This window comes from Schistocerca nitens, chromosome 5, assembly GCF_023898315.1.
Source record: "Schistocerca nitens isolate TAMUIC-IGC-003100 chromosome 5, iqSchNite1.1, whole genome shotgun sequence".
Lineage (NCBI taxonomy): Eukaryota > Metazoa > Arthropoda > Insecta > Orthoptera > Acrididae > Schistocerca > Schistocerca nitens.
The window spans coordinates 463,092,980-463,381,337 of NC_064618.1; the positions used below are offsets into that span (position 1 = coordinate 463,092,980).

The 288,358-nt window shown below is 40.7% G+C and overlaps 2 protein-coding genes across 5 annotated transcripts; both read right to left on the bottom strand.

Annotated features, from left to right (window-relative positions):
* Positions 1-315: 315 nt before the first annotated feature.
* On the bottom strand, positions 316-156,169 carry LOC126260928 (ubiquitin carboxyl-terminal hydrolase 47-like). Of its 4 annotated transcripts, none has more exons than XM_049958425.1 (23): positions 156,076-156,169; positions 146,372-146,423; positions 145,392-145,601; positions 144,197-144,473; positions 143,236-143,414; positions 128,447-128,621; positions 127,672-127,793; positions 109,854-110,047; positions 104,557-104,752; positions 86,037-86,249; positions 85,789-85,956; positions 60,968-61,147; positions 60,246-60,450; positions 55,625-55,869; positions 54,639-54,777; positions 43,068-43,413; positions 30,566-30,695; positions 17,087-17,198; positions 16,758-17,002; positions 16,437-16,552; positions 2,004-2,262; positions 970-1,145; positions 316-804 (listed from the first exon to the last, which is right to left on the bottom strand). In XM_049958425.1, the coding sequence occupies exons 3-23, from the start codon at positions 145,596-145,598 to the stop codon at positions 621-623; spliced, it is 4,068 nt and encodes a 1,355-aa protein (XP_049814382.1). In that variant the 5' UTR covers positions 145,599-145,601; positions 146,372-146,423; positions 156,076-156,169; the 3' UTR covers positions 316-620. The 4 variants fall into 4 exon arrangements, with proteins under 4 accessions (XP_049814382.1, XP_049814384.1, XP_049814386.1 ...); XM_049958427.1 differs by having other exon boundaries at positions 156,033-156,128; XM_049958429.1 differs by lacking the exon at positions 156,076-156,169 and adding an exon at positions 152,368-152,491.
* Positions 156,170-198,288: 42,119 nt separating this feature from the next.
* On the bottom strand, positions 198,289-285,990 carry LOC126260531 (uncharacterized). The gene is made up of 8 exons (XM_049957864.1): positions 285,798-285,990; positions 283,697-284,485; positions 237,773-237,909; positions 235,686-235,907; positions 226,066-226,245; positions 223,759-223,887; positions 208,747-208,915; positions 198,289-198,468 (listed from the first exon to the last, which is right to left on the bottom strand). The coding sequence occupies exons 1-8, from the start codon at positions 285,988-285,990 to the stop codon at positions 198,434-198,436; spliced, it is 1,854 nt and encodes a 617-aa protein (XP_049813821.1). The 3' UTR covers positions 198,289-198,433.
* Positions 285,991-288,358: the final 2,368 nt, after the last annotated feature.

The following is a 288,358-nucleotide window of genomic DNA, read 5'->3' on the forward strand; positions in this document are numbered from 1 at the left end:
AGTTTACTGAATAAACTGCTTGCCTTGGTCCATACTACCAAAAGTAAGTTTCTTACTAACTAAATGAATCCTAATAAATAATACATGAGTGTAATGATAAACAATCTCTTAGTGTTACCAGAATTGTGTGCAGGCATATGACTATCCGAGATTAAATAAAATAAATATCAAAATGAAAGATAGACTGTTTCTGAGAAGCTGTATTAACGAATCAGATATTAGCTCCACAAAATTTGGTCAGGGAATTATTAACAAATGCAACATGATATGTTTTAAGGTACACTGGGCAAATATTAAACAAATAAGGAAAATCACTTATGTATATAAATATATATGTATATATGTACACAAATTAACTATAAAAACTACATAGAAAATACCTACAAACACAAACCAAATGCAATTGGCCGATCAGTCTGGAACAGAGGTACACGATCCTTGCACAATGGCGACGGTCAGAACAATATCACGCAAGTCTCAAATGCAGCACACATCAACATGTTTTGTCATTAGCCAACCTAACTGCCAGTCAGAAGTTCATTTAAATATCACTGCTTCATGAACATACAACATTACACAATATTCAGTAAACTTCACCAGTCACTTAAAATGTTCACACCTCAGTCAAGTTCATCAACTTCATCCCGTTTCTTAGGCGACGAGTCAACATAAATTTTTAAAGCTCTTTCTTTTCGAGGGGAATAAGAGGATACTGAACCCAGTTTATTCACACGGGATCCTTCCCTATTAGCTATTTCTTTCCGTTCTTCATTAGTCAGCTCCTTTACAGGCTCGGTTTTATCCCTGCCAAATAAAACACAGGACACTGCGGTTATCAACATACATTATATCATTTTATATATCTAGCTTAGTACAGGTCAGTAAGCGAGATCTGCTACACGATTTTCATGAAATCATAGTGCACATAAAAAAAAACTGGTAAAATGTAATTAAGGCAAAATTAAATACCTGTAAAATAGTATTTCACCATCCTCAAGCATATTAAGGTGCCACGAATCCTGTGGTGAGTGAGCATTCCATTCGAGGTCTTTCTGGATGGCTAGGACAGAAATTTCCGCAGGGAAATGTGTCTGCACTTTTGCATATTCTATATTCTCTTCTGGAATACCACTTAGCTCTGCCAACTAAAAAAAGCAACACAGTGAATTCATGATAACAACTAAAATAAGTAAAATAACTTAAATTGCAAATAAGACTATAACAATGCGGTGATTTTCAAGTAAAGACAAAATGTATTAATGGTCTTACTGCATTTGTTGAAATCTTAAAACTTATAACAGCTATCAAACAAGTTCTGATGTAGATAATATTTGATTTTGGGTGGTTTTCAGTCAATTTTTAATTTTCATATTTACCTAGAATGTAGCAGATCTATATAAACACTTATTGTTATTGTTATTATTATTATTATTATTATTAGTAGTAGTAGTAGTAGTAGTAGTAGTAGTAGTAGTAGTAGTAGTAATGGTTGTAGCAGTTTTATTCATCTGCAGATCACTTTTTCAAGGATATTTGGTATGTTATGGTATTGTAATTTAGTTGTTCTTAACAGAGAACTAGTTTGATAGGGATAGGACATTTGTAAATAAATGAAAGGTCATACACAAATGACCTTAGCATCACGATGGGACAGCTGAAAAGAAATAGGAGTGAACAACAGCTTAAAAATATGACTTGGCATTAAGTGCTATCTGGTGCAATTTGTAAGATAATGAGAACTAACACACCATTCACACATAAGACAAAACATGTTTAAACGTATCCGAGTGGCAAGCATAACTATGATTTTACTTTAACATTTTTTCTACTTTCTACGATTTTATTTCAAATTCTTCAGCACAATGACCTACATTTTATTTCTTCTCAGACAATCCACATAAACAGTTATAGTGTACATCTTACATTAAAATTTTAATGCAATCAAGCAGATTGGCATTAATAATCGAACACTACAACATGCAAACAGCTGACAATGTACATACCTTTTTCTTGATCTCTGTATCAGTGATATTGTTGTTGTCGAGGACAATTTCCTCAAATGGCATTAATTCATAAGTAGAAGGGCACCAACGACGCACAAATAGGATCAGCTGGTTGACTGAGGTAACAACTTCTGGTCCAGGCAACTCTTGTAGGAACATTTCCCAATTAGCAAAGAGTTTTAGGTCATCATCTTCAAACTGCTGATGATTCAGATAAACTTTCTTAGGGGTTTTCCAAGTTTTTTTCCTCAATCTACACCTGTTAATGGATTTCAGAAAAAATTAATAAACAGTACAGTACTGACTCTACATAGTGAGCTTACTCTGTTAATTGACCATGAGTAGCCAATGGGTCTTTATACCACACACTTTACCTAGACCTGCATTAATGCTCTTCAGAAATCCGGTGCTTCTCTGATGGTCAGTAGTTACCTGACACCATGACCTCTCATGGTGAAAGATTGTAAACGATTGTTAGCAAATGCCTCTCTGATCTTATTTCCAACAATCACAGAATCTTTGAGCAACTGACTGTGCACGAAACTTAAAATTTCAACTTGTGGCTTGCTTCTCTCCATACTTGCAAGATCCACAAGGATTCTCATGCTATGCTACTGGATTAGCAGCACTGGGAGAACTAGACCAGTGGCTCTGGGAGAAAGGATATACTTTTTGCACTCTCATCAATGTTCACCACAGCACGAACTCTCCTAAAACGTACAAAAATATCACCTCAATGAAACATCAAGGCTGTGGTTAAAGTTAACATACCACTGTACCCTTTAAACGAAGGCTCTAGTACATCAGCAAAGCAAGAGAACCTTCCGTGAGATGGGTAAAAATAGCACAACTGGTGGAGAACTGCCTCCCAAAAGGCAGGGATTCAGAATTGAGTAGTGACCCACCACAATTTTAACTTATCACAAATATTCATTGTAGAGTAACTCCACTGAAAAGAAGAAAAATTTAAGCTCATGCTCTGAGCATACTAAAAGTCATAAAAGAGTGACGGACCACATACAGCTGCTAAACGATCAATTACCACAGGACAAAAAACAAAACATTTCAAGATACCCAGGACTACTTTGAAATCAACCTGTCATCTAGTACATTAATGACATTGGCCATTAAAGCCTTGGAACGCAAAATTTCCAATATTAGTTTTACACATACAAACAAACAAGACCCGGCAAAAATTCTGTTGGCAAACCTTGTTTGTATCTGGGTCCACAGGCTCAATCTACGACACACAGTCATAAATTTGGCGTTTATTTACATGTGCAATAATATCATGCATCATGTTGCATCAGATGTGATGTACAAATCAATTTGTCAGTCCACATGTGGAGCCACACATCAATATTAGCATACTCAGTATTGAAAACAATCAGAAAAAAAGGAACATTAAGATGTGTGAAAGATCTACATACAGTATAACTTGAGTGTGAAATTAACATCTATTTGCTACGCAGCCACACTACATCACGTGTGAACTACAAATAATATATTGCTTACCTCAACATACAGATTGAAGTCTTAATTAGCTGGTTTAACTTATGTGGAAGATATAATCAAAGATAATATATACATCGAGGGTGAGCACAAATGGGATTTCCTCGATGGTAGGAAAATGAAGAGAAGGAAAAATAGTGAGTGAATATGGGCTGGTAGAATTTTGCACAGAGCACAATTTGCTAACACTTGTTTTAAGAATCATGAAAGAAGGTTGTACACATGGAAGAGACCTGGAGTCATTGGAAGGTTTCAGGTTTATTGTATAATGGTAAGACAGAATTTTCCGAACCAGATTTTAAATTGTGGGCAGATGTGGACTCTGACCACAATTTACCGGTTAAGAACTGTAGATTAAAACTGAAGAAACTGCAAGAAGGTAGGAATTTAACAGATGGGATCTGGGTAAACTGAAAGTACCAGAGGTTGTAGGGAGTTTCAGAGAGAGCATTGGGGAACGACTGACAAGGACAGGGGAAAGGAATACAGTAGAGAAGAATGGATAGCTTTGACAGGTGAAATAGTGAAGGCAGCAGACGATCAAGTAGGTAAAAAGACGAGGGCTAGTGAAATCCTTGGGTAACAGAAGAGATACTGAATTTAATTGATGAAAGGAGAAAATATAAAAATTCAATAAATTAAGCAGGCAAAAACGAATACAATCATCTCAAAAATGAGATCGACAGGAAGTGCAAAATGGCTAAGCACGAATGGCCAGAGGAAAAATGTAAAGAGGTAAAGGCACATACCACTTGGGGAGAGATAGATGCCGCCTGCAGGAAAATTAAAGAGACCTATGGAGAAAAGAAAACCAGTTGTATGAATATCAAGAGATCAGATGAAAACCCGGTTCTAAGCAAAGAAGGGAAAGTAGAAAGGTGGAAGGAGTATATATAGAGGACCTATGCAAGGGAGATGTACTTGATGACAATATTTTGGAAACGGACAAGCATGTAGATGAAGACGAGATATGATGCTGCATGAAGAATCTGACATAGCAATGAAAGACTCAAATTGAAACAAGGCCCCAGGAGTGGACAACAACTACTGATAGCCTTCGGAGAGCCAGCCACAACGGAGCTCTTCCATCTGGTGAGCAAGATGTATAGCAGGTAAAATACTCTCACACTTCACTTCAAGAACTAAGAATTCCAATTCCAAAGAAAGCAGGTGCTGGCAGGTATGAAAATTACTGAACTATCAGTTTCATAATACATGGCTGCAAAATACTACCATGAATTCTTTACAGAAGAATGTAAAAACTGGTAGAAGCCGACCGTGAGGAAGATCAGCTTCGTTGGATTCAGGAGAAATGTAGGAACATGTGAGGCAATATTGACCCTAAGAATTATCTTAGAAGGTAGATTAAGGAAAGGCAAACCTATGTTTCTAGCATTTGCAGACTTAGAGAAGGCTTTTGATAATGTTGACTGAAATACTCTTTCAAATCCTAAAAGTGGTATGGGTAAAATACAGGGAGCGAAAGGCTATTTACATATGTACACAAACCAGACGGAAGTTGTAAGAGTCGAAGGACATGAAAGGGAAGCAGTGGTTGCGAAGGGAGTGAAACAGGGTTGCAGTTTATCCCCGATGGTATTCAATCTGTTTATTGAGCAAACAGTAAAGGAAATTGAAGTAAATACTGGAGTTGGAATTAAAATCCAGGGAGGAGAAATAAAAACTTCGAGGTTTGCCAATGACACTGTCATTCTGTCAGAAACCGTAGATACTTACAAGTGCAGTTGAACGGAATGGACAGTGTATTGAAATGAGGATATAAGATGAACATCAACAAAACCAAAATGAGGAAAATTGAATGTAATTAAATTAAATAACATGATGCTAAGAGAATTAGGTTAGGAAATAAAGCAATTAAAAGTAGTAGAAGAGTTTTGCTATTTGGGCAGCAAAATAACTGATGATGGCGGAAGTAGACGGGATATAAAATGTAGACTGGCAATGGCAAGAAAAGCTGTTCTGAAGAAGAGAAATTTGTTAACACTGAGAACAGATTCAAGTGTGAGGTAGTATTTTCTGAAAGTACTTGCGTGGAGTGTAGCCATGTACGGACTTGGACAATAAAATAATTTCGAGAGAAAGAGAGTAGAAGCTTTTGAAATGTGATGATAGAGAAAATTGGTGAAGATTAAATGAGTAAATCATGTAGCTAATCAGGAGGTACTGAACAGAATTGTGAGAAAAGAAACTTGGGGCACATCTTGACTAGAAGAAGGGATCAGTAGGTATGACACATTGTAATATCAAGGGATCACCAATTCAGTACTGGAGGGAAACATGGGGGTGGGGGTAAAAATAGTAGAGGGAGACCATGAGATGAATACAGTGAGCAGACTCAGAAGGCTGTACGTTACAGTAGTTACTCGTAGATGAAGAGGTATGCACAGGATAGAGTATAATGGAAAGCTGTGTCAAACCTGTCTTCAGACTGAAGACCACAACAACAATGTCCTTGCTATTGCACAAATGCCCACAAAATGATAATAAATTATTTTCACTAGTATTCAGATGTTCTCTTGGTCTCATGCTGAAGCTCCTACTAGTCTGTCCTATATAGCTGTATTGCAGGTACACTAGCAGACATATTTGGGAATAATAGTTCAAATAAATTCTTTGATAAATACAGACACTACTGACAAAGTAATATTCTACAAAATATACACTGGCAATACATTAGCTCAATGAAAAATAAAATATCGTATGGCATTATCGGCTGGAAGACCCTATGTGGGTTTGTTCAGCTGCCTAGTGCAACTCTTTATTTGATACCACTTTGGCAACTTGCATGTCAATGATGATGAGGACAAAATATCACCCAGTCTCCAAGCAAATAAAATCTCTGACCTGGACAGGAATCAAACCTGGGCCCCATGCATGAAAGTCAGTGGTGCTAACCACCCAGCTATGGAGGCGGACACTAGCTCTATAATGGTACCTTAATCTACATCCCCAAATTAGTTTCATAGTGAAACTAGAAAAGGAACATACAATTACCTCCTTAGATTTGAAAATTAATAACAATAAGAGCCCCCATAAGTTTGTTGTTTACTGAAAACCAACACGACCAACACAGTCATCCACAGTTATTCAAGTCACTCTCATTCACATGAGAGCTTTTTTTTTTTTTCAGCACATGGTTAGCAGGGTAATTAATGTTCCACTAGATAGCAATGAAATTAACAAGAAACCGAATATAATGGATGAAGCAGTTGTCAAGAACTGATATGGAAATAAAATAGTTGCAGCAATATACAATCAGAAAGTTAACAACAAGAATAAGATGTCCAATGATCACATCACATTAGCTAAGCAGCAACCAAACAAAAAAGCTAAATATGTTGTACAGCTATATTATGGTCCTACGTCAGATATGTTTGCACTAGGATTTAAGGATTTTGAAATACTGGCGAACTTAACAAAATATTTCATCATGATGTGTAGAAAGTGTAACTGCATAAACAATCTGGCATTTACAACATTAAATGTGGTGACTGTGACAAATTCTATATAGGACAGACAGGTAGGAGCTATAGGACATACAGGTAGGAGCTTCATCATACGTTTAAGAGAACACTTTAAGACTAATAAAAATAAAATTTAGTGGACATTTGCGTGATAGCAGGCACAATAAATGCAGGCCAATTAATGTTTTTTTAAGAAACTGAAATTTATACTGTTTTCAATAATGAACAAACAGATTTCAAAAATAGAAACTTTTTACAGAATTTCAAGCATGTATTATGTTGTACTGAAAAGCAGATAACACTAGTGAACTATGTATTTTACTGTAACAGATGTTTAGAGTACTTACCCACTTTTATTCTTCCTCTTCCTAACTTGATTTTATGAGTATGAGTCATCAAACTATGTTGCAGCTGTATTTTATTCAGATGATTTATTTACATAGCAAGTAGGATGGAACAGAGTCAGTAACATGTGTGGATATCCAGTATCAATACATATTATCTTTGAGAATACCTCTCACATAAGTTAAAACAGCTAATTATGACTTCAGTAAGTATGCTGATGTAACAAACACATTATTTGAAGTTTGAAAATGATATAATGTGGTTCTGTAGTGAATTATGTGTTTACTTTGCCCTCAAGTTGTACCATAAGTGGAACTTCCACGTATTTTATTGTCTATTCCTCTCCTCCCAATCATATCCAATACAGAGCACACTAATATTTATCTGTGGCCCACACATGGATTGACAAATCAATGTGCACATCATATCCTGTGCAATGTGGTGCATGAAGCTATTTCAAATGTAAGTAAATCCCAAATTTACAACTTTTGTCTTTTATTAGTTTTTAAGTTATTTAGACTGTTATACAAGTTTTGTAATTCACTCTTCTGTAATTGATACGCTTTTATACATGCTGGTTGTAGAGGCCATAGTCGAAACCGGCCAAAAGCACAACAAATAAAACATCATTTTAAAACTTACAATGAACAATATCTTCTTTTTTTTAAAGGTGCGGTTATTGCCCAGAATGGTAGAACATTCACAAAGGTGATTTGCTGAACTAACTTATGACCAGACAGAAATGGCTTTTTAGAAAATCACAGAATTAATCAAATGCAAAACTATTTTGTACAAATGGTGCTGTGTCATATGTAATTTTTTGGAAGAGTTATGTAAATTTTAATTTAACCACTGCCCACAGATTCCAAACTGTCCTGCGAAACTCCCCTACTGTTAAGTGAAAATTAAAACAGTATCTTCACACGTATGTGATAAAAGAAAGGTGCTAAGAGGTACTAACATTTAAAGTTACTACAACCAGTATGGTAATGTGAAAGGGTCATAATGGTCACAACTGTCTCTTAGATGTTAGTTTGGAGTGACATGTAAAACAATGTTACATCCTAAGGCAAACTGACTCATTACATTGTCAGTATTTTATTTCCTCCCAGGCTGAAGAGGGGAGATGCTTTGATTGAAACAAAAAGGGAAGAATGACATTCAGTTTTACTCTTAATCAACACAGAACTCAAGAATATTGTGATGGACTGCTATACACAGATGTTGGGGCCACTAATTTAGTGGTAGCCAGCCACAGACGGATGTCACTAAAACATGAAACCACTAAAATATGTGATTTGGTTTGTTAGGAGAAGAACCTCAGGTATATGCAGAGGCAGGGAAACTGCCATGTAAGTGTTAGTGTAAGGGTAGGATATCATTGAAATAAAGATAGGTACATTCCTGAAACTGAAATGGTAATTGATTAAGTAAAATGAAATGACTGTATGGCATTAATGGCCAGGAAACCCTGTCCGGGGTTGCTTGGTCGCCTGGTGCAAGCTTTTATGTTTGACATCATATCAGTGACTTGTGTGTCTCTATGATGAAAATGAGATGAAATGATTAAAACAACAGCAACATCCATTCCTTGAGTGAAAAAAATCTGATCCAGCTGGGAATTTTGCCCAGGACCCTGTAATACTGAAGCAATGCTGCTAACCACCAGACCACAAGCTGTGGACAACTGGTGAAGTGAAAAATATGAAGACCATCATGAAATATAATTGAACAATGAAAACCAGCAATTTATGACAAAATAATTTAGTTGGATAGATAAAAAATCTACTCACCCAGTGGTGGCAGAATACACACATTACAACTCTCTTTTGTGTGTGTGTGTTTTGCTGCCACTTGATGAATAGATTTTTTGTCTATCCAATTAAATTATGAAATATAATTTGTATATCAAGAGAGTGAACTGCTAGAATTTGGACTTTGTGCAGTGAAGGAGAGCATAGAATTGATTTTCATTTTTTTGATGCACAGTCTTCTGATAAACACAAGAAAAAGTTTGTTAAAAAAATACAAAATTATAATGTCCTTAGGTCCCTCTACATAAGTGGTAGAGTGTTGACCATGGAAGGCAGATCTCTAGATCAAACCCCATCTAGTCCAAATACTGAATCTGTCACTTATCTGGAAATTCTGATGCTAACAGATGATTTGCTTTAAGAGACGAAGTACACTATCTGATCTAAAGTATCTAAAAACCTGAATGCAATGCAGAATTGACCACCAGGTGTGATGGGAAGTAGAATGACCAGTATAAAAGGAGGTCGTGAGTACTGCAGTGTCAGTAAAGAAAGCAGTAACAGCAGAATAGGTCGATCGGGAGAACTCCGTGACTTTGAACATCGCCTAGTCACTGGGTGTCACAGTAACAAATTCATTGGGGACAATTCAACTGTTCTAATGCTTCCCAACTTGACTGTTGGTGATGTGATTGTGAAGTGGAAATGTGAAGGAATAACCATAGCTAAACCAAGACCAGGCAGAGGGGCATGGTGTGCTGTAAAAAAAAAAAAAAATGGTATGAAATCAGTGGAAGGAGTCACTAATGAATAATGAAGTGCTACCAGTAGTCCAGCTTGCACAATGACTATGCATAGGGAGTTGAAAAGAACAGGCTACAATGGTCAACCAGCACATCATGAACCACACATTTCTGTAGTCAATGCTGAGCAATGCTTGAGAAATTAGTGATTTGGAGTGATGAATCATGTTATACCGCATTGCAATCCAACAAGTTAGGGTTTAGCAAATGCCTGGACGGTCTCGTACGAGAACAATAAACAGACATATTGCTACTTGTTCTATAACAGGTGCTGACTTCTGCTGTCAATTTCTAAAATTACTTTGAAAGAAGCAATAGTGAACATAAGAGATGCTGTCAAGAACGACTGAGTGATTGGGTGCTCATGTTTTCATGTGTGTACCCAAAGTTTTTCTGTTCGCTGTAATTCTGCTGGAAATGTGTCACCTTTATTGGATGAGCAGGAAATTTTGGAATTTCTAGAAGAATAATTCAGTGATTTTTAATCAGAGGGAGGAACATTTGAGAGGGAACGGTTTGAAGAAGATTCATACAGCAATCAGCTACCATTTTTGATCAGTAATATTATTGCTAAAAATACTGCTTCTGTAACTACAATTTAGCTATGTTTTGTCTTCACATTGTATTTTTTACAAGTGATTTTCATGACTTGACAGCTTCGAACACGGGTTTACAAGATTTATCCACGAAAGACAAAACAAATCTGCTGGCAAAGCAAGCATGAGAGTTATAAGCTAGTATTGCCCTGATTGCAGCACCTCTCTCTGCATGCCAGAATGCTTCAGAATTTTCTATACAAACAGCAATAACTCCTTAAGTTGCTCCATAGCTCGCCTCACATTCCTTTTTTTTTGGAAGGATAACTGTACTTTTCATTTCATTATTGTAAAATCTGTACTCTATCACAACACTAAAACATGAGGAAAGCCTTGGAGCTTTTTTTTTAGTGTGTATTAGCCTTTAAGATACAGTACACAAAAATGTGTCAGTAACATTTCAAATAATGGAACAAATGACTAGTTTTCTACGACGGAAATTTGTCTGAGTGACTGGACCTCCAAGTATTGTTGAAATCTAAAGGCCATATACAGTGGAACCTCACACTGTAAATATAATTCATTCCAGAATCTTATTCGTAGTGCAAAACACTCATTAAGCATAACAATTTATCCCGTATAAATTAGTATAAAACACGGCAATGTGTTCCATGCAGAAAAGTACTAAAAGTTTTATCCTATTCATGCCATTTGCTCAAAGAAAATTACAAATACACTATTATGTACTTTATTATTCACAATACATTATTAATTCTTTTTTACTAGGAAGCTATCTATAGTCATTTGCAGTGGCGGCTCGTACGTATACATTCTGGGTGTTTGCAAATTTTTAAATACACATAAATATCACAGTGTGAAATTAATAGCATCTGCTGTATAACAGTTAAGCTTACCATACTTATACAACTTCAGTTGCTGTCAATAATAATAATAATAATAATAATAATAATAATAACACAGCCACACATCGATCAAGAGGCATCCAACACATGGCTAAGAAAAGGCAATATATACAGTGAGACGGAAGGATTCATGATTGCAATACAGGATCAAACAATAAACACCAGATATTACAGCAAGCATATTATTAAAGATCCCAATACCACAACAGATAAATGCAGACTTTGCAAACAACAAATAGAAACAGTAGATCACATCACAAGCGGATGTACAATACTAGCAAATACAGAATACCCAAGAAGACATGACAATGTAGCAAAAATAATACATCAACAGCTTGCCTTACAACATAAACTTATAAAACAACATGTTCCCACATACAAGTATGCACCACAAAATGTACTGGAGAATGATGAATACAAATTATACTGGAACAGAACCATTATAACAGATAAAACAACACCACATAACAAACCTGACATCATACTCACCAATAAAAAGAAGAAATTAACACAACTAATCGAAATATCCATACCCAATACAACAAATATACAAAAGAAAACAGGAGAAAAAATTGAAAAATACATCCAACTGGCTGAGGAAGTCAAGGACATGTGGCATCCGGATAAAGTTGACATTATACCAATTATACTATCAACTACAGGAGTCATACCACACAATATCCACCAGTACATCAATGCAATACAGCTACATCCAAACTTATATATACAACTACAGAAATCTGTAATTATTGATATATGTTCAATTACCCGAAAGTTCCTAAATGCAATGTAACATATACCGTACAGTTAAAAGGAAGTGACGCTTGATCAAGGTCCGCGTCACTTTCCATTTTTAACCAGACTTAACGTCTGAGAAAGTAAAGAAATAATAATAATATGCATAACTTGCTTGAAAAGAGGAAGAATTGTTTGTGTGTAATTTTGTTGCTTTGTACATAATTAAGTACAGTTTATGGCAAGAATGATATAGTGTTAAAGCTTTTGCTACTCTCCATTTTGCATTTTTGTGCAAGTGGGAGTTTTCAGGCTTTTTTTTATTTTTTCGGACAAATTACAAGATCCCTAATTCATGTATTAGGTAATGAATTAATTAAAGGGTGAAAATCAGACATTCTTACATTGCACCCACACAACAACTTACACATGTTATACACTTCTTTGTTAGATGTTAACTTGTAGTCACGATTATTTCATTTTGTCACTTTTTTGGATAACAGAACTGGTCTGGGAGGGCCTACTTTCTTTGCAGCTAACGTTTCCTGGTCATTTTCTTTTCTGTTAATGCTTAAAACATGTACAACAGAGTTCATGTTGACACTACACAGGGAAGCTGATTCCTGCACAGTAAACAACAAACTCCAAACACAAACTGCCATTTGCGGAAATTATTGCATTCAATTAGTACTATCTACCAACAAGGTCACTTGATTAAGATACAAATGAGGTGCTGAGAGCCATAAGGATCAAAAGCACAGTCTTCGACACCTTTACCCCATACTTAAGTAAATATCAGAGAAACCAGTGAGAGAGCCTTTTGTGAACGTTCAGATACACGTACAACGTGGACCTGCAGTACAGATAAGCCTGACCCACAATTAGGTCAACAGCTGTCAGAAGCGTGAATAAAAGCTACAGTCTCACAAATGACGATTTGGTGCTTCATGGTTCTCAGTGACTCAAATGGATTACTGTATGATAGAATCCTAAACTTAATGTAATCTATCAGTATAATTATATTCTGATGGCTGATTTAATTTTCTATATAGTGAGTAAATTGGTATACCTGTGGAGTGTGCTACTGCCTAGCAGGATTTCTGCCAAGCAAACATGGGTAAAAGACTGCTGCAGTGTGCTACCACCTGCTGGCATTAACATAAACTTGTAGTTGAGTGGTAAGGGCTAGCAGTGCACCCTGCAAACTGTGCACATTGTTTATCAAGTCTGTATGTATTTGGCTCATAAGGCAATAACGTCACGCCAGTTGTGCATGCACAGAAGCTCCTTAAAATGTGCACAAGAGAAGGTGTGCTCAGCACCCTGATGCCAAGCTTTATGAAGTCTAGACGAGCAATGTTGCACAGCGCAACAGTTTCAGTGTCACGTATTTCAGATTACCGTGTCTACATTACATTTAACAGCATTCAAATAAAAATAACCAATACATCCATAAGGTGTCAAATGTTAAGTTGTTCATGTGCTCTTACAGAATAGCCGCCACTGGTCGTTTGTTTCTGTTAACACTTAAACACTTGGCGAAAATTTGACACAGCATTATCGACAAATAAATTTATAGCACGCATAGCTTCTGTTTTATTGGGCTGAAGATTTTCAATGTACAGTGCAACCTATTCCCATGCTTTCTGCATTTCTCTTATTGTACCACAAGATAGCTGCTTTTGCTGTTACTGCCTCCTACTCTTCTGAAGAACTCCTCTGAACAACTTCCTGCACACACTGCAACTCCATAAGCACTTCTGTGGTCATTTCTTGAACATGAACTTCCATAATCTCATTGGTACCGCTGTTATCCACTTCTAGTCCCATGCTCTCGGTCAAAGACACGATCTTGTTGACTGCAGGTTCCACAGGTACCGACTCAAATGCCTCAGAGTCACATTCAACAACACACTCCAGCCAAAGCTTCTTCCAAGCAGAAGTGAGAGTTCTCTTGGTAACCCCTTACCATGCCTTTTCGATCATATTGACGCAGGCAACGATGTTGAAGTGATATTTCCTAAGCTCTCTCAGAGTGAGATTGGTAGTTTAAGTCAACTCAAAACAATGCTCAAAGAGTGCTTTAGTGTAGAGCTTCTTAAAGTTGGTTCAGAGGATGGAGTAGTAATTGAGTGGTGTTGGGAGGCAGAAACTGGATCTTAAGGAATTGAAATTCTTCAAGGAGGTGATCTTGTAGGCCTGGAGAATGAGCAGGAGCGTTGTCCATAACAAGCAAGACATGGAGTGGCAGATTCATCTCGAGCAAATATTTTGTCACCAAAGGACCAAACATTTTATTGACCCAATCACAGAAAAGATCATGTGTCACCCAGGTCTTGTTGCTGGACCTCCAAAAGATCATGTGTCACCCAGGTCTTGTTGCTGGACCTCCAAATCACATTAAACATACTCTTCTGGACGTCACACTTCTTGAAGGCTCATGGAGTTTCCAAATGGTAAGGAAGTAGTGGTTTAATTTTCAAATCAAGGCTTGCATTGGCACTAAATAGCAATGTGAGACAGTCTTTCATTGGCTTGCAATTGGGCAATGTATTCCCTCCTGCTATTATAAAGGTACGTTTCAGCATCTTTTTCCAAATATACCCATCTTGTCACAATTAAAAACGTGTTGTGGCAGATAACCCTCAGAATCTACAAGCATCTTGAAGTTGCTGGTGAAGTTCTCTGCTGCCTTTGTGTCGGAGTCGGCTGCTTCACCATGCCTCCCAACGCTGTGTATGCTGGTTCTTCTCTTAAACTTCTTGAACCACTCACGGCTTCCCTTAAACACTTCTTAGGTCACTAATGATCCTGGCATTTTCTTAACGAGGTCAGTAAAAATCATTCTCACCTTCTCACAACAGATGTTCTCGTTAATAATGTCTCACTGCAATTGCTTTTCATTTATCCATATAAGGAGCAACATTTCGACATAATCCAGAATACGAAACCGTTGTTTAGGTATTCTTGTCCCTCTCTTTGAAGCATGTATCTCCTTGATCTTGTCCTTGTTGATAGTACAAATAGTTGATGTAGAGCAATTAAGCATGCAAGCTGAACCAGCAACAGTCACAGCACATTTGCATTTTCAATGTTTTCTGTTTCATTTATAAGGCCTCTTATGGTCATCATCTTGCGGCTTTATCTTCAGCGACATTTCTACAAAGGCTATTAAAATTTGCACACGAAGAAACACTGTGTCAACACAAGTCGGAAAAGTGTGTGATCACAAGCTGTACTAAGACAGTAGCAGAAAGAGCACTAAACCAGACTGCAGTACGTACTAAAGACATTGTTCATATGCTGTTGCCAATAATGGAAGGTATTCATAATGCTGAACATTTCCCTGGCTGCCTGTGAACAGCTGGTGATGTCGCACTCAATCACCTTCACTTATTATGCGAAACATCGCTCGCTAAGCGAGTCATTTTTTATGATTTGTCTTGCTCATTATGTGAGGTTCCATTGTATTTTACTTTTTCTGATGTCCTGAGACCATGAATGAATGATTAGTCTAACAAGTACAGTAGAACAGTAGGTATGAACAAAGTCAGTGGTGAAAAAGAAAACAGAAATTAAATTTGAAACACTTTTTTCTCAAATCATCCCCCCCCCCCAATGAATACTTCTAATTCCTGCCTCCAAAGTGAAGAAACAATTGGTGCACACTCTTATAAATTATTGGCAAGTTGCAAATAAATGCTGTGGCCTCAAATGTTCTTATGACCAGGTCTGTCACGGTGTGTGTTAGCAACAGTTTAGCACAAAACCTCACACAATAAAGGGCAGTGGTGCTAAATCATGTGATTTGAAAGGACACTCAGGGACCACCATGCCCAACACGTTTGTCTGCTTTAAAGGTTTTTAACAATATTTCCATGTGCCCCAAAAACACTGTGGTGCTAACTGATAGGATGTAGTGGGGCAGTAACTTCTACTTCTACTTCTACTTCTTCTTCTTCTTCCTCTTCCTTCTCTCTCTCCCCCCCCCCCCCCCCTCCTCTAATTAGAATCTGACATAATGTGTGTGAACTAACGACAAATATTTTCAAATTTGTATCTAGAGTTTTACATTATGGAAGTTGTTGATATGGTACCTCTTAACCTTGCAAAAGTAAAATTTTGGGATCTTAGTATTTTAAGAAGTACATACACACAATTCTCTAAAATTTAATGCATAAATTACAATTGGAGCAAAGGAAAAAAAGGATGGTTAAAGACACAGCATTCCATCAGCAAGGCCTTCATCTGCTTATGATAATTTACTCACTAGGGAACTCTGTATGTGTTATAAGTAGTATGCAGTTCCCACGTATATGTTCAACCAAAAATCTTCTCACCTATCAAAAGGAATATCCAAGTCGTGCTTCTTCTTTACCTCTTCTAATATTTCCTTTTTTGCCTCTCCTACTGTCATTCCTTTACCAATAATCCACTCACAGAGAAATTTGCTAGTCTGAAAAGAAATTAAATAATGATTTTGTGTGTCAGGCAAAATATGATGTAGCTGAAGACTGAGGTATTTCACATCATTATCTCATATCATCTCTCTCTCTCTCTCTCTCTCTCTCTCTCTCACACACACACACACACACACACACCAAAGGCAAGTTCCCAAACTATTAGTGAGCTGAAAACAAAAGATTTGAAATATGACTTACCTCTACAGTATTATTTGGACACAATAAATGGACCTTTCCCCTGAATTCTCCTTCAAGTTTAATGATAAGTTTTTCATCATCACGGAAAGACTTAAGATTTTCTGAAAGACGAGAACACTCCTGCTCTTGTTGGCTGGTACGTACTCTGTTTATCTTGAAATATTCTTGAGGCACACCAACATAAGGCTCTAAATTTTTTTTCAGTGTACTCAGGAACATTCTTTTGTCCACCAGGAACTTCAGTGCTGTACATAAAAATTTTCCATCTGTGTAACTTATACAAACTCAAAAAAATTTAAAACAGCAAATGATTAAACGATAAAACTTACTTCTTTTGCTGTCTGAATCAGCACTTTGTATGTTTTTGAAGTAGTAGTTAGACGATCTACCCGTAAAACCAGGTGTATCACTGTCATCAGCATCCCAGTTGCCAGAGTGTTCCTGCAAGAAAATGAAGTACCTCAGTCATTATTTCAGGGATATGGAGAGAGAGAGAGAGAGAGAGAGAGAGAGAGAGAGAGAGAGAGAGAGGGGGGGGGTGCAGGGAGGGAGAGAGGGGGGGTGCAGGGAGGGAGAGAGGGGGGTGCAGGGAGGGAGAGAGGGGGGTGCAGGGAGGGAGAGAGGGCGGTGCAGGGAGGAGAGAGGGCGGTGCAGGGAGGAGAGAGGGCGGTGCAGGGAGGAGAGAGGGCGGTGCAGGGAGGAGAGAGGGCGGTGCAGGGAGGAGAGAGGGGGGTGCAGGGAGGAGAGAGGGGGGTGCAGGGAGGAGAGAGGGGGGTGCAGGGAGAAGAGAGGGGGGTGCAGGGAGAAGAGAGGGGGGTGCAGGGAGAAGAGAGGGGGGTGCAGGGAGAAGAGAGGGGGGTGCAGGGAGAAGAGAGGGGGTGCAGGGAGAAGAGAGGGGGGTGGAGGGAGAAGAGAGGGGGGTGGAGGGAGAAGAGAGGGGGGTGCAGGGAGAAGAGAGGGGGGTGCAGGGAGAAGAGAGGGGGGTGCAGGGAGAAGAGAGGGGGGTGCAGGGAGAAGAGAGGGGGGTGCAGGGAGAAGAGAGGGGGGTGCAGGGAGAAGAGAGGGGGGTGCAGGGAGAAGAGAGGGGGGTGCAGGGAGAAGAGAGGGGGGTGCAGGGAGAAGAGAGGGGGGTGCAGGGAGAAGAGAGGGGGGTGCAGGGAGAAGAGAGGGGGGTGCAGGGAGAAGAGAGGGGGGTGCAGGGAGAAGAGAGGGGGGTGCAGGGAGAAGAGAGGGGGGTGCAGGGAGAAGAGAGGGGGGTGCAGGGAGAAGAGAGGGGGGTGCAGGGAGAAGAGAGGGGGGTGCAGGGAGAAGAGAGGGGGGTGCAGGGAGAAGAGAGGGGGGTGCAGGGAGAAGAGAGGGGGGTGCAGGGAGAAGAGAGGGGGGTGCAGGGAGAAGAGAGGGGGGTGCAGGGAGAAGAGAGGGGGGTGCAGGGAGAAGAGAGGGGGGTGCAGGGAGAAGAGAGGGGGGTGCAGGGAGAAGAGAGGGGGGTGCAGGGAGAAGAGAGGGGGGTGCAGGGAGAAGAGAGGGGGGTGCAGGGAGAAGAGAGGGGGGTGCAGGGAGAAGAGAGGGGGGTGCAGGGAGAAGAGAGGGGGGTGCAGGGAGAAGAGAGGGGGGTGCAGGGAGAAGAGAGGGGGGTGCAGGGAGAAGAGAGGGGGGTGCAGGGAGAAGAGAGGGGGGTGCAGGGAGAAGAGAGGGGGGTGCAGGGAGAAGAGAGGGGGGTGCAGGGAGAAGAGAGGGGGGTGCAGGGAGAAGAGAGGGGGGTGCAGGGAGAAGAGAGGGGGGTGCAGGGAGAAGAGAGGGGGGTGCAGGGAGAAGAGAGGGGGGTGCAGGGAGAAGAGAGGGGGGTGCAGGGAGAAGAGAGGGGGGTGCAGGGAGAAGAGAGGGGGGTGCAGGGAGAAGAGAGGGGGGTGCAGGGAGAAGAGAGGGGGGTGCAGGGAGAAGAGAGGGGGGTGCAGGGAGAAGAGAGGGGGGTGCAGGGAGAAGAGAGGGGGGTGCAGGGAGAAGAGAGGGGGGTGCAGGGAGAAGAGAGGGGGGTGCAGGGAGAAGAGAGGGGGGTGCAGGGAGAAGAGAGGGGGGTGCAGGGAGAAGAGAGGGGGGTGCAGGGAGAAGAGAGGGGGGTGCAGGGAGAAGAGAGGGGGGTGCAGGGAGAAGAGAGGGGGGTGCAGGGAGAAGAGAGGGGGGTGCAGGGAGAAGAGAGGGGGGTGCAGGGAGAAGAGAGGGGGGTGCAGGGAGAAGAGAGGGGGGTGCAGGGAGAAGAGAGGGGGGTGCAGGGAGAAGAGAGGGGGGTGCAGGGTGAAGAGAGGGGGGTGCAGGGTGAAGAGAGGGGGGTGCAGGGAGAAGAGAGGGGGGTGCAGGGAGAAGAGAGGGGGGTGCAGGGAGAAGAGAGGGGGGTGCAGGGAGAAGAGAGGGGGGTGCAGGGAGAAGAGAGGGGGGTGCAGGGAGAAGAGAGGGGGGTGCAGGGAGAAGAGAGGGGGGTGCAGGGAGAAGAGAGGGGGGTGCAGGGAGAAGAGAGGGGGGTGCAGGGAGAAGAGAGGGGGGTGCAGGGAGAAGAGAGGGGGGTGCAGGGAGAAGAGAGGGGGGTGCAGGGAGAAGAGAGGGGGGTGCAGGGAGAAGAGAGGGGGGTGCAGGGAGAAGAGAGGGGGGTGCAGGGAGAAGAGAGGGGGGTGCAGGGAGAAGAGAGGGGGGTGCAGGGAGAAGAGAGGGGGGTGCAGGGAGAAGAGAGGGGGGTGCAGGGAGAAGAGAGGGGGGTGCAGGGAGAAGAGAGGGGGGTGTGCAGGGAGAAGAGAGGGGGGTGCAGGGAGAAGAGAGGGGGGTGCAGGGAGAAGAGAGGGGGGTGCAGGGTGAAGAGAGGGGGGTGCAGGGAGAAGAGAGGGGGGTGCAGGGAGAAGAGAGGGGGGTGCAGGGAGAAGAGAGGGGGGTGCAGGGAGAAGAGAGGGGGGTGCAGGGAGAAGAGAGGGGGGTGCAGGGAGAAGAGAGGGGGGTGCAGGGAGAAGAGAGGGGGGTGCAGGGAGAAGAGAGGGGGGTGCAGGGAGAAGAGAGGGGGGTGCAGGGAGAAGAGAGGGGGGTGCAGGGAGAAGAGAGGGGGGTGCAGGGAGAAGAGAGGGGGGTGCAGGGAGAAGAGAGGGGGGTGCAGGGAGAAGAGAGGGGGAGGGGAGTGAAGTGAAGGGGAGGGGAGGTGGAGTGCAGGGGAGGGGAGGTGGAGTGCAGGGGAGGGGAGAGGAAGAGGGAGGGAAAGGGGGAGAGGGAGAGGAAGGGGAGGGAAAGTGGGAGGTGAGGGGAGAGGAATGCGGAGGGGGGAGAGGAATGCGGAGGGGGAGAGGCAGTTCCAACTACACAACACAGAGAAAATTGTTTTAAAGAAATTGATTAGTCCGCATTTAATCCTATCACTTTTAATAGAAATTCCACACTGAAAACACTGAACAACACTACACAGAAGAAGCAGGAATTGGCTTTTATCTCAATCTTATCCCAGAACTTACACAAAATGATTTCTGTGAATCAATGGGTAAATTGATCAACAAAAGATAAATGTTAGTTATGATACCAAATTTATAATGAAACTAATACTTTTAGATAATATAATGTCACTGGATAGATAAAAAATCTATTCACCAAGCAACATACAAAAGGTATTACAGCTTGCAAGCTTTCAGAGTCAATGATTCCTCCTCCGGGCAAAATGGTTGAAGTGGGGGAAAAAAGGCGTGAAGGACAAGCGCAAAAGTGGTTCAGTTCGGAAAAGTCACTCAGAACCCGGGTCAGGGGAGACTCACCAGACAGGATGAGATGGAAAGAATGATTGTTGGAGACTGCACCTGATGAGATTTGAAAACTCAAGAGCTTAAATGTGGAAGATATAGTAATGTGCAAGACAGAAATTACTATCAAAACATAGGGCATGAGTTAATGACAGCAAAACACTAATTGCATCATATGTGAGAGATGGGGAAAAGGGGGTGGTGAAAAATACAGTTCAGAAAATGAAAGATATAAAAAACTAGAACGGAGTGAAGAATGGAGTAGTTACTGTGAGGAAGTGCTGAGATTGAAGAAATTAATGTATATTAAGATCTAGTGGGTGGTGAAAACCAAGGACATGTAGCACCAGTTCCCACCTGCAGAGTTCTGAGAAACTCATGTCTGGGGGAAGAATTCAGATGGTATGTATGGTGAAACATGCACCAAGGTCACCACTGTCATGCTATGGAGCATGCTCTGTAACAGGATATTGTGTATTGCCAGTATATACACTGTGCCTATGCCCATCCAATGTAATTGATATCTTGGTGGTAATCATGCCAATCTGAAAGACCAAACAGTGTTTACATAACAGCTGGTATACGACATGTGGGAGACACTTTTGAATAATGGAATCACAAATGCTGAAAGGTTTCCATTCACAATACACAAATTTCTAATAACTTTTTCATTACTTTGGATTTGCACCTGGAAGAATGAAATGTTCACAATGGTACAACTGTCACCAACCTGACAAATGGGTTGAAGAAAGCAGTGGTTTACCAGGAAAGGCCCTTGCCTCCCCATGACCTTCCAAATCCAGTCACCCAGCCTGATAGATGGGAGACCCACAGTTTAAGGTGGACCCAAAACCACATCTTCATGTTGTTTAATTTAACAAAGCACTTCCAGAAGGGACAGAAGCAATAAAATGACAATGCAAAGATCCCAGGACTCTCACAGCTTGAACACCAAACACTTGGATTTGTAGTCCGACATTTAAGAACTAAATCTTATCTTGTACATGCAATTTACTAATTAAAAGGCAAAGTGCAATTGGGAACATGGTGCAAACAAAGTAGGAATTAAGAAAATAGTTACAATTTAACAATGAAAGCAAAGGGAGTAAAATTAGTTGTAAGAAACAAACAAGCTTAAGGCGATAGGATGACATACTACCCAGATTCAAACATAAAGAATGTATACATGTATTACATAGTGAATTTTCTTCTGAAATCTGTAGATGTGACGTACACACACACAATTTCAGAAAAATTTGATTATTTATTCAAGAGAGAGAGATTTACAGATTGAGCAAATCACTAACATGTTGGCCCATCTCTGGCCCTTATGCAAGCACCTATTTGGCTTGGCACTGATTGACAGAGTTGTTGGATATCTTTCTGAGGGATATCATGCCAAATTCTGTCCAATCAGTGTGTAGATCATCAAAATCCTATGCTGGTTGGAGGAACCTGCCCATAATGCTCCAAACATTCTCAATTAGGGAGATATCTGGTGATGTTGCTGCCCAAGGTTGGGTTTGGCAAGAACGACAGTCAGTAGTATCGATCGCCATGTGTGGGTAGGCATTATCTCGCTCCAATGTAAGCCCAGGATGGCTTGTAATGAAAGACAACAAAACAAGGCATAGGATATCATCAATGTATTGCTGTGCTGTAAGGGTGCCGCAGATGACAACCAGTCCTGCAATGAAAAGAAGTAGCTTTCCAGACCATCAGTCCCGGCTGTCGGGTCATATGGCGAGTGACAGTCAGGTTGGTATCCCACTGCTGTCCAGAGCATCTTCAGACACATCTTAGGCCTGGAATCTCATTGACTCGAGTTATATTTTCTTCTGTTCGCAGTCCCACTTCAACGGAGCCACAATGATCAGTGAAGACATGTCTGGAGACATTCTGGACAGTAGTGTGATACCAACCTCATTGCTGCCCAACACACAGCCTGTAACCACGAATGATGGTCTGCAGTGCCATTTCATTCTACAGCAGAATTCCTTTGGTTGTTATCAATGGCAATATTACATCACAGCTGCACGTTAACAATATTCTACACCCTGTTTTGTTGCCTTTCATATTAGGCTATGATGAGCTTACATTTCAGCAAGATAATACCCAACCCCACACAGCAAGAGTTCTACTGCTTGCCAAATCCTACCTCTACAATTTCACTGTCCACATACTAGAGTCTTTAAATAGTAAAATGTCACCAACATGAATTTTTTGTGACTTGTCCAAAGCATTTGATTGTGTGAACCATGATATTATGTTACAGAAATTGCACTTCTGTGGTATAAATGGAATAGCATATGAGTGGTTTAAGTCATATCTACAGAACAGGAAGCAATAAGTTTCCTTATATGGGTCAAGTGATTTAAATAAGTTTGCCACTTCATCTAACTGGGGCGAAATTAAATTAGGTGTTCCACAGGGTTCAATCATGGGTCCCCTTCTGTTCTTGATATACACTCCTGGAAATTGAAATAAGAACACCGTGAATTCATTGTCCCAGGAAGGGGAAACTTTATTGACACATTCCTGGGGTAAGATACATCACATGATCTCACTGACAGAACCACAGGCACATAGACACAGGCAACAGAGCATGCACAATGTCGGCACTAGTACAGTGTATATCCACCTTTCGCAGCAATGCAGGCTGCTATTCTCCCATGGAGACGATCGTAGAGATGCTGGATGTAGTCTTGTGGAACGGCTTGCCATGCCATTTCCACCTGGCGCCTCAGTTGGACCAGCGTTCGTGCTGGACGTGCAGACCGCGTGAGACGACGCTTCATCCAGTCCCAAACATGCTCAATGGGGGACAGATCCGGAGATCTTGCTGGCCAGGGTAGTTGACTTACACCTTCTAGAGCACGTTGGGTGGCACGGGATACATGCGGACGTGCATTGTCCTGTTGGAACAGCAAGTTCCCTTGCCGGTCTAGGAATGGTAGAACGATGGGTTCGATGACGGTTTGGATGTACCGTGCACTATTCAGTGTCCCCTCGACGATCACCAGTGGTGTACGGCCAGTGTAGGAGATCGCTCCCCACACCATGATGCCGGGTGTTGGCCCTGTGTGCCTCTGTCGTATGCAGTCCTGATTGTGGCGCTCACCTGCACGGCGCCAAACACGCATACGACCATCATTGGCACCAAGGCAGAAGCGACTCTCATCGCTGAAGACGACACGTCTCCATTCGTCCCTCCATTCACGCCTGTCGCGACACCACTGGAGGCGGGCTGCACGATGTCGGGGCGTGAGCGGAAGACGGCCTAACGGTGTGCGGGACCGTAGCCCAGCTTCATGGAGACGGTTGCGAATGGTCCTCGCCGATACACCAGGAGCAACAGTATCCCTAATTTGCTGGGAAGTGGCGGTGCGGTCCCCTACGTCACTGCGTAGGATCCTACGGTCTTGGCGTGCATCCGTGCGTCGCTGCGGTCCGGTCCCAGGTCGACGGGCACGTGCACCTTCCGCCGACCACTGGCGACAACATCGATGTACTGTGGAGACCTCACGCCCCACGTGTTGAGCAATTCGGAGGTACGTCCACCCGGCCTCCCGCATGCCCACTATACGCCCTCGCTCAAAGTCCGTCAACTGCACATACGGTTCATGTCCACGCTGTCGCGGCATGCTACCAGTGTTAAAGACTGCGATGGAGCTCCGTATGCCACGGAAAACTGGCTGACACTGACGGCGGCGGTGCACAAATGCTGCGCAGCTAGCGCCATTCGACGGCCAACACCGCGGTTCCTGGTGTGTCCGCTGTGCCGTGCGTGTGATCATTGCTTGTACAGCCCTCTCGCAGTGTCCGGAGCAAGTATGGTGGGTCTGACACACCGGTGTCAATGTGTTCTTTTTTCCATTTCCAGGAGTGTATGTGAACGACCTCCCTATCTGAAACAGGAAGCTGAACTGACACTGTTTTCTGATGATACAAGCATCATTATGAATCCAGTAAAAGAAAGACCAATTGAAAATGATACAAATAAGGCCTTTGGAAAAGTCATTAGTTGGTTTTCTGCAAATGGGCTTGCTCTAAGCTTTGAAAAAACACAGTACATCCAATTTTCTGCTGGAAAAAGTACAGTTCCTTCAGTAAATATAACACATCAACAGATGTCAGTAGAAAGGGTAGAGCATATTAAGTTTTTGGGTGTACATGTAGATGAGAATCTTAATTGGAAAATTCACATTTTGGATCTCCTAAAGAGACTAGGTTCAGCAACTTTTGTGATCAGAATAATTGCCAATTTTGAGGATATAGAAATTAGTAAGCTAACATACTTTGCATACTTTCACTCTTTGATGTCATATGGAATAATATTTTGGGGTAAAATCAACATTTAGACAAAAAGTATTCACTGCTCAAAAGAAACTGGTTAGAATAATGTTTGGGGATCATAGCTGCACATCTTGTAGGCATCTTTTTAAAATATTGGTAATTCTTAAAACAGCCTCACAATACCTCTACTCACTAATGAAATTTGTTCTCAACAACACTGACCAGTTTAAAAACAAGGGACACTCACGATTATAATACCAGAAAAAAGAAAGGCTTACACTATTCTTTGCTCATCCTATCTTTGGCACAGAAAGGGGTAAAATATGCTGCTATAAAAATTTTCGACAAATTACCAGATGAAATAAGGTGTCTGACAGACAGCAGTAATAGCTTCAAAAATAAATTGAAATCATATCTCCTTGATAACTCCTCCTGTACCACAGATGAATTCTTGAATAGGACAAATAAATCTATAAATATAGTATATGCATTTTGTGCCAATTAAGGGTAAGAGGGAAACATTCCATGTGGGAAAAATATATCTAAAAACAAAGATTCTGTAACTTACCAAACGAAAGCATTGGTACGTTGATAGAAACAATAACAAACACAAACACACACACACAAATTTCAAGCTTTTGCAACCCACGGTTCCTTCATCAGGAAGGACATATGTAAAGGCAAAGAGCTTGGGTAGAGATGTCAGTCGAGGCGGAAGTACAGAGGCAAAGATGTTATTGAATGACAGGTGAGGTATGAGCGGCGGCAATTTGAAATTAGCGGAGGTTGAGGCCTGGTGGGTAACGGGAAGAGAGGATATATTGAAGGGCAAGTTCCCATCTCCGGAGTTCTGATAGGCTGGTGTCAGTGGGAAGTATCCAGATAACCCAGACGATGTAACACTGTGCCAAGATGTGCTGGCCGTGCACCAAGGCATGTTTAGCCACAGGGTGATCCTCATTACCAACGAACACTGTCTGCCTGTGTCCGTTCGGACAGTTTGTTGCTGGTCATTCCCGCATAAAAAGCTTCACAGTGTAGGCAGGTCAGTTGGTAAATCACGTGGGTGCTGTCACACCTGGCTCTGCCTTCGTAACCTCTTGGTTCATCCCTATGAAATCCCCAAACCACCTTCCCTATCCTCTGGCTCCTACCCTTGTAACCGCTCCCGGTGTAAAACCTGTCCCATGCACCCTCCCACCACCACCTACTCCAGTCCTGTAACCAAACAGGTGTACATGATGAAAGGCAGAGCCACGTGTGACATGGCATAATGCCATACGAGCTAGAAGATGGAAAACGTGCACTTGAAATGCAGCGAACAGTTGAAACTAGCCAACAGTGTGAAATTAAACACTTTGTTTCAAATAAATTGACTGCCTCAGCGCAAAATATTAATAACAGCCAAATCTCTTTAGCAAACCGACAAAAATAACTTCATTGTTCAGCAAGGCAATGAAATTGCTTGACTGTCAGAAAGGTGGAAATAAAACCTGAAACTAATGACATATTTTAGCCTTCCGTAATTATGCGAGCGTATTTTAATTCATTTGGTAGCTCCCGGCCACAAAAATCCGTTTTGTTTTCGTTTAATGTGAGAGCAATAAACGAAGAGGAAACAGCAAAATCACTAAACGTAAACACAGGTCACGTGGAGACTACCCACCTCCCCACTACAACTCAGACTGTGCATCAGCCATGGATCTACGATATTTCTGAACCGGAGCAATTTAGGTAGTGGCGCCCAGCCACACATCTGTAGCCGGAAGCGGGAGAAGTTACTACTCATAGGCGACTCAACTGCGCATGCGCAACTGTTCAAATGAATCAAATGTAAACAGCTCTCATATCACGCTCATCGGATGCAATTTGTTGTTAGGAAGCACTAAATATTCTTCCTAAAGCCTTTGACACACTTTGGTTGACAGACGCTTGTATGAGCACTGTGTTTTGTTGTTGTATATGGCGCATTTCCTTTGCGAATTAAGTTTTATTTTCATTTCCCCCCCTCTCGTTCATGGTTTTTTGCTGCAGCATTATTCTGCAGAAACGGGATACAGTAATATCCTTCCTTAGAGTATTGGTTCTTACCAGTCTAAATCACAAAAATTTAACTGGTAACTAAAACAAGGAAAAGTTCCCACAATTCTAAAAAATTCCCGGGTTTTTCCCGGTTTTCTCCCAGACGAAAAAATTCGCGGGTTTTTCCCAGATGTCCCAGGTCATATACACCCTGATTGTTCTGTGTGTACTTGTTAAATGAAGCAAATATTTATGGAAAAAATGAAGAGGAGTGAACCCCCTTTTTAATGAATCACTGGGGACCCAAATATTTTTTCCTTAAATAGGGGTTTTCCTTAAATGGGGGTTTCGCCTAGGTACACAGAAAGAGTTACCCAGAATCATGTAAGAGCTATTTAATCACAAACTTACTAATAAACTGTTAAATATTTAAATACAGAATACAGCTATCACACTTTTTGCAACACACATTCTTTAATTTTTTTTTAAAATCAAGAACAATTGTTTGTTTTCTCCGTCCCGCATACTGTAATGACATAAGTTGTCACCTGCTGGTTGATGTTTGTTACAACTGACCAATCTAAATTAAACGATGAAAGGTAGTTCCTGATAGTCTCCAGCCCTCGTACAGCAGCTGCGAAACTTGGTATCGTGGCCTCCTCATCCTCCTCCTCCTCCTTCATGAACATTGCCACCACCACTTCCTACCTCACAGTGCCCCTTCACTAGACTTTCACATTCCTCTCGGATGTAGAAGTCATCACAAGTAACAAAGTCCTGGAATATCACATTTTCAGGAACATCTATGATTCTACTCCATTCTTCTTGAGGGGCCATGCCATTTTCATCAGCAACTGATGTACCACAAACAGCTTTCGCAAAACAATTTAACAAAAGCTGTTACATTACACAATTCCATGCAGCAAGTAACGTGTAAGGCCTGTAAAATGTTAAGCCTCATCACTTCCTTCGCCTCGTGGAATGTAATTGATTTCTGGACGTTTGCTACCCTGTATTTTGCTTTAGCAGAGTGTATTATGCCCAAGTCCCAAGGCTGTAGGTGACTTGTGCAGGGCATCGGTCCATCTTAAGTAATATTTTCCTAGCTGCTGCACCCATTTGGGCATCGAATACCTGGGAATACCTTGTAAAGATTTCCAGTGTCAGACAGGCATTGCTGTTGTACTTGCAAGTACAAGGAAGTGTCTTAATGTTTTTGAAACACTGGTAGTTTTAAATTTCCCTATTATCAGTGGCAGCAACTTCTCACTCACATCACTATTTACACACAATAGCACAGTCATTCTTTCCTTATTTTTCTTACCTCTGTATCATTTTTCTCCCTCAACAGGATGTTTTTACAGGAAATAAATAGTAAAAACTCTATTTTCATCAGTGTCAAAAATACCTCTGGGTTCATAACCCTGTATCAATCCCTGCAATGTAGAGTTCTACCAGTGATTTTCATTTTCTATGTCCAGAGTCTCAATCTCTCCATTTACACTCTGAAATGAGGGAGTGCGTCGTTTCTTAAAACAATCTAACCATCCATTTGATGCACTGAAATTTTCAATGCCAATCTTCTGGCAATTTCCCGAACATTCTCTTTCACAATTCTTCCGCTTATAGGAATGCCGCCACTTCTCATTTCTTGAAACCATTTTAAAAGAATAGTTTCCACATCACTGAATGTTGACATGCAAATGTTCTTCCTTTTGAAACCAGAGGAGTTGCTATCTTTGGCAATTAACAATGCTTCCCTGTTTTCGAGAATGCCACACAATGAAGACAAAGCCCAATTGTTTCTTTTCGCCATGTCCTTAAGTTTTATATTACGACTGAGCTTTTGCCCAATCATTAGCCTCCCACATTTGCACACCAGAACTCCACAAAAGTATAAAATTTATAAATTCAACTACAAAAAAGAGACACTTCACATCTCACATTTTATGTGACTTCTGTCATATCACTTGACATGAATCACATGGTAGGCAGGATCGAAATCACTTTCTGATTTGTTCAACACTTTCTGGTATCGCTACACTGGAATTTGATCTAAATACACCCCGAATGAAAGAAGCGATTACTATATACTATAACTGTTGCACAACATGAAGCACAACCAGTGTAAAACTGGAAGAAATCAGAAACTTACTCAGACGTGTTAGGGATTGCATAGAAACTGGATTTTAATTTATAGAATGTTTCACGTATATTTCTTAAAAGTGGACTTATTCTTAAAGCTTGATTTGTTAAAAGCAGGGAATAATAACATTGTTTTTATAGGAGTTTTGAGGGGACTGAAGGAAATCTTCATTAAAAGCAGGAGTTCCTTCAAAGGAGGTTTGTTGATTACATAATCACAATAGAATCCTGAATTATTATTTCCTTCAGTGGCCCTTTCTTAGTCACTCTGAGGTGTTTGTGGACTGAGGTTCTAACAAGTGTGTACACACCTGTTCTAAACAAATACCTTCAGGAAAAATTTTGTAACAATTTCATATACAATGTTAACATTCTCTGTTTCAGAAATGCTCTTCTTGTTATTGCCAGCCTGTGTTTCATACCCTCTCTACTTCTTAAACACCAGCAATTTTGCTGCCTACATTGCAAAACTCGTCTATCACTTAGTGTCATTTTCTAATCTAATCTTCTCAGCATCGCCTGATTTAATTACACTTTGTTCCATTAACCTTGTTTCAATTTTGTTGCTTTTTACCTTATAACCTGTTTTCGAGACACTATCCATTCAGTTTTGTTGCTCTTCCAAATCCTTTGCCATCTATCAGAACCATGATGTCACTGGCAAACCTCAAACTTTCTCTCTCTTCCCACTGTACTTAAAATCCCTTTCTAAATTTCTCCTTGAGTGTTTTTATTGCTTGCCCATATACTGACTGAATAGAACTGAGGCTAGAATAGAAGCCTGTCTCACTTCTTTCTCAAATACTGCTTTCCTTCAATGACATTCAACTCAAACAACTGCAGTTCCTCTATAACTTGTTGGTAATCTTTCTCTCCCTTTTTGTTAAACCTCCTTACATCAGCATTTCAAAGATAATATCCCTGTCAACAGTGTCAAAAACTTTCTCAAAATGTGTAAATATCATAATTGTCTGTCTGCATTTCTTGATGTACCTTCTAAGACATGTCAGGATTACGTATTATGTCGTACCTATATCATAAATAATGCAGCAAACATGTACATTAAGCTCAGCAGACACCTAGGTACTATCCAACAGGAATACTTTATATACCACTTCCAATTTTTATCTATTCCTTTTATAACTTTCCTTCTCCACAACAAACATGTTACTATGCTACACAGGTGCTCCGAACAGCCTCGTACACACAACAGTTACAGTTTAAGACATCTGACATGCAAAACACCTGTAACACCATTAACTACAATGGCCCGCAATAGGCCATGAGCTACACAAGAATACAAAAATAATGTACACTGGGAGTAATGTGTGCGCCAGACAAAGGAAAGTAGTGTAAAGTAGAAGAAAAAACAACATAAAAATTAAAGTACACAAAATATATCAAAAACATTCAATAAAATACATATGGTGCATTATTCTGAATGGGAAATATAGTTTATAGTAAAATTACGGTAAGGTATTTTATTTCTGAGGATTGCCTGTGCCAATTTTTCTTCGTTTCCTCATGCATTCAAATTACAGAACAGGAAATTTATTTGTTAGAAATAATATAATAGTTTCAAACCTTCGTATAAGAGTTGTAATTACTCGTGTTTCCCTCTTCTGGAGATGATACATTCTGCTGGTCAGACCCATTACTCGGTGTAGAAATATTATGTGCCAGGCATTCATCAGGAACATCACCAACTAACGTTCTGTGAAAGTAAAGAATACTTCCTTTTACTAACAAACAAACAATAGAATAAAGGAAATGACATACATACAACCATGCCAAATGATGCATCACTTATCTACCACACTGAAGGTCTGAACTGCATTGATTACACATAGTAACATATGTTACAGTTAACAGTTCTTCAACCATAAGAAGTCTGGAAGCTATCTGGGTGTATGTAATTTCTGGAATATGAAAATACCTAACTCTGTATGCTGTCCACCAACTAGATCTTTTACACAATACTCAATGCTTATTGTAACAGTTACATTCGCGATATATTTTTATTCATTGTAAATAACAGACTAAATACCCCCATCTTGCTCTACTCTACACAATGAAGATTCTACCCACAGACACTGGCACAGATTTCAAGATAAAGAACACAACCTGTTGTAATATCATAAAACAATTAGAGATTTATATTCTAAACACGATGTGGGGTGTATTCACACAATAAATTCTCAATAAAATTAACGCAAATTATGTCTTTGAGCAATTTATCAGATTCTCATTATAGAGATGCCAATGCTCAGTACTTCAACCACAAGCTAACGGAAAGAGATTTCAACACCTAGATTAACTACCAGTCCACCATTTGAGAAAAGGTGACACTTCTCAAAACACTATGAGAAAAAAGATACCAGCACATCTTTCACAGTTGAGTACAGAGAAGAAATTTTAGTTTTACAGACTACATGTAAGTGCCGCAGAACTTTCAGATGTCAAACTCCAGAACTTTTCACTAACACATATGGAGTCGGGCCGCATAGTTTAGTGGTAAACTGCATGCCTGAAAACTGAAATGTCCTGGGATTGAATTCTGGTTGGACATTTCAGTCTGCCTTTAACCTAGTCTTCATCTCTCACTAATATTAAGATACACCAGCAGTGATTTATGATTTGAATTCCACTTTAAACTGTAGGCCCAATTTCCTGGTAGGATTACTGAGGCAGATTAGGGGCATGCAAGTCACCGAAGTGTTATCATAGGACTCAAATATAAACGTCTCAGTCATCAGATTGGTCTGCTGTGGCATGCCACGACTTCCCCTCCTGTACCAAATTCTTCATCTCAAATGAGCAGTTTCAACCCAATGTACTGATTATTTGCTGGATGTATTCAAAACTCTTGTCTTCCACAGATTTTACTCTGTAAGGCTCCCTTGTATAAATTAATTTCATTCCAGCATTCACTGGTAAAAAAACGAAGTTGTATGTTATAGCAGATATGTAGCTACTGTATTTATCCAATTGTGAGGTGAAATTTTTCTCCAAATTCATCATTTGAAAAATAATGGATTGTTTTGTATTCAGATTAAGCTATTGCTGCTGAGGTCAACATTTTTAGTAGCGTATATAGGGGTAGTCTCACATCTATAGTGATCGTCTTACATTTAGAGATGAAACTTTGGCTAATGAGATCACATGCAGATTTATTTTGAAGAATTCGGAAGGATGGGGGTCAGCGAACGCCACTCATGTTCCAACAGGCTCAAGATTTCCTAATAAGGTGAAGAGCTTGATAAAGTATCAAAGCTGCCCAATCAATCATGTGGCACTGACTCGCACAGTTCTAGTGCAAAGAGATACATGAGAAACTGAACTAGCCTCTACAACAGTTTGGTACTCTCATTTAAATTTGACAATTTTATCATAATGAGGAGGAAATAGCATTATATTATATCATATCATCTTACTAACTTTAGTTTTATTCAAACAGGTTTGCAACGAAAGTTCCCTTACATCTATAACTTACGGATGCCACATACAAACTTTAATGCCGGTTTTTACTTAAAGATAACATTCAAATATTGAAATGGTGTCCTTCAAAAACCATTAGTTGATTCAGAACCCAGACTGGTATTTTATCTGGTTATGAGAGGCTGTAATGATTTACTAAGTGGGATGTTCATGTATTAAAATACAGGGTAAAAATGTGATCAGCTTTGGAACATGATTGTGATATTCAGTTGAAACAAGAAACAAAATTAATTCAGAATGGAATTTCTAACAAATGAAATTAAGCACATTAAACTTACCGAAACTGGTATTATGAGAATAAATCACAGCGGCAAGATCTGTCATGAAGATGGTACCAACAGACATCACTATATTGCAGGATGAGCGAAAGTTCAAGAATGGGACAGAATCATAACAGGGATTTGTTATTTATGTATTAGTTGGCGGTGTTACAGATGAGCTGCACACTAGCAGATATTGCCATCTTGTTTTTCACAGTTGCTCTAGCTACACTGCAGAAGGACCAGCAGGGGAACAGCGACATCTGCTTGGCTGAGAGCTGAGATGGCAGGGAGAAGAGCAGTGAGGGAGAACAAGTTTTATGTTGCCAACCATGGGACTTTATACCATGTACTTTGGTTTTTTATGAATATCTACCATGTTTAAACTGCAGTTTGCCTGAATCTATTTGTAGTCGGAATTGAACTGACTTTAAAATAGGACAAATACTCAACAATAGTCTTCAATTCTGCAGTAGACGGTAAAAGTCAACACAGGGGCCAGCGGCGTTCATGTGTGTTCCTTCTTGCAATACAGTTGACACTCGCTGTGATGATGGGAATGAAATGGGGGTGTGCTGGCTGGTTCCACATACCCAGTGAGAGAGCAGTGGGCAGGCGATACGTTTGGAAGCAACAGGTATTGTGACATTCTCACATCAATATAGAAGTGAAATCTGATATGTATTTGGGGGGAAATATGAAAGCTGTGTTCTCAGGTCAAAGGGTAATGACAACCCCAGAAATAGCAACATACTCACAAGAAATAGCCAAATAATTGTGACAATGAAGATACAAATTTCGCATTGTGACAGTGACAATTAAAAATAGTGATACTACAGACAAGAGGGTTAATAAGCAAACAGTCCAAAAATAATGTAAAACTTTTCTTTTAGTTTTATTAATATAATAGAGGGAAACATTCCAAGTGGGAAAAATATATCCAGTGAAGAAGAACTCCAGAATTTCCTCTCCAACCTCAACTCCTTTGGTTCCATCAGATTCACCTGGTCCTACTCCAAATCCCACGCCACTTTCCATCTATCCAATGGCCAGCTTCACACGTCCCTCCACATCAAACCCACCGACAAGCAACAGTACCTGCATTATGACAGCTGCCACCCATTCCACATCAAACGGTCCCTTCCCTACAGCCTAGGTCTTCGTGGCAAACGAATCTGCTCCAGTCCGGAATCCCTGAACCATTACACCAACAACCTGACAACAGCTTTCGCATCCCGTAACTACCCTCCCGACCTGGTACAGAAGCAAATAACCAGAGCCACTTCCTCATCCCCTCAAACGCAGAACCTCCCACAGAAGAACCACAAAAGTGCCCCACTTGTGACAGGATACTTTCCGGGACTAGACCAAGACTCTGAATGTGGCTCTACACCAGGGATACGACTTCCTCAAATCCTGCCCTGAAATGAGATCTATCCTTCATGAAATCCTCCCCACTCTACCAAGAGTGTCTTTCCGCCGTCCACCTAACCTTCGTAACCTGTTAGTTCATCCCTATGAAATCCCCAAACCACCTTCCCTACCCTCTGGCTCCTATCCTTGTAACACCCCCCCCCCCCCCGGTGTAAAACCTGTCCCACGCACCCTCCCACCACCTACTCCAGTCCTGTAACCCGGAAGGTGTACACGATCAAAGGCAGAGCCACGTGTGAAAGCACCCACGTGATTTACCAACTGACCTGCCTACACTGTGATGCATTCTATGTGGGAATGACCAGCAACAAACTGTCCATTCGCATGAATGGACAAAGGCAGACAGTGTTTGTTGGTAATGAGGATCACCCTGTGGCTAAACATGCCTTGGTGCACAGCCAGCACATCTTGGCACAGTGTTACACCGTCCGGGTTATCTGGATACTTCCCACCAACACCAACCTATCCGAACTCCGGAGATGGGAACTTGCTCTTCAATATATCCTCTCTTCCCGTTACCCACCAGGCCTCAATCTCCGCTAATTTCAAGTTGCCGCCACTCATACCTCACCTGTAATTCAACATCTTTGCCTCTGCACTTCCGCCTCCACTGACATCTCTGCCCAAACTCTTTGTCTTTAAATATGTCTGCGAGTGTCTGTATATGTGTGGATGGATATGTGTGTGTGTGTGTGTGTGTGTGCGCGCGCGCGCGAGTGTATACCTGTCCTTTTTTCCCCCTAAGGCAAGTCTTTCCGCTCCCGGGATTGGAATGACTCCTTACCCTCTCCCTTAAAACCCACATCCTTTCGTCTTTCCCTCTCCTTCCCTCTTTCCTGATGAGGCAACAGTTTGTTGCGAAAGCTTGAATTTTGTGTGTATGTTTGTGTGTCTATCGACCTGCCAGCGTTTTCTTTTAGTTTGTTTTACTTCTCCTAGTCACACCCCACTTTTATGCTTTTCAAGGTACTAAAAAAAGAGGTGTAAAATGTGGGGAAAATGTAAAATGTGGGAAATAACGTTTTAAACTGTAAAAGTATAGGAGACCTCTGTGCACTTTATGTACGATATATGTACATAATACACATCAAAAGACTTGTCAGGGACTTTTTTATTATCTAATGAAGGTTTATTATCCAATAAAAACTGCTGATGTAACTGGAACTGATTACTGTCTGAGAAGCAGGAATGTTTTGGCTCAATTCCATATGTCATAATCAATGTTTTTGAAGGTCTGCAACTGTTAGTCATTACTTAAATAATGAAATATTGCACTAGTTACGTATTTTTTCATGCTTAGCACAACGCGTTTCGAGAATTTTTTCTCATTGTCAAGTGAAAATATGTAAATAAATATTTTGTATGGTGTTTGAATGTGTATTATTCAGTGTCTCTTGCAATGTAGTCTTATTTATGAGATTATCATGTACTGCACTTTATCAGTAATGTAGAAAAACACCCAACGCCCCCTCTCTCTCCCCCCCCCCCTCCAAACAAACACACACACACACACACACACACACACACACACAGAGAGAGAGAGAGAGAGAGAGAGAGAGAGAGAGAGAGAGAGAGAGTTTGTTTGTGTAACATCACAAAAATACATACGTAAATACTGTACTTGACACCACGAATAAATTCTCGAAAAACGTTTTCTCAGCACGAATAAAATACAGTGCTGTGTTTAAACTAAAAACATTTGAACAACGCAAAGTGAATGATGGTGTCAACTAGTGCTCCAAGTGGCCATACACCGAAACACACTAAATATGGTTCGACAAAGCTGTCACAATGATCACAACAATCAAGAAACTGTGTTTGCGCAGTAGAGGCAGTTTGGAGAAGGTTGTGATTGGTCAGGATATCTTCGTTTGAACAAACCTTGTTACTCCCATCAGCCACCACACCAAGTATAGCTTGGCAGCAGCGGAAAATGCGGCCAACGTCATGCCAGTGTCATTTTTTTCTCCACAAACATTTTTTTGTAATGCGTAAATTGTAGGAAAATTATAAATGTGTTGGCACAGAATCAGGCGCAAATTAACATTGTGAGCATAGAAAATCTGACGGGACCGATAAAAAATGTAGTAAACAGCGGGAAAATGTTAACTGCGGGAACATAAAAGCGAGGTTATACTGTAGTATTATCAAAATGTAAAAAATCAATAAAAGGCAAAAGTTTGTAATTGGTATAATGTTAACTTTTTGGCACAAAAACAGTCTGTAATTTCATTAGTCAGAATATTTCTTTTCGTGAACAAGTCTCTTAGAAACTGAGGAGAGGGGACGGGTTTGTTATATTCAGGGTCATCTTATACCTGGGTAAATACAATAATAAAGTAACTCTTGTCAAAGGAATAAAGTGATAGACAAATCTAAGCTGTTCAGTGCCGAGCATAGCACTACAACATAGCTGTAAACAGGCATTAACAACTTAGTCTGAAAAAAAAAAAAAATGCCTATGCTCTTTCACAAAAGGGGAGGAAACTCTCTACATGCTTTCCGGGGGTTGGGGAGGGGCGGAGAGAGGGGGAGAGAGAGGGGGAGGGAGAGAGAGAGAGAGAGAGAGAGAGAGAGAGAGAGAGAGAGAGGCGCACTCTGCCACAAACAGATAAAGGGGCTAGTCTGGAGATCCAGATTTGGCAGAATACTTGTCAGTGTATTCTTCAAAGATGTCAAGAAAGTGTCAAACAAGCATGTGTAGTATTTGGAAGCACCAAATTTACTTAAATCAAAACAGACACCTCCCCCCCCCCTCCTATTCTCTCTCAAAAAATTACAAACTTTTTTCATCAAAAAAGTATAGGGCAAAAAAGTTAACATTGCACTTATTCTAATGTTGTCATTTATTTCTTGTCTGTATGTTGGTAATATAAAGCCTACAACAGCACTGCATATGCAGCAATAAATACATTTGTAATGGATTCACTTGAGATTTTGTCCCACCCAATAAGGAACCACTTGCCGAGCATGGATATCGAGGGTTTCTTTAACTTCTTCCTGCAGACTCCTTGAAGAAGCCGCTTACTGTAAAGCTGTCGCAGATGGGCCTTAAAATATCTGTTGTTGTGGTCTTCAGTCCAGACCGGTTTTATGCAGCTCTCCATGCTACTCTATCTTGTGCAAGTACCTACTGCAACCTACATCCTTCTGCATCTGCTTAGTGTATTCATCTCTTGGTCTCTCTCTACGATTTTTACCCTACATGCTGCCTTCCAATATTAAATTGGTGATCCCTTGATGCCTCAAAACATGTCCTACCAACTGATCCCTTCTTCTAGTCAAGTTGTGCCACAAATTTCTCTTCTCCCCAATTCTATTCAATACCTCCTCATTAGTTATGTGGTCTACCCATCTAATCTTCAGCATTCTTCTGTAGTACCACATTTTGAAAGCTTCTATTCTCTTCTTGAGTAAACTATTTATCATCCATGTTTCCCTTACATAAATGGCTACACTCCACACAAATACTTTCAGAAACAACTTCCTGACATTTAAATCTATACTCCATATTAACAAATTTCTTTTCTTCAGAAACACTTTCCTTGCCATTGCCAGTCTACATTTTATATCCTCTCTAGTTTGACCATCATCAGTTATTTTGCTCCCCAAATAGCAAAACTCATCTACTACTGTAAGTGTCTCATTTCCTAATCTAATTCACTTAGCATTGCCCAATTTAATTCAACTACATTCCATTATCCTCGTTTTGCTTTTGTTGACGTTCATCTTATATCCTCCTTTCAAGACACTGTCCATTCCATTCAACTGCTCTTCCAGGTCCTTTGCTGTCTCTAACAGAATTACAATGCCATCGGCAAACCTCAAAGTTTTTATTTCTTCTCCATAGGTTTTAATTCCTACTCCCAATTTTTCTTTTGTTTCCTTTCCTGCTTGCTCAATATACAGCTTGAATAACATCGGGGATAGGCTACAACCCTGTCTCACTTCCTTCCCAACCACTGCTTCCCTTTCATGCCCCTCGACTCTTGTAACTACCATCTGGTTTCTGCACAAACTGTAAACAGCCTTTCGCTCCCTGTATTTCACCCCTGCCACCTTCAGAATTTGAAAGAGAGTATTCCAGTCAACATTGTCAAAAGCTTTCTCAAAGTCTACAAATGCTAGAACTGTAGGTTTGCCTTTCCTTAATCTATTTTCTAAAATAAGTCATAGGGTCAGTATTGCCTCATGTGTTCAACCATTTCTACGGAATCCAAACTGATCTTCCCCGAGGTCGGCTTCTACCAGTTTTTCCATTCGTCTGTAAAGAATTCATGTTAGTATTTAGCAGCCGTGGCTTATTAAACTGATAGTTTGGTGATTTTCACATCTGTCAAACACCTGCTTTCTTTGGGATTGGAATTCTTCATGAAGTCCGAAGATATTTCACCTGTCTCATACATCTTGCATACTTTTTCCACCTTTCTGCTTTCCCTTCTTTGCTTAGAACTGGGTTTCCATCTGAGCTCTTGATATTCATACAAATGGTTCTCATTTCTCCAAAGGTTTCTTTAATTTTCCTGTAGGCAGTATCTATCTTAACCAAGTGATATATGCCTCTACATCCTTACATTTGTTGTCTAGCCATCCCTGCTTAGCCATTTTGCACTTCCTGTCGATCTCGTTTTTGAGACGTTTGTATTCCTTTTTGCCTGCTTCATTTACTGCATTTTTATATTTTCTCCTTTCATCAATTAAATTCAATATTTCTCCTGTTACCCAAAGATTTCTACTAGCCCTCGTCTTTTTACCTATTTGATACTCTGCTGCCTTCACTGTTTCATCTCTCAAAGCCCTCTCCTCTATCTACTGTATCTCTTTCCCTCATTCTTGTCAATTGTTCTCTAATGCTCTCCCTAAAAGAATCTACAACCTCTGGTTCTTTCAGTTTATCCAGGTCCCATCTCCTTAAATTTCCACCTTGTTGCAGTTTCTTCAGTTTTAATCTACAGTTCATAACCAATAGATTGTGGTCAGAATCCACATCTGCCCCTGGAAATGTCTTACAATTTAAAACCTGTTTCCTAAATCTCTGTCTTGCCATTATATAATCCAACTGAAACCTTCCTGTATCTCCAGGCCTCTTCCATCTATCACAACAACATACATTACTTGAGGTTGTGATGTCACTACCAGGATCTGTTATACTAGCACATAAAGTTCTTAGCATTTATGTTATGCATGTTGGTATCTGGTTGCTATGGGTTTATTTATCAATTGTCATTTTTTACTTATAGTTCACTGTTGCTCTTTGAGTTTATGTATTGTCATTTGGAAATAGTGAATGGAGCTGTAGACACTAAAAAATGGAGTGCGAAGTGGAGGAACCTAAACACTTCTCACATATTATTCTGCTTGAGTTTCATTGAGGAGTGACAGCCATGTAGGCAGACAACATATGCCCCAGGACCATTTTGACATCAGTGACATTCCGAGTTCAGGAAGATCTTCGGGGCTTAATGAAGATCGTTTGACACATTAATCCATAATGTTCCAAATCAGTGTACTCAAGAACTGCCAAATGTGGTAAGACTGATCATTCCCCCATCATGTAACATTTGCTTGCAATGTGAATGGTTCAAATAATTGGGTGTATGGTTACCGCATGCTCTAAGGCAAAATCACAAAAATCAGTGGCTGGCCGTATGTGCATCTCTGCTTGCTCATCACCAATTGGCTTGTGAACAACACCACCATTCCTAGCCTGTATCATTACTGGTGACAAGATATGATTCCTTATACTAACTTTTGGAAAAGAAAGGAACAGCTGAGCCCAAACAAAGCAGCAAATCCCTGAACAAAGACCTGCATGCATCCATAAAATATTATGTTACGCATCTGGAGAGGCAGCAATGGGGTGCTATACTACAAACTGCTTCCCCAAGGTGTAACCATCACTGCTGACATTTATTCTTATAGACAAAGGAATCCAAACGATGAGCAAGAAAACTGCTTGAAGTGATGCTAGTCCATGATAACACCTATCTGCATTCTGCCGAACTGACAAAAAGCACTATAGAGTAGTTGGGTTGTGAGGTCATTTCACACCAACCTTATTCACCTGACCTTGCACCCCAGATTTTCATCTTTTCAACACACTATCGAACAACCTTCAAGGAACTTCCTTTCTGGATAAAAATGTACCTTGAACACGGCTCGACAAGTTCTTCGTCTCAAAACCTCGTGATTTCTACAGTCACGGAATTAAAGTTACCCCAAAGATTGTAGACTGTTGCATTTATTAAACTTATGGAAAACAGCTATGATCTTGTGCACCAACCCAACATCATTAGGTCTGTATTGCTCTTTGCTATCAGATCTCTAACTTTCAGGGGACACCTCACCCAGAAAGACTCCCACAACAACATTTTTCTTTCATGAAGCAAAGAGACTCATACTCTGTTCCACACAACCTTCAGTCAGTCTAGCATCATGTAATTCATCAGCCATCCCTTTTCTTGGTACCCAAAGTTAAGTCCTGCAAGCAGTTTTTCTTTCGGTATCTTTTTCCTGTGAAGAATCGCACAAGAGAGAACACCTATCCATCTGCTAATGCACCCATCATTACTGTTACACTGGCTTTTTCACTGCCAAACTTTTTATTGGGGCACTTTCACATTGACAGTAACCTTTGACAACATATCAAAATAAATAGGTGTCTCATTGGCAGTGCCCAATTGGCTTAGCAAACAAGCAAACAATTGTTCCGTATCCTTAGATAAGTTTTTCATCATACACCATAGGAAGTCACACACACACACACACACACACACACACACGGAGAGAGAGAGAGAGAGAGAGAGAGAGAGAGAGAGAGAGATAGTAGTTTTATGACATAACGTAGGCCTCGCCCTCTTCATTCTCAAGCATCCGCCAGTACTTACTTCGAATTTCACGAGGTCTGGGCTTGGAAAATTCTTCTATATCTCCAGTGCCTTACTCAGATAACTGAAGTAAACAAGATGCCTTCCCTGTGTTTCTCTTGCATGTACTGAATTACCTGCTGCTCCATGTTGTGAAATGTTCCCTGCTTTGGTCCCCTGAAGTTGACATGTTAAAGTCACATTCTTTAATTATTCTTCAGCAGATGATACCTATGAACACTCACTTTCAACAAAAAATTATCTTCGTGCTGCACAGCTGTTTGCAGCCCCTGCTCCATGAATCACCATTTTAAAATCAGCATAGTATTGTCTGCGTGAACCAGTTGTTACAGACTGTGGACTCTTAGATCCAGGTTTCTCAACAGAATCACGATTGGAACTATCGAGTGCAACAATTTTTAGTTCTCACAGTACTGACAACCTAAGCCAGTCAAGTAACAATACCTTGTCCTCTTGGCTCCCTATAGATGATCAGCAGAAATCACACAGTTTCAGATTAACAATGTAGCTAACCTTGAAAAGCCTGAGTGCTCCAGAACAGTGGGAGCTTTAGTGCCATTGTTGAAGCTCATATTTCATTTGTTGTGCTGCATTTAAAGTGTTCTGTGTGAACACATTTTTGTTAGTATTACTTTGCCTCCTGGGTTGGAGTCTAAATCAGGGTCACAGAAAGTCATAGCAGTGTGTTTCTAATGCTCATATGTTGACAACGAATCAGTTGAGAGTATCCAGTCGGATGTAAGAATGGGGCAATACTCCATCTCTTGCTTCCGAATATATCATGTACCTGCTGCTCTCTTACTGGCTGCATAGAACCAGCAGTTGACACATCCACATTACATTCCCATCATACCTCACGTTGAGCATTGACAACATAGCTGCACGATACACCACTGGCTCCTATCTAGACCTTTACCATCACCTGCAGAAATGTGTACTATTGCTGAGTATTTGTCTAATTTTTATGTCTATCCAGTTCTGGCTACAAAAGGATTCATGCTAACTTCTGTTTAAACACTGCAGATGTTCATAAAGAGCTAAGGTGCAAGATACACATTGTAGATTCCCAGTGTTGGCAACACAATGAAATTTTCTGCCTACCCACCCCTTCCCATACTCATCCTACTTCTCAGCTAAGGTGTCATTATTTGCACTACACCCATTCCAATTTTTTCAAGATGAATCTGCATGTGACTACAACTGCCAAAGCTTCATCTGTAAATATCAGACAACCTCTACATAAATCCATTACATAATGTTAAAATCATCATTAACACAGAAGCAATTATCATTTAATTTGTAAATGTAAGATGACTCTGTATTTCTCAAATGAATTTTGAGAAAAAACCTATCAATAATTGCGTAAATAAGATATGTGATGATTGTATGAAAAGTGTAGTGCTGCATTTGTTTTGTGGTAGACAAGCACAGAATGAAAAGATGGCCGAAGATAAACCCTGTGTCAGTAAGTAGAAGACTCTTTTGAACAGCAATGAGGTGGTCACTGAACTTAACACCCTCATTCAACAGAATGATATGGTGCAAATCCTTACCATATTACACATTCATTATCAACTGACTGACTGACTGACTGGTGACAAACATCTATATACTAGCCAAATAAAGGTGATTAAAATTTCTTCTGCGGAAAACATTCAATTTGGCAATCTCCAGTGTGATCACCACTGCATTAATGAGAGGTACGAAAATTAGTTATGTGTATAGGATTTGGCAGAAGAGTTACAGAACTTAAACCAGAGCAGTGAAGAAAGACGTACCACTACAGCTGTGATGAGACTGTCCCTTAATGATAATTTAACTTTATACAAACAGCCCAACACAATACAGAAAATTTAAAACAAAATATGATGTTCCACATTACAGTTGCAACTAATGATGATATGAAGTATGTAACTACTACTTCTGCATTCTCTACATCAACTAGTAATAATTTAAAATGACACTTATATTGAAAACACATATTATAGATTCAATTATGAATCAAACCTGTCACTGTCGGTAAGACTGCTATCCTCACTGGCACTCTGATCACTGTGTCCTGTGGAGCCAATTCCTTCATCCTCTGGGTCCAATGGTGGCTGTGGGGAATTGTCCCGTGCAGCGGGCAACGGTACAATAGGAGGCTGTGCCTGCACCAACGGTGGTCGGATAGCTGCTTCTGCCGTTCCTGCTAGCAGAGCTGCGGACTGTATTCCTCCAGGTGGTAAACTTGGCACCGCTGTTAATCCTGATACACAGTCATCACTTCCTTTATTTTCTTCATGTGTACTGTTGCTGTCATTGTGATTCATGTCTAAATTCAATGGTGGTATTGCCAATTTCCTTAAAACCTCTGAAAAAAATGTTATAAAAATATGACTTAACTACGTATTGTACAGATTATGTAGAAGACGTGCAGGAAAGTTTAGAAATAAAATATCACTAATAGTAACTTCAAAGGTAAAAAAGAGGCCACATGATGTGTTGAGAAAGTAAAAAGAAAGACACAGACAAAATTGGGATCAGTCTGAAGAGAATTTGAAACAAAGACATCTTCTAAACTAAGGTCAATAACTTAAAGGATTCCAGGATAACCAATTTGTATTTGCCAAGACTGCCTGAACAGGAGAGAGGAAGAAGAATGTCAAATAAGAACTAAGAGATTCTGGGAAGAACGGGAGAGAGAATCTGTAAAATAATTGCTCTCTCTTGATCACAGCAGAACAAATCAATGCAATGCACTATTAACATATTCTCTCTCACTGTTCAGAAGAATGGGAGTTGAGATTAAGCAAATAAAAATATTCAGACAGATATCACTCCACCTAATTCTGTATACTTATAATGATGCAAGAACTAAGTCAAGTCGTCCAAACAATATCGCTGAGTTCAAATACTGTCTGAAGGGGATTGCTTGGGATATGTTGTGTTAATATTTCAAGATTCCAGGCTTTTACCAAATCAGTTGTTTAATTGGGTAGCATACAAGTATTTTCTAGGTGGCTATTAATAATGGAATATAATAAATGACTGCAGTAAGTATACAAAAAGTATAACTAAGATGACATACAACCACTAGCAATGCATGTTAATATTTAAGTGATGAAAATGTCTGCAGAGACATAAAACAGCTTTCACGCACAGTTTCAAAGGGTAATTTAAGTACCAAATTATTAACCATTATGTCCAACAGCCAGTCAGATTATCAATATAAATGGTTTTTAAATATTACTGGTGATTAGTGGATGTGGCAAGCACACATCAACCTGAGTGTTCACAAACAATGCTGAAGCCTTATTATTTACAGATGATTCATGCCAACACAAGCAGCTTCAAAAGCCAAATTAAAATTTCCTCTAAGCTATTTTTATTTTCAATGAGACTGTATTCCTGAACATTTAATCCTTTACAGCAGTAACTATCAAGTCAATTACTTGAATTTTAAGTAAAGAAGGGTAGATCTTAATGTGCTGATGCCGTTGGAAGGAAGTAAGGAAGGAAGGAAAGACTGTGTGAAGGCATAAAGTAGTGTAGTGTGTGGTGATCATTGTGGTGTGTAGTAGCATCTTCAGGTGAATAGTTAGATCAACAGAGCATAAATGAAAAAGTATACCGTAAAAGAGAACAGCAACATGTAAAGATGAAAATAAGTGGAAGACTAATGCTACACAACCATTACTCCTCTTAAAAAAGAAATCAACAAAGCTTACAGAATGGTAGAACATGCAGACACATTTATATGAATGTTCTTGTTTGTAAACTTGTACAGTCATAGTCATTTTGGTGAACAGTCTTGAATTTTGTGTGTATGTTTGTGTTTGTTTGTGTGTCTATCGACGTGCCAGCGCTGTCGTTTGGTAAGTCACATCATCTTTGTTTATATATATATATATATCGATCTATTTTTGACAAAGGCCTTGTTGGTCGAAAGCTTATCTTCCGACAGTCTTTTTGTTGTGTGTATCTGCGACTCAGCATCTTGGCTAAGAGCCTCCAAACCTCCCCTTCATCCCCTCAGAGTCAACAAATCCTGCCTCACTGACTTACTACATTTACATACCCTCAGAAACTCCATCCCACTATCATACAGAATCCAGAACCTAAACAGACCCAAAGCACAGTCATGAGCATATTCTCCAAGAGCCTCCATCCCAATGAGGCATCAGTCCCTCCCCAAATTTAATCATGCTGGACTTGTTAAAGACATTCTCTCCTTTTGCCGAGTCCAAAGAGTGGAAACACTTTTTTGCCACTAACCCTACCAATCAGACTCCATCCAAAATCAATAATGAACCCTGACTGACTCAGTTCACTCCTCCATCCAATCATGATCCACACTAACTTTTCATACTACAACCCCTATATGCAAAAAGCATTTTATGGCATCACAGTGTTCTAGTTTACTCATTTGAATTAATAACATACAACACAACTATCTTAAAACACTGTATAAACAAATTTTTTTTTGCAGGTCAGTTCGACGATCAGTTAACACTATCACACAGCAGGTGTCAGCATTACATGTACTAAATTTAATTGAGATCAACTCTGCCTTTGTGCCATGCTCACATCTTCTTAACTTCCCCTCATCAAAAAGCAAGTAGCTAGTTTGCATGCAGAAGTTATGAATTTGTTGCATCCATAATTAACAACTGCTAGTGAATGTTAAACACACATTGCTTATAAATGCATTTATGCCTCTTACTAGAAGCTAATGACAAACAAAATGCTTAGGAATATATAACAAACATTAAGGTTAAATATGTAAAAACAAAGATGATGTGACTTACCAAATGAAAGTGCTGGCAGGTCGACAGACACACAAACAAACACAAACATACACACAGAATTCAAGCTTTCGCAACAAACTGTTGTCTCATCAGGAGAGAGGGAAGGAGAGGGAAAGACGAAAGGATGTGGGTTTTAAGGGAGAGGGTAAGGAGTCATTCCAATCCCGGGAGCGGAAAGACTTACCTTAGGGGGAAAAAAGGACGGGTATACACTCGCACACACACACACATATCCATCGACACATATACACACACAAGCAGACATCTCACAAGCAGTCTGTCCTTTTTTCCCCGTAAGGTAAGTCTTTCCGCTCCCGGGATTGGAATGACTCCTTACCCTCTCCCTTAAAACCCACATCCTTTCGTCTTTCCCTCTCCTTCCCTCTTTCCTGATGAGGCAACAGTTTGTTGCGAAAGCTTGAATTTTGTGTGTATGTTTGTGTTTGTTTGTGTGTCTGTCGACCTGCCAGCACTTTCATTTGGTAAGTCACATCATCTAGCACACACGCACGCACGCACACGCGACTGCAGTTTCTAGTAGCACACAGTGTGGCTTCAGCTGCCAGTGACTGCAATCGTTCGTGTGTGTGTGTGTGTGTGTGTGTGTGTGTTTTCATTTTTGCCAAAGGCCTTGTTGGCTGAAAGTGGTGAGTAGCAACTTTCATTATTACAACCCGATTAAATTTTGAATTAGGATGGTTGAATGTAGCTTTCAAACTGTCATCTTCCCTAATGTCATTGGAGATGATACTGTAGTTGAAAGAAGGAAATCAGCTGTCAATGGATCACAGGGACTATCCATCATCTGTCTTCCATGATAAAAGGTAATCATCAAACATCTAACTTAGGATGGGATGACAGATCTGAACCCCACACTTGCCAAACACGCATCTAGTACCTCAACCACTGCATTCCACAGATAAATTATTCACTATTTTAGACCGCACAGAAGAACCCTCAAGTTTATAGTATGTCTGATTCTTTCCCCAGAGGTATTTCACGTACACTGTTGGTATATGACCACCTTACATCTAGAATGACTAATTATACCTTTCAAAACATACTAATCTGAATAACATGTGTCACATAATAGCTAATAAAAATTTTATTCACATAGCAGCAGCTGTTCACCAAAATGACTATGACTGTACACGTTTACAAACAAGAACATTCATATCAATGTGTCTGCATGTTCTACCATTCTGTAAGCTTTGTTGATTTCTTTTTTAAGAGGAGTAATGGTTGTGTAGCATTAGTCTTCCACTTATTTTCATCTTTACATGTTGCTGTTCTCTTTTACGTTATGCCTTCACACAGCCTGAATAGAAGTACTATTTACATATTCTTCCCCTTATACAGTGGAACCTCGCATAGTGAGCACAATCCATTCCAGAATTTTACTCTTAGTGCGAAACACTTGTTAAATTGTTTCACTTATTCCATATAAATTAATGTAAATGCATTCTATGAAGTAAAAGAAGTGAAAGTTTTATCTTATTCATGCCATTTTTTCAAAGAAAATTATACATACAGTATTATGTACTTCATTATCCACAATACGTAACTAATTCTTTTTTACTAGGAAGCTATCTATAATCATTTGTTTCTGGCAACACTTCAAAACTTGCGAAAGTGCAACACAGCGTCATCGTCAAATTTATAGCATATGTAGCCACTGTTTTATTGGGATGATGATTTTTCAATGTACGATGCAACCGATTCCCATGCTTCCAGCATTTCTCTTACTGTGTCAGAAGATTACTGCTTTGCTGTTACAGCCGCCTCCTCCTACTACTATTCTGAAGTCCTCTCCATAACTTCCTGCTGCAAAGCACACTGCAACTCCATAAGCTCTTTGGTGGTCATTTCTTGGGTGTGATCTTCCATAACCTCATTGATTCATTGTTATCCAATTCTAGTCCGATATTCTTCGCTAAAGACACAATCTTGTTGACAACAGACTCCACAGCTACTGACTCAAATGCTTCAGAGTCCCATTTTACAACACACTCCAGCCAAACCACCTTCCAAGCAGGTCAGAGTTCTCTTGGTAACCCCTTCGCATGCCCTTTTGATCATCTTGATGCAGGCAGCAATGTTCAAGTGATATTTCCAAAACTCCCTGAGGATGAGATTAGCAGCTTCAGTCAACTCAAAGCAATGCTTGAAGAATGCTTTAGTCTAGAGCTTCTTGAAGTTAGAAATAATCTGTTGGTCCACAGGCTGGAGTAAGGGAGTGGTGCTGGGAGTCAGAAATTGGATCTTGATTAACTGGAATTCTTCAAGGAGGTGGTCTTGTAGGCCTGGAGGAGGGGCAGGAGCATTGTCCATAACAAGCAAGATGTGGAGTGGCAGATTCAACTCAAGCAAATATTTTTTCACCTAAGGACCGAACACTTCATTGATCCAATCACAAAAGATCTTATGTCACCCAGGTCTTGTTGTTGAACCTCCACATCGCATTTAACCAGCTCTTCTGGACTTTACACTTCTTGAAGAACCATGGAGTTTCTGAAAGGTAAACAAGCAGCAGTTTTATTTTCAAATCGCTGCTTGCATTGGCACAGAATAGCAGTGAGAGACGGCCTTTCATTGGCTTGCAACACGGCAATGCATTCTCCTTTGCTGTTATAAAGGTATGCTTCAGCATCTTTTTCCTGAATAGACCCATCTCGTCACAATTAAAAGCCTGTTGCGGCAGACAACCCTCAGAATTTATGAGCATCTTTAAGTTGCTGATGAACTACTCTGCCACCCTTGTGTCGGAGCTCACTCCTTCTCCGTGCCTCACAATGCTGTGTATGCTGGTTCTTCTCTTAAACTTCTTAAACCACCCATGGCTTCCTTTAAACACTTCTTTGGCCACTGATGATGCTGGCATTTTCTTAATGAGTTCAGAGAAAATCATTCTCGCCTTCTCACAAATTATGTTCTTGTTTAGTAGCTTTTCATTTATCCATATAAGGAGCAACCTTTTGACATTATCCAGAATACAAAACCCTTGTTTATTCTTGTCACTCCATTTGTAGCATCTCTCTCCTTAATCTTGTCCTTGTTCTTGGGGATAGTGCAATTAGTTGATGTAGACTGAATATACGTGTGTGCTAAATCAGCAATGCTCACATCACATTCGCATTTTTCAATGATTTTGCGTTTCATTTCTAAAATCATTTTACTTCTCTTATGGTCATCTCCTCATGGCTTTACCTGCGGGGACATTTCTACAAAGGTTATTAAAATCTGCACACAAAAAAAACACTCTGTGAACACAAGTTTAGAAAAATGTGTGATCCCAAGCTGCACTAAGATGGCAGTTGAAAGAACGTTAAACCCAGACTGCAGTACGTCCTAAAGACACTGTTCATATACCGCTGCTGACAATGAAAGGTGTTCATACTACTGAACGTTTCCCCCACCGCACATGAACAGCTGATTACATCACACGAAATCATCGTCACTCATTATGCAGGACACTGCTTGTTAAGCACGTCATTTTTTCCTCGTTATGCGAATTGCATGTTATGGGAGTGCTTATTAATTAAGGTTCCACTGTATATTCTTTTCTTAATTTCAAAAAGTATTACACAATCTCTGAAGGAACAAACACCCAGGTATTGATGGAACACCAGCAAAACTCTTGTGAGTTCCAAGCCAAAGGGCAAGGCAAAAACTACACAAGCCCACAACTGAAATTTTTGAACTGGGAAAGCTCCACCTGAATATGAAAAGAAATATAATTACTCCACTTATTTATAAGGCAACAGCAGACATAAATGAAAATTATCTCTCAATAATTCATGCATCACATGCATCAAAAACACTCAAAGGAATACATTATCAGTGAATGGAAGGATAGTTGAAAGTAGATTAGGGGAGTGCCAGTCTGACTGTAGGAAGCGCAAAAGCTCTTGAGGAGCAATTTTAGCACTGCAGTTAGTAACAGAAAGCAGATCTGCAAAAAACTAAAAAACATTACAGTGGATTCATAGATTTGTGGAAGAGAATACTTTTTCTTCCATTCTTAGGCAATGTGGTAGCAAATACACACACGGAAGGGTAATCCATTCTCTTTAAGCTACGCAGACTGGGATAATCTGCACTGATGGAATGGTGAGGTTAAATAATAAATGTTGTTAAGGCAGCATTGCTCACTGTCACCACTGATATTTAATTCATACAGGGAAAAGGCAGTGAGGGAAGCAAGTGACCATCTTGATTTCGGAGTTGATTGTCACGAACAAAAAGCCAGCGCAATTTGGTTTGCTGACAAAATGTCAGTGGTCGCTGAAAGCGAAGAGGAATTCAGTTTGGAGCACGGTAAAACAGAACATACACCAACTGAAGACTATAACAACCACATAAAAAATTAAGATAATTGTATGAACAGTAGGTGAAAACAATGATAAAATATTCCTGTTGAATATATCTTCCAGACCACAGTTCGAGCACCATTACACTGTTGTGAGTCAGCCAACCTTTTTCTGGTGGTGGACATGACATTGACAAGGATCAGAAAAGCAGAGAATGTAGCTGGAGGGCACAAAGCATATGCTGTATACAAAATTGTCAGTAAAATTCTGTTTGGTGCTGGCAAGAACCATCTAGAACAAGGCCATGACTATTTTATTGTACAGTGTAACAATAATATAAAAAGGATATCCTTTTCATATTATTGTTATTCCATCTTGGACTTTCAATTCTAATGTAAAGTGTGTTATGTGACACTGTGTAATCAGAAAACATTGTGTTTACTCATATTTGTTTGTTCAGTATACTTTATGCCAACATAAATAGTTTTTAAAAAAAAGTTGCATGTCAGCTGACATACAAGTTACTTTCACTTTTCCCTTTGCACAAAGCCACACTTTTATGAACAGTATGAAATTAACAGTTGACATAACATGTTAATTGTGAAATAGGCTAGAGAACAACTGAAAGCAGTGGTGAAGCTGGTTATGTGTTCCAGGAGTTAAACAATGACTGAACAAATGTATTTACCATCAACAGCAAGGCTGTAAGGAAGGAAGCATACTTAACATGTCTTGCTGCTTTTCTCTTATTTATCTTGATCACATCTATATTTATAAAACAAATCTCTAATTTCATTAATAAGGCATGCAATCTCCTCTTCACATTCTTACGCATGAGTAATGATATATTTTTCCCACGTGGAATGTTTCCCTCTATTATATGAGTAATGAGTTACCTACACAAGCATTATTGGTTACTCCACACCAACTCCTATTATTTAATTCCCACAAGTAAAAACATTTCGGGAAGAAGAAGAAGCATGATCTAATCATCTAACAAGTTCTTACATTGACTACAACCGTTGCTGTATGCATTGCTTATTTACTTATAATGCCTTTGATCTGACAGTATATTTTCCTTGAGTACATCCACTTCCACAATCTGCCTTGTCAGGTGAAGAATGAGAAATTAAACTACTTGAATTAACAAAGAATGAGGTGGGAACCTAAATCATCCCATTCAAAGATTAAGTATTCACCATTATCTCCAGGAAAATCTATAATTTTTTTACTGAGTATTTTTTATTACTAAATGTTTCACAGTTGTTGTGGCCCAGTGTCATGAAAGTTTGCTGGACATTGCTACCATTAACTTCGTTTAGCAGCCTGAATCTGTAACCATAGATAATCTGCTGCAGCACAGGCAAATTTTAAATCTTTGCTATTTATGTTTTTGGCTCATTCAGTTTAAAATGTTGGCAGCCACAGACACTTTATTTTTAGGCTTTCTTCCTCCCCGTTAAAGAGTGGAATAAAGTCAAGAAATATGCTTGCCTCTCTAAATATATAATTGTCATCTTCGGTCAAAATATGCATGTTATCATATGGATGATATGACGACTGCCAACACCACAGCTAACAATTCTTTGAATATTTCTGTCTGTAGTTTTTTCTTGTGGCCCAAAATTGAGACAGAGAGACTGCTCACATTGATTGTGAAGATAGCAATGGTTAGGTCCATGGGCACTTTCAGCGATACCTCTGTGAACAATGATGCTGTATCAGATCTGACTATTGGTAATCTGGGTTTTAGCTGCTTCATTTCATCTGTGAACTGTATGATGCAACAAATACAACTGCATCCTGTGTGACCAATTCATAAGTTAACATGCAAACACTTGCAACAATGTCTTCCTCACTACACCACTAGACTGTTGTATACAGCTATTGCTGCATCCACTGTGTCACATTAGTGCTGCCATCATTCTTATGTGCATCCACGAATGTTTGTTCTTAAGAGAGCCACTCGAGGAAGAGACAGACAATTTCACTCCAATTCCACCAAGAATTTGCTGAGTTTTATTTACATATGTACAATTAGGTAAGTACAATAGATTAACTGTTGTTATTGCTCTGGTTATCGTCATGAAGGGTCACTGCATGATGTGCATAACACCTGGACACAAGAGTTGTTCTATGCCAAAAAAAAAGAGAGAGAGAGAGAGAGAGAGAGAGAGAGAAAACCAGACTTTTGAGAAATGATTAGTTTCCGGTAGAGGTTTGGAATACTGTGCATTTAGCCAGTGCCACAAATTAACAACTTTCGCCGGCCTGAGTGGCCGAGCGGTTCTAGACGCTACAGTCTGGAACCGCGCAACGGCTACGGTAGCAGGTTCGAATCCTACCTTGGGCATGGATGTGCGTGATGTCCTTAGGTTAGTTAGGTTTAAGTAGTTCTAAGTTCTAGGGGACTGATGACCTCAGAAGTTGAGTCCCATAGTGCTCAGAGCCATTTGAACCATTTAACAACTTTCAGATAATAAGTATAATACAGCAACTAAAATAAAAGGATTTTAATCCCCGATGTGTAGTTATTGGCACAAAATGAGTTTTGAAATCTTCAGTTAATTTCATCCCAGCAGTCAACTTCACTCCATTTGATGGTATAAATGAACTTTTTGGTTACGTGTTAAAGTAATTTCATTTGATATGACTGCTATTTCAATTAGTATGAGTGTAGGGTTGATATCATCATCAATCTATAGAACTACAGTGAAATAACGAAATTATATTCTCAGGAACCTTGCTGTACCAGTTAGTATACAATAAGGACAAAGACAGATAGTAAACTAGCCTCCACAGACGATCTACTTACAAGGAATGGAAAATGCTTGGGCTATATAGTAAAGATAAAAGCAAAGTAAAGGAATCAATATACACAAAATGCTCAAAACCACTGCCACAGCCAGAAAATGTCTTGTATGGACATATAACATAAAAGAGAAAACTGACACCAAAAATCAGGTTGCCAGAGGCCAGCTACAGACAAACAAGACCCACCTGCAATAATGGGCCTGCTCTTGTGAATGAGTATACACCAGTATTAGTAATCATCTCGTTTATACACATTAACTAGTTTAACAAAAATGAAGAAATCTTTGAAACAAAACTTCTTTTGCACCATTAACCAAAAATTAAACAAAAAGGCTAATAAGTTGTAGCAACTCATAATCTTCTACCTCAATTACAACATGACTCTCGCCTGAAGCTAGCAGTTATGGTAGTTCAGTACCATCTAGAGTACCATTATTGGCTACCCTGCTGGCAGTAGTGTGTTAAGCAAAATAACTAACTACATGAGTACAAAAGCAAAATAACCATTAAAAAAGGGAAAGATCATTATTTCTATGTCATAAACACTATATTAACAACTGGTCTAACGGGAGCCTAAGTAGATGAAACTGAACTGTTGCAGTGACAGGAGAATCAACTATGGTTTTTAATTTTGTAAAACGAAGAAACCTTTTATTGCGTACATGACTGTTTTTGGAAAACTTAAAAGTTCCATCATCTGATGTAAAAATAAAATCACTTAACCATCAGACGTCATTCTCAGCCCCAATGCTTTAATGGAACATACGTTCTGTGTCAAATGAGTAAAAAGGGGGGGAACATAAAGTCCATAGAAGAATGTTCCCCTGTGCTGACCGACTGGGATTACAAACAGGAAAACCATGCAATTTTAGACATGTGGCCTAACAAAGGCAATGGCATACCACATCTAACAGGACCAAGTGTAGTAAAGCACTGTCGGGGTACAAACAATTCCTTCGGTTTACAAAAACTTTACCCAAATTTTTCCTCTCTGCTGCAGAACAACATGAGGAAAACAAAAAATCTGCAAGGACATTTTAACAAAAGCATTTGCCTACACAATTTTAACAACAATAAAGAAATGGACACACATTTTGAGAAAGATTATTCTTCCCCAGTACTGAACATGTTTTCAGATCAAAATCAACTACTGCAAAAAATCCTACCAGAAGTTCTACTAATATCCTCCTTTATTAAAACCCCCTTAACACATTCATTCTATTGTGCTTTGTCCTGTAACACCATAACAGCAAGTCACTACTTTCTTTCAAGATAAGTAATTAATCATATGCTGCCACTTTTTTCAGATAGGTTAACATAAATGTAGTAACCAAAGCACAACTATTATTTGTGTTTCCAGGTAAACACAAAAGCTACTGGTGCTATATTTTGTTGAATTTCACACCAAGAAATCTTGCTGTGGTGCAAATCAATATAAAATTAAACTTAAAAAATCAGTTACTTGCAGAGGAATACCTTGGAAACATACAAGCAGAGAACACTTCCAAGATTTAAGTGGAAATCAGAAAATAAAAACATACCACTGACTATTTTTTACATAAATAAAATAAAATGCATATGGTGATGTATATAACCACAATCTTGTGTTTAGTTGACTGTGTTTCCCTCACTGAACTGCCTACATACATTTTACATCCACTTACCTTTATCTATTTCTGGTACCACAACATTCAGTGTTATCACATATTCAAATGTGTCCAAAATTTCCTTAATTATTTCAAACAATCTTGAAGAAAAGTGAGGTTTTTCTGCATCATCCCCAGGCGATACAGCAACAAAAATCTGTACAAAGAAATGACACTTTATACATAGAGTCTCTAGATATGGATTTACACTTCCTTAAAAAAAAAAAAAAAAAAAAAAAAAAAAAAATTATATATAAATATATAAAAATATAAAAAAAAAATATTTTTTCCCGCGTGGAATGTTTATTCCACATGGGAAAAATATATCTAAAAACAAAGATGATGTGACTTACCAAACGAAAGCGCTGGCACGTCGATAGACACACAAACAAACACAAACAAACACAAACATACACACAAAATTCAAGCTTTCGCAACAAACTGTTGCCTCATCAGGAAAGAGGGAAGGAGAGGGAAAGACGAAAGGATGTGGGTTTTAAGGGAGAGGGTAAGGAGTCATTCCAATCCCGGGAGCGGAAAGACTTACCTTAGGGGGAAAAAAGGACGGGTATAGGGAAACATTCCACGTGGGAAAAATATATCTAAAAACAAAGATGATGTGACTTTAAATATGTCTGCTTGTGTCATTATGTGTGGATGGATACGTGTGTGTGTGCGCGCGCGCGCGCGCGCGAATGTGTATACCTGTCCTTTTTTCCCCCTAAGGTAAGTCTTTCCGCTCCCGGGATTGGAATGACTCCTTACCCTCTCCCTTAAAACCCACATCCTTTCGTCTTTCCCTCTCCTTCCCCTCTTTCCTGATGAGGCAACAGTTTGTTGCGAAAGCTTGAATTTTGTGTGTTTGTTTGTGTGTCTATCGACCTGCCAGCGCTTCGTTTGGTAAGTCACATCATCTTTGGTTTTTTTTTTATATATATATATATATATATATATATATATATATATATATATATATATATATATGTGTGTGTGTGATGTTTTACCTTATTGGTATTATGAAGGCCTTCGGATTGTAACGTAGCATCATCACTGCACAAGTACTGTGGGTGGCTATTACTCTTCTCTTGCAAGATGTACATCTTTTGGGCATTTAGATTTAAGACCTTAGCAGCTGTGGCTTTGAATTCTCCTACAGTGTGGTAAAGATTGCCTCGCACTGTGAAGGGGCCTTCAACATCTTCAGTACTGTGGGCGTTCATATTTATGAGAAATACTTTGAATGTTACACCTGTAAATAATTCACATTTTGTATTAGATTTGTTATCAATGTAAAATCTAAACTACTTACTAGGCTGCAACTTTTTTCAATTTCTTGAAGTACAGAAACCAGTGGTGCTTCACTTACAGTTTCATGTTCTCAGGAAATAGGCTTGTTACCTCATAAATGGCAATCTGTGTTCACTAGATTATTATTTTGTCTTCACTAGCTTGTGAGCTACTAATTAATTACTTCTCACTTTGTGATTTACTTAATCCTTCCCACAAAACAAACAAATTATGAACAGTGAGCACAAACTTTATAATCCAATAGGGGAAAAATATTATACTCAAAAGTGATTTGTAGTAAAAGAATATTACTAGAACCTTTGGCTAGTCTCTACTTATTTTCAGGAGACAGTACTGAAAGTACTGTCAACAGACACATGCAAACACCTGTTCTAGCTTCCAGAATAGTTAGTTTCTTCCTTAGTGATGGAAGAGGGAAAAGTTGGGAGACATCAAAAAGAAAGGGCAGCTCCTCCAAATTTTGAAACAAAAAATGTTTCTCATTAAAATATGTTCTCAAGAAGAAATTTCAAGTGATTGTGCCACATTTTATTATCAGTTATTTAAAAAGAAACATCTTGAACTAAAATTATCTCGTCAGACAAAGAAACCAGTGCTGTACGCTAGAATAGAAGTGACAAGGATCATCTATGTGTGGGCTCCATTCAAAAGAAATTTCGTTTGGTTGATCTGAATGTTGACTTCAAAGGCACAAAAAGTAAGTTTCAGAATGACGTTTAAGTCAATCTTATGGAATGGTGGTGTTAAAAGCATGTGTTTTTGATCTTTCTTTCCTGAAGCCAGACAAAACTTACTTAGTTTCAGTGGTATCATCTTGCATGATTAGTCTTTAGATATTGGTAATCATTACCAATATCTAAAAGATATTGCAAAAGAATTTGCAGCATAAAATTGCATTAAAAAAGTACCAAAAATCAGGTCAGAAAATATGTACTTTTCATTTACAATAAAGATTGCGCAATTTTGAAGCATGTGTGCAAACTAAAAGGACGATTCATTCGAAGGGGAAAAACACACAAAAATGACTGTTTGATTCATTCCTAATTCTGAGTCAGTTTTGCAGGACTGTCACATTTCTTGAAAGGAGGATATAAGATGAACATCAACAAAAGCAAAACGAGGATAATGGAATGTAGTCAAATTAAGTCGGGTGATGCTGAGGGAATTAGATTAGGAAATGAGACACTTAAAGTAGTAAAGGAGTTTTGCTATTTAGGGAATAAAATAACCGATGATGGTCGAAGAAGAGAGGATATAAAATGTAGACTGGCAATGGCAAGGAAAGCGTTTCTCAAGAAGAGAAATTTGTTAACATCGAGTATAGATTTAGGTGTCAGGAAGTCGTTTCTGAAAGTATTTGTATGGAGTGTAGCCATGTATGGAAGTGAGACATGGACGATAACTAGTTTGGACAAGAAGAGAATAGAAGCTTTCGAAATGTGGTGCTACAGAAGAATGCTGAAGATAAGGTGGGTAGATCACGTAACTAATGAGGAGGTATTGAATAGGATTGGGGAGAAGAGAAGTTTGTGGCACAACTTGACTAGAAGAAGGGATCGGTTGGTAGGACATGTTTTGAGGCATCAAGGGATCACAAATTTAGCATTGGAGGGCAGCGTGGAGGGTAAAAATCGTAGAGGGAGACCAAGAGATCAATACACTAAGCAGATTCAGAAGGATGTAGGTTGCAGTAGGTACTGGGAGATGAAGAAGCTTGCACAGGATAGAGTAGCATGGAGAGCTGCATCAAACCAGTCTCAGGACTGAAGACCACAACAACAACAACACATTTTGTTATGTCTGTGGTGCACCAAAAATATAAATTTGGAAATCTGCATCAATATTCCATTTTTTACAATAATCACACAAGTGAGAAAATTAATGCCGACATGCTGGAAACCTTGTATCTATTTGTGTATGCTCCATCCCAACTTCGAAGAAACTTTATGGATAAAATATAACTTTTACTTCTCTACAGGTATTTAATTATATTACAATAGATTTTAGTCAGCAATTCAGTGCTTACCCCACAAGCAAATATAAGTGGCAACAAAAGAATGCTGCATCACACAGTAATATAATTCACGGTTGTACACCAGACAGTTTCAAGCACAGAAACTATGTGGAAAATTAACATTTCATAACTGCATTACAATAATTTCTATTTGTCGGCAGTTGAAATTTAGCATGAAGATTTTAGCTGACGTTAACTACAGGTGGCAAAAAAATGAGCGCAGATTTCAATACAAGTCTTACCATTCACTTGTGAGGTATCTATGTGTCAGAAGAGAGATGTGAACCAGAGCTCTGCAAGCTACAGAATATGGAGTCTGTTCCACAAAAAGAGAGATATTCCGTAACAGATAACGTGCAAAAAGTCAAAACTGTGTGCCTGATTGGAAATCAAACCTGGTTCCTTGCTTTTGTGGGCTGTAAACTACAAACACCACCATCCAAGCAATCATCACAGACTCAATGTTTCGAATTGTTTCAAGCTTCTCAGTTCTGCTTTCAAACACTGGAGAGAAGCACTATTAGACTTGCATCCCCACACATGAGGGTATGGCAAGAAGCACTATTAGACTTGCATGAGGGTATGGCAAGTAGTTTGTGAATGAACCCACAATAGGTTGAAGCTTTGGTCAGGCTGCTATGGATGCTTGGATGATGTGACTCCAAGTACACTGCCTACGAAAGGCAGGGATCCTAGTTCAAATTCTGATCAGACACACAGATGTACTTGTGAGAATCAACCTATCATATTACAAAATTTATTCCAGATTGAAAATTCATTTGACGTCAGCTGTACTAGGTACAGATGAACGATCTATTAGTGACACATGAAAATTTGTGCCTCTCCGGGACTTGAACCCATATTTCCCACTTACTGCAAGTGGTCACCTTAACCACTTCGGCTTTCTGTGTATGTTCCCTGGACCGATCCAAACCTCCCACATTATGTGATCTCTGCAACAGGGAGAGACCAATGGTATTATTGTCGTTTTTAGTTCATCTATGAAAGCAATACTTACTTTAGCCTAGACAGACTAGAAACGACGATAACAACATTCGTCTCTCACCAGCTGCGACATAGTCACGTATATGAACATTGATCCAATACTGTCAAATGTTTTTTTATATCAGTCTTTGATCACAATATCAATTCTTCTGATGATGACCGGTTTCAGTCCGTAATGACCATCTCCAGATCTTTTTTACACCATGTCCTAAAGTGATAAGGCCATAATGGCATCGTCAAAACATATAAATATAGTCAGCACAGCATCGTCATATAGATCTAAAATAAGGTGTAGAATAGGCCACATTGTCCACACAGTTATTACTGCAACTATTACAATTATGAGTTGCAATAATGACTGAGTGGACTATGTGGCCTATTCTACATCTTATTTTAAGAGCTATGTGACGATGCTGTGCTGACTATATTTATATGTTTTGACGATGCCATTACGGCCTTATCACTTTAGGACATGGTGTAAAAAAGATCTGAGGATGGTCATTATGGACTGAAACTGGTCATCGTCAAAAGAACTGATATTGTGATCAAAGACTGGAATAAAAAACATTTGACATTGGTGTCTCCCTGTTACATGAATTACATAATGTGGGAGCATTAAGAGATGTGGACAGTGCAGCATACGGAGGTTTGGACTGCAGTGTGGGAAACATGCACGGATAGCAGAAGTGGTTAAGGTGAAGAAGTTTCAAAATATTTACAACAGCTGTGGATCATCAGCAATTCTGTTTCTTCAAAAATGCAAAATAAAGAAATTTAGCATATACTCTGAATATACCAACAGAATTAACTCTCAATTTAGTTTATGTTTTCTTGAAATTTTTGTAGAGGTAGTCTCAAATGTGTCCTATGTATGGTCTGACGATCTAATATTCCATAAGTAAACACCTGACAGTGAATCCATGTTACTGGCAACTTAAACAATACTTCACGAAATTGAACTTACTACGAGCCATTCAGTCATTTACTGAAACCATATAATACATGCTTAATCGACCAATACAAATACCTGTAGAAACATATCCTTTATGTTATCCGAATGCTTTAGCTAAATAAAAATTTCAGGAGAAAAACAGACTAGACTGAGGGCAAAGTATCACTTTTTTTCCTGTGTGTCAGATGGAACCAGAGCATATCAATCTTTCATATTCAACTGTATCACACCATATTAAATTACAACTCATCTGCAAAGTGTTCACTAAATTCATATCATGAAGAAGACAGGGTGGTGGAAGCGGGGGGGGGGGGGGGGGGGGGATGCTGGCAATAATGACCCTCACCTCCAGGTTGATATATTTCAAATTCTTCATCCTCTTTCCTGTGCTGTAACAGGAGATCATACCGGCGACCACCCCGTAGATCCAGCACTTCACATAATGCTTTATCTTCCTGACCTTCAAAGCTACACTCTATGGTTTCTTGTGTTCTGTCGTAGTTCACCAGGCGGCATCTTTCAAGTGGTATAAGCCCTTGAAGTGACAGAGCCTGTAAAGAATACCTCCATATAATCATGGAGTCAATAATTTTACGACAATTTATTTCACAGAATCTGAGGGGAAAAAAATTACTCTTACATGCACTGGAGAACAGTTAAGGAGCAGATAGGCACATATGCTAGGTGGTGTTGACCAACATTCAGCTATCGAACAGGATTATTTTTCATACAAGAGGGAGAGAAGAAGTCAGAGATAAGTTGCCTATCAAGCAGATACATACTGTGAAGGTATAGAATCACTATGTAAACAAATATGGAAAAGGAAAATCACTACATGAACAAAACTATGCTTTTGGAAACATCTACCACCTTAGTAATAATCCAAGAAACTATTACTCCAGACAAGATTAAAATGTCTATAGCTACATTATACAGGCAAAACAAGATAAGTGTGAAATTATTCAATTATATTTAGAGAGAGAGAGAGAGAGAGAGAGAGAGAGAGAGAGAAAGAGAGAATGCAATACATTACAGTTAACACAAACATTAAAATTCCCAATGTGATACCTTATGGGCAAGTTCCGTAGCTTGTCTCACAGTAGTTTTACTTGTGCAGTACACTTTATCCTCAAGCAACTTATGGTTTATTGGATGATATGCATAAAATTTTAATTTGTAGTCTTCCAATTCTCGCTCTCGCCTTTTTCGGTCAAATTCTTCTCGTTCCTGTATCTTCTCCAGCAGTTTCTATGGGAGACAAAAATAATAAAACAATATATATAAATATATTCAGGACAAGAATCAAATAAATTTTCACAGAAAGTACTTTGGAAGGCATCATCACTAAATAAGATTATTATGTAGGAGCCATTGTAATTGCCCCTTTCCTTTTTTTTTTTTTGTGGTTTTAGGGCGCACAACTTTCAACGGTCATTAGCGCCCAGACTACGTTAGGAATGCACCGCGAGTCACAAGTTTAAAACAGCAACGAAACGGAAAACACGATAAAAGACAGACTGACAGGCATAGGATTAAAAAAGAAAACAGCATAATCAAATGTCCTTTGAGAGGGTTGTCAAATTGATAAAATGAAGAATGCGAGCAGCTGCTCGTGGGTCATCCGCTAAAATGGCTTCTACAGTACAGGGCAGGCCAAGATCAAGACGCAGGGTGTTAAAATCCGGACAGGACGTTAAAATGTGGCGGACCGTCAGCAATTGCCCCACATGGGCAGAACGGCACCGGCGCAACCGTCAGCAGATGGCGATGGCTGAACCGGCAGTGTCCAATTCGTAACCGGGCCAAAACTACCTCCTCCCGCCGAGAAGGGCGTGAGGAGGACGTCCAAGCCACGGGAAGAGGTTTTAAGGCCCGAAGCTTGTTGTCTGTAAGTGCAGCCCAATCGGCATGCCACAACGATAAAATGCGCCGACAAATTACCCTGCTACAATCTGACGAAGGGACACAACAAGCTGTCCGAGGCTGGAGGACCGCAGCCTTGGCCGCGGCATCTGCAGCTTCGTTCCCGGGGATACCGACATGGCCAGGAACCCACATAAAGCTAACCGGAGAACCGACGTCCACCAGCTGCTGAAGAGAGCGTTGGATCCGGTGCACGAAAGGGTGAACCGGGTACGGATCACTGAGGCTCTGGATAGTGCTCAGGGAATCGGAGCAGATGATATATCCAGAATGTCGGTGGCGGCAGATGTAAAGAACAGTCTGGTAGAGGGCAAGGAGCTCAGCTGTGAAGACCGAACAATGGCCATGGAGCCGGTATTTGAAACTTTGTGCCCCAACAATAAAAGAACACCCGACCCCGTCATTGGTCTTAGAGCTATCTGTATAAATGAAGGTCATATTAATGAACTTCGAACGAAGTTCGACAAAACGGGAGTGGTAGACCGAACCGGGGGTAACCTCCTTCGGGAGCGAGCAGAGGTCAAGGTGGACGCGAACCTGAGCCTGGAGCCAAGGTGGCGTGTGGCTCCCGCCCACTCGAAAGGTTGCAGGGAGTGAAAAATTAAGGCGTTGAAGGAGGCGACGAAAGCGAACTCCAGGGGGTAGCAGGGCAGAGACATACAACCCGTATTGACTGTCGAGAGAGTCATCAAAAAAGGAACGATAAGACGGGTGGTCGGGCATTGCCAGTAGCCGACAGGCATACCAACAAAGCAGTATATCGCGCCGGTAGGTGAGTGGCAACTCACCAGCGTCAGCATGAAGACTCTCGACGGGACTAGTATAAAACGCTCCGATCGCAAGTCGTAAACCCCGATGTTGTATGGAGTTGAGGCGGCGTAAGATGGATGGCCGTGCAGAGGAGTATACGAAGCTCCCATAATCCAGCTTGGAGCGGACGATCGACCGATATAGGCGAAGTAGGACGGTTCGATCCGCTCCCCACGACATACCACTGAGAACACGGAGGACATTTAGAGAACGGGTACAACGGGCAGCCAAATATGACACATGTGGAGACCAACTAAGTTTCCTGTCAAATGTAAGACCTAAAAATTTTGTTGTCTCCACGAATGGGAGAGCAACGGGACCGAGTCTTAAGTACGGTGGGAGAAACTCTTTGTAGCGCCAGAAGTTAATACAGACCGTCTTCTCGGCAGAAAAACGGAAGCCATTGGCGACACTCCAGGAGTAAAGACGGTCAAGAGAACGCTGAAGACAGCGCTCCAGGAGACACGTACGCTGCGCGCTGCAATAGATGGTAAAATCGTCCACGAAAAGGGAGCCTGATACATCAGCTGGGAGGCAATCCATTATTGGATTGATCGCTATGGCGAAGAGAGCGACGCTCAAAACTGAGCCCTGTGGCACCCCATTCTCCTGGCGAAAGGTGTCTGACAGGACAGAACCCACACATACCCTGAACTGTCGATCCATTAAAAAGGAACGAATAAAAGGAGGGAGGCGACCGCGAAGGCCCCATGTATGCATGGTGCGGAGAATGCCCGCCCTCCAACAGGTGTCGTAAGCCTTCTCCAAATCAAAGAACACAGCCGCGGTCGGGCGCTTCCGCAAGAAGTTATTCATAATGAAGGTCGACAAGGTAACCAGATGGTCAACAGCAGAGCGGCACCTACGAAACCCACATTGTACATTGGTAAGTAGGCGTCGAGACTCGAGCAGCCAAACCAATCGAGAGTTAACCATTCGCTCCATCACTTTACAGACACAGCTGGTAAGCGAGATGGGTCGATAACTGGAAGGCAAGTGCTTGTCCTTCCCCGGCTTAGGAATCGGGACAACAATAGACTCGTGCCAGCATGCGGGAACATGTCCCTCAATCCAGATGCGATTGTAAGTACGAAGAAGAAAATCTTTACCCGCAGGAGAAAGGTTCTTCAGCATCTGAATATGAATAGAATCAGGCCCTGGAGCAGAGGACCGTGATCGGTCAAGTGCGTTTTCGAGTTCCCGCATGGTGAATGGGGCATTATAACTTTCACGATTCGAGGAGCGGAAGTTAGGTTGCCTAGCCTCCTCTGCCTGTTTGCGGGGGAGGAAGGCAGGGTGGTAATGAGCGGAGCTCGAAACCTCTGCGAAAAAGCGGCCGAAGGCATTGGAGACAGCCTCAGGGGCCACAAGGACGTCATTCGCGACCGTCAAGCCAGAAACTGGTGAGTGGACCTTAGTGCCAGATAGCCGGCACAGGCTACCCCAGACAACAGAAGAAGGAGTAAAACTGTTGAAGGTGCTTGTGAAAGCAGCCCAGCTGGCTTTCTTTAATAATACGACGACACTGTGCACGTAATCGCTTATAATTGATACAATTCGCCACTTTAGGCTGGCGTTTAAAGGTGCGTAAAGCACGTCGACAAGCACGTAAAGCGTCTCTACATGCCGCGGTCCACCAGGGGACCGGTACGCGACGTGGAGAAGAAGTAGGGTGAGGGATGGAATATTCAGCAGCAGTGAGAATGACTTCCGTGAGGTGTGCGACCTATCGCAGCTTGTGAATGTTTGATCCTGAAAGGTCGCCCTGGAAGAGAAGAGCCCCCACTCTGTTTTGGAGATGTTCCAACTAGATGAGCACGGAGAGGGGGTATGCTGCAGGAGATGGATAACACACGGGAAGTGGTCGCTCGAATATGTATCAGAAAGTGCATACCACTCGAACCGGCGTGCAAGTTGGGGAGTACATATAGAGAGGTCTAAATGGGAATAGGTGTGAGATGTGTCCGAAAGAAAAGTAGGGGCGCCAGTATTGAGGCAGACAAGATTGAGCTGGTTGAAAAGGTCTGCTAACAGGGAGCCCCTCGGGCAGGATGCTGGAGAGCCCCAAAGGGGATGGTGGGCATTGAAGTCTCCAGTTAACAAAAATGGTGCAGGTAGCTGAGCAATAAGTTGCATCATGTCTGCCCTGGTAACGGCAGACGACGATGGAGTGTAAACGGTACAAATGGAAAATGTAAAAGTGGGGAGAGTAATGCGGATGGCAACTGCCTCGAGCGGACGGTGCAAGCGGAGCAGCAACTTCAAGTCCTCTCGGTTGGAGCGAATGCTGCGAATATTCCAGTGAATAAGTGCCATCGTAAGAAAAGAAAAAGGAAGATGAAAGAAGGGGTCACCTCGAAGGCCGCTGAGGGCCTGGCTTCGAGCGAGCACTGCCGCTGCTATCAGTAGGCGGACAGTCATCGTCCATTGGGTCTATAGGTTCATCGGCCATCTTGGAAAGATGGCCGGGAGGGGGAGCTTCCTCCGCCGGTGAACGGCCAGATGTTCGGCTACCAGCGGTGCGGCCAGGCAAAACGGATGACGGCCTGGGGCGGCAACCGCTGGGTGGCGCAGGAGAAGAAATGCGCCGTGGCGGAGGAGAACTGTGCTTCCTATTTGCCTTCTTGGAAGGTCGTTTGGTGGAAGTACCAGTCGAAGGCTGGGAGGTCGAGGTACGTAGGAAGTCTGCACGGGACGGTTCCTTCTTGAAGGCCCGTGCATCTGACTTCTGGGTCTTCGTCTTAGCAGAAGCTGATGAAGGGGCTGGTGCCTGTGGGGTGATGGGAGGAAGAGGAGACGTCGACCGCGCGATCTTAGCACTGGCCGAACGGACGACCGTGGTGCTGAAGGTCAGATCCCATGTCTGGGTTGCCACCTCCCTGGTAGTCCGAGGAGAGGCGAGGACAGTACTGTATTTCCCCGCTGGGAGCAGTGTGGGCTTCCTACAAGCCAATAGCTTGCGAGCAGCCGAGGTAGACACTTTCTCTTTGACCCGAATTTCTTGGATACAGCGTTCTTCCTTATAGACAGGACAGTCGCGGGAGGATGCGGCATGGTCACCCTGACAGTTCACACAACGAGGAGATGGAGGTGGACAGTCACCCTCATGGGCATCCCTGCCACAAGTGACACATTTAGCCGCATTGGAACAAGACTGTCGAGTGTGATTGAAACGCTGACACTGGTAGCAGCGCGTAGGTGTCGGGACATAGGGGCGAACAGAAATAACCTCGTAGCCCGCCTTGATGCGCGATGGCAGCTTAACACTATCAAAGGTCAAGAAAAGTGTCCGGGTCGGTACAAGGTCATTGTTGACCTTTTTCATGACCCTATGGACAGCCGTCACGCCCTGCTCAGCGAGGAAAGACTGAATCTCCTCGTCAGTCAAGCCGTCGAGGGATCTAGTATAGACCACACCACGAGACGAATTCAAAGTTCGGTGAGCCTCCACCCGGACAGGGAACGTGTACAGGAGTGTGGCCCGAAGCAGTTTTTGTGCCTGAAAGGCGCTCTCAGTTTCGAGTAATAAGGTACCGTTACGCAACCTGGTACAAGATTTAACAGATCCGGCTATGGCATCTACGCCCTTCTGGATAACGAAAGGGTTGACAGAGGAAAAATCCTTTCCGTCCTCAGATCGAGAAACGACGAGGAACTGTGGGGCAGGCGGTAGTACTTTTGTCACTGGTAGCTGGTCACGTTTCCGTTTTTGGGCAGAAGTCGAGAGAGATGGAGTGGAATCCATTGCGGAGGAATCCCCCATGATTGCCAGCGTCTCCGATGGCGCGCTCCTTCCTTGTGGGGACCCTCTCAGAGGGCACTCCCGCCTTAGGTGAATGTTTACACCTCAGGTCACACCTCCCGAGAAACAGACGGAGGGACCAATCGGCATGGTCAGAAGGTATCAGCTCAGGCAATCACCCCTCCCCGGGCCTGGCCTTTACCAGGGGGTACGCGCGTGCCTTACATGTCTACCCAGGGCGGGGAATTACGCGTTACCTCGTCACCGGCTACGCGTGGGTCGGCCTTCAGGCGCGCACAGGGAGGAAGGAAGAAGAGGAAAAAGGAGAGAGAGAGAGAGAGAGAGAGAGAGAGAGAGAGAGAGAGAGAGAGAGAGAGAGAGAGAGAGAGAGAGAGAGGACAGACTGTCTCAAACGCCGAGGCGGAGACCAGAGAAGGCAAGGAGAAGAAGGCAATGAGAAGGCAAGGAGAAGAAGGCAATGAGAAGGCAAGGAGAAGAAGGCAATGAGAAGGCAAGGAGAAGAAGGCAATGAGAAGGCAAGGAGAAGAAGGCAATGAGAGGGCAAGGAGATTTTGCAGGGGAAAGTGTAAGGAAGACAGTGAGGTGGAGAAGAGCAAAGAAAGGAACCAACCAAAGGAAGGAAGAAACGAGAAGTGAAAAAGCAAAATGACCGCAAATAGAGGTCGTGGAACCGTCCGTCTCCGGACGCAGGCGCTAACTACCCCCTTGAGGGGGAGGGACTCCTTTTAGTCGCCTCTTACGACAGGCAGGAATACCTCGGGCCTATTCTAATCCCCGGACCCGCAGGAGGGGCCCCTTTCCTTCCTGAAATCCTACCGACTTATTCTCATACTCTTTTTGCCACAATGAATAGTGTTTATGAAAACAGAAACACTCTTCCCACGACACCTTACTGCACTCTTTATCACATTCACACCAGTGTGTACTAATAGTGGCTCACTAGGCCCTCCCATCTGGTGGGAGGTACCATCAAAGGCTCACACTCTACTCTACAGTTATAGTGTATACCGGTAATATATTAATGTATGATGGATTACCTCTCAGCCAGGCACAACAAACAGCTGCAAATGCAACTTTGTGTGACCCTTCAATGAGAGAGCTTTCTGGACCAATGAGATACAACATATTTTGTGATTAATTTATTGTAAAATAATTTTATGCATTTTTAAAAGAATGGACTTATCCCAAGGTCAATATATTAAAATGGTACCCTAGGGCATTTGAGTACAACCACCACCACCACAAGGTGATAAACAGGAAAAGCAGAGCTGTCAGATGAAGGAAAGAATGAATATGCACATCATCCCACAGTGAGAAACACGATTCACAGTGCCAGCCTGAACATGTTAAGTCTTAGTCGAGCCTTTGACCTCGGTCTCCAAAAGGTGGCTAGTTTATCTCCAAGTGGTCTGGACTTGACTCTTTGCAGTGTTGTCCATCTGTCCCTCATTATGGAGTGGCATCTGCCATTCCACCAGAGAACATGTCGCCTCTGAATCCTGCCTTGCAGTCTTTTGTGATGAATGTATCAGCAACGTGGTGGATCACATTTTTGCTGTGATCTACACAGTTCTGGAAGCTGTCTGTGCTGAAAATTCAACAACGAGATACACACCATTCAATTCACTCTGCTCAGCAGCTATTTTGGTAGTTACTCTTTGTATGGAACACAAGTAAATTTGGAGTTATCACTCAAATGGACATTAGTAGCTATTTCCCACTAAGCATTATCCGTGAGGGCAAGCATGCAAGCGGAAAGGTATACCATAGAGAAAGACCATGTCATCAAGTTGCCAAGCAGACAGATGTTGACTGCACTTTTGTTTTAAATGATTGATTTATCAACTTTAGTAACCATTAGGATAACGTCATGGTCACTAATCTATGCATGTAATATACTTGATGCTGTCAATTAGGTAGGATGAAATGGTGATGTACACCGTCAACGCATTTATTTCTGTTGATGTCATGCAAGGACTGCCCAATGACGCAGATGATGTCTTCTCTTGTGCTGTAGTGCATGTCACTAAAAGGTTCCTTCATTTTGGTGAACAAGTCGTAATCACATGAACTCACATCAGGTGATTACAGTGGATATTATAGTACCTCCCACCCAGACATATACAGGAGCTCCCTCAACGTGTTCGCTGTGTGGCATCGTGCAGTGTCATGAAGGATGATGGGATGCTGTGCCAGAAGGTGCCATAATTCTTCTCAGGGCAGAATGTAGGTGATATTGCAAGAAATTGTAGTAGTAGGCTGCAGTGACAGTCTGCCATGCAGTCAACGTGATGCAGAATTAACCGATGGATATTATAAGCCACAAAACCATCACTTTGGTACCAGATGTCCTCGTGGTGCACATTCTGTGGGCAAGGAGGACCAGGATGTTTCCCTTCTTTGGATGGCCACTTTGATCATGATTTGTGCAACCAACCACCAATATCGCCAATGGTGACAATCCTCACCCTCCCTGCGATAGCAATTGAGTAATTCCTCTGCAAGTGCATAACAATGCCACTGTTGCAACTCAGTCATTGCAAATGGTATCCAACACGCTGTAATTTTGTGGAACCCAACAATACCATGCAAAATGTGGTACACACCTACTTCTGCAGTTAACTCGTGCACAGTCCACTGACGATTCACATCCAGCAGGGAGGTAACGGACTCAATTGTCATGTTATGCATGGAGGGTCATCCCAAATGGGGCTGATATTGAACAATGTCCCTGCCATCCCAAAACACTTTCACCAATCTCGGTACTGTACGATATGGCAATGCTGCATCACCACACGCCTCACGCAGTCCCTGAAAACTGTTGTACGCTCCAACCGTGTGCCACTTCAATCTTGGTCCATGGACATAGTTCGACATAGTTCATGTTTCCTAAACAAACTGCTAGTGCACTTGAGCTGGCCTCCCGTACTTTCAGACAGTACATGCTGGAACTGCCTCACACACACCCAGCGCTGCTCGCTGCAGTACTTTAACTGACCACATATTCACTACAACAGCGCGCATGCCTCATGACGCACAGCCTTCATAGTAAGACAGTGTTGTCAATAGTTTTTATCCACTACTTTCATTATATCTTTTGGATACAGTGGGGTACATCGTTTCTACTATTCGCTGAATCTGTCAGGAAAATATGAAGTTTGGAAGCCATTGTGGACAATGTAAAACTTATTTCCTTGCATTAGCACTGATATCTATTGCAGGCCTTGACTCTACATTCGTGCAGCAACGTTGGTTTTAAGAACAAATTTCTTCAGGGCTATGGTAAAGCAGGTCATAATCTCAGTATGCTGAACAGCCTGCACAATTAGAGATTGCACTGATTGCATCATTAAGTTGCTGAATTCTCTATTCTTCCACATGGATATGGCATTCTTTGCTCCACATGGGGCAATCACTGTTGTAGTTAATGCACTTTGATGGATGTGCATGTAGCGATTCTGTTTCATATTTGTCGGTCATTATCAATCACTGCGAATTAATCTCTACATATAAACCTCTTGCATTTGACATGCCTCGTTGGGGGTGGTATAATGGGTCAAACATTAAGCCAATCTTTAAGTGTTTAGTAATACAGTAATGACAGGTGTTAAGATGAATTTCGATTTTATCATTTATTTCCTTCATAATATTTTGTATGTCTGTGACAGTCCCACCTGGCTATACCTTCTACAAAACTTTGAAATCTATGTCACTAATATGATGGCAGTTGACAAAGCTCTTACAGCAGAAGCTCACAAAAGATAGGACAATCACAAAGTTACTTTGCTGTTAGTAATTTTGCTGCCTACTGCGCTGCAGCAGTCTGGCAGAAATGTGTCATCTCACAGTTTTTTGCACAGCTGTCTAGTTATTCTCTGAATATAAACAGGGGAAATGTTCTCAAAGGCACATTGTTTCCTCTTAACAACAACAACAAATTAGTTTTGTTAATGGTGTTTTCTCGTGTTTGATTTTATTTTGAGACTGATCCGGAGGACTTTCATTTCTAATTTCTTGGCAGGTTGTGAGCTACGACTGCCTTGTGAAAGTACAAACTATTGGTAAAATTGGGAAGCTGATTTTTAGTTTCCATGAGCAGTTAGGAAAATACATGTCAATTCAGGCAGAGCCCCTACACACCACAGCAATCCTAACTGTGTTGTGAAAGGCCACCCATGCTGCCTGTCACTGACTGTTTCATCCCCCTCAATACCTAATCTGTGTTTCTCACAGTGTGTTATACCATCTGCACAATCGAAGCATTTACCTATAATACGCATCCTTCATTGTTGCATCAAACACTGGACAATGATGCCATCTCAGAAGTTACAGTTCCAGAGGTTTGGCAGTACCAACAGCTCTAGCTATGAATTCCTGATTTTCCAAATCAATATCCCCCGTCTAGACTCATTGAGATGCTCACCATTTGGCACAGCACCGGGGGCCCTCACAGGTTATTGAATCCTACACACATGATGGGAATTACTATTTAAAATTTAGTGACATGCCACTGGCGGGAAATTATCAGCACATTTCAGAATCAGTGATTTTAATGGTTCAATACCTAAGAAGGAAAGTTGCTACTCACCATATAGCAGAGATGCTGTGTCGCAATAGGCACAACAAAAATGTTCACACAATTATAGCTCTCGGCCAATAAGGCCTTTGTCAGCAGTAGACAAGAGCGCCCACACACCCACACCCGCAAACACAACTTGCACACATATCTGCAGTCTCAGAGAGCTGAAACTACACTGCAAGTAGCAGCACCAGTGCATGATGGGAGTTGCGACTGGGTGGCGGTAAGGAGGGGGGGTGGGGGTAAGGAGGGGGCTGGGGCGGGGAGGGATAGCATGGTGGGAGTGGCAGACAATGAAGTGTTGCATTTTAGACGGAGGGCAGGAGAGAAGGTGCAGAGGGGGAAGGGGATAAGTAGAGGAAAGGAGAGAAATAAAAAGAAATTAAAAGACTGGGTGTGGCGGTGAAATGATGGCTGTGTAGTGCTGGAATGAGAACAGGGAGGGGGCCAGATGGGTGAGGACAGTGACTAACAAAGGTTGAGGCCAGGAGGGTTACGGGAACGTAGGATGTATTGCAGGGAAAGTTCCCAACTGCGCAATTCAGAACAGCTGGTGTTTGTGGGAAGGATCCATATGGCACAGGCTGTGAAGTAGTCATTAGGATGAGGGATATCATGTTTGGCAGCATGTTCACCAACAGGGTGGTCCACTCGTTTTTTGGCCACAGTTTGTCGGTGGCCATTCATGCAGACAAGCAGCTTGTTTGTGGTCATGCCTACATAGAATGCAGCACAGTGGTTGCAGCTTAGCTTGTAAATCACATGATTGGTTTCACAGGTAGCCCTGCCTTTGATGGGATAGGTGATGTTAGTGACCAGACTGGAGTAGGTGGGGATAGGAGGATGTATGGGACAAGTCTAGCATCTAGGTCTATTAAAGGGTATGAGCCATGAGGTGAGGAATTGGGAGCAGGGGTTGTGTAAGGATGGACGAGTATATTGTGTAGGTTCGGTGGGCGGCGGAATACCACGGTTGGAGGGGTGGGAAGGATAGTGGGCAGGACATTCCTCATTTCAGGGCACGACGAGAGGTAATCTAAACCCTTTCCGCTACTTATCCCCTCCCCCCTCCGCACCTTCTCTCCTGCCCTCCACCTAAAATGCAATCTGGGTCATTTTTAGTCCAATTAAACAGTTCTTGGCACACAAAGTCGGTATGGTCTCTGGTCACTTGATAACACTTTTGGAATGATGTGAATTTAGGCTTTCCCGGTGTATGCTGCTGATGAAATCTTCTCGGGCTGACATCCAGGTAGCCGCGTCGAAAACCCGCAACATTTCGATGAGTGTCATTCTCATCATCTTCTGGCGAAGACGCAGCTACCCGGATGGAAGCCCAAGAAGATTTCATCAACTTTTGGAAAGAATTTTGCAGACACTCAACACATGTTCAGATCTTCAGTTAAAATTGACTGAAAACTGCATAGAAACTTAAATTAACTTCATCAGCCATCTCCCTTAATTGTAAGTCTACAATCAGAGCGCACTAAGTCACGAACTTTCACAACATTTTCACTCATTTTTGAGGTGGAAGGACAGCCGGACCGTGGTTCATCTTCAAATGATTCACGGCTATTAAAAATATTATCTCCAAAAGCTGTTTGTAATAGTTCGTAAATCTCAGAAGCAGATTTCCCGGTTTAGAACAAAATTTCACACAAACTCGTTGCTCCGTTTTTACGTTCCTTTTCACGCAGACAGAATCCAGCAACAAGCCCAAACAGACCCGCACTCAACCACCTGCCACAACAAACTGAATAAAGGAAACGCAGTTTCCTGTCAGAGGGCATTCACGGACAAGATAATGACTCGCCCCCCACCCTCCATGTACCTGCTTGACAAACCAGTAAGCAGTAGCAGATCCATTCTTAAAACTTTCCAATCATATCTCATATTTATCACTCCATCTTCCCTGAAATAACTACAGTCAGCTTCCATTATCTTATCTAAATAAGACAAGGCATTTGACCATAACATGCTTTAACAATTCACACTTATCTAGTTTGAAGAGAGACACTTTGTGTCAATTAACACTATAAGGACCATCTACATTTATCATCTATCTGTTGGTCTTTGCATCCACAGACGTCAGTCCAAACTTGTATAATTTGTAACACTGGATGGAGTTTATGACATACGACTTTCCATTCCAACATAAATCCAATCATGATCTGACCAGAAAGTGTAAATAAGCTAAGATGAAGGTAAATACAGCTGATTCCCCAAGTCTACTGCTGATTGGTTTCATTATATTACATGATTTCATTACACCAGTTCAAGCTGACCTTTTGGTATCTCATCCATGAAGATGACCATATCATTTAAATTAAAGTAGTGATTGAGTTCCATTGTAATGTTATCTCCCATAGTTCCTTTGTATTCTGGAGACTGATGACTTCTTGTAATGTCACTGTCTCAATCAGCTGCATTCACCTGGACAGCATATTCAAGATTTTTGTGACTCTGTTGATATCTTCAGTCAGTCCCAGCAGTTCAATTTTAGTCTCAGTTGGTTGTTGCCCAAGAAGTGTCACCCTCCCCTCCACCCCTCCCTTCTAGAAATTGCAAATAGAAGAAAAATTTATAAACAGATCATTTTGAGATAAAAACTACATAAAATTAAAAATTTTGCTTCCGCAGTTTGCCGATAGGTGGCGACAACAGTAAGTAGCGGTCGAAAGAAACAGATCGCAGACATCAGGCAGTTAACTTGGACCTCGGTCAACATAACCTCCTTCAAACATAGTCCATTTGTATCTGCATCATAAAGTTGTTCTTGATTGAAAATGTCAGTTTATGAGCCTAATTCTTGTCATTTGCGGAAAGTGTTAATGTTTTGTTTAAATATGATGAAAACAGCGGCTGTCTCATCAAATGCTCTCAAGTACATATGGTAAGGACGCTATTAGTGAAAGGACATGTCTTGAGTGGTTTTAACGCTTCAAGAATGGTGATTTTAACATCGTAGACTGGCATACTGGTGGGCGAGAGAATGTTTTCGAAGATACAGAATTGGAGATATTGCTGAGTGAAGACTCACATCAGACTCAAGAAGAAATGGCACGATTGGTGAGAGTGACACAGCAAGCCATTTCAAAATGTCTCTAGGCTATGGGCATGATTCAGAAATAAGGAACTTTGGTCCCATGTGAGCTGAAACCAAGAGACATTGAACGGCATTTGTGTGTTTGTGAACAGTTGCTTCAGAGGCAAAAACTGAAGGGATTTCTGCATCACATTGTGACTGGGGACGAAAAATGGGTTCATTATGATAACCCTAAACACAAAAAATCATGGGGATATCCCGGCCATGCTTCCATATCGATGGCCAAATTGAATAATCATGGCTCCAAGATCATGCTCTGCATTTGGTGGGACCAGCTCAACATCGTGTACTATGAGATGTTAAAACAAAGTGAAACAATCACAGGAACTCATTATCAAATGCAATTAATGTGTTTGAGTAGAGCATTAAAAGAAATGGCCACAATACAGTGAGAGGCACGATAAAGTGATTTGCAGCACGACAACGTTCAACCCCACATTGCAAAAGAGGTCAAAACATACTTGGAAACGTTAAAATGGGAAGTCCTACCCCACCCGCTGTATTCTCCAGACATTGCTCCCTCTGACTACCACCTGTTTAGATCAATGGCGCATGGCCTGGCTGACCAACAAGTCTGATCTCATGAAGAAGTCACAAATCGATCAGGAATCATAAGCAGCAAGTTAACAATGCGCACAAACTCCACAACTTCCCTAAAGTCTTTCGCTTGCTCATTTTTTCTCTTAAAAAGCTGCAAAAACATGTCTCAAAATCGTTTTTATAAGAGTTAACAATTTGATCAATGTCTGTCAGGTGTCCCAGAGTAATTTTTCTATTTCTGACAAATTCCTGTGGCATTTTAAATCTGAAGTTTTCATTATTACATTGATCAAGACTTTTGGAGTTTTGCACAGTCACAAACGTTTAGGTACTTTGAGGTGCAGATGAGCAACTGCTGGAACACTTTTATGCGACAGTTAAATTACAAGCACACTTAAACAGTAAGTACTTCTATTTTCTTATACACTTCGATGACCTGTAGATCAGACTTCTGCAATTCTGTTTAAAATTTCTACTCGATGAAAAACATCAATGACATTAAAATAGTACTAGAATCTGATGCTTTCGCCAATACCATACCATGAATTCCCTAAGCAATAAAATAGTGTTATAAAAACTGCATGAGCTGTTTATAATTTTCCCTTATAGCCCTCAGAAATTTTATTCATACTACCCATCCGCAAAATAAAATTATATATAAATATAAAACATCAATCACAATTCAACAAAATTCTAATTGTAATACAGGATATCTGTAAATAAAGTTCCAGTTTCAAATGCTGTAGAAAGAGAACCACTGCTCAAAATGACATCAAATTTGAACAGCATGTTATTGACGTAGGGTGAGGTGGCAGGGGAGGGTGGGGGGTCTATTGACCAATAGATGACACTGCAAGCATCAGAATATGCATGCCAAGAGACACTTGGCACGCAGCTGTTCCTCAATTGGCATGTGAGACATCCAACATAACTGTTCCATGAAGGATCATGTAATGCTGATAAAGCTCTTTTACAAGAATGGCGACCGTGCACCAGTAGCCCTGCAGAAGTTCCGGAAACTCAAGGGTATGAAGAAAAGCATTGGATCAACATCTGCTAAGTGGCGGGAGAAAATGATTACAAAATCTGAAAGACATTTTCATTTGAAGTGCAATGTGGCAGAGAGAGGAAAGCAGTTTATCTGACATCCGTTAAAGATGTGGCCACAACATTGCAGGAGGGATTGAGCAATGGTGTACAACATGCAGTGCGTCAGGAACAGCTCGAAAGTTGAACATGCCTATGAGCACAGTGCATAAAATCCTATGCAACATCCTACACTGCTATCCGTACAGAATCACCCACATTCAGGAGTTACTTCCTGCTGTCCTGCCAGCAAGACAAGCATTCACTCTGGAATTTCCTACTCACATGGAAGGAGAACATGAATGGCTATGCAACATTCTGTGGACAGACAAAACCCATTTCCATCTCCAAGAATGCCAATACACACAACAGCAGAATATGTGCAATGGAAAATCAGCATGCACACTAATTGATACCATTTCATTCTGCAAAGGTGACTATATGGTGTGGGTTGACAGCATTGTTTATTGTAGGGCCATATTTTTTTGAAGAGATCCTGTGGGGCCCTGTTACCTGTACCATCACTGGTAAACACTAGGAGAGTCTTTTGCAACCAAGGTCATTTCAACCCTTCAACAGCATGGGTGTGTAGATAGGATCATTTTTATGCAATATGGTGCTCTTCCGTACACTGCACAGCCAGTGAAGTGACTACTAGAGGCATTTTGGAAATGCTAGAATTATCAGCCCCCATTTCCCTACAGTCTGGCCATCCACATTACCTTATCTTAATCCATCGGACTTCTGACTGTGAGATTATCTGGAAGACGTGTTCAAAGGCACTCCGGTTTGTTGTGGAACATGCCGTTTCTCGATTTCAACGTGCATGGAAAATAGTGGAGAGCATATTGAACATCTTTCACGCCGATCTTTTGACAACTGTTAACTGATGTCACTTTGCTTTTATGTGGTTTTTAGCCTCAGGGCAATTAAAAACCAATTTTTATCATCTGATGTGGTATGACCTTGGTGTGGTGGGTGGGCTCACCTAACTGACAGTGCCCCGACCGTTGCCTGTCAAACTTTTTGCATTTGGATACACTGAACAGTACGGATGGTGTAATCTGCAACTCAGATCACAGTCCTCATATTGCTGTAATTTTTAGCCAACCTAATTTACATTAAGAAGCTTACAACACTATCTACTGAGAAATTTTTCCATTACATTTTTGTTTCTTCCACGATGTTTCACCCTGCATCAATAATAGGCCGTCCAAATTTAACATCATTCTGAGCAATGGTTCTCTTTCAATGGCAATTTGAAACTGACCCTTTAATTATGGATAACCTGTATAAAGTACAATCAAAACATCTCCGTTTGAAGGTTATACAGCCCAGAATCGGTATACCAATCATGCAAAATCGCTGTGAGCAGTGAGGCAATCATCCTACTGACACACCACTTTCAAGATACCTGTGTGGTAAAACACCATGTCCTGCTGCGCGATGAAGCTCATAACTGTCTGCTGCATATCCTGATTCGATCATCAACATGTCAATGCCTTTTTTAAGGAACTGAAGGCATGGTAATTGCATGGGGAAAGATCAGGACTATAGAGTGGGTGCTCAAATGTCTCGCACTTGAATTAGCCTAACTTCTGTATTACGACATTTGCAATATGAGGATATGGCTTACCATGAAACATCATTCCCCCTAGTCACAGTTTTCCACAACGGTGGTTTTGACAGACATGCTGCCCCATACACATTCTTCATTCTCCAACGGATGTCTACCAGCGACGGCCAAGAAAAGAAAAGACAATTGGTCCTGTTTGGACACATCTGGTAATAACATTTTCATAGTTCACATTTCCACAGTTACCACATACACATCAGAAAGAAATGAATGTCAAACTAATGCCTTTTCTACAAGTTGGTGCTTATATACTCACAGCAGAGTCTTGCTATGATGCTTATATGCTGCAGCAATACCCTCAAACAGAAACTTTTTGATTGTTCCATATATACATTTAAATAAAAGCCATGTACCATGTAGGAATTATATGAATAGGATGGAAATCAGTAAATGTGTTACTCATATACATACAGGCATTACTATTCCAGAAAAATTTGATGATTTATTCGAAACAAAGAGCTTCACAAATTGGGCAAGTCAATAACGTGTTAGTCCATTTCTGCCCCTTGTACAAGCAGTTATTCAATTCGGCATTGATTGATAGAGTAGTTGCTTGCCTTCTCGAGGGATATTGTGCCAAATTCTGTCCAACTGATGTGCTAGATTGTCAAAATCCCAAGCTGGTTGGAGGGTCCTGCCCATATTGTTCCAAACATTCTCAATTGGGGCAGATCTGGCGACCTTGCTGGGCAAAGTATGGTTTGGCAAGCAAGAAGACAAGCAGAAGGAACTCTTGCTCTGAGCAGGTGGGCATTATCTTGCTGAAATGTAAACCCAGGACAATTTGCCACGAAGGGCAACACAACTGAACATAGAATATACCCAATGTACTACTGTACTGAAGGATGCAACAGATGACAACCAAAGAGGTCCAGCTGACAACCAAAGAGGTCCTGCTATGGAAAAAAAACACCCTAGACCATCAGTTCTGATGGTAGGGCCAGATGGTGGGCGACTGTCAGCCTGGTATCCACCGATGTCCACAGCATCTCCAGACACACCTTCAATGGTCGTCTGAGCTCAGTCCAAAGCAGGACTCACCACTCAAGAGAACTCCACTCCAATCAATGAGATTATAGGCTTAATATGCCAGACAGCACTGCACAGAGTCTTGTTGGCATACAGAGGTCATTGGTAGCCAGCAGAAGGCGTGCCATGAGCTCAATCCCCTTTCTGTAAGCTACCTACTAATGACTTTTTTTAGTCACTGAAGCACCAATTGCACATAGCATCAACGATAAGGCTGAATCCAGGACTGAGTGCCGCCCTGACAACTGCTCCGTTCTTACCTTCTGTCATCTCTTTAGGTCGACTGCTTCCTTCATGATGCTGCATTTGGCCATGACTCACTCATTCCTGTCAACACTGTTGAATAATGGTAGCACTCCTATTCAAATGTTGAGTGATTTACCAATTATTCCAACCATTTTCTTTGAGCCCAATTACATATCCTCTCTCAAATGCTGACATCTGTGTACACTGCTCACGCACCTGTCTGCTAGGCTTATTACTGTCCAACTGAGAATACACAATGAAATTCACAAAGACTTTATGCTTTGGTATCATCAAGTCCCATGTTTACTATCCTTGCCAGCTACATGGTGAAACTGCACTATAGTTACACACTCATCCATTAGCTGCCAACATTTACAATTTTGCATTTTCTGCCAATACTTGCAAAAATATCAATTTGTGATCCACTTGCATAACTCTTTTGTCAGAGGGCAGGTGGGCAACCAGTGGAGCACAATTCATGTCAATGCATTCTGAGAAAGAAATCTGTGGGAGAGAGAGCATTGTACTCTACCTAGGAAGCATTTTCAGATATTTCCGCCAATGCTCGGGTTGCCCCAGGTCTGCAGTTCATGTAGCAGACCAATGATACAAACTGAAAAAAGAGAAATATGTTTCCAGTCTAAGCTTGAAGTTATGCAACAGCAGTTTTTAAGACAGTTATTGTAAAACAATGTTGACATGTGAATAAATGTAAACATCTGAAGACTGGGTGAATGTAAAATGAATGTAGCCTCAAAAATGCTTGTTCTGAGGCATAATTTGTTGGCATGGCATGTCGAGAAAGGAGCACCATTCATATTGGTGTTTTAGCCCATAAACATGAACGTCACAGATGCTATAGATCTGACTTTACGCACCAAGCAATGCTGTCGCATCCCGTGTCATGTGATGAGGTGGCTTGTGGCCTTATTGAAGTACGTGAATCAGGCCCCCAGGTCAGCAAATGTTGCCCACACCCGTCTTAGAGTGTGTAAGCTACTGTGTTGTACAATAGGCTGAGAGAGAAGGTAAATATTATTCAGCTTCTTTCTGAACTTCAATCTGCAGCTCTTTGGAAAGGGCACAGTAATTCACTGAGTCTCATACAAAGTTATTATATGTTCTAATCTTAAATTATTCCAAGAAATTTCCTTGCTGGCAAAGATTTTTTGATTGTAACCTGAATGCCGAGGTAAAGATTGTGAGTGCTACACTGCACAAACAATGCTCTATTCTCTTCTTAGTTTATCCAAGACTTCGATTAAGAGATTTCTCCCAAAACATTAAACACCCTGTCATAACACTGGTCACTAAATTTTCAGAGTGCTAACTTGTGCAGAACTAAAATGTCTTTGGCAAGATCAAATAATGTTTCTGTCGAAGTTCTAGTCATAGAATAAAATCCAATTAAATAGTAATTCATGGCCAAATCACAAGCAAACTGAGACTTGTTCAGTTTGGGACATGTCACAGGTTTCATACAATAAAATTGAAAAACATTAAGAAGTTTTATCTCATCCATAATTCCTGACAAGCCTGCAGCTGCCATCGTCTTAAGAATTTTCTTTATCTGAATTATCAAAGTGAAGCCATTTGTAACTTTCTCTTTGTAAGCAAGATTTTAATTCTGCCACTTTTCTGCTCAAGCCTTTAATAACATCATAATGTTGAAATTTTCATCATTGTTGGATACTCATATAGGAAGACCCACCCTCACCAATGCCTTTTAATACGCTGAATATTTTCAATGACCCATTTCAATTACCCACCATTTGTTTCAACTGAAAGGCTTTTTACACCATTCTTCATACACGACTTCTAATTAAACTACGTGCCTATGGAATATTGTCTCAGCTGTGTGACTGGATTCACGATTTCCTGCCAGACAGGTCACAGTTCATAACAACTGATGGAAAGTCACAGAGTCATTTACAATCAAGTAATGGCCCCATATAATCAAAACTAATTGCAAAATGATTTAGACAAGATACCTGTATGGTGCAAAAAGTGGCAATTGACCCTAACTCATGAAAAGTGTGAAGTTATCCATAAACAAATCCCTAAATTGCAGTTACGTGATTAATCACAAAATCTAAACGCTGTAAACTCAACAATTACGAATAACTTAAATTGGAATGATCATGTAGATAATGTCGTGGAAAAAACAAACCAAAGACTGTGATGTATTGGAAGAACATGTAGAAAATGTAACAGGTTTACTAAAGGGGCTGCTTACACTACACTTCCTCACCTTCTTCTGGAGTATTGCTGTGTGGTGTGGGGTCCACATCAGACAGGATTGACAGAGAACTCCGAAGAAGTTCAAAGGAGGGCAGCTTGTTTCGTATTATCACGGAATAGGGGGGAAGAGTGCCACGGGTATGATGGACGAACTGGGGTGGCAGATATTTGAACAAGGGTGTTTTTCACAAGACCTTCTCATGAAATTTCAAATACCATCTTCTTCCTCAGAGTGTGAAAATATTTTGTTGGTGACCACCTACATAGGGAGGAATGTACATCATAATAGCATAAGAGAAATCAGAACTCGCACAGTAAGATTTAAGTGATCACTTTTCCCCAGACACTGTTCGAGAGTGTAACGATAGAGAAATTGTTGAAGGTGGTTCAATGAACCCTCTGCCACACACTCAATTATGAATAGCTCATTAATCATGTAGATGAAATGACAAAATTGGTTGAATGACATTACTAGTTTCAAAGATTTTTTCTTACACACACACACACACACACACACACACACAGGGTGTACATGAAGTTCGAGAACACTTTCAATTATTTATTTTGTGAGAACCAAACATTGTACAGATATCATACATATATCATTTTGAAGAGAAACCCTGAAAGTTTTTTCATGCGTACTGCTGCAGCGTAGTTTGGTAATTTGCAGACAGTCGGTGCTGGTCACAAACATGGTGATTTCAGGTGCAGAGTGAACTTTCAGTGTGTTGGAGATCATGAAATTGCCTCCCCAATCACCACATCTCACTCTGTGTGACTTTTTTCTGTGGGGACACATTAAAGATCTGGTGTATGTAATGCCTCTACCACGTGATGTAGCAGAGCTCTGGGAGAGAATACGGGAGGCGAATGCCACAGTCAATGATGCCATGCAGGGACGGGTATGGCAAGAATTTGATTACCGTATTGACGTCGGTCAGGTCACTCATGGTTCGCATAGTGAATGTTTGTAAAAAAAAAAAAACTTTCAGAGTTTCTCTTCAAAATGCAATATGTATGACATCTGTACAATGTTAAGTTCTTGTGTAATAAATAAGTGAAAGTGTTCCTGGACTTTATGTACACCCTGTGTGTGTGTGTGTGTGTGTGTGTGTGTGTGTGTGTGTGTGTGTTTTACTGGTGAAAGCTGTGATCAAAAGCTTTATTTAAGTGTCTTAATTGTGCCTGCCTGGAACTTGACGGGTCTTCTTTACAGGAAGTAGCAATCTGTCTTTTCCTACATTGTTGATATTCTTACCTGGAGTTTCCATTTTTTGAGAATAACATTTACACTACTCACAATTATTCGAAATTTAGGAAATCTGACATCTCAAGTGATTTTGTAGAACACTTAAAACTTACAGCGTGAGCTACCTCAACACATTCATCATCAAAGATGCCGTAGCACACTGTTCTCAAAGATGGTGTAGGAGTCTCTTCAGTATTCTTCTGCCTAACTCCTCCATCTACAATCGACATGATTTTCCTTTTGTTTCTCACCACAAATCTATCCACATCCATTGTAAGTATTTCTACAATGAGACTTTCTACAATGAAAGGGAAACCTGAGGTACAGCACTGTTCCGTCCATTCTAGCAGCTCCAATTTTCTTATAATACTACTGACTCCTTTAAATAAAATTTCGCTCCGTAGTACCACAATAGATTATCAAAGAAAAGACAAAAAGAGATGTTTACTAGCATTCTAATGGTACAAGCACAGTGGAAAATCCGACTAGTTGGGGTAAAGACAAACAGTATCTGATGAAAAATGAATTCACTAATTATTTTTACATTGCAAAATTGGTGTGTGATGTGTCAGATAAAATGCTTAATAGTCTGAAAAACATCTTTTACTGCTCGCCTATAGTAAGTGCTCAGAAAAAACATCCATTTCTGCAAAATTAAAAGTAAAAAAACAATGTATAATGCTTCTCTGCACCACTTCTCCTTGTTCCTTTTTTTATATTAGTTACCTCTACAATTTATTTTCATAAATGCATGTGTTCGTACACTGGGACAACAGTGGTGGAGCTGCTGTCCAAATCAGAACAGCTGCTGTATCTCTCACGATGATTAGCAACAATCTCATCGCTTCAGTACACTGCAACCCCACTTGACACTGTAGTGTTTCCAAATTTGTGGCAGCAGCTACACCAGGTATGTAAGGTTAGTAGCACCCTAAAGTAAGGAAGAACTCTCACTAAAACATAAATACATCACTGTAGCTGCAGTTGGCACATCTGTGACATTAAGATACTCTGTGTTTCATATATTGCCTCTCTGTTTAATATATTACCCACTCAAATTATTTTATGGGTACAATTACCCACAATACCCATACCAACTGCTGTCCCTGCCTTCACTATGTAAAAGAACTGTTCTATTTCAAAGCTGCAATTTCTTTCTTTGTAATGATAAATATATTTTAACACACTGGTTAGGTCATCTAAATGGTTTTTGTTTTTGCTGATGCCTTATCAGACCTCCTGGTTCAGTTAACTAGGTGTTGCTGATGGCACCAACACTATTTCTAAGAACAGGGAACCAAAGGAGCTAATGAATCGTAAGCAAACATAATACACCTAAAATTAAACTGATGTCTTTGAGGTGGAATTCAGTTTTATTTCAACATTCGTTTCTAGTTTGGCATTTTGAGGTTCCTTTTCCTCTTCACATCCCCGGCTCCAGATGGTGGAGCCAATATCTTCACTCTGTAACACGCCCTTTTCTGTCATACCCAAAGATGGCACCTGATACCTACAAAGAGTGTACAGTACTGGAGTACAGACAAATTAACTGACACCTTAAACAGAAAGCTAAATTCACCAAATTCACACACATCACAGCACTTCTGGGTGAATCTAATGCATTTTGTACCACATGTGAGGCACAGGAATTATTAAAAGGTACTCCTGTCTAGCATTTTTTATTGCCCATGAACAGCCCAACTGAGAATAAACTATCCCCTTCGTCATAATAAATTATTAATGAAACAGAGTTAAGTTACTAACTTTAACTGAATTGTTCCAAAAGAAAACATGTTCTCTACTATGTATTCCCCCCCCCCCCCTCCCCCTCAAGAAGGAGAATGTAACCTGGAGGAATTCCACCTGGATGTAGGTTTTATTGTTGGTACAGGTGTGTAAGTGTTAAGTATTACCATAAGAAGATGTGCCAAGTCAAATATGGCAAATTTAGAGGTATATATTTTAGACCAAATTTAAGTCCCTGTCCCCTTCCTCTCGCATCCTGTTTAAACACCTTTAAATATCTGTAATGCGACTATTACATTGCCCTTCATCTACTGTGAAAACTGACCACTTACACCAAGCTTGAAATATAACCCAGATTTGTTTATTGCAAGATGCCTCTCACAGCAATTAGGTCACAAGAGCAGATAACTAAAACAGTGTACACCCTCAATATCACTGAAGTTCCCTTCTTTCTGAGTTGGTTAAGCCATATGTTTGCAATAAACAGGACATCTGGATTAAAATACCAACTGTCAGCAAATTTTTGACTGTCACTATAGACAAATAATATCACAGTAACTGTATTACTAAACTGATCTCATAGATTTCAATGTTCTTCATGAGCATACACAGGAGTATCTTAACTGCACTGGAAATGTATATGTAAAGTTTAATTTCAAGTGGAATTCTCCTCAGTTGTTCTAGAAAAGAATTACAAATCCTAATTCTTAGTGATACTTTCCAAAACTGCCTACCTATTCTGGCAACAAAATCAGTTTATATATTTGGTGGATCACATCAGTATATTACTGTTAACACTGATTCTATGCTCACAAGTCTGAAGTTTAAAAATCAGCTGCTTATCTTTTATATTTGCAAACGGTCTCTACTTGATTTTCCTATTCTGAATGAACTAAACCCCTCACTTTTCTTGCTGGCCTCTCACATGTGCAATAATGTTATTTATTATTCCAGCTCAGGATTGTCGTGATCTAGCAGCCACAGCAGTAGACTTCAGCCCTGGAGGTCCCACATTCAATCTCATATAGGGACAGGGATTTTTTCCTCACTGTAGTCCCTCCATGATGGCCCCAGGTGCTCTCCACCTGCTATCAAATGAGTACTGGAGACCTCTTGTGGGGTAAAAGGAGGTCGGCACAATTGGTTTGCAACCATCCCGATCCTAGTGCTGCTGCAAAGAAGGTCTGTTCTGTGGGAAGGTGGCTGGTGAGGGAGGTGGGAGGGGGTGGGTGGCACACAAGGAGAGACATTCATAGTATGATTTTGTGGGGATACACTTCCCAGCCAACTTAAAAATGGTATGCCAAAGAAGGCAATAATGTACAACACTATGTCAAAGAAGGGAATACTGTACAACACTATGCCAAAGAAGGCTATTGCCTTGTTCAGCATTATGCCGAAGAATGTTGTACAACAGTATGGCACAGATGGCCATAATGTACAACAGTATGTCATAGAAGGGAATAATGTATAGTATGTCATAGAATGAAATAATGTAGAATGGCATGACACAAAAGAACAAGATTTTTTTCCCCTGTCTTTCTTTGTTGCACAGTACAGCAGAGTTCCAAAAACATCAAAGGGACAATAACTCCTAAAGGAACAAAATCTGCACTCTAAAACTGAGTGCACTGTTTTAGCTTTCTAGCTACTTTTTAACAGAATATACAGTATTTTCTGCATGATAAACTGAAACGTCTATCACTTAAACTCGTCATTCTCATATCAATACAAAAAACAAGTCCAACAATTTCATGATGTCGTCCCTCCAATGAAATTTAGTTTTTATAGCACGATACCACCACCTGCCATGGAAGTTTTTGTGGATGCCCATAATGTTATATGTAACTGAACAGAATAAAATCACAAATATATCTATGTACTATGAAATAACTTTCAATTTTGATTTACTACGAAGTTTCATCACACTAATACCTGTATGTGGGGTGGAAATTGTTCAACTGTCATTGCCTCAGAATTCCTTTGTTTGTCAATCTGACGGTACATGAGCATATATGCATTTGTGCTTGAACTGTATGCACCTGAATAGTATCCCCTTGATGGTCCACCACCATATGTTTTAGTGATGTCATCCTGAGTTATCTGGAATCAGAATAAAACCGCCATAAGAATAAGAAGAGCACCCTATTTCTAAAACACTAAATTAGACAGACTTCACATACCCTAGTCACAATCTGATCATTGAAACAGAACCATTCATTTTTCTTAAAGTCTTTGATGTAAGCATAGTAATGGCCTCCCGATGCACTTCCTGAGTGTATCATAATAGAAAACAATTCATACACATAAGGTCCTTTCTCATGAGCGTGTCTCCGATTTTTCTCATTTTCATGGTGATTTGCACAGCTGCCCATATCTATTCCTTCATCATCTTCCTGAAAAAGAAAAGAAAAATTATGTTACTACTGATTTACTATAAACATCAGTTTACTTTTATTACGTGCTACCAGAATGAACAGTCTGGGTAACATTACCACACAAAAACACTTAAACCTTAGTACAATCAGGAACTAGCTTGGGAAAGTGACAACACACAGCCACACTCCAGTTCAAAAATTTTTGCGGAATACCACTTACTGCAAGCATATTAAGCGATTGCAAAAAACCTCTTTGCTGAGAGGTGCAACAGTTTGCTGTAAATGCCCAAATTTTCAAAAGAAAAGGAGCGCTGATTGAGCAGAAAGCAGAACATATCTGCACAATTTTAAAATTGTAGAAATCGATACAGTGTAAATTAACAAAACAGACATCTTATGTTAAGCGGAATGAGATTATAATATCTAGTGCTGAGCAGTAAAGTGTTCACAAAAAATATTCCACTGACATTATCATTAATCAGCTATAGCATGTCACATTTGTGAGTAAGCAGAAATATAAATTTTTGTTACCAATGCAGAAGATGAACAGCGTGTTTCCAAAAGAATTATACTTTATTTGTTTCATTTATCTCATCCAAGATGTTTCAATGCATAACGCTAAGACTTACATCACTCATTTACTGCTAGGTTATAAACTGAAGATGTAATGCCTAGGAAATGTCACTGCACCCCTTGAGAATGGAGCTGCAGCTCTGAAACACATTGTGTAACTGTGTAAGGTGGGATTATCCTACTCGTTCTTATACAACTCTGATTTTTTTTTATGACCTCTTTTCATTACTAATCGGGGATGGGGGGAGGGGGGGAGGGAAGATAAACCTAAATAAGAGTAATACACAAAGGAGGATTGATGATGTCAGCTGTTTTTATTTGCCACTGAACAAAGGAACAGGGTGTACATGAAATTACCAAATTCTTATTCATGCAGAATTTCACTAAATTTTGTTAATTCACAATATAATTTACAGTCACCTGATGAAAATGATATAAACAGTTCATAAGGAACATTTTATTTACAGAAATATTTATAATTTATACAGCTGTAAACTATGAGCTCACTGAAATTCCACTCCACTAAAAACTGGCCGTTTCTATATTGACAGAGCTTATTTGAAAAGTCCCCATTCTCCCCTTTCAAAGGGAGCATTTTACTTTTTCCTTCCTTAATCTTAATATTTCAAAAGTTATTTATATTCAACATTTTTATTTTCCAGAATGTTCCAATCATGACATGTAGTTATTTCTTAAATCCAATTTATAACTTTGTAGCCCTAATTCTTCTGTTTCCAAAAATGGATACCTTTATGGAAATAACCCATTAGTTTATTAATTTAACCAATTAGAAAATTTCACTATCTCAAAAATTCTTGGCAAACTTTGGGAATCCCTTGTACATTACAACTTATCACCAAATAGTACCTGTGATTTTGTCATTTTCTAATTATAAAGCCTTTAGTTAAGCAACTTTGCTTCATTGCCTATTGTACCTTTCAGTTTTTCTATATTTTATATTAATATCCAAAATGTAACAGCTGTGTATTTTTACTGTTTTGTAATATCTGTAATATTCACATCTATAAATAGGTGTCACATACAAAGCTGCAGTCAGTCAGCGTTGAACTTGCAAACTTCTACGTCAATTGAAATGTCTTTTGTTCGGTATTATTAATCATGTAACTTTTTGTAGATGGCTGGTAATTAAAAAGTGAAGGTCTGCTTCACTCACTCAGACTTCTATGTTAATTTTGTAGGATGTGTAGTTTACTGATCTATGTTGTGAAATGTAGACCATCCATACTGTATAGTTAAAAAAACAAATATGAGTGAACTGAGAAAAGAAAAATATATTGTGTAGTGGTAGGTCTTATCTGCAAAACATAGCCATTACTGGTAGGAAAGTGGATTAATGGATGGATTTTAATGAGACTAAAGAGCCTTCAAATAAGTTGGTAAGGGCACAGTTGGACTTCAACAGTACCACAAAATATTATGAATGATGATGGCATGGTTATCAACAAAAATTTTCCTACAAAACACAGAAACTGACTTTCACATTAGCAAAAGAAACAGTGTGAAAACCATACATTCAAAACTCTTCTGACCATCTAGTCTATGAAGATTTTAATTCTACCAGAGAATTTAACAGTTAATCTGACTGACCAGCACCATAAGTGCATTTTTCATAAACTGCAGTGCAGGACACTAATTCATTTTATGATAATTAATTGAAACCCTCGGCTGCCGACAGGTGTTGTTGATATACCTCGATGGGGACAGCTGAAAATGTGTGCCACGACCAGGACTCGAACCCGGGATCTCCTGCTTACATGGCAGACACACTATCCATCTGAGCCACCGAGGACACAGATGAATAGCGCGACTGCAGGGACTTATCCCTTGCATGCTTCCCATGAGACCCACATTCCCAACTGTCCACAATCTACATACATAATGTTCTTAATAGATATATGTTCTTTTGGGAACAGTTACTACCTTCATATATAGTTGAAAGGCTACCCGGCCATTGACCTTCGTCTGAGCAAATGTGTATAGGTTGCCTGAACTCTTACGGGAATCGTCACCTTAGTGGGCGCAAGTAATGAGTGGATGGGCAGCTGCTGTTGAGAGGGTGCAAAATTTGGTGATGGCAGATCATTGTTTGACCGTGCCGGAGATTGCCCACGAGGTTGGACTGAGTAAAGATTCTGCACATACAATTTTGCGTGATGATTTGAACATGCACCAAGTGGCTGCAAAATTTGTGACAGAGTGTCGCCAGAACAAAAAGATCTCTGTTTTGACATTGCACAGGATCTTCTGGACACCACCAACACTGATCCTGGGTTTCAGAACACCATGATAACTGGAGACGAGTCATGGGTGTACAGGTACAATCCAGAAACAAAACGACAGTCGTCGCAATGGAGGCAACCCAAGGCTCCAAGGCCGAATGAAGTGCGGCAGGTGCAAAGCAAAAACAAGGTGTTGCTGACTGTCTTCTTTGATGTCCATGGAATTGTGCATCCAGAAGGACAAACAGTGACAAAGGAGTGTACTATCAAGATGTCCTCCAGTGACTCTGTGACGCAGTTCGGCGCAGAATACCAGACGTATGGACGGCAAAAAAGTGGCAACCGCATCACAACAACGGCCCCTCACAGTCATTCCACTTAATCCAAGATTTCTTGGCCAAACATGGAATTACAGCTGTTCGCCAACCTCCCTACTCTCCAGACATGGCTCTTTGTGACTTCTGGTTGTTTCCAAAATTGAAGACACCACTTAAAGGATCCAGTTTAGAGAGTAGAGAAGAGATAATGAGGAACACGACGACGGAGCTGAAAACCTTTCGAAAAGCAGACTTCCAGAGGAGTTTCCAGCAGTGGAAGGATCAGTGGGCTAAGTGTGTGCAAGCACAAGGGGCCTACTTTGAAGGGGATTAGGGTCCCAACCCCATCAGGTATTCGAAATATTTTTTCTGGCCAAAGGTCAGATACTTTTTAGACAGGCCTGGTACATTATGACAACCAATAGTCTCTCTCTACGTGTAACACTTTTAGCACAGTGCCCACATGCCATATGTATGCACTCACTGTGTCATTCCCAATGGCACCCGTCTCCCATACTGGTGATCATCTACCGGCTGTCTGAAGGCTGGATTGCTAAATCCGACATGCAGCAAAGGGCTGCCATGAGACAATTAGCTACAATTTCTTGTGTTGCAGGAAGAAGTTTCTGTAGCCTCACAGTTTTCAGACTCTACTGCGGAGTTTGACTATTTTACTCATTCGTTTGATGGTTACATGAATCAATGCATCAGAAGTTAAATGAATCGGTTTTCTGGTAACATTCTGGCAAAAAACAAAGACAATTTGGCAGGGGAAAAAAAAAAGTTTTACAGAATGAAAGGTCTTTAGTAAAGTTAAACGAAAGTTACTGATTTTTGAACATTATTTTGCATATATGCAGCTTTACAGCGCCACAAAAGTCAGTGACTGTTAGCGAAACACACACACACACACACACACACACACACACACACACACACACACATTCTCTCTCTCTCTCTCTCTCTCTCTCTCTCTCTCTCTCTCTCTCTCTTTCTGCTCAAGATTTGTCATGACTGCTTTTGTGTCACATTGTTCATTGGTCTTTGTATCCTACAGTGCCTCCCACAATTACCATACAAAAGCTAATTATATCTGAACTATATAAAATGTTATCAGTTAAATGTCCCTATCTTTAAACATTCCTGTACTCTTTCTTGTGAATGTGGACAGAAACATAATTGTACCACTCAAAAGAACGAGCATGCAAGACTTTCTTTCTCATGATTTTAACAATCTCATGATTTTAACAAGTTTCTTGTTATAATTACACTATCTATTTGAATAGTGTATTCTAAAATAAACCCTTACATCTATAAATTATAGAGTATCCAGCCTAGGACTTTCTGTGAAGGGGCCAGTGATGAATGTGTTAATATTATCTATACACGACATTCTATCATAGGCTCTTCAAAAGTACGACAGGACACACTCAAACAGAACTGCTTGAATTCTGAATATTTCAATTCTGATAAGCATTAATTCCCCCCATGAATTATGGAAACTGCAGTTGGTAGGGGAGGCTTGCGTGCCTCAGTGATACAGATAGCTGTACCGTAAGGGTATCTGTTGAGAGGCCAGACAGACCTATGGTTCCTGACGAGGGACAGCAACCTTTTCAGTAGTTGTAGGGGCAACAGTCTGGATGATCGACCGATCTGGCCTTGTAACATCAACCAAAACAGCCTTGCTGTGCTGATACTACAAACGGCTGGAAACAAGGGGGAAACTACAGCCATAATTTTTCCCGAGGTAACACAGCTCTACTGTATAGTTAATTGACGATGACATCCTCTTGGGTAAAACATTCTGGAGGTAAAATAGTCCCCAATTCGATCTCCAGATGGAGACTCCTCAGGAGGATGTTGTTATCAGGAGAAACAAAACTGGCATTCTATGGATCGAAACACGGAATGTCACATCCCTTACTCAGGCATGTAGGTTAGAAAAGTGAAAAGGATAGGTTAAATGTAGATGTAGTTGGAATTGATGAAGTTTGGTGGCAGGAAGAACAGGCGTCCCAGTCAGGAGAATGTAAACTGTAAAAACGTTAACTCCGTTCACAGGCCCTGGCGGATCCAGCGGTACTGACCAGCTACCATTTCATCCTCAGTCCTCAGGCGTCACCAGATGCGGGTATGGAGGGGCATGTGGTCAGGCACACCACTCTCCCGGTCCTATATCAGTGTCTCAGACTGGACCCACTACTCCTAAATCAAGTAGCTCCTCAGTTTGCCTCACAAGGGCTGAGTGCACCCCACTAGCCAACAGCACTCGGCAAATTGGATGGTTACCCATCTGCTAGCCCAGCCCGACAACGCTTAACTTTGGTTATCTGACAGGAACCGGTGTTGCCACTGTGGCAAGGCTGCTGGCATCCCGGTCAGGAAAATACACGGTTATAAACACAAAATCAACTAGGGGAATGCAGGAGTAGGTTTAATAATGAATAAAAAAAATAATAGGAACATGGATAAGCTACTCTAGACAGCATAGTGAATGCATTACTGTAGCCAAGATAGACAAAAAGCCCAGACCCACCACAGTAGTACAAGTTTACATGCCAACTAGCTCCACAGATGAAGGGATTGAAGAAATGTATGATGAGACAAAAGAAATTATTCAGGTACAGTGAAACCTCTATATAACGTTTTTCAAGGGACCACAAATTCTGAACACTGTATAGAGGAAAACACTATAAAGAGGAAGGCTTCCAAATAATAATTATAGGGCATTACTGAAGATCAGGATACTACTAATCAGATTTGACAAATGGTGCCATAGATGACATTTTAAATTTTCACAACATATGATATTCATTGCAAATGATCAATGTATCAACTGATTAGTTTTTTTAATTAAAACATGGGGCTCGGTAGGTGGATGGGTGAAAGTAAATGGATCAGTTTGTACAGTGAAAAGTTATAACAGATTCTTAAGATTGACATCATTCTCCAAAGCTGACAGGTGGTATCCCATTCTTCAGTTGACCCAATTATAGAATATGAGCCAAATTTTCTTTATGATATACTGAACATATTACATAAAAACAGAGTAAATGGCACAGATTAAAAAAGAATTAGTTACAAAAAAATTACTTCAATAATTAAATTATCAAATGGAACTTAAATCTGCACAAAACTCTAGGAACCTAAGCAATCTGAAAATAACATACCTATGATTTCTTAAAATATTCAAGCAGGCTTGCTTGTTTTCTGTTTCTCCTAGACTCTATGGCATTCATTTCTTGCTCCAAATGAGCAAGTTGAACTACTGTTCTGTCCTCAAGTCTATGGGCCATCATGTATCTCATGAATGTTTCAAAGGCTTCAGCTGCCTTAGTGTATGAGGGCACAGGGTCATCTTCCTTGTCACTGTCACTTTCACTACCTCTATTACTCTCCAAGCTTCTCTCTGCAGTCAGCTCCTCAATACTTTGTACTCCCGTTGTTGCCACGTTGTCATCCACAGCCACAAAGTCCTCAAAAGTGTCAGAATCACTGCCTATTAATGGGTGAAACTCTTGCAAATCACTTGCAAATCACTTGCAACTTCTTCCACAGGAGCTACCATCTCATTCTCACAGAATCCCGCTTTTGTGAAACAGTTTTTAATAGTTTCAGCACTTACTTCCCTCCACGAGTACATAATTAAATTTATTGCCTGTAAAATGTTCAGTTTCAGTTGTGAGCATTGCTGGCTTCCCGGCTTTCTTTGATCCATCAAATTCAAGGCCTTTTTTACAAGAGCTGTCCTATATTTAACCTTAAGGGCGTGTATTATGCCCAAGTCCAAAGGTTGCAGACGGCTGGTGCAGTTTGGTGGCAGGAAATTACTTTAACATTTCTCAGAAAGGGTACGTCTGGTGGATGTGCTGCACATCTATCCACAAACAACAGCACTTTTCTTGCGGCACTCCCCATTTTTGTGTCAAATTCTCTTAGAAAACGTAAAAATATTTCACTCGTCATCCACGCCTTGGCATTGTTTGTATATTTGCACCGAAATGTGGAAATGTTTTTAAAGCACCTCGGATTTTTTGGCTTCCCGATAACCAAAGATTTCAGTTTTTCACTGCCATCAGCGTTTGTACACAACAAAACGTTAAGACGTTCCTCGCTCTTCTTACCGCCATGGCAATTTTCCCCACGAAAAGTAAATGTCTTATCCGGCATTAAATTGAAAAACATGCCGGTTTCGTCAGCGTTATAAATTTCACGCAGTTTGTAGCCCTGTATCAGATTAGGGAAAGTCTGCATCCACTGAGCTACAGTTGGTTCGTCCACACATTTACTTTCTCCACATTCCGATTTGTACACAACACCATGACGATGTCAAAATTTATCAGTCCATCCATTGGATGCCTTAAAATTGTCCATTCCTAACTGCAGTGATATTTGAATCGCCTTCTCCTTCAAAATAGTTCCGTTTATAGGAATGTTTGCAGCATGTGTTTGCTGAAACCAAGTTAATAAAACTTTCTCCACTTCGTCGTAAGTCGATTGTTTCAAACGCATACGTTTCGAATTTCCACAATTCTCAAGCCCTTCCATTATCGACGATCTGTTTTTTATAATTGTGTTGAGTGTTGAAGGGGCTAGTCCCAATTGCTTCGCTAGCTCCATGCGACTCACGCCAGGAGATGCCTCCACTTTTTTAATAATAGAAACCTTCTCTTCCATAGAAATATTCTTCCGCTTTTCACTGATGTCCACTGATGAAAGCTTTAAAAAAACGTTATATCGAAGACACACACTTACTAGGCACACGAACTGTTTGCTGCTCAGCTCACACAACACACTACTAACAAGGGAACCTCCCCATCGCAACCCCCCTCAGATTTAGTTATAAGTTGGCACAGTGGATAGGGCTTGAAAAACTGAACACAGATCAATCGAGAAAACAGGAAGAAGTTGTGTGGAACTATGAAAAAAATTAGTAAAATATGCAAACTGAGTACTCCATGGGCTAGATATGCAACATCAAGGAGACTGTGAACTCAGCAGCGCCGTGGTCCCGTGGTTAGCGCGAGTAGCTGCGGAACGAGAGGTCCTTGGTTCAAGTCTTCCCTGGACTGAAAATTTTACTTTCTTTATTTTCGCAAAGTTATGATCTGTCGGTTCGTTCATTGACGTCTCTGTTCTCTGTAATAAGTTTAGTGTCTGTGTTTTGCGACCACACCGCAAAACCGTGCGATTAGTAGACGAAAAGACGTGCCTCTCCAATGGGAACCGAAAACATTTGATCACAAGGTCATAGGTCAACCGATTCCTCCACAGGAAAACACGTCTGATATATTCTATACAACACTGGTGACGGCATGTGTGTCACATGACAGGAATATGTTGTCGACCCACCTAACTTGTACACCTGGCGAATGGGTAAAAAGATTCTTCTACCTTGCCCGATTTAGGTTTTCTTGTGGATGTGATAATCACTCCCAAAAAAGTGATGAAAACATAAGAGTTTTTCACATAAACTGAAAATAAAAAATTAAAATTCTCACTCGATGAAAGACTCAAACCTAGGACCCCTCATTCCGTAGCTGCTCTCGCTAACCAGGAGACCATGGCGCTCCTTGACTCCCATTGTCTTTGATGTTGCCTATCTTCGCATGGACTACTCCGTATGTATATTTTACTAATTTTTTTCATAGTTCCACACAACTTCTTCCTGTTTTCTCGATTGATCTGTGTTCAGTTTTTCAAGGCCTATCCACTGTGCCAACTTATAACTAAATCTGAGGAGGGTGCAATGGGGAGGTTCCCTTGTAAGTACTAATACAAAGCATCAACTGAAATGGCGCCAAAAAGATCGCAAGCAGAATGTGCGTCACATGTGACGTGACCGAGTTTTGCCGCTGACATATGAAATACGCTGAGCGCAGGCTTTCCGAGCCGGTGCAAACTGTGAAACCACAGAACGGAAAACGATGCGTCTACATCCAGTCACTTAAACGTTATAAAGAGGTAAATAATTGACCAGGGTTCCAAAAATATGAACGTTACATGGAGGAAACTGTAATATAGAGGAAACACAGTAAAGAGGAAAATTTAACATTGTTTATATTGGCTTTTGATCAGGACCGAAAAAAACGGACGTAACATAGAGGAAAACATTATATGGAGGAACGTTATAAAGAGGTTTCACTGTAGTTACAGGAGAAGAAAAGTTAATAGTCACAGGGAACTGGAAATCAGTAGTAGGAAAAAGAAGAGAAGGAAACGAAGTTGGTGAATACAGACAGGAGCAAAGGAATGAAAGAGAAAATTGCCTGATTAAATTATACTCTGCGTAAAATTCTATCATAGCTAACACTTTGCTTAAAAAGCATGAAAGAAAGCAGTATACATGGAAGAGACCCGGAGACACTGGAAGATATCGGATTGATTGTGTAACGCTAAGAGAGATTTCGGAACCATGTTTTAAATTGTATGACATTTCTATGGGCAGATGTGGACTCTGACCACAATTTATTAGTTATTAACTGTAGACTAAAACTGAAGAAGCTGCAAAAAGGTAGGAATTTAAGAAGATGGGACATTGATCAACCGAAAGAACCAGAGGCTGTAGAGTGTTTCAGAGGGTCAGAGGGAGCAATAGGGAACAATTGACAAGAACAGGGAAATGGAATACCGTAGAAGATCAATGGATAGCTTTGAGAGATGAAATTGTGAAGGCAGCAGAGGATCAAGTAGATAAAAATATGAGGGCTAGTAGAAATCTATGGCTAACACATGAGATATTGAATTTAATTGATGAAAGGACAAAATATAAAAATGTGCTAAATGAAGCAGGAGGAAGGAAATATAAATGTTTAAAAAATGAGACTGACAGGAATGGCTAGACAACAGATGTTAGGATGTAAAAGAATGTATCACTAGGGGTAAGGCAAACGCCACCTACAGGAAAATTAAAGAGACCTTTGGAAGAAAGAGAACCACTTGTAAGAATATCAAGAGCTTAGATGGAAACCAGTCCTAAACAAAGAAGGGAAAGCAGAAAGGTGGAAGGAGTATGTGGAGGGTCTATACGCGGGAGATGTACTTGAGGGCAATATTATGGAAACTGAAGAGGACGCAGATGAAAATGAGATGGGAGATACGGTACTGCATGAAGAATTTGACAGAGCACTGAAGGACTAAGCCGAAACAAGCACCCGGGAGTAGAAAACAATAGCCTTGGGAGACCCAGCCATGACAAAACTCTTCCATCTCATGAGCAAGATGTGTGAGATAGGTGAAACACCCTCAGACTTTAAGAAGATTATAATAATTCCAATTTCAAAGAAAGCAGGTGCTGACATGTGTGAAAATTACCAAACTATTAGTTTGATAAGTCACAGTTGCAAAATACTAAAACGAATCCTTTACATAACAATGGAAAAACTGGTAGAAACTGACCTTAGGGAAGATTATTTTAGATTCAGGAGAAATGTAGGAACGCACGAGGAAATACTGAACCTTTGACATCTTGTAGAAGATAAGTAAAAGAAGACAAACCTACTTTTACAGCATTTGTAGACTTAGAGAAAGCTTTTGGTAATGTCGACTGAAATACTCTTTCAAATTCTAAAAGCGGCAGGGGTAAAATACAGGCAGCAAAAAGATATTTACAAATGTACAGAAACCAGATGGCATTTACAAGAGTTGAGGGACATGAAAGAGAAGCAGTGGTTGGTGAAGGAGTGAGACAGGGTTGTAGCGTATCACCGATGTTATTCAATCTGTATATTGAGCAAGCAGTAAAAGAAACAAAAGAAAAATTTTGAGAAGGAATTAAAGTTCAGGGAGAAGAAATAGAAACTTTGGGGTTCGCCGATAACTCTGTAATTGTGTCAGATACCACAAAGGACTTGGAAGAGCAGCTGAACGGAATGGACAGTGTCTTGAGAGGAGGATAAAAGATGAACAGCAACAAAAGCAAAAAATGAGAATAATGGAATGTAGTCAAGTAAAATCAGGTGATGCTGAAGGAATTAGATTAGGAAATGAGACACTTAGAGCAGTAAATGAGTTACGGTATTTGGGGAGCAAAATGACTGATGATGGTCGAAGTAAAGAGGATATAAAATGTAGACTGGCAATGGCAAGGAAAGTGTTCCTGAAGGAGAGAAATTTGTTAACGTCAAGTACAGCTCTACCCATCTGATTAAGATCAGATGGGTAGATCATGTAACTAATGAGGTGGTACTGAATGGAATTGGGGACAAGAGAAATTTGTGGCACAATCTGACTAGAAGAAGGGATCGGTCGGTAGGATGCATTCTGAGGTATCAGGAGATCACCAGTTTAGTACTGGAGGGAAGTGGGGGAGGGTAAAAATCTTAGAGGGATACCAAGAGACGAATACAATCAGCAGAGTCAGAAGGATGTACAATGCAGTAGTCACTTGGAGACAATGAGGCTTGCACAGAATAGAGTAGCATGGAGAGCTGCATCAAACCTGTCTTTGGACTGAAGACAATGACGACAACAAGAACAAGAACACCAACAACCACCACCACCACTAATATAGATCATAGAATTACACTTAAAATGAGAAGGTAGTAGGGACCGAACAAGTCTCAATTAAATAAGCAATGTAAAAGTACAATAAGTGCAAGACTATGTTCCTGACACTCAAAATGTTTTCAACAAAGTAAATGTATCTGAACTGGAGAACACAGTTAACAGTGCTGTGTGACTGAAGTACAAACACCCAATGATGAAAAAACATTGTAACTGTGTCACTAATGCCTGTCAGAGTAGAACACATACATCTCTGAACAAATAACAGACTTTCTAATGAAAGACTACAAATAAAACTTTGATTAAAGCAACACAGCAAGCTTACAAGTATCATACATCTTGAAGTCACTAAATAACAAAAAATTGTATAATTTACAATGACGTAATGGTTTCATTTATGATGATGGTCCCAACAAAGGATTGCAATGCTGCATCTCAGACCTCAAAATAGGTTAAATTACATAGTTCATTGTGTAGAGAATGTTCAAAATATGTCGTGAAAGGTATATTTTGTGTCCAGTGAAATTACTGGTTGCATGAAAATTGTGCAAAATTAAATTTACAGCAACTGATAAAAGACGATTCTCCCTACTGTTTGCTTATTGAAATGGTTGTACTCTAATTACAGTGAACTCAAAAGAAGAAATTATTAAACTACTTCAAAGTAACACTGAAACTCTGACAACAAATTTGACACTAAAAGAAGTAAATGTCAAACTAGTTAGTGAAAGAAAATCCTGCGTATGTGGAAAACAACCGATTACTGAGCAAAGTGGCAAAAATTCGCTCACACGTAATACAATGAATAATATTACAGAGAACTCCTTCAATGGAACAGTAAATGATAAACATAAATGGGCTACCTACAATCAAAAGGACAATGTTCAGGTGCAATACTAGAGTTGACAAAAAGAATTTACTTTTAAAACATGATTCTACATATAATAATAATAATAATAATAATAATAATAAAGTGTTACTGTATCAAGTTACAAGATCAATGTTGGAGCTAAAATTCAGTCCCATCAGCTAAACAAACATTTTAAAAACATGTTGAGCGCAAAAATTAATCCAGTCAAAAATGTGAACAAAACTGCAAATACCACCAATTAAAAACATGTTTTAATCTAAGCGGGAACAAATTCTTGAGTGAAACAAGGAATCTGATTAGCCATCAAAAACTGGATACACTATATCAAGGTTGATGATCAGTGCTATTATTCACATAAGATCGGTAAGTGATACTTACATCAGCAGAATAAATAGCGGCATTGGGGAACAGAGCAACAGGCCTGGGACTGTATTCGTTGGCCAAACAAGTTTTTACGTCATTAATGTCTGGGGAAAGATGGACTATACATTAATAGCTTTAAGAACTTAAGTAAAATTTTCATAGAGTTGTGTAAAATCCTACAAAGCAAGGGAAACTTATACATTCTGGTGGGGGCGACAAAGCAAAGGTACAAACTGAAAATAAAAAGTATGGTTATGAAAGAGAGGATGCACGTGAAATAACAACAACAACTTAAAATTCTGCTTTCAGAATGTGTAAATATCAAAATAATCTACCCAAATGAACACTGGTTAACACAAAATTAAACACATTTTAAAAAGAATTAATTGTTTTAAGCTAGCTAACAGTTTTTGTAAGAGAGACAAATCTCCTGGAGCTTCCTGCATTCTTGCTGACTCATCAGTAGGTTATACAGAAAGAGAAAATGTTAGTTGTTTACATGAAGAGAATGTGTTTGATAGTTCCTCTAAACAGTTAGACTGTCTGAATACAGTGGTTCTAGCAATTTACAGAATTCCTGGATGCGCTGTAACTTAGCTAAACTCCATTGTCTTTTAGAAAAACATCAGTAAGAAAAAAAATGTGACTGTAGCAGACTTCAACATACATGTGTTAGCTGAAACCATTGAATCAACAAAATTTCACAACCTAATCTGAAATCTGGCTTTAAATTATAACTTTCCTTTGGATATTAGAGGACACAGAAGACCAGTGACTTGTACTGATAACATTATTACAAACTACCAATTTGAAAATTCAAGTAAGTACCAGTACCACTTAGAATGAGGTATTTCAGATCATAAAACTCTGTCCTGAGCTCCAAAAGGCGGATAAATTAAAGTCTCCAGAAGTATAATAAACAGGAATTTCAGCAAAAGAAATATGGGTTTATTCTGCAATAAACTAAGTATTTTAACTTAGCCTGTAGACCACTGCAGTTCAAGCACCATAAACTAGACAAATCCTTAAATTGTGTTAAGACATATTTAATGAATCTTTTCCTCTTAGATCTTTCCAAAAGAAAATAAGCAGTAAAATTAAATCAATTACACCAGGAATAAAAATTTCTAGTGGCAGAAAGAGTGAACTACACAACAAATTACAGTGAAACAGAAATCCCGATTTTCTTACGTATGTCAAACTCTATGAAGCTGTATCCAGGAAATTTGTAGTGGCAGCTAAAAAAGAATGGCAAATAATACATTTATCCTATAACAGAGAAATAAAACTAAAATAATGTGTTCAGTTGTTGAATCAGAATTAGGAGTGAAGTCAAAAGTCAAGAGATCTTCAAAATTAAATTTCAAAATTATATTATAATAAACCCTGTTAAGATGTCAAGTTCTTTCCATGAATTCTCTTTAAATGTAGTAAGGTCGGATGTAGATTTGGTAGCCTATCAAGACATGACAAATTTCATAAGCTTGGAAAATAATCAGAACACATTGTTTGAAAGTTTAAAAAAAAAAAATCACCCAAAGGCATGTGGAAAATGAATTTGTTTTTAAAAAACAAAAATCCCATCTGGGTGGGATGACACACCATCTTCCATAATCAAGAGTGTGTCTAATAACATTTCATAACCACTGTCAGTATTTGTGACCCGATTTTTTGAGCAGGGATGTTTTCCAAACATATTGAAACAAAAGCAGTATTCAAAAAGGGATCAACAGAAGATATGGAAAACTACCACCTAATCTCCCTTCTTCCTGTATTTTCTAGAGTGTTTGAAAACACTTCAGCAAAACAAATTCAAAAAATTCTTAGTGTAAATGACCTAATTTTTAAAACTCAGTTTGGACTCCAATGGGGGGAAAAAGCATTGTAAGTGACAACAAGTTTATTCACACAGGAATATCTGATGATCTGACAAAAGTATTTGATTCACTGAGCCACTCCTTAATTTTCCACAAATCATTGACATATGGAATCAGAGACATTGCTTTACAATGGGTCAGCTCTTAAGTGACAGACAGGACACACAGAGTAAGTTTAACTTTTAATTCAAGAACTTACTCCTCAAACTGCACAACAATTTCCCAATGAGTCCCACTATATTTGATATTGGGGTCATATTTGTTCCTATCTGCATAAAACGACCTCTGCTTGCTACTGACATCATCAGCAAATAAAACTGAATGAACATCATTTCTAATTGAAAATTAGGTACCTGAAACAATTCCAGAAGTGTCAAAACTACTCTACAAAAACTTGAAGCTTGGTCTCATCAAACTGGACTGAAACTAGATGTAGCTAAAACAAAAATAATGCAATTTGAATGTATATCATTAGAACGGAGTGACATATGGTAAACTGCAGGATCAAGTTATCACAGAAGCTAAACATGTACATACTGCTACTTTGAGTCAGTTATTAGTTATGCCAAACTCTTCTGGGGGAATCCAATAAATGTCATGAGACTACTGGTATTGCAAAATAAAATCATTAGGAATGTGTGTGTTGTCAAAACAACGGGTATCCTGTTTACCATTGTTAAAAAATTCAAAAATACTAGCTATTCCCTCCCTTTACATTTATGAGGTGGTGTTACTTCTATATATACATAAAGACAATTTCCCGACTGACTGACTGACTCACTCACTCACTCACTCACTCACTCACTCACTCACTCACCTCACTCACCTCACTCTCGCCCAGCTAAAACCACTAAGGATGGAAACTTGAAATTTGAAGAGGGTGTGGATCTTGTACTGTAAACATTGTTTAAGAAGTGATTGACATTACACTCCTAAGGGGGCAATATAGGGGATGAAAGGCTTTTTGAAAATATGTCGCTATTAAGGCAATTTTGAAGCTAGACCTATGAAAATTTGTATTTTATTTTTCTGTCAGAAATTTAAAAAATTGTGTGCTCCAGCATTTTTTGCAAATTCAAGCACTAGAGGATGGAAATTCTAAAAAAATATTTCATTATATTACAAAAATTTCATTATATTAAAAAATTTTTAAAGGTAAATCTATGAAATCAGTATTTCACTTCTCGGTTCGATATAAGGAAATATTTGTGGGGATGCAGTTTCCATGCAAATACTACCACAACAATGCAAAATGCATGATTAACAAAAACCTTGAACTCCAGCTACTATAATTGCTTTTTGGTCAGAAGTGTATTCAGCAAAGATCATGCTTCTATGACCTTATTTAGCGTAAAAGTTTAGAAGGTGTTGCAATTTTTGAACATAAAAATTTGATTAAAGAAAAAACAAAAAGTATCTGGCCACACAATACAGTCTACATGAGTGAAGCAGTGGGTGCTAACCTAGTTCTTTTATAAAAATTGGCAAAGTGCAAGTAGGAATTGTGCATTGAGAGTTCCATACAGACTTAAAAATTGTGTGTGTGTGTGTGTGTGTGTGTGTGTTTTGGTCATGAGAATTCCAAGAGCGTATCAAAATCTCTACAGCAGTTCTTCAGAAAACCCCAGAAATACAAAAATAAGTGAGCAGGGGAGTTCTATTTATATACGCAGAGAGAGAGAAGATTTAATGGAACATTTTTATTTACTTATTAAAACATGACTACAACTCACATTTTATGTTTGCACACAGTAATGTTTGCCTATTACGCTTCTGATAGATGACGAATGCAATGTATGTTCAAATGACAAAACAATATATATTTTGTGATATGATTACAATTCAGAAAGTTAAAAGATTTTTTTACTTCATTTGTACCATAAAACATTGCTTCCTGTTGAATTTCACAATTCTAGATCAATGGGAAATACCCAATAGGTTTTGATAAGGGATTTTGCAAGTATCAAAATATGTGACATAAATGGCTGCAACTTTTGACGGCATTGACTTAGAAGCTTAAAAATTTTACAGCACCAAGGGACCATACACCTAAATATGCGACACAAATCTGAACTTGGTATGTCTACCCATTACTCAGAGTTCTTAACAGTGAGGCAGGCAGGCAGGCAGGCAGACGGACAACAAAGTAATCCTACACAGGTTTCGTTTTTACAGACTGAGGCACAGAACCCTAAAACTCAGCACACAGTAAACTCATTCCATTTCGACCACAACTACAGAAAGAATTTTAAACTCCTGACACTATGTCCAAACACCAGAGTGTATGGGTTTTGAAATTTACAATAAAATAAAGAGCTGTAATACATTTAAAATGGAACTTGGTTCACTGACAAGATTACTCTTCTCTTCTGGTGGAAAAGTGTTATTGTATTAAATTCATTGAGAATACTTTCATAGTTTGAACAAAAGTTATTATATATTTTATCTTAGTAAATTGGAAACTGAATATGTATTTGTGTAGCAGTATTGCAGCTTTGCATGTAAAATAAACTTTTGTATTTTTCTTTAAATAATGTTTCTTATTGAAAATCTTGACATGTCTCCTACACATTGAAGCAAATTATCTGGATACGAGATGAATAAATCACATTTCACAATTGTGACAAAGAAAACAATCAATTATTGATAAAATTATTTAATTGGATAGATAAAAACTCTACTCATCAAGCAGTGGCAGAATGCACAAACAAAATACTGTTGTTATTGGCAAGCTTTCGGAGCTAGTGGCTCCTTCTTCAGGCAGAAGGGTTGAACGGGAAGGAAGAAGAGTGAAGGAAAAGGGCTGCAGAGGTCTAGGAAAAGGGGAAGATTCTGGGAAAGTCACAAAGAACCGCAGATCAGGGGAGACTTACTGGGACTCCCCTGACCTGCGGTTCTGGGTGACTTTCCCAAAATCTACCCCTTTTCCTTGACCTCTCCAGTCCTTTTCCTTCGCCCTTCTTCCTTCTGCCTGAAGGAGCCACTGGCTCCAAAAGCATGCCAATCACAACAGTCTTTTATGTGTGTTCTGCTGCTGCTTTGTGAGTACATTTCACAATTATGCACATTTGAACCAGACATAAAAACTTTGTCCAGAATATACAAACAAATCCGTTAAATGTATCACTACACTTCTCGTAAATTTAAATTACATTACTTGAAAGAAACAATGAAAATCACGTCTCCTCAACACACATTTACAAGATTTACAAACCAGGGAATCTAATGGTGTGGATATGCTAATAATTGTGGCAAGAAGAAACTGGTGGCCATCCTTTATTGGTGTATAAATTAATAGCTTTCGTGATTTACTGTAAGATTTTCTTCTGTGAAATTCTTCCAAGATCAAATAATTAACATAATATTAGAAACGGCTTTAACTTCAAATCCAAGCCATCTGCTTCAAGTCTATGACTTCAACTAATTCTTTGCAACTTGTTTATCTCTCCACATGAAATTCTGAGTAAAGTTTCTTTCAATTTCAGTTCAATCTAATGTTATCATGAAACCAAGAAAAATATTTTCTTCAATAAGAGTCTAAATTAGATAGATAAACAAATTTTACTAAGATCTTACCTGGAATTCATTGTCATGGGAAATTAGACCTGCTTCTGTCCCTTGGCAACTTTCATCATCCAGAGCAGAGCCACTGTCTGTTGTACTGCTATCATCACATTTTACTACCAAGTCATCTGTTATTCCTTCATTTTCTTCTTTAATTTCATCCGATATTATAAAGCTGTTGAGGTTTAATACTTCAGGGAAAGTAACTCTATAAAAAAAATGTTTCATGATATTTTCCACATACAATAAGCGACACATACTTCTAGCAGTTACGGATAAATAAGGAAAGCATAGTTCAAGAAATTACTCTTGCAATGTTCATACTGCCACACACATAAATTAAGAGTACAGCTCCATCCTTTAACCTCAACATCATTTTCATTAGGAACCACTGTGAAATCCACACACATTTCAGAGTATTGCTGCAACAGCACCTATAAAGTCAGAACAACAAAGCACAATAGTGCACCAATATAACAGCATCTTTCGGAACAATCGTGACATGCAGCAAAAAGAAGACAACCCCTACAAAAAAAGTTTTACCAGTTAAATTACTTACAAATGACATATGAAGGACAAGTGGAAAAAATTCGTCTGGACAACATGTTTGTTGAGACTGACACAGGACTGGCTCTTGTTAATGAACATCAGACAACATATGCTGGAAACTGCCACCATTGACTTCAAAGCAGCACCATGCTTGATTTGTCATACTGAGAGACACGCATGGCAGCTCTGCCTGAGGGATAGCAGCAATAGCATATTCAAGTTCTGCTGTGGCTCTTCCAGCATGTGAGGATTGAGTACAACCGCCCCTTCAGTTTGCCCCCAAAGGTAAAAATCACAGGGAGAGAGATCAGACAATCAAGATGGCCATGAGACTGCACTCTCTGTCCTGTCCTCATCAAACACCTCACACACTTGTGAAAAGTGTTTCAAGGCAGTGCATGCTGTTGCTCTGTCTTACTAAATTGTTTAGTTTTTGAAGTATAACTTGGTATATACACTTTTCCTTGGCATTATATCTAAGACTGCTACATAATTTCATCTTCTGTGGGCCAATCTACATATGGATTACACACTTCCTGGACATGCCAGTTAGCTTTAACAGGTTGATGAAAGAATCTTGTTACAATGCAGACTCTAGACACTACGCACCAAATACCAATCTTGAGATTTAGCAATGGCTCTTCAAAGTACTGGTGGAGATTTTCTGATTCCTAATGGTTCACATTCTGTGAGTTGACATACCCTGGTAGACTGAACCAGGATTTATCTGAAAAAAATAAAAACTGAGGGTCCAACTGTCCCAAGTCCTTTTCACTTTGAAACCTTGGCCATACCTCAACACACGAATGTTTGCCTTGACACTAACTCGTGCACAACAATAAAATTGTAAGGAGACAAATTTAGATCCTTGTTTTGATAACTTTTTGAAACAACAATGTCTTAATGCCCACTTGCACAGATGAATGCCATTGAGATTTCATCAGACTTTTTTCCAGGTTTTCAGACTTTCCTTTACTCAAGCAAATGTTTTCTAGGGTTCAACCTCTTTTTGAATATTCACAGTTTTCATTCACTACAGAGCCCATTTCACTTCATTTTGCCACTAAGTTTTACATTATAGACTTTGATGGAGGTGTTTCCAAAACACTTCCATCCCTAAACTCTTGCAAAATCAGTTCTGCACATTTTTCACGAATTGTGCTTCATGAACATGCACTGTTTTATCCCTTAGCACCCTTTTGTGTTGCATTCAACTGGTCACTAAATATATCTGCTTCTCCCATTGAAACTTAACGATACAACGAAGTAAACAGGACAGAGCATATGAGAAATGTGGAGAAAAACAGAAGAGACAGTCAGGGCAAACATACTTGACAGCAATTTACTATATCTCAAATCACTGGCTCCGGCATTTTCTATGATGGGCACACTTTCCAGGCCAGTTTTTTTTTTTTTTTTTTTTGCCTGGCCTGTAGTAAAAAGTCAGGTGGCAGAATATTAATAAAAAGAGTGAGAAAAATGCTGTTTTATTACAACTCTGAGCTTAAATTTGTAAAATGAGTCCACAGTAGTGGAACTGGTAAAGGGCTTATTAAATACACTCCTGGAAATTGAAATAAGAACACCGTGAATTCATTGTCCCAGGAAGGGGAAACTTTATTGACACATTCCTGGGGTCAGATACATCACATGATCACACTGACAGAACCACAGGCACATATACACAGGCAACAGAGCATGCACAATGTCGGCACTAGTACAGTGTATATCCACCTTTCGCAGCAATGCAGGCTGCTATTCTCCCATGGAGACGATCGTAGAGATGCTGGATGTAGTCCTGTGGAACGGCTTGCCATGCCATTTCCACCTGGCGCCTCAGTTGGACCAGCGTTCGTGCTGGACGTGCAGACCGCGTGAGACGACGCTTCATCCAGTCCCAAACATGCTCCATGGGGGACAGATCCGGAGATCTTGCTGGCCAGGGTAGTTGACTTACACCTTCTAGAGCACGTTGGGTGGCACGGGATACATGCGGACGTGCATTGTCCTGTTGGAACAGCAAGTTCCCTTGCCGGTCTAGGAATGGTAGAACGATGGGTTCGATGACGGTTTGGATGTACCGTGCACTATTCAGTGTCCCCTCGACGATCACCAGTGGTGTACGGCCAGTGTAGGAGATCGCTCCCCACACCATGATGCCGGGTGTTGGCCCTGTGTGCCTCGGTCGTATGCAGTCCTGATTGTGGCGCTCACCTGCACGGTGCCAAACACGCATACGACCATCATTGGCACCAAGGCAGAAGCGACTCTCATCGCTGAAGACGACACGTCTCCATTCGTCCCTCCATTCACGCCTGTCGCGACACCACTGGAGGCGGGCTGCACGATGTTGGGGCGTGAGCGGAAGACGGCCTAACGGTGTGCGGGACCGTAGCCCAGCTTCATGGAGACGGTTGCGAATGGTCCTCGCCGATACCCCAGGAGCAACAGTGTCCCTAATTTGCTGGGAAGTGGCGGTGCGGTCCCCTACGGCACTGCGTAGGATCCTACCGTCTTGGCGTGCATCCGTGTGTCGCTGAGGTCCGGTCCCAGGTCGACGGGCACGTGCACCTTCCGCCGACCACTGGCGACAACATCGATGTACTGTGGAGACCTCACACCCCACGTGTTGAGCAATTCGGCGGTACATCCACCCGGCCTCCCGCATGCCCACTATACGCCCTCGCTCAAAGTCCGTCAACTGCACATACGGTTCACGTCCACGCTGTCGCGGCATGCTACCAGTGTTAAAGACTGCGATGGAGCTCCGTATGCCATGGCAAACTGGCTGACACTGACGGCGGCGGTGCACAAATGCTGCGCAGCTAGCGCCATTCGACGGCCAACACCGCGGTTCCTGGTGTGTCTGCTGTGCCGTGTGTGCGATCATTGCTTGTACAGCCCTCTCGCAGTGTCCGGAGCAAGTATGGTGGGTCTGACACACCGGTGTCAATGTGTTCTTTTTTCCATTTCCAGGAGTGTATTAATCACTATCATGCCACAGAAATGCTACATGTGATAAACACTGACACCTCATTGTGAATCATCATACATAGCATTGTAAACGTGGAAAATATGGTACAATGTGGCACACATGAGTTTCTCTGGTATTAGCAGCTCCATAAGAGAGACCATTACACGCTGGATAGGGTTGGGTTGTTTGGGGGAACGGACCAAACAGCGAGGTCATCGGTATCATCGGATTAGGGAAGGGCGGGGAAGGAAGTCGGCCATGCCCTTTCAAAGGAACCATCCCGGCATTTGCCTGGAGCGATTTAGGGAAATCACGGAAAACCTAAATCAGGATGGCCGGACGCAGGATTGAACCGTCACCGTCGTCCTTCCAAATGCGAGTCCAGTGTGCTAATCACTGTGCCACCTCGCTCGGTACACGCTGGATAATTGGCATCATTTACGAAATATAAATATTAGAAAATAGTCTTAAACAGCAGGACAGAATTACTTTGCATAACTGATATAACTTACTGGGCCAGAACACAGGAGAAAAACAGAAGAGACAGTCAGGGTACAGACATTAAGTGTCTGCTTGTTTATGGCATCGTATCTGCTCTAACACATAAGTATTTCTGAATTCCACTAACGCATATTTTACTATACATTTATCTTACATTTTTAGTGTAAGACTAAATGCTTTCAAACAAGATTTTTCAAGCAAATACAGGTGTTCAGGGATGAGCTGCGTTTCACACAAGTGAAACTGAGAAGAGATGAGCTAGAATGCATTAAGAAACGTTTTATAGGCTTTATTTGAAGAAAATTCTAAATGCAGCAAAAACTCAGATATATGCTGTAGTTCATTACAGACATGCTGCTATATAACAAATATCATTAGGAGCCCCTTTTCAATTACTGCGGGACTCAATTTTCAATGAAGACTTTCAGTTAAACTTTAGATATGTTCAAATGGGAATTATTCCTTTCTTCCTGAAGCACAGGGAATACCTCAAGTTAATCTCTGATGTTTGATGAGGCTTGTCCTGGGGCTTTGAGCCATGCAGTCCCTCAAATTCATCTACTTTTCTTCAAATCATGATGTAATGACCTTGAACAACTACTTTTTTCTTTTTCTCTGTCTTATCCCTTATCTACACAGGGTCTGCATGATGATCTGGATTTCACAATGTTGGTGCCAGAGAATGGCCGGATGCCCTTCCTGTTATCAGCTCTTTCCCCCTCCTGGGACAGAATTTGTGAACACAAATTGTCTACATATATTATCTAAAGTGAAAGTGCGGGAGCATTTTAGAAGTGCTTGCAAATCATGGAGCTATGGTGGGTAGCAGACCAGAATTCACCTAGTTAAATCTCGGAAATCACCTAAAAATCACATCCCGGGTGGTTGGCACAGTAGTCATCGCCCTCCACCCACTGTTCACAATCTTGCAATGTGGACAGCAAATGTACAATGCTCTCCACAAGATTCATTACAGAAGCAAATATATCCATTTATAGTAGTTTCACTCGCAAATATGACTGTAAACCTGAGATTTTATCCAGCATGTAGATAACAAATAGAACATGACAGAGTAAGTTAGGTCTCACAAAACATAGCTTTGACTGCACAATTTATAAACAAGCCATACAGCATTAACATGTCATCACACCTTCACAGAAAAAAAGATGAAATAGACAAATTAAAAAACAAAATACAAAATTCTTGTATTCACAAATACGAATGAATGGGGATACAAACATTTTAAAACACAATTACAAAGTTCTGTGTATGCCATCTTACTTACTTGTCATTCAGTTTTATTCTGTGCAAGGTAGTGTAGTCAAAATCAAAGCGTTTTAAATGCAGTGTAAGTAAGTATGGAAATTTTGAAAACTTTAATCCTTTATGAGCATCACATTTTTTATCGCATTTTTCACAGAAGTACTGGTTGTTGCCATCCAGGGTTTCATGTTGGACGAAAGCTCGCAGTGCTTCTTCCTAGAATGAAAGTTGTTATAAGGTGTAAAATTTAAAAGAAGTAACATTGGTTCATTGAAAAAACACAACATAAAATTTCCTCCCACTCTATTACAAACACACAAAGGAGAAGGCCAAGAGGTGGAGGGAAGAGGGAGAGGGAGAGAGGCCAAGAGGTGTAAAAAAGGTTGGGGAGAGGGGAGGGAAAGGAGGCTGGAGGGGGGAAAAGAGAGAGAGAGAGAGAGAGAGAGAGAGAGAGAGCGGGGCGGGGGGGGGGGGGTAGCACATACTTTTAATTTTAGGGTCAAGTTGACAAGTTGAGGACGTAGTATAGGTCATGAATTCCCATCACATATGAGTAAATCATTACCTTCAGATCTGTCTTGAATAAAGTCATTTTTGCCCAATACGTAGGCTTAATGCAGCCATGTACTGCCACCATTTCCAATCTACATTACCCACACACAATTCAGTACATCAACAACTTGGGAAAACACACAATTCACACAAACTGTTGGTGCCACTAAACTGCTGCACAAAATCTATTACATGCAAAGAAGTGGCACTGCAATTGGCCTGTGTCCTCTATACATTAATGGCAACTTGATCTCTGTGTCTAATGGATGCTTATACACAATCATCCCAGTACAATATGTAGTAATTTCATTGTAAATAAAAATATCCAGGCCACCTGCCACAGTACTACCAGCTCAATAAATTTAAAAGTAGGCTACAAGGACATCTCAGTCACAATTTTCTGAGAAAAAAACACTGGTTTAAATGGACACAGCCATAAATACACTACCACAAAGTACTTATCTTGTGAGCAAATACCTTCAACAGCAAACAGCAATTCATTAACTGGTGAGCCCAGTTCAATCTTTCTCCCTAAATCCCTAGCAACACATTCTTCTCTACCCACCCTAATAAGTAGATAGCCTGGAAATATGAAATAAGTATCTGAAATTAATTTTTACTACTTCCTGAAGTATTGTTCTGTTGTAAATTAAAGATCTCACATTCCACTCTCACAGTGATAGCCATGTTTTATTGGTAGGAGCAAATCTGTTGGCAGGAATGGTCTTAAATGTTATTAAACAAGTTGCTGAACATCTTGCGCACCTGTGTGTCCTCCCACCCACTTTTGTTCACTTGAAGTTTCTTGTTATTAACTTGGCTAATTGTTCAATGTTACTTTCTTCACTTTATGTTATAGGGTGAGGGTCATCTGTGATTGCAGTCCCACTTATCAAGGTATAGGAGGTGGACAAAAATATGGAAACACCATGAACACATTACCATGCCTATTAAGGTATAGGAAAACCATTGGGATTCAGAGCAGCTTCCAATCATCTCAAAACGGATAAATGCAGCTACAGTATGGTTTTCGAGGGAATCTTACACACTTGTTCCTGTGAAACAGTGTCAAGTTCAGGTAACTATGATGGCAGTGGGTAGCAATCGCACACCCTTCTCTTCAAAGTAAACTACAAAAGCTCTATAATACTGAGATCTGGTGACTGTGGTGGCAGGGGAGATGTGACAATTCGTCCTCATGCTCACAAAACCAGCCCTTGACAACGCCAGCTATGTGGACAGGAGCTCTTTGACAAATCTCACCACTGAGTAACAAACATTTTACTGTGGAATGGACCTAATCAGCCAAAATTATCACAATCCTTGGCAGTAACGCATCTTGCAGAGTGGCCATGATGTCACGGAATACCAACATATGGCTGTCCACATCATCATTGAACGCCGTCATGTATCGCTCTTGGGATGTAAATTAGACCTTAAATTGGAAACAGTTTGAACCAAGACTTATCCAACCTGCTGACGTTCCTATGTTGCTCATTTTCTAGGATTCATGGCTTTGGCACCACGTTTTCATGTTATGGGCATTTGAAACCACTGATGAGTGGTTTTAGAATTCCAGCTTACCACAGAATTCCATGCTTCTGGAGCTCCCTTCACACTGTTCTGGTGCTGACAGAGTCCACGAATGTGACATTTGGTTCTGAAATGACTTTTCAGCTGTCATCATCTCATTTTTCATCATAATACTCTTCACTGACTATATCTGTCACTATCACTCAACACACACTTTTGTCCACATTGAAACTAAGCACTTTCCCTGAAAATGGCATAAATTTTTGATACTGTGCCTCTTGAAACACTGATTACTTCAAGCTACCTTGGTTATGGAAGCACTCATCATACAAGCACCAACAATTTGCCCACGTTCAAAATTACTTAGTTCCGACAATGCACTCATGACTACACTGAACACTGTTCTGACCATGGCAGACACTTGCAACATACTGAAGACATTTCAACAGATGCCTTCTATTATCAAAAACAACAGCGGAACCTGTACGATTGGCTAGGATCTGCATTTATGTTCATGAATTAATTTCTCATGGTATTCCCATATTTCTGTCCAACCCCTATATTTAGGCTCTTATTTTATCCAAGTTGAAACATATTCTTCATCTAAAACTGAGCTTTCTGGTTTGACTTTGTAGCACGTCATGTTCTGGACTTTGGATGTAGTTCACTATATTTGACACCCAACTTAAAAGTTGTTATTCTGCGATTTTCCCTTTGAGCTACACAAACCAGCACACTTTCAATAGTGCTTGAGTTTTTCATGGCTGAGAAACCACAATAGGCAGTTTAACCTTAACACAAGTGGTGGAAAAAATGCCTGTACAGGTTCATCAATATTTTTCCTTCAACCTAATGCTGCTACTGTACACACAGCAAAATGCAAACAATGTTATATTTAAAGAGCCACAGTTTATAAAAAATTTAATGTTAATGGACATTGCATTTGTTCAGAAACTGTCATTACATTTCAGTCAGGAGACACACAAGCTTCACCAAAGTTACGGCACAGAAATGTGCAATTACTGCACTATTGAAACAACACTTCACGGAACCAAAGAAACTTGTGTCCAACTGGATTAACATCACCACATCTACAGTTGCCAAGCAATGGACTTTCTCGAAAAACCACTAACGAAGTCACTATAGCATGCTTCTGGCTTTTATACAGAGCAATATAGACAGCACAGCACCCTAGTTTACAATTTTTTGTCTGAGCACCCTGCAGCCATTGCAAATGCACAGCAGCCAGTAAAGAAAGGAGGAGACCAACTGGAACACCTAGAGGGTAAAATTGGATCAGTCACAAACAGGCAGTGTAGACCTAATGCTGACTTCTCTACTGAATTCATCTACAGAGCTAATAGGAACAAGATATCCAAGAAATTCTATGAAAAATAATTCAAAGAGTGTGAACATCAAAATTCGTTGCAAGTAATTTCGATGCCCATCACATTACCTGGGGCTCCTCTCAGACCAACAAACTGGGAGATAGAATTATGTGATTAATAGATGAAGGAACTTTTTGCTACTGAATTGTAGAACATATATCAGTCAATCAAGCCAACTGCATTCAAAAATAAACATAATCATAGCTATCAGCCTGGCTTAAAAGCTGCTGTGGGTAGTGTTAAACAATTCAATAGGGGCTGACCATTTGCCTATGCTACAGAAATCTTAGAATAACATACAACCTATCCTAAATATTAACTGATTCTAAGAATGATACATTGTAGGTTTCCCAGCTGTTGTGTAGCCAAAAATAGATCTTGGCACACAATGATCCGCAACACTCAATGAGACTGCCATAATCATCGAAATTGCCATGGAGAAAGTAGCGGCATAACAGAAAGTGACACATAGGAAATCAACAATCCTGTGTGTGGTGGGATAAGAAATCTCAGGAAGAAATTACAAAGCAAAAAGAAGCCCACAGGAGTTATAATGCACACACTACATGGAAAATTGATCATCACTATAAACATCTGATTACAAAATCAAAATAAATATTGAGAAAGGAAGGAAAACAAAAGCTTGGAGAATTTCTGCTCAAAATTAAGAAAGCATGCAGTGATGAAATGTAGTGAAAAATCAGAGTTCCACAATAAACAAGTGAACCAAAAACCTACTCTGACGAACTTATATAAACTAATTACCCAACTGGTACCCCAGAAGCTTGTGCAGAGTCAAGGAATATTTTAGGAAATTGGTTTAAGAAATTTATTTCAAAGGCCCAGTGGAATCTTTACAGGTTTTCTCCCAGAGTAATTCACGCCGTGCCTACGTGACAAGTCGCTTGCCTTTCAAAACCGAGGCGGTTCTGTCCAGTTAAAGCTGCTGACAGGAGACGCCCTGAAACCTCTGCTGAAACTGCTAGCGAATTCACGCCATTGATTTTAGCCAATAGCGTGTGCAGGATACTGATCATGTGTGGACGCCGGAGCGTCCTGCGGAGCAGAATGCTCTTGCTTCTCTCTCTTGTAATCCAGACCTCGAACAGAACAGACATCTTCGGAACAGACATCTTCGGAACAGACATCTTCGGAACAGACATCTTCGGAACAGACATCTTCGGAACAGACATCTTCGGAACAGACATCTTCGGAACAGACATCTTCGGAACAGACATCTTCGGAACAGACATCTTCGGAACAGACATCTTCGGAACAGACATCTTCGGAACAGACATCTTCGGAACAGACATCTTCGGAACAGACATCTTCGGAACAGACATCTTCGGAACAGACATCTTCGGAACAGACATCTTCGGAACAGACATCTTCGGAACAGACATCTTCGGAACAGACATCTTCGGAACAGACATCTTCGGAACAGACATCTTCGGAACAGACATCTTCGGAACAGACATCTTCGGAACAGACATCTTCGGAACAGACATCTTCGGAACAGACATCTTCGCGACCGGCCACCACTGTAAGTTAACATGAACCACTTCCCCTTCCTTTGCTCATTTTAATTAATTATTCGACCTCCTAGACTGGCCTAAACCTGCTAACTTCCGACCCTAGGCGCGCCCTTTGTACTCCGTATATTAAAATATATCCTGTTCATTGTACTTAATTTCCTGTTTTGTCATTTAACGGCAGCCCTGGATGCCCACTATCAAATCCTGACCGCTTGACCTCCTGCACACTGTCGCCACGAGGCATATTTAACAGCCTTCTTCCCCCTTCCCTGCCAAGCTATACATTAACATCTGTTGCAGAAGTCCCTCGTAAACTTCCCCTAACTTTACATTTGGTGTCAAAAGTGGCACGTTAGCTTCCGTATAACTTTACAGGAAAATTACACTCACGAGTTAATGCAACCTGTGCTTGTTATCGGTAGAGGAGTCTTTCTTGAAAGGAAACAGTGTCGAGATCAGACAACATAAATTACAGTATGTTACAATATCTGTCTTTATCAGGGAAAAAAAGACAGTTTTAACATTCTTTAAGTATGGAGCCACTGGATAAAACTACTAAAGGCTATGAGGACAGTGTTTATCCAAGAAACTCAACAAATTAAATCAGTCGAACTTCCCTCTCACCCTAGAGTAGTCAGTTGTTTTGGGCATGATATGCACACAGGTGGAACTTCACTTCACCAAACATCTACTATCCAATGACTTTTCAGCAGTAATAACTAATGAAAGGCAAAAATACACAGATATCATGAATGCTTGTGATAATTTATCTATGACCATTGTTAAATTAATTACACAGGAATTCCCAAACAACTTATCCTATCTCAATGACAGTGATCCAAGAATAATACACAAACTACAGACTGAGGAATTCCAACACTGGATTGCCTCAGGAGCCCGTATTGTACACATGTTGATCAATAAGGGTGACAAGTGCCTGATAACAGTTATCTTCAACAAATTGGAAATGATTTCTGTACATATAGTGAGAAACACAATTTAAATTTGTGCACAGCAGTGTTAGGTCAGACCAAGAAAAACGTGAAGGCACGAGTGGACTAAAACAGCCAAGGAATTTCACTGTCCATGACAAATACATCTATACAGGGCGAACCATTCAAAACTTGCACTGCAAATATTGTGGAAATGGGAAGTGCTAGTGAATTGCGGTTTTCACAGACTGGATTGGTGATAGGGGCTCACATTGTTAGCCGATGAACAGATTGTAATAATACTTAGAAAGTGTACTTTTTGTGCCCACATGCACTTTTTTAAACGGAACAATGCCTACGACCATTAATGAACTAAAAGTAGGGTAAATTAGAATGTCAGTGGCGTTGGTTGCAAGCATCTAGTGCGGGTCATTTATGAGATACCATATTGTGCTAAGTTTCCATGACACTTGTTTGTGCCATTCAATCAGCATAGTTGCTATGTACGGTGTTGTTATGTTTGCTTACAGTGCACTGCAACTTGCTAGTCAGCCAGTGTGTGACAGTCCAAACAGTGGTGGGATTTACAAATGCAGGAAAATCTGACATGCTTGTGGTGTATGGAGAGTGTAGGAAGAATGCAGTTCATTCTTTTACAGTGTATGCAGCAAGACATACCAATACACGTCAACCATCTCAGTAGTTATTTATCAACGTCTTCAACCAGTTATGCGAAAGTGGTAGTGTAACACCTAGACAACTTAACAGAAGGAAACAAGTGATGACAGAAGAGGAGGAAATTATCTTTCTTGCTGTTGTTGCAGTTGATCCGCACATTAGTTCCCACACAATTGCACGAGAAAGGGGAATGTGTCAGGCAAGTGCCCTACGCGTTCTCCATCGACATGGGTTCTGTCCATGTCACATCTCTCTCCATCAAGTGCTGCATGAAAACAACTATGAGAATCATGTTTACTTCTATACATGGGCATTAAGACAGGGTGCTCCACATGTATCAAGTATCTTTTGTAGTGATGAAGTCACATTTACCAATCATGCCTCAGTAAACCACCGAAACATGCACTACTACTGGTCTGTTGACAATCCCCATTGGTTTCGTCAGGTGGAACATCAGCGTCCATCAAGTGTAAACGTGTGGTGTAGGATTAGTGAACCAGCCATAGGACCATTTTCATTAACGGAACACTGAACATGCACAAGTATCACAGTCTCCTAACAGACCATCTTCAATAGACACCAGAATACCTTCTCCTGCAGACTAGGAGGAACCTGTGATATCAATGTGATGGCTTCCCAGCCCCCAGTGCACAAAGTACTACACTATGTATTCATGAATTGTTTCCTAATTGTTGAATTGGGCACAGAGGACCTGTACCTTGGCTGGCTCATTCCCCGAATTTGACTTTTTCTGAGGGAAAAGCTGAAAGATGCTGCTGCAAGGGCATACCAACTACAGCCGACGATATGCAACGACGTACTATTGCAGTCTGCTCAGACATCTCCACTGAAATGTGGGAGGAGGAGGAGGGGGGAGGAGGGGGGAGGAGGGGGGAGGAGGGTGAGGAGGGGGGGAGGGGGAGGAGGGGGAGGGGGGAGGAGGGGGAGGAGGGGGGAGGAGGGGGGAGGAGGGGGGAGGAGGGGGAGGAGGGGGGAGGAGGAGGGGGAGGAGGGGGGAGGAGGAGGGGGAGGAGGGGGGAGGGGGGGAGGGGGGGAAGCACATCTATTGGAAGTCGCCACCGTGTTCCTATAATCACACCCCTGGCCTTGTGACATGGCGCATTATATTGTTTAAAAACACCACTGCCATTGGAAAACAGATTTTTCTGCAAATGGTGTATGATAGTCCTCGCAGTCATGGTACCTTGCACAAGCTCAACTGGACCCATTGATACATAAGTGAATGTTCCCCAGAGCATAATGGAATTACCAACAGCTTGTCCCCAGCCCACAGTACAGGTGTCAAGGAGCTGTTCCCCTGGAAGACTAAGGATTCACACCCTCTCATCACCACAATGAAAAAGGTATCTGGATTCATCAAACCATGCAATGCTCCGCCACTGGGCTAACGTCCAGTGCCGATGGTCACTTGCCCATTTCGGTCATAGTTGCCAACATTGTGGTGTTAACAATGGCACATGCATGGGACGACAGCTGCGGAGGCCCGTTGTTAGGAGCGTTGTTCTCTGCCCAGCATTAAATACTGATGTTAGTTTCGTCACATGTCCTGTTTTACTTGTATGCCCAGCCTACGACGTCCAACATCTGTCATGAGGGGTGGCCATCCAACCCCTGGCATCTGGATATGGTTTCACTTTGGCTTCGCCACGTATTTAAGACTCACAATAGCACTCCTCAAACATCCGACAAGTTGTGTAGTTTCCAAAATGCTTGTGCCAAGCCTCTGGGCCATCACAATCTGCCCTCAAGTCTGATTCAGATAGATCACAAGCCTTCACCATTCTACAGATGGACAGCATGCTAACTAATACTACACGCACCATGCGAGTGTCCGATTAGCAGTCATTTCTCGCCAGATGATGCTGCTACTGCCTGGATGGGTTTATACCAACAGGTCGGCAGTCATAATGTTCTGGCTGATCAGTATAGTTTTCATTACCCATAATAACAACCTCTCATTGTCCACAAATGCATTTTCACCACAATATTTTTTAATCATGGAAGCAACTCCAAGTGCTTCTAGCTGCACTTGAACTTTATGACACAGTTAACAATGGTTCACGCATGAAAGATTGGAACAGTTTGTAAGTGCGACATTCTGTATGCAGATCATCATAATACCGTAAAGAAATTCCTCAACAGCTTTCCACAGCACCTTCTTTTTCAGCAGTCAGTTTTTTAATGTCTTACACTAAATAAAAGACTTGACACTGTGCTCTTTAGGAGAAAAAAAAATCCTTTCATTAAAAAAAATAGCTGCCACATCCTCAAGCCATCCTCACACAGGACATAGAAGCTGATGTGGACATGGAGCTGTATGAATTTTGTGATGTTAATTCTTCTTATTTCACACTGAGGAAGCACTGCCCCATAATATGAACCAAGTTCTGCATCATTTTGGCAACATACAATAAGACATTTAACAAAGAAGAGGCACAAATGCTCTCTACATAACAAGCAGAATTTGGGAGAGGCCACAACTGGATTTCGTTTTCAGATGGTGGGCTATCACTTGCATCTATGAATATACCTTTTCGAAGCATCAGCATGTGGCAAATTTCTTGAAAATGTGTCATTACCGGTAAATTTGTTGTAAGACAATGAGCGAAGTCATAGTACTGGTTTTATAATTTTCGTACTTGGCTGTTTCCATATAGTAACTCTGGTTTTGTGAAAGTACATTTCAAGGAAACAGAATATTAAAGAATTATTTTAAAAATAACTTTTCATTCTCGAGCTACTTGTTGAACTCTATATCAATTAATGACTTATCAGCAGTTAAAGCCTTGAGGATATTGTAGTATGAAAGATACTGTCCTTTGATACCCAAGTTCAATGTAGTGCAGTGGATAAAGGAGCAGGTGTATGAAGTAACTATGAAGCTGGTTTTGTGTCTCACTACTTCCAAAAAGAATTTTTATTCACCTTCGCATTTTCTTGAAGATTCTGAGACCTCTTTACTACCTTATTGTATGAAAGAGGCTACTGTAAATTTGTTTTGCACTATCTGTAATGAACTTTTATAAGCTGATCTCTTTACTGACTGGACATGGAACATTTCTTTTTGTCTTTTGGAACATTCTTGGATACTGGAGTTTCTATCTAATGTAGGAACTTCCATTTACGTAAGCAAACTGTGTGATTTGTGAGGTGATACAGACAAGAATTGCTACTGGAGAGCACAGCAGTCACAAATCACATTAAGGAACAGGTCCCATGTGACATAAGTGCAGTGTCTTATGTGGTTAGTTTTAGTGTATGTGTAGACATAAGCTGCCTCGTCCTGTGTGAGGACAGCTTTAGCATGAACTAGAGATATTAATATTTATTTTACTTTTATGTCGAATGTATCTGATGCCATTCACTGCTTGACACTTATTCCACTGTATGTGGTGAAATGCCAAATTTTTATTGCCCACCACTACAAAATCCAAGAAAAGAACTCCTTTCCCTATCATAAGGCTGCACTCGCTAGATTTTGGAATCAATCCAGGCATTTTAAACTCACTTTTTCCCCATTCTTTTAAACCATGACTGAGGTCATAGAGCCAACTGAGAAATTAGCTGTGCCACCTGTTGGATGAAGAAAAAGGCATTCTTCCACTTTTATAAAGACTTGGAATTGAAAGGAAAAGCATTACCAAAGCCACAGAAAGAAGAAGCATATTTGCTGTATCAACAACTTGACAACTTTAATTAAGGTCTTCAAGTATCTTGCATCAACAGCATATCCTCATTATTGTTGGCCTGATGACATTACAAATTTGATGCTTCTTTTGCTTCCTAATAATGTGGACTGCCCTGCAAAAGTCTTCACAGAGCGCACATGACATGCATAAAGTTGCAAGTTTTGACCAATTACAGATACATTGATCCCTTGGTATTCTACAGAACATTTTGATGATAGATGAATAGCTTCTTGTTTTCTTCTTTGGTGGAGAAGATGCTTCTTACAACTTCCTATTTTGAGGAAGGAAAGAGAGAGGAGGGGATGTGTCCATAAAGTTGCATTTGCTGTTGGCTAAATTAGCAACACAGTCTACTCCTGGAGTGGAAAAATGCCCCTGCCTAACTCAAATAATCATACAGAATTAGCTGAAGCTGAGCATGAGGAAACAGGCATCTTAGGCATTGGCACAATGAATAACGTTCACATGAGGTTTAAGACAAACAACAGGTTTATTGAATTAACTAAAGTACTACAATGAGCATTGAAGTAATCTCCTTAATTAGTAGTTCTTAGTTCCACCCCTGATCCATGGAAGTCAAGAACACTACTGTTCAACAGAGTGCGACACCTAGAACAAAAATTGGGTGCAGCAGAAAGAGGAAAAACTGAATCAAAAAGTGATTAAAACAGTAACAGAGGGATGAAACAGCAATCTGTTCAAGGAAGTTGGATCAGGGAAGACCCAGATGTAGCTTACAGCAGAGACTTCCAACCCCCAACCACCTTGCACTTTTTCCCTAGGTAGATTAAAACCTTATAACTGAGAATAAAAACTACTTCCACGGAGAAAACTGAGAACCAGGTCCATCATTTGTGAATTGTCCACAAATATTATAGGCAATAAGTCCATACTCAGCTTGGAGTGCCAAAAGGAGGGTGCATTCCACCAAGATACGAACTACTGTCTGTAAGGCCCCATAACCAGAATAGTGGAGACCAAAGGGTGGCAAGAACAGCATCAATCAATAGGCTGGATACTACTCGTTAAGTCACTATATCTTGAAATGTAGTGAAGGGAAGCCCGTTTAAAAAAATGGAGGACTCTGCTAACGGTTATGGCCTCTGAAGTAAACACATTACATGTTCTGAACAGCGAACAGCATTCCATACTGGCAGGAGGTGTAAAAGCATATCATGTCTGAGCCACAGTTTTAGAGCTGTCGACGTAAAGGATGGCAGCACTCTGGAAGTCTTTAAGAGTGGACATAACAGATGCCAAAAGTTCATGGGGGCGACAGACTTTAGGACCTTAGAAGAGAGAGGTCCTAATCTGTGGCCTGGGCACCGTTTAATGGGGAGTGCACGAAAAACACAAGGAACACAGTCTAGGGAGGAGAGATGGAAACATTGGCAAAGGGAGCGAGGTACATTCCAACTGGTAATCCCACCCACTGGCAGCTATCAGGACAATGACACCCCTCATATGCAAAGAGAATGGGATACATGGGATGATCAGATAATGTCGAATGGCGATTGCTTAGGAGACCATGAGCTGATAATGTTGAATCTGAAGGAATCTTCCCACTTCGGCAAGTAGGCTTTCTACAGGACTACTCCAAAAAGCAGGCTAGACGTGTACCACAATGGTCAACTGGGTCTAACAGTTTCAAAGCTGAAGGAGCCACTGAGCCATAAACCCAGCAACCATAGTCCAGTCAAGTCGAACCTAATACCTGGTACACATGGACAAGAGTAACACGATATGCACCCCATATGTGTGGGCTGCCAAGTCAGATTTTTATCCAAAAGGAGGCCTAAGAAATGGGGTCCTGGGTACCCAAGTAGAGTTCCGGGTCACGATGGCCCATGGCGCAATGGAGGAAATGCATTACCAGCATCTTTCTATGAGAGAATTGGAAACCATGAGAACAGCCCATGCAGGGGCCCGCGAGATGGCACCTTTGAGCTGGTGCTGAGTAAACGCTACCAAGCAGGAGCTGTTGTGATGTGAGCGTGACTGATCATTATATCCACAGGATTTAGGTGTTCATATTTCCTCAGATAGGCCATCAATAGAGTTTTGTTCCTGGATTTATCGTTCTTTCTTGAAAACTGAGCAAAGCGGTGCATGTGGAGGGGTGATGTTCCACAGAGTTGAAAAACAAAGGTGGATGTTCACAAGGACTACCTACACTGAGTGATTGTCCACAACTGTCCTCTCTGAGATTGGACAAAGTGGTATCAATTCCTTTAAAATATGTAATTATGCTATGCATATTAATATTCTTATTAGACTAAGTTTCTATTAGTATAAAAGAGAAGAGCTTCATACAGTTAAGGATAGAAGAAGACCTAAAAATGAATTACAAAAAGGCAAAAATAATGTATAATCAACACCTTGAAAAGAAAAAAGCAGAAGTTAACAATGAAGTCATAGAATCAATTGACAAGTTTTTGTACTTAGTGTAGACAGCAGAATAAAGAAATTTAAGAAGAAAGATTCCCTCTAATTTATTAAACTATGTTACCAACATGTCTGAAACAGAAAGTTTGCAATCATCATATATCACCAATTTTCACTTAAGGTTGTGGCATACACTATGGGCAATTCTAGAAGTCGGTCAAGGGGTGGGCTAATTGGTGGGGGAGGGGGGGGGGGGTTAGGGATATGGAATATGGCTTAACAAAAGGAGAGTTGGGGTCCTCTACTGACAAATTAGTAAAATTTGGTGTTGCTTAAAGTAGTTTTTAGTAACTGTTTTGGAGTTCAGGGTAAAAAATTGTATTAATAAATAATAAGACACCTATTTTAAGTTAAATGATATTTATTGGTTTAGGTAGTAAGCTATTTGCTGCTCTTATTCATTTGTTAATATGTGTTTGGAATATATTGCAACCTATATTGCTACATAATTATAAAAAAGTGATTGAATCTGTTGGAGTAATATATTTGCTGATTTATTTAGTCATTTTATCCAGTGTAATATGATAGTCCATGGAGGGGGGGGGGGGAGGAGGAGAGGCTATAGACCCCATAGCCCCCCCCCCCTTTGCCACTGCACCTGGTATGCACTACTTCCACAAAAATCATTATTCAGGAACTGGTGGTTTCTCTGCAAACAATGAAGAGCTGCATGTAGAGAAAGAGAAACAAAACAATGCATCATGAGGAATGAACTGGTGAAGAAGACTTTAGTATGACAGTGAGGAGGCCAATGTGCAGTGACCAATTTTCATCCAAAGGGCTGTGTAAGTTCATTAGTCTGTCCAGAAAGGGAGGCCGGACTGCTACCTTCTGAACGGTCGGCAATGACAGAATCAAAGCGCAACCCCTGCAATTTTTCTCAAACAATTTTACAGAAACTGTTCAGTTAAAAAGAAAAAATATCATTTTGCCTTACTTGTAGCTTTATATGTCAGGGTCATTATGATGCACCCACCATCTTGTCAACAATTATAGTTATTGTGATATTTACGTGGAAGTAACAAACTACCTGAAATTCTAAAAAGTTTGCAATGAAAAATATGGGTTACTATGATTTTTTGTTTGATGCATATTACATAAGATGTTGCTGCATAAGAAATTTAGTTAACATATTGAATTTTTCATTACACTTGTGGGGAGGTCTCTGTCTGTCACCAATCTCAAGAAAATTGATCTGACGTAGCACACTCATTTGCTATCTGTGCCAGAAATAAAACTAGAGAGAAATATCCACAACATTCCTTTCATAAACAGTTTGAGATACTGAAATGAGATTTTGGCGGGCAATAGCACACAAAGAGAAGAGTATTTTGCCATACGGTTATTACGCAAAACTTCATTATCTAGCATTTCATTCCATTATTTGCAGACTTTTTTGATGAAAGAATGTAATTTTTAAGGGCCATCGACAGTTGGTGAAACAAGAAATGTTATGGGTTTTGGAACAACATAAGTGAAGACATTTATTTTGTACCAAGGATGTACTTTTTCATAAGATACTGACCTTCCTTTTCCTCAGTTCCTCACTTAATAAACCACTGTTTCCGAATTCTCTTGCAATTGCATCTGCATAACATGTTGTGAGGTGAGCCTGTGTGTAAACTCCACTGTGTTTTGGCAAAAGAAGCAAATTTTAACATGGCAACAAGAGTAATGCGTAGGTTGTATTCAAAAGTCCCAACTAGTGACAGGTCTCTGAAAGTTAGAAATGGTTAACAAGCCAGGTGTCAATAAATTGCATTTTTGGCAGAATTCTTTTTAGACACTATCTAAAGCAAAGGTGACAGATCAGATAGTTACCATGCAAGTGTGGGCACAGAGGGGACCCAGTTACTATTTACAAAAAATGTGAGTTTTGGCTTCAGTTTAGAATGGCACTTTCCCTCCAGCCCTCTGCATTTCCCCAACAGCGCCTGCCCGCAGTCCCACCACTACCACTCTCCCCACATGGGGCCCGCCATCTGTACATCTATCAGCCACAGTATTCTGCACAGACTCTACATGGCACAGACAAGTTTACTGTTGGGTTCCAAAAGACCAACATGGTAACCTAATGGAAGATGGTTATAGAAAACACAGAAGAGCACCATGGATTTATTGCTGAAGGTCGTAACTCTGAGGAAAGCATAAAGAACGCCTTAATCTGCTAGTGGATGTCAAATGCCTGACACTGCTGCTAAAATGGTGATGTATTACATAGTATGGTAAGAACAAAGTCAAATTTAACTAACTTTAAAACAGTAGATGAAAAGTTATGCATCTAAAAAGTGGAAAATTAAAATTTTGTCACTTGAAGCCTACAGTTGCATGCATACTCTGCAAGCCACCATATGTTGCACAGCGGAGAGTAGCCTGTACCACCACTAGTCATTTCCTTTCTTGTTCCACTCACAAATAGAGCGAGGGAAGAACAATTGTCTGTAATACTCATATGTGCCCTAATTTCTTGTATCTTGTCTTCATGGTCCTCATGGGAATTTATGATGCCAGCAGCAGAATGGTTCTACAGTTAGGTTAAAATGCTAATTCTCTGAATTTTCAGTGTTCCTCAAAAAGAATGTCACCTTCCCTCAGGGGTTCCCATTTGAGTTCCCAAAACGTCCGTAATACTTGCATGTTGTTGATATCTACCAGTAAACAAATCTATCAGCCCGCATCTGAACTTCAATTTCTTCCTTTAATCTGACGTGGTGCAGATCCAACTTAAGCAGTACCCCAGACTAGGTTACACTACCGTCCTATATGCAGTCTCCTTTACAGACGAACCACACTTTCCCACAACTCTCCCAATAACCCGAAGTCGATCATTTGCCATCCCTACCACAATCCTCATACAATCACTACATTTTGTATCACTCTGCAACAGTATGCTCAGATATTTAAACAACGGGACTGTGTCAAGTAGCATACTAATAATGCTAATTCAAAAATTAGAGGTTTGTTTTTCCTACTCATATGCACTAACTTACATTTTTCTACATTTAGATCTAGTTGCCATTCATCACACCAACTACAAATTTTGTTTATGTCATCTTGTATGCTCCTACAGTCACTCAACGGTGACACCTTCACATACTCCACAGCATCATCATCATCATCATCATCATACAGCCGCAGACTGCTGCCTCACCAACTAAATCCACAGTGTGACAAAAACTGACTCAACACTTTACACATCAGACTATGTAAAATTTTGTCAGTAGTATTAGGCTAGTAGAAAAATTGAGAAGAAAACTACTTAACTATCAACTTTTCTTTACTTCACTCTGCCTTGTAATAAAAGCACTATGGGGGCCAATAAGAATGACCATTTTAAACATCGGAAAGCTAAATTTTCTGAAAACAATGTCCATGTTAGTAAATGACAATGGTCTAATATGTGCCATGTTTTCTATAATACAAATTTATTATTACAAAATACCGTATTTATCCAAGTATAAGACACTTTTTTTAAAGAGGTTCCTTGAGAAAAATTTTGTTTTAACACATTCCGACTAACCAAAGTTAGAAACTTTTATTGATGAGGTATCTGCCTATGAGGTCACCATTACACCTATTCTAAACTTATGCCATTTATTGATTGCTACATTTTGATAATATAAGGAGAAATAAAGTAAAAAAAATTGTTTATATTAATTTTTATCTTCATTGTCTCTTTTGTTTGGCCTGTCGTCTGTGATATTACTATTTTGAATCATAATCATCATCCCAACAGGACAGCTGTCAAACTCTTATCTTTATTGTCACAAGTATTTGCCTGTTTCTTCAGAATATATTGCGAATTTTTTTTTTGTGCACATAGCGGATTTTGCTTCTATACTGCCAAGAGAATGTTACAATGTCTTTTGTTATGAAAACAATCATCTGCCCACTGCTCTCTCACTGGCTGTGTATAACCAGCAGCTGACACACCCCCTACTGTTTGTGTCACACCTCATAGTGAGCACTGACAACACTGCTGCAAGAAACCCATAAGTACGCCACTGGCCCCAGCCTAGACTTTTAGTACCTCCTGCAGAAATGTATACTACTGCTGAGTATTTGTCCAATTCGAAGTCAGTTCGATTCCAAGTGCAAATGTATTCAGGTAAACTGCAGTTTAAATATGGTAAATGTTCATAAAAAGCAAAAGTACACAGTATAGATTCCCATGGTTGCAGCAAGACAAAATTTGTTGCCCACTCACCGCTCCCCTCCCGACACTCCTAGTTCCCACTAAGCTCGTGGCACTGGTCCCCACTCAAGCCTTCAGTAGTGCTGTGCTTGAGCAACAGAGAAACACAGACAGCAATATCTTCTACTGCACAGGTCATATGAACCAACACCAACAAATTAATAAATAGAAAACTGCTATCATGATACAGCCAATTCTCAAACTTTCGTTCACCCCGTGACCTAGAGCCGCCTGCTGGTAATATCTCCACAGTGGGTCTTTCCACTATAATTTATTCTTGTGATAACAAATCCAGTGAGTTTAATGTGATTTGTTTCATATGTAACACATTTAATTCTGGATTAATTTTTCTTTCTCATTTCATCAGAATGTCACCATCTTCTTCTAAAACTGATTAAAGGCTGGTAATGTCACAACTCCACAACAAGAATAACATTTCCTCTTTAAATGCTTTGCATCCTGTAAAATAATTGTGCTAATCCTCGCACTCAGAATTTCAACAGAAAAAAAATGAGACTGCACAAAAGGTCTTACAAGTGAAACATTACACATAACAGCAAAGACAAAAACAATCTGCTGGAGCTTATAATCGTCAGCAAAGCCAATAGTATCTCTTTTAGATATTAGAAGTGAGAATTCTGTCAAAAGCAAACTAAAAGGATAATATACTAAACCAGTCTTGCAGAAAAAAATTGAAAACTGAGTTAAGAGAAGGTGTAAAAAATGTCTAGCTGTGGAGTATGAAGTGCACACACACTGAAATTTATTTTGAATTACTTTAACGGCAAAAAAAAAAAAAAAAAAAAAAAGACGTTTACACAACAAATGTCCCCTACAAAATGAAATGGGGAGGTGAAAAAATTATTTCTTACCACACTAGAATATGCCACAGCTGTTCCAAATGGCCTAACTGGTAATGGGATATCAAGAAATGTATCTTCTCGAGACTTTTCTGTTCCACACTCCAGGCACTTTACATAGTCTATCATTTTACCTGTAAATAAGTGAAAGATACAACTTTTGAAACAATTCACAGGTGAAATATATTTCCCAAACCACTATTTTGGAACAAAGTGGCAATTAAAATTCAAGAAGAACTATTCATCTTTGACAATCTTGGTCCATTATGCAATATCAGTATGTTAGTGTATCTCAGACCCAATGACAGAAATAACACAAGTAACTGAATCCGAAGTATAATTGAAAATGCTACTGTTAACTGAGTGTCAAAAGGTAAGGTTCCCAACTAAACAAAAATAATTTAATCTTTGATAAAATAACAAAATTCTGCAAATGTGCATGTATATGCTCACATTTCAAGTAAAGATTTTTGTGGAATGTATTCCATGCCTACATTTACTATCACACAACTCATTCAGCCTGTCATGGATTTGGGAATGCCTACCACACAAACATAAAGTTGAAATCTGAAGGTGAACTTCCTAGGTCTTAAAGGAAACTATTCACTCATTAATGATGACAGCTACAAAGACATGGAATTTACACATGAGCTGCTACTTTTATCAGGCAGCTGCTCTAATTATTAATATTGGGAATGAATAATCTCAAGATATTACAGATCTCAGAGATAATTATGCAGGGAATCTTGTACTTCGATTCCATATGCATAAATTACAAATCTCTTACCTTCATACAACCTGGATATGAGATCTGCTTGGTCAGTATTTTTGAATTTTTGTTCCAAGGCATCAAACATCACTCTGCAAAGCTCCTGTATATCATGCTGTTGCCACGAATCACTCGAATCCCAGCCAAAACTCCGAGTGAGTTCTGTTGTTTCTACAGCAGATTTCTTTGATGTCTGGAAATAATTTAGTTACATGTTTACATAAAGCAATCTTTATGTAATTATAATTGTTGTTAAGTCTGATATAGCTAAGCACAGTACATAATTTGCCCTGAATAAATGTAATGAAATGGTTGATGCAAGAGAAAAATAATGCAGTGAGGGAACAATAAATTCTTATGTTACCACTAAGAAATGCACATGATGGGAATGCAACCAATTATACCACAGTTTCTGCAAACATTGCTCCACAGCTTTCAAGAATTTGAAAAATGTCATGATATTTTTCATATACCACATTTACTTGCAATTTGTTGCAAATGAAGAACATTACAAGAGGAAGTGGAAGGATAGGTGACTATAGTTTAATGTTAAATCAACATTATCAGACACAGGGCACAAGCTCGAACTGAGGACACAAGTCTGCAGGGTCATTTCAAAGGAATCATCCCAGCATTTGCCTTAGGCTGGTTAGTCAGTTTCTTGTCCCACAGATCATTCGTATGATTAATCACAATGGAGTGGAATTTTGAGAAACTGTGGATTTGGTTGGGAATTTGAATTAAGTCCATCTCGAATGGGAGTCCACTGTCGAACTGTCGCATTACTCTGGGGGGGGGGGGGGGGGGTGGGGGGGGGGGGGGGGAAGAGAGAAAAGAAAATAGGAACACAGTGTCACCGCCCAGTTTATAGTGTAATTAATAAGGAGCGTTAAGAAAGCCACCTGAAATATTGTAATAGCAACCACAGCTGGTAGCCGCAGTGTGGTGACATGTTGGTCAGAGTAACTTTTATGTACAGTGAAACCGCTATTTTACATTTTCAAGGGGTCTATGCTAAAAAAACGTTAAATTGAGAAAAGTGTTGAATCGTTGAAAACTTTAAAACCACCAAAATACGAGCAAAAACATATGTAATTGGCATATATGATTAAAAATCATAATTTCTTGTCTCGTTCCTAGAGATGATGTAGCAGGTAATGTGAAAACAATAAAAGAAACAGTGTTGCCGATGATGCAAATGTTTACTGCCAGTGTCGACAATCAGAGACAAGAAACAATGTCCAAAACAGATATGATACACAATAGGAAATAATGTTTGCAACAGAAACATGTTTCCAGTGGCAGAGTTGACACAGCTTCACACTACCTTTTGCAATTGTGACATACTAGTAGGCTTTCGACTATTTACTTTTGAGACTGCTTGTGAACTGTGTGCATTTCGATTATTCATTTCCTTCATAGGGTGTGACATATGTGCGCAGTATGCCATTTCAAAGCAATGGCGCATTGAAAGTATATTACAAATACATCACACTTATCATTAAATGTCAATTAATAAAGCAACAACAATGTACAACTTCTAGAGATTATATAACTAATGCACAATACTAAATTCAGGTGAGAAACCGGCAATGTAATGGATAATGTCTGGATTAGCTGACTTAGAGGTTATAGGTTCACAACTCACTGCATGCCCATATTTTCTTAGCGGTGCTATCGTGCTCATTATGATTGTAACACAAAATGTTCTGCAATATTCGATGTTGTTAAACATTTCTGTCTGGTTAGAGAATGAAGAATAAAGTAAATACTTGCCTGTTTATTTCCAAATGTGTGGTAAATCCGGCGTGTATTGTTAGACAGAAACCTAAGAGTACGGCTTACATTCCTGCAGGTTAAATGAACAGTAATAAAATTTGTATTGCTCTGTCACAAATACATCACGGTTTATTTCCAAATATGTGGCGATTTTCGAGTGCATGGTTAGGCAGGAATCTAAGAGGAGAGCTTAAATTGCTGTAAGTGAAACGACGAGCAATAACATTCATATTCTACCTTGTCACAAATATTTCGCATGTCCTGCAATCACAAACATATTCCACTAAGAGTTATTGCTACAACTGAGATTCTCCTGTCATTGCCACACCCATGAACGTCAACTACAAACTATAGCAATCAACAAATCTATAGTCTTGTTCCTGGTCCCTATCACAGTGCCACCAGGTTATGATTACATCAGTTCCTACAAAAAGTAGTGTGAAACTTACTTGATTCATCACCACTGTGCAATGAAAATAAACGTTGCAAATTGTATTGGCAATGAGGATAGTGGATTATGTCAGCATTTCCTCTCTCACGTCCTCCCTCTCCACAATGGCAGAAATATTCCTTTAACTCTGCCATCACCCACAGTACAAACCGTCTGTCTTTTCTACCACTGATAATTCATTTAGTCATATTAAATGTCAATAGGAAGAAAATGGGATGAAGTAAAGCAATACATCAAGTAAGAACTTAGAATCGAGTAAATCTTACTAGGAAGAAAAGTAAAAAAAGGGACTTTTGGCATGTATCTTATGGAATTTTCACAGGGTCAAAGAATTTATGGTGCAGAATCACAAAAAACATAAAATCAGATAACATAAAATCGAAGTTTCACTATAGAAGGATTGTGAGATGGGCTAGCTGCACTCAGTGGAAAACTACATCGCACAGCGGGTCAATGTCACCACAGGGCAAAACTCTTGTTATGGGCTACATTACTGGGTACCAAATTTTGGTGTAACAAAACCACACCTGAGCTGTATAAACAGGTATGAATTTTGTGGGACAGGCACTTGGAGGTCCAGCAGCACCACCAAGACGTCAGGGCCATGCTGGACATTAAGATGACTGGGCAGCAGCAGCAGCTGCTGCTGCTGCTGCTGCCATGGGATCAAAACCAGATTGGGCTAGTTGCCACCAGTACCAAGTTCCTTGTGGAGCTTGATGTCACAGTGCTCCTGACCTGCCATATGAGCCAGCCGCCATTCGACTCCTATCAGTAGGCAACAGGTCGAGTCCTGCACACAGCAGTTTCGACATGCCACTGCAGTGAATGCACATGGGGTCCAGACGTAAGGAGAGGCCATTCCCCAGAGGAACTACTCCATCACAGTACAACATGCAGCACCACTAACGTCATGGCTGCGGCCTATACGGCTGCCGGCTGTCCTCCGGCCTGTTATCAGCATCGCAAGGTGCCTATGCGGGCATTTCCTTGCTGGACAGAAGCAGCCATCCATAAGCCAGTGACAGGCACGATCAACGGAGTGAGGCGTGTCTGCTTCATGCTTTCAGTCAGCAGTGTAGCCACAGGGCATTTTGGCCTGTTCTCACCACCACTCACCTTACCAAATGCAGCCACACTCTTCAGCTTAGTAACAATTTTCTGTATATTTAATTTGTTTCACATTCAATTTTATTTTGTGGAGAGGATGAATACGTTATATACGATGTTCACACACAAAATTCTTCTTTTAAATAATGACAACAATAGGATAATTTCAGACAAAGCTAGTGCTGACCAATGTGGTACCTAACATACTACAATAACTATATTGATAGAAAAATTTGTAGTAGTTGTTATTCTACCACATGAGAAAACGCAAGTCAGTTATGCAGATGCAGGAAACCGGAGATGCAAGAACTTTTCATTGCTTTGTTAAAACATATGGTGTACTATGTGGCATTCACATTTCTTTATTAATACACATTATGTACAATGTAGCACACTTATTACTAAAGGGATCTTCAGGTAGACCACCACACTAAATAAGTTATCTGGTAAGAGATCAGAGAGACAAAGAACTTTAAAAGGGTGGGGAATGTTTCCACTAATGAAACTAACAAAATATTAACATTACAGGAAATAGTTACCCTTTCACGAATAGTAAACAGGCCCTATCCATTTACATAAAGAAGTTCACCACATTTTATACAAAATACTATGCTGGCAATAGTGTTTCAGTGAAAAATTCTGTAAATTGCATGTTTATTTGTGATACACGGTGTGACACTGATCTTTACGCGCGTGTGTGTGTGTGTGTGTGTGTGTGTGTGTGTGAGAGAGAGAGAGAGAGAGAGAGAGAGAGAGAGAGAGAGAGAGATTTTTTATACATTGCTGAAGAACTGCATTAGTATTTTCATACAATGTGAAAGCAAATCAAATCTCTCACTTTCCACAGTTATCAACACTAATATCTTCACAAGTAAAACTGCTTACTGCCAAGGTTCCTATAGAGTCATCCTTTTCTGAACTTATGGGCAACAGCACATTCTACGACTGTTCAGAGGTGAACCAAAAGTATGAATGCAATCCATGCAGTAAGAGTCAGATCTATACATGCTTGATTCTGGAACGTGGAAGAGAGCTGCTAAAGCAGTGTACAGCCCTTGCACTCAGCAATGGCACATGATTGTCTGCAGACTGGAAGATAATGGCTGTAAAATATATATTGGAAACTAATGAGTTTGATGTGTCTTGAAGCCTGAAAGAGTTTTACTCAGGCACATCAATGTGAAAGACTCAAGAGACAGAAACACTGGCGACTAAGAGAATGTAAGGAATACAAAATGTGAGCCATACCTAAGACCAAAAGAGGGAAAGGACTGTTTACTAACAGTATGTATTTTCTGTTTACAAGTTTAGTAGAATGATACATGTGTAGATAATGAAGTATTATCAATTAACTCAGCTGATAGTCCAAGCAAAAATTTTGTCAACTGTATTTCACTTAGTCATTTTTTATGAACATACATATTTATCAATGTTACATAACATGCATGAAAACATCTGGCATTGACTGTATTTCTCCAACAATGAATAAAGCTGATAAATATTTGCAATCACACAGTGTAATGTTAGTGTCACAATCTTGTTTTAAATACTTTCCACTAAATTTATGAACTACACATTTTAATAATATTTATTATGTTTTAAAAGTAGATGTATGTGTCTTTTATAACTACTTATATTATGTTCTGTTTCTTTCTCATGAACTGAAGATCAACAGGAGAATATGTAATGCCTCTGAAGACCGAGCTGTCCAGAGTACCTGGTCCCCAGCTGCAAATGTGCCAAAGCCCATCACTCCTCGGAAAAAGGTGGACTACTGTCTGGAAAGCTCTGTTCAGTATTGTGTGCAAAGATCCATTATTTTCTAATAAGTAAGTGGTATATTTTATTCTTCTGCTGATATACATGAATTCTGTTCTGTTATGAAGCTGAGGTGGTTGAGTCAAAATATGAATGTAGGCATGTGCTGGTCTCAAGTTGACAATATTTATTTCCATGCAGCTAAATATTATCTCAGTTTTATTAATCTTACATGAATTGTAATGGAACAATTTAGTTATATTTTTTACAAGATGTGAAAACGAAGCTTCTACAGAGAATGTTAAATAAAGAGTGACAATTCGTTTTTTGAAGAATGTGAATATATTTCACGAGAGGACAGAGTTTGTTTGCTGTGTTACTGTACATATACACAGTCTGTGTATATCAGAGGCAGATATTCAAGTTAATTGAAGCCAGCATATACAGCAGAAGTACTGTCATCATCCCTGCTTTTCTCCTACCAACTATTTCCTCTTGTGTTTGTAAACATAACTGCAACAATTTTTTAGTTAATTTAGAAGAGATTTGGATAGAAGCAGAGGGAATACACATAATGACATTATTGGGCTTCCTTGACAAACAATGACTGTTTTATGTGCTATACGAAACACAGTCAATAAATAATTAAATAATGTTAACACTACGAAAGAAATGGGATGATCACTGCCTGGATTAATGTTAACTTTTTGACATCACTGGCTGGATTACTGTTAAGCCTTTAACTGCTGTGGATGAGTTAACTCATCACGCTATACCACTCACCAGCCACTGAGGACATGTTTAAACGCAGGCCCTGGGTTTTCCTGATGTGCTACTGATATGTTTACTCATCTCATTCTGCCGACCTCCTCCTGCTGAGGACAGGTTGCTTCTCGGTTTATAAAAAAAAGTTTTGAATATTTATCATACAAAACACATGCCTCTTTGCAGACTACCATTAACAAAAAACCTCATTTTAACATCTTGAAATGTTTATGAAATATAATGATTGTTATGACCACGATTCCCGATGCGCAGGAATGGAAATGGCCAGGTCTCACGCAACCATTCACTGGATATAAAAACCAGTAACTTAAGAGCGAAATGAGATATTGTTCTGCTCTCAATTTAAAATAAAATTTTGATAGCTCATCTACATTTCCTACACAGTAAATGTATAAGGTAAAACAAACCATATGTAAAGCTTACACAATGTGTTTTTTAACTCTGTAAACCTCAAAATTTCATGCAATGTTTTATTTCACTTGATGCAGTGCAGAAAAAAAATCAAATTTTTTCACCAAACTGTTTTCTTAAAATCAGATGATATGTATTTCATAGCAGTTTGGACACTGTCTCTCAGCGCATGAAGCAGCATTTGGTGAGAAGTACACAACAATAAAGCTGTGCCCAGCAAGGAATGCAAAGAGCACATCTGTAGCACCAAAAAGGTTAATACAGAACTATGTTGTTGGTTTTTTGCTCATATGGCCAAAGTGAAAAATCATTGCCTCCTGTAAAGGATGGAAATTATTGTTGTAACTAATAAAATATGCCGAATGCTTATTGAAATAACATTTCAATCTGAAATATTTATCACCTCTAATAACTTTTAACTTTCATTTCCTGAGATTTGTGTCACTTCAGGACACAACTGTATTTACAACAGAAACACTTTCAGCAGTAGAAAGCTAGCAGAAAATAATATTAACTGATATGTTGTTGTTTGTTGTTGTGGTCTTCAGTCCTGGGACTGGTTTGATGCAGCTCTCCATGCCAATCTATCCTGTGCAAGCTCCATCTCCCAGTACCTACTGCAACCTACATCCTTCTAAATCTGCTTAGTGTATTCATCTCTTGGTCTCCCTCAACGATTTTTACCCTCCACGCTGCCCTCCAATGCTAAATTTGTGATCCCTTGATGCCTCAGGACATGTCCTACCAATCGATCCCTTCTTCTAGTCAAGTTGTGCCACAAACTTCTCCTCTCCCCAATCCTATTCAATACCTCCTCAGTAGTTACATGATCTACCCACCTAATCTTCAACATTCTTCTGTAGCACCACATTTTGAAAGCTTCTATTCCCTTCTTTTCCAAACTATTTATTGTCCATGTTTCACTTCCATAGATGGCTACACTCCATACAAATACTTTCAGAAACAACTTCCTGATACTTAAATCTATACTCGATGTTAACAAATTTCTCTTCTTCAGAAACGCTTTAATTGCCATTGCCAGTCTACATTTTATATCTTCTCTACTTCGACCATCATCAGTTATTTTGCTCCCCAAATAGCAAAACTCCTTTACTACTTTAAGTGTCTCATTTCCTAATCTAATTCCCTTAGCATCACCCGACTTAATTCGACTACATTCCATTATCCTTGTTTTGCTTTTGTTGATGTTCATCTTATATCCTCCTTTCAAGACACCATCCATTCCGTTCAACTGCTCTTCCTTGTCCTTTGCTGTCTCTGACAGAATTACAATGTCATTGGTGAACCTCAAAGTTTTTATTTCTTCTCCATTTTTATTTTGTTTCCTTTACTGCTTGCTCAATATACAGATTGAATAACATCGGGGAGAGGCTAGAACCTTGTCTCACTCCCTTCCCAACCACTACTTCCCTTTCATGTCCCTCGACTCTTATAACTGCCATCTGGTTTCTGTACAAATTGTAAATAGCCTTTCGCTCCCTGTATTTTACCCCTGCCACCTTTAGAATTTGAAAGAGAGTATTCGAGTCAACATTGTCAAAAGCTTTCTCTAAGTCTACAAATGCTAGAAACGTAGGTTTGCCTTTCCTTAAACTTTCTTCTATGGTAAGTCGTAAGGTCAGTATTGCCTCATGTGTTCCAACATTTCTACGGAATCCAAACTGATCTTCCCCGAGGTCGGCTTCTACCAGTTTTTCCATTCGTCTGTAAATAATTCGCATTAGTGTTTTGCAGCTGTGACTTATTAAACTGATAGTTCGGTAATTTTCACATCTGTCAACACCTGCTTTTTTTGGGATTGGAATTATTATATTCTGCTAGAAGTCTGAGGGTATTTCGCCTGTCTCGTACATGGTACTGATATGGTCACCATAAATCTAAATTGTCATTTACAAACTGTTAGACATGGTAGTAAATTACCACTGAAAATTCCTTGATATGGAGACCACGAAGAGGCTTTTGCTGCTGCCACTGTCACAAGAATGAATGTGCCATGTTACTCAGAGTGGTGGGAGCACCTGGCCTGAGGAGCAACCTAACATGAAATGATGAGCTACAGTACATATTGTACTGTATGTGGGTTTGTATGTTACGAAAACATGGTAAATGTTTAGCTGAATGGGTAGTAGCAACAGAGAAATGTGGCAGAAGTGGTGAAATGGTCTGTGGCAGTTTTTCCTCCTCCAATTACAGACTATTAGTTTGGTAATGAAGTATTCTGTGTAGCAATGAATGGAAACTCCAGGATGTAAAAACAATTTGTAACTGCATCAATTTGATAATGCTCCTGTTCAAAAACTGAGGAACATAACATCAAAGTTCAAAGAAAATCAGATGTGTTTGCTAGACCTGCTCATTAAAGGAATCAACTTTAGCCAGATCCTGTATATTTCTGATGAACTACAGGATATGCTATATGCATAACAGTTCTATAATATACGGCTAGTATTATTTATCAATCTTCTGGAAAAATGGAAACAGATTCCACTTTCACTGTGTTAGAATGGAGTCGAAACCTTCCTCTTAGATCCTGCATTAGCGTCACAACACTAATAAAAGTGTAAGTGTGTGTGTGTGTGTGTGTGTGTGTGTGTGTGTGTGTGTGTGTGTGTGTGTGTGTGTGTGTGTGTGTGTGTGTGTTGGAGAGGGGGGGGGGGCGGGGACACGTGCATGTGAAGGGGAGTCTGTAAATGGTAATCTCAGCAAATACTATTCAGGCAGCTCTGATGGTTATCTCTGTGTCTATCCTCCTCTGGACTTTGTTCCATGTAACTGCTAGTTCAGTCGAATTTATCACTACATTATAAACCTGCTTTTACAACCCGAAATTACTGTTTTCCCTCGGTTTATGACTTTTTTTAACGCTCCTGTCAAAATTCCTATGTCCACAATGTTATCTCATACCCGATTTTGCGTCAACATATTTGTAAGTTTCCCACGATTTGAGCTTTATGAAGAAATCTTCAGGGAGAAAAATATTGATGTAAAATGACACTGGCATGACGTTGGCTGTCAAGTATTGGTTGGTTGGTTAGTTTGTTTAAAAGAGAGAGTCCCTTGTTCCCAGTAAAATAATTACACAACGGAAAGAAGAAAAGAAAGGAGACGTACAGCACAATAACAAGAGAAAGGAAGGACCAGAACAACAACAGAAGACCAATCAACACTACTGTGGACAAAAACAGAAAAAGAAAACCATCAAGAGAAGCAACAAACAGGGAGAAGGGGTAAAAACAATAGAGCAGATGACCATGGCTGCCAACCACGAGAATAAAAAGGAAAAGCCAGCCACTCTGTGACACATTAAAACATCCACCCTAAAAGCATTAGAGTGGAAAACACAAAGGGACAAAGGACATGCACTAAAACTTATATAGAATGATAAAACCCACCATAGCGTATAAAACGTAAAACTAAATTAGCCGATGAGGCGTTGTCTAATAAAATTAATGGCAACAAGTCCGGTAACTGAAGAGTCCATCACAGGGCAGCCAAAGAAGGACAGCTCACCAAGATAAGGGCCACTGTCAGCTGGGCACTGCACCGACACTGAGGTGGGGTCATCACGGCGCAGGAGGTAGCCGTGTGTCACCCAAGCATGACCAATACGGAGCCGGCAGAGAACCACAGAGTCCCAGGGAGAGGCCCCGCATGGAGGACTGCCACACATTAGTAGTCTCCTTAATGGCACACAGTTCGTTGTGCGTGCTGAGGTTATGCCATTTCGTCTCCCAAAGCCAAAAAACCTTGCGGCGTAGTACTGAACGTGGGTCAGTTGCAGAGAAGCCAATCTCCATAAGGGGTCTCCATGTAGCCTGTATGGCCAGCCTGTCGGCAAGTTCGTTGCCTGGGATTCCGACATGACCTGGTGTCCAGACACAGAGTCAGTACACAGAAGAAACACATCCCCAGCGCACGAACGGATGCGCTCAAGAACACAAGATATAGCCACCAGCTCAGCAGTGAAAACACTGCTGCAATCAGGCAAGGAATGCTGTTCAATATGTCCTCCATGGACATACACGAAGCCAACGTGAGCATCAGCCGCTTCGTGGCCTCAGTCCTTGTAAAGAATCAAGAGGAAGTGGCAGCGGAGAGCTGCAGGGTTAACTGAGTCCTTGGAGGCGGGGGGGGGGGGGGGGGGGGGGTTCAATGAGGACATCAGAGGTGATAGTTTCCCAGTCTGCCTTGTTTAAAGCCCATCTGGGCAGGTGTCCGTGGGCCTGACGCCAGGGCAGTGACAGAAAGATGAGGAAGTGGTCACTACCACACAGGTCATCATGTTCTCTCCAGTGGATAGGTGGGAGAAGTCCAGGGCTACAAATTGATAAATCAATAACCGAGTAACTACCTCGAGCCACACTGAAATGTTTGGCGGCACCAGTAGTTAAGAGGCAGATGTCGAACTGAGACAGTAAAGATTTGACATCTCTGCCTCAGCCAGTAGGCACGGTGCCACCTCATAAGGGGTTATGGGTGTTAAAATCTCCCGAAAGTAGGAAAGGTTTAGGGAGTTGATCAATCAGTGCAGTTAATACATTCAGGGATGCTACACCATCTGGAGGAAGATATACATTGCAGACAGTTATTTCCTGTGTCATCCTTATTCAAACAGCCACAGCTTCAAGAGGGATTTGAATGGGCACAGGTTCACTACAGACTTGAGTTTAGGGCATAAACGCAAACTCCACCTGACACTCGATTACAGTCGCTACAGTTCCTGTAGTATCCCTTAGAGCCGTGGAGTGCAGGGGTCGGCATTGCCGGGAACCAGGTTTCCTGGAGAGCAATACAGAAAGCAGGTGTAAAGCTTAACAGTTGCCGTAGATCAGCCAGGCGGTGGAAAAAACCGCCACAATTCCACTGGAGGATGACGTCATCATGAGACTGGGAAGGCATGGAATATTCAATGAGGTAGTTTACACCTCAGGGTTACCTGCTGCCACCGACTTTTTGCCTGAGCAGTCTATATCCATTGTGTCTGAGGATCCAGTGAGATCTAGTCCTCAGCGGACGCCAGAATCTCCACCTCATCTGCAGATATAGAGCTTGGAGGTAGCAGTGGTGCGGGTACCACCGCAATTCCCTTGGTCTTTGAGACCTCCTTTTTGGATTTTTCTCGCTGTTCCTTGGGTTTCCCTGGCTGGGAGGACTTCCCTGATTCAGCCTCCGGGACTGAGGATGAGAGTGAAGCCCTGCTACCAGCTGCTTTTGGGCTCTTCAGCCACTGGTGGGTGTCATCTTTCCCACTACCAGAACCCTGGGAAGGGAGTGACCCAAGGACCCCTTCCTAGCAAGAGCAGCCGAAAAAGTTGTACCGTTTTCCAGCTTAGAAGTAGGGACGGACGTCCTCGGTGGTTGGGGAAGGGGGGGGGGGGGGTGTTGCTCCTGAAGCAGGTGGTGCAGGAGCTCCTGAAGCAGGTGGTACAAGCTCAACAGGGAGTGAAGTGCCCCCCCCTCCCCACCATCAAGGGGGCAGGTGTGGTCTTCTGGGTCTGAGACGTCACTGGGGTTGGCAGAGCTGATGGGGCTAGAGCTGCTGTAGTGGCGACGTAAGATGATGTCATGCATACAGGATGTAGGCGTTCAAATTTCCTCTTAGCCTCAGTGTAGGTCAGTCAGTCCAGGGTCTTTTACTCCATGATTTTCCTTTCTTTCTGGAGAATCCTGCAGTCTGACGAGCAAGGCGAATGGTGCTCTCCACAGTTAATACAGATGGGAGGCAGGGCACATGGAATATTGGGATGTGATGGGCATCCGCAATCTTGACGTGTGATGCTGGAAGTGCAGCGGGAAGACATATGATCGAACTTCCAATATTTAAAGCACCACATTGGGGGAGGGATATAGGGTTTTACATCACAGCGGTAGACCATCACCTTGACCTTCTCGGATATCACCCTCGAGGGCCAAGATGAAGGCACCAGTGGCAACCTGATTATCCCTCGGACCCTGGTGTACACGCCGAACGAAATGTACACCTCGCCGTTCTAAATCGGCGTGCAGCTCATCATCAGACTGCAAAAGAAGGTCCCTGTTAAATACGATACCCTGGACCATATTTAATCTCTTTGGGGCGTGATAGTTACAGAAACATCCCCCAGCTTGTCACAAGTGAGTAACGCCCGTGACTGGGCAGAGGATGCTGTTTTGATGAATACTGAGCCAGATCTCATTTTGGACAAGCCCTCCACCTCCACAAACTTGTCCTCTAAATGCTCAACAAAAAACTGAGTTGTCATCGTCATGAAAGATTCCCCATTAGCTCTCAACATACAAGGTACCGGGGCAAATAAGACCTGCTGCCATCCTTAGCCTTATGTTCCTCCCATAGTGTGCCCAAGGAGGGGAACGATTTGGGGTCGTACTTCTGTGCACTGAATTGAGCCTGTGCACACTTAGCAACTGCTGTGTTTGACCACCAGCTTCATCCACTGTGATTCCACCCACTCTGACCAGGGGCCCTCCCCATTGCGCCACCCAGCCACAGCAAAGGCCACCTGGCAGGATGGCCATTGCCTGGATTCCCAATGCCCCAGGGGGATGGGCATCTACCCCTTGGCATACATGGGGAGTTAACGGCGCAAGCATCAGCAGAGCGAATCCTGTGTGGTCAGGGGGCTACAACCAACAGGGTACATGGTGACCCAACTACAACAGAATGGCCACTTGGCTGGGTATCAGATGCAACCAAGCAAAGAAGTCCATTACCATCGTCAGCGTAGAAAACGATACTGTACAGTTGATGGAAAAATATGCACCCGGGAGGGTGACCTCGCCCAACAGCTGGAGAATTTGCAGAAGTGCAGAGCCACGTCGACAAAGGATGCGATAGGTCTCAGCGCATGGTGGACATGATGCACCATGTAAGGCGCCCTTCCCCAATTGGCTCATTCTTCACGAAAATTTTGAAAACTAGATGTCAAACCCTACAGGGGGCCTCCACAAAGGCCGAAATGTGTGAGACTCCTCTTAGTCCCCTCTTACAACAGGTAGCAATACCTCGGGCCTATTCTAAACCCCGGACCCGCATGGGATTGTCAAGTATTGTCTACAGACATTACATGGTTGAGTTTCTTAACACCAGGGTGCTCTACTCAGTGGATCTGTGCCTTAAACATGTAAAAGTTGGAATAATTGGTGCTATCTCTCCTGCCGCGTCCAAGCTCTATTCGGTGTGATGGCTGATGGGGGTAACTAGGTTCATTCGAATAAAAATATAATGACCAATCACAACAACTTCCACACTGTGTCTACTATGCACGCGCAGTTTCATGATTGTTGAGATCATCATGACACCTCTGTCGAACCATATTTAGGGTGTTTTGTTGTTTAGCCACTTTTAGCACTAGTTGACACCTTCACTCACTTTGCGTTGCTCAAATGTTTTTGGTTGAAGCACAGCGTAAATTATGTATTTTTTCATGCTGAGCAAAACGTGTCTGCCAAGTGCAGTATTTACATACATGTTATTTGTGATGTTACAGAAACATACAATGTGAGCAACAATTTGAGGGTGTGTGGTTTCCTGCATAACTCAGGAGGCACAGTACTTCAGCCTCAAACAGGCAACTGCAGCGCAAGGGATGCAGAATGACACACATGCAAACATCACACAAAATACTTATGTAAACATAACAAGAAAACAAGACAACAAGAAAAAATTCTCCAACTGCCTCATGCTAAGCATGAACAAATATGTAACTGGTGCAGTGTTTCATTATTTAAATAATGAATGACTACTGCAGGCTTTCCGGAAACAGTGATTATGATGTATGAAATTGAGTCAAACATTTCTACTTCCCAGACATTTATCAGACATGTGTCATATATATAGTGCAAAAATGCAAGGTAGTTTCCTGTAAGTGACTTTTACAACTTAAAACATTATTTCCCACATTTTACACTGTTTTTTTGCAGTCCCTTGAAAAGTATAAAAGCGGGGTTTCACTGCATGAAATACTGAGAAAACTGTCCCCACAACACACCAATTCCAAAACTAGAGAATTAACTCTAGGTTAAACATTTCATAAAAAATAAAATAATTTCAATTAAACTTGCAAGTTGTCATCTACAGTTTTACATGATATGTGCTTCATTTCTCATTCATTCATGATGCTGCAAAGTACAACACTGTTTCAAAACATGGTTGCACACGGAACACTAAAAATTGAACTACACAAAGCTGTCAGTTTCCATTTCATTTCCATAAGAATCATGGACTACTGGTGCAACAACACAGAAAATGGCTTGAACTATCATGCAATGAAGACAGGAAGTTTTAACTTATTGCCAGCAATCATAACTACAAAATGTAAATCTATCAGCTACACCAAGGAAATAATTGTCACCATATCTTGCACAGCATGACTATCCTCACTCCTTTTCTGCATTACTCCATTAGCTAGTACTGGCACACTTGTAAATGAATTACTAAAAACAGCAGTAATCATTCAATGTCTAAAAGCAATGAATCAATCATTTCCATTACCTGTAGGTTGAGGAAAAGCTTCTGCAATTGGTATGGAATTGATTTCGCTTCATCCTTCTCCGAATCATCGTATTCCCATTTGTACAAGGCATTCCTGAACTCCGGTGTCATATAAAGTGCTTGCAGTAAACTGTTTAAATAACATGTCATTGCTTGGTTTACCAGTCCTACATATTCAACTGAAAATTAAGAAAAAGTATCTTAACTGAGCATTTTACAAATTACATTTAAATTTAGTGCTAAAATTTATTACAAATGACTTGGTACATAAGTCCCAACAAATAATTATGTGCATGTTGCTCAGTATACAGTCTGAGCCATTCAGAGCAGTTAACCTGAAAAGTTTTCTTAAACCATTAAGGGTCTTGCCAAGTGACTTAAAAAAAGTATTTTCATACATGTTCAATGTTCTTTAACTTTTCACTTCCTGAGATATTAAAGCAATTATGTTATGAAAACAATGTATCTTTTTCTTAACAACACAACAAAACAATGTGTTCACACTCTTCTTGGCTACATAAATAAAATAACAATACAAGTCCGAGAAAAGTTCTAAAGATAAAGACCAAGACTGATGGCAGAATGCAGGTTCTGTATTATCACAGAATTTTTAAGTGACTAGGCAGATGAAATTGTGCCATATCAGCTATCATGGCCATCATGTTTAGTGCATTCCCTCCTTTATTGCAAAAAGGTTTGACTGAAATGATAACATATGCCACATCATTATATTATTCTTACCAGTAGCTCTTGAAGGCCATTAAGAAATTCCACATAATCATTCAAATAATGTTACTTTGAAATCTCGGTTTACTGAAAAGTTTCAAGCACTAACAATGTAGCTAGTTACATTACTATACTAGTTGCAAAACATTGTTTACATGTGCACCTCATAATAACAACATACAGCCCTTTCTTTTGGAGGCAATCAGCAAGTAAATGGATACAAACTAACACACACCTGTATCGTGTTTAATCATAACACTGCCATAATAATCCCCACTAACTACAGGCGGAGGTAGTGGAGCAGGAGGCGTCTGCGAGAAGTCACTGACAGCTGTTGGGCTGGCTGACGCTCCCAACATCATCTCATCTTCACCACCATCTCCAGATGCTACAGCCATTTTGCGTGTTTGCTGACCACGCATTTCAGTCACAATCAAACTATTGTTGTACCCTGGTTCAAAATTCACTCCCACTTCTTCAATAGTTTCTTCTTTATGATTGTTAAGCACTACCTATAACATTTTGGCATTTGCATATGAAAGTAAGATTACAAAATAATGAATTACAGTACGTAAAACATGACCTCACACAGAGAGAGAGAGAGAGAGAGAGAGAGAGAGAAGGTTATACTAGTTTTTTTTATTATTTACATCATGGAATTTTATCCTATTTAAGATTTGTTTTATTACACCCGAAAATGAGAAACAGATTTCAAACAAGCACAAGACGATCGTGTGATTACATTTAACATTGATTATACAACTATCACTGTCAGGTATTTTATCTCACCCAAATATTTCAAATAGATTTAAGAAAGCAATAATACATAGGAAAGGAAGAATACTATCTCAATTAGTTTCTTCATCAGAGGGAGTTGAGGGAGAAAGAGAAAGAGGAGAGGAGGGGGGGGGGGGGGGAAGGGAGAGAGAGAGAGAGAGAGAGAGAGAGAGAGAGGATGCCCCCCAAAGCTAAAAAGTAAAAGTAAATAAAGACTAACAGATACAGCTTAAATGAGAGGAGGTGACATGGTACAAATATTTCAGTTCACATGACACACTTTTTACATTACTGATAAAACAATCGCTTTATATTTACTGGAAGAATCAGAAACTATTCTAGTCATGTTGTGACGACCAAAATTCAACTGTAAGTGTGACACAAAGTTAGGACCCATTTTTAGCAGGCATATAAACCAAAAATGGAAACCGTTTAACTATTAAGAATGAGTAAACTTATAAATTAAAATATAAATAACTTAGGAGTAAATGAGACCACTCACCTAATAGCATACTGTTGAGTGATCACCTTCACTTCTGCATTATTTATATTCTGTGTGTACTTCCCTTACAAAATTAAATGCCAACATATCCTATCTAAAACTGTATTTAAAAAAAAAATACTTATAAAAATGCTACAAGCTGTAAACTTACAGGTTCAGATTCAGATGAGCGTTGAAGGACAAGTTCAAATGTATTCGGATCATATTGGTATGCATCTGCTAATTTTTGGAAAAGTTCTTGTACTGTAGTTGAGGCCGGAAGTAAAAGAGTGATCTTGTGCTGCGAACCCTGAGAAGCTAAAGTTGTCACATCTCGTACAGTGCATATTGCATTTCTCTCTTCTAACATACAGACCATGCCCTGAAGACACATCACAAAGTTTAAACTGCACTGTAAGCGTAAATGAACTGAAATAAGCCAGACAGAAAAATACAAGCTTCACAGTTACTCATCAGCTCTAAATTTATCTTTCACCATAAGAAAAAGTGTGGCAATGCAGAAAATATCACATCACTTGCCAAAAGCATGAAAAATTTGCAGTACTTCCAACAGTATGAGGGCACATTGTTAAAATTAGAAATGCAGTTAATATGGGCAGAAGTGCATATTTTAACTATTAACAACTGTTCTTTTACTAGTAACAAGACAAGCCTATTTAGCTTTCTATTTCACATGTATGACTTTTACAACACTGTACACAAAGCAGAACAAAAAGTACTGCAGAACATCACCTTCACAGGTTTTTGCCTCACAGAAGATATGTATTGGCTTTACTTCCTAAAGGAAATGCTAGTAATATAGTGGTCTACATACAAACACTAACTGAAGCAACTGAGCTGCTTCCTATTGGCTGCCTGCCAACTAGTTAAGAATCCCCCCAGAAGGTGGCAGTTTGAGGAAGGTTTGGGAGGAACTACGCTATTTTTAGACAAGCCAAATTTAGTGAAGAGCAGTTCACACACTCAAAGAGAATTTGAATTTTTACACAAGGCTGCAGTTTGAATGGGTGACAGAAAAACAGCCACAAGATGATAAAAATATTTTAAAAACATATCCTTAAGGGCTGAATATTTAACATTCTTGTATTCTAACATGCACAAAATGTACTACAACAATAGCAATAAACATACCTGCAAAGAGATTATGCACCACACTCACACCAATGACAACTGTTAAACGTTACTGAAAGAGAAGAAAAAACAAAGCTGAGTAACGCAACACAAATTCACCTAACACTGAGAACATATGGAAAGAGTAAGTGAATACTGTTATAATTTACATTCATTCAAGTTATTTTTATTACAGTAATTTAAAAAAAAAAAACACCTGAATATACTTTACTGAACAAGTAACACTTCATATGTACCGGCAAGTAAAATGAAGCATTAGTCTTTTGAATGCATCATGTTATGAACTGAATATTTGTTTCTATATAGAGGATACCTACTCATACTGAAGTACTTACCACAATTTCAAAACTGACAAAACCACACTACAGAATCTACTTTTACACTTTCTCAGTTATTTTAATGGAAAGAAAACCCATTAAGGATCGAGAATGTGAATGGAAAGTAAATACATTAAGGACTAATAACATGAATAATCTGTCACACTACATAGAGAAAATACAAACAGAGAGTTCCCAAAATTCAAAATAACATTGATACATAACATAATATTACTCCATTCATAATTTAACATATTTGTAAATTTCTGTTATATACAAAACAAAGACCAGTTCTTTTACATAACAAACATTTAAAAAATGGGCAACTTCAGAAACAGCTGCAAAATATTATCTTAAACAACACCAACAATTATAACAATTACACTCCAGCTGTTAACCTAATACAATGTCTGTGCATTCATGCCTGAATTAGTATTAATTTTCCTGGAAAATAAGTTTTCCATGCATGTATTTGTTACAACAAAGGGAAACCATTTCATTTCATATTTCTAATAACTGCAAAAGAGTAACTAATATGATAATGTGGAGTGAATAAAAATATGGTGTAATGACAGAAAACCACTCATGATGTAGAAACAACACAACAGTGAACATGCAAGGACCCCCCCCCCCCCCACAATGGATTGATTGTTCTTTGTCTTTAAAGTCGCAGTTATTTCTTAATGCGCTAATGGAAAATATGTCCTGTGAAAAAATCTAACTTTTACAACTGAACTGCAGTAACCTTTATCATAGGCCTACACAGTTGAGCCAGTTTACTTTAATGGTAACCACATACTGCTTACTGATCAACAGAAAGCAATAACATTTGTTGATACAATAAACCAGCAATAATTTATCAAAGTGACAGCATTAACATCTTCACAAAATGTATCACTTTAGTACAGACACCTGTGAGAATGTTATCACTTATGTATTCGATTGTTATCAGCCATCTTTTATATACTTAATTTTATTATCTTTCTGCACAATAAGATTTACGATTCATTCAGTTTCTTCTTCACTGGCTTTCAGCATTAAATGAAGTGTTCAATACCACTTCAACTCGCGACAACACAGTCACTTTCCAAACTAAATTAGACCTAGGGCTACTCTACAAATCAGTCACCAAAACATACATAGAAAAAAAAAAAACGTGTAGAAATGAATGAAATATTTTCAGTGCTCTTTTCTCTTCCTGTTTGGGCACATGGTGTCAAATCCTCATCAAATTACGAGATGAAGCTGATATCCAGTATCAGTAGATCTTTAGTTAATTGTTGACATTCAAAAAGATCTTATGCGTTTTTGGGTGCTTGGCAAATTTTTCTTTGCAAACAAGATGGCTCAAAAATTTGCATTAAATTTTGCTTGAAAATGGAATAAAGTGCAGCACCACACTTGATGTGCTGACTGTGGCTTTAGACAAATCTACTATGAGTAAGACAAAAGTTTATGAGTGGTATAAGGGTTTCAAAGAAGATCGAGAAGAGGTTGGAGACTGCAACTGCCCTGCACGCCCTAGCATATCTATTTATTACTGATGATGATATGAAAGAAAGAAAATGGTTCTGGAAAATAGCCTAATCACCATCAGAGAGGTTGCTGACGATTTAGAAATATCTTTCGGCTCACATCAAACAATTTTTTTTTGGCTGTTTTGGGCATGGAACTTGTACCAGCAAAGTTCGCTTCAAACTTGTTGAATTTCTACCACAAATTACATCATGTGTACATTGCTCAGAAATTGCTCAAGGAAGTTGACAACAATCCACAAGCATTACTGATGATGATATGAAAGAAAGAAAATGGTTCTGGAAAATAGCCTAATCACCATCAGAGAGGTTGCTGACGATTTAGAAATATCTTTCGGCTCACATCAAACAATTTTTTTTTGGCTGTTTTGGGCATGGAACTTGTACCAGCAAAGTTCGCTTCAAACTTGTTGAATTTCTACCACAAATTACATCATGTGTACATTGCTCAGAAATTGCTCAAGGAAGTTGACAACAATCCACAAGCTTCTAAAGGAGGTTATAACATGAGACAAAACACTGGTAAACGTCAGAACCAATGCCCAATCATGCCTGACGATCCAAGACCGAAAAAAATTCGACAAGTTGTATCATGTGTGAAGGTCCTTCCTACTGTTTGCTTCAATTAAAACGGGATAGTGCATCATGAGTTCCAGTATTATGGTTGTACAGTCAATAAGGAATACTACCTGGAAGTTTTGCGATATCTGTGTGAAGCGATTCGAAGAAAACAACTAGAACTGTGGTAAAATCACTCATGAAAACTGAATCACAATAAAGCCCCTACTCACACTTCACCGACTGTACCATTATGTTGCCTCAGCTTAAGCCACAGCCACAGCATTTGCCAGACATGGCACCCTGCGACTTCTTTCTATTTCTGAAGCTGAATAGAATCATGGAAGGACATCATTTTGACACCATTACTGATATAAAAACAGAGTCGCTGAAGGAGCTGACCTCCAAAAGAAAAAGCAAGTTCCAGAAGCGCTTTCAAAATTGGAAAAAGTACCAGCGCAAGTGTCATATCCGAGGGGGATTACTTTGAAGGGGACAAAGTTGATGTTGACAATAAATAAACAAAGATTCTTTTTGAAAAACAAAAAATAAATCCCATTACTTTTTGAGCATACCTTTTATTAGAACAGGTACCAAAGTGTGTACACTAAAAACAAAGTTCTATGTACGAAATTCTTATCCATCCAGATGGATACGTCCGCAGCTCATTTTCTACAGGGTAGCATTGCTGCCTCTGGATCACAGGGTCCAGGGTTCAATTCCCAGCTGGATCAGTGATTTTCTCTGCCTGGGGACTGGTTATTTTTGTTGTCATCATCATTTTATCATCATTCATGAAAGTGGAGAGTGAACTGTGCAAAACCATGGGAATTTGTATGGGTGCTGATAACCGCATCGTTGAGCACCCCATAAACCAATCAACCATCACCACAATCCAGAGAGATAAAATACTGACGTTACAGCAGTACGTGGGTAAGTTAATCAAAAAGCTAAATTCTTCCCACTCAGTTGAGAAAGTCAGCTAAAACAGTCTTCATTAAGTAATTCATACTACACAGACTGATTGAAGGACTCAAGGGTAACAAGTAGTAATGAAAGGGGATAACACCACAACCCTGTCACATTTCAATTCCTTCATCCTTCTTAACATAATGGAATTAGTGCAAGAGGCGTAGCAGCAAGTTCACTAGCTGGGAATCACCAATGGGTGCCCTTAGTATGTGCGGTGATGAATGACAATGTAAGTTATATTATGAGTTACCTGAAACAAACTGTGTGTCAGTCAAGGAATGTTGCAAAATAGGGACCAACTAAATGAGGCAGTGCAGCAGTTAGGACAATGACCTCGTATTTGGGAGGATGGAGTTGCTCTGTCTGGCTACCCTGATTTGGGATTTTTGAGCTTTTCGTAAATCCCTTAAGCAAATGTCAGACTGGTTCTATAATCAAGGGCACGGCCAATCATCTGTGCTATTCTCATGAACCATGCCAGTGTTCTCTGTGTTGATCTGCATTGTATTATGATGATGATACTAAGATGAGTAATGATAAATAAATAAGAAACATTCTAATTATGTCACTGTGCAGATCAAATTATTAGCACAATTTGGATGCCATCACTTAATACTGTTTTATGGTATAATCTACTCGGACAAAGCAAGGTAAGATCGCGCACATGCACGCACACATGCAAAGTCATTAAAATATTTACCTCAATATTTTGACTTAGGGATGTAACTTTAGTTAATCACCAATGTCAACTTTAAAGTGATGTTAGATACTTTACTGTTTACATATATATCACAATAATGTTCACCACAAATAATTCCCACACTTCCCAATATGAATAGGTTCCCAGGAAATAGTGAAGAATGTAATACAAACCACCAGTTTTACCTGTGATTCTACCTGTTAACTTGACCATTTCACAACCAGCTAGCGTCTTTCAATCTAAACTATATCCCTGATGACCTTACGCAGGTCAGTCTGGTACCATAATCATCATTAAAAAAAAGAGGGGGGAGGGGGCGCAACAGGTATGTGTCTCGTACACAGTGCAAGCCATCAGTACATTCTTTGAAGGTTGGCACCATATGTTACACAAACAGTACCCAGTGTTTCTGTTTGTGTATTGTTTACAAAACATTTAGTTTTTGTTGGTTAGTAAGGTTGTGGTATATGACCTATCCTGAAGCACACACTGATGTCAAGGTCAGATTGTTGGAAGATGACAGTCTGGTTGTAAGTCAGTAAATATACATTGTGGATTAGGCTTACATAGCTCCATTGACAGCCCTCGTTAAAACACATACTAGTTAGCAATGCGATACCATGCCAACAGACTAACGATGTCATTAACATCGCAAAATACAAGCCCTAATTAACATTCAATGGGTAACTGAACTACCATGATGAAAACTTTAGCAAAATAAAATCTGACAAACTGAGAGGACCTTCACGAGAATAGAGGGTACGGGCCTAGTAGGTTCTCATCATAAAAGCCTTCAAAAGCAGGAAGTTCCAACTAAGCACCACAACCTTCGCAGTAGGGCTGCTGAAGTGTTTCCATAAAAATAATAATAATTTGGTTTGTTTGCTTTTTGAGTGAAGGTAAAACGTTTGCACTTGTAGTGGTATCTAGTGTGTCGACAAGTAAGGGTTATTAATTTTCCAGTGTGGTGCATGACAAATCATACTATGTAACTCATTTTCCTTTTATTCAATAATAATCAGTTTGACGGTTTGTTATGTCAAATGCTGTTTGCCTTCAGTGATTTGTATTTCATTACCATCATGGAAAATTTTTAAAATGAAAGTACAAAACATGATATTTCAAATGTGCAACGCAGTTCTGAAGACATGCACAGTATTGAGAAAACTGAGAAAAGTGTGTTACAGATAGTGGCTATACTATGGATGGCTTTTACACCAGACCCAGAGCTGTGATGCATAAACAGGCTCCTCATGCTAGCTGAACACACTACTTAATTCACCAAGAAGCACTGGCAACAAAATGCATGCAACCTGTGCTACATGAAGTTCTTCAATTACTTGACAAAATGGGGAACTTCACTAAAAGTTGGCCAATTTAGTCGAGATGTTTTTAACAAATTTGTGTTGATTTGGGGGCTGAGCACATTTCCCTAATTTATTGGAGAGATTCTCACTGGCTTTCATGTGGGAATGTCGTGAAAAGGGTGTATTATCTCAGGAATGAACTTCACACTTACCTTGTTCAAGAGAAACACTGAATTTCAAGAAGTTTGTAGAAAGCGACTTTTTACTAAAGTCGCCGTACTTTGAAAAACTCAATTCTTTGAATGCATCCCATCCCTTCAAGTTAATGAGAACTATGTGCTACTACAAGAAAAAAATTCAGCATGCAGAAAGAAACTAATATATCATGGAAGAAAAAGGTGGGTGATAAAAATGTACATTATATCTTCACTGTTTTTCAAACCGTTTTAGAAGACAATAAATTTCATTTGAATGCAGAATTCAAGTCTGTGTTTGTGGCTCATTTAACTGAACACAATGATTACTTTCTGAAGTACTTTCAAGAACAAGTTGAGCAACACAACTGGATCAAAGATCCTTTCATTACAGGCCTTCCTTCAATGCTTACCATTGAAGAACAAGATCAATTTACTGTTATTATGAGTGAACGTGGAGAATTAGATGCGAGTTTCAGTTCCCAATCTTGTGCTGAGATGCAAAGAACTGATTATGAAGAAGCAAGCCCATAGATTCTGTAGAAAGAATAAGATTTATCAACATTGAAAGTTTACTAAAATGTTTTACATCAACAACTGATAAAGAAAACTTATGTTTATTTACACCACATTTCAAGTACAATGTCACATGCAAAAGGAGCTGCAGGTGTTTACGTACAGGTCAAGGGAGCCATGTATCCATAAAGTTTGAAAACCACTCATCATCTCCAAACACACTGAAATAGGGATTTTGATCTGGGATGTAAATTATCTATGAATTGCACAAAAGACACAAAAAAAAGATTGTCATGACACATTTGTTGGCTTCGTCAACCCACATTAAAACCTTTACCTTCCAATCTAAATCAGGTCTCCAGCTCCACTATAAATCAGTCTGACCTGAAAAATTTTTTTTGAATTAAAACTGCTTTTTGTTGCAACACGTACTAGCTTTGCCAACTCACAACAGAACTGTCACCTTCCAACCCACACTACACCTCAGGCTACTCTACAGTTTGATCTGTTACCACAATGTCAAACAGAAAAAAATATATTAATTTAGTACACAACAAACTCTTGAATGTCATTACCCTTGCTATCTCCACAAGATCTATTCAAGTTTATCAACATGACCTAAGTTATCACTTGCACAAGATACAACAATTTATGAAAACATACAACCAATTTCTAAAAATGGAACAGACAGCATTTAAATAAAATACAATTTCACACTACAGAGAATATACCAAGGTCTCATTCTGGTCACTATACCCAAAATGCCTATTTTCCAAGTGCTGCCTGATATTTTCAAGTTTTTAAAATGTTTGAAGGTTTTAACACCACCCAGGCCCAAAAACCTCCTATCCCATACAGGTCCAGGTTATTGGTTTTTGTTCTGCAAATTAGGCCTACTTTATGTTTTCATCCTTGAGCTGGTGCAGTCTCCTGCTTTGTTTCATTAATTTTTGACACTAGAACAAATTCTATTTGGATCCGACATTTCCAGTGATTTCCACAATTTTAACAGCTGGTCTGATTTCGGCCCATGAATCACTCTTATCAAACCAACCACATCAGTGAATCAATCATTTCTTCCTCTTCAATGTCTTTGTCCTCTTCTGGCAACTTTTTCATTTTATATACCGTCATGGGTCCTATCCTTTCCTGTTACTTTTTATTTCTCCAAAACCACGTTCAACCCAATATGCAGCATCAACTGTTATGATGAACAGCTCTCTCTATCGATTAAATGTATTTGATTTACTGTCATTTAGCTTCACTGTCAGATTTATTCCCAAGCAATCCATACTGCATTCATATTTGTTGTTCTCATGTTGATAAATTGTATGTTCTGAGTTATCAATGGCATTAACAATTCTGATTTTGTTGCCCATGCTTCACTTTTCTCAGTAACCAAGTCATTTAACTGAAGCAAGGAAAGCTTTGCAAACAATTCTGGAGGAGAGGACATCACCATTTCAACGTCCCGTCGACAACAAGGTCACTAGAGAGAGAGCACAAGCTTGGGTTAGGGAAGGATGGTGAAGGAAATACGAACTGCCCTTTCAAGGAGAAAGTAATTTAGGGAAATCACGGAAAACATAAATCAGAATGGCTGGACGCAGCTTTAAAAAATTATCCTCACGAATGTGTGTCCAGTGTGCAAAGGAAACTATTTTTCTAATATGTACCCATGCTTTTCCTAACAATAAAAAGACACAAAGACAACAGAGGCTGTTGTTCTGTATGGTCATCCTAATATAGTTTATACTAAATCATTTCCAGCAAATGACAGGCCAGTTCCTTCAACAATACAATGGCCAACTACTTGTCCTGTTTTCTAGCAAATACACTTTCACATGTCTGCACATATGACATATGTTTTCCTTGCATTAAGCTCAAAGGTGCTTTACCTTGGACAAATAAGTAACTAAAATTAAGTAGATCTCATATCATTAAACACAGTTTTGTGTACTTACGAAACACACCAATTACTTCCCAAGTTTTTCTTAATTGTTTGGACACTAGAATCATCTAAAGTAAATATGTTCCCAACACAGTGGTATGCACATTGCCTACAACAAGGAGCATTTAAGATAACTTTCCCTGTTAACACTCCCAAAATAGTGCAATAAAACTAAAATGTGGAATGGACTGCGAATGGGTGAAGAGGGCAGAAGGGGTGGAGTACTCCACACATATAATTCACAAGACAATACTACTGCCTACATTGCAAACACTGGAATGAAAATTTAAAGTAGCTGCTGCAGATTGATTCCAGAACTGTTGAGACTGGGGGTTCTCTCAAGTAATAGAATACCAGCAAGGACAACATGAAATTAACTTTCCTGAAATACCTATTCTACCCAATGAAATGGTGTCAACATGTCATTCCACCTTTCATCAAAAGGCAAGTTACACTAACAACCAGAAACAAAATGGTTAATCAGACTCAGTAGAAGTTACATATTTGACACCTCTTGCATTTTTCAATATGATTCAGATGGTAACAGTACACTTTGGTAGTGGTCAAACTGTTAACACAATCAGATTTTCTGCTTTCACATTCAATGGCTTCACCAACTCACAACCTGTCACCCTCCCACCAACCTTAGACCTCATACTGTGCTAAACATCAGTCTATCACCACAACCAATAACTGTCAAACTCTAGTGATGTCTTGGGGGGGGGGGGGGGGGGAAGAGTCAGGGGTGGGATTTAAGGGAAAGGAGCTAGGAACAAAACGAGAGACAGTACTGTAAATACGAATATAACAGATCTCTAAGCCGTTTCTGATTATGAACCTCAACAAATTTACGTTCCCAAGACTGACACATGAAACGTCTCACTTAGTATAGTAATACATAAAATATTCAAACAAAAATTGGATTTCCTCTAGTGTCATTCATATTTTTTTTTTTTTTTCCATCATTCAATTTTGACATTACGATGGCTAACGGAACGGAAAAGTTTCTCCGACAAAGGACATGAAACCCGCAATACACATCAGCAACTGATAATGGATTAGTTAAGAAAATTCTAAATTGGCTACGAGAAGCGAAGTAAAGTAATCAGACCTGTAATCAACAGCTGTTTTAAGTGAATGCATTTGTTCTGCTCTGTTGGTGATATTACAATACTGTTTGCTACACATAGCGTGCTTTCCCCCTAATCATTTTACAGCTAATTTATGACAACACAAAGTGCTATGCAGTAAGTCTGATTGCTTTTCACAGTCCAAATCAGAATACGTGTGGTCTAAAGAAATTACACTCAAATACTGCTTTGGCTCTTAAAAGTTAACGCAGAGAATGGAATGACTGATGTCCGCCAACAGAAGCGAAAATGCCGGAGGGCGTGGCATAATGCACGCACTAAACAAATGTTATTTCTACTTTAGTTTTCGGCACTAATCATTTAAAATATGCACTATAAACAACGATGTGTGAGATAATTGGCTACAAGGAGCTTATTAGCGTACTTTCCAGTCGACGATCAGTCCTCAAACACAACAGTGATTCCTCCATCACACATTTACATAGTGACATAAAAGCAAATCAAATGCCAAAACACTCACATAATTTTTGTATTGACAATAACGCAATTAAATATTCACACACCCTTGACTGTAAAGCCATCACATGTGTTCTCCCTAAGTTTTCATTCCGCATCACAACGCCATTTTCCGCTGGACGGAATATCTTTGCTACAGATACGTCCCAGAGCAGCGTTCAACACTCTAGTTCAACGTCAAAAATAGCTTTGCGAGATAAGCACATTTAATACGTAAATCCTAGTAGCCAACATTTTTCAGCCATATAAACAAAAATTTCAAAGTAAAATTAAGTATATATAATGGAGACGGAAGACTAAGACGAATTGTACAAACTGTCGCAGTGTCATACTTTAATATTCGGTCGCCCTAAACGTCCAAAATGCTTAATAATACTTCAGAAAATAAATAAATACAAAGTGTTATTAAGTAAGTCTCTTAAGAAATACATAATTTCACTGTTTAAAATTTACTGATCTGCTATTACACATAAAATGGCACCAAATTCATTTGCAATCACTGACGCTGCAGACCTATTTCATTCACTGAAACCGAGCGAGGTGGCGCAGTGGTTAGCACACTGATCGCGCATTCGGGAGGACGATGGTTCAATCCCGCGTCCGGCCATCCTGATTTAAGTTTTCCGTGATTTCCCTAAATCGCTTCAGGCAAATTCCGGAATGGTTCCTTTGACAGGGCACGGCCGACTTCCTTCTCCATCCTTCCCCAATCCAATGAGACCGATGACCTCGCTGTTTGGTCTCTTCCCCCGAATCAAACGAATCCAATCACTTATTGAAATAACGAAAAATGTGGTATCCATACTTTTTTCTTTTTTTGTTCTACAGTTCTAGAGTTGTCGTTTCTTCGCTAGACAAATTCTTGACGTGAAATGCAAGCACATACAACGTGTAGGAATATACACAGCATTACAGGTGCCGTACATTTTGTAAACTGCAAGATGAAGTCTATAGGATGGACACGACATCGCGGAGTTGCAGGCCGACATGGCGCAGCGTCGCAAGGGGAACGAACTAACAGTACAGACTTCGCGACTGAATATTCTGCACACATCTTGTGCTATCGAAAATCTGTTATAACTATAATACCATAACACAGTTTTACGTTAGACAGTATTATTTGTTTCCAGCAAGTTTGTAACACACTCGTTTAAATACAACTAAATATTAGGCAGGAGCATAAGTTCGTAGCGTTTTTCAATAAGTTTAAGAAGCATAACAGACTAGACATCAATAATATATTCTCTTTCACTATTTATAAGTCGGCCAATGTAGGGGTAACTTTTCGATTCCGCGACTGTAGAAATCACGTTGTTTTGAGGCGAAGAATTCTTCCAGCCATGTTCGGAGCGCATTTTCATCCGGAAAGGAAGTTGCTGAAAGGTTGTTCGGCAGAGAGCGAAAGAGGTGACAATCTGATGGCGCAAGGTCAGGTGGATAAGGTGGCTACGGAATGACTTCCCAACCCAACTCCTGTCTAATGTATTCTGACAGTCTAGCAGAATGCTGGCGGTCGTCGTCGTGGAGTAGCATCACTTCATGCATCCTTGCTGGTCATTGTTCTCGTATTGCGTCTGCAAGACAGTTGTTGACACCAAATGTCATCAGTGATGGTTGCATTCCAAGGAGGTAATTCGTAGTACACCATACCGTCGCTGTTACACTAGATGGATAAAATTGTCTTCTGTGGATGCACCCAGGTCTTTGTACGGGGAATTGCTGCTTTGTTTGGGCTCAGCCATTCCTTACTTTTGCGGAAGTTAGCATAAGGCACCATTTATCGCCACCAGTAACGATACAGAATAGGGAAGGTCGGCGTTGTTCACGAGCCAATCGATGACGAGCAAGCAGAGATGTACAAATGGCCACCAACTGATTTCTATGATTTTGGCTGAGAGCATGCAGTACGCAAAGACCCCACTTTTGAACCTTCTGCATTGCATGCAAATGTTGTACGATGGTGGAATGATCACAGTTCAACACATTTGCCAGTTATCGCTTGTAGTGATGTGGATCATTGTAGATTAATCTGTTTAAACGATCTTCATCAAACCCCAAAGGTCTTTCTGAACATGGAGGGTCACCAATGTCAAAACAATCCTCCTTAAAATGAGAAAACCTTTTTTGCCGTGATCTATCCAATGGCATTATCTCCATACATGAATCAAATATTTCTGGCTCCGATCACTGTTGTCACCTTTCCACTGAACTCAAACAGAAGAATATGTCGGAAAGTTTCCGTTTCTCCACTTGGCATTCCATTTTCTAGCGTCCACAGCTCCAGCCATTATCTCGAAATGACAAAAGACAATATGTTAAGTCAAAGCGCAACAGTAAACTACAGATACAAAATAGCAATCGATAAATAAACCCACAGTAACTGGAACACCAATGTGCAAAACAAAAACACTATAAACCTATGCACCAGCCTGTTACAATAAAGCCATGATTTCAGAAACCTACAAACTGAGTGATTAATATAATACATTCCATCATTTATGTGGTGAAAACAATACCCAGTGCGAATCGAAAGTGAAGGCTAAAGTTTCCGCTGAATATTGTACCGGTGCAGATTCTGGCCTGCGAGTGAAATGGTCCATCATCGTGAGTAGCGTTGTGTCGCACACGCCATGTGCATGTGTGTACAAACACTGTGGCGTCAAACATTCCGCGCCAGACACCAGAGGGACTGCGTTTTATATATGTGTTTTGGTTTTGTTTATTTTTTGATTTTGCTTTATATGTTTTTGTATCTTTCATTCCTAGTTATTAGTGCATAGTCACGGAATAATTCGAATGTATTGTTTCTTGCAGATTAACCGTGAGTTGTGAGTTTGTATTCTTAGAAGCCATTATTTTTCTTCGTCGTTTCTCCTGTAACTGCATTCTAAAAAGTTTGTCGCTTTTGCATGCGGGAGTTTTTCGTGCAGCACAGTTTCACCATATTGAGTTCCATGCAGGAGTAAACCATCGAATGACAGCCTACCTGGTCTGTACCAACAAACTGGTTGCCCCGACGTGATCGCCTGTGTAACATCACGAAGGAGATTTGCAAAACGACATACGTAACGGCTGTGACTGGTCCTGCCACATTGCGAGTGGCTGTACAGTTACCATCTTTCTGGCCACACAATCTGGTTTTGTAGTTTGTGCAGGTGGAGGCTAGCTTTTCCTATTTCGGAACTACAATGGACGCTGCCCAGTTTGAGCTGGTAGTAAGACAATTGGATCGCCAGTACTCTGTGGAGGTACAGGATGTAATTATCTCACTGTCAGAAGCTAACCCCTATGACTGGCTTAAAACAGAATTGGAAAGCATTAGGATCACAGTGAGAAAGAATCTCACTCATGAAGATATTGGGGACATAAAGCCCTCGCAGTACTTTCAGCACCTAGAAAGCAAAGTGGAAGCAGGAACCATACTGGACAACTCATTGTGCTTGATACGGAGCAGTTGTTTACCACTGCCTGTCAAAGCAATCAAAGAATCCCTGGCTGACACATCCTTGGACATGGTAGCAGAACTGGCAGATAAAATCCAATACATGATGGTGCTGGCCCCAGTCAGTACCACCACCATGCAATGTGCTAGCGTGACGCCAAACATTTCACATGCGGATTACGACGTCTTGGCACACTATTATCTCATTGTGACTCAAGCAATGACAGAGGCCAGAAACGATACCACCAATACTCATACAGCAGATCATCAACGACCGCTTTTGCAACCAGGCCTGTGTAGCAAGGTATCTACTGATATCATTGAGAATTCTGGTAGCAAGCACCCAGATGCTCAACCCCCCTGCGTTTACCCGTATGTCAGCTGCAGTCGGAAGCAGCTGCCACCTCTGATTTCCAGTCAGTGTGTCAGCGAGTGTTTGTTGGTAATTGGCAGTCCAGGCGGAAATATTTAATATACACTGGATCCAGTTTGTGTATTTATCCAGAGACCAAATGGTTCAAATGGCTCTGAGCACTACGGGACTTAATAGCTGTGGTCATCAGTCCCCTAGAACTTAGAACTACTTAAACCTAACTAACCTAAGGACATCACACACATCCATGCCCGAGGCAGGATTCGAACCTGCAACTGTAGCGGTCACGCGGTTCCAGACTGAAGCGCCTGAACAGCACGGCCACACCGGCCGGCTATATCCAGAGACGATGTTCAACAGAAGATAAACATCTGCATCATTCTATCTGACCTCTGTGAACAACTCAGTCATAACGACATATGGCTAGCATTAGATCTGGGTTTGCGTCGAGCTTTCACATGGGATTTCACCGTCGTGTACATCAGCAAACGCACTATTGCAACAGACTTTTTTGCCCTATTATAACCTGTAGTTGGACGTGAAGAACATATGCCTGGTTGATAGCAGCACTCGCCTGACAGCGCCTGGATTTCAACAGGATGCAGCTGTGCACACTACCAAACTGATTCAAGTCACGGGTAGAGAGTATGTCTAACTGTTGCGCCGATGTCTGGCCCTGACATCTCCATCTGGCCCGTCTAAGGAGGTAATGAATAACACTGTTCATAATGTCAAGACAGCCAATAAGCCTCCCACATCTTGTAGACTGTGACATTTGGCTCCAGACCTGCTGGCGATCACAAAGGCAGGGTTTGATGGTATGATCTGTGAGGGAGTCATATGCCCACCCAGCAGTCCCCATTCCTCACTGTTGCATCTAGTGTACTAGACTCTACTAAATCATACACGCTAATACTCATGATGGAACTGGATATCTTGAAGATAGCTATAATTACTACTCTGGGACTGTCTGAGTGAATGTTATGACGTCTGGTCTCCAGAATGTCGCAAAAACTTGCCAAAGGTTTACTGACTCAGTCTATCTTTTTGGTTGCCTATGTTGACGATATTCTGATTTTGTCAGCCTTGTCAGAGCAGCGTCGTCAAGATTTAGAAGAAGTGTTCAAACAGCTGGAATGACATGGAGTGGTCCTCAACACTGCTATATGTATCTTTGGTCAGACACAAGTGGATTTCCTGGGATATAGAGTATCATACCTGAGACGGTGAAAGCTGTCTTGTGGATCGTATGGCCAAGCACCACCAAAGAATTACACCGATTCCTGGGAATGTTTAATTTCTACTGCCACCACCTGCCACACTCTGTTGAGCTACAAGAGCCACTAATTTCAATGTTCTCTGGCCTGAAACATAAAGGAAACTGATGGTATAACCTTGACATTTGAGGCAGCCAAGAGTATCTTGGATGCTACATTGTTCACGCACCCTGAGCCTAATGCACCATTAGCACTGATAGTTGATACTTATCAGTCGGTGATTAGTATGGTGTCATAGAAATGGTGCGATGACACGTGGCAACCACTACCGTTCTTCTCATGAAAACTACACCCTCACAACAGAAATGGAGTATGTATGACTGGGAACTTCTAGCCATGTACGAGGCCATTATATACATCAGACCTTAGCTGGAAACCAGATACTTTTTTATCTATACTGATCACAAACCATTTACATACGCCTTTTGTCAGAATATCACGAACTGACAGCCAAGACAGCACAACCAACTCATGTTCATCTCACGTTTTAGTTCCAATGTTTGGCATATCTTTGGTATTAACAATGTGGTAGCCAATTGTTTCTCTCAGGTAGGCACCATCTCCAGCACATTCAGTTACACTAATCTTAGCTAAAGCACAACAAATGGACCTGGAATACTAAAAGCAGCATCACCAGCATTCAACCTCCAGCTAATTGAGATTCCTTGAACTGATGTAAAACTGTATTGCGCCGTTCCCATCTCACAATCTCGTCCTTCCCTACCAGCCACTTTCAGGAGAGATGTATTCGCGACTTTACATGGATTGTGTCAGCCTGGTACGATCAATGACCCCTCTGGTGACAAACAGTAATGTTTGGTCAGGGATATAAAAAGACTGCCGTGAATGGGTGAGGAGTGGCATTAGATGTCACTGACGTGCGTGCACCTGTAGAAAACTTTCAGACATCATCACATGCTACGCCAAAGTCCACCTGGCTGTCGTCAGGCCCTTACCACTACCCAACTGCCAATACCATCTACTCACAACGATAGACCATTTCACTCATTGGCCAGAAGCTACAATATTTTGGAGGAAACATTAGCCTTCGCTTTTGTGTCGCACCCGGTATCATGAATTGGCTGTCCACTGCACATCACAATGAACCGTGGGCAGCACTATGAGTCCGATCTGGCCGACCGCTGTGGTCAAGTGGTTCTAGGCGCTTCAGTCCGGAAGCACACGTCTGCTACGGTCGCAGGTTCGAATCCTGTGTCGGGTATGATTGTGTGTGATGTCCTTAGGTTAGTTAGGTTTAAGTAGTTCTAAGTTCTAGGGGACTGATGACCTCAGATGTTAAGTCCCATGGTGTTCAGAGCCATTTGAGTCTGACCTGTTCACCCAACTGGCTAAATTTTGCAGCACAGCTCACCACATCATGACGAGCTACCACCCAACCAGCAATGGGATCATTGAGAAATGGCACCACTCACTTAAAGCAGCAGTGATGTGCCTTGACACCAAGTTGACTAACAGCAATCCTATGATGCTACTGAGCCTAAGGAACACTTATAAAGAGACTTAGATGCTTCACTGGTTGACCAGGAGTACATTGCAGCTAGCTGGTGAATTTGTGGACTTGAACACTCTGCCACAGCTGGATCAAGATCAGTCCTACTTTGTTCATCGGCTCAGCGACCACATAATCCAGTACCGCCCCCACCAGCCTTCCAGACATGGAATAGCCTCTACCCTAGTGCATCAAGACCTCAGTACATTTTCTCATTTAATACTAGAAATGGAGGTCACCAAACCATCTCTACAGCCTCCATACAGTGGCCCAAATTGTGTACTCATAATGGGAGGAAAAACGCTTGACATTTCAATTAATAGGAAACTGACCATAGTGTCCATCAAGAGAGTCAAGCTAGCATACACATTTCAAGAAGCGCTCCCATATGAAGTTCCAAGGCCCTAGCCTTGTCTACCAGCTGCCCTATCACCAACGCTACCATTACTAGCACCAACTCCAGTACCAGCGAACCTGCCAGCCAGGCAACACGTTCATTTCCCAACCCACTTTTCAGATATCTCACTGCTTCCACCAAATGGCTCATGTAGCGACCATCTTATGTTACACAGTGTTGTATTGGACACATCCTGTGTGTGCGTTTGCAAACAGTACAATGTCAGACATCTCGCACCAGACATCACAGGCACTGTTTTTTAATATATGTACGAACACTTTATAACTAGAGATAGTTACTTGTTTTGCATTACATACTGATATTTACTTGTTTCGTGTATAAATTGTACAGTGTGATCACAAAGTCCCATTACCCCTGTCACATGTCCACATATTATTCATAGATGGCTACATTGTGTTAATATGGAACCATAGCATAGGACAACTCTGAGATAGTGTGACTATTATTTATTATTTATTTCAGTCTGTGTGTGTGTATGTACTCCACTGTTTAAAACAGTATGATTCTGCAGCATGTATGATGCGAAATTCTCCTCAACAACACTGGCATGATGCTAGTAAATGCACATGTAGTGGCATCTGTACGTTTTTCAACTGTCTCGTAACGTGTGGCAGCAACCTCCTGTTTAATGGATATCCATAAAGTATTGTCACAAGATGACAGATCGTGACTTCAGGATGACCACTCCAAAGGTGCAGGCATATGGATAGAACCAGGTCTAATCCAGTATCGGCAAATACCTCATTGAGATATTGTGTAATGGCAATAGCTTAATGGGCTGATGCTCCATCTTGCTGGAACGATACACGACCAAACAATCCTCAATCTTGCAGATGTGGAATAAACCAATCATGTAACATGGTGAGATATGCAATGTGAGCACGGCACCGTCGCAGAAATATCGACCTACCTAGTGGGTTGCAGACATTACAGCCCAGATCATGACATGTGATGGGTTATTTTCAAGTTCTTCATAAAAGTGTGGGTTTACTTTACTCCAAAAATAAATGTTTCTCACTTTTGCACTGCAATATATTGCACACTTCCCCCAGAAAAGCACTGTTCTATTTCAATGAAGAGTGTAAATACATTGACCATTCGCCCATAAGCCTGATGACGTTTATGCACATCATTATCATTCAGTTGTTTTAGAAACAAATGTTTAAATCCCTTTAACTTCAAATCATTCTTCCTATGGTTATGTCACGTCGAGTATGGAACTACTAGTTCCTGTGATTGTACTTTTTGGTGAATATTCTACAGGCACTGCAGTCTCCAATTATTTTTCCAGTCGTGTAGGTGGTCATCCTGAGATGTGCTCATGTTTTAAGCAACAGAGTGCAAACAGATTTTTCTCCTGCCATAAAATTGTTAGGTTTGGTGAGGAAGGTTTCTGAAATGTTACAGCTATTTCATGCTGAATATCTCTCACTGATTTTCCTGTATCGAGTCGTTCATGAGCCCACTTGTTCATTATGATCTGTTCCTCCATAGTGTAAAAAAATGGCTCTGAGCATTATGGGACTTAACATCTGTGGTCATCAGTCCCCTAGAACTTAGAACTACTTAAACCTAACTAACCTAAGGACATCGCACACATCCATGCCCGAGGCAGGATTCGAACCTGCGACTGTAGCAGTCGCGCGGTTCCGGACTGAGCGCCTAGAACCGCTAGACCACCGCGGCCGGCCCTCCATAGTGTAAGTAGCCTCATCATCCAGGCTTTAGTTGTATATCAGGACCTGTCACAATAAGGAACAACAAATCATTAATATCTATGTAATCTCCACCTATAACTAATGGATAATTTGGATATTTACTTCCTATGTGCTCAAGACTTTCCCTGAAACGTTCTGCGACGTTTGTTGCGGATGCTGGTGGTCTATAGAAACATCCTAATACAATGGTCAATCCTTGTCTGATTGACAGCTTTATCTAGACTATTTCACAGTCCGACACAGTATCGATCTCAACTGCGTTTCAACAGCTGTTAACTGCAATGAACACACCACCTCCCACAGCGTCAGTCCTATCCTTCCTAAACACTGTCCAATCAGACTGCAAAATTCCACTGCTTTTTATGTCTGGTTTCAACCAGCTTTCGGTACCTAATACAATATTGGCATTGCTACTGTTTATTTCGGAGATTAAATTAGGGATCTTGCTGCAGACACTTCGACAATTTACTAACATGAGATTAAGTACATTTAAATCCTTTGGAATGACCTGTTTAGGCGAACTAACAATTTTTACAGTTGGCACACCCATATCAGTGTCATGACCTGGTAATTTTTGGGGGCCAACAGTTTGTTTCCCATGGGGAGGAACTTAATCTAAAAAAAAACCATGTGCATGCCACAAGTACTGTCTGCTATCTATTATATGACTGCACTTTGGAATCTGTTACAATACGTGCTAAGCTCCTCGACATGGACGCATCTCGAGAAATCTCATGCACTTGGACAGGTTAGGGACTCGGAAAGCTCTACTCATTCACGACACGTGGAGTGTAGCGGTTTTTATCTGCTCGGTTGCAGATTAATTCGGTAACGGTGCTGCAGGGCGGGCTGTTCAATTACTGTGTGAGGATGGTCTTTTACCCTAAGAAGGCGGGAATGCACTGTGACTCCCATACGCAGAGAGTTGGATCGTAAATTAAGTACTATACTCGAGGTTTTAGAAATATGTAGAGCACTGTCTGGTATACTTTGATGATTTATATGTTCGAGAATTAACTGTGAATGGGCGTACTGAGCAGTCATCTATCCATGTTTGCCATGATACTCCCAAAGTAGAGAAGGGATGGTTTAGCTATGATACTGAAACTGGGGAAACATGCTGTCACATGATTGGCCGGTGTTGGACTTACTGTAAAATTCTTCACGCTATCAAGTGTGTTGCTTAATATTACAATACATCAGCGGTGTCTTTTCCATCCCATCCGTGCATTGGATACCACATAATGATTGAGTGACAACGCTTGTTTGAGTTGGGGAACAAGTTTTGTGGATGGGTGACAATTTCTGGGAGTTGCTAACAGCGAAACAGTGATCGTGTACATGAGTGCAAAATGCGGAATCACTCGAAATGGAGCTCCGGATCCATCATCAATTCTGTCACTGTGACATAAGAGTTTATATGTAGTGGCCATCAATCACTTTCGGACGGTAGTTTGGAAACCCTCCACAACGCTGCCAAACTCTTCTAGTTTCCTTATGTTGTAACTGTCTTTTATTTAAAAATGCTTCGATGTTATACTATCCGCCGTAAGAATATGATTTACACTGTGCAATGTCTAGTTTTCTGTGAGAGGTCATGGATCAGAGCGTCTTAATGTCAGTTAAGAATCTGAGACAGGCGTCGAAGTCATGGCAGAAAAACGAAATGTTTGGGGTTGTACAAAAGCACGTTACAAAACAGTGTTTGAGACAAGTAAACAGGATCAGAGGGAACGTGTCATACGAGAATTTGCTTAGAGTATGGGTGATTAAACTTTAAAGTGGTCTCTGTGGTGTCTGTATATTTAATAAGATTGTATCCACATAGGCAGCAGCGGTTTGATGTGTGAATTCGAGCCGGCCGGAGTGGCCGAGCAGTTCTAGGCGCTACAGTTTGGAACCGCGCGACTGCTACGGTCGCAGGTTCGAATCCTGTCTCGGGCATGGATGTGTGTGATGTCCTTAGGTTAGTTCGGTTTAAGTAGTTCTAAGTTTTAGGGGACTGATGACCTCAGAAGTTAAGTCCCATAGTGCTCAGAGCCATTTGAACAATTTTTGTGAATTCGATGTACACCATTAGGAATGCTTGGATGGCCGCAAGCCAGGTTATTCTGGGGAAGTATTGTTTGTGAATTCTGTTTCTCTGAGCTGGAGGCCGACTGCAGCTATGCGTCATTGTTCCCGCAACGGTGCCTTCGTGACTTCTAACTCCTATGATCTTTTATAGTTCGTAATTTTTCACTGTTTGACGGGGGAGAATAAAGATGATAGCAAGTTGGCGTGATAGATTTGAATGGACGCGGATCGGTAGTACTTGTTTCTAGTTTTGGGACGTACCACATTGCGCGCATTTCCACCGAATGGTCAAAGCACGGTCCTGCTACAGTAACTCAGGTCGTTCTGTTTCTACACGGGGTGCAGAAGATGTTCGATGTCTTTCTCCGACTTAAATTGGAACTAGCACTTGTGGAATGCTGTGGAAATGGGTTTGACTGCAGGACATGTAGGGTGTGATTAAAACCAGGTTGTAATTTTACTGTAGCAGACAGGTTTGAGGAAGGTGACTATTATAGAGATATGAGAGTGCTTGAAATAAGATTCACTTGTGGGTGTGAGCCTACGACAGTATGTGCTTGAATGGACATCATTTCTAGCAGATAGGATAACACTAGAGATATGAGAAGCTAGTGTACACTTTTCTTCTTACGACCTCAATCGGGATATCATCGACTACTACTGTCTGTCGTCACCTATAACTCAGTGGATATATCGCAGAACCTCTGATATGGTCTGGAGACAGAATGCGTTACAAATACACTACTGGCCACAAAGATGACGTGCTACAGATGCGAAATTTAACCGACAGGAAGAAGATGCTGTGATACGCAAATGATTAGCTTTTCGGAGCATTCACACAAGGTTGGCGCCGGTGGCGACACCTACAACGTGCTAACATGAGGAAAGTTTCCAACCGATTTCTCATACACAAACAGCAGTTGACCGGCGTTGCCTGGTGAAACGTTGTTGTGATGCCTCGTGCAAGAAGGAGAAATGCGTACCATCACGTTTCCGACTTTGGTAAAGGTCGGATTGTAGCCTATCGCGATTGCGGTTTATCGTATCGCGAAATTGCTGCTCGCGTTGGTCGAGATCCAATGACTGTTAGCAGAATATGGAATCGGTGAGTTCAGAAGGGTAATACGGAACGCCGTGTGGATCCCAACGGCCTCGTATCACTAGCAGTCGAGATGACAGGCATCTTATCCACACGGCTGTCATGGATCGTGCACCCGCGTCTCGATCCCTGAGTCAACAGATGAGGACGTTTGCAAGACAACAATCATATGCACGAACAGTTCGACGACGTTTGCAGCAGCATGGACTATCAGCTCGGAGACCATGGCTGCGGTTACCCTTGACGCTGCGTCATAGACAGGAGTGCCTGCGATGGTGTACTCAATGACGAACCTGGGTGCACGAATGGCAAAACGTCATTTTTTCGGATGAATCCAGGTTCTGTTTACAGCATCGTGATGGTCCCATCCGTGTTTGGCGACATCGCAGTGAACGCACATTGGAAGCGTGTACTCGTCATCGCCATACCGGCGCATCACCCGGCGTGATGGTGTGGGGTTCCATTGGTTACACGTCTCGGTCACCTCTTGTTCGCATTGACGGCACTTTGAACAGTGGACGTTACATTTCAGATGTGTTACGACCCGTGGCTCTACCCTTCATTCGATCCCTGCGAAACCCTACATTTCAACAGGACAATGCACGACCGCATGTTGCAGGTCCCGTACGGGCCTTTATGGATACAGAAAATGTTCGACTGCTGCCCTGGCCAGCACATTCTCCATATCTCTCACCAATTGAAAACGTCTGGTCAATGGTGGCCGAGCAACTGGCTCGTCATAATACGCCAGTCTCTACTCTTGAATAACTGTGGTATCGTGTTGAAGTTGCATGGGCAGCTGTACCTGTACACGCCATCCAAGGTCTGTTTGACTCAATGCCCAGGCGTATCATGGCCGTTATTAAGGCCAGAGGTGGTTGTTCTGGGTACTGATTTCTCAGGATCTATGCACCCAAATTGCGTGAAAATGTAATCACATGTCAGTTTTAGTATAATATATTTGTCCAGTGAATACCCGTTTATCATCTGCATTTCTTCTTGGTGTAGCAATTTTAATGGCCAGTTGTGTACTAAAGCATTATCTAGTTGGGTTCGGTGTGATGGATTCGCAAATAGCGTTTGCGTATCACTTTCCTTAGCCGAATCACTTTCAAAATTCATTGAGGTTGCATCGTTGGCTGTTAATACACACATTTCTACGATCACCGTCACGATATTTGTCCGGAAAACACCACATCATTCAGAGGTAATGTCGTACCTCGATTCGTAAAGCGGGTATAGGTTTTTCCCGTATTTCCCGGTTAAAAATACACTTTCTCCCAGTTGAAAACACTTTTTCCGTCTTAAGTGACAGTATATTTTCCGTCGGAACTGCAAAACTTATCAATCCTTTGAATGGTTATGGTTTTAGAGACGGGCGTAGAATTTCCCGGCACTTTAGAAATCTAAACTCAGGGAAAAAGACACGTTTTGGAAATATCTGATGTGCAGCAACATGTTCGCCGTATTTTCGTATTACGAAAGTATACATTGGAATTCCACAAAAACATCGCTTGTTACTTTCCGGATCATTGCAATCGAGATTGCGATGCGCTTTTTTAAGCCAGTCATAGCTCATGTCATGTGATCTCGCCAGCCAATGACAGCGAATATTCAGAGCTTAGGACATGTGATGTAGTCAGGCAACAGCAACATCATTGTTAAGTAGCGTGAACACACAAGTTAATGGTTTAAATTAAAATACACAATGTTGCTACAAGAAAAGCAAAGCTTTCACAAGTTAGTATTGGTCTCTAAGGCTAATAAGCGACAAGGGAAGCTAAGTTTTCGCATATAATGTTGACCTTTTTTGCGCAAGTAACACTTTAAGATATATCACACAACTGTGCTTGTAAAATTTTTAACAATAACATAAATGTCTGATCTTCAGGGTTAGAAATTCTTCTAAAGGGTTTGTCGTTAAAGAGTTGATTTTAAAATGAGAGTAAAACGCTCTGTGATTTAAGAAATTCATGGTACATTCTCGCACATAGTTCAACTTGGGTAAAAGGATATTTACTTTGAAAGTAGCGCTTTTCAAACATTCGCGACCTGTTAGAAATAGGTTCGTTTCAGCAGTTGCCATAGAGCGCTAGGTAACATGCGACACCCCGCATGCGCAGCTACGATGTCGTAGGAAGTCCGTATATACGTACGTGTAAAACATTAAAAGATCTTACATCATGTCATAAAAGAAACAAGACATCACAGGATACTCCAAACGCATCGGAATTTCGCGGACCATACTAAAATGTGCACACATTTAAAGTGTATACTTAAAGTGCACATTCGTATGTCCAGATTCCCAATGAAGTAGACCTCGACCTGATATTAAGCTTTTCAGCCTAGTTTTCGGGATGTAAATTTTCTTGGAGCACCAGTACTGTATTATATCATGTTTGGTTCTTTATTATGGCATAATGCCATACCTGCTAGAACATGAAAACGTGCACTTGAAATGCAGCGAACAGTTGAAAATAGCCAGTACTGTGGAATTAAACATTTTGTTTCAAATACATTGACTACCTCTGCAGAAAAGGTTAATAAAAGTCAAATTTATTTAGCAAAAAGACAAAAATAATTTCATTCTTCTGCAAGGCGATTAATGCTAGATTGTCAGAAAGGTGGAAATAAAATAAAATCTGAAACTAGTAACATATTTTAGCCTTCTGTAATTATGTGAATGTATTTTAATTCACTTGATAGCTCCCGGCCACAGATATCCGTTTTGTTTTCATTTGTCATGAGATTAAACGAAGGGGAAACAGCAAAATCACTAAATGTAAACACGGGTCATGTGGAGATTACCCACTGTAACTCAGACTGCTCTGGGCATCAGCCCCGGATCTACGATATTTGCAAACCGCATCAATACTAAAGAAAAATCGAATTTTCAAAAATATGTGCATATTGTAGCATCTTTCTGAAAAGTCTGAAACATAACACATGTGTTCGAGGAAATGTAAGACATGTTATTTGGTCTTAAGTGCAGTGCCACGCCTCTCCATACAGTATTCTTCTATCGCACATCACTGTATTTCGCTCTGTGGAATTGAAACGTGTATATTTTCTAATGGATTTCATCAGACTATATTCAGGACAACGGAAATTGAAATGTCCTGTGGTGACTCACCTGCTCCCATTCGGCCGGTTTGACAGTCTGCCCTCTTAAAAAATTAAAAAAAGATCTCAGCGGATGGCATTATTTGCAATCGGGAGAACAAGAACTCTTCAGAAAATTTGCAATCTTTATTGCCTAGGAGCTAATAACTTGCTGTTTTTTGTGACATAAAATTAAATACAGGATACATACGATCAATAAAGACAAGAGACAAGCAAGAAAGTACACATTACTTCAATCCTCAGCTCCTAGCATTTTTTTCTCTCTAATCTTGCTACAGCTTTACTTGGCGTGCTTTCCTTTCTGCGAAAGAATCTATTACCTCATCAAAGTTCGTCAAACGTTTTGCTACATGAAAAATCGAAATGTCACTATCTAATACTGAAAAAGCTGTTAATACAAATGATGCCCAGGACTGGTGTGGTTTCTCGATCTGATTACGTCTTTTTTGTCACTGTCTGCTAGATAAAACAAAATAGGCCTTTCTAATATTTTGTAACACACACCAAATAAACGAGACTGTTTTGACACAAATGGTCATTTTTATAACACGACAGAATATAATTCACGAAGTACCAATATCAAATGCCTATTAGGCCTACTACAAGCAAAAAGCTTTATGTTGGGAAATAGTTTCACATTTCATTCATACGCACCAGTTTCTCAAGCATGAGATCGAAAAGTAGTATTACGAAATTTTTATATAAATTGGGAATCGTTTTATTCTTCCATAATTTGTGTGATGTCCTCGCTTTTCCTCCTTCCTCATCATAACAAATAATCTTGTCATCGCCAACTCTGTAGCTGTTCTTGTCATTGTCAAAATTTGTTCGCCGATTAACTTCACGAACCCTGCCAGAATCGCAGGTTTAGTTATCCTGCGATTATTCTCCAGTTAGGTGTTGTTACACGTTCGTATAACATGTTTTCTGCGTTACTTCCAGAACAGAACTTAAGCGGCTGCTTGCCGGGGACTGTACAACTGGTCCTTAATAGTGTAGCGATCTGTCCAAAACTTTTTTGTCAAAATTGCATTTTCTTGGATACACCGAGAAGAAAATACGTAATATTTCTCACTTGTTATTCCTATTTCCATTCTGGTAGTCTGAATCTATGGATTTCGCTAGTAATTATAACAATGCTGATCATTCGCAAACCCAATCAACTACATAATAAGACAGCGATTGGCATTCATCGGTTTGGCTTTACTCCGCTCAGCTCGTGTAGCCCCGTCCCCTTTTATCTGCGGAAAGTTTATTTCTAGATGCAACGAGGAATCTCCTGACAGAGACGTCGCGTACACCATGCACGCATTCAAAAATCAACTTATGATTCATTCGGAAATCAACGTAAAATATGTTCAAAAATTTAAAAAAAACAACATGGATGCGCTTCAAAATCATATGAATGATCGACAGATCAACGTGCGCTGGATGCTAGGCGCTTTGTGAAACAAGGTTTTCTTCCTCTAAGAATATGAATTTGGCGATCCCTTTCCCCCGGTAGCATCTAGCTGCGACTGCTTGCACAGCCAACAGCCACATTCCTGTAGCCAGAAGCGGGAGAATCTGCTACTCAAAACGCGACTCAACTGCGCATGCGCATGAGCCCGCTCGTAACTGCTAAAACGAATCTAATGTAAGCAGTTGTGACTTCACGCTCATCGGAGACAATTTGTTGTTATGAAGCATTGCATAGTCTTACTAACGCCTTTGACACATTTCGCTGTTGGCAGACACTTGCATGAGCACTGTGCGTCGTCGTTGTATATGGTGCATTTCCTTTGGAATTTAAGTTATTTTGGTTTTTTCTCTCTCGTTTATGTTTTATTGTTGAAGTATTATTCTGCAGTTTACTAAGTTTAGATTCCACTCACCACATTAATGTAGTTCAAGCCACAGTATTTCATTTTCCCCCTCATCTCGCAGTGGGTTGTTTGCTGAAGTATTCGGACCGAGTGAAGGTATCCCTGGTGCCAATTGCGTGGAGAACATTCACCGGCAGCTCGTAATCGTGACAGCACTTACCAACACAATTAACACCAGCTCTTATTGTGATTATGGCGTTCACAACAATAGTAGTTAGTCTGTTCTGGAGAGACGTTTTTATCAAATTTAGTTGGCTGAAGGTCCTATCCACCTCTGCGTTGGACAATGATAAAACCAAAAGCATAATAGGCAGACCTGAGAATTCGCAGAAAGGATTTAAGCCGCTGCCATCTCTGTATCACTAAATTTCATTCCAGAACACTGCAGCATTGTTGATTTGTTTCCATTGGACAGCAGGGAGCTTGGACCACTGAAAATCAATTTTTGTTACTGTTCTGTCTGACAAGCCCATTTCCTTAGCCAGTGATATTATTGGTTCTATCGCTCTCAAGCATTCTATTGGAGCAATTAAGGATACTTTTTGCAGCACTTTTACATTTTAGGCCAAGTGGCGTTGCAGTTCAGAAGCAAGGGAAACAAGAAAATGTTCACATCTTTTCCTTATGACATTCTCAACCTCAGATGAAATTTTGTTGGAAGTATTCATATCCTACAGTAAGACTTCGACTTCATGACCTAAGTATATTGTTGGATACTTATATTTGCGAACATCTGCTGTTGAAAGATCGCCTCTATACCCTGGTGTAACAATTCTCGTTACGAGACCACTGATTAGTAAAACATCGTTTAGCAGCCGTGATTGGTCTGCAGAATTTGACTGAAATTCCTTATTTACCAGCTGACATTCTTCCAAATAAGGTTTCAGAAAAGTAAGATAAATTTTGTTTACGTCATCACTACATATTATGGAGGACTTGGGCAGTATAGCACTTCTCATGAAGCACTGCTATCTGAAAATGGGTTTTTGGTTCAAGCCACTGAGACATGTATTGCACTTCTGAACTATTTTCAGTGGATTAGCTCCGTCATTTATTGCACTGAATAACTTTCTATAAGCAATTTGGCGAGATGAAGACTTGGAAAACAAAAATTCGTTTCTGAGAACAAAAATTCCAAATTCTGGGGCAAAGTTTCAGCTGCTGCCGAAGATACCGCCAGCTGCACGGAATGACAGACACACGGAATTAAGGCAAGATGAGGAACTTCTCTTTTCAAATTCTGATACACACCATTATTGATGCCTACCATAACAGCTGCATTGTCAGTACCCAAACCGCACATTAAATGAATGTTCAAGCCGAACTTATTAGGCACAGATTTCAGACCATTGATTACTACCACTGCGTTGCCTTCTCTAACTCTACCGTTCCCAAGAATGTGGAAACAATACGACCTTGTGCCTCAGAAAAGTACCACACACGCAGCTAACAATATAATGGCACTAATGTCTGTAGATTCATCCAAAAGTACACTGAAATATCCGTCTCCTATGCCCTTTTTTCAGAATGGCATTGAAATGTGGCTAAAGAATGTTTCTAATCACACACTACACTTGCTTCCACGCAAACGCTTTCTGAGAAACACGGTCAGCACCTATAAAACACCTTTTTGAAAGGCTGCAGAGGTGATCCACAGGTCTTAATTCGGAGTGGTTAGCCACAAATAAACACAATGCAGGGAAATACAGAAGCGTCCGATCTTACCCGTCGGCTTTGACCCATGACGTCACAAATACCGCGGAAACGACCATAAACAACAATTCCAATATGGCGGATATAAAAACATCGAATACGTATTGTAAACACTGAAATACACAAGTTTCACAAAAAGCCTAATGACTGTAACGGGACAAGCGTGGGAAATTGGGGGTTTTTGGGTGGGGAGAAACTAAATATGTCGTTATGCGGTGGGGGGAGTCTGCAGTGCCCCCCCATCCCCCCACAGGCTTCATTAGTGTCAAATCAATATTTTCGAATCATAGGCGGCCGCTGCCGCGGCCGCATTCCAAAAAAAAAAAACTCCCAACCTAACCTCAAGTGGGCTACGCTACAGATCAATATGTTCATCAAATTGCTTCATATTACGTATACATGTTCTTTAAACAAGAGTACGTCAAACCATGTATTAGGTTTTCCGCGCCGTAATGACGTCACACACCACAACACGCTTACGTCACGGGTCAAAGCCGACGAGTAAGATCGGACCTTTCTGTTGACCCCAATGCAGCTTCTGCAACAGGAACTTCATTGGACTACCTAACTACATGTGCATCTAGTTTCAACTGCCCCCATGAAGAAGAGGGTGACGCAGCTTTTATGTACTTTTTGCCTTTAGAATGATTCAATAAATCCGACAGATGCGAATTTATAAATTGCACTGGCAAAATCGACACCGCATACTAGGAGGATCGGCAGGGATCTCAAGGAGGCTGTTTTTCAATTGTTTGTTGCTAAGCCACTCTTTTCTAAAGTTTTGGGTGTATTTTTTGTCCTTTTGCTTCGACATTTTGATGAGACAACTAATAAAAAAGTAAAAAAAAAATCACTGATTACAACGCTATTAACTGCACCTTAAACATTAACAGTTCAACACTGTGCACTGTGCCGACTTTGGTCCACGATAACTCTTGTAACTGCAATGCTAAAAGCAAAGAACTATGACTGGAAAGGATTATTCTGTTGTGTTGAGGCAGGGGAAACACTATATCGAAATCTGATTATTAAGAGTTATCTGGAGTCATACTGTTGCCAGTTTAGGATTTTTCACGCTAAATATAATTTCAAATTGTATAGTGGAAAGACTGAATTAAACGCAAAAATATTGTTGCAGACATCAATCAACAAATCCATTAAAAAATCCGTTGACTGCTAAATACAAAATTTCACCCGCTGACTGTGTAAAATCCGTCAAATTTAGCGGAAATTCCGCTATCTTGGCAACCCTGATACCGCCTATGTGAGCCAGGGCCAGGGGTAACGAATTGCGATACTGAGTCTGGATAATAAATCGTGCATACTAGATTACTGGATAAAATTATCTGTAATGCCTTAGTAAACTGAGGGCTGCTTTTAGCATGAAAGACATGATCTACGCAATAATTACAACGGCTGATTGAGTGCACTGCTTAACTACTATCGCAGGGTTGGCTATGAGAAATACGCCTCCTAAACAAAGCAGTATGTGTCAAATCATGAATGTATTATGTATTTCTATGAGACATAAATGGGGGTATTTGTAGCTGTTCACATTAACTAAACTTTTCATACGGAAATGTGAAATGAACAATGAACCTAATAATAACTTGTTATAAAGTAATATTTCGGAACATACGTCTCACTTTCATGATCCTGCAACAACAGTGGACTTTTTCTTGCTACGGAATACGTGATCAGAATGCGCTTTCATGATGCCTAATTTCAGGAAAAGCTGCAATGGGTTATGGAGGGATTTTTTTGCAATACTACATCTAGCACAAACGCATACGTCCAAATACTGGTTTTCTTGAAACTTACAATAATTATTCCATTTTAGTTCTCGATACGATGTTATATATACGCAGTTTGCACCTTTCTGGTTCAAATGGCTCTGAGCTCAAATGGCTCAGAGCACTATGGGACTTAACATCTGAGGTCATCAGTCCCCTAGACTTAGAATTACTTACACCTAACTAACCTAAGGACAGCACACACATCCATGCCCAAGGCAGGATTCGAACCTGCGACCGTAGCAGCAGCGCGGTTCCGGACTGGAACGCCTAGAACCGCTCGGCCACAACGGCCGGCTGTACCTTTCTGTACGAGTTTAAACTATAATGTTACATACTGATTATCGACACCTTTGTTAATTGAACCTCTACTTACTTTGTTGTAGTGGTGGGGAATGTTTATTCAATGACGTTTAATCATTTCCTTTGTAGATCCAGGCACTATTTTGTCGCTTTTGCATTGATATGTGGTGCCCTCTTTAACTCAAAAGCTTTCCCACTGCATCGGAAGTAACTGACATCTTTTTGCGAAAACCTCCGGGTACGCCACAGTTGCTGCAATACTTTTCGGGTACCCCACAGCCCCCTCCCCCACCTCATAAGAGTCTCACTGAGTAGTGTGGGAATATAATACATTTACGCACTTCAGTGAACTACTGAGAGCAATCAGTATTGAGCTGGGTGATTTCATCATTTGTTCACTGCCTTGTAATACATTGCACAAGTCAAAATGCCAACAGCATTCACAGTGAGCACACTGTGAATGCTGTTCTCAAACAAGGGATGAGTTGGTTGACATTTGTAAGCAGCAGGGAATCACACTGACTAATGTCAAACCATTGGCAGCTCCTGCGAATCAGTGTGTTGGAAGAGCTCCCGAGAGTCACGTACAGTACCTGTGATGCCTGTACCAGAGGTACCTGAAGTACTATGCTCTCCTGTGGACTCTGTCTCCTCTGCATAAAGTACAGGGTCTGTCATTACCTGTCCACTTGACTGCAAGTAGTGCTTCAGTGGTAGATTTAGGTACCCTGTACAGGGTAGGTGACCAGGGAGGACTGAGAGTGTTGTACCAACCCTGTAAGCAACAAGTTTGAGATGCTGTCTTTTACTGAAACTGTGGGAGTGGGACTCACTTCACATGTTTTGAGGAAACCTGTTTTGTCCAGTGTTAGGAGGAGGCAAACGCAAATGGCAGGAGTGTATTAATAGTTGGCAGTTCAAATGTACAGTGAATGATGGTACCCCGTAGGGAAATGGCAGTAAGGGACAGGAAAGGCCACATGGTGCACTCAGTGCGTATGCCAGGAGGCATCATTCAACATGTTGAAGGGACTATTCTGGTAGCCATTGGGGGAACAAGGTGCAACCAGCTGCAGATTGTGGCACACATTGGAACAAATGATGCCTGTCGTCTGGGCTCCAAGGTCATTTTTGGGTCGTTCCAGCGATTGGCAGAGAAGACCAGCCTTGCATGTGGAGTTTCAATGAAGCTCACAATTTGCAACATTGTCGCCACAACTGATTGTGGTCCTTTGGTTCTGAATCGAGTGGAAGGACTGAACCAGAGACTGAAGGTTCTGTGACAAGCTAGGTTGCAACATTCTGGACTTGCGCCATAGCGGTGAGAACTGTAGGGCCCCCTAAATAGATCACGTGTTTTTAGATTAGGCAAGTCTCCATCCAATCCAGATAATGATAGCTGTAGGAAACCCAGAAATATCAGTGTAAGATCGAAAGAAATGCCTCCCATAGGTGATGGTAAACTGCCGAAGCATTCGCAACAAAGTGCCAGAGTATGAAGTGTTCATGAAAAGCAGTGAATCTCATGCAATACTAGGTACAGAAAACTAATTGAAACCTGAAATTGAGAGCAGCGAGATTTTTGGGAAAAATTTAAGTGTATATCGAAAGGATAGTCAAATGGGAAATGGAGGTAGTGTATTTGTCATAGTAGACAAAAAACTGAAACTCACCAAGATAGAAATTGAAACTGCATGTGAGATTGCTTGGGCAAGACTTAGTATCAGGGATGGGCATAAAATGATAATTGGATCCTTCTGTTGTCCACCAGTCCATCTCCTGATGTAACCAAAAACTTCAGAGAAAATCTCAGTTCACTTGTACATAAGTTCCTCAATCATACTGTAATCACTGGTAGACACTTTAACCATCTAACAATAAATTGGGAAAATTACAGTTTTTTTAGTGGTGGACATGATAAGACATCCTGCGAGACTTTACTAAATGCCTTCTCTGAAAAATACATTGAACAGATAGTTAGGCACCCCGCTCATGATGGTAATACGAGTGTCGTACAGTAAGCAATACCCCAATTTTTTTTTTTAAAAGCCATTAATACACACAGACAAACATTCTTGTTGGTGCTTCACATTTGATGTTTGTTCTGTGTGCCAGGAAAATTTGTGTAACCATGTTGATTTGAACCATTCTGGCAGATGGCTGAACCGTAGTACTGTGTCAAAATGGCGTCTACATACGACTCACGTCAGAGTCAGTGTGCTATTATTGAATTCTTGTGTGCAGAAAAAGAAACCTGGTGAACATCAATAAACATTCGTGTGCAGTGTGTGGCGATGCTGCAGTTGATAGGAGTACAGTTGGGTGATGGGTAAAGAAAGTTACAGCCTTCAGGAAATGCAGAAACAGAGCTCCATGATCAGCCACACTCGGGACGTTCTATCACAGCCACTGGACATCACTGCCTCATCCACCCTACAGTCCAGACCTGGCACCCTCAGACTTCCATCTCCTTGGGCTGCTTAAAGATTCTCTATGGGGAACACACTTTGAAGATGATGAGAGTGTCAGTCGTGCAGTGAAAACATGGCTACATCTACAGGACAAGAGCTTTACCAGCAGGGAATACATGCTCTTTCACAATGTTGGTGTATGGCCATAGAACATTATGGAGAATATGTAGAAAAATAGGACATGGACAAGACAAAAATCAAACAATGGAAAATACAGGATGGAATGTAACAATATTATGAGAAGGCAAGTTGATACTAACCATATAGCAGAGATGCTGAGTCACAGGTGGTTTCAGTTACCTGAGACTGCAGTCGTGTGAGAGTTGCATTTGTGTGTGTGTATGTCTGTTGTTCATGAAGGCCTTAATGGCCAAAAGCTTTAATTGTGAGAGTTTTTTCGTAGTGCCCCTTGCGACTCAGTATCTCCGCTATACGGTGAATAGCAACTTTCCTTGTGATAATATTGATATATGGACAAGACATTTTGATGTATATTGTCAGCTAATTCTGACTATTAACAATAAATATGTTCTGAGAAAAAAATGTGGGGCATTGCCGATGAACGATCCTCGTATATTGAATCTAATGGCAACAAATAGACCTGACCTCTTTGAGGATGTCCACATTGAAACTGGTATCAGTGACGACGATGGCTATGGTGACAATGATTAACAAAGTACAACTTAAAGAAGCAGAAATATATATATATATATATATATATATATATATATGAGGGAAACATTCCACGTGGGAAAAATATATCTAAAAACAAAGATGATGTGACTTACCAAACGAAAGTGCTGGCATGTCGATAGACACACAAACAAATACAAACATACACACAAAATTCAAGCTTTCGCAACAAACTGTTGCCTCATCAGGAAAGAGGGAAGGAGAGGGAAAGACGAAAGGATGTGGGTTTTAAGGGAGAGGGTAAGGAGTCATTCCAATCCCGGGAGCGGAAAGACTTACCTTAGGGGGAAAAAAGGACGGGTATACACTCGCACACACACACATATCCATCCACACATATGCAGACACAAGCAGACATATTTAAAGACAAAGAGTTTGGCCCAAACTCTTTGTCTTTAAATATGTCTGCGAGTGTATACCCATCCTTTTTTCCCCCTAAGGTAAGTCTTTCCGCTCCCGGGATTGGAATGACTCCTTACCCTCTCCCTTAAAACCCACATCCTTTCGTCTTTCCCTCTCCTTCCCTCTTTCCTGATGAGGCAACAGTTTGTTGCGAAAGCTTGAATTTTGTGTGTATGTTTGTATTTGTTTGTGTGTCTATCGACGTGCCAGCACTTTCGTTTGGTAAGTCACATCATCTTTGTGTGTGTGTGTATATATATATATATATATATATATATATATATATATATATATATATATATATATATATATTTTTTTTTTCAGTAAACTAGATAAAAAAATCAGTAATGTCACATCTCAATTAGGAACTTGAAACTTTCAGCGCAGGTCACGAGCATGTAGAAGAACTATGGCTCAAGTTTGAAAGAATAGTTGACCGTGCGCTGGATATAATTTACCCAGTAAAACAGTTCATGATGGAAGAGAACCTCCATGATAACTGTAAAGAAACTTCTAAAGAAACAGAGATTACTGCATAACACGCTGTAGGCAGAGGTGCTAAATGAAATGTGCTTGGCTGTCAGGAGTGCACTGCTTGATGCCTTCAGTGATTACCGAAGTAGAATATTGTCAAATAACATTTCACAAAATCCAGAGAAATTCTGGTTGTATGTAAAAGCTGTTAGTGGCACCAAAGTTAGTGTTCAGTCACTAGCGAATGAGACAGGAACTAAAATTGAAGGTAGCAAAGCAAAATCTGAAATGCTTAGCCCCATATTCAAATGTTCCTTTACAAAGGAAAACCCAGGAGAATTGCCCCAATTTAATCCTCGTACCACTGAAAAGATGAATGAAATAAGTATTAGTGTCAGTGGTGCTGAGAAACAGCTGAAATCGTTGAAATTTAATCAAGCTCCAGGCTCTGATGGAATCCCAATCAGATTCTATACTGACTTTGCAGCTGAGTTAGTCCCTCTTCTAACTATAATCTTTTGTAGATTCCTTGAACAAGAACCCATATCCAGTTTTAGGAAAAAGGCGCAGGTCACACCGGTCTACAAGAAGGCTAGTAGAAGTGATCCACAAAACTACCATGAATTATCCTTGACATCAATTTGTTGTAGAATCTTAGAACATATTCTGGCTCAGACATAATTAGCTAACTTGAACAGAATAATCTCCTCACTGCCAATCAGCACAGATTTCGAAAACATCGATCATGTGAAACCCAACTCGCACTTTTCTCACATGACATACTAAAAGCTTTGGGTGAAGACAACCAGGAAGGTGCAGTGTTTCTTGATTTCTGAAAGGCATTTGACTCAGCACCATACCTACACTTATTGTCAAAAGTATGATCGCATGGAGTATCAAGTGAAATTTGTGACTGGATTGAGGACTTTTTGGTAGGGTGGACACAGAATGTTGTCTTGAATAGAGAGTCATTGTCAGATGTAGATGTAACTTCTAGTGTGCCCCAGTGAGGTGTGTTGGGACCCTTGCTGTTCATGTTGTATATTAATGGCACTGAGGACAATATTAATAGTAAAATCAGGTTTTTGCAGATGGTGCAGTTCTTTATAATGAAGTACTGTCTGAGAGAAGCTGCATAAATATTCAGTCACATGTTGATAAGATTTTAACATGGTGCAGAGATTGGCAACTTGCTCTAAATATTCAGAAATGTAAAATTTTGCACTTCACAAAACGAAAAAACTTAGTATCATATAACTATAATATCAATGAGTCACTGCTGGAATCGGCCAGCTCATACAAATACTTGGGAGTAACACTTTGTATGGATACGAAATGGAATGATCACATAGGTTCAGTCATGGGTAAAGAAGATGGTAGACTTTGGTTTATTGGCAGAATACAAGGGAAGTGCAATTAGTCTACAAAATCACTCCTGTGACCTATCCTAGAATATTGGTCAAGTGTGTGGGACCCATACCAGATAGGACTAACAGGGGATGTTGAGCATATACAGAGAAGATCAGCATGAATGGTCATGGGTTCTTTTGATCCATGGTAAAGTGTCACAGAGATACTGAAGAAGCTGAACTAACCGACTCGAAGACAGACGTAAACTGTCCCGAGAAAGTCTCCTAACAAAGTTTCAAGAACAGGCTTTAAATGATGACTCTGCATACTACAGACCCCTACATACTACTCACATACGGATCTTGAGGATAAGATTAGAATACTTACTGCACACAGAGGCAATCAAACAATCATTCTTCCCATGCTTCATACGTGAATCGAACAGGACAAAACCCTAATAAATGGTGCAATGGGACATACTCTCTGCCACACAGCTCACGGTTGTTTGCAGTGTGTAGATGCAGATGTAGATATAGCAATGTCTTTAAAAACATCTTCTTCAGAAGGACCAGCAATTAATGCTGGTTGTATGATGTTATGGAGGTATGTTAAATATGAAGCCATAAGGTACAAATGAAGATCAAATTCACATCCACAATAATAAAAACACAAAACATCATGCTGGCTGCTATTAGAAAGTGCTTCACAAATGTAACTAGTAACCTGACCTGAATTCAGTGACTAAAGAAATAATGGTACAACAGCTGAAAAGAACAGCTAGATGAACCTTTCAGTCAATGTTGCTGCCTTGGTTAAACAGTAGAACAATGTCACTTTCATATTGCGATCAGTATTGATGTAATTATGTCACATTTAACTACACAAAAATGCATAGTCATCTTTTATATCTGAAAGCACACTCCTTGATTTTTGTTATAATATGTGTACTTACAAGTTCGCAACTTCTATAGTAACATGTGTCAGAGGTGGGTAACCTATCTTTGTGGATGGACCACCATTACCCTTCTTGCACCCAAACACAAAGCTGCTGAAAGACTCCATTATTTGCACATTTGTAGCATTTACAAAGTAACCAGTCACTCCACTGTATAAAGTCCAGGTATTTCTCAAAGTTAACACACTCAAATCGAATAAAGTTTCTTCTTACTCATACTTTTTTCAGAATTATTTCCAATCTCTTCTATTAATTACTAGCACGTATCTTTCCTTGCCCATTGAGCTACCCTCAGTTTCTGAATGGCTTTAGAATTAAAAGTCAGTTTCTCCCCTCCATGAATAAAAATTTTTAACACGCACTGAATGTAAGCTTTCCATTTCAGTCACTTCAAAAGCTTAGTTTTCAAGACTGTGTGTAGTTTACAAAAGCAACTTTAGGCCCTTTTTACTCCTTTGTTTATTTCTTTTCCTGACCATACAAAAACTCAGCAATTCGTTCAACACACTGATTTCATTGTTAATAAACACAATTCTCTTTTGATGTGTTGATTACACACTATTTTCATCTTAAATTGCTTTTCAGGTTCACTATCAAACTTGCTTCACTAAGTTCTTCCATTGCATATAGAAGTTTACTTGCACTAGAGGCAAGCAGAACAAAATCACCTGCAAAATGAAAATGAATTTGACCCATAAATACACATTTCTTCTTTTTCTCCCAGGAGGAGGATCTGTAAACTTCCTTACTGATAGTATTTTCATGACACAGAATCCTCTTAGTGGCAACTCCATCATAATAATAATCTATATACAAGTACAGTTGGTTCTCTGCGAAAATTGGAAAAATATCATACCAGTCCTGATCCAGCACTGACTGGTTAAAGGGCACTGGAAAGGAAAGACAGAAGGGACTCCTCTTGCCTGACTCCTCCATTACTTCTGAATAACACATTACACTGATGAATTCTAATGAAAGCTGTTGTGTCAATGTATGTATTTTACAGCATACTAACTATAACCGTTACAAACAACATGTGGAAGCTACTACATTATGATGTCATAACAAAGGAAATCAACAACATTCACCGATGCGAGTTTCTGGCATGTTGAACTTCAGTGAATGTCCTTACATAACAAATGAAGCCCTGATGATGAAACTGTGACTTCAAACTGTACAATGGCGAAGTAAAAAACACAACTGAAAAGACAACAGCTGAAATTTATTATTAAGTTTTCAATTCAGTTTTGCCAAGGGTGGCCACTGTCTAGCATAGTATTATGTCCATATTTAATAATTTAAACAAAAATTTGTACTACTACACTATCAAGCCTAAATATGAATGACAATTGGACATATGACCTAATCTCCTTCTCCTCCCTCTCTTTGTCCATCTCCTCATCCTCCCTTTCTCTTCATCTCCTCCTCCCCCTCTCTCTGTCCATCTCCTCCTCCTTTCTGCATATGTCCATCTCCTCATCCTCCCTTTCTGTGTCTACCTATACCCTCCCTCTCTCTGATCTTAAGCTCTGTATATTGTTATTGCAAATTCAGATTCCATAGTAGTACTCTAATCATAAGCTGATAAGTCTACTGCCATAGTTAAAACTGTTTGAGAGAAAGAAAACAAAACTGCACACATTCACTGCAGAGCAAAGCACAACAGTTTCTTTCTCATAGTCAGTTGTAACAGAAAACTTGCACATCGTTGTTTAAAAAGATATATAGGACCTATGTGCACATGAATGTTTATTAAAGTTCCTGTAAAAGATTAAAGTAAATTGATCAAAAGCTTTTCGAGGTTTTTGCTAACAACATTTTGCCATTACACATTATATATATTTAAAAAAATGTGTAGTCCAAGTCCATCCAAATATTTGTTAGAGTAACGTGTAAAGAGTTGATGTAAATTGGTCAAAAGCTTTTTGATATTTTTAGTAACAACATTTCAAATTTGTATATTACATATATACTAATACATTATATTTATTTAAAAAATATAGAACCTATGTCCATCTGAATGTTCATTAGAGTATTATGTAAAAGTATGAAGCAAATTGGTTGGCCAAGTACTTTTCAAGATTTTTGGTAACAGTGTTTCCCCTTTCTATATTAAATACATATTTATACATACATTTATACATACATGGAAATTCCCCAGCAGAAAGCAAGAACTACAAATCGAGCACGTAATAGTCCAGAAAGACTCACAAAAAGAAATTTTGAACATAGACACCCGTAAAGGCTACTTCGACTCAGACCACCACCTACTACAGATCAGGATTCATCTTTTGCCCAAGAAAAAGCTCCAGAAGAACAAAATTGTTAGACCAGATCCAGAATACGTTACTTTAAACCAGACACAAATATTACACAAAATTAAAATGGAGAAAACGACAGACTGGACACAACTTTCACGAAGAATCCGAGAGGCCATGAAACTAGCACAAGCACCACGCACACGGAAACACCGTTGGTGGAACCACACATGTGACCAAGCTATTGACCAACGAATCAGAGCATGGAAAAAATTTAGTAGCCATAAATACCAAGAGAATTGGATGAACTTCTTGAAAACACAGAAGCAATCAAGCAAAATCATTTGCAGTGAAAAACGACAGTATGACAAACGGCGACTGACAGAGATCGAATCGGACTTCATGATGAACAATATAAGAAACTTCTACAGAACTTTCAGAGAAAATATGACTGGATATCAACCACCCAACTTGTGCTTCAGAAGACTGGATGGAACCCTAGAAACCAATACCAAAAACAATTGTGACATTTTGGCAAAGTACTTTGAAAAACTGCTCAACACAGACCCCCCCTATGGAAGAAATGATGACAGAAACGAGCACATACAATCCAGATAGTGAACCTCCAACTCTAGAAGAAGTTAAAGAAATAATCAAGTCACTCAAGAATCGTAGAGCACCAGGAGAAGATGGCATCATCGCGGAAATCTGGAAGTTACAAGACTCAGAACTCACCAAAGACATCCACAGGATCTTGGAAGACATCTGGAAGACCATGAAAATTCCTGACGACTGGAAAACTGCCCTGATACACCCACTACACAAAAAAGGTGACAAGACTGACTCGAACAACTACAGAGGAATATCCCTACTACCGGTCACATACAAGATGCTCTCTAAAGGTTTACTGAACAGACTAGAATGCCAGAGCGACCACTTGATTGGGAAATACCAAGCAGGCTTCCATAATGGGCGGTCTTGTGCGGAACAAATTTGGAACCTGAAAATGATTTTACAACACAAACAGAACCTGATCATTACCTTTGTTGACTTCAAAAAGGCGTACAACTCTATCGACTGGAAAACTCTCTTCAAAATTCTAGCAGAATACAAAGTAGCCAAAAAACACGGGCTATCATAGAGCAAACCTTAACCAACACGACCTCCAAAATAAAGTTCTGTGGGGAACTATCAGAGCCCTTTGAAATTCGCACAGGTGTCCGACAAGGCGATGGCCTCTCACCTCTCCTTTTCAATCTGGTATTAGATAAGGTCATAAAAGAATGGGAAACATCACAACAGGGGATAACCTTAGGAAACCTACAGATTAAATGCCTGGCTTTTGCAGACGATTGTCACGAAAGGTATAAAGGAAACAAAAGACGCTATTGAAAAACTGCACGAAATCGCTTCCAAAACTGGACTACAAATCTCTTATGAAAAGACACAGTTTATGAGCACAAAGAAACTCTCATCTCTGAACACAAAGTATGGCACAATTTACAAAACAGCGAACTTCAAATACCTCGGTGAAACACTACAAATGAGTGGACATAACAGAGACTCAAACGAAGAAAGAAAGACTAAACTGGACAAGGCATACAAAGTAGTGTGGAATCATTACAACAAGAAGTCTATCTCACAAAAAGCCAAATTACGCCATTACGACACGGTGGTTCTCCCCGAGGCACTATATGCAGCAGAGACCACACTAATCCTAGGACATACACGTATCAGACAATTAGAAAAAGTAGAACGGAAAATACTTAGGAAAATATTTGGCGCAACTAACAACAATGGAATATGGATCAAGAAACCTACAGAGGAACTGTACAAACAGACGGAGACAATCACAGAAAAGATTAGAAAACGCAGACTACAATTCTATGGACACCTATACAGAATGCCATCACACAGGCTGAACAAACAGATCTTTGACTGGGTAACCACTATAAACAACAAATGGGTGGCAGAGGTAGAAAACAACCTGAACCAACTCAACATAACAACAGACACAATAAATGACAGAATAAAATTCAGAAACATCATTAAGAAAAGTAAACTACATGAGATACAATGTGACAAACGAACAGGCATAAAATGGACCGAAGAACGCAAGCAAGATCACAGCCAGAAGATGAAAGAAATATGGGCAACCAAAAAGGCAATCAAGATGAAGCCGAAGACACAAAGCCGACAAGAAGCGTGGACAGAGGACCGGAAACAGAAACACAGCGAGCGAATGAGGGAAGTTTGGGCAGCAAGGAAGGCAGCAAAAGGAACTGGCCATGTAGTTTAGTCCAAATGCGCTCTTTAAGGGCAAAACACCAATAATAATAATAATAATTTATACATTGTAAGTGAATCTGGTAATGCTTCGCAATTGCTAAATATGTTTGGGAATTGAATATACATTCTAATCTCCTTCTCCAGCCTTCTCTCTGTCCATCCTCTTCCTCCCCCTCTACCACCATCAATCTCCTCCTTCCTCCTCTCTGTGCCAATTTCCTTTCTCTCCCCCCCCCCCCCCCCCCTCCCATCTGTCTGTCTCTTCTTCACCCCTCTCATTGACCTTGAGATTTGTTTACTGTTATTGTCAATAAAATCTTGATTGGGAACTGAAGTTGCTTAAAATAAATGGATAAATCGGATGGGATCATTAGTATATGGAGTATGACAGACCTCTTCTGCTGCTGAATCTGTGAGGATAGTAACTCCAGTGACAGTATTTTGTGTATTTTAAATCTGCAGATCAATAGGAATAAAAGTTTCAGACTATTTAGGTCCTATAGTAGTGTTCTAATCACAAGCTGATAAGCCACAAATACAACTTTCCTGTTTCCTATTAAAACTGACTGTGATGAAGAAAACAGCACAGAGTTGTATATACAATTATGTTTGAAATTATAGTTAAGGACAAAGAATATATATTGGAGAAATAATTTGTCTAATGGTTTAAATGCCCCACTATCATATTAAAACTGACTACTTTTCACAGCACAGCATTTTCCTTCCCACAGTTCATTTTAACAAAAAAAGCCTGTACATTGTTTTTTTAAAAAAAGTATATAGCCTAGGCCTGTCAAATGCTGATTAGTGTGTCATGTAATTATTTGGAGTACGTGGTAAAGAACTTTTTGAGTTTTTTCATAACAGATTTTCCCTGTCATATAATACATACATATTTAAATATCACATACATTAAAATACATAGCTTATGTACATCCAAATGTTTATTAGAGTATTGTGTAAATATTTGAAGAAAATCAGTCAAGAACTTTTTAAGATTTTTGGTAACAATACTGAATATCAACTCGTTTGGATTTTAAATATATATTTATATACATAAAAAAATATGTACCCTGTATCTGTCCGAAGGTTTATTAAAGTATCATGTAAAAATTTTAAAGTAAATTGACAACAACTTTTGCAATTTTTGTGAAGAATGTTTCCCCTTTATGTAATAGATGTATATTTATGTATAGTATATATTTAAAAAATATGTAGTACGTCAGTTCGAACATTAAAGTCTCATGTAAAAATTTGAAGTTAATCAATCAAGAAGTTTCAAAATTTTTGGTAACAACATTAAACGACAGTTACATCTTGTCTTTATATAGTAATATACAGATGACTCAGGAGGAAAGTCACATGCTTTGAGGGGTGATAGTATTAGTGATTCTGAACAAAAAGCTTCATATGGACGTATTCCCTATTCCAAACGGTTTCTGAGGTAGAACACAATTAATATCACTTTTGTACAATTTTCTTGAATAACTCGAACACCGTGCCCTCCAGCAACAATGTGTTGCAGTGCAAAATTAAACTGTATTAAATTTCCTACGAAAAAGGTCCTATTCATGTTTTTCTCTACAACTAATGGTTTGTGCCAACAGAGCGCGAGAATGTTGCAAAACTCACTCGACATGCATGTGCTGTTGCTTACATACTTTTTGTAGGCCTATTTGAGGTAGCAAGTTGAGACAAACAGTTTGATGTGGGACACTTGCGGTCTATCAAGTTGGGAAACTACTTCAAATTGGCCTACAAAAACTACATAAGCTACAGCGCATGCATGTTGAACGAGTTTTTCAACATTCTCGTGCTCTCTTCGGACAAACCATTGGCCCAAAAAAAAAAAAAAAAAAAAAAAATGAATAGGAGCTTTTCTGTAGGAAATTTAATATAGTTTAATTTTGTACTGCGACATGTTTTTTTGCTGGAGGGTGTGGTTTCCAAATTATTCAAGAAAAATGTACAAAAGTGATATAAATGTATTCTATATCAGAAACCATTCGTAATACGGCATACGTCCATATGTAGTTTTTTTGTTCTGAATCACTAATACTATGTCTGCCCCAAGTAGCTGAGTGGTCAGTGCAACAGAATGTCAATCCTAAGGCCCGGGTTCGATTCCCGGCTGGGTCAGAGATTTTCTCCACTCAGGGACTGGTTGTTGCGTTGTCCTAATCATCATCCTTTCATCCCCATAGATGCGCAAGTCGCTGAAGTGGCATCAAATTGAAAGACTTGCCCAAAGCGAACGGTCTACCGGACGGGTGGCCCTAGTCACACGACATTTAGATTTACTGATACTACCACCTCTCAAAGCATGTACCTTTCCTCCTGACTCACTCCAGTAGGTATATAAAAACATGAGTGTATTTGAATGTAGCACTGTGTCAAAATTTACAAGCAATTGGTGTAAAACTTTTGGAGATTTACGATATTGAACAATTGAACATTTATATTTTTACTTATAAATATGAAGAAATAATGTGCGAGGAAAAATTTATCCTTATTTCACATATTCAGCTTCAACTGGCTAAACAAATCAATAGAAAATGATTAGGTCAGCTCTTCCTACTGTATTACACAAGCAGTAGAAGAAGATGACTAGAATGACTTAGGAAGAGATATGGCTCATGAAATAAAAGAATGAGGGGAACAAAATGGATCTGTGTAAATGTCTCCACAGTTTTACATCATTATTTATGCAGATATTTCATTTGCCACTTATTAATTTATTTGTTCTTAGCTTTTAGTGGTTTTTGTTTTAAGGTTGCCATTCACAACATGTCAGAGTCTGTGAATCTGAAGACTCTGCAACAAGTATGACAAATCAAAATTCAAGAAACATAACAAGTAGAGAAAACATGTAGTATTGAAATTGAAGTCATCCACAAATTGTTCTTTCTTTACTTTCACTCTATTAAGAAAACTCTGTATTTTATCTCGTCTTCTCTTTTTGGTTCAATACTGTGAACTGGCAGGAATTAGCTCTTTGTGTTCTGAAATGTTCTCATTGCATTTGTCTCAAAGATTCTCTGTAAAAAACTGAAATTTTCAAACTATCTACCACTGTCCTCCTGAAGCAAGAAATTGATTGCCAAAGGAGAAACCAAATGACACAGGTGTCAATTGTGCAGTAGTGCTCACTGAGACAACTAATACATTGGCACCAAGGAAGGATCAGCATCTGCAGCCTCTATCACACATAATCTCTCAGTGTCAAGTGTCCATATCACAATTTAAGTTGTTGACATACACTCTAATTTCTATGGGCTCTTTGATGATTGAGTCAAGCAATCTGAAGCTACAGTCTGAAGCACACAATATTGTGCTTATTCATTAGGCTATGTTTGTCAATACTGCATACAACAAATCGGCTGTGAAAGACTTTGCGGTTGTACCAGCTCTTCTCTTTAATAATTCATGCATTGCCTGTGTGCCTTCTATGTCCCTTTCACGCAGTTATCCCCACACTTATTTAATTTAGCTGTTTTGTTTTTGTCACAAGGTTATGAGCCTGTTTAAACATATTTCTTGTACACATATGTTGCACAATAGTTCCTAAATGTTATTAAGCTGTCTTTCAGAATCTTCTGATTGTAAAATAATAAAACATATAACAGTCTGAGAGATTGTCTTTCACACATAGCAAAATTTTCGCTAGGCTGTATTCATGTCTCACGAGCTATGCTGTTGATACGTCAGTCATCCTAATTCCACTGCAAACACAAAGGTTGGAGCATCAAAACAATAATGCTGTTATATTTACTGCAAAATATTAAATAATTATGGGCGATTTTTGTTGTATGGTCATTAGATCATGTTCGCATTCAGTACGACGATGGTTAATTCCTGCGTCCGGCCATCCTGATTTAGGTTTCCGTGATTTTCCTAAATTGCTTCAGGCAAATGCCGGGATGGTTCCTTCCTTAATCCAATGAGACTGATGACCTCACTGTATGGTCTCTTCCACCAAATCAACCCTACCCCCATTAGACCATGTTCCAAGGCATACTTCTCTGCCGAACATTTCCTCTTCCAATGCTGGAGACATCATCAGTGGCTCTAACAATTCAGAAAGTAGCTACAGTCTCAAACAAGCTCATCAAGCAAAACGTTTCTATACGTCCATGCCAACAGAGTATTATTAATTAATTGCCATGATTTGACCAAATGAATTAAATACATTGATCCAATTAACAATGGAAAATCCGGGATGTAATGTACCAAATATTATGAAAAGGGTAGTTGTTACTCACCATATAGCAGAGCTGTTGAGTCAAGGATAGGCACAACAAAAAGACTGTCAGACAAGCCCTTCCTCGAAGATACCACACACACACACACACACACACACACACACACACACACACCAACCGCAAAAAATGGTTCAAATGGCTCCGAGTACTATGAGACTTAACATCTGAGGTCATCAATCCCCTAGGACTTAGAACTACTTAAACCTAACTAACCTAAGGACAGCTCACACATCCATGTCCGAGGCAGGATTTGAACCTGCGACCATAGTGGTCGCGTGGTTCTAGACTGAAGCGCCTAGAACTGCTCGGCCACAAGGGCCGGCTACACACACGACCGCAGTATCTGGCTGCTGATATATGTGATATATATTAATATAATCAAAGCACTGTATGTTTTATATTAATGTAATACTGTACATAAAGAAATCGGAAATCAAATGAATCAACTGTCTCAGGATTTCACCATAAATTAGCAAAATCTACCTACCAAGTGCAGTCTTTTGCTGTGTTTGTCTGTGACTCAACATCTTCACTATATACTGAGTAACAATCTATCCTTTTCTTTACGCCAAGACAATCATATACCGATGGGCAATAATGTAACTACACAATAAATGAAAAGTAAATTCAGTATTCACATTGATTGCAAAGAATATACCAAAATTTTTCTATGAAATCTGTAGAAATTTGTGGAGAGAGTCACCTAATAGATTTGCTTAGGAATAACAGTGAAGAAAACCCTATGGAATGATTGAAGTGAAACTTGTGCAAAGTGCAATTGGTACATAAACTGCAGGCCCATTATTCTGTGAAGAGGCAGGCATTTTTTGAGATTTGATGGCCACTGATCTGCCAGAACAATTTACTAGAAGATCAAAAGCCATAGTTTATTTACCTACACATTTTAATGGAAATAATGTTCAAATCTGAAAACTCACGGAGTGCCAAGCTGCCACTATGATAAAAGTTATGGCCATAAAGAATACATGTCTCGATAAAGTTCTAAATGAAATATTTGATTGCCGTGAGAACTACCATATCACTCAGTTAAGTCGAATATACTCGAAAACTAGTTAAAGATACAAGTCAAGATTGAAGAGGAGGCAATGGGGGGTTCAATTTCCAATGAGACATGACCCCACTGTATATAAATGAGTTCTGAAAGTGAATACACTCTGTCTGTGAACATTGGTGTACAGCCTCAATGTATTTAAAGAACAGCATCATGGAACCACTACAAGCTGCTGTTATGTATATTTATCCACGAAGTGTTTCAGCCAAGTGTTTTACACACACACACACACACACACACACACACACACACACACACACACACGCAATGTTCTCAATTGGCTGGCCTCTCAATTGGAGAGAGGTCTGGCGACCTTGCTGGCCAAGGTAGGGTTTGGCAAGCACAAAGACATGCAGTCACCATGTGTGAGCAGGTATTATCTTACTGAAATGTAAGCTAAGTGTAGAATATTGTCAATGTACTGCTGTGCTGCAAGGTCACTATGGATGACAATCAAAGGGGACCTGCCATGATAAAAAATAGCACCCCATACCATCACTCCTTGCCTGGGCATATGGTGGGTGACAGTCAGGTTGATTCCAATCACTGTCCAGGGCATCTCCAGATTCGTCTTTGGTCTGGAACCTCATTGGCTGGACTAGAATTATCTTCAGCGATGAGTCCTGCTTTGAACTGAGCCCCAATGACCAACTTGTACACAACCCCATCGTATCTAATCTGCCATCACGGACAAGCAATGGATTCTCTGGAACATTCTGTGTGATCCTGCACCATTTGTCAGAAACTAGCACCAGCCAGACTAGGGAATTACCATCCCAACGTGTAGGCTGCTGTTAGCACCACATCACAAAAGGCTGCATTCGGAATGGTGCTGGGACTGTAAGCATGGACTGCTGATGACTGCCATCGCATTGTGATCAGTGATGAATTGTGGTCCTACTATACCATGGATGACCATTGTTGGTGAGTATGGAGGCAACCTGAGAGATGTCCCATTCCTCCAATGCTTTGCAGTAGCACATCAATGTTACTCCTGATCTAACAGTCTGGAGAGCCATCGAGTATGACTTAAGATCACAGCTGGTAGTGATTGAGGAAACTCTGGTGGCACACTGGTACATGATCTCTCAAATGACACTATTATGGTGGCAGTTTTCAACAGAACACATGTGTCTATGAGCTGTCTGCATTATGTTGAGGTATCCCTGCTGGCAGCAAGATTTACAGATCTGTCCCTATTACAGCATACGTGCAAACAGCAGCTTGGATATCAACTCCATCCTGGTGCCATTATAAAGGATATCAAGCACCAGTTACAACAGCTGTGGGGTCAGCTAGCCTCAGGTGAGGATACAATGGCTTTATGACAGACACCCTTCCCAACCAAATCAGTGCATGCACCCAGGTCAGACAGGTACAATGTCATACTGATAAGTGGGCTCATACTACCAAGTTCTTTCTAAATATTCTTGATTTTGTGATCACAGCAATAACAACACACACGATCACAACCCATGACTTTTCATTTCGTTTCCTCTTCCCCTTTCGAGTGTTCCATTTTCTTTGGCAAACATTGTATTTTTAATCTATCACAAGTGCAAAACATGGCACTCCACTGTTTTTGATAAAATTTTGCCCAGACAGTATGCTGAACATTGGAAGGTATGTTGAATTTTGTGCCTGTTACCTTATGAAAAATCTGTAAGATAACAGATGCATCTACATGTGACAGATCATCATCATCATCATCATCATCATTTAAGACTGATTATGCCTTTCAGCGTTCAGTCTGGAGCATAGCCCCCTTATGAAATTCCTACATGATCCCCTATTCAGTGCTAACATTGGTGCCTCTTCTGATGTTAAACCTATTACTTCAAAATCATTCTTAACCGAATCCAGGTACCTTCTCCTTGGTCTGTCCCGACTCCTCCTACCCTCTACTGCTGAACGCATGAGTCTCTTGGGTAACCTTGCTTCTCCCATGCGTGTAACATGACCCCACCATCTAAGCCTGTTCGCCCTGACTGCTACATCTATAGAGTTAATTCCCAGTTTTTCTTTGATTTCCTCATTGTGGACACCCTCCTGCCATTGTTCCCATCTACTAGTACCTGCACCTTGTTGATAAGGTAACCTGAAACCACCCAGCTTTTGCTGGGTGGATTCACAAAGTTGGTCAAAAGATTGAACGGTGCACAGATAACTTAGTCTTGGTACTGACTTCCTTCTTTCAGAAGAGAGTAGATTGTAGCTGAGCGCTCACTGCATTAGCTTTGCTACACCTCGCTTCCAGTTCTTTCACTATGGTGCCATCCTGTGAGAATATGCATCCTAAGTACTTGAAACTGTACACCTGTTCTAACTTTGTTCCTCCTATTTGGCACTCAATCCGTTTATATTTCTTTCCCACTGGCATTACTTTCATTTTGGAGATGCTAATCTTCATACCATAGTCCTTACATTTCTGATCTAGCTCTGAAATATTACTTTGCAAACTTTCAATCGAATCTGCCATCACAACTAAGTCATCCACATATGCAAAACTGCTTATTTTGTGTTCACATATCTTAATCTCACCCAGCCAGTCTATTGTTTTCAACATATGATCCATAAATAATATGAACAACAGTGGAGACAGGTTGCAGCCTTGTCTTACCCCTGAAACTACTCTGAACCATGAACTCAATTTACCGTCAACTCTAACTGCTGCCTGACTATCCATGTAAAGACCTTTAATTGCTTGCAAAAGTTTGCCTCTTATTCCATAATCTCGGAGAACAGACAATAACTTTCTCCTAGGAACCCAGTCATATGCCTTTTCTAGATCTATAAAGCATAGATACAATTCCCTGTTCCACTCATAACACTTCTCCATTATTCGCCGTAAGCTAAACATCTGGTCCTGACAACCTCTAAGAGGCCTAAACCCACACTGATTTTCATCCAATTGGTCTTCAACTAATACTCGCACTTTCCTTTCAACAATACCTGAGAAGATTTTACCCACAATGCTGATTAAAGAGATACCTCTGTAGTTGTTACAATCTTTTCTGTTTCCATGTTTAAAGATTGGTGTGATTACTGCTTTTGTCCGGTCTGATGAAACCTGTCCCAACTCCCAGGCCATTTCAATTATCCTGTGTAGCCATTTAAGACCTGACATTCCACTGTATTTGATGAGTTCCGACTTAATTTCATCCACCCCAGCTGCTTTATTGCACTGCAACCTATTGACCATTTTCTCCACTTCCTCAAATGTGATTCTATTTCCATCATTCCTATCCCATTCTACCTCGAAATCTGAAACATTACTGATCGTATTTTCACCTACATTGAGCAACTCTTCAAAATATTCCCTCCATCTGCCCAAGGCATCCACAGGATTCACCAGCAGTTTTCCTGACCTGTCCAAAACACTTGTCATTTCCTTCTTACCTCCCTTTCGAAGATTGCTAATTACACTCCAGAATGGTTTTCCAACAGCTTGACCCATAGTCTCCAATCTGTTTCCAAAGTCTTCCCAAGATTTCTTCTTGGATGCTGCAATTATCGGTTTGGCTTTGTTTCTTTCAACATAACTTTCTCTGTCTACCTGAGTTCTAGTATGTAGCCATTTTTGATACGCCTTCTTTTTCCTTTTACAGGCTGCCTTGACTGTGTCATTCCACTAAGCTGTTTGCTTCATCCTACTTTTACACACTACTGTTCCAAGACATTCTTTAGCCACTTCTAGTACTGTGTTCCTGTACCTTGTCCATTCCTTTTCCAATAACTGTAATTGACTACATTCAACTAACTGGTACCTTTCTGAGATCGCTGTGATGTACTTGTGCCTGATTTCCTTATCCTGAAGTTTCTCCACTCTTATCCTCCTACATATGGACCTGACCTCCTGCACTTTCGGCCTCACAATCCCAATTTCACTGCAGATTAAATAATGATCAGTGTCATCAAAGAATCCCCTGAATACACATGTCCCTAACAGCCTTCCTGAATTCCTGATCTGTTATTATATAGTCAATGACAGATCTGGTTCCCCTGCCTTTCCAAGTATACCGGTGAATGTTCTTATGTTTAAAAAAGGAGTTTGTGATTATTAAGCCCATACTGGCACAGAAATCCAAGAGTTGTGACACATGCTGAAACTAAATGCAATTATGTATTTGACACCAAGACTTTTGATTGTTACATGATGCTATTCTTTAAAGACTTCTTGAGTGAATGAAATGATTGTACACTATATGCAAGATAACACATTCTGGATGCATCTGTGCTGTTCATTGTATCTCTCAAGCATTTAATTTCTTCCTGTGGGGTAACATCAAGAAGAAATTTTCCATCCTTCTCTTCCAGAATTGTTCCCAGAACTGAGAAGGCTCATTATTACAAGCATAAAGAATATGACATCAAAAGCACTAAAAAATATGGACCTGGGTTTTTCTCTTGTGCTGAAAAGATTTAGGTTTGATGTAAAAATTTCAAATCCTTCATTGAGATTCTAGCAACATCACATATTTACATTGAGTATCAGTAAAAATAAAGGCCTTATAAAATTGTATAATAATGTGTAACCACATTGTGGTGCCTGCAGGGTAACCTGCTAAACAAGTCACTACTGTAGTGGTAGTTGTTGGCAGAAAATAAGGTAAGCTGATGCAGCATAACAGCGTTCCTTCACCTCTCATATCTAGTTAACTATTGGTGCTATCAGGAAAGATATGTGCAGTTTATAATGGTTTCAACATTGAACATTGCATATCTAATGAAATTTTTATTAAAATATTATGGAGATCGCAGCCGTGGCTGAAAATATGACTCAAGGACATCATATTGTGGCTTATGAGCTCAGACCTTACCTGGAGTGCTGCAATTTGGCTCTTACTAGGGTCAAAATACAAAACGTTCTAAAAGTCTTATACTAATTTTCAACAGTTCTTGTAATAATCACAGTTCATATATTTTCAACAACTGTAATTCAGATTACATCATAAAATTCTAATTTATTCTGTACAACTAAAAAGGTTAATAACAATAAAGTGCTGAAAATATAAACACCAATAATACAACCTGCAACTGTGTTCTAAAACTGTGAAAAATCACGAAGAACAGATTTTTTTTTTTTGTTTAAAGAAAATGACAGGAAGTTATTCTTACATCTATGAACACACAAAAGGAAGGATATCAGGACATATACCTGTAAAATGGCAAGAGTCCAAGAAACAACAGTCTTTAGAAAATATAGGCTCAATTTCCAGGCAGAGTGTTCTAGATAATACAATTGAAATACAGTAATTTCAGTGACATATAAAATACTTACAATGTTTGATTTGCCAACATACATACACACATACATGCACACATAAACATTCAAAATAGATTTATTAAGTACAATTCATATAAAACCAGAATTTTGCTTCAAAAATTTGTCACACTGCTTTGTACTTCTTAAATTATTCTTGACAATATTAACAGTGGACACATTGTGCTTTTTCAGGCTTCCAGCACTTAAGGAGATACAGATTGCTCGGTGAAAACATTTGCTGAAAAATTAAACGCATTATCTTAGATTATCTTTTGGAAATAATTTCATGAAAAAAGTATGTAACAGACTTCATCAAATAAATTATGGTAAGCTATATTAAGAAGAAATGGTAGTATTTTTAATTAAATGTAAATATTCTGCCACTATTTACACCAATCAATATAGATTAAAAGTTCATTTCTTGCATTTCAACTTGCTCTTGATTGAAATTCTGATTCTACTGTCACTTAAATTAACAATGTTTTCTATCTTCTCATAAATTTGTCTCTCTCTTTTCTTTCTCATTTTTTCTATAAATAATAAAGAAATTTTTCACAACACCATCTTAACATATACATGCACTTGCCATTTTATATGCACATTTTCATTTTTTTTATCTCCAATTTTCATGTCAAGACACTGTAATGAAACTTTTCAATAAACATTAAAAAACAAGTTGTGCAGGTACCTTGAATAAAAGCTCGTGAAAGAAGTACTCTGCACTGGCAGAGATAAACAACAATAAAGATTACAAAAGAATGGCACAAAATAAAGCAATAATCAGACTTTTGTATCACAAGACATGGTCCAAAAGATTTTTATAATAATAAGGAAAAAATTCAGGTACAGGGTAATTATAAAGTCCATGAAACATTAAAAAAATTATTAAGAGTGAAATGATACAAATTACAGCTTTTGTAAACCATAAGCCATGATAAAAAATTGTACTGTCTGCAGTTCTGCACTCATATGCAGAACCATCTTGAAAATGGCAACTTCGCAAGCATATTAACCTAGAGTGATGAAGCCACTTTTCATCTTTCAGGAAAGGTCAACCAACACAACACACTTATATGGGAGATACAGAATCAACATACAACAGTCGAACACATCCAGGATTCCAAGAATGTTAACTGTCCTGTAAGATAGACAGTGGGCCATCCTGTTTCACTGGTATCACCTATCTCAACGTGCTGCAGCTGAAGCTAATGTCACAACTGAAAACTGATAGCAGGGATTTTATCTTTCAACAAGATGGTGCCCCTTCATGTTTCCATAATTGTGTATGGTGTTACGTTACCTGAATGGGATACTGACAGGTTATTGGATAGGTCATGATGCAGTCGTTGACCTGATGTTGCTTAAGTGGCCACTACAGATGCTCTACTTGATGCCTCTCAATTTTTTTTCTTTTTTTGGGGGGGTGGGGGTGGGGTTGGGGTGGGATTGGTGAGGGGGGAGTGTATCATTTATTTTCCACCTCTACCACAAAATTTTGAAGAGGAGCAGCTGGTCTCACCAACACTCCTGATATGCTGCGTTGGGTATGAGCAGAATCTACCCATTAGATGTGCAGTGTGTGATGAAAGGTGAGTGCACAGTTTTTTAACAACATTTATAAATGTTCTGAATGTTAGTCTTTCATGTACTGTATCACGTGTTATGTTGTTCTTGGCCATTTATATGTATCAATATTCTGAAATGTTTTATGGACTTCATAATTATCCTGTACACAATAAAACAAATCTCATTCTTCAGAAAGATAAATCAAATCTAAAACTTTCAATGAGAGGAAAGAAATGAGAAGGCAGTTCTCAAGGAGGGAAACAAGTGGTAAAAGAAATGCTTCCAAACAGAGAAAAGAAAATTTTTTAAAAATATTTGTAGATTTACAAAAATGAGTCATGCTTTCAAGCAACAAACTGAAACAACAGTTGTTGACAGTGACAAATGTACTATCAAGTACTACAATGTGTATCTAAAATGGCTTTTGATTGTTATGCTACTAATTTAAATGATACAGTATATAACAGTTTTATAATTATAAATGGTGAGAGATGGAAAAGAATTAAAAGACCCTCTCATTCATGACAATGAGAAGCAAGGGTAAGACACTTACACCAGTTAAGAAAGAACTATGAATGGTGTTGCATCTCACAAATTAAAACCGTGATGCAAAATAATACGAGGTCTGTCTAAAAAGTATCCAACCTTTGATTTTCCTGCACAAAAATAGAGACGATAGCGCAGCGCAACTGTACACAGTAAAGGAAGAGGCCTTTATGTGCATGTGTGAATTTTGTACCTGCCTTCCAGCATGTCAGTCACTGCCTGTCGGTCCCTGAGTGAGGTGCTACACAACATGCTCATGGGAATACCGATTCTCTCAAGATGACTGAACATATTGAGCAAAGATACTGCATCAAATTTTGTCAAATGCTTGATGATTCTCTAAGTGAAACAATTCATAAGATTCAGCAGGTGTTTGGAGAAGATACAATGGGTGTAACACAAATTAAGGAGTGGTTCAACCAATTCAAAAATGGCCGCACATCAGCGGAGAGTGACCAGCATTCTGGCAGGCCCCAAACTGCTTGGAGTGCAGCTGTTGTTGAGTTGTGTATCACGAATATGCACCAGAAGGACAAACAATGACAAAGGAGTACTATCAAGATACTCTCCGGTGACTCTGTGATGCAGTTCGGCGCAAAAGACCAGACATGTGGATGGCAAAAAACTGACAATTGCATCACGACATTGCTCCCGCACATTCATTCCACTTGATCCAAAATTTCTTGGCCAAACATGGAATTACAGCCATTCACCAACCTCCCTACTCTCCAGACATGGCTCCTTGCAACGTCTGGTTGTTTCCAAAGTTGAAGGTGTCACTGAAAGGATCCCGTTTTGAGAGTAGAGAAGAGATAATGCGGAACACAACGATGGAGCTTAACACCATTCCAAAAGAAGACTTCCAGAGGTGTTTCCAGCAGTGGAAGGATCGGTGGGATAAGTGTGTGCAAGCACAAAGGGCCTACTTTGAAGGGGATTAGGGTCCCAACCCCGTCAGATATTCGAAATATTTTTTCTGGCCAAAGATCAGGTACTTTTTAGACAGGCCTCATATATATGGCAGTAGGTAATAGATTTGAATTACTCAACATTCCAGTACCAGATTGAACTTTCTTGACAAATGAAATTAAAGTAACAAAAAGAAAAATATGGTTGAGGTAACAATACGGAGAATAAATTACTCAAAATACTGTGTCTTGACTCCTTTAACTGTTTTATGATGATGTCAGATTTACTTCTGATGCTTTCATAGCTGTTAACAGAACAATAATACAATACATATGCTTTAATTCTGACACAGAATTGACGTTTTAATGAGATGTTTGTGATAATTGAGACTCTAAAAATGTATGATAATTATTGGTGTATAAAATGCATTTAGCAGTACAAAATAAGGAAGTACTAAAATATTATGTAACACACATAAGAACATACATAGAAGAAGAATGGGTAGCTTTGAGGGATGAAGTAGTGAAGGCAGCAGAGGATCAAGTAGGTAAAAAGATGAGGGCTGCTAGAAATCCTTGGGTAACAGAAGAGATAATGAATTTAATTGATGAAAGGAGAAAATACAAAAATGCAGTAAATGAAGCAGGCAAAAAGGAATACAAACGTCTCAAAAATGAGATCAACAGGAAGTGCAAAATGGCTAAGCAGGGATGGCTAGAAGACAAATGTACGGATGTAGAGGCTTCTCTCACGAGGGGTAAGATAGATACTGCCTACAGGAAAATTAAAGAGACCTTTGGAGAAAAGAGAACCACTTGTATGAATATTAAGAGCTCAGATGGAAACCCAGTTCTAAGCAAAGAAGGGAAAGCAGAAAGGTGGAAGGAGTATATAGAGGGTCTATACAAGGGCGATGTACTTGAGGACAATGAAAAGGATGTAGATGAAGATGAAATGGGAGATATGATACTGCGTGAAGAGTTTGACAGAGCACTGAAAGACCTGAGTCGAAACAAGGCCCCGGGAGTAGACAACATTCCATTAGAACTACTGACGGCCTTGGGAGAGCCAGTCCTGACAAAACTCTACCATCTGGTGAGCAAGATGTATGAGACAGGCGAAATACCCTCAGACTTCAAGAAGAATATCATAATTCCAATCTCAAAGAAAGCAGGTGTTGACAGATGTGAAAATTACCGAACTACCAGTTTAATAAGGCACAGCTGCAAAATACTAACATGAATTCTTTACAGACGAATGGAAAAACTGGTAGAAGCTGACCTCGGGGAAGATCAGTTAGGATTCCGTGTTGGAACATGTGAGGCAATACTGACACTATGACTTATCTTAGAAGATAGATTAAGGTAAGGCAAACCTATGTTTCTAGCATTTGTAGACTTAGAGAAAGCTTTTGACAATGTTGACTGGAACACTCCCTTTCAAATTCTGAAGGTGGCAGGGGTAAAATACAGGGAGCGAAAGACTATTTACAATTTGTACAGAAAGCAGATGGTAGTTATAAGAGTCGAGGGACATGAAAGGGAAGCAGTGGTTTGGAAGGGAGTGAGACAGGGTTGTAGCCTCTCCCCTATGCTATTCAATCTGTATATTGATCAAGCAGTAAAGGAAACAAAAGAAAAATTCGGAGTAGGTATTAAAATCCATGGAGAAGAAATAAAAACATTGAGGTTCGCCGATGATATTGTAATTCTGTCAGAGACAGCAAAGGACAAGGAAGAGCAGTTGAACGGAATGGACAGTGTCTTCAAAGGAGGATAAAAGATGAACATCAACAAAAGCAAAACGAGGATAATAGAATGTAGTCGAATTAAGTCGGGCGATGCTGAGGGAATTAGATTAGGAAATGAGACACTTAAAGTAGTAAAGGAGTTTTGCTATTTGGGGAGAAAAATAACTGATGATGGTCAAAGTAGAGAAGATATAAAATGTAGACTGGCAATGGCAAGGAAAGCATTTCTGAAGAAGAGAAATTTGTTAACATCAAGTATAGATTTACGTGTCAGGAAGTCGTTTCTGAAAGTGTTAGTATGGAGTGTAGCCATGTATGGAAGTGAAACATGGACGATAAATAGTTTGGACAGGAAGAGAATAGATGCTTTCGAAATGTGGTGCTACAGAAGAATGCTGAAGATTAGATGGGTAGATCACATAACTAATGAGGAGGTATTGAATAGAATTGGGGCGAAGAGGAGTTTGTGGCACAACTTGACGAGAAGAAGGGACCGATTGGTAGGACATGTTCTGAGGCGTCAAGAGATCACAAATTTAGTATTGGAGGGTAGCATGGAGTGTAAAAATCGTAGAGGGAGGCCAAGAGATGAATACACTAAGCAGATTCAGAAGGATGTACATTGCAGTAGGTACTGGGAGATGAAGAAACTCACGCAGGATAGGGTAGCATGGAGAGCTGCATCAAACCAGTCTCAGGACTGAAGACCACAACAACAACCTCCCCTTCAGAGGTGAAGTAGTTATGGTTTAGGATATAGTTGGTTAGGTGTACAAGGAATGAAATGGTGGATTTGGAATCTGCATGGCATTGGGAAAGGCAGCATATTTCTGCAAGGCCTTGGGCATGAGGGATGTTGGTGTATGGGGAGGCTGCATCAATAGTGACGATTAGGGATTCAGGAGGCAAGGGTGTGGGAATGGTGGATAGCTAGTGCAGGAAATGGTTGATATATTTAATGTGGGAGTCTAGGTTTTGGGCGATTGGTTGGAGGCATTGATGAACAAGGGCTGAGATTCTTTCAGTGGGAGTACTGTAACCAACCTCAATGGGGCACCCAGCATTGTCAGGTTTGTGGATTTTGGGGAGCACATGGAAGGTGAGTGTGCGAGCTACTGTTGGGGTGAGTAGGGAGATGGTTTCAGGGGAGAGGTTTTGGGAAGGATCTAAGGATTCCAGCAGGGACTGAAGGTTATGTTGGACTTCTGGGATGATGTCACTTTGGCAGAGCTTGTAGGTGGAGGTGTTGGACAATTGGTGGAGGCCCTCTGCCAGATGGTCACTCCAGTTCATCACAACAGTGGTGGAACCTTCATCTGTGAGGAGGATGAACCTCCACAACATCCTAGTCCATCCCTATGCCACTTCCACCCCCAATTCCTGTGGAGGGCCCAAATGTAAGGCCTGCCCAACCCATCCACCCAGCACTGCCTACTCCAATCGCATCACAGGCTTATCCTACCCTATCAGAGGCCGGGGCACCTATGAAATCAGCCATATTATAAGCCAGCTCTGCTGAAACCACTGCACAGTGTTTTACATTGGTATGTCAACCATGCTTCACAACCTGTGCCATCTAGATCTTCTGCACCACCACCAGTTTTTTAGAGCTGCATAGATGACAGCTATCCTTGCAGCACATCCTTTGCTCCTGTAACCTTCCTGGCCTAAACATAAGGTATGTTCCCCCCCCCCCCCCTCCCCCACCCCACCCCACCGCACACATACCCCATAGCCCAATTTGCGTCTCATGTCCTAGTCTATGAAATGAAGTGCCCAGGGGTCTACCACCTGCCCCATCTACCTGCACCCCTAGCTAGCACACAGACAGCTCTAGATGCTTCACCCCACTGCCTCCATGCCTCCCACCTCTCTACATCTCTTACCCCACCCCACCCTATATCATACTGCTGTAGAAATAATACAAAGAAAGAGGCAGTAGCTTTATATGTAAAGAAAACTGATTTAATTTGCAGGCCATCCTGATTAACAAATGTCCCCTTGAATAGCTTTTTGAATGCTGTGCCTCTATAATGGATACCAGAACACACAAGTTTGTAGTACTGACAGTTTACAGGCCACCTGCAGAAAGTGTAGTAAGCTTCATAAAGCAGTTAGAAATAGTTTTAATATTGTTATGCAAACTTAACTTGAGAATCAATGTTTGTGGAGAATTGAATGTTGATTTTCTGTCAAGCAAAACTGAGAGAGGTCACCTAGGGTTGTATATGTCCAACTTTGGATTATTTTGCACAGTAATATTCTCTATGAGAACTGAAGCATATAGTGCAGTAGCTACTGAAAATGGTTTATCGGATCATGATGATCAAGTGTCCACAACTACACATACTGATCAGGTCATAGAAGAGAAGTGTTGTACCACAGAATAATGAACAATAACTCAATAACAGTGTTTAGAGGGAAATTACATGAAGATGCTGCAGGAAAATTTTTAAAGCAGACAAAGTTGATGGAAAACTCAATTCTTTCTTAAACATATTCCTGCAGCACTTTAAGTCTTGTTTTCGCCTATAGCAAATAATGCCAAAATTGAACAGAATCAAGGAAAATGGGTGAACAGCTCCAGGGATTAAGGAATCTTATACTAGGAAATGAGAACTCTACTTAATCCAAAGAAAAAGCAATAATAGAGTTTTGAAACTCTGTTACCACCAATACTGTTGAATGCTATACCACATCATTCAGAAAGTGGAACTCATGTACTGTGCTCAAAAAATAAACACTCTAAGATTAAGGGTAGAGCTGTGTGGACATTATTTAACAAGACAGCCCTCATAATACAACTCAGGCAAAAATGATGATACTTTCAAAGCACTGTAGACCAAATTCAGTCATTACTTCCTCACAGTAGCAGCATAAACATTCCTCCCAGAAATAAACAACCAAATACAGATGCATTACATATAGGTGTGTAGAATTTAAGGATGAAAGTAACTTTCACATGATGTGTCATTGGTGAGTAACATAGCTCAATGAAACTTGGACTGTGCATAGGAAAGGAAGGAAGATTGGAGTTCAACGTCCTATTGACAGTGTGGTCATTGAAAATGGACACTGTGCTCATATTACAAAAGAATCATAAAGGGAGTGACCAAGAGTACGCCTGAAGCGATTAGGGAACTCAAGGAAAATCTAAATCTGGATGGTCAAATGGAGATTTGAACCATCATCCTCCCAAATGTGACTCCAGTGTGCTAACCACTGTGCCACTTTGCTCAATCGTACATAGAAATAACTACTATAGTACAGTACAGTATAGAAGATAACAGAGAGGATTTCCCAATGAGATTAACAGAACTGACACTTTGAATCAAAGACAAAAACTGCACTGAAGTCACCACAATTTATAATAGTCCCCTGGACACTGCAAAAGATGGCACCTGGTTCTTAATAGGATTTGTGATCACAACAGACAGCAGTGCAGGCTCTGCAATGTTCTCCCATGCTAGTCACACAGTTTGTAAGGAGTTACTGTGGTAGGGCTTTCCATCCTGCTAGCGCTGTTGATAAATGCTGGATGCTTGTTGGTGCAAGTGGACATGATGCAGTATGTCTCCCCAATGCGTCCCCCACATGCTCAATGGGATCTAAGTTGGGGGAATGAGCAGGCCAGTGCAGAATACCCTCTCATTCCAAGAACTCTTCCCCCTGCACTGTTTGATGCTATTGCACTTTATCATCCACAAAAATGAAGTCAGTCTCAAAAGTGCAACCAAAAAGAAGCACATGGAAGAGAAGTAGAATGCAATAGTAACATCGACTGACGAATGTACCTTTTTCAAAGATATGGGGCTCAATATGCCCATGCAACATTATGCCTCCCCACAACGCAACACTTGGACCCCCAAAACAACCTCGTTTTACAATATTCCTGGGTGCATTATTTATCTTCACATGGTGAGATGTGAGAACACACAATGCATCTTCGAACATTGTCAAACAGGACTGTTTTGGTGGTCCAGGCATTATGGTATGGGGAGGCATAGTGATGCATGGGCAGACTGAACTCCAAAATTATGAACCCAGTACACTGGATGACTGCATCAAACAGTGCAGGTGAGTTCTTGGAAAGAGGGGGCATTCAGAGAATGGACTGGCCTGGCCGTACCCCTGACTGATATTGAGCACATGTGGGATACATGGAAGAAATATAGCAGCACATCCACATGCATGAATGACCATCCAACAGTTGTCAACGATGCTAGTGGAGGAATGAAACGTCCTATCGCAAGAACTCTTTATCAACCTTGTAGCCAGCATGGGAGCGAGTTGCAGAGCATGCATTGCTGTCTGTGATCATCAAACACCCATTAAGAACCATGTCCCACATTTTGTAATGTCCAAGGGACCATCACAAATCACAGTGAAATCAGTCTACTGTCTTCGAACAAAAGTGTGATTTCTGTTCATCTTAATGCATATTTCTTTCAGGTACCTTCTGTACTATACCATAGCAATTCTTTCTATGTATGGTCCAAGTTTCATCAAGCTGTGCTGCTTGGCAGTGACACATCATGTAAAGGTTACTTTTGTCTATAAGTTTTTCACACCAGTGCACATGCATTTAGAGAAAATAGGTGAGGAAAGATGTGCTTTGAAACCAGTGCTTTCAAAATCCTTTCTCTCAGCTATTCAGCTCATGTAACACTCATCTGCTCCTGAAATGCAGAGCTCTAAACATTAACAATATAATCATGACAATCAAGCATATGTAGTGGCTTGATACGATTAAAATATTGGCAGCTTTGAAATAACTAATCAGTCATATGTAGGAAGTGCCTTCTTTTGTCCTGATTCCCAAGTAGAATAGTCACATTTCTACCCTTACATATCTTCCATTTCTATCACAGGCACAGTGACCATCATGCAACCACTTATGTTGCTCATGCCACTTGGAGAGAACAAGGCAAGAATTGTCAGAATGGAAGAGTCCTTATTCACCTTGTCCAAAGAAGTTTGACATGTCAAAAGTAACATAATGTCCAAGTTGATTTTTATGTATGTTCAAAAACTGTCAACAAACACTTCTATCTTGATGTTCTACAATGTTTGAGGGAGGACATGATGAGAAAACGTCTATAGAAGTGGCATACAAAAGACTGCCCTCCATAATGACAATTCATCAACACATATGGCCCACATCATTCAGAAATTTTTGATTAAAAACAAGATGACACTTGTTTCCCATCTGACATACTCATAGGCTGTAGATCCATGTAAGCTCTTTCTTTTCTCCAAGATGGAAATCAAGTTGAAGAGGAGAAGATTTGACAGGGTGGAGAAGATTCCAGCAGAGTCACAGAGGTTATTAAATGCCATTATGACAAAGGTTTCCAGGATGCATTTCAGAAGTGGCAGAAATAGTGTATTCTCTTCCAAGCTGCTTACTTTGAAAGTGATGGTGCAAAATAAGATCAAATAAGATGCAATCATTTTGACTAATATATTTCTGGAGCTTTTGAATGTTATCTTGTAGATCAAATTTTCAGCATGAAATATGTAACGACTGTATTTTGGCAATTACATAACAACCTTTAAGGTATATAAAACATAAGACATTATTCCATTTTCTTTGAAATACACCTCTTTTTACCATGACACATAGCATAAGAGAATAAAGCAATCACTGAAAATGACATATTTTAGCAACATGAAATGGCTTTATTTACATAGTTCCCTTAAATTAGTTAATATAGCTCAGTTAACATGCTTATTTGAATCTACCTGTTGGTGATGGTGATGCAGGCACATCTATGAGTGGCAGAATAGTCTGACGCAGAGATTCCAGGGACTTTGCAAGTTTGCTATTATTGGTAGCCAGTTCTGATCCTTGAATTTGTAGCTGCGAAAGTCGCACATCCAAATCATGGATCTGCTTCTCTGTGTTGATTACCTGATGAATTTGAAGAATATATAAATAATCATTTGTGCTTTAAAACAATGACATTATTCACCTGACTGTTTTCACTTACAGAAATAAAATAGGCAGATGGAAGAAAAGAAATATAACTACCATAAAACAAAAACCAAGCACATGAGCATGATTTAAATATATTGCATTAGTGCAAATTTGGTGGTTCATTCTAGATAAAATAAGTTATACACACAGTGTTGTGATTTAATGCCAGTCTATACATTCATTCCCAGTAATTCTCTATAGCTTCATTTTTTATACTTTTTACTGAGACTGTTTGTTAAAATTAATAATGCTGTCTCAAACAAACTGCTACCAGTCAAAATTTGATAATATCTTGTTTAAACTTTTGTTTTTAAAAGCTTAATCATCAGCCAACTATAACGAAAGAACTCTACCTGTTGTCACTAGAAACAGAGCACCAAATTGTGACAAACTGCACTTATGCAATTATTAGTTTCCATGAAATATTTCAGTCACTTTTCCTGAGAGTCCATAGAGACTGTATATACAATTTGCATACAATGACATGCAAAACTTAAGTAATGCACTAAGAGAGAGATGCTGAACCTGTACCAGTCACTAAAAAACACGCACGCTCGCACGCGCGCGCGCACACACACTCTCTCTCTCTCTCTCTCACACACACACACACACACACACACTAATATGTATCACTGGCTGCTATTGATCCAGTGTAAAAGCCAAGAATGACTGGTATGTTGTTGATAGATAAAAACACAGTGATAAATCAAGAGAGAGGAATAAATTATGACAGAATGAATAAGAAGAAAATGAAAATAAATTAATTACAAGTTGAGAGAAAGAGTGATGACTAATCATGCCAAGAATGAAGCTACACGTATCAAACAACAGCAACTGCTATAAGAAATATTCATAAAAGTCGAAAGGAAAATCCACAGTCAGATACAATTGCAATTTTACTGTCTTAGCATAATTTTGAAGCTTTAGGCTTTAAGAATAAAACACAGGTATGGGTGTACACAGAAATTTATTTGGGAAAAGGAGGGGGGGGGGGAGGGTGAAGGCAGCATGACTAAAATTGCCATTTTCAATTTTTGACATAAATGAGTTGGTCAGTTTCAAAATGTGTTATGGAACAGGAGCTAAGCTAATACAGTGCTACAACTGGCTAAACAAGAGGTTTAGCTCAAGTGTATGAAAAATCTGTAATGAATGAAACGGTTTAGGGTTGAAGCGAGGGAGGGGAGTTGACATCACATGTGCCCCATCTTGCACATGCTTCTGAACAGAAGTGTGATTAAAGGTAGATTTTCATATTTATTTACTACAGTCTCAGCTCATTACCAGGAATAGGAGAACTGAATATAAACTATAATTTGCTGCACTGTCTAGCAGTCACGTTAGCTACAAAATCAACTGCAGTATCTTCTGGCTCGTGATGCAGTTCCTGGATCCCCAATCATCATAAATGTCACATATTCCAGCTCTATTCAGTCAAGTACTAATTCAAATGTCAGGTGAAACAAAAGTAATAAGTGAAACACAATTATCATTGTGAGGATGGCCATGGAAGGCTGGTGATGAGAAGTTTCTGGAAAACTGGCAGGTAAGGGTTGAAACTGGAGAGGGCAAGGAATGTAATCTTTGATTTATTTCTAGTCCACAGGGAGACTGAAAAAGAGAAGAAATGGGTGGGGAAGTGTGAAGGAAGAATGCTCCACTAGAGAGATCCAGAGGAGAAAAGTATTCACCCCTGACTTTGCGAGTTGTGCGGAATCAAAAGGACATTTCAGGGGATGGATCTGTATGTGCAAGTTCTAGGATTTTTGGATAAGTGTTCTTATGCCCCTCTTCCAAATTTTTTATTTAACCTTTGGCTTTTTGGATGAAGGCATAAAATTTTAATGCAAAAAATCAAACAATGCCTTTTTTTGGAAACCTATTTAATGCTCGCAGTTAACATAAATTCATTATTTTACAAAATTATACATTCTTTCTGGCTGTTTTAGATGCGAACTGTTTTATAATCCTGTATAATCTAACTAGCCGGCTAACACTGACTCTATTGTGATCATAGCTAACACAAGAAACCTGCTCTTGCCCCATTGTAGTTCAGAAACAGTTCTTAACTCTTTCAAGAATGGTGAATGACTGCACTGCTCCAACAACAGTAATGAGCAAAGACCGAAATCTATAAATCTACCATTATATTTGGAAATACATTATTAAAACTGTGGTTATCAAGAGCATTGCGGAGGCACAGAGGGGAAAGTGCCTCAGGCCCAAAATTAGCCTCATGATTCCTTTTTCAGTGCAAAGTTTCTTCTTTCAAATCCTGCTTATTAACATCAACACTGTACAATGATGCCACGTTTTCTGCACACTTTGATAGTGCAGAATCACCTAGACTGATGTAGTTCCAGAAGATATCAAATGTGTCCATAATGTTGTTTATGTCCACTCCGATAGCTCAGTGGTCAGCGCGGCGGAATGTCATGCCAAGGGTCCCGGGTTTGATTCCCGGCTGGGTCGGAGATTTTCTCCACTCAGGGACTGGGTGTTGTGTTGTCCTCATTATCATTTCATCCTCATCAGTGGAAGGCAATGGGGAACCACCACTGGAATCTCTTCCCTAGACGCTCATGCGATGGACCTCTCTGACGAGTCTTCCCCCATGACAAGACCTGCCGTAAGGCAGAACATGAAGAGAAAAAAAAAAAGTGTTTTCCATGGCAGCAGGCCTTATATTTATATTTCGTACAACTGCACTAAGAGTAACAATGAAAACATTTAATTTATACCCATCCTCTGGGCTCAGGTTTAAATCTTCTTCTGGCATTTCATCTCTACAACACTTACTTTCTCCTTTCTGTTTTTCTATGCCAGAAATCATACAATCAAGTCAGCTGCTTATCATCACTATCATCATCATCACCTTCCAGTGAGCCAGTTTAGATGATCATCAACTATTTGCCTCCATTTTTCTCTATCTTGATATACTTCTTGTCTTGATATTTTTTCCCAATGTTCTCCTCTAGACTTCTGATCTTCCTTTATTTGATTCAGCCAACTTTTTCTGGGTCATCCTTTTGGTCTTTTACCCTACACACTTATATCCAAGTATTGTTTTGGCAGATGGTTATTCTTCATCCTCTTCGCATGTCCAGACCACTTGAGTCATGCACAACTCAGTCTCTAAGTGATTGACAGACCCACTCTCATCTCTCTTCTGATGTCTTCATTCTTAATTTTATCTCTTCTAGCCTTATGCACGGCTGATCACAGAAACTTCATTTTGCATACTTGCTACTTGCTAGAATCTATTGTTTTAATTACACAGCACTCCAAGCTCTATGTCATAATCAGCAGGAGACACATTGTAAACACAGTCTGTCTGTCCCACACAAGTCCGGTGATATTCCAATATTACCTACTACATTGCAGCTTTTTGCATAAATAGTATTGCAACTATTTCTCAATTCCTTTAAGTCTTCCTTAGGACACTTAATACTGACACTTTCACCATTTACTGTAACTTCCCACACTTGAAGCACAATGTTACATATGTTTGCTGCAATAAACACTTCATGTCACATATGAGAACTTTGTACCATATTGAAGACAGCAAGAAATATTGAAATGTTTGCAAATACTTCCAAATATCCTTTAGTTTAGTATATGCCTCCACAGTCATATTAAATTTAAAAACAAGTGTAACCACTCTTCATAATCCTGACAAATATTTAGCAAATGAGCACATGGCACCTATCTGCACAGACCATCACATTTGTGACATTTTGAGAAATGTGATTATGTCCACGCAACTCTCGGCAGCACAGAGACCACTAAGATTTAATGAATAAGCAATGCAAGGTGAAAATTGCCAATGAATTTCTTTTAATACACGTGCTTGAGCTCCCTAATAGATGCCACTCATATAGCTCCCAATGTCGTAACCCTGTCCCCAAGTCTGGAAGTTGTAAGCTTTACTGCTTCAGTTCATCATAAATAAATTTAGTGATTGACTGACCAGTCTTCTGGTCACAGTCAACAAAGTCGAGAAAATGCTCTCTATTTCTGTACTGATTTTCTTCAAGGGCCACGTACTGCAGTGTTAACACCTTCTTCTCTGTTTGGGCTTCACTGGGAGTTGCATCTACCATAACATAAAAATATTTATTAAATTTTGCCTATGTTAAAATAATCTGCCAAAAAAAGTCTCCAGTGATTTCAATAAATTAATTCTGAACATCAAGTGGTAGATAACGAACCATGCCTTTTCCTCCTTTTTGGGATGCATTAACATTTCTTAATTGTTCTTCCATAAGTGAATCAAACTTCACCAAAAGCTCTAAGAAACCCGAAAAGAAAAACGGACATTTTGAGGCCCTATCACTTCTCGAAGCTAAACCTCTTTCCAAGAGAAAATAAATTGCTTATATTATGTGGTGCAGTACTTCAGTTCAAAGTGAAGTCTACCACCTGCTTTACACACAACTGAGCCTATGTGAACGTTCCATTTCATATTCCTACAAAGTGTTACACCCAGGTATTTGTATGAGTTGGCTGATTCAAACAGTGACTCATTGATATTATTTATGGTCATAGGATACTATTTTTGTTTTTCCAAGTGCACAGTTCTACATTTATGAATGTTTATGGCAAGTTGCCAGTCTTGGCACCACTTTGAAATCTTATCAAGATCTGATACATCATCTGTGTCATCAGATTGTTGACTCCCAAAACTTCTCTCCATTCTGCCAAACAGTGAGAGGAGGCCTGATCCAGACAAATGATGGATGGACCATCCTAATGTGTCTACCACTGATTTGTTGCCAAAGAGGTGTGCAGCCACAAATCGTCAGTGGTGTATTTGAATCTGAATCACTTCCAGATTCATGTTCACCTTCTTTCTCCTAATAGCTTCACTAATATTGTGGTGTCTCATTGTACCTGTTTTTAATGGTATGTTGATGACCCAGAGAAATAAAGAACAATGTGGAATTTTGTGTTGAATTTCATTTTTGAAATCTTCTTGGGTTATCCGCCAAGTCGTGTTGTGAAAATGTTGCGACAGCATGATGTTACAACTTGGTTGATAATCCGAGAAGATTTCATAAATGATGCCTAAGATTTAAGTGAGTTTGTACGTAGTATTATAGTCAGTGCACTAGCAATGAGTCACAACATCTCCGAGGTAACGATGAAGTGGGGACTTTTCTGTACGACCATTTTACGAGTGTACTGTGAACATCAAATCTCCGATATCGTTGCAACCAGAAAAAGCTCTTACAAGAACAAGACCAACAACGACTGAAGACTGCTCAGCATGACAGAAGCGCAACCCTCCCACCGATTGCTGCACATTTCAATACTGGGCCATCCTGAAGTGTTATTGTGCGAACCATTCAACAAAACATCATCGATATGGGCCTTTGGAGCTGAATGCCTACTTGTGTACCTTGATGACTGCACAGCACAAAGCTGTACACCTCGCCTGGGTCTGTCAAAACTGACATTGGACTGTTGATGACTGGAAACATATTGCCTGGTCAGACGAGTCTCATTTCAAATTGTATCGAGCGAATGGAGACAACTTCATGAATCCATGGACCCGGCATGTCAGCAGGGGACTGTTCAACCTGGTGTAGGCTCTGTAATTGTGTGGGGTGCATGCAGTTGGATTGATATGGGATCCCTGATATGTCTAGATATGGCTCTGTCAGGTGACACATATGTAAGCATCCTGTCTGATCACATGCATCCATTTGAGTCCATTGTGTATTCCGATGGACTTCGGCAACTCCAGCAGGACAATGCAACACCCCACACATCCAGAATTGCTACAGAGTGGCTGCAGAGACACTCTTCTGAGTTTAAACACTTCCGCTGGCCACCAAACTCCCAAGAACATTATTGATCATATCGGGGATGCCTTGCAATGTGCTGTTCAGAAGAGATCTCCACCCCCTCATACTCTTACAGATTTATGGATAGCCCTGTAGGATTCATGGTGTCAGTTCGCTCCAGCACTACTTCAGACACTAGTTGAGTCCAAGCCACATCGTGTTGCGGGAGCCCTACACGATATTAGGCAGGTGTAACAGTTTCTTTGACACTTTGGTGTAGATTATGTAACAACAGAGTGCCTACAACACTTGCTTAGGGAATAGCAGCTATTAATTCTGTTTTACTCGATGACTTTCCATCAGCTATTACGAACGGTGATATTTCTGACAGGAAATCACAAATCGAGTCACACAATTGAGAGGCTACTCCATCGGCACCCAATTTAATTAGAAATTGTTTGTGAGAAACAGTGTCAAAAGCCTTCTGGAAATCTAAAAATATGGAATCAGTTTGATGTCCCCTATCAATAGCATTCATTATTTGTGAGAATAAGGAGCGAGGTGTGTTTCACAATAATGATATTTTCTAAACCTGTGTTGGCTGCTTGTCAATGAATCATTTTCTTTGAGGTAATTTGTAATGTCCGAGCACAGTATATGTTCCAAAATCCTACTGCAAATCAACGTAAGTTATATGGGTCTGTAATTTGACAGCTTACTCCTATTTTCCTTTCTTGGGCGTTGGTGTGACTTGTGCATCTTTCCACTCCCTGCGTACGGATCTTTCTACAAGCTAGCAGTTATATATATGATTGCTAAGTATGGAACTATTGTACTACCATACTCTAAAAGGAACCTGAACCAAAAGTCTTCCTTTTCATAAGTGTTTTAAGCTGCTTTGGTACAATGAGGATGTCTACTTCTAAATTACTTGTGTTGGCAGTTGTTCTGGATGCGAATTCTGGAATATTTTCTTCCCCTTATTTTGTGAAGGAATTTCAGCAAACCATGTTTAGCAACTCTGCCTTGGTGATACTATCATCAATAACATCACCATTGTTATTGTGCAGTGAAGATATCAATTGTGTCTTGCCACTGGTGTACTTTTCATATGACCAGGATCTCTGTGGGTTTTCTGCTAGATTTCAAGACAGAGTTCCATTGTGGAAACTATTAAAAGTGTCGTGCAGTGAAATTAGTGCTAAATTTGAAGCTTCTGTAATACTTTGCCAATCTTGGGGATTTTGTTGTAAATTTGACATGCTTTTTTGGTTGCTTCTGCAATAGTGTTCTGACCTATTTTGTGTACCATGGGGGATCAGTACCATATCTGTTTAATTTATTTGGTATATATCTCTCAACTGGGATCGATACTACTTCTTTGAATTGAAACCACATCTGGTCTACACTTACATAATCAGATTGGAAGGTGTGGAGATTGTCTTATAGGAAAGTGTCAAGCAAATTTTATCTGCTTTTTTAAATTAGACATAATTTTTTTTAAATAGATGTATTTTGCAATTTAATTCATCTCAATCCTTATCACTTATTCATAATGATGGGCATCCTTAAAATGTGTTAAAAGTCACTAAATTCAAACAGGAAGAATGTAGAATTTAAAAAATTATCAATTTATGTCCGGATTTTCTCCATATACTTCGTAACTTTAGAGATTCAAAAAGCATGTGTGTCTGAAATCACCCTACAAGACGTGGAGTAGACATGCAGGGTGACAGTAAGTGCCATTTCCATTGTTTAAATGGCTGCCGTGTGACAATAGAGTACCGTTCGGTGTTAATTGAAAACAAACTGAGTTTTGTGATGTTCATCAGCATGTAGATGTCAATGAAGCAAGTTAAAAGAAATTTGTAAAAGGGACTGAGAAATGAAAGAAACATGCGGACATTAAAAGATTTGAGACGGGGAAACTACTGCAAAACTAAGTGCTGATTATAGTATTGGAATACAGACTGTTTTGAAATACAGGATTTTGTCAGAAAATATGATTCTGGTTCTGGACCATACGCAAAAAAAAAATGAAGAGGTCTACTTTTGATTAATTTGATGCTGCTCTTTTGCAATTGTTTAGGTAAAAATGAGCAGAAGGTGTCATTGGTTCACACATGATGTGTGCCGAAACTCAAGAGCTGTATGAAGACTTCAATGCCTCATCAGGATGACTAACCAGATTCAAACATCACCACAGGATTCATGAACTTACTGTGCAAGGAGAGAGGCTTAGTTCAAACGTTGCAGCAGCTGATTCCTTCCGGGAAGAGTTCCAGAAATTTCTAGAATAAGAGAATTTGACACCAGACCAAATTTGTAATGCAGACAAAAGTGGTCTCTATGGGAAATGTCTACCAAACAGAACCCTTGCTTTTAAGAGCAAAGTTTGTGCTCCTGGATATTTTTTGCTGCAATGTCTGATATAAGTCATCTAAAGAATGCACTACAATTTTGTGCACCATTAATGCTTCTGGGAACCACAAAGTGGAACTACTAGTGATTGTAGGGGGGAAGGGGGCGGAATAAATAAATAAGTAAAATGAGCTTTCAAGGATATCCAAACTAAGGCTCTTCCTGTCCATTATTACAACCAAAAAGGAGTATGGATGTATAGCGAAATTTTCAGAAACTGATTCCACATATATTTTGTGCCACAAGGTCAACAATTTATAGAAGAGAAAGGATTGCCACAGAAGGCTATTCTATTGCTTGATAACAGCCCTTCATATACCAATGAGAGGATTCTTATATCTGATGATGATCTCATTGTAACCAAGTTTTACTTCCTAATGTGACTGCTATGATGCAGCCAATGGATCAGGGCATAGTCACATAAGTAAAATGGCACCACTGGGCTGATCTGCTGAGAATGCAAGTTGATGAGGATGATTTGGTGACATTCTGGAAGAATCTGACAATTTTAGATCTCATCTACAAGATTTCTGGTGCCTGTCAGAAAGTCAAGCCATATCCACTAGTTCGATTATGGAGGAAAATTCATCCAGATATAGAAGAAAATGTATTTCAAGGTTTCCGTGATGAAGAAATAACAACTGAACAAATAATAAATCTGGCAAGAGATTTGAATTAGTGGCTGAAGCCAGAAACGTGTGACCCATCTTCCAGTACATGAGTGATGCTGAAATTGTGACCACCACTTCACAGCAAAACAAAGAAAGGACAGTGAAATTGAAAGGGCGATGAAGACCAGGACCTTATCAGTCATTGTACCACATTGCAAGGTATTGATTGTATGGAGCAGAGGGTTTTCAGTGCAATGACATTATTGCTGCAAGAAAAATCCAATATGCCGTGCAAAAAAGTCAACTTCTCTCAGAATCGCAGACTATTTTAATAAATAAACAGGCTACAGTACCTATCCACAGACTGCAGATAAACTTTCAAACAAAGAATACTTGTTTGAAAATATCTCATTTATTTGTGGGTTTTTTTCCCCATTATTCATGCATCTTCTTCCCCTACCTTACTGCAAATAAATGGAAGGCTACTATACCTGACTTAGAAACTTATCATTCCTCCTCAGTAGCACATCATTGTTGTGCTGCAAAAATCTCTTTGGCTTCCACCAAAGTCCATTACCTTATTTCATTGAGCTGCATCACTAACCTGATCCCAGGACCAGCATGTGGGGGGGGGGGGGGGGGGGGAGGGGGGGGCAGAAGGACCAAAGGTGCAGTGCCTCCAGATCCCTGAAAGGTGTGCCTAACTAAATAGAAATAAAACATAAGTTTTAAGATCTGCACCTATGTTTTGGACTAAGACCTGTGCACTGGACACCCTCACTGAACCTGCAGAATTGTTTTAAAAAATTGACATACACATACATAGCTAGTGGTTAAACTAGTGCAAAACACTACAGTTTTCCATGTAACACATGCATCAGACATTGTAGCAAAGAATATTGTTATTACATATCTACAAGTATTGTAATGTTTACAACCGTATTTTGATTTCCATCGATTGACAATAATTTTAAGGGACATATAAAAAAATTTCAATAGTAAAAATAAGGGCAATGATTTAATTATCAAATAAAATATTTCTATCCATGTAGAACATGAATAGTACATTATATGTACAAGTACCTGCCGTCAGGTTCTGGTTTCACATAATGCCTGAGTTGAAGCATATGTTTTGAAAAGTTTAAAACTTTTTGACTTGTTTCATATGATGACAAATTCATTAGAAAAAGATTTAACTGTCATAAAACTGTTTTCATGTTGGGTAGCTTTTAATGTAATTCTGTCCCGCCAAATAAGCGTTAAATACATAAAAAGTTTGATTAAGTGACATCTGCAGTTTTTGTATTTGGCAGTTTTTTTCTTTTCATCATTTCAAACTGATTTCCATCTTTTGTAGAATTAGGACAACAGTATCAACAAAAATGTTTACATTTTGGTCATTTTAAAATGGTTTATGCTTTTGCTTTTGTTTATTTGAGAAAGCTGCTGGCCAGCTGATGTGCTGTCAGCCTGCCTCTACTGTGAGCAACTGTAGAGACCCAATGATCAAAAGCAAGTTTTGACAATCTGAGATTACAGCACCAAATTTGTGCAAGAATGGACATGTGAAAGTTGTATTTTCTTTTGTATTTCAGCTTGTAATTACTCATAAGCAGTGCTCAGAAGCTAGTCAAGCTGAATAGCCTGCTGTACGCTCTTTTTTTTTTTTTGTGCCTGTGTAGGAATTTTCCCTTTTATATTGTTGCATCACACACTTTTAGAAGTTGTGTTATAATGTAAACGAATGATCCAAATGGAAAAAAGTGTTACAGTGCTTCATCAGGTTATCACAAATGAAGGAATGAGGCAGAAAAAGCAGTGCTATGAAAAAGGGATTTATATTGTTGCCCTTTGTGCCATTCATTAAACCAACAGTGTCAAAGGAGTCAGAAGGATGTGGAGATGACATTTAGGCTTCCTTAATTGATAGTGAGGAGGATCAGGATTCTCAGAAATGAAGATACATCATTCGTTAGACAGTTACACTTAAAACTGATTAAGGCTTTTGTGGTCTAGGTACTTAAGAACAACCCTCTCACCCAAAAATTAGTCCCATTTTTCAAAATTTTGCAGATGTTGGTAAGCAAGAAAGACATTTAATGGTATGCAAGAAAGATATTTAATCACAGAATTCAATAGAGGTCTGGGCAAGACTGATAAATCAGCAATAACAGGTCATGCACAGGGATCAGGTTTTAGCAAGATCTAATAATTACTGCACTAGGATGTACAGATGTACAGAGAGGCCATATTAATTCAAAAGCACAAAAACAACTTTAACAGAAAAGAAGTAGGTTGAAATTAGACAAGTTGTGGGCCATAGTGCTAAATCAAACAATCAGTGCCAATTCTTTCCCACTAGAAGCTCCATAGCATACATCTGTGTGACTCCGTGATCTTAGACAGCAGTCTGATGATGTCATGAAGTGAACATTGCACGGATACATTTAAACAGTTTGGCTTGCTGAACTTGTTCGAGATTGAAATTACTTTCTGTGGTGCTAAAGCCTCTGATGATGTCTCCAGCATTGAAAGACAAAACATTGGGCAGAGAATCGTGCTTTGGAACATTACCTAATGCCCATAAAACAAATATCATCAATAAAGGACACTATTTAGAAACATTTGCTGCATCAGTGGTGCAGAAATGGAACCACGTCGATCAAGAGAGAGATGGCAGTAAGGGTGACATTTGCATTGAGGAGGAGTGCACACAAAAAAGTGAGAAGGAATATTAAAGTAAGCAACAGTGACAGTGATGAAATCATTTGAGAACTGAACATGTTTTAATGGCTGTACCAATAGCTTTTAGATTTCAGTATCAATCTTTGTAGTGGAAACAAGGGCTTCAGGAACTTACAGGTAGAAAAAACTATTACATGAGGACCTGAGCAAACACCAAAAAGACATGTGTGAGACTGAGGAAGTAATCAACCTTTGACTTCAAATGTGTCTGAGCATGTCTTAAAAAAAAATTCACACAGATATTGGCCTGTTTGGAGCAAAGAAAAGCAAATATTGTACTGCTGTGTTCGTTGATTGTTTTCACAACTCATGGATATCTCTTAAGTCTGCTTTGATTCTAGGCTATGGCTGGGATTTATCAACAGGTTGGAAAAGCTAAGAGAAGAAGTGAGCTGACATGAAAGTAGTGCTGGACATAAAACTTTGTACTTGGAAAGGCGCAAATTAAAAAATATGCTAAATTGTAGTTCAGCAATAGAACATTCTTTAGAACAAAACATTATAAGAGAAGAAATACTGGGGAACTGCAGTCAGTCTACAAAGGGGATTGCTAACAAATCACTTGCACGGCCATTTCTAGAATATGGCTCAAACGTGTGGGACCTGCATCGAATAGGTCTGATACGGGCGTTGAATGTATACACAGGACACTGAAGGAACTGAACAGGAAACTCTTGAAGATAGATATAAACTACCCTGAGAAAGTCTATTGAAAAGTTTTAAGAACTGGCTTTAAATGATGACTCTAGGAATATACTACAATACAATAGGCTAATATAACAATGAAAACAATCCATGATTGATAAAACTAGTTAATTGGATGGATAAAAAACCTACTCACCAAGTGGCGGCAGAACACACACACACATAAAATATGGTTGTAAATGGCAAACATTCGGAGCCAGGGGCTCCTTCTTCAGGCAGAAGGGTTGAAGGGGAAGGAAGAGGGGTGAATGAAAAGGACTGGAGAAGTCTAGAAAAAGTAGGGAAAGTCACCCACAACTGTGAGTCAGAGGAGACTTACTGTATTGAATGAGAGGGAAAGAGTCTTTTTCATTTTTTATGCTGATCATAACTGGAAGTGGTTTTGTGAATAAAATTATTCAAATGTTAGAAAAAGTGACAAAAGCTGTAACAAACTGCATTGAATGCTAAATTGATGTTAAGTGTGAATACAGAGTACTTTAGCTAGCTTCACTTCAGAGGCAGGAAAAAAATACCATTCACATATGATATTTTGTTGTGAGAATATTATTAATAAATTATTATAAATGACGGGAAAGAAGGAAAGGCTCTTTCCTTATCATCCCATACAGTAAGTTTTCTCTGACCCATGGTTCTGGGCAACTTTCCCAAAATCTACCCCTTTTCCTAGACCTTTCCAGTCCTTTTCCTTCACCCCTATTCCTTCCCCTTCAACCCTTCCATATGAAGAAGGAGCCAGTGACTCTGAAAGCTTGCCAATTACAACTGTCTTTTATGTGTGTGTTCTGCCGCTGCTCGGTGAGTAGGTTTTTTATCTATCCTACAATAACCTAGGTATCACTCACATGGTGGTCATGAGGATAAGATTAGAATAATTACTGCACATACAGAGGCATTCAAACAATCATCCTTCCTACACTCCATAAGTGAATGGAATGGGAAGAAAACCTAATAGCTGGTACAATGAAATGTACCACCTGCCAAGCACCTCATTGTTGTTTGCAGAGTATAGACATAGATGTAGAAAATGGCCGTGAGGAAATGGGTACAGCAGTGTGTACCAAATATTTTTCAAAATGGTTTTAAGAATTGGGTTCAATGACAGTACAAATGGAACACTTTCAATGGGAGTCTGTTGAGTAGCAACTTGGTATACAGGGTGTTACAAAAAGGTACAGCCAAACTTTCAGGAAACATTCCTCACACACAAAGAAAGAAAATATGTTATGTGGACATGTGTCCGGAAACGCTTACTTTCCATGTTAGAGCTCATTTTATTACTTCTCTTCAAATCACATTAATCATGTAATGGAAACACACAGCAACAGAACGTACCAGTGTGACTTCAAACACTTTGTTATAGGAAATGTTCAAAATGTCCTCCGTTAGCGAGGATACATGCATCCACCCTCCGTCGCATGGAATACCTGATGTGCTGATGCAGCCCTGGACAATGGCTTATTGTATCACAGCCGTCCACAATATGAGCACGAAGAGTCTCTACATTTGGTACCGGGGTTGCGTAGACAAGAGCTTTCAAATGCCCCCATAAATGAAAGTCAAGAAGGTTGAGGTCAGGAGAGCGTGGAGGCCATGGAATTGGTCTGCCTCTACCGATCCATTGGTCACCGAATCTGTTGTTGAGAAGCGTACGAACACTACGACTGAAACGTGCAGGAGCTCCATCGTGCATGAACCACATGTTGTGAGGTACTTGTAAAGGCACATGTTCTAGCAGCACAGGTAGAGTATCCCATATGAAATCATGATAACGTGCACCACTGAGCATAGGTGGAAGAACATACTGACAAAACTAAAATGAGCTCTAACATGGAAATTAAGCGTTTCCGGACACATGTCCACATAACATCTTTTCTTTATTTGTGTGTGAGGAATGTTTCCTGAAAGTTTGGCCGTACCTTTTTGGAACACCCTGTATAGAAATAGTCAATCCAACAGCATGTGGTGTCATCTGAATAACCTGCACCAGTTAATAAAGAGATTATGATCTCATTGCATGGAAGAAGGGATAATTGTATTAACTATGTGAATATTTCTTTATGGTTGCTAGCCCACTTGAATTCACATAATTAAAAATATTATCATAGCAAAATATCATATGTGAATGGTATTTTTTTCCTGCCACTGAAGTGAAGCTCAAAACCACTTCCAGTTATGATCAACACAAAAGAATGAAAAACTTTCTAAATCTTAAATAACTTCATACATTCACAGTAACCACATACGCTTTCATTACTGCACACTGGTTGCTTCCAAGACCTAATAATAATTTAGATTATCTTCAGTTCTATATTTGATACATGCACAGCACACAGTTTCGTCTCTCTCTCTCTCTCTCTCTCTCTCTCTCTCTCTCTCCCTCCCTCCCTCTCCCTCCCTCCCTCATTCCCTCTCTCTCTCTCTCTCTCTCTCTCTCTCTCTCTCTCTCTCTGTGTGTGTGTGTGTGTGTGTGTGTGTGTGTTTGTAAAACAGCATCTCTTCATACCATCTCTGTAATATTGGCAGCTGTAGTGTTGAAAACTTCTTGGGAGACCATTTTTTTGCATTCTCCTTCAAGGGTTGTAACTCTTGCTTGGACATTAAGATTCTTGTCTTGAAGATTTGCCAGACTACTCTGGAAAACAAAATACCAACTTCCACAGTCACGATTTTTTTACAAGGCAATTTTTAACATGAAAAATACATAAATAATAACCAGATGCAAATATGCAAGCAATGAAACGGTTACAGTTATTCAATTAAACTGCACCACAAAGAGAGTATATTCTTGATGTTTCGTAATTTTGTTTGTATCTTATCTGTTTGGATGGACTGCATAAACTATGAAAGTGCACTTCACTCAAAAATAATCAAGCAGATATTTAAATTTTATATATGGTTGAAACTTACATGTTAGGTACAGACAATAAAATTTATCCTAGAGTTGAAACTACTTTTCTCCAACTGTTCAAGGATTTGTCACAACTAAAGAAAAATTTGTAAGTAGACAAATCTTTAGGCAAAAATCAGAAACAAACAAAGCTGTAAATATTGTCTTCTTTTTGTATTTGTTTATACTAATCAGTACAAACTAGAGTATTTCTTCATGTATTTGGAAAACTCTATTCAATACTATTTTAGCAGGGAAACATAAACAATAGCTTTATTGCAACAAGAGAATATTACGAAAAGGATACAGTGCTACCCACCATAAAGATGACACAATGAATTGCAGACAGGCACAACAAAAAGACTGTTACACATTTAGCTTTCAGTCAAAGTCTTCTGCAGAAAAGAAAACACCCACATATTTGCACAAGCAAGCACACCCAATGTACACATGACTACCACCAGGGGACTTATGACCTAAGATGTTGAGTCCCATAGTGCTCAGAGCCATTGACTACCACCTCCGGCCACTCCAGCCAGAATGTAACAGTCGCATTGAACAAACATAGCAATCCAGAGAGGGGCAGGGAAGGAGAGGAACAGCAGGGTATGGATGGGTGGGTTGGGAGGTGGGGGGGGGGGGGTTGGGGGGGGGGGGGAAGGGGGGCAGTGATATAATAGTGCTGTCTGGTGAAGCAGACAGTGACTGGGTAGCAGCAGGGCAAGACTGCTAGACACAGTATTGAGAGGCTGTGGGGGAGGTAGGGTGGAAGGGAACAGTGAGTGGAAAGGAGAGGGGCAGACTGGTGGGTGCATCAGCAGAGATCGGTGAACAGTGAGGGTGAGGGGATGTGAACTGGGAGGAGGTGTAGGACAGAGGGGGCAGAAACTGTTGTGTGGAGGATGTGGGAACAGTAGGTTACTCTATCCCCATCCATACCCAGCTATCCCTACCCCTTCCCCACCCCACTCCAGATTGCTGCTTTTGTTCAATGCGACTGTTGCATTCTGGCTGGAATGGCCAAAGGTAGTGGTCACGTGTATGTGAGATGTGCTTTCTTGTGTGAATGTGTGTGAGTTCTCCTTTATTTTCTGAAGAAGGCTCTTGCCGAAAGCTGAATGTATATCTATCTTCTCGTGGTACCTGTCTGCAGCTCAACGTGTCATCTTCACAGTTAGTAGCAGTTTCCATAATACTGTTGATATTCTTATCTGGACTTTCCATTGTTTTATTACAGTATTACTTTTTTCAGACAAGTACCACAGTCACAAAAAATTTCTGATGTAACAACATTTTCGCCCCTGACAATAATTGTTGTTTATTTTCCACTATTGGGTCAATATCTGCTACTGCACCACTGTCAAGTGGCAGCTGTCATGCATGAAGACAGACCACCATACTATCCAGCCACCAGCATGTGGCGGGAAAATACAAAACTTATAAAATTGCTTAAAAGTTATATCAGAAATGATGACAATGCTCAGTGCAAGTACACCATGATAAAGTAAATTGTCAGAGCAATAGCAATCATCAAAAAGTTAATAACATCAGCAACTGAATGCCCTTTGAGGTTCTGTTTTCATTCATGTCAACACAAAGACACACAAATGTGATTTTATAGCCATTTTTGGATATACGTACAAGTGAAGCCAGGACTGAACAACTTCAGAAATGGATCCAATGTTTACAACAAATTTATGTTAGTACAAAGGCAGCACATAATACCTGATCACATAATGTGTAAGTTTCTAATAGAAAGCCCATTATTTTTAACACATCTAACTGAATAGATTGTGTTATTTGTCCAATAAATATTTCCATACCCACCAATGATCACTGGCCTTGTCAAGGCATTATTAAGGCATTCATCCAACTGGATTATGCACAGACTACTATTATCAACTTCTTTCATTACTAACTTACTCGATCTGCATTCTGATCTTCTGTCACCCATCCTATCCTCTTGCTGAGGGTATCATTTATCTGAGAAAGGTTTTTTGAAATCTGATCCATAGTTTCAAGCATTAATTTTCTCTGACCACTGCTCTCAGCACCAGATATATCTGGTTGGTGTGATGTATTCAGCAGTGTGTTCACCAATTCCTGGAAGTAGGGCACACATACACAAATGATAAAATGTAATAAATGTCCATAGTAAGTATAACTTCCAAAAAAATGTAAAAATAACATACATATATGCAAAATTGATAGATTTACTGCAGGAAACATGTCTCATGCATGAAATATAAGCAAATAACAAATATTTATGCACAATTTAGGGCACAAGTTGCAAGATGAAGTTCACTTATTACCATGAATTTTGATATTACTATTCACGTAAAAATATACTGGTACCTAATTTGTCCCTAGCTGGTTAACTATGACATATTTGTAGGTAGAATGTGACAAACCAACTTCATGAATGGAAGGAATACTGTGGTATGGTCTATTCTGTATAATGTTAAAATTATTGAATAATATTCAACATTTAGTACATAAGATGAACACACAAAGTGAGCAGTGAACAACATGTTCCTTTATTTTCTTTTTCTACATCTATATATTATTGTTTGGCCACAGTCTAGTCATCTTGGACACGCTCAATATTTCTCTGAAGTCTTCTTCAGCTGCTTGATAAGCTGATGTCATATTAAGTTGCTGAATGCACTTGATAAGCAAAGCTTTTTGTCTCTGAACCAATAATACTTCTAAAGAGCCAAGAAGGCATACAAGTAGTCATCCAAGACTGGAAGGAGGTTTACAGCCAGAGAGTACAGAAATAATGCCGTGGAAGGTAAATGAACAATGTGGAGGATATGGATAACACTATAAAACTGTCACATATATAAATAAATCAGATGAATCAGCAAATAGAAAGTAACTTCTTGTTTTATATGAAGGTAAGAAAATTTCCACCTTTTTTGCAGCCTGGAATATATTCTTGAGTGTCAAATATTTTGCCCATACATGTTTGGCAGCTTGAGTGGTCTATAATACATACAGAATTATTTAATTACTGGTATACATAGTCTGACTGAGATTTGTAGTGAGTCTTTGGCAGTTTGTTTACAGCTAGCTATTTCTATTTGCAACTATATGATTGTGTTTTTTATTTAATTCATTTTTGCAACATGTTTTCCAGCATTTTGCTACTCCATGTGTGCTAAACGCACATGGTACAGATTTTTTTCCAGTCATACTTTTCTGCACTTAACCTGTACTGTTCAAAACTGTGCATGTTTGCAGTGCTCTTGGTCACATGCTATAAAGCTGATTCCCTTACTCTGTTCCCATAACCTATCAGTCAGCTCTACAGCATGTGACCATGAGCAATGCAAACAAGTGCAGTTTTCTACAGTATAGGTATGCGCAGAGAAGTAAACAGAAATGGCTAGATCCAAACAAACTGATAAAGAGTCACTATACATATCACATCAAAATCTGTATAATTAAGTAATTCTATATGAATTATAGACCACTGAGATACCTAACAGGAATAGGTGAAACACATTGCAAAAGATGGAAGTTTTCTTTGTGATAAACTATAATTGAAGTTATTATTAGCAACTGAGGAAAATGGCTGCAAATATTATTAATATAAACAGAAAATAGTAAAAACCCAGTGGCAAGAATGGGATATAGAGGGTTTCTCATGAGGAATAGTCAATAATCAGGGATGTGACAGGAATCATCTTTTGAAGCAAAAAACTTGACATTCACAAATGCCCTATCCCAATTGGTTTCTGAGATAGAACATTTTTAATGTACACTTGCTTTTGGGGTAGTGGCATGCATATGTGTCTCACCCACTCATCATCTTCGACATTTTATTCTAGCCCAACCTATCACATTGCTATCAACTCCTTTGCTCTGGGTGTCTTTCAACCATTAATGCACAGTTGTCCATCATGGGTTGTAAGTGAAGTTAGTACAATCAACTGAGAGTGTATTAGAAACATTGATTGACTGTGTTTGTATAGATGCTAGCTAAACTGCCACACATCTACAATAATGAAGAATATGCAGGTATGATGTATATTTACAGCTTTTGCGACAGTACTGGCCCTGATGCTGTTGAAGAATACTGTTGGTGCTTTCCAACACATCGAATTCCTGATCATAGAGTGTTTACCAGAGTTTTCAGCACATTGTGTGAAACAGGTATTGTCCCAAGTTTCCAGTTTCCTTGTGAATGTGTAGTTCAGCAACCCATGCAGGAGCAGAAAAACATTGTTGAAATGGTGCAACATAGTTCTACTACCAGTACATGGTGAATTTCTACACATATTAATTCTCTAAAACATACATATAGGGAATAATACATGTGGAAAACTTGTGTCCATTTCATCTACAGTATGTCCACAATCTTCACATTGGTGACAATGCTGCACAATTACTATTCACAGAAGAAGGTACATTTACATGGAATGGAATCAACAACAAATGTAATAATCATCAATGGTCATAGAAAATTCACATGCTACAGTGAAAACCAATTTCCAAGTTACTATTTTTTTAACAATGTTTGGTGCAGCATGATAAGTAACGCGTTGATAGGTCCAATCATTTTAGAAGAGTAAATGACAGGACAGAATTACTTGCATTTTGTGGAAAATTCATTTGTTTAACACCTAGAGGACATTTATTTGGCCTCATGGAGGACTGCAATGTACTAGCAGCTTGACAGAGCCCCTCCACAATTTGCCACATGATTCAGGGAATATCTCAACCACACTTATCCTAATCACAGGATTGGCTGAACTGCTTAGTTGCATCATGGATGCTGCTCCCCTCATTAGGGAACATGCAGAGGCACTCAGACAAGCAACACAACATGTTCTCCCAAGAGTGTCAAAATGCACTGAAGCCGATGGTGGGATATTCAAACATTTATTGTGAACTGTACAACAGCTGTAATGTGACATGTACGATAATACTTAAAGTGTGTGAAATATATGTATTTTTGAATTGATACTTTACAAAAGTATGTTGTAATGTATACCAAGTGTTGTACATGTGTAAACCTTACAATGTATTGAATCATACAGAAAACAAATAACAATGTACATTAAATGTGCTCTGCCTCGGAACTGATTCGGAATACGAAGATTTTGCTTCAAATTATTATTCCTGTCATATCCCTGAATGTTGACGATTACTCCTGGGACACTCAGTATAGTGTCCTATCCCATTCACAGTGGAGTGCAACAATTTACCTTTCAACAGTTTCGCAGGAGATAGGGGTGGAGGGGGAGATGCAAGGGCACTGAATTGGCTTGGTATGATTCAAAGCACCCCCCCCCCCCCCCGCCTCCCCCAATACTGCTACCAAACTACACAATTTTTTTCATTAATGGGCTCCAGAAAAACTACAGTTAGTGAACCTATTGACAGATATTCAAGAGTAAGGTATTAGTTTAAAGTGTAGTGCACACTCTCCCAAATAATATGAAATTATCAACTTTGGCCTATATTTTCTTTTTCAGCTATGACAACAACAAAAAAGGTGCTGTGCATAATTGTCAGAATATGATATCAGTCCTAATCATGATTACCACGAACACATTAAGACAGAAATTACAGGGATAACATTGCAACATACGTCAAGTAAACATCTAAAGTGGCACATGTAGGATGAGCACAAACACAGGTAACATAAACACACTTATGCACACAATAGAGTGAGAACCAGTATGGCTGTGGATGAGTTCATAGGGAAGTTTGACATGAAATGGAGGTAGATCCAATACAAGAGTTTGCACTCCCAACTGTTTCATCACTTTCTAAGTTTCGTTAATCTGTCAGCATTGACAAAGAACTTAAGGAGGATATTTCAAGACTATCAATCTGGTGCCAAATGTTTATTATAAGTAACGCGTTGATAGGTCCAATCATTTTAGAAGAGTAAATGACAGGACAGAATTACTTGCATTTTGTGGAAAATTCATTTGTTTAACACCTAGAGGACATTTATTTGGCCTCATGGAGGACTGCAATGTACTAGCAGCTTGACAGAGCCCCTCCACAATTTGCCACAAAGCTACACTGGCTCTCAAAAAGGATAATTACGTCATGACTACCATTTTATAGATCATAAGAATGTGATAATGCAGCTATAAAATCATCAAGTCAGTGATCAACATTCCCCTACCTCTTCGAGGGACACCACCTTGACAAAGCACCGTCCGTGTGGGTGGAGAGGCTTGCATATCCACGGAAAGCTGAGGGCTATGCTGAAGGTAGAGGACCTACTGCCGGAAAGGCCTCAGCCGATGGATCAGACTAAGAGTGTCCCATAACGTCCCATCTTCCCTATCCACTCCTAGTCCTACCCTATTCCCTGACCCAACCCAAGATGTGATGCGACCTGTGCTGAGGGGTGCGTGGCACATGGGAAGATGTGCCGCAAACGGAACCTCAGGGATACCAGGCAACCCCCCTGAGTAATTATCCTTACACCGCGCGGGGTACTTGTGGTGTGGACCTCCTAGATCCCCAAATCTCGTGGGACCAATATGGACACGACTATAGAAAATAAAGAAAAAGAAACTGAGGGGCAAATTGAGACCTCAGATACCCAAACATTGGGGACAGAACTGATGGAGGGTCTAGACCTGAGCCAGAAGTGGGAACTGTAACCGAGAAGCTAGACCAGATTAAGATCAAAGGCTTGTCTGGGGCCCAGAGGAGGAAGCTACTCAGGGAATAGAGGAAAAAGGAAGGGAAAGAATGGCTTCCTAAAAACAAGTGGAGGGAAGTAAAGGGACTAGAACCCAAGACCCCCAGGAAAAAACTGTCTCAGGTTGAAGGGGACACGCAGACCCCCACAACATCAAAGACAGGCAGTAAGTGGATAAGGGAGGAATCAAAGACTCCCTCCTCCCTGGACAAGCGAGTCCAGAAAAAATCGAGGCAAGAAATAAGGAAACAGAGTTATAGTACTGCAGTCTCGGTTTTTGGGATGGAAGTATCCAGGAAGGTTGGCCATCGCCCCACTGCAGGAGGAACTAGTAGTACAGATGGCCCTCTTTGAAAAGATTGGGGGGGGGGGGGGGGGGGCTGGCACAGGTCCCAACTTCAAGAGGGTCTATCTAGATCATGGTGCACTCATTTTTGTCTGTGAGAGGGTGCACACAGTAGAATGGCTCAAGGACAAGGTGCCCATGATATCCCCGTGGGAAGATGCGAAGCTGCTGGTCAAGACGGCAGCGGAACTTCTTAAGACCGCAAAGATATCATAAGGGGTACCTAAGATCCTTAAGGAAGTCTCTCCCAAGACTCTGTTCGGGAAAATAGGGGCCCAAAATTCCCGACAGAAGACTGGAGAGTGATTAATCAGAAGGTTGCTCTGGAAGGACGAACCGTGGTGGTGACGGTTGGTGAGAAGTCCCTGAAGGCGATGCGGGAGCAGGACCTGACTGTTTTTAGGGTTCTCGCAGGTCATCGTCAGGGTTCTCAAAGACGTCAAAGATGGTAGTAAGATGGAGCCTGAAGGTGCTGCAAATTAATCTGCAGCACAGTAAAGGGGCCTCTGCTGCCCTGAGCCACTGCCTGGGGAGACAGGAAGTGGACGTGGACCTGATACAAGAATCCTATTTATACAAAGGGGGTGTATGAGGCACTGGAGGTACGCTGATCTATGTTAGGAATCTAAGAAACTCCAGAACATGCATCTATGTTAGAAATGGCATTTCTTTCATGCCAATGATGGATTTCTGCTCTAGGGTCTTAGTGACCATCAAAATGCAGCAATGTGAGGAAGGTATTATAAGGGAAATTATTTTGGCCTCAGCATACCATCCTTACGAAGACAGCTCTCCCACTACCTTGGAGGTGAGGAGACTGGTAGAGACTTGCCATCCATCGGCAAGGTGATAAACTGCTGGTGGGATGCGACGCAAATGCCCACAACCTAGTGTGGAGCAGCAAGAACACCAACAGTAGAGGGGAGTACCTTCTCTAATTTCTCTTAGCTAACAACTTAGAGGTCCTGAATGGGGGCAATGAACCTACATTCAGGAATAGCAGAAGGGAAGAAGTAATTGACATAACATTTGGTTCCATGACGATGGGTAGCTATGTCAAACAATGGCATGTGGTGTTGGAGCCATCCTCATTGGACCACATGTACATTAAATTCAAGGTTGAAATGGGAATCAGACAGACCATGACTTATAGGAATCCCAGGAAAACAGACTGGGAGACATATAGGAGGGACCTTGACTTAGGCTTATCGGAAATTAAAACACCGATAAGGAAGCCAATAGAATTTGAGGAAGTAGCAGAGGCTGTTACCTCTGCCATAGTGATCTCATATCAGGACAACTGCAGAATCACCAGGAAGTGCACAAATAGGAGTGTTCCTTGGTGGAATATAACAAATTGGAAACACAGAGAAAACAGGTACAGAGACTGTTTAATATTGCAAGACGCAAAGGACAATGGGCTAAATATCATGAGGCCCTTGTCAATTACAATCTTGTAATAAGACAAGCAAAGGAGGCATCCTGGAAGGCATTCTGTGAGGAAGTGGAGGGCACAGCTGCACAAGCCAGACTTCACAAGATTCTCACTAGAGTCCAACCAATCCAGGAGGAATGTTGAGGAAGGAGAATGGGGAATATACGAAGACAGCACATGAGACACTGGAATTGCTCCTCAAAACTCACTTTCCTCAATATGCTCTGCCGGATAACACAGACCAGTATGTGAACCCAGAGAGACAACGGTTCTCAGGCACTCAAAGAGAGGACTGAGAATAGGCCAAGGAGTGTGTGAACTTCAACTAAATCCAGTGGGTGGTGGGAACATTCCAACCATTCAAGTCACCTGGCCCAGATGGAACTTTTCCAGCTCTCCTGCAACAAACAGGAGGAAAGCTTATAAGAGTCCTATGCAGGCTATTCAGGGTTAGCTTAGCAGTAGGAATCATTTCCAATGCTTGGAGGGCAGTGAAGGTTGTCTTCATCCCAAAGCCAGGGAGAATTGATCATACCAAGGCCAAGGATATGAGACCAATCCGTCTGTCCTCCTTCATTCTCAAAACATTGGAAAAACTGTTTAATGTATATGTTGGGGAGAGGAGGCTAAGTAGGGTCCCTCTACACCTGAACCAACACGCATACCAACCAGGTAAATCATGTGAAACAGCTCTCCACCAACTCGTTTGGTAGGTTGAAAAAGCACTTCACTTCCAAGAAATAGCCCTCTGCACCTTCCTGGACATCGACGGTGACTTCAGTAACATAACCTTCAATTCCATGGTAAGGGCAGCAGAGGTGCATGACCTGGGGACCACTATATGTAGGTGGACCAGGGCTATGCTTGGTGGAAGGAAGGTAGAGGCTACCATGATGAATGAAAAGATGGTAATTAAGACCACTAGAGGCTGCCCACAAGGAGGAGTTTTGTCTCTTCTATTGTGGAATCTAGTGGTGAATGAACTCTTCGAGGAACTAAATTCCAGACAATGCTTCTGCCAAGGATACACAGATGACCTTGTCATAGTAATACTTGGCAAATTCACTGACACAGTCAGGAATAAGGCACAAGGAGGGTTGGACATTATGCAAAAATGGTGCATTAAACAGGATCTGAGAGTTAATCCTAAGAAGACTGTTGTGGTGCCATTTACGAAGAGACATATTCAGCATGCAAGTTGGAATCCAAAGCTCTTCGATGAAACTCTACCTGTGAAGGGGACAGTGAAATATCTAGGGGTAACCCTGGATGAGAAGCTAGCTTGGACCCCTCATATTAAGAGTATCTGCTCCAAGGCAAAAAGTAGTTTAGTGAATACTAGGAGGGCTTGTGGCAAAAACTGGGGCCTAAGCCCCAGGGGTATGCCCTGGATATACACCATAGTGGTTAGACCTAGGATTTCCTATGGAGCCGTAGTGTGGTGGAAGAAGGTACAACAGCGGGTTGCTGCTAAAGAGCTTGCTAAGGTGCAGAGATTGGCCTGCTTAGCCACAACATGGGGAATTAGCAGCACACCAACCACTGGAATGGAAGCCATGCTGGATATGTCTCAACTTCACCTTTGGTTTACGATGGAGGCAGCAGCTGGGGCACACAGACTTAAAACTGGACAAAACTGGGTCTCATTCAGATATCCAGAATCACACACTAACATAGTGAGTGAGGTAAATACATGTATGGCTAGGGAAATGCCTGCCGACTATATAATAACTCCCAACTGCTTCGACAAGCCTTACAACATAATAATTGGAAGGGGGGGCAGTGGGAGAAAACAGTTCAACACCGTACGGGGGACATCGTTTGGTCCACCGATGGGTCGAAAACAGACCAATGTGTTGGGGCAGGGTTGTATGGGGTTCAGCCAAGACTGGAGAGCATCATCTCTCTAGAGAAATTGGCCTCTGTATTCCAAGCTGAAATTACTGCAATCAGGGCATGTGTGGAGGAGAATATGCGTAGGTGCTACAATGACCGTAGCATTTACATCTATTCAGACAGCCAGGCAGCCCTGAAATCATTGGCAGCTCCTGCAACAAGATCTAAGATTGTTGCAGATTGCCACAGAGCTCCGGTGGAGCTAGGGGGAAGCAACAGGGTGAACCTAGTGTGGGTCCCTGGCCACTCAGGGATCTGTGGCAATGAACAAGCCGATAGATTGGCTAGGATGGTGGCAACAACTCCATTTATTGGACCAGAACCTGTCCTGACAATCACCAAGGCTATGATCAAATTAGAACTACGGAACTGGCTTAGGAAACAGCACACAGGATATTGGACCAAGGTCCATAAACAAAAACATGGTAAGGTAATTATGACCAAGCCATGTTTTAAAAGAAGCTCTGCAATCCTGGGATTGAACAGGAAAGAGATCAAACTCATGACTAGACTGATAACTGGCCATGGGAACTTCGAAAACACCTACACACAATGGGTATAACGGAAGAGGACCCTAAATGTAGGATCTGTGATGAGGGTGAAGAAACTGCATCACACCTAATCTTCGAATGCATGGCATTGGAGAGTAAAAGATACAGAATCTTCGGGACAGCTAGATCTGAAGAAATTGTGTCTAACAAAAAACTGGTAGGGGGACTCCTTGCACTATTTAAGGGCACTGGTTGGCTTTACTAGACATACAGGGAGTGATACCGCACAATAAACCTTGTTTCGGTGCGGGCAGAGGCAGGTCAAACCTAAGCTGTTTTAGCTCTCCTATTAAAATCAACAATCAATCAACATTCCCCTAAGTGGTGGCTTTCTTGATCATTAGTGCAAATGAAACCCACTTCTGTCCACACTCAACAAATGTTAATGTTAGTACAGACATTTGATGCTCTTAGAGATGAGGATGTCATGGAGAAGCTGAATGCATACTATTAAAGTCAGAGTCACTTTGTCTAAAAACAACTTAAAAGATTCTGTAAGATATTGGTGATGATGATGATAACAATAATAATAAAACCATGAGAAACCTGTCACATTCAATGTATAATAGTTTTATTTGAATGATGTGACTGAAAACACACACACACACACACACACACAAAATATTTCTAACATACCCTGACTGTTGTCAAGTTCTGCACAATATTTGTGGAAAGTTCTTGGTATTTTGTGTTCTGAGATTTGAGGTTTTCAACTGTAGCTGCAAGGTCTCGTATTTGGCTTCCAAAACCAGCAACACTGCCTTGTAGATCCTTGATGGTCTGAGGCACATTTACTAGCTCTGGAGCACCATCAAGCTTCTCTTGGACATTGTGGAAACCATCTTGTACATCACTGAGCTGGAAAGAAGTTCATCATTTTTCAAATACCTGTCACACAATAATTATATGCCATGAAATGAATATGAATATTAATCTGTTATGTAACAGATTATAGTCAGGTGTAAGGTGCAATCAGTTTTGCTAACATATTTTTTTCCAGCAAAAACTAGCATAGGAAGTAGTTGTTCAGCAATGCTGGAAAACAATTAATATCCTAATTTTCTTAACTTTATAAAAACATTTCTTGGTACACTGCTATTTTTGTAATAACAATACTCTGATAACTTAAAATTATGTTGAATGTGTGAGAGATCTTGTAATAACTGAATAGCTATGACATGTCTAATAATTTTAGATAACATTGTTGGGAACAGTTATTTATCAGTAAAGTAAAATTAGTTCTGTGACTGAGGTCAGCACAGCTGTTTGAAGTCTTTTCATCGTCAGCTGAATGGCCTACTACTAAAAAACAGAACCCGTCATATTTTTAATAAATGACAATGCAATCAAGAACACTTTTTATTGATTTTACTTTATGATGTGTCTGCCAACGTCTGTGCCACAGTGGTAGCATTGGTTCCCATCAGATCACCGAAATTAAGAGCTGTCAGGCTTTGCTAGTAATTGGATGGGAGACTGTCCAGGTCTGCCAAGCAGTGTTGACATGTGGGGTGCATTCAGCTCTTGAGAGGTCCACTGAGGAACTACTTGATTGAGAAGTAGCAGCTCCAGTAACGAAAACTGACAACTGCTGGGGGAGCAGTGTGCTGACCACATGGCCTTCTGAGGCCTGCCTGTTTGGATGGAGATTATGATCTATCTAAGAGGTCAGAGCAGTCAACGACAACATGAATTTTGAAGCATGATAACGATTCTTCTTCCACAACAGAAATGATCGATTGAAGTATTATTGTTCTGATAAGAAAGCTATGGAGATAACACCAACACTATCTACAGGAACTAAAGTTAATTTTGATACAAAATAAGAATTTGAAATACTTTGCATGATAAAATCAAAGCTGAAATGCCATTAAATAACTCAAAATGTGTAATCAAGGAGTTCAAGCCACTGCAACAGGTTACCTTGTTTCAGTAATGTATGATATCGCACAGACATGGACATGTTTAGAAATACAGCAGCTGTGGTGAGGGTGAGGGAAGGAGTAAGTTGTGGCTTTACTGAAGGAATTGTGATGACTTTGGTCTCAAATGATTTAACAAAATTTTGACTGTACTGAGACATGTCTCAATCTAGCACCGTATTACACCAGAAAAGTGTTTCACATATAACAGTTCAATTATTCAATTGTCTACACAGTGATTTAAAAAAGCAGTGATATAAAAAATCATTTAAACATAGCCTTAAGCCTTTTCTAATAGAACAGTGCTATTACTGAGTAAAAGAATTCTTGAATCGTAGCAAATAGCTTTTGTAAGTGAGAAAATCTTGACATGTTGCAGAAATGACTGCCAATGTTGCTATTTGAACTTAGTCACTATTAAATTAACAAAACATTAGACCAAAGTGCTCTATTTATTTCTGTCACACACCATTTGGAATGAGAAAGCCAGGTCCACACCCCATTTTCCCCAAGCTGCACTGTTTGAATGAAAAACCTCACTTTCTGTTTCATGAACACAATACGGCTTCCTTCGATTCTTGTTAGATTGTGTGCGTTCTTGCTTTTTTATTGTTGTTTGTTATTTAGAAATTATTAATCAGCATTCTAACCACACTGTAAGTTTTTGAAAACGTAATTTCTGTTTCCCCCCATTTTCTACACTTTCACATATTCAGTATATATGGTATTACCCTGATTTTCATGAAATTTCACACATTTAAATTCCTCTTGCAACAACAATCAGTTTGTAATCACAATTACCTTTGAACTAAAATTTGCTAGCTGCTTTGCAAGCATGATGATCTGGTTGTACAGTGCAGTCTGATTCTTCTGTAGCTGCCTTGTGAGTGAATGGCACTCCTGAAGTTCAGTTGGAACATTTTGGTTACCTGCAACAACTAGATAACAAGATTTATTGTGTAATTTTTTTTTTACTGTATAACATTTCCAAACAAACAAATAAATGGACAGTTATTCTTCTTGAGATTAAAAATTAATATACCAAGAGATCTTTAATACCTAGGTTACATCAAGCAACAGAAATATGAAAATATTTTCTGATTATGAAGCGTTGTGAAAAGTTAGACATGACAGTGATATGATGAAACTGTAGCTGACGCAACTCACATGACGTTCACATTATATGGATGGAACTCTGTAATAATGGAAGTACCAAATGAAGAAAATGTACAAAATCACTGGATTACTGGAGGTTCATACCTAAAAGTTTGAAAATTTTCAAAATGAAAGTAACAATTTTTATGATCATTGTTAAAAATAAAATTCACAACAGCTGCTGGAATGAATAGTCAGTCTCTCATTTTTTACACCTCACATAATATGCAAATGCTGACACAAGGAACCACAATACAAATGCTGGCACAAGGAACCACAATACATTCACTGAACCAGAGGTTTTAATAGAGTAGAGATTTAAAGAATGACATGGGAGAAGACATACACTTATAACACAGATGATATATTCTGCAGTAACACTTTAATAAGGTGTCAAATACTATAGGTCTCAGCTCTCAAAGTAGTGTGAACTGTGACAAATTCAACTTCACAAAGTTAGATACAATGACCAACACATCATTTATGAACCAGCCCATACCTGAATACAGATTTCATACAGTGTATGACTGTTATTTCCTAATGCCATTGGTTGTTTTAACCCATAATTTTCTATTGCAACATTAACACACAATATTCATTATACATACCTTCTTATAGGCTCATAACTTTGAGCAGAGAAGGCATGGGAGAAGCGGGGATTGGGAAGGGAAGGGGGAGGGGGGGGGGAGACCATTACCAAATGAGCATGATACAAGTGAAAACATTTTTGTTTCCCACAACAACTATAGGAACTTCACAATCTGAAAATTCCCTTTCCATATTGCAAGTGAATATAAATCACAATAATAGAGTATATGCTAAAGAATTTATAAGACAGTGTGTATTTTTTTACTAATGTCAAGTGTGTCCACAAAACATCGGGACAAAAATATTTGATGAGCAGTAGAATGCAAAGCATGGTGTACAGACCGACGAAACAGACAGAGTATCAAAATAATGGAAGCACACAGCTATAGGTTTGTTAATATAAAATACTTCAACTTGAACTTGACAATACTGATAGCAAATATCAATTGTAACATTTAACAATGGCTGTTTATCGATTTGAGCAAAGTATTAAGATAATTCATATAAACTGTTCATGAAGAAACTAATCAAGGAAATACTATAAATAGTGTGTCAATTTAACAAGTTCAACATTAGATAAATTGAGCCAGTTCAAACTACAATGTTACAGAGACAACACCGGTGCAAGGCTGGTTCAATATAGCCTGTTGCTGCGCTATATTCTTTTTAACAAAACTTCAGCTTTGTAAAATAATGTAACATTTGTTTTGTCATTATTTCAGTTGATATTAATAACACAAGCTGTAGTACAAGACTTGCATACTTCTGTTGCTATATAGCCTACACTGAAAGAAAGGCATTTATAATAAACCAAACCACTAAATATCAGTAACAAGAGCATGGATTCAGTATCACTCAGTTCACCACTCAACATCATTTTAAATTATATATCAAAATATATCCACAACAATTTACAATTAATAAAAATGTCTCAGATCAAATACAGTAATTACAGTACAATAAGCGGTTCTCATGCAATTATTGAATGTAATTTTTTTTAAATTAATAACACATACAGGGTGACAATTATTGAACTATATGAAAAAATTGTAAATTAGTTACAAACTATAGCTTGCACACACTTTATTTAACATGTAAATGTCGCTACAGATATTTGGATTTAGGTTATGACACGTTCAATATGCCTGCTATTACTGGCTATGATGTGGCGCAGACAAACAGCAAAATTCTGCATTACCTGCTGAAGTGTTGGAACATCAATGCTGTTGATGACCTCCTGAATAGCTGTTTCCAACTCAGAAAAGGTTTGGGGGTTATTGTTGTATACCTTGTCCTTAATATAGCCCCACAAAAAGGAGTTGCATGTGTTCAGATCTGGAGAATATGGCAGCCAGTCGGGGCCGAGGCCCATGTGAGTAGCATCTGCGTACCCCAGAGCCAGAATGTTATCCCCAAAGTGCTCCGCCATTAACATCAAACACTCTCCTGCTTTGATGGAGTCGGGCTCCTTCTTGCATGAACCACATCTTGTCAAAATCAGGGTCAGTCTGGAAATGGGGATGAAATCTTCTTCCAAAACCTTCACATACCATTTGGTAGTCCCTGTGCCATCAAGGAATATCACACCACTTATTCTATTACTGGACATTGCACACAACACAGTCACTCCTTGAGAATGAAGAGCCTTTTCAATCACGAAATGTGGATTCTCAGTCCCCCCCCCCCAAATGTCTCTGTTTTGCTTATTGACAAACCCATCCAAATAAAGGTGGGGTCTGTCGCTAAACCAAACCATGCATCAGCATACTAATTTCCATCATGTCCCACAGCCAATGATGCAGTGTTAAGGTCCTAACACAAACTGTTAGAAGTTATGAAATTTTATTTCTTATCGTTCAATAATTGTCACCCTATATTAACATGTTACACCAATAGAATTTATCAGTTATCCATAAACTATAAATGATGAGTTTTCACCTTCATATAAAGTAAAGTTCTCATTTAATAATCATGGACAATGAAATCTGTTGTTCCATGTTGGATTGAAAGAATGCACAATAACAATTATGTTAACAATTTACTATCCAACAGCCTGTGTCTCTGTTATAATTAGCAAGAATATAACATTTTTTATTCTTAGAAACTGATATATGGTTGATTAACTAGAAAATCAAGGCAGAGATCGAGGACCTCAACTATAATTTCAATTTCCTTTCCAAATACAGCATCTCACAACAAATTTACACGTGAACCCTGTCTAAAATATGTTAAACCTCTGCACCATAACGTTTTCTTAGGGAAGATGCCAACATCCATCCTTCTACATCTACACTGAGGTGACAAAAGTCAAGGGATGCCCCCTAATACCAAGTTGGACCTCCTTCTGCGTGGCATGATGCAGCAGCTTGGCATGGTGTGGACTCAGCAAGGGATAGGAAGTCCACTGCAGAAATATTGAGCCGTGCTCCCTCTATTGCCGTCCATAACTGTGAAAGTGTCGCCACTGAAAATGGTTCCGGAAGAACTGACCTCTCGATTATGTCCAATAAATGTTCGATGGAATTCATTTCGGGCAATCTGGATGGTCCAATCATTCATCTGAATTGTCCAGAATGTTCTCCGAACTGATAAAGGGCAACTGTGGCAATCAGAGCTCGAACAGAAAGGTTTAGGTGTTCGTTTTTCCCACGCGCTGTTAGGGAGTGGAATGGTAGGGAGATAGTATGATTGTGGTTCGTAGAACCCTCTGCCAAGCACTTACATGTGAATTGCAGAGTAATCATGTAGATGTAGATGTGACATAGGGCACTGTTGTTTTGGGACATGAAGTCCACGTAATGCCTGAAATTTAGTATTTCCGTAACACTCTTGATGTTATGGATCTCCCTAACAATTTCCAAAATGCAATGTCCCATGCATCTATCTCCACCTACCATTTAGCAGACAAAATCTGTTGATTTCTGTCATGCGGCCATGATGACATCTGAAACCTTTACACATCACCTGAGTGCAAATGAGTTCCGCCAATTTACTGGCCTTTTATACCTTTCGTACATAATACTACCGCCATCTGTATTTGTGCATGTCGCTATCCCATGACTTTTGTCATCCTCAGTGTATATACATGCTCTGCACGCCATCACATGATGCATAAAGGTAGGTACGTTGCACTACTGTTTGTGTCCGCCCCCGGTAGCTGAGTGATCAGCGTAACAGAATGTCAATCCTAAGGGCCCGGATTCGATTCCTGGCTGGGACGGAGGTTTTCTCCGCTCTGGGACTGTGTGTTGTGTTGTCCTAATCATCATCATTTCATCCCCATCGATGCGCAAGTCGCCGAAGTGGCGTCAAATCGAAAGACTTGCACCCGGCGAACGGTCTACCCGACGGGAGGCCCTCATCACACGACATTTACATTTACTACTGCTTGTCACCCCATTTCCCATAACACTCGCAAATTGAATGAGTGGAAAATGACTGTCTCTATGCCTTCATAGAAGCCCTGTTTTTCTTTTATCTAGTCCTCACTGTCCTTATGTGAGATGTATGTCAGAGGCAGTTGGATTGTGCTGCAGCCTGTCGCAAATGTCTGTTCTCTAAACTTTCTCGTGAGTGCTTTCAGAACATAAGACCTGCTTCCATACACTTGAGATGACATATATTTCTGTAATGCTTGCGTGCTGTTCAAACCTACTGGTAGTAAATCTAGCAGCACACCATAGAATTGTTTTGATGTATTTCTTTAATCTGATCTGGTGGGGACCCCAAACTCTTCGGCAGTATACAAGAATGGGTACACAAGTGTTACATACTTTGTCTACTTTACAGATAAGCTGTACTTTCCTAGAATTCTACCAATAAACCAAAGTCGACCATTCGTCTTTCCTACAACCAACCTTGAGATCTTTAATGCGCTGTATAACTGAAACTACTTATTTTCGTAATACACAAGTATAAATATGAGATCCGACAATACGGCACATCAGCTTTGAAAGCACGGAATTGATGATTACGGCTGCTCGATTTCTTTCCGTAAATCAATCAGAGCACAGGCCACATGATATTCTCAGCAAATCATGACATATTAGGAAATATTATGTTAACAGTTATTACTTTAGATCCACATAATCACAAATGAAGCAAAAACACATTTTTTGTGCCGTCCGTCTCTAAGCCAAAAAGCATGTCACAAGAAAGTGTTTTATTCAGTTGTGACTAGAAAGATCTGAAGTAAAAATTATCATCATAATACTACACACAAGTGAGGATCAAGCAGTTAAGGGTATCGTAATCAGTCGCAATAAACATCATTTGCGACTGACAGCTGTATCCTTTACTACTGGCAATGATACAGTCACTGGGCACAACTGTTTACCTAGGGGATCAAACCTGACAACTGAGACTGACAGAATAACACAAGTTAGAACTAAATATTTGTAATACGCAACAAAGCAAATGCCACTGCCGCTCGTTTCAGGCTCAGCAACTTAAACCGCGATCTTAGTTCTTGCATAAAAACACCCTTGCAAATCGCGACGTATTCGGAAAAAGGGGGACATATTTATGACAACCAATATTACTATTCTAGTTATTATAGTAATTGTTACAAATATTCCGCTGTTGCGATTTACGCTGTGCTCTTGGGTCCCAGCCTAATCATACCCTAGGTATTTGGGGGGCAAAATAACTGAATAATGCTTACAAGCAAAATTATAAATTTCACACTGCGCGCTAACATACAGATCAAACTGCTACCACCATCTGGATTTTACTTTCACATTCGTTTGTGAGCTACAGATCAGTTTGTCACCACAACCAGATTTTTTTTTCTTTCACATTCGTTGGCTTCGCCGAATCATAAACAAGCTATTAGCTTCCATTCCAAGGTAGATCTCGGACTAAGCTACAAATCAGTCTGTCAGCATAACAACATTTTTTTCTTTCGCATTTGTTGGCTTCACCAACTCACAATCAAGCTGTTACCATCCAACATAATCCAGACTAAAGGATAAGCTACAGATCGGTTTATCACCACGACACATTTCTTTATTTCGCCTTGGCTGATTTCGCCAACTCACGACCAAGCTGTTAGTTCTCAACCTAACGGAGACCTTGGACTAAGCTACTGATCAGTCTGTCACCACAATCAGACTTTTGTGGCAGTTCAAGTTGTGCTCTGTGTCTCAGCCTTAAACATACCCTCGGAATTCGCTAAATATTCGGGGGGAAAAAACCAGCCGAAAACAGCCTAACCACATTCCTGTAAATTGGGAAAAACATATCTGTGACAACGAAGAATATAAATGTCATTCCTTCATGCACAGCAATTTGAGCTGTGCTCGTACATCCAAGCCTCGGAAATCGCGATATATTCGTAAAAAATAGCAAAATATTTATCACGATCAAGAATAGAAATCTCTTTGTTCACCCGCAACAATGTTGTGATTGGATGACTAGATCGCGATTACTGTGGTCGCTGTATTGGCTAACAAGATCCGGTGTCCTTTGATCGCTGTGATTGGCTGACAGCAGCAAATCGAGCAGTCGCCATTATTCTAGCCGAGTGATCGTGTATCCTTCTAAAGTCACTTAAGGATGACACTGTCGTGCACACTAAATTATTGTCAGCAAACAGTCACGGCTTGCTCCTCTTCCTATCAATCAGATCATTTAATTATATAGAAAACAAGAATGGTCCTATCACACTTCCCTGGAGCAGTCCTGAGATCACTTCTGTCTACTTGCCATCCAGGACAACATACAAGGTGTTTTCTGGAACTCTAGGAATATGAAATCAGCTTGTTGCTCTTCGTTCAGGGTTCACAGGATATCGTGCGAGGGAAAGGCGAGCTGAACTTCGCATGAGCGATGCTTTCTAAATGCGTGTTAGCTTCATTGTATCGAGCAAATTTACTAAATTCGAACTTGTAATGCATTAAAGAATTCTGCAGCAAACCGGCGTTAAGGATGGGCCCGTTCTTTTACCCTTCTTATATTCGGGAGTCACCTGCGCTTTTCTCCAGTCGCTTGGGACTTAGCACTGGGAAAGAGCTTCGTGATAAACGCAATGTTTGGGACCATGCCGAAGAATGCGTTCTGTAAAATTGAATTGAGATTCCACCAGGATTTGGCAACTTGTTTTCAACTCTCTGGTTGCTTTTAGCCTGCCGCTGTGGAAGAGCGGTTCTAGGCGCTACAGTCTGGAACCGTGCGACCGCTACGGTCGCAGGTTCGAATCCTGCCGCGAATCCTGCCGCAGGCATGGATGAGCGTGATGTCCTTAGGTTAGTTAGGTTTAAGTAGTTCTAAGTTCTAGGGGACTGATGACCTCAGATGGTAAGTCCCACAGTGCTCAGAGCCATTTGAACCATTTGGCTGCTTTTAAACGTCAGGGATGTGCATTGCTACATAAAACAGGTATGCCTCACGTACCGGGGTTATTCATCTCTCGATAGAATTGCTTCGGAAGTGGAAACACTGTCTCGAAAGTTGGCTACACTGCATTTTATCGGAAAACTGAGTGCAGCTGCAGTGAGTCCAAAAAGTATTCGTTTAGCGGCATATCTTCTAGAAAACAAAGTCTGCGTAACATGAAAAGAAATGTATAAAAAATCTAAAGAGCCAGTAATGTAAGAAGTACCTCGGTAAGTAATTTTTGTTGAAAAGCAAGGAAAGAAATACATCCAAATCGAAAGCAAGGTTAACAAAATAGAAAATGCAATACACGAGCTAGTTCATAAAATATTCGTCCACCATCTGAACATGCTGAAATTCTGCGCGCAGTGATCAAACTATAACGCTGACCTACGACACACAACGGTGCGCAGCCCCACTCTATAGCCTGCTGTGGTTCTGAACGGCGCCGATACAGTGCAATTAGCGGCATGGGCCATAAGGGTTGAGACGACGCTGATCGAAAGGAAACTTATTCTGCACTTACATAATGAGTGAAAATCTTCTTACAAGATTGCTAAAGTAGTCGGTAGACCTACATCGACAGTGTAGTCGATGATAGATCGATTTTGTGCAACAAGGTCATTAAGAAAACAACTACGTACCGGACGCCCTCACACTTTGATGCAGCCGTGAGATTTATCATGAGAGAAATGAAGAAGAAACCTGAAATCAGCGCTCCTAAGTTGGCTGGGGAGTTAAAGTCTAGGGGAAAGAAGGTATGTGCCAACACAATCAGAAATACCTGCAAAACGTGTGGTATCAAGGCCGGGTAGCGCGCAAGAAATTTTGGGTCAGTGAACAGAATCGAAAGAAACGTCTTCACTTTGCGATGGTACATAGATTCAAAAAGGAAGACTTCTGGAATAGAGTAATATTTTCTGATGAGGGTAAATATAACGCATTCGGGTCGGATGGCAGGCGAATGGTGTGGCGTCAGAAGACTGCAATCTTGCGCCAACGGTTAAACACAGTGGGTGTGGAGCTGTATGAGTGCTGCAGGAGTTGTAAAATTACATTTCATAGAAGGTACAATGGATCACCATATGTATATCAACATTTTAAAGATAATTTGAATCCTAGCGCCGAAAAATTAGGTCTGCAAGGAAAATACATTTTTCAATAAGATGACGACCCAAAGCATACGGCTCTAAATACAAGGCTATGGCTCCAGTACAATACCCCAAAACAACTTAACACCCCTCCTCAGAGCCCACACATCAGTCCTATTGAACACTTTTGGAAAGAACTGGAAGACAGCATCAGGAGAATACACATTTCTAACGAGAGAGACCTAAAAGAAGCACTTCAAGACAAAATTCCAGCCTCTCTGACGGCAAACATCGTCAAGTCGATGCCCAGACTACTACAAGCAGTGATAGCTACAAAGGGAAGTCCCACTAAATATTAATTTTTGTAATTGAGTGGACGAATACTTTTTGAAGTAGCCCTTGAATAAATTCTCCATTTTGTCAAATTTGTTATGGCTATAGATGTATTTATTTCCTTGTTCATCAATTAAAGTGACTTACCAAGGTTCGTCGCATATGACTGGATGTTCACATTTTACGTACTGTACGTGTTATGCGTCAGTGTCGCGAGAAGCCGTATTGTTGAGTCGTTACAGCAATGGGGCAGTTTGCTTTATACAGCGAATTGACATTGTGGAGTGTTACATAAAGACAGGCTCTATCGCGGAATGTAGAGCAACCTTTCAAGCGAAGTATCCTGGTAGGAAACTCCCCACGACCAGCACTACGCAAGATCTGTGAAAGAAATGGAGGGATGTGGGATCCGTTCAAAATGTGCAGAGGAATAGCCGACCAACAACGATGACTCCTGAAACTGTAGACAGAATTCGCATGGACATTACGAGAAGTCCTCGCAAGTCGGTAAGGAGGTTATCGCAGTAAGTTGGTGTATCTCGTACATCGTATACTGAAGGTGGTGCAAGAGTTGAAACTTGAGGATCAGGAAAAATGAGGTCATTATTGTAACTGACTGCTAACATCAAGCTAACGGTTACTTGGATCCCTTGCTTCATTTAAAGTGATATGAGGCCTGGCTTCATTTGTCAGGTTATGTAAACTCCCAGAACTGGTCGCAGGACAACCAACATATTGTGCATGAAGATCCTCTCCATCCAGAGAAGATAGATGTTTGGTGTGTGTTCTCCAGAAAGCTCATTTTTGGCACCACATTTTTCAGTTACACTTTAAACAGTGCCAGACATCTAAAGATCTTTGACTCTGTCTAAGCACAATAAACAGATGCAAGGAAGCTCTATTTAGTAATCGAACAAGATGGAGCAACCGCTCACACATCCAAAGTATGAATCACATCACCAACGTTCCCTGAAGACAGACTTGTCAGTAGAGGCCTCTGGCCCCCAAGGTCCCCGGCCTTAACAATGAGCGATTTTTATTTATGTGGCACACTAAAAAGCAAACTGTACGCTGACAATTCTCGCGCAATAGACGATCTCATTACTAGAGAAATTAGCGACATCACCCCTGCATAATTACAGCATGTTGTTGGTAACGTCATCACACGAAGTCAGCGGTACCCACGGCCATCACTTCCAGCATCTCATATAAAAAGGTAACTACATGTTTTTCAACGTTACTATTACCTATTCTGTTCTAGTTAGTTCATTGTTACTCGAACCAAGGGCGTGAAGCGTATCGGTTTTACGTGGAACACCCTGTACGTTCCCCATGTAAGAGATTGTGCGGTGGTAAAACGATCCTCCGACGTGAATCATTTGTCATTGTTTCACACGAGTTCCTATCTACATGAGTGTAGGAATTTCTAGTGCATTGTACAGACTCTCCCCATCTTCTTCACAAGTTCCTAACAAATTCTAAATATTATTTACGATGATGTATGATCCGTCACATCATAAAAGTTGTCTGCTTCACTATTTAAAGAACAGAAACGTGGACTCACCAACAGCTGTTAATCCACACACAAACGGTTTCGGTCAAGTGTGCATCTTCAACTCAGAGATTAACACTAAATAAAGTTAATGGAAGGTGAAATGGTGTAAATACATACTTTTTTTTTCATTTGCACCTTCTGACACACATAAGCAGTCAGTTCAAAAAGTTCGACACTGGATTAATAAGAAACTGAGAATTGTTTAGATGGTCATTTTAATGCTCCTGGTGTTCTACATACTCTCTCCCCACGTGAGTACAAAGCAGGAAACTTTCATGCGACCCACACAAACTGTCAGAAAAATCCTTTTTTGGGATGTTATTCCACGCGCGCGTCGGTTATGTCGTCAAAGCGTTGTCCCTTCATGTGAATTTCTGCACTCTGTCGTTTTGTGTACGTTTATATTGATAATACCAAATCTTGCCAATCCGTGATGACTTCCAGAAAAGAATTGTCCGTTTTGCTTTTCAATGACATAACGGCAGCTACATTCTGTACATAACAAAATTATTTTTTATTTATTTATTGTGACAGCCATCTCTGTTTTGCAGTTTTACATAGTACGATTACATTTACCTAAAAATTTCATAGTTACTTTTAAAGGCAATATATTTTGTTGACGGAGAGATACTCAACTGATTGGCCGAATGCACATCTATTGTGTACAGCTGTTGACACTGTAGTTACTGCGCTGACGTCGTTTATACCCCAGGAATAAAATCAGTCTTAGAACTTCTTGGACGGACGGTGTAGTTGCATCTCTTACCCTGCACATTATCATCAGTCAGTGTTCAGCATGTCCGCCCCCGGTAGCTGAGTGGTCAGAGCGGCAGAATGTCAATCGTAGGGGCCCGGGTTCGATTCCCGGCTAGGTCGGAGATTTTCTCCGCTCAGGGACTGGGTGTTGTGTTGTCCTAATCATCATCATTTCATCCCCATTGACGCGCAAGTCGCCGAAGTGGCGTCAAATCGAAAGACTTGCACCCGGCGAACGGTCTACCTGACGGGAGGCCCTAGTCACACCACATTATTATTTAGTGTTCAGCATAGTGTCTAACCAAAGTCGTATTTCCAGCTGATTTCTCAATCCAGTCAGAAAGCTGGTGCGATAGGCCTATTACGTAAATTCGTAGGCCATTGTGCAACATACTATTTGCTCACTTGCACAGGGAACACAAGAAAACAAAATAGATTTTTGAGTCCAGGCGGCAGGCGCCCGTGATACTTGGAAGATCAGTCTCCAAAACACAGTGCGCATGCTTGTGCAAATATTAGCATTTCAGCGCAACGCACATACCGGCTGGTTACAATTAAAATGCAGCTACTCATAGAGGTCAAATGCGGGCTGTAGTTATTGTATGGCAGCGAAACTTGGTACATATGCTAATGCGTTAATGCGGGATCGATTTACGACGGAAAAAATTAGTTCTAATCTTGGCCACCACGTGCAAACCTGGCGCTCATAGTCAACGAAATGTATATATGGCGTTTAATAATATGCCTTTCTCACTTGTCTGACCTTTGCTGCCCACTCCCCATTCGTAATTCACTACATACGGAAACAATGACATAAGTCTTTCTTTCACTCACAGCGCCAGATCTGCACCTGGTAGCCAAAATTGGAAATAATTTTTCCCGACGTAAATCGGTTCCGCATAACACAAGAAAATCTACCAAGTTTCGCTGCCATATGATAATTACAGTCCATACTGGGCATCTGTGAGTAACAGCACTTTAATTATAACCACCCAGTAGCAGGTGGAAATAACGCCAACTACATTCTGTACATAACAAAAAATATGAAGCGAGTTTCTGATCCAGAGATCGATTTTTAATGTTGTTTGTTTGTGAGAAAATCGTGTTATGCCTCGTGTAAGAAGGAGAAAGGTCTACTAGCACCTATAGGAATATGACAGCGGCTGAATAATAGCCTGTCGAAACCGCTGTTTATAATTGGTGATATTCGTGCTTGCATTGGTCATGGTCCAACGACTGCCATGCGAATATGGAATTGATGGGTTCAGGAGGGCTACACTCAATGCTGTGTAGGATGCCCGACGCAATTAGTGCCTAAGAGGACAGACATACAGTTTGCTTGGCTTTGCACGTCCGTACAGCTACGTCACATGCGCTGAGTTAGGAAATGGGTTAGTTTCCAGTGAGAAACTATCTAAACGGTGAGTGCGGCAATGCGCGGAGCACAATGGACTGTCGGCACAGCGACCGTTGTTGCGGCTTCCCTTGATTCGCTAGCAGACAGTAACGCGCCCAATGACAAAATTTGGCTCAAGAATGCCATCATGTCTTTTCTGAAGAGCACCGGTTCTTAGTGCAGCATCACAATGAGCGTAACAGTGTGTGGAAGCTCCGGTCACTTCTGGTGAACATCGCTGGTAATTTGGAGAGCAGCCGTTACATTTCTCACTAGTTACGCGGGTGGTCAACTTCTGCCCTACCCACTACTCAGCACGACCGTCAGATCTCTCATCCACTGAAAACAGTTGGTCATTGGTTGGCAAGGTACTTGCCTGCCACCACTCATCAGCCACCACAATTCAACTCTGGTACATAGTTTTCCAAGCTTGTTTCGTGTGTCTTACGTTTTGTTTAATCTTATTGTTCTGAGTCTTTTCTTAACACCCGTCTCAATCTGTTACTGAGTGGGCGCTGAAGACCTGCCCATCGTGCGCCCTTAAAACCCTCTCCATCCCCATCTCATAAAAAATGGTTCTGAGCACTATGGGACTTAACTTCTAAGGTCATCAGTCCCGTAGAACTTAGAACTACTTAGCGCCTAGAACCGCTCGGCCAGCCCGGCCGGCTCCAACTCATCAACTCTGCTATATAATTGACGCAGCATGGAATGACGTTCGTGTATCTATCATCGAAACCCAGTTCGAGTCCATGCTCAGAGGGTTACAACTGTTGTTGCTGTCAAAAGAGGCAGTTCAATGTATTAAATTTAGCACCGTATGCATGTATTTGCAGTTGCGAATACGGATAACCTTCAGCTGTACAATGGTGTCAGGATATTGAAACTTTGTGCTCGACCGGGACTCGAACCGGACTTCCCGTTTGTCATAAGCGGTCGTTTTAACCACTTCAGCTGTCCGAGCAAGCTTCATGACCAGACCCATTCTTCAATATGTCACCGTCTCATCGTCTATGTACCGGCCAAGCGGCTTTTGATTAAGATCTCTCTCCTATACGGGAATACACATAATGACTGTACAAATGCAGGTTGTAGACACACAGACGACGACATATGGAAGTCTGGATCTGGTTGTGAAGTGTGCTTAGATAGCCGTAGTGATTAAGGCGACCGTTCGCGACAAGCGGTACAAATTTTGAATTTCCTCACTTCATTGTACAGCTGAAGATTCAACATATTCGCAACTGCGAATACATCTTATGTATGATAAATCAAGTCACGCTCAGATAATCTCATAAAGGACATGGAGATGTCACATGCTGTCCAAATCACCATCTCTCAATTTCAGAGTTTCTGTTTTATCTAGATTATCTTCCCAAAAAATTTTTAAAAAATTCTAAAAATTTCCAGTACGAAAATGGTGCCCAACATGCCGCATTTCACCAGAGAAAGTCTACAGTAAGTGAGCTTATTTATGAGAGGTTGTCTACCTCGCAGATTCAACCTCCATCTTGAAATCCCCACAATTTTCGTGGAAAAAACTCAAATTCCATGATCAGCATTGCCATATTTCGTGTGAATTGGCTGCACAGCTTCTCAGCCTGCTGCTCACGCGGTGGGTGCTAATAATGGACTGGGGAGGCACTGTGTCCGATTAGGGTAGCGAGCGTAATGTGCGCTCCGGCGCACACGACGTCATCCGGGTCAAAGACAAAAGGTCGGCGGCGACTGCGTGGTCCGCGAGATGCGCCGGCGCGAGGATCGATACGCAACTGCGGCAGGCGGGGAGCGTCTGCCGCGTCCTCCACGCGCCTATTGTCCTTGCAGATCCGAGTAAGCCACAAATTCCGGCTCACGGCAGGGATGCTGCAATTAATAGAGGTAGTGGGAAGTCTGCTGACTAACATGGGTGAGAGGTTGGCAAAAGTCAGGACGGATTTCCACAAGGTTCGACTTTAGCAACTCCCTTTTATATTGCGACAAATAGAGCTATCTCTTTTTTGGAGATAGTATCTAACCTATGTTCAAGCCAAATAACATATAAGTGGCAAGAGAAATGATAAATATGTATCACAAAAAAATGTTGTGTCACTTTCTACTACCGATTTGCTCCAGAACATCGAATAAAAAGTATATTCAAGTTTGTACATCAAGGATTATATTGTAAATAACCCAAGATAGAGAGAATTAATTTTGGGTTTGATCCATTCCACATCATTACAATTAATCATACAAATCATCCATGAAAATGTTTTGGATTTATAGTGCTCTGCAGCCTTTATGAAATTGATAAACGACATCCATCTGTACTAGCCTCTTCCCTGCGGCTTCTCCCATATATCCATTCGACACATATAATGAACACACCTTCCCCTCTGTGTCTGCCTCATCCCCCACCCCTATCTGTCTATCTCCTTGTCCCCACTCTCTACCTCTTCATCTCCTCCTCCCTCTCTCTTTGTCCATTTCCTCCACCCCCTCTCTCTGACCATATCTTCCTCCCTCTCCATATATCCTCCTCTCCCTCCCTCTTTCCATTTCCACCTCTCCCTCTTCCTTTTCTACCTGCCCACTACCCCTCTACAACTTTCACCTGCCTCATGCGTCTCCCTCTCCTCCCACCACTCTGTCCATTTCTTCGTCCCCCTTACACTGTCCACCCCTCCTCTCTCCATCTCAAGCTGCCCCAGCCATGCTCATCGATATGTGCAGCCCCTGCAATATAGTTCCATAAAGCAGGCCAATACTACTACCACAACACACCTGTTATGCAGTGCAGGCCACAAACCAGGAGCTTGAAAATTATTTACTTTCCCCTGATGTGCAGGCTACCATGGAAGGCAGGTCATTAAAGCAGGCTGATACTATTCCAACACAACACACCTATCATGCAGGGGAATCTGCATGTTGGGGCCCAGAAAACAGTTTCTTGCCTGTAACATGTAGGTAGTGAAGCAAAGCTGTTTTGATTTGGCAGACCAATACTGTTCTCACGCAACGTGTCTGTCATGCAGGGCAGCTTATACACCAGGGGCTGGATCAAACACGTTTTCACTAGTACTTCTGCTCTTATTGGAGCTAGGAGGTAATAAACCCTACAGTGCTGATACTTGTGAAGCCTGTAGTTTCTGTGCCAGATTTGGCTGAAATCAATCCACACATTTCGGACGAGATCCTGGATATACACACAGACACTCAATTATATATATATATATATATATATATATATATATATATATATAAAAGATAGACCAGTATCAGGATACATGCCCATCTCTAGTGGTCATATAATTTTTGTTTTGCCTTCATACAATTTCAGTAGACGTTTTTGAAGATTTTACTTTAATTTTTTGCTTGGTTTTTGACACATCCTCATTGAATTCTATATGAGTGTATTTATAATACAGGGTGTCATACTCGAAAGAGGCCCCATTTTGCTTAAATTACTCTTAAAGGCTTTGCATGATAATCAGGAAATGAAATGAACATATCATACGTTGTTTGTGGGAAAAAGAAGGTGAATCACAAAAGGTGCTGAAAGTGCCGGCCCTTGGCTTGTAAACACGGTTGAACACAATGAAGCATATTCTTGAGTGTTGCTGCCAGAATCTTCGACGTCACTGCCTTGATTTCACAGATGATTTCTCTCACAGATCTTCCAAGTTGTGTGGTTTGTTCCTGTATACCTTGCCTTTCAGGTCACTGCAGAGGAAAAAGGCAGATAATGTCAGGTCAGGTAACCCTGGGGGCCACAGTGTCCGTTCGAAATCATTCTGCCAGGAAGGCATGATTCGACCTCGGCCATGGTCACTAGAAACGTGGCACCATCCTGTTGGTACCAGCCTCAGGCAAGTTCTTCTTCATCCAACTGGTTCACAAATTCCCAAAACATTTAGATGTAAACTGCACTTGTCACAGTGGACTCGAAAAATATTGGTCCATTGATGTGATGCTGTGATATTGCGCAGAACATGCCAATCTTTTGTGAGTGCAGGGGTTGCTTGACCAGTGCGTGTGGATTTTCATTACACAACAAATGTGTATTTTGTGTGTTTAGGTAGCCAGAGAAGTGGAAGCATGCCTCATCACTGAACCATGTGCACAGCAATATTCCTGGCCTCTGGGCAATAAATTGCTGAAACCAATGGCAAAATGTATTGCATTTGTCTTTGTCATTGACATTCGGTTCCTGAACAACTGTAAACCTGTATGGATTCAATGCTGGCTTTCTATGCAGCTCTGTGATATGTTCTCCCAGACATCCCACATTTCTGAGATAAACATGAGTCGGACTTCGCAGGAGAGACCAACAATCGTTGTTTCACGTCGGTCATTTTTTCTTTCAATAATGATGGCCGTTCCCCGCCGTGAAGATCTAACACCGTTCCACTGCTCTCTACCTTGTTCACTAACTTTTGTACGCACCATTTACATGGTATATGCAGGTCACCAAATCGTTCACAAACATTCGCTGATATGTCTTAATGGAACGAGTGTACCATTACTGTTTTTCAATAAACACGCGCTCTTCAACAGAATAGCGAACATTGCGACTAAATACTGAACAATGGGCTCCATCTGCAGAGACGCGCGGAAACACATTACTGCGTCAAACGATGTTGCAGAGTGAAGGGTTGCCACGTCAAACGTCACACATGACACTGTGCCATTTCAGCGAAATTTATACACGTTTGTGGAGCCTATTTCAAGTGGGACACCCTGTACAATATGGACATACTGAAAGCCAGTTAAAAGGCTAAAGTAAAATCTTCATAACATCAACAAAAATTCTATGAAGATAAGATCATACACAGTGTGTGAGACTCAATTAGGCAATAATATAACCAGTCACAGAGAAAACGGAAAAGTATCTTGAGTTGTCGTTAGACGGCAGCACCTTGAGGTGTCGTTAGGTAGCACCACTGAAAGAACTGATGAGACCAAAGTCTACACATCAGAATCGGTGACCCAGAAACATCTGCGTTTTGACAACGAGGGAGTATGATTTCCAGTCCACGGAAGTGATGGTGTGGAGCGGCGTGGCGTACGAGGGTTTGATTGGCTCATTCTTTCTGGAAGGTCGCATTGCAGGGGAAAGCTAACTTGAGTTACTGATGGATACTGTCATCCATGAATTTTAGAATAGACCGAACATTAATGAACTGTGGTAGCAGCAAGATGGTGTTCCAGCACACTTCACCAACACTGTTCGGGCGTTCTTGCATGATGTGTTTCCTGAGCAGTGGATTGGTCGGCGAGGATCTGTGGAGTGACCATCCCGATCTCCATACTTCCCCCAATGGTCTTTTTTAACTCTGGGGTTACCTTGAGGTGTACGCTAGCCCATTAACAGTGAGCAACATGTGCACGAGGAGATTGTTCAGGAGTTTGACAACGTTCCAGTGGAAATGTCCAGGGAAGGCGTGTGGAAAATGTTTCAGTGGATTTGCAAGCCTCTGTTTACGTAGGGGGTGGCCTGGTCGACCAGTACATTGAAAATCGATGACTGTGTCATAACAATTACCATCATATGTGCGATATCTCATTTTTGTAACCCTTAATAGCATTTAACAATAAAAATAACATATAATCAAAAGCTGTCTGAATCTGGCCTACTCTGTAGATTACACGACCGTGGAAAATGGGCATTTAGTCCGATTCAAAAATAAATAAATATTGATCCTTAGAACATGAAACCAACTAACTAAAATTGGCACATACTGTGCAATGACATAAGTCAAGTTTCAACTTGATCTATGCAGCAGGTTTGTTTATAAGACTTTTTACAAATAGTGGTGTTGGGTGTGCTTCGTTAAAGGAATAAACAAGAAAGCTGCCCGCCTGTCTGCTTCAATATGCCGGCCGGTGTGGCCGTGCGGTTCTAGGCTCTTCAGTCTGGAACCGCGTGACCTCTACGGTCGCAAGTTCGAATCCTGCCTTGGGCATGGATGTGTGTGATGTCCTTAGGTTGGTTAGGTTTAAGTAGTTCTAAGTTCTAGGGGACTGATGACCACAGACGTTAAGTCCCATAGTGCTCAGAGGCATTTGAACCATTTTTGCTTCAATATATGGCTTTCAGGAAGGTCATGTGAGAGAAATACAAGCTGGGTTTTACATAATCGGTGTTTCTGGATCCCACGATGGTTGGGATGGAGCTCTTTCTGTTCGAGATGCCTCGTTACTTATTCTAGGATTCTACAACAGGTGGACGTCAATGAGACGGGACATTAGTTTTATGGATCACTTCTCCTACCCTTCTTGTAGACACGTCTATGTGATCTGTGCTTTCTTGTTCAATGGATCGATGGTATTGTATGGTTAACATGGGAGCTACTGAGCTTCAAATTTTATACAGAATCTGAAAGACCTTCTATCGGGCCCTGGAGCCTTGTTTAGTTTCAACGATTTCTCTGTGGCACTGACACTCCTGTCTTCTTCGCAGTGGCACGAGAATTAAACTGGGCCAGTACATCAGAATATTCCTTATTAAAGAAACATTTCAAGACGGAATCCAGCGCTGTTGCTTTTTATCCTCAATTTCAGTTTCTGTGTTTTCCACAACTTTCGGCACTAACTTTCGTTTACATGGGACCAGAATTTGTTTCGGTTTTGAGAGAGATCCTTCGATAACATTCTGCCACAGTAGTCGCTGGAAGCTTCACCCATTGCTCTCTTGACATTGAAACGCATTTAATTGAGTATCTCCTTATCTGTAGCCCTATGCTTTATTTAGATCCATTATGCAGTAATAACTGTATCTTTAGAAAGTTTCTTCAAGGTGACCGTATACTACGAGGGTATCTCCCACCATGAACTGTTCTACCACGTACATACGCATTCACACATGGTCAACAATTCTTTTAGACTAGAGCCTCAGTTTTTGTACATGCTCCTGCCCATAGGTAAATGTTTTTAGTTCCACTTTGAGACATTACACGACTGCCATTTTATCTTGTTTACTAACTATGCAAAATTTTCTATTTGCTTCAGCTGCCCTCTGTACGTTAGTAATCATAGTTGCTACAGCTGCCTCGTGGTCACTGCCTCCGGACTCACTTCGCTTCGTTGGGCAATGCAACTTCTAATTAAATCGTTTATTCATTACAACGTCATCATTTTCTTATTTTACTTTTGCAGTTTAACTTGTGATCACTCTGCAAGCAAATGCTTCAACTTACGTTTTAGAAACGTATATATCTCTCTCATTAAATCGTAGAAAAACTAGAATATGTTCGAGAATACAAATATCTCGGAAGTGTTAACAGAGAATGAATGGAGTTGCGCACCAAAACTCATACTTATAGAGAATAATTGGATATTTTGCATCAATTTTAACATCTGCCTGAGGATTTGTCCGTTGTTTTCTCTGGAATGCTCTCTTTTAAAATGTGGAAATTTAGACACTGAGGATGGAGGACAGAGTAAAACTGGATGTCTTAGCTGGTGTGACGAGGAAAGAAAAGGGGGAAAATGAGTTGAAGTGGTGAGAAGCAAAGAAGTGCTATGTTGAGCCGGTGCATACAAATAATTATTAGCAGTAATAAAAACAAGAAATCGAAACTTATCTAGGTAAATCTTAAGGCAAACTGGATAAAAAAAGTTTTTGAAAACTTAGAAGAAGAGAAACGTAGGATAATCCTGTTACAAAAACAATAAACTGAAGAAATGGAGACAACTGGGACATGAATATAGAATAAAAAACTAACGATGATGACATCGTGAAAGTGAATAAGGAATCACTAAAAACTAACCACCAAGGCAGCCATACTATGGGGTCATATCTGCACCATTAGAGTATAGCAAAGTAGATGGAGAAGAAAAGGCGAAATTGTGTAGGTAACTTCTCACATAAATGTTAGTACAAGGCAGGTTACAAGCAACAAATGTTGAGCGGCAGGATGCTAAGAGCTAATTGACTAGATAACACTGGGGTTGTAAAGGTATTATTATCCATACCTTACCAAAAGATATCGGTAGTCATTTATTGCAATATGGTTGGTGTTCTAGAACGTAAGGAGGATACAAATACATGCCAATGGTAGAAACTCTAAGTGAGCTGAGTGTTGTTCGATTGGAAGAATCTTTGAGGAACTCTAAAACTTTTTTGCGAATGAATTAATGAACTGTGTTTCATTGAGGGTGATCGTGTCAAGAAAATAATTAACTTAAACACCAATATATACCGGGGTCTCTCCTAAATGTCGTCAGACGCATTTTCTCTGATGTTTCGGCAGATATTTGTAACTAGTTTTTGCAACGTGTAGCTGGTGACAGACAGAAGCGACAGCACCGCCCTGGCCCGCGCTGACTGCTACCGCCATTCAGTACCGGTTATTCCTCGTGTTTTACTGTCCCTGTTAACACATAGTGGTAAAACCAATATCGCACTAGACTAATCTGATCGCGCTCTGTCGAATGGGCACGCAAAATTCCGTTTTTAAAAATCATTTTCTTTGTAACGGTAAACAAACCGACGCACTTCATCGACGTATGCAACATTTCATGAGCAGTGTTTGGTCTGTCACCAGCTACACGTTGCAAAAACTAGTTACAAATGTCTGCCGAAACATCAGAGAAAACGCGTCTGACGACATTTAGGAGAGACCCCGGTATATATTGGTATTTAAGTTAATTATTTTCTTCGTCGACGCTGGGCGTCGCACTAAAGACGTGACGAGCAGCATTTCTTTGGACTGACTCCAGCCGTACGTTGCAAAAAACAAAATTCCAAATATTTGCCGAAACACCAGAGAAAATGCGCCCGACGCCTCTTAGGGTGGGGACCCGGTATAGAGGAAGCAGTGCGTCGATTGGTCTAGGTATACGGATCAAACAATAACTCCGTAGTAACTTATGTGACTAAGCCCCTTCACTCAAGTTCGATAACCGTGCAATTAAATGAAACCAACGTAAAGATAGGGTGTTCTTCATAGCCTCCTCCGCCTCCCCCACCCCCCACACTTTAGTGCAACACACAGAATAAATGAAATGGCGTGTTCATAGAATCATGCGAAACTGTCAGAAAGGTCCTCATTTGAGATGATGTTCAACTCGCGCGTCACATCGTCTTAAATGTTAACTGTATCGACAAAGCGTTGATTCCTCATGTGAATTTCTGCACTTTTTCGTTTTGTGATAGGTTTGCATTGATAACATCTAGGCTCCTCCACGGTGAAGATTTTTTCCGGAAAAGTGCTCTCCGCGTTTTGCACTTCACTCAAGTCGAGGGCATCCATGAGTCGTCGTTTTTGTTCGGCAGTCGGGGTGTGCGGAACAATCTTATCTTTTTTACAACATTCTGGAGAAGGTCCTCAGCATCTGATTTACAGATTTTGCTCCACTGCGATTTGTGATATTACAACGTTGATACACTACGGTCGCAAGTCCACTACTTAACACCGCCTGGTCACGAATTATTGGTCGAATCCATATCCGCCGTTTACGGTAATTTGTTAGTTCAAGCTGTCGCCGTCGTTACTGCGCTAATGTCGTTTATAAATTCATCTCGGAACTTTTTTGATGGACGGTACATAAAGACAAAGAAGACGAGTTGATTACAAGTTCGTTAGAACAGGAGCACTGACAAATTTCGGCGAGGATAGAGAAGGGAGTCGGCTGTAGCTTCCTGGAGGGAAGGGAAACCATGGAAATCATACATCTGAATGACGCTAAAGGGTTTGAGTGCCACTCCTCCAGAATACTAGTTGGTTTGAAGTAACCAGTTCAACATATTGCTCGCTACGAACGTTTATTATACTACACGCATCAAAAAAAGTTTTGCATCACCCCGGTTCCCAGAACTCGCGAAGATAGACGTTGACTGTGGATATTGTATCACTGACACAGTCCCTTTGACTGTTCAGAGATGTCACTAAACCTGCCCAAAGATGTAAACAAGCATGCATGAGCTCGTGGTCGCGCGGTAGCGTTCTCGCTTCCCGCGCCCGGGTTCCCGGGTTCGATTCCCGGCGGGGTCAGGGATTGTCTCTGCCTCGTGATGACTGGGTGTTGTGTGATGTCCTTAGGTTAGTTAGGTTTAAGTAGTTCTAAGTTCTAGGGGACTGATGACCATAGATGTTAAGTCCCATAGTGCTCAGAGCCAAGCATGCATGAGCAGCGCCTATTAGATGGAGGGGTCCGACAGCCCATCAGTTCCAGTCATTCCACCAGGAAGGAAGTAGACGGCTCGTAATGACTGTAGTTCAACCATGCCTAGACGGTCAATACCGCGGTTCGATCGCGTCCGCATTGTTACTTTGTACTAGGAAGGGCTCTCAACAAGGGAACTGTCCAGGCGTCCCGGAGTGAACCAAACCGATGTTGTTCGGACATGGAGAAGATACATAGAGACAGGAACTGTTGATGAAATGCCTCGCTCAGGCCGCCCAAGGGCTACTACTGCAGTGGATGGCCGCTACCTACGGATTATGGCTCGGAGGAACCTTGACAGCAACGCCACCATGTTGGATAATGCTTTTCGTGCAACCACAGGTCGCCTGTTACGATTCAAACTGTGCGCAATAGGCTGTATGATACGCAACTTCACTCCCGACGTCTATGGCGAGGTCAATCTTTGCAACCACGACACCATGCAGCGCGGTACAGATGGGTCCAATAACATGCCGAATGGACCGCTCAAGATTGGCATTACATTCTCTTCACCGATGAGTGTCGCATATGCCTTCAACCAGACAATCGCCGGAGACTTATTTGGAGGCAACCCGGTCAGGCTGAACGCCTTCGACACACTGTCCAGCGAGTACAGCAAGGTGGACGTTCCCTGAGGTGGCATTATGTGAGGCCGACGTACGCTGCTGGTGTTCATGGAAGGCGCCGTAACGGTTGTACGATACGTGAATGCCATCCTCCGACCGATGGTGCAAACATATCGGCAGCATATTGGCGAGGCATTCGTCTTCATGGACGACAGTTCGTGCCCCCATCGTGCATGTCTTGTGAATGACTTCCTTCAGAATAACGACATCGCTCGACGAGTGACCAGCATGTTCTCCAGACGTGAACCCTATCGAATATGCCTGGGATGGATTGAAAAGGGCTGTTTATGAACGACGTGACCCAAACCACTCGCAGGGATCTACGCCGAATCGTCGTTGAGGAGTGGGACAATCTGGACCAACAGTGCCTCGATGAACTTGTGGATAGTATGCCCCGACGAAGACAGGCATCAATGCAAGAGGACGTGTACTGGGTATTAAAGGTACCGTTGTGTACAGTGATTTGGACTACCACCTCGGAAGGTCTCGCTGTACGGTGGTACAACATGCAATGTGTGGTTTTCAAGAGCAATAAAAAGGGTGGAAATGATGTTTATGTAGATCTCTATTCTAATTTTCTGTACAAGTTCCGGAACTCTCGGAACTGAGGTGATGTAAAACTTTTTTTGATGTGTGTATTTAATGGTTGGTTGGTTGGTTTGGGGAAGGAGACCAGACAGCGAGGTCATCGGTCTCATCGGATTAGGAAAGGACGGGGAAGGAAGTCGGCCGTGCCCTTTGAAAGGAACCATCCCAGCATTTGCCTGGAGCGATTTAGGGAAATCACGGAAAACCTAAATCAGGATGGCCGGACGCGGGATTGAACCGTCGTCCTCCCGAATGCGAGTCCAGTGTCTAACCACTGCGCCACCTCGCTCGGTGTGCATTTAATGAACGCCGCCCGTACATACAGGCGAAACTCCTTATAATGACCTGTTACGATGTGGGAATGTGTTTGGTTTCTTACAGGGTAAAAATCTTTATTGTGCATGTATTTTTCTCATATGTGCAGCAATACGATGAAAATTTTAATAACAGTGTAGTGACGATGTGTGTGTCTTGGAATCAAATGGGGCTGTATGGGGATTTTAAATTCAAATGCCCACGGAGAGAGACCAGGCCTCTGGACCTGATGTTCAGTTTAATTCGTTAAACAAATCAAAACTGACAATTCCGGTACTTAGTGTGGCACTGCTCCAGGTCATCGAGAAATCGTAACAATTAGAATGTACTCGTATGTCAAACGTTAATAAAGATACGGGGTCCGAACTGAGCAATGGACTGAAATGGGAGGATAAGCTACGAGTTCAAAATTCGATACCATTCAGTGATCTATTGATCACGGCGTTTAAAGGCAACAGTGCATTGAAGATACTTTATAATTAAATGTCAGTTAAAGACACATCGTCAGTGAAAGCCTTCAGGTGATCCTAATACGAAAGCCACTGTTGCTGAAAGTTGCATGTGTCCACCGAGGTGTAATGCTTAGAGACTGGAGTTACATAGTCGAAAGAAGTAGGTACTGGTACTGCTACATTCAAATACTCTTTTATATCTCTTCGCGTTTGTAAAAGATTCCAGAAATTTCTTATTATGTAATAGAAGTACGTTCTGCAATATTCGATGTTATGAATTAGTTCGTTGCTTTTGTGACTTCAGTCTGATTAAAAAAACGATACATTAAACCGCTGAGAGTGAAACGAGCAGCAATGATATTTATGTTCTTGCTTATGACAAATATTTGGCCATTTATTGCCAAATACATCGCGATTTCCGAGGGTACGGTTAGGCAGGAACCTGAGCACAACATATATTGTGTCCCCCCCCCCCCCCCCCCTGCTCCCCCAACGCCTAAGCGGTACACATCTCTGTTGTGTGCACTTCGTCTGTTCACAGAACGTTTACTAACTAGTACGCGTTTATACATCTGTACCAGCCAACAAACAAACTTCGGAGCAATGGAACAGAACATTGTGGAGTACCTTCACACATTTTGATAATGCATTGGATGCAGTGGCGGATAAAGAGAAACCTCTCAAGGAGGGGGCGCTAAAGATATCTTGAGCTACCTTTACTTTTACCGCAGTAAAAAATAATTAAGTCACATGCAAAGTTTAAGGGAGTTTTATTTAAACCAATGATACACCTGCGAAGGTTCTCGTGCGACCCATTCTCGTGTACTGTTCTTTTGCTTCGATTTATCACATCTTTGTATTAGAGGAGAAGACCGAAGCGTATTAGAGGAGAAGATCGAAGAAAATCTGAGGTTTACGCGCGTTTAGTAACTGCGCAGTACAGTCAATACGGGAGTGTTATAAAGACTCTCAAGGAATTTAATACTCCTCTCTCATCTTGGATGATTACTTCTTTACACGAAGCGCTGTTTGCAAGTTCTAGTGAACCACTATCAAAAACAGACAACAAAACGAATCTACTGTCTCTATCGTAAGCCTTGCGTAACGCCCGTAACAACGAGAAAAGAGATTATGGCGGGCACATGTATCTACGGGAATTCATTTCTGCTGCATTCCATACGCAAATGGTGGGCAGTGGGGCGGAAAGGGGGGGAGGGAGGAAGGTAAGGGTTTAAAGTCCTATCTACGCCGATGTCATCTGAGATAAAGAACAAGCTCAAGTACGAAAAAGCGAGTGGAACAGGGACATCCTTCAGGTCGACTAATTGCTGCATATGCGTTCTTTTATTTCCCCCTAAAAAGTACCAGTGTTAGGTCGATGCCAACAGAAGTTTCCTAAGAAATGGAGTTAAAGGTGCATGAGAGATAATCTTTGCATTAATAGTTCAGAAAAACCGTTCCATGTAAATCACGGGCCGCCTTTCAGTATTTCAACTCGCATGGGAAAGGAGTAGAAGCGTGAGCGCCGACGGCGACTTGACAATAAAGCAAAGAGCGCACAGTGGCTGGCACTGATTAAAAAAGAAGACATAAATCATAGCGTAATTCGTCAGCATTGGTTTATATTCGTGTCTGACTAACGCAATGCTACTGGCTGTGCCAGGACAGAATATTTGAATTTGTTATTAACTGCCCTCAGATAAAGAAGGCACAGTTAAAGATTACGAGGCACATTGAGTGGAATAGTTTTCAGAATGTAGTCAAGAGTGGGTGTTCAGCAATTCACTGTTTACGTGTGGAAGGATGAACTTACAGATGCGAGAGGAATTTAGTTCGAATTTATTACGAGCAACGTTTTACTTAAAAACGTCAGATGCGTTACAGGGAGTGATAATTATTCTGAGACTAATCTCTTCAATCTTCGAAACGGAACTTGATTATTGAAGGAATTACGTGCATATAGGCAGTCAGAGGCTTATTTAGAACCCCGAGAAGACTTTTAAATGGTTATTCGTTGGCATATCGGGAATTTTGTGTATCAGGACCCGTTTTGATGGACGGTTAATTCCAGTCAGAAATATATTATTTGTGCTTTGGAACGGGAGGTTGGGGCAGTTATTAGTTAAATGCAACCATTTCTAACCCATTAAATAAGAGAACAGCCACAAAATGAAGATGTTTAAAGACTCTCAGGCAGAATACCAATATTTGTTTTAACAGTACACATAAGACACTCCAGGGAAATCATGCTGGTCTTTTCACCAACATGGTTATATACTGAGCGGACCTAGAAAGACTCTACGAAGCATTACAGAGAATTCTAAATGACAGCAAATCCCACTACAGTATTTTAACTGGAGAGTAAACCGAAAACTAAAGCACATTTCTTCATTCTTCGTGTGTGTGTGTGTGTGTGTGTGTGTGTGTGTGTGTGTGTGTGTGTGAGAGAGAGAGAGAGAGAGAGAGAGAGAGAGAGAGAGAGAATGAACATAGCAACGACCAAAACGATATAGAACTAAATTTAAATACATTTTATCGAACAATAAGTAGATTGTGTAGCATGTTACGACACAAGTCCATTTCAAAAACGTAAGCTACAGTAGCCTTCTATGATGAAAAGTAAAAGGAGATTCAAAGACAGAAAAAAAATTCGTCAGGCGGGAATTCGGAATGTAAATTTAAGAATTTATCCGAGAATGAAGACGTCAGGGTGATCCCATTAATTCTCATGCCGAAGATCTTAGGAGACGAAAGTGATTGGCCCTACGGCATAAAAAAAGGCGGTGCTCTAGGCAAGAGGATTTTTGGGGCCCCGCCTCCCCATCTCTTCTTTCTTTCGAATTTCTACGTTTCTAGTATTCGCTTGAATTTTCTGTTGCCCTACAAAAATTATTATTTAAACGAAGCATAGCAAGAGCTCCTTCTTTAAAAGATATCCTCGTGTTTACAATTACGATTCTTCTGTGAGAGATAACTTTATTGGAGCAAAGAAAGGACCAAAATCGACCTACATTGTATCACGTTTTGGATGGGAAGGGGGTATGTAGGAGGGAAACGCAATAGCCATTTTCGGCTTAGAATAACGACGAAAGAAATCAGACCGATGCTGATTATTAATTGGTAGAGAAAAAACAAGTAAATATATTTTATTCCTTCATTTACAAAAGTTGGGGACTCCAAGCTGCCATCTTCGAGGCCTCTTGAGAAACAACAGCAACAACAAAGTCGCTTCCCCTCCAAACTCTCTCACCACAGTTGCCATACATTTCACCACCATCAATACCGTCATTGAATGGTGTTAAAATAAGCCTTGACTGTTAATGTTACTTATACTACAGATCGAGCGGTTCAGATCTGTATTTGCACCCTTAGAATAATATCAGCCAAATGTTTTGGCTTGAACGGCGTCTTCCTTCTTTCCTTTAATAGTTCCTTTACTATTCTGTACACCGCTTAGCTTCTTCACGACACTCATCGTGTTATCAATTATTTACGCTACTCATCACATTATCAATCACTCAAGACAAAAATATTTCTGGCAAAAACAGTGAGTAATTTTACTATCAGTGTCTCCGAGAACTGTATCAAAGTGTAAACATTCTTAACACAGCAAAATTAAAAGATACGAAGCCAAGATAATGAATATCAGGCGACACCATTTATATATAAGGCTTTATTCTCAGATGAAAACCGAAAGAAACGAAGGAAGATAAAACTGCGTCCCTGTAGCAAATGCCGTAATGATCGACAAAGTTGCGGATGATGAAATCAAACTAGAAGCTTTGAAGGTGCAGAGAGGAAAATCTTCGGGTTCTGATGCGCTTTCCACTGAATTTTAGCAACATTTTTGACGCATTCTTGTTGCATCACTGTTGAATTTGGCAAATGACATATGACGTACTGACCGAATACTCAAGAAACGCCGGCCGGTGTGGCTGAGCGGTTCTAGGCGCTTCAGTCTGGAACCGCGCGACCGCTACGACCGCAGGTTCGAATCCTGCCTCGGGCATGGATGTGTGTGATGTCCTTAGGTTAGTTAGGTTTAAGTAGTTCTAAGTTCTAGGGAACTGATGACCTCAGATGTTAAGTCCCATAGTGCTCAGAGCCATTTGAACCATTTGAACTCAAGAAACTCAAAGAGGTAATGATAGGTCTAATACCCAACACAGAAAAGTCAACAGGATAGAGTAAATGAGGCCAATCAGTCTCGTTAATGTTGATTTGAAAATGACAAAGTGAGTAGTCAAACTGAGGAGGGCAGCTGTTTTGGGGGAAAAGCTTTGGAATGCCTCAGTATCGCGATATATCCGAGTGAAATGTTATAACTGCAGCACGTACATTCAGAAATGTCATTTGCACAGCCACAGAATGTAAAACCAAAGGTGGTTTCCTCTTCATCGACTTTGAAAATATTATATGGTAGGGATTACTTTAAAAGACGAATAATAGCTAATATGCGCACTGATTATAACTGACAACCAAAGCAATGTCAACAAGTACACGAATCACGAACAGATGAGAAAAGGCACAACTGTACTGCAATTGTAGCCTGCGACTACAACAATCGCCGTCCAACTGAAGTAAATAATGAGCCAAACGCCGTGCTAGTATTATTCTGAAATGTCTCAAGAGAGGATGTCAGAAAGTACAAGGAAAATCAGATAAAAGAATTACCCGAGGAAAAAAAAGGAAAAAAAACACTAATATGTAGAAAACAAAACGGAAACTTCTGCTGGGTACGTATCACATTTCGTCAGTTACGATTGCAGATGGCACGGTGATGCATGACAGAGAGGCAATTTCTCAAGTATTCTAAGATTTTTTTAAACAGACACTATGTGATCAAAAGTATCCAGACACCTGGCTGAAAATGCCTTAAAAGTTCGTGGCGCCTTCCATCGGGAATGCTGGAATTTAATATGGTGTTGGGCCACCCTTAGCCTTGATGACAGCTTCCACTCCCGCAGGCATACGAGGATTCAGGTCAGTGTAGTCCATTACAGCGATGTTATTATCGTGTATCCACAGGTGCTCGATCGTGTTGAAAGATTACTCTTCAACAGTGAGAAGCAAGAAGGTGCTTTAAACATCAATGTTGTCCTGTGCTGTGATAGTGCCACGTAAAACAACAAGGGGTGCAATCCCCCCCATTAAAAACACGACCACACCATAACACCACCGCCTCCGAATTTTACTGTTGGCAGTACACACGCTGGCAGATGACGTTCACCGGGCATTCGCCATACCCACACCCTGCCATGGGATCTCCACATTGTGTATCGTGATTCGTCACTCCACGCAACGTTTTTCCACTGTTCAATCGTACAATGTTTACGCACCTTACACCAAGCGAGGTGTCGTTTGGCATTTAGCGGCGTGGTTTGTGGCTTATGAGCAGCTGCTCGCCATAAAATCCAAGTTTTCTTTCCTCCCGCCAAACTGTCATACTACTTGCAGCGGATTCTGATGCAGTTCGGAATTCCTGTGTGACGGTCTGGATAGATGTCTGCCTATTACACATTACGACCTTTTTCAACTGCCGACGGTCTCTTTCAGTCAACAGACGAGGTCAGCCTGTACACTTTTATGCTGTACGCGTCCCTTCACGTTTCCACTTCACTATGACATCGGAAAGAGTGGACCTAGGGATGTTTAGGAGTGTGGAAATCTCACGTACAGACGTATGACACAAGTGACACCCAATCACCTGACCCCGTTCGAAGTCCGCGAGTTTCGCGGAGCAGCCCCATCTGCTCTCTCACGATATCTGACTACTGAGGTCGCTGATATGAAGTACCTGGCAGTAGGTGGCAGCAAAATGCACAGGGTTATCTGGTAACCGTGATAGCGTTACGGAGATGTTTAACAAACTCAAGTGGCAGACTCTGCGAGAGAGGTGCTCTGCATCGCGGTGTAGCTTGCTGTCCAGGTTTCGAGAGGGTGCGTTTCTGGGTGAGGTATCGAATATATTGCTTCCCCCTACTTATACCTCCCGAGGAGATCACGAACGTAAAATTAGAGAGATTCGAGCGCGCACGGAGGCTTTTCGGCAGTCGTTCTTCCCGCGAACCGTATGCGACTGGAACAGAAAAGGGAGGTAATGACAGTGGCACGTAAAGTGCCCTCCGCCACACACCGTTGGGTGGCTTGCGGAGTATAAATGTAGATATGAAAAATGTATGTTTTTGGGGGTGTCCGTATACTTTTGATCACATAGTGTATGTATAACTTAACAGACGAATCAAAAAGAGAGATGGGTATTAGTGGAAAAATGTCATTCTGTGAGTATTGCAGTATGAGGTGTACGCAGCCATTCGACTTACGAAGAAAAGAAATGCATCAGGTAGTAATGGTCCTTCAGTAGGAATGACTCAAGCTGAAGGAAAAGTAATACATAGAGAACGTGCATAATTATTCAGAGAACGTCTGCGAAGGAAGATAGTGCCACAAAATTAGGTAATGCTGTAACTTTTCCTCTGTAGTAAGCCGGACAGGGTGGCCGAGCGGTTCTAGGCGCTACAGTCTGGAACCGCGAGACCGCTCCGGTCGCAGGTTCGAATCCTGCCTCGGGCATGGATATGTATGATGTCCTTAGGTTAGTTAGGTTTAATTAGTTCTAAGTTCTAGGGGGCTGATGACCTTAGACGATAAGTCCCATAGTGCTCAGAGCCATTTTTGAACCTCTGTGTAAAACGGAAACAGACAATAAAAAAAAACTGTAGATTTATCAGCCTCTTCTCCGTACTACTTTGAGAAAAAAGGCACTGGGGCAGTCCATGCTAATATACTGCAGAACAGATACATTAGTGCTACATCATACATTAGACTTCATCAGTATAGGGGAAATTTGTACCTAAAAGACGAGTCAGGCAAACTAATCCCGCATCACCAAAATTATTGAAGTAGCCACAGGGAAAGTTTTCAGATAGCAAAACTAGGAAAAACAAGAATTAATATTCGTCAATGGGACATCCTGATTCAGATTTTTTATTTTTTCGGCATTGTGCGGTTGCGTCTAATGCACACAAACTTCAACACCGAATAGAAGTTAATAGAACAGGTTCAGAAGTAAGTCTGAAAATATATATTGTATTGTATGGAACTGGGGACCTAGAAACGACGGAGAGGCTTCGTTCCCGACCACTCAGCCCACCGCCGCCCCACACCGAACCCACGGTTATTGTGCTGTTCTCTCCCAGTGGAACTCCCCCCCCCCCCCCCCCCTCCTCTTGGGAACGTCTCACACCAGACGAGTGTAACCCCAATGTTTGCGTGGTAGAGTAATTATGGTGTATGCATACGTGGAGACAGTGTTTGCGCAGCAGTCGCCGACATAGTGTAACTGAGGCGGAATAAGTGGTACCAGTCCGCATTCGCCGAGGCAGATGGAAAACCGCCTTAAAAAGCATCCAGACTGGCCGGCACACCGGACCTCGACACTAATCCGCCGGGCGGATTTGTGCCGGGGACCGGCACGCCTTCCCGCTCAGTGCGTTAGACCGCACGGCTAGCCAGGCGAGCTAAAATACATCTTACTAAACGACTAATACGGTTCATTGCACTCGGCACCTGTTACAGGTTGCATATCTAACGGCTTCCTGAGGGAACAAAATTTTATTACTGTAGAAACTGCATAGTCTTGAGTGAGCGTAACTAACCGTGCGCAAATACCCAGACCATATGCGTCCAGTATTTGAGAAAGGGAGCACTTAGTGACTTGCAACAAACTTTACACATAATTTAAAACCTTTACAAAATTTTTTGTCGTTGGCAAGCCATACACAATGATGAAAGGAAAAAAGTTTATCGATTACTTCACTTGCGCTGTCCATGCAGTCAAACTTCAGCATCAGACATGACGTTTTAATTTATTCAAAATTATGACACTGTAAGACACAGTTTGGGAGAAATGACGTCATAAACATTGAAATGCGTGAAAAACTAGCTTTTGATTACAATGGAGCGCAAATTACCCACGCTTTACTAATCCAGTGTTTGATAATGAGAGCACTTAGCGACTTCGAAGAAACATCTAAACATAATTTCAAACCTTTTCTAAACTTTTTCTCCGTTACATGCTTAATGTCAAATTTTTAACACGTTAACTCATATGTAAAGTAATTACAAGTTTGAAACTGTTTTATACATGCGAGTTTGATTATGTACAGAATCATGGGATTTACTGATTTATTATCACAAGATTGCAACAATGTATTATCAACACAGCGCAAAAAAAATTGTGCGTATAAACAATGAATCGCAGAACCAATTGTCGAGTTTCTTTATGGATTTTGGGCAGTTTAAGTCGGTGGCTAGGTGGAACAGAAATAGCCTGTAGTACGTTTGGTAAACTAAACCCAGTTTTCTAAACTAAGCTCATAACACGTATCAAAAGAAAAGTTTACTGTCACTACACATTGCCAGTTATCACTTATAACAATGAGGTATGAACTTTTAAAGCGAAAACTATTAAAAATATTTAGAATGACTCAGCGACAAATAGAGAGATGTCTGTTGGGCGCAAGTAAGCGATACAGGGGAAAAAAATGGATCAGTGGATAGGCTGGAGTGGAAGACATAATTATGAGAGAAATGAAAATGAACAAGAATAGACCAAGGGGAAGACCTACCGGAAGACGGGAAGTTGACACCAGAAATCGCGCACGACTATTACGGGTTTGTATGACTGAAGAACGTAATGCGTAGTGAATTGCGGACAAACTTTATATCCAGTAGTAAATTTCGAACGGTTGATGAGCTCATATGTCGATAGAAATGATAGATATCGGAATTCCAATCTAAAAGACAAATTCAAAATGTAGGAAAGTTTAGCCACAGAATAGGTAGATGAATAATTTTCGTGGAACTGTCTTAGATATTTTATATGTTGTGAAGAGGCTGAGTAAACTTGACTTGAAAATGACAGTTATTTACAAAAAAAGAGAAAAAAGCAAATTCAGTTAAACTTTCATCAAACAGAGAAAAAATGAGACACAATAGTAGTTTAATGGTATGTCTCATAGTCAAATTACTTTTTACACTAATTAAGGAGGGAGAGCTTTCGACACCGTTCCTTACGAGAGGTTATTAATCAAATTGCGCGCCTGTGCAGTGCCGTCTCAGTTTTGCGCATGGATTCGTGATTTCCTGTCACAAAGCAACGTTTTGGCCCTCTAATTATGTAAGCGAAATAGGAGATCATCTAAACAGTCTCTTACCCTGTTTGAAGACGATGCCGTCGTTTACCGCCTGGTTAAGCCATCATAAGAGCAAAGCGAAATACAAAATGATTTAGGCAAGATGTCTGCATTTGGATGAAAAGTGGCAATTGACCCTGAACAACAAAATGTGTGAGGTCCTTCACAAGAGTCGACTACTAAAAAAAATTCGTTAAATTTTAGTTATACGACAAATCATAGCCGGCCGGAGTGGCCGTGCGGTTAAAGGCGCTGCAGTCTGGAACCGGAAGACCGCTACGGTCGCAGGTTCGAATCCTGCCTCGGGCATGGATGTTTGTGATGTCCTTCGGTTAGTTAGGTTTAACTAGTTCTAAGTTCTAGGGGACTAATGACCTCAGCAGTTGAGTCCCATAGTGCTCAGAGCCATTTGAACCATTTTTTGACAAATCATACAAATTTAAATGTTGCCTATTCAATTAAATACCTAATGAGCAGCCTTCTGCACAACTTAGACTGGCACAGTCGCATTAAACGAATGCGGAAGGCCAACCATATACTGGGTTTTATTGGCAGCACACTTTGAGAGGGTGCTGGAGAGTTACTAAAGAGACTGCCTAGGCAACACCTGTCTGTTCTCTTCTGGAGTATTACTGCACAGTATATCCTTAGCACATATTATTGGGGAGGGAAGTTCAAAGAATGGCTCCTACTTTTGTATTAAACCGAAGTAGGGCAGCGAGTGTCACTGTTATGATTAGCGTGTTGAGATGATATCATTAAAACAAAGGCGTTTACCGTTACGTCGGGAGCTTTTCACGAAATTTCAATAACCGACCTGTTCCTCCAAATGACAAAATATTTTGTTGCCTCCCGCTTACGCAGAAAGAAATAATCATTATGATATAATAAAAGAAATTAGACTTAGCTGTTCATTTTTCCATGTGGTGTTCGAGAGTGTAACGGTAGAGGAGGAGCCTGAAAGAGGTTCTGTGTATCTTCTCCAAACACTTAAGTGTGAATTGCAGAGTAATCATGTAGATGTAATAAAGACAGCCAGGACTGGCTGCAAGGAATGGCAGCAAGCGACATACTCAAGCTTCTCGTTTGCCTGTACAATAAACAAAGGAAACGATAAAGTGAGATGACGCCAACACTTCGTGACGTGCAGTCGTAAACAGATTGCGGTCGCCTGCGTCGCTAGAATGTAACTGTTGGCGGGCATCTGTTAACGTCTCCCGAAGGTACCACGCAAGACAAACGAATTCTACAACAAACTGTGTATGTCATCAGATACAGAACACTTTTCGCGATCGTCACAATGTGAAAAATCTATCTAAATACAAACTGAATTTAGACAAAATTTCTTATGCACCTTACTGTTCAAAAGTATTCGTCTACCATAAATCTTCTCAAATATTTGTTAATGAACCTGACCAGTGATACCACATTCATGTCTTATGGTTATACAATCCCTCACTGACACTGATACTCTATATACATCCCCGTTTTCAAGAAGGGACGTCGAACAGATGTGCAGAACTATAGACCTATATCTCTAACGTTGATCAGTTGTAGAATTTTGGAACACGTGTTATGTTCGAATATAATGACTTTTCTGGAGACTAGAAATCTACTCTGTAGGAATCAGCCAGAGTTTCGAAAAAGACGGTCGTGTGAAACCCAGCTCGCGCTATTCGTCCACGAGACTCAGAGGGCCATAGACACGGGTTCACAGGTAGATGCCGTGTTTCTTGACTTTCGCAAGGCGTTCGATACAGTTCCCCACAGTCGTTTAATGAACAAAGTAAGAGCATATGGACTATCAGACCAATTGTGTGATTGGATTGAAGGGTTCCTAGATAACAGAACGCAGCATGTCATTCTCAATGGAGAGAAGTCATCCGAAGTAAGAGTAATTTCAGGTGTGCCGCAGGGGAGTGTCATAGGACCGTTGCTATTCACAATGTACATAAATGACCTTGTGGATGACATCGGAAGTTCACTGAGGCTTTTTGCAGATGATGCTGTGGTGTATCGTGAGGTTGTAACAACGGAAAATTGTACTGAAATGCAGGAGGATCTGCAGCGAATTGACGCATGGTGCAGGGATTGGCAATTCAATCTCAATGTAGACAAGTGTAATGTGCTGCGAGTACATAGAAAGAGAGATCCCTTATCATTTAGCTACAAAATAGCAGGTCAGCAACTGGAAGCAGTTAATTCCATAAATTATCTGGGAGTACGCATTAGGAGTGATTTAAAATGGAATGATCATATAAAGTTGATCGTCGGTAAAGCAGACGCCAGACTGAGATTCATTGGAAGAATCCTAAGGAAATGCAATCCGAAAACAAAGGAAGTAGGTTACAGTACGCTTGTTCGCCCACTGCTTGAATACTGCTCAGCAGTGTGGGATCCATACCAGATAGGATTGATAGAAGAGATAGAGAAGATCCAACGGAGAGCAACGCGCTTCGTTACAGGATCATTTAGTAATCGCGAAAGCGTTACGGAGATGATAGATAAACTCCAGTGGAAGACTTTGCAGGAGAGACGCTCAGTAGCTCGGTACGGGCTTTTGTTAGAGTTTCGAGAACATACCTTCACCGAAGAGTCAAGCAGTATATTGCTCCCTCCTACGTATATCTCGCGAAGAGACCATGAGGTTAAAATCAGAGAGATTAGAGCCCACACAGAAGCATACCGACAATCCTTCTTTCCACGAACAATACGAGACTGGAATAGAAGGGAGAACCGATAGAGGTACTCAGGGTACCCTCCGCCACACACCGTCAGGTGGCTTGCGGAGTATGGACGTAGATGTAGATACACCGAGGTGACAAAAGCCATGGGATATATATGGCGAAAGTATCGCGTAAACAAGGTACAAAAGGGCAGTGCATTGGCGGAGCTGTATTTTCTACTCAAGTGATCCGTGTGAAACGTTTCCGACGTGATTATGGCCGCACGACGGGAATAAACAGACTCTGAACGCGTCGGACATTCCATTTCAGAAATCGTTTTGGAATTCTACATTACGAGATCCACGGTGTCCGACGTTTGCGCGAAGTTGTCACTGCTAACAAACAAGCAACACTGCAAACCGCAGGAATCAATGTGGGACCTATGACGAACGCAACCGTTAGGATAATGCGGTGAAATTTGGCGTTAATGGGCTATGGCAGCAGACGACCGATGCGAGTGCCTTTGCTAACAGCACGACATCAACTGCAGCACGCTCCTGGATTAGTGACCCTGTCGGTTGGATCCTAGACGACTGGAAAACCGTGGAATGGTCAGATGAGTCCAGATTTCAGTTGGTGAGAGCTGATGGTAGAGTTTGAGTGTGGCGCAGACCCCACGAAGCTTGTATTTCTCTCACATGACCTTCCTGAAAGCCATATATTGAAGCAAAAATGGTTCAAATGCCTCTGAGCACTATGCGACTTAACTTCTGAGGTCATCAGTCGCCTAGAACTTAGAACTAATTAAACCTAACTAACCTAAGGACATCACACACATCCATGCCCGAGGCAGGATTCGAACCTGCGACCATAGCGGTCACTCAGTTCCAGACTGTAGCGCCTAGAACCGCACGGCCACTCCGGCCGGCTCGGAAACATGACGTTGGAAGAAAGGTGCTATCGTGTTTGGAGGTGCCCAAAGCCACACCATGAATGAAATTGCTCAGTTTGTTGATCTATTAACGAGGACTGACCAACGAGTCTACAAGAAATAGTGTACCACTCGGAGTCATGTAACACGGCATAAAAACAGCGTTATAAAAAGAACCTAACCGACAGAGATCGTCGGTTCTTATCAGTGTCAATCGGTTTCCAACCCGTCAGGAACTGTTACTGTCAGTGGGTGCTAGTCCGTCTCAGATTGTTCCCGAGCGAACATTCCGAAAAGAAAGTCATGCAAGGTCCACCTGGAATCGGGTAATTCATAAAAGGCCATTGTTTATAACGGCACATATAGCTACACGTTATTCAGTTCACCAAACAATACAGGAACTAGGCAATAGCTGACTGGAGGCGTATAGTGTGGTCCGACGAGTCTCAAGTTTGCCTCTTACCAAATGAAGAAAGGCGTCGAGGCATTTGACCTGAAGTGGGTGCAGAGGTTGCATTTCAGGCCGCAGACGATACTGTGGTGTTTTGAGGGTGTTTTTCGTACCGTGTTTTGGACCCACTCATTTGGGTTACGGCCGAGACGAACCAGGATGTTTATATTAACATTCTGAGTATCCAAGCGTGGACTTCATGGCACATCTTGTGGGAATGATGATTGCTGCCAGGGTGAAAACGAGGAACGTAAGTATGTAGCTCTGTGAACATTGTTGTTGTCGCCTTGGAGAATGGGCGTCCACAGCACACTCATCACGAAGACGTGGTAGACAGGGCAAAAGTTAGTCGCCTGTAATAGTGAAATAAGAATCCTGAGTGATGTTCACGGTAAACTGGATGAATGGGCCGAAATATTTACACGAAAATCATCCTCAACATATCGTAGAACCATCTCTGCCTGGAACTGCAGCCTCGGGTGCACTCGACACATCATTTGAAAATAAGCAACATAGTGAGTCGTAAGACCCCACTACATGCCTCCAGTCACCTATTGTCCAATTTTTTGCGTTGTAGGATACACTGAAAACGTGCAGCTACTTGTGCCGCTGTAAACAATGACCGTCTGCGAGGTACCCTATTCCAAGGGGACTTCGCATGCAGTTCTCTTCGCAATGTTGAGATTGACCAGCATCCACTGAAGTGACAATTCCTGTCGGATTTGAAATCAGCTGTCACTGACAAGAAGTGACACTTGCCTCCGGTCCCTGTCGGCTAGGATCCGTTTATGACCACTGTTCATACGCCGAGTTACGTGGTAGCGGGTGGGACGTCGGACATTCCGCGTTGATAAGCCAACAAATCGGGCAACTTCTTTCATCGTATTGTCATAGCACATCCAAACTCGATAACTCATTTCTGCCACTGTGTCACATCTCCACGTCGACCCATCTTACTTCACTGATTCCATGTAAGTGACTGGCACATACACATTCACTATCTTGCTAAGGAGGGGTCTCATGACCTGCTGGTCACAGTTCAGCGCCATCTACAGCGCTCCAAAGCGAGCAGTGTGACCTTTTAAAGGGGGTACTAATATTTAGTCCAATGAGATTATCAATACATTCGTCCATCTATGGTTTCGATTACGTCGTTATGAAATACCTTAAACACTTTCCTGGCGAGTTTCAGTGCGACTGTTCTGAAACGAACGCCTCTGTTCTTCTACGTAAAACATGCGGATTAATGAGTATTGCAGCAGACGTCACGGTATTGTCACTGTGAAAGATGGCTACAAGATCATAATGTTAGCGAGGGTTAGTAGCATAATACAGACTACATCAGAATAAACTATAAATTCGTAAAAAATGTGGATCTGTTAGCAGTGGTGTCAGGTCATCTAGATATAGGAATTTAGTGATGGAAAACTGTTTTTCCTCTGCGTTATTTCATTCGTTCTATAACTGACTGCTGTACGTTAAGTTTCGTTTTGCACAGTTTGTGGGAGGAATGCACGAGAAGTCCCTGGAGGAGGTTGAGGATATTAAAAAATCACAGAAAATACATTTACACAGTCTAGAATACAACTAATTCACGATGATGAATTTTTCAACTCAATGTTGAGGTGGAGCCGGCCGGTGTGGCCGGGCAGTTCTAGGCGCTTCAGTCTGGAACCGCGCGACCGTTACGACCGCAGGTTCGAATCCTGCCTCGGGCATGGATGTGTGTGATGTCCTTAGGTTAGTTAGGTTTAAGTAGTTCTAAGTTCTAGGGGACTGATGATCTCAGATGATGAGTCCCATAGTGCTCAGAGCCATTTGAACCATTTTTGAACGTAGCTATCAGCCTTTGGAGCTACGAAGACGCTGGTGTCGCACACAAACGTAAACACAAACAAGACGCCGCTCAACGCAAACACAAACAAGAAGCCGCTCACGCCCCCATCCTAGCGCAACAGTGAACGCTCCCATCAATCACGGCAACGTCGTTCCACACCCAAATGTCCTCAAGCAGAAGTGTTCCGAGCAATTTCGTCTGTCTCATTTCGCAAAATTTTTATTGCGGTACAGACAGTAATTCGAAAGGCTCTCAAATTTGCTTGGGAGTATTGCAACCTATAGCAAACCGAAAAGTGGGAGAGTAAAATAAATATCCAAAAAATTGGGTTAGTGCGAGTAGGGCTCGCGGACTGAGGGTTCCGTACAAAATTATATATACTGGGAGTCAGTTATATATATATATATATATATATATATATATATATATATATATATATATATATATATATATATATATATATATATGACCGAATCAAAATTTTTACAGTAGTTCTTCAGACTACCACGGACATACAAAAAGAAGCGAGAAGGGGAATGCAGTTCATATACACTATGTGACCAAAGGTCCGGACACCCCCCCCCCCCCCCAAAAAAAATACGTTTTTCATATTAGGTGCAATGTGCTGCCACCTACCGCCAGGTACTCCATATCAGCGGCATCAGTAGTCATTAGACATTGTGAGAGAGCCGAATGGGGCGATCCGTGGAACCCACGGACTTCGAACGTGGTCAGCTGATTGGGTGTCACTTGTGTCACACGTCTGTACGCGAGATTTCCACACTCCTCAACATCCCTAGGTCCACTGTTTCCGATGTGATGGTGAAGTGGAAACGTGAAGGGACACGTACAGCACAAAAGCGTACAGACCGACCTCGTCTGTCAACTGACAGAGACCGACGACAGTTGAAGAGGGTCGTAATGTGTAGTAGGCAGACACCTATCCAGACCCATCACACAGGAATTCCAAACTGCATCAGGATTCACTGCAAGTACTATGAAAGTTAGGCGGGAGGTGAGAAAACCTTTGATTTCAGGGTCGAGAGGCTGCTCATAAGCCAAACATCACGCCGGGAAATGCCAAATGAAGCCTCGCTTGGTGTAAGGAGCGTAAACATTGGACGATTGAACAGTGGAAAAACGTTGTGTGGAGTGACGAATCACGGTACACAATGCGGCGATCTGATGGCAGGGTGTGGGTACGGCGACACAGCACAGGCCTACATTGATGTTTTAAGACCTCTCCTCAGTGCAGCACTCCGTGAAGAATGGGCTGCCATTCCCTAAGAAACCTTACAGCACCTGACTGAACGTATGCCTGCGAGAGTGGACGCTGCCATCTGCCATCAAGGCTAATGGTGGGCCAACATTATACTGAATTGCATCATTATCGATGAAGGGTGCCACGAGCTTGAAAGTCATTTTCAGCCAGGTGTCCGGATACTTCTGATCACATAGTGTATGTAGGGAGACAAGATTTACTAACACATTTTTTTTACTTACTAAAACATGACTACAACTTACATTTTATGTTTGCATAGTGTAATGTTTGTATGTTATGCTTTTGACGGATGATGAATGCAATGTGTGTTCAAATAGCATATAGATACTTTTCATGTGATATAATTACAGTTTAACAAGTTACAAACTTTTTACTTTTTTTTTTTTTGCTGAATTTCATGATTCTGGGTCAACGAGAGGTACCCCTATAGGTTTTGATTAGTCAGTTTGCAAGTATCGAAACGTGAGGCATAAATGATCAAATCTTTTGAATTTCACTGACTTACAGGCTTATAATTTTTGCAATTCCAAGGGACGATAGACCTTAATACGGTGAGCTTGATACGTCTACCCGTTCCTGAGAAAAAGGGCTCTTAACAGTAGGATGGACGGACGGACAGGTAGACAACCAGATAACAAAGCGATTCTGCAAGGGTTTCGTTTTTACAGATTGAGGCGCGGAACCCTAGTAATGCAAATTATACGTGACTCACTGATGAATAAACGAAGAGGTACGTGAATATCCCTTCTGTGGCCATAGGACTGGTTTACAATGACAAGGTCGACTTAGTTGACGCCGGCCGCGGTGGTCTCGCGGTTCTAGGCGCGCAGTCCGGAACCGTGCGACTGCTACGGTCGCAGGTTCGAATCCTGCCTCGGGCATGAATGTGTGTGATGTCCTTAGGTTAGTTAGGTTTAAGTAGTTCTAAGTTCTAGGGGACTGATAACCACAGCAGTTGAGTCCCATAGTGCTCAGAGCCATTTGAACCATTTTTTTTTTTGACTTAGTTGACAAAAGGAGGCCGGTGTTTTCGCCCCTTTGATGAACGTCAGTCCCCATCCTCCGAATCCAAGTAATAGATGGGGACACTGGCTGAGGAAGAATGGATAGAGGATTGGCGTCCTTCAGTATTATGCGATAAGGGTCAATACTACTCAGCGATCCAACCATTAACAGAAGCCACCGCTCCGCCGTGGTTTCACAACAAATTTAAGTGGAGTAGGAAAAATGATCGTACCAATCATGGTTCAAATCCTTCCTCCTTACCATCGGACAGGCATAAAGGATAACGTTTCTTACGACGGTCAGAAGAAGGACGAAGAAAATGCAAACCACTTGCTGTTATCCTGCAGTTTCTTTGAAACACTGTAAATCCGCTTACTGCAAAACCTCATGGAATTAAAGATATCTCTTCGAACAAAAGCCCCTATTTTATTGTGTCATGTTGATATTCAGATATACAAAGCCCTTTTTGATTTTATACGAGATAGTATCACGTGTTTATGAAATTTGGAATACTACGTCTGGTTAAATAAACACTCTCACCACCAATTGTATGCTCATCAAGCCGAGTTGAGTTCTTTTTTATATTCTGTTTTCTCTACGGGTGGTAATACATAAAGGTTCTTTAGTTATAAGAATTGAACCTACACGGGAGCTGTAAAAAATCTTAAATACTTGTTCAAAATCTTTAAATTCTGTGTATATGTGTTTTTACGAGTGATTTTACTAAATGGAGACAAAGTGCAGTGTCATGTGGACATACAGGCGGAGGTTCGAGTCCTCCCTCGGGCATGGGTGTCTGTGTTTGTCCTTAGGATAATTTAGGTTAAGTAGTGTGTAAGCTTAGGGACTGATGACCTTAGCTGTTATGTCCCATAAGATTTCACACACATTTGAATATTTTTTTGAACACACAGGCGGAAATGCATTCCAAGGGTGGTACACCCACTTGAAGCTGGAGATAAAAGATCTTTGATTTGACAGTGTAGGTTTCAATGACTGAAAGCACAAACGAGAACGCATGAGGGAAGTGGGTATGTTCTGTACGTACTAGTGTTTTAGATCCACAGTGAAGATGGCTTTTACGGTGTCCTGTAGGGTCACTGCTGTGCCAACTACTTTAGTATAAAGCCTGCACGTGATGTAATTGATGCGGACAGTTGCGGTTGGTGTGGAGCTAAAACACAAGTACAGGCAGAACACTCCCACTTGCCTGGTATGTTCTTTTGGCTGCACTCCCCTTTGGAATGTTTTCTGGTCAATGTCCATATGACCATTTCTGTTCCTTATGCTCTCAGGCATCATTAGCTCAGTTTGTGCCCATTTAACAAAACTTGGGGACCCTTGTGAAACTTTCATATTTTAATAGTTTGAAATAATGACGGTATTTGGAATAAACGTATTCGTTGGGATTAGGGTAGTTGTAAAAACGAAGAGAAAACATAATTAAAAATGAACTGAACGACGTGAAATAATAATTATGAATTTCTTATACAACCATGTATATACATTTCCAAGCATTAATGCTTTTGATTTTCAACTTACGACCGTAATATTTACATTTAGCGGTTGTTGAAGAGAAATTTAATGAGAAATACGAATATAAAATACAAAGATGTAAATAAATGCAAAATGTGTAAGTTAGAAAGAGTGTTCGCTTCTTACCTCGTATATCACTAATGCCACAGTAACCTCTAACGGTATTTCGAGATTTTAAGTGCACTTTGTACTTTATGTACGCACGTTAGGCCGTAGTAGCAATAGGCAAATCACAGTTCAGGGTGACAATGACAAATATGTTGGTCATTACCGAAAGTGTATGCGTTTAGAAAATTCAAGCTGTGTGGCGGACAGAGATAACTGACTACCTCAGTGGTCACTGTTATTATCTATGACAATGCTGTATACAAATCATCCAGTTAATGATTACTTTAAAACAAATAAAATGGTACTTGTAATAAGATAAATGAAAAAGGGAGAACCTTATTCGTGATTAATAAGTTACCTTCATCAAAAATATAGGTATGAAGCCATGGTGCCCTTTTGCCTATGACAGATTAAAGTCTCATTATAATATTTTCCAGAAATAGTGAGTTTTAACGCAAAATCGGTATGCAGTGTCGGAAGCCGATTAAAAACCTTTCTAATGATACATCACGCGTCTCTGTACGATTAGTATGAGTTGAGAAAAAGGAATGTTGACTTTCGAAAAATATATATATATATATATATATATATATATATATATATATATATATATATGTGTGTGTGTGTGTGTGTGTGTGTACTGAGGTGAGGTCGCGCGGGATTAGCCGAGCGGTCTAAGGAGCTACAGTCATGGGCTGTGCGGCTGGTCCCGGCGGAGGTTCGAGTCCTCCTCCCTCGGACATGGGTGTGTGTGTTTGTCCTTAGGATAATTTAGGTTAAGTAGTGTGTACGCTTAGGGACTGATGACCTCAGCAGATAAGATTTCACACACATTTCATTTTGTGTACTGAGGTGACAAAAGTCATGGGATGGCGATATGCACATATACAAATGGCGGTAGTATAATGTGAAAGATTACCGACGTGATTATGGCCACACCACGGGAATTAACGGCTATTGAACGCGGAATATGCGTTGGGGTGGGATGCATGACATTTCGTTCCGGAAATGGTTCGGGAACAGAATACTCCCAGATCTCCAGTGTCAGGAGCGTGGTGAGAATACCAAATTTCATGCATTGCCTCTGACGACGGACAATGGAGTCGCCGACGACCGAGAGCAGCGGCGTTTGCATACAGTTGTCAGTGCTAACAGACAAGCAAGCTTCGTGAAACAACCGGAGAAATCAATGTGGGACGTACGACGAATGTATTCGTTAGGAGAGTGCGGCGAAATCTGCCGTTAATGGGCAATGACAGAGGACGACCGACCCGAGTGCCTTTCCTAACAGCACGGCATCGCCCGCACCGCCTCTCCTGGGCTCGTGACCATATCAGTTGGACCCTAGACGACTGGTAAACCGTGGCCTGGTTATACGAATCGCGATTTCAGCTGGTGAGAGCGTCCGAGTGTGGCGCAGGCGCCACGACGCCATGGACCTAGGTCGTCAACAAGGCACTGTGCACGCTGCTGGTGGCTCTATAATGGCGTGGGCTGTGTTTACATATGATGGACTGGGTCGTATGGTCAAAGTGAACTGATCATTGACTGTAACAACGATGGAATTTTTATGGATGAAAATTCGGCATGTTAGAACGTTCTGGACAATTCGGCCGAACGATTTGGCCACCGAGATCGCCCAACATGACTCCCATCGAACTTTTATCGAACGTAATGGAGAGGTCAGTTCGTGCACAACATCCTGCACAGGCAATGTTTTGCAATTATGGACGGCTATAGTGGCAGCATGCCTCAATATTTCTGCATGGGCTTCCAATGACTTGCGTCCATGCCAGGGTACGATGTTAGGAGGTATCCCATGACTTTTATCGCTTCAGCGCAAGACAGCCTTGTATATTTGTATTAAAATCGGCAGTATGGTTGAATAAATCCAAGCCAAATGAAAAACTTCGCCGGCCTGAGTAGCCGAGAGGTTCTAGGCGCTACAGTTTGGAGCCGAGCGACCGCTACGGTCGCAGGTTCGAATCCTGCCTCGGGCATGGATGTGTGTGATGTCCATAGGTTAGTTAGGTTTAATTAGTTCTAAGTTCTAGGCGACTGATGACCTGAGAAGTTAAGTCGCATAGTGCTCAGAACCATTTGAACCATTTTTTTGAAAAAGTTCAATGCTCAATTATCAAAATGTATGGTGGTATACGGTATACGGTACCTAAATTAGCGCAGGTTTGGCAAAATACGGCCAAGACCTGGGAAAACGGCACGGTGAAAAGGCGAAAACGTCGAATGAGAAGATTGTTACAAGAAAACCAGTATGCAGAAAGAATTTGATACGCAGAGTCCCGGCTGCTTGCAGGGAGTGCGAATGTGGCTACCTTGGTCGATCTGGGTGCGGAGCGCAGCGACCTGGTCGCGCAGGTCGACGAAGAGCCACATGACGGCGAGCGTGGCGACGACGCACGCGAAGACGACGAAGGCGGCGCACGCGCGGCAGAGCGCGGCGCACGCCCCCTTGGCGCGGCCGCGGCCGCGCCGCAGCAGCAACAGGTGCGCCGGGCCGGAGCCGGTGCCCGAGGCGCCGCCGCCCCCGCCGCTGCCGCCTCCGCCGGCCGCCTTGGCGCGGGAGCGTACGGCGCGCCGCCGGCCGACCGCCGCCCCCGGCGCGGGCCCCCACTCGCGCTCGTCGCCGCTGGAGGCGGAGTGCAGCAGCGCGGCCGACTTGGCGCAGCCGGCGAGCGCGTCCAGCTCCCGCCGCTTTCGCATGCGCTTGGCGGCCGTGGCGGCGGCGGCGGCGCTGGCTCCGCCCGCGGCGCGGCCCCGCAGCGGCAGCTGCAGCGCCACCGAGCCGCCCCCGCCGCCGCCCCCGCTCTCCGAGCCCAGCGTCGGCGTCGGCGTCGACGTCGGCAGCAGCAGCAGGTGTCGCCGGGCGGCGCCGGCCGTCGCCGCGCTGTCGCAGTCGGCGCACCACGGCAACTCTACATACGCGTAGATCGCGCTGGTGCTGCTGCTGCCGCCGCCGTCGCCGCTCGCGTCGCTGCCCCGCCTACTGCCCTGCCAGCTGGGCGGCAGCTCTGCTTCCTGGCGCCCCCCGCGGCCGACACAGCCCACTCGCCCTCGCCTCGCCGGCTTACCGTCCTCTCTACGCCGCACTAATTTCACTGTCACTTCTCGCAGTCACAAACGAAGGCCTCTGTACAAATCGGCGCAGTGACTCTGTCCAATTCCGAAGTATATCTATGGCATGTTAAAAAAAGAGTCGATACACCGTAGATCTGCCCCCTAAACTGTCGCTTCCTCAAACTCGTTTCTACGTAACAAGCAGCAACGTCGCCACTCTCCACACAGTCATAAATGACTGACAGTCTACGAAACTTCTCGCAGTATTGTCACTGACAATACCAATTTCCGTACGTGTCTGCACTCCGCTGGTTTCACTTGTCTCAGGCGTCAGTACAAGTTAGTAAAAACGACTTGTCCACTGGCTATCCAGTTCCAAAGACTATCGATGAAAAGCTAAAATCTCAACAAACAAAGAATTAGACAAATGGTAGATTTACATGATAAGCTGAAACGCCCTGAAGATCACTACCACATAAAGAAGCTGAAACGCCTGCGCTTTACACTCTGGCACAGTTGAATGGCGCTTTATGTAGCACGGCTGCGGGCATCATTACAGTCACTCTTTTGATCAGCAATACCACGTAATTTCCTCAGTTACTCGAAAAAGAGCGCTTTATATAGCACAGTCTAATTTCTTTGCTGGAAGCTGCTGAGAAGCACGTATTTAGACACCAGCACACACGAATTAGTCCTCAAAAAGTATTATAAACATCCACAACCACAGCACTCTATTCTCCAGCAGCGCTGTTCTCTGGCTCTAAGTGGGCTGAACTGTGTATCACTAACAGGTTACGAGCAGGAATGCGTGTAACAAAGCAGTTTACATACGTAGAAAGATGAATTTGTCCGCTAAGAACACAATACAGTATGCAGCAGTGACTCTCGCGGACGTTACAGTAACTCTAAGACACGGACGAGCATTTCAAACCTTTCGGGACAGTATACGAACCCGTCGGAGGACGTAACTTTTTCGACTCCTGTGTGGCAAATCACTTCAAGCTTGGCGTTTACTAATTGTCGGCGGAGTTGTTACGAAGACAATAGACGGCAGAAAGGATCGGAACGTCACTCTAGTCAACAGTAGTAAGGAATACTCTGAAGATAATGCTTAGGAAACCATCTCGGATCAGTCCAACACGGACGTCAGAACGCAGTGCATCAGAGCAGAACACTTGCACAGTCGCACTTCGTTGATCGGCGATGAAACGAGAGTTCCGAAGCTGTCACTGGGGAGGACAAATGCGGGATCGTGCTGTGACGGGCAAAGTAGTCGACTCTTTGTGCGCCGCGGGTGGAGCAACTCGTGTTGGACGGCAGGGAAGCCCCTGGGGAGCCGGGGCGGACACACCCCCCGGCCACGCCCCGCTGGCGGGCGGACGCGCAGCTGCGTAGCAGAATGCTGGCGGGACGGACTGCCAGGCTGTGCTGGCGTGCGCTGCGTCGGCCGGCCGGGACGCGACTGCAGCAGCGGCAGCGGCAGCGGCAGCGGCACAGTAGCACGGGACAGCTGACGATCGACCGACGCGGGGCGGCGGCGGCCACGGCACATCGAGCGACGCGCGCCGGATGCGCGTGGGCGTAGGCGCGTGCCCTACATCGCCGCCCGTTTGTTGTCATGAGAGGCACAAGTCACTGTCCCCACCTATGGACGGCGGGATGTCTCCTTGCTGGACTACGCTTCTCTACAAACTCCCACTATCGTTAACAGAATAGCGTATTGGCGGAAGCAAAGCCGCGATGGCTGTTCGTGAGTCCTGTGTGAATAGCTCAGTCGGCGTACGCAAAGGTTTCAGGTTCAACTCCCTGTGTCACACAGTTTTAATCTGCCAAAGCTTTTCACTACAGTGTTCAAATCTCGCGATGCTTATAGCTTGTATAATTTCTTGACCTGAAAACGTCTATTCGATAGTCGATCTAAAATTTTTGTGTGACAAAATGCCGTCACATTTGATTCACTAATAACTACGAGACTAATAATGCTTAAACTGTGGTTGGGTCCGAAACGATAGACCGTGTCTGCACGTGTTGGTTGCAAAGTATTTGTTTTGCCTGTGAAGTCATCGTACCAATGTAGGTCCACGATAGTTACGAATTAGCTTTGTGTAAAGTTATAAACTAGTGTACGATGGAAACACGTTTAGCAAAGACATCGATTTGGGAAGGAGCTTCCAAAGCGGTACTACGGCTCAATATGAGAATCGGTATTAAATTAAAAATTACAAGCGGCCGAAGTGGCCGCGTGGTTCTAGGCGTTACAGTCTGGAGCCGCGCGACCGCTACGGTCGCAGGTTCGAATCGTGCCTCGGGCATGGATGTGTGTGATGTCCTTAGGTTAGTTAGGTTTAAGTAGTTCTAAGTTCTAGGGGACTGATGACCTCAGTAGTTAAGTCCCATAGTGCTCAGAGCCATTTTTTTGAAAATTGCAAAATAATGAAAGATATCGTTTCAGATGACTTGTAAACATGCTACGAACTGCAGAAAAAGCAACTCAGAGGACGGTTCGCGTCGAAAGGAATCCAGGAAACCTAATAAGTTAACTGCCGATCGAATGCGAGAGCTACATCAGGTGGAAAACAAAATATAAAAACGGCGCAAAGCAATTACGTAGCCAGCCTGCCCCACCGGGCATATAGCGGCCACAGTCCTAACTCATGATTTATTTATTCTGTAATCGTTATAATACTCTGTGTCACCACTGAAACACTTGTTAGGACGTTTTCACAAAAATAAACGGCGCGGACGCGAACTGCGCATCATGTTTTTGGATACCGTATTAATTAGATTCCGTTTGATTTAGTCTTTGCAACGTTTTCAAATTTAAAAAAGACCGCCACAGTACGTAGGAGAGCGGAAGGTATGAAGGTGCATTATGCCTGTGAAACATTTTATTCCGTTTAACAATTATACACATGATTTGTCATCGTACATGTGACACGTCCACAGATGGTTTTTCTGCTGCAGGAGGTATGAAAGTATTAAAAAACTGCCTCATGTTATGAAGAGACTGTAGGAAAAACACGTTGAAACCTTCGTAGCCGATAGTCTCGTGTGACTGGAAAAGAGATCAGGTCACTCCTCCATGCAAAAGAGTAACAGAGAGGTTTTCCATATTTTTTTCGGTCCAAAGCAGGAGATATTACTGTATTTTGTTGGGTCCAACCCAGGATGTATTTTCCAAACTATTTGAGAGTCTAAGTGTTTACTGAAACATTAAACTTTATTTATCCAGCTGTATTTTTCTCTTAAAATGACTTTTTTCGGAAATGATTTTTGCGTTAATTACATTATATAATTCACAACAAGAAATTTATGAATTAATGTTAACATTTAGAATACGTTTAATGGTAGATATTGTAAGTCTGTCTCTTTCTGCAGACCAAATGTTCCCCGTAATGGAAAGAAACCCCTCTCTTACGGAGAGCAAATGTCCCAGGCAGACATCGCAAAAATCGATTAGTTTAAAAATATTGCAATATCAGAAATCAGTCTTTTGGAACATATTAAAAATTGCTTTCCTCTTTCCTTCAAAAGTATGTGGTACTGTTTCAAAAGCTGAACAACAAACAACCAATTGGTTTCAATTTCCCGTTTCGACGATAAACGTTTATCAAATAGACCATCAATATTTCTGCCCGCCTACCTAGTCGCGCGGTCTAACGCGCTGCTTCCCGAGCGGGAAGGCGTGCCTGGACCCCGGCACAAATCCCCCCGAGGGAGGGGGGAGTCCAGAGGGAGCCAAACCGCACAATAACCGTTTGTTCGGTGTGGGGCGGCGGTGGGGTGGGTGGACTGCTGTGGCCTGTTGTGGCGTTGTGAACCACTGGGGGCTATGGAGGGACGAAGCCTCTCTGTCGTTTCTAGGTCCCCGGTTTAATACACAATACATGCACACAATATTTATGGAAGCTTTAAAAATT

Excerpts from the sequence above, each read along its gene's own strand:
- LOC126260928 (XM_049958425.1), bottom strand. The coding sequence starts at position 145,598 with ATGGTCTGTATGTTAGAAGAGAGAAATGCAATATGCACTGTACGAGAT. Across the intron at positions 144,474-145,391 it reads GCTCATCTGAATCTGAACCT|GTAGTGCTTAACAATCATAA; the intron begins GTAAGTTTACAG and ends AAAATGTTATAG. Across the intron at positions 110,048-127,671 it reads CTGTGGCATATTCTAGTGTG|GAAGAAGCACTGCGAGCTTT; the intron begins GTAAGAAATAAT and ends CTTTCATTCTAG.
- LOC126260531 (XM_049957864.1), bottom strand. The coding sequence starts at position 285,990 with ATGTGCCGTGGCCGCCGCCGCCCCGCGTCGGTCGATCGTCAGCTGTCC. Across the intron at positions 226,246-235,685 it reads AGAACTTGACAACAGTCAGG|GAATTGGTGAACACACTGCT; the intron begins GTATGTTAGAAA and ends CCCTACTTCCAG. Across the intron at positions 223,888-226,065 it reads AAGATCAGAATGCAGATCGA|AGTAGTCTGGCAAATCTTCA; the intron begins GTAAGTTAGTAA and ends TTTGTTTTCCAG.